Here is a 250209-nt window from a genome sequence, read left to right as displayed (position 1 = left end):
TTGCCGGCCATCCCTGCTACACCCTTATTAATTCCTTTTAGGATCCGGCACAGTTCCATGGTCACAGCCACCAATATGTCTTCAAAACAGCTCTCCTTGTTGACGCCCCTTGAGCTTGGGAAAGAGGAGGAATTTGTTTCTCGTTCACTCTCTTCAAGTTTAGATTCCAGTGTTCAGTGAAGATTAATTCTAATTGCAAATTTCATGTTTAAATTTGTGATATTTATGCGTTATAGTTTATTTTTTGGATCTATGCAATCAGGTTGTTTTATGTGATCCATTATTGACATATCTGAGGGATTTTTGTTTTTAAAGAACATGTAAATAAGACAGTCAAGTGAGTAGGACACAAGCATTAAATTAGAATCGAGCACTGATACTCCTAGTGTAAATCCAAGGATCCACAATTGGTGCCACTTAGTAGAATTTCCACATATGCGTGTTGGTCGGGCACATAGAATCTTTGAGCAATAAAACACCGGCTAGGAGGGGGGAAGTTGAGATGAAATGAATTTAGCCAGACAAAAAGTAATTTACACATGAGGTTGATAAATGAGAACTGGCTGATGAAGGTAATTAACGGCATATGTTAATTTCCGCTTATCTTTTGCTTGGTTTGAACTATCTGATTCCCCAGAGCAATGCTCCAGGCCATAACTGGAACTCAGATTAGCCAAAGATGATATGCAACCTAAAGTGGTGAACAACCCAAAGAAATTCAGTGCCGCAGTTTATGTGCACTATATAGTGAAAATCATTGAGTGACAGCTTTTAATGTAACAAATAACCAGACTTGACCCTTTAGTTCTCCCTGAATTTGATGGTTTTTTTTTTTAATAAGGCGTTTTATCGTGATGTTCATATTTTCTCTCTGTGCTGTCATTTTACTGCTTCATTGTCGTCATTTGCGTTTTTGTTGTCTTTGTTTTGATTTTATCTTGTTCTATTTTCCCCATCTCCTTTTTTTCATGTTTGTAATACTCATGAGCTTTTTGGTTTCCACCTGTTCTCGTCAGCCCGGTTCCTTGTTTCAACCAATCAGCTCCATCCGGCTACTCATCTCTTGTCCAAGCGGCGTGCCTCATTGTCTCCTCAGTCTGCTTGTACACATGTAGCTCCCTGGTTTCTTTCCGCAATTTTCGGTTCATTGTTTCTGACGTATAACGTAAGTCTTGTAATGTTATGTTCTCTGCATTTCTTTGAGCATATTTTTTTGGACATTGTACATTCATTTTGGGTTTCTCCCATTGTCCTATCTTCGTTTTTGAAAACCAGTTATTCGTTGGTGGGAACTAAACTCGACATAGGTACACACACACAGGACAAAAAAAATCATACATGGTGTTAATAAATTATAAGATGACTAAACTGAAGCCTCATTTGACATTATGCATGAAGACAAGGGTTAACTTGACTATTTTTGTCTTTGACACATTTTAATCAACAATTTTAAGACATCTGAGATCTATGACTTAAGGCAAATTGGGAATGTCATACATTTTTCAAAATGCCATAACCTTTTGTTGTATTACTATTTTTTTGATAGACTGACATTAATGAGAAGAATATGCTAGTTGACCTTTACACCTGAATGACAGTGTCTCAATATGTTTGTAATGGTAGCTTTCCCAGAGGTAAAACTAAAATGTTAATTTAGTGTGGGATCTAGAGCGTCTTCTAGTTAACAACCACACACTCGTGTTAAGGAATCCACATTGCTGTCCAGATATCCTAATTGGGGCACTATTTACTCTTACCATGCCGTAGTATCTTGAACAACACCATGGCTACTGTGTACCCGACAGCTTGGAGGCTCGACATGCTCAAGTCTACAAATTGTACTGCATGAATGACATATCAAGCACAATGGCAGGTAGCCTAATGTGGGAGGCAGAGGCAGGGAATTCCTAAAATTCCACTCTGTTGGATTTCTTTTCTTATCTGTTGTGAACCAGCCACATCCCCCCCTTGACTCCTTGCTCTAAATATATGAAATGTGATGGGAATGTGTGCTAAAGGCAGCTTTGTGCATGCGCACGTGGATTTGACAAGGACCAAGGACAGAAGACTTAACAAGCACCAACAGAAGCCAGAGAAGGCACATAAACAGCGCGTCGCTCCATTATGACGATATAGATTTTTGTCTGCTCGACTGTAATTCAATCTGCTTGACTGCTCTAATAACACACACTGACAAAACCTGAAAAGGACACAAAACAAACCAACAAACTTCACAGTGTACAACTGCAATACATAACAGTATGGATTCTATTTCTATTCCTGTTAATTTGTCAAAGTAACAGCTTATCACGATGCATGCTTTAGTATACCTTCTGCGCTAGTCCTTGAGTTTTTCTTGTCACAAAATAGGAATGAAGTTGCAACAGTGCTTGATTTAACAGAAATCAAAACTATCCAAGAACTATCTCCTGTGTTTAAAAAAGAAAATCAATCCCACCCCAAATATCTTCCTCATAAACTCACAACAATACGGCAGTGCCTAAAAGTGTGAACACCCCAAAGGATGTAAAATATACATTTTTGAAGCTCGAACAGTCATCATACATGACATGGACGTTCCGCAAATAGGAAATGTGTATTGCAGTTTTAAAAAGTTTCAAAGCATGCATTGCATTTATCAAAAGTCACTTTTAAAACTGCTAACCCTTTCCATCTACAGTATAAAATGGGTAGTTTTTTGAAGGAGGAATGAAATGGATGCTACGGACGGTGCTACCGAGGCAGATAACCAGCTAACCAGCATGTTTATATCAGTTTAGCTTTTTTTTACCAATTTGATGTTGTGGCGAAGAGCAGAGAAGACGTCTGATTTTGAACGACATTTCGATTACATTTAGAAGTTTTCTTTTTCCAATTTTTTACATTCAGAGTGTAGAAATAGATTTTTATGTAATTCTAACAAATCAACCAACCATCAAATGACAATCAATGCCATCCATATCATACTTTATCCTTTACAGATTGATAGAGAGCCTCAATCTTTGTTTCTACACTTTTCCTCGGAAAGTACAATATTCTTGGTAGTAGTATCAATTGTGTGTTTTGCTTTTCTCACCAAACTCAAACTTTACCTCAAAGCAGCATGATGAAAATATTTAGCCTGTTTGCCGTCAGGTTCCAGGAATGTGTAAATGTGAGCGTGAGTGCACGGATTGATTGTGGAGCATGCTGCTCTATCAAGAGGACATATTAGCTGAGTGACAGAGTGAAATAGGCCAAGGTACTCTGTCTTGGATGTCACTTAAGGGTGCATTCTGCTAATGTACCCAGCTGTCCACTTCCAAACACATCTCACAGGAGACTGCAAATGTCCTTCGTCAGTCACTTTTTTGCAGCTGACATTGGTTGTACAGTCATAAATAATTACAAAGATTATTTTATTAGAGGTAACATGCTGGGTACTGGTGAGGATGTTAGCTTCACAGTCTGCCTTTATTCCACATTCCCTCACCTGGTGTACCTCTTTGCCCAAAAACCACTGGGATTAAGTCTAGTTTACCTTTGACCCGAAACGATAAGCACGATGTATAATGGATTATTTTATCCGTTCACTTGGTGCTTGCCTACCAGATAGAAAAGTTGCTTCATAACATCAAATATTCAGAGAATTTTATCATCCAAACAATTGTATACTTTTGCACAAAGACTTAATCATAAACCTTTGTCTGTAAAATAAGTTTCATAGTATATCTTCAAACAAACGCTTTCAAATCTTGAATGGCTAAATTAATGAGAGAAATTTGACCTCTGATGAATAAATTAATCTGGTCAGTTTTACATCTTTTCAAGATTTCATCTTCTTTAATCTGATCTTATTTGGAATTCTTAGTGAACATATTAATTCTGTAACAATGCTTGATCTGAACATTCGCAAGCGTGTCCTTATCTCACCTTGCATGTTGGCCGCAAAAGCCCTTAGCAGCAGCCTTTGTTGGAGTGTTCGCATGTCCACCAACACTTGCCTGAAGTTTGACATTTAAGAGATGTAAAATGACATGTGACATGTTCTTAGTGTCGATATACACACGTACGTACATAGAGGAGAACAAAAAGATAACAGCGAAAGCAGCAGGTCTGCACAACACTGCAGCAGATAAGATTTCAGTGTGATTACATCGTGTCAGTCACAAATGATCAGATGTTTGGGTTGTCCAAGCAGACAAAGCTTATATTATCTATGAACCCCTTTGGCGTCTCTTGTATCTTCAGGTTGGATATGAAATCACATCAATATTGTTGCCTTACTTATTACTGCACAGCACTCATTTAAACTTTCATTCTTGCAAGAGAATCAAATGTAATTTCCATCACATGGAGCCAAGACTGAGATGTAGCTTCCGTCCATTAATATGAAAGCACTTCAAGTATTAGTACACCAAGATTATCATTAGCGAAAACTAACAGAACACCTAAAAAATAACATTGAAGAGAAATGAAAAAAAAAATGAAAATGCAATATTATAGATCAACTTCAGGGTTTCATTTTGTATTTGTATTTGTATTTATTTCTGTATTGCTGTACATCCGTACAGAACAAGGAAGGTCAGACAATCACACGAGGATCATTGTGAACTTTTTTCACAATATTTGTTTTTTAAATGATATATTTGACAAATACTGCACATTAGAAAAGCTAAAACTATTACTAAGTTAATAAAAGCTTAACTGTAACAAAGCATTTTCCACAAAATCAAAACTAGTAAAAAACAAATAACCTTCTTTAAAAGTTAGAGAGCAGACATCATAATGAGATAAAATCCAACTATATTGAAAAATCTGAAACCGTTATACCTCTGTTGAACGCTTCCATTCCTGAAACCATATTTGTCTACTTTTACCAAGCGAACACCAAAATGTGGTCATCAAAGTGTAGTAATTACGTGACTTTGGAACATACTATCACGACAAGAAGAAAATGTTAATAATCTTTAGTTTTCAATCACTTCTTGGCTGATTGGCTCGAACAAATCAGGTAGTCTAGTGCTTTATAAAATAAACACTATCTGAAGTTGAAATTTACCTTTTTCTTTATTGAATGTCTTCCTATTGTTCAAGTTAAGTTTTATTTATGGTTAACTGTCCATTTAACACAAATACATACAGAATCAGTGCATTCCTTGAAGGAATCTTGCCCAGGATAGATGATTATCATTTGACCCAATTGGTGTGTTTTTTTGACCTACTTATTGGGGTTGATCCTCCAGGCTTTAGCCTTTCTGTTCTTGGTAGGCGTGCACAATAGCCTAGCGCTTTGATATGCATGTATCGATTGGACTGATACACGACTCTCTGCTGACCTATAGCATATAGTAGTAGATTCATGGAAGCTGTCTGCCTTGTGCACGTCACCCAAGCTGATAAAGTATATTTTGATTTCAAAGACTCCCAACTGTGTCTTTCAACCGACATTGTTGCTGCTGATGATTTTGTTGCCCCTTAACTTTTAACGGCTTTCTAACGGGGTTTACAGCGTTCTATTGGATGGATTTTCAACCTGTCTGTTCATTCAAAGGTCGTGAGTTCATTTCACATCAGCAGGTAATGGAGTTGACAGGGTTCATCTGGGCTGTGTTCTTAAAGCCTGAGGGGAGCTGATCTGCGTCGTCTGCAACCAGCAGCCAAAATCATCCTCACAGCTCGCTCGTTTGGCAATAAGTAGGACAACCCTTGGGGGGTTATTAGATTGTTTATGTGTGCAGCTATGGACAACATGGGTATGGGCAGATTGGAGCCCTGTTGTGGTATTTTGCATTGTGTACATCACCTTCCAGAATGATGTGTCTACTGAAAAGTTGATGAGACAAAATGATTCTACTCAGTAGGCAAAATTATGGCAAAGTATATCAGATTGTGATGTGACCAGACAAAGAGGACATTAGAATTGTGGTTTGTACGACTAAAAAGGGCAGATATATACAATAAAAGAGCTTCACCCAGACTCGCTGCACATTTAAATGTGTGAAGCACAGTAGGGAGTGGCCATTCAGGGCTCAAATTAGAGTCTGATGAGAGATTCTAATGATGCTGCTGCATGCTTCAGTCCACATCCAGAGGGGCCAAATATCCAATTAAATCACTCTCTCACATTCTCTATCCCGCTCTGTCAGATAATTACTGGAAAACCTGCATGTAAATTCAATTCAGGAGAATACCTCTGGAGAAGGAGCTCACAATAACACACCCAAATGTTGTCATTGCTCTGGAATTGTCCCTGAGTGGATGTAATCCATCATATTATTGTTTGATGTTGCACATTTTCCCATAAAGAGATGTTTGAAATGATTTTACTGCACTGAGTTTCAATGTGCTCAATTTTCAATGAAGTGTGATTGTTTTCCATGGTTACACCTGCAAACTGGGATCTGTTTGTCCAGAGAACATGGTCTAGCTGTGACATGATAGTCCAAAATTGAACTTGCACACAACCAGTTAAAAGCAATATAGGTTTCAATCAAACCTTCCTGCTGTTGCAGTGTGCTATGAACAAATAATCATAGTTCACAAAGCTCTTTGTTCGCCGTAATGTGTCGAATATTATGGCGGTCCACGCTATTTCTTAATATTGGTACTGTTGTCATACAGGCAGCAATCACGAAGTATTCAAGCACCAAATTGTTTTAAAATGTATTATTTTTATATTTGAATTGTTTCCCTGCCTTCATACAAAAATATTCGTTAAGAACAGTTACAAATTTCCAATTATAAGAAGCAAAGAGGACAAACAAATGGCCGTCTTAAACGTTTTTTATATATGAGTATGAAGTGGACACCTCAACTTATTAAACATTCGGTTCACAAAAGACAAAATAGGTGTAGCTGAACTATGGGCCTTTGAAATCTTGTTGACTCACACGCAAAACTAAGACCTAAGTACAACTAGGGCCTGCACTTGGTCCTGTGATCCCCATTCATGACTTGTGTCAATGTCAGGGAACAACTTCCAAGTGGATTTGGTCATTTCCGCTTTTGAGCTTGCCCAACTGAATGACATACTACATATTTGAAGCATGAATCCATAGCATCAGACCATTAGAGGCAAGGTCAAGTGCCTCTGCCCACAAATAGCCTTGCAGATGCCACAGATCGCAATAGACTGAGACTCTTATCATCTTGAATATAGCATATATGATGTAGGTGGCATTATTTTTGCCATATTTAACTGATGCCGTCGTCATGCTTTTTAAAGAGTTGTTGCCCCCATTAAGTAGAATTCTGTGTACATTCTCACATCTTCTCATCAATATGTCGTTCATCGTGATTTGTGTTGGTGACGCAAGTGCTTTCACTTGGTAACATTCATAGTGCATGGCGTCACTCCTGTCTGCAATAGATGCTCCTGCAGTCAATTAGTATTATTTAATTGTGAAGGTTCATGTGTGGTAGATGACACAAATACCGTCTGGTGTACTGCCACTCACCCATATTATTGCAGGATGATGTCAGTTCCCGTCATGACTGTACTCTATTAACCCCACTCACACACCTATTATGATATAATGCTAACTACTCGGCTCCTGATTCTGCCTTTGCTGCCTTTGTCAGTTTGTAATAGGAAGGGTTAGCATAGCAAGGCAAGATCTACGAGTGATGTGCAGGAAAGTTCAGCCAGTGGTGCCACAACAAGATTGAGGGCTATACTTTATTTTCTGACCTTTCACACTCTGTCTCTGCTATCAGTTGTGTGTACAAACCGGATCCGGCCGCCAGTCCAAATGGTTCCAACGCACAATCTGTCGTGATGATATTCAGCGGCTCATCCAGCCTCTCCATCTTTGCGCTGAGATGATGCATCAGATGTGGCAGTGCAGCCAAGCACTAGCTTTCATTACTATACTGGAGCTCTTACTAGTATATATGCGCTACGGGAAGATGTGACCTTTATTATCGTAGTAAAGCATTTATCAATGGCTAGCTTGTCTGTTAAGGAGACCGTTCATATTACTGGTGCAGAACTGCATTGTTTTTTTTTTATGAAGAGAAAATTGTAAATTGTGCTGTATAATAAAGGTGCTGTATCATTTCAGAACCTTTTTTTGAGCAGTGTTAACATCCAAGGTAGAAAAAAAGAGACACGGTTGAACAGACAACCCAAAGTCTGTCTATTTTCCTACCGCAATCTTAGACAGACACAAAACCACATGCTGAGAGTCAATTAACATAACCCTGCCATAGAGCTGCACTACGCAGAGATACAAACAGCACATTTAAATTCAGGCAACCTGCAGGCATTCAGATAAAGCCACTGTAAGAAGTTGCACAAACTACCTACAAATATAAAAAGTTAAAACAGCCAGGGGAGAACTTTTTTAACAGCAGGTAATGGAGGAAGTGATCTGTATTTCAAATAATTTAGAATCATGCTTCTTTTGGAAAAGTTTTGCCATCTTACCAAACTTTTGATTTGAAAATGTTTTTGTGTGCACAGTTTTAATAACAGTGACTCCAATTGTCAATGTTGTGAAGAATCTCTCATAACACACGATGGCTGGGCAATTATAAAAACAATAATCACAATTATTTGGAGTGATACTGAAATCACAATTAATATATATGAGTATGTATACATTTAAAAACTTTGCATTTATTCAACTGCTTAGTTTTACAGTTAACTCCGACTGCAGTGGAGAGTGCTTTGAAACGCTTGAAGTTGAGATACAAATTCATCAACCTTAGCCAAAATATTTTTTTTCTTTGGTTATTATGGTTGTGAAAAGCCAAAATCTAGATCAGCAATAAATTTCTATTACTGCTCAGCCCGACAATAGAAATACTTTGTACGTCAACATCAGATATTGTCACTGCTGAAAAATGTTATTGATATTATTGTAGATGCTTTTTGCATATAATATAATATGTATATAATATAATAAAGATATAATTTTTTTCACATAACTCTTGCCTCATTTTTTCCAAATATCACCAAAATACTGTATCATGAGCTATTTCCATCCCTAACTTCCAATCGTAAAAAAAGTACCATTCTGCCTTTTGAAACTTTGGCAAATATCAAAATGCAGTTTGATAACGATCAGTTCATGTGTTCTTCCTGAACTCAGCTGGATAAGCTACATTTCTTCTCTCGTCTCTGTGTGACGCACGTAATGGCTGCAATTGTAGAGCTCACGCAGTGACCCACACAAGGCTCTTGTCCTGCTGCACCTGGCTAGCTGTACAGCAGAATGCACTGCCTTTTAGGACTTGATTGCTGCGTTCACTGTCTTTGCTGTCTTTTCATTGTGTACACACCAGAGTGGGACAGTAGGAGGGAGCCATTGTGTCCTTGGAGAGTCATTTCCGCCTCAGTGGAGATGGGTTGTGGCATGGAGCGCTTCTTCGAGTGGGCAGAAGTGTCAGCTGTTAGCAGATGGATATAACTGTTGTTTGCTTCATTTCAAATATAGTTTGTTCATTAACCTATGTCGCAGGAAGGCAAACATGTTAGGGAGACTGGGGAAAATAATTGTGCGCATAATGATTAATTTGAATGGATTCAACCTTGTTACCATTTTACTTGGTTGGTCTTTTTTTGCTTTTATGTTACTGAATAACTTCCTTGTAGAGATTATATACTGATAGATCAACACAATAATATTGATTATTACAAAATAATTGAATTAATTGATCTTTAATTTTCCCCACGATCAATCAAGCAAATGTACTCAAGTACTGTGCAGTATACTTCTAAAATTTATGTTGATTTTCATTTCTTGTCTCTACATTTTGTATTACGCATACATATCAGACTGCTGTGAAAAAATGGGGGGACAGAAATTAAAGTTTTCATCACAGTTTTGCCCAGTTGAAGGTATAAAATTTCCACTGTCCCAATTGTTTTGAATGCAGCATTCCCCCTAACATAAATTTCAGCGATGTCCTTAAAGCACTGCCTCAAGGTCTTGTTAGAGGAATCTCAGCACGATCCTAATTGATTCATACCATGTGGGAGGGAATGAAAAATGCAACTATAGTCAAACGTCAAATAATATTACCCTTAGTATACTGGGCCTAATGTAATTAGGGCCTCTGTGTCCTTTTTTATTCTCTTGGAAATACATGAATATCGGATTTCAAAAGCCCAAAGCTCTGCCATCAGAAAGCAGAGCAAGTGCAAGCAATTTGAGATGGCTTTATATAGTTTTGTAGTTTATAGGAAATGTCAATGGCAAAGTCCATCTACACCACGGTACTGATACCTTCTGACTGGTTTTCTGCTCAGGTAAAAGGGAGGCAGACTTTACGGTCACTGTTAAAAGATTCTCTCACCTACATGAAGCATATTCCACAAAAGTCCCAAAATCATTGGAGGAGTTTGGGCTTGCCGTGCAGACACATCTTACAATATGCACTTTGACAAGTGTTGCCGTCCCGTGAGGAACACTTCATGGCATGAGAAAGTAACTAAACAGATATGCTGTGTGCCAGACTGCTCTGTCCAACAGACTGTGTGAAAAGCCTGCATGTGACATGTGCTCCCCACTGGGGCCACGGGGGAAGGCTGACGATTCACTCTGAATTTGCGTTTGCACACATCATCTGTGTTAAGGACAAAAGCGGCGGATTGTATCGTGTCTGCTTCTATTGCTGCCGTTAGGTAAGGAATAAGATGGAAAAACTGATCATTGTTGTCTATTAGAAATCTACGCAGGCGGCCCTGCGTTGCATTTTCATCCTGAACTCAGAAAGTGACTGAACCTGTTAAAAGTGTTGCTGTGGTGTGAAATCACAGCAAATCCTCTTTTGGTGATTTTCCAGATCACCAGTGATGGCTGAGTCATGTCTCTTGGCACCTTGAAAGGATAAAAAACACTCACACTCTTTCTATCCCTTGCACAAGTTGGAGCTGAGGTTGAATGCCAGCCATCCATACATTTTCTATTCCAACTGTCCTCATTAGGGTCATACATTGAAATGGAGTTTATCCCAGATGACTTTGGGCGACAGAGGCGGTAAACACTGGAACGGATCACTTGTAAGGCACAACTGATCTCGTTCATCTCTTGTTTTCATTGAACATAGTATAGTATCGTACAGAACATAGTAGAACTATGTGAGCTGCAAAATAATTGGAGTCAGTCAGCCAACCTCCAGTCCCAAAGATGATATTGGAGGTGTTGATTGAAACTGTGTTGCGCTATCAAAAAAAACAACAGCAGCTCAGATTTTTCTGCTGTGAACTATGCCTTGTACAAAATATCTGTAAAATATGATGACAGTTAAGAATTATTAACCTGCATGATCTCTAAAATACTTGAAAGATAAATTTTCTCGATATAGTGAGTTATAGAAATATATAGCGAATGTCATTCTTTGATGGGAAAATGGATTATCAAGTTTATTTTGCAAGACAACCTAAGACAATTCGAAGCTCAAAGGAGGAGGATGCTCCAATCAGTCACTCATGGTAGTAACCTCCAAGATCCCCTCTTTGTGGAAGCAAACCTAGCAAGTTGCCTTCTGCTTTAATCATATGGAAAAGAGGGATTATTAATGTCCAGTGCACATTCTTGCATTACAATAACAATACTAAGAGTTACAACAGTAATTATCCATCTACCCATTTTCTATTGTGCTTATTCCTCAATTGGGTTGCGGTTGAGCCTATCCCAGCTGGCTTTGGGCGTGAGGCGGGGGAAACCCTGGACTGATTGCCAATCAACCACAATCATTCTCAGTATAATTATGGTAACAACGCCAACTATTGAAATGATATCATAGTCATGCAATAATATTGATTTTAGCAGTGACTTCGAAACCTTCTTTTCTGCCTTGCTCAAAGAGATCAAGATTTAGATGTGTTGCAAAACCAGACGAGCTATAAAAAGTGCTCAAATTATTGTAAAAGTATCAAACAATGTTGAATGTGTACAAAAGAACAGGATAGATGCAGGGTTGAACACAACCTATTCACTGAACAGTGTTTGAACTTCATTTTCTATCCCAAAAAGGGATAACTGTAAAAGAAATAAAGCGGGAGGTTCTCATTCAGTTTCCATTATGTTGTTTTTCGCTGTTCCAGTTAGATGTTCATCTCCGCTAAACATGGGGATGGAGCAATTTATGGAAACTGTTTGGAAAATGACAGAAAGTTGTGTCTGACGCATCCAGTGTTGCATGTCTAGCAGATATTGTCTCAAGAGAACTCTGGTGTCAACCTTTGCTCTACTTTTAATTGAAAAAAAAGACCTGCTCCCATAGAACTGCTTCCATGACCACAGATAAAATCACATAAGCAGATACCATTGTTTGACAGTTAGCAGTAGTGGACTCACTAATGCTATAAGGGGAACAGATTTTCACCTGTTTAGCACTTTTCTAACTTGAAGTAACTTGAAGCACTTTAATTCCGTCTCCTTATCCACCCACCGATGACAGAGCATCTGGAGCGACTGGGGTTCAGTATCTTACTCAGTGACACTTTTACATGATCAAGATTATACCAGTGACTCTCAGGTTGAGCGACGACCCTTCTCCCACCTGAGCCATGCCGACCCTTTATTTTATAGCCTGTGATTTACCCAGTTGAAATCCCATTTAGTGAACGTGGGATTGGTTATCTGACTCTGCATGTGCCCTGTGTTTGTCTGGACAATCAGACCACGGTAGGCTTCAACTTCCTGCAGCCTTGTATAGAAAATGAATGGACAGTTAGCAGTGTCTACCATGTGTGTTCCCCCCATGAAATTGCACAGTACAGTAAGTAAAAGGCTTTCCCACTCACGTTGCTAATGTTTACAATAATGCCCTGAATGACCCGTTTAAGCTCTGACCATTGTGTATGACTTATGGACACATCAAAATATGGACCATAAGTAACCTAAAACAGCTATGCAACTCGATTGACACCCTTGAAAAGCAAAGTAATGTAACCTTTGCATTGTCTCGTATCTGACATCTGCCTTCTTCAGCTAAGCCTAGAGAGCCACTGAGTCACTATAATAATTGGAACAATAAGCACTTTAAATCCAAAATTTATGTTTTGTCCATTTTACCGCTTCATCACATTGTTGTAGTGTGACCTTGATAGTGAAGGACACGCTTGAAAACTTGGTTGAAGTGTGAAGTGCCTGAGTTGCTTTTTGCACTTCATGTAGTTGCGAAACCAGCCTGAGTGCGTGCACACAAAAAAGTGAGCTAAAGCACTCACTTGAATGCAGAGGCTTTGAGCTCTGGTTGCCCTCCTGAACAAAACGTGACATGTAGCACTGATGCTTGTTGTGTGTGAGGATTCTTGGTGCCGAGACATTGACCAAAGTGATGCAGGAACACAGGAGACCTCAACTTGAGCTGCAAGGAATAAACTGGGTGAAAGCTGAGCAGCCTACATTATATCTACCCAGAAATTGACTAGCAAAGTGAAGCATTCCCTATCAGCGCTGTGGAAGCTAAAATTTCTTCCCCAGTTGTCATCCACGGGAATACCCGAAACATTTGTCAGAGAATCAATTCTAAACTCCTGAAGGAAATTCGATTGTCAAGATTATGAGTATGTCTTCAATATTGAAAATATTGCACAAGTAGTGGCGGTAGCACAGCACTACTAAACAATGAGCCATCCATTACCCATATCTGGGATACCCAACCACTGGTCTGCGGGCCTGGGACCGGTTTACAGGCCATCCGTGAAACTAGTCTCAAAATACAGTTGCAAATTTGTGTCCGCAACCCTCAACAATTTCACTTAGCAGCAGTACTGGATACGTAAACATGAGATCAAAGTAATATGGTCACTTGAAAAATATTTCTGATGTTATTCACAAATATATAAAAGTATCACCTTGATCATGATTGGCCAAACACATACCGAAATTGCCGGACTATAAACCGCACCGGATTATAAGCCGCACCAGCTAAAATTCAGGGATATTTCAGTTTTTTTCTTACATAAGCCGCACCGGACGATAAGCCGCACGTGCACACGAGTTTTTTTACAAAGAAAGACAGTACATAGAAAGCCTTTTTAACGTTTTAATAACATACATGAACATGTCTTTCTAAACATTGCCTGTGACGCAGCAGTAGTACCGCAGCAACGCGGAAGTGTGCACGCGAGTTATTAGCAAAGAAAGACTGGACACAGAAAGTTTTTTTAAAGCTTTAGTAACATACCTTAACATTTCTTTCCAAACACTGCCTGTGACGCGGCAGTAATACCGCAGCAACATGGAAGTAACACAGCAAAGTCACTGAGACGCGGCGGTAACACAGCAGCAACACGGTAGCACAGCACTAACAGGGCTGGTTAAAAAAAACATACCGGTAAAAGTAAAAAAAGAGCCGTCTTCATCTTCCTCCTGTGCACTGAAACCATCGAAGTCTTCCTCCCTAGTGTCCGATTGGAGTAGCGTTAGATATCATTCGCCTCACACTTTCTTAGTCTCTCTTTCGTCGTCGCTTTTATGCATTTCTTCGAGTGTGAAGAGGGTCTGTTCATGCTAATCTTATTCATGCACGAAGTGCTAAATTACATTAAACTAGCGAGCGACACGTATAGCTTAAAAGCGGCATCGTATGCATTTCTTTTGTCCCCCATAATGACGGTTTGTGTATAAAAGCTTCCTGTCTTTGAGTGAATGCGGGTGTGTGCGTGATGCGCGAGACGATCGCGTCTTCTTCGGCGCACTATCTCTTCTTCGTCTGTCTCGCTCTTGCTTCCTGCTAGAGCGCCCCCTAGACGCCGGAGGTCGTAAAAATCCATAAGTACGCCGCGCCGCCGTTTGAGGTTCAAAGTAACCTTCTGAATAAAATGCATTAAAAGTTCACATTCAGTACAACTTGTTTTTGGTGAGCAAAATGTCAGAAGAATTGAATTTAAATGCTGATTGATTGGGTTTTAATACAATGCAGATGGTCCAAACAGCGCCACTGCTTTGTGTAATCTCTGAGTGATATGGCAGAGTAAGAGAAAGGGTTTAGAGCACAGGTGTCAAACTCAAGGCCCGGGGGCTAGGTATTGCCCGCCACATCATTCTGTGTGGCCCGCGAAGACAAATTGTGCATCAAATTCGTGTCATTACTAGAATTGCAAATTGTCTTCACTTTTAATAATATCTTTTTTTTAAATATTTGACCAGTTTTTACTCATCTGATTTGAAAAAGAGTTATTTGTCAGTTTGTTTTGTAGCTTTTACTGTACATAATAGTGTTAAGAATAAAAGTGATCAAGTCATCACAAAAATCACAAAAAAAATCTTATATAAGCCGCACCTGACTATAAACCGCAGGGTCCAAAATTATGGAAAAAAGTCACGTCTTATAGTCCGGAAATTACGGTAATATAATCCTGAACTTTTCTTCACATTTTCTTTTCATTTTTTTTCCTGAGGAAGATTATTTTTACTAGTTCCAGCCAAATCTGATTTATGAATCAGCAACTCGTTAAGATCAAGTGCAGCCTTCCCCATAAAACATAACTAATTAGTAAGCATAAATGTAAGCGTCACAAAAACTGAACAAAAATGCAATATTTATTACAGGAGGTTTTGATCTGTGAACTTGTGACCTCTTCACTTGTAGCCTCTTGCAATTACAGAAAGTCAGTGTGGGTAGTTTGAATGTAATGTTTACACAGTAGGCTGCATCACTCATTGGCTTTAATTACGATCAAATTCAAGTCTGTGCGATGTTCTAGTTGGGTGAATGTGCCCAAATTGCTTCTTGCAGACAGGCCGTGCAGCATATATAAACTCGGCCCAACTCCCGGTTGTGTAAGACGCAGACTCATTTTGTCACCTTCGGTGCTGCAAAGGGCTGGTGTGAATTCAGAGTGCTGTGCGTTCCCACATGTCAACCCAGCACTGAAAATACAACTTGTATTAAAGTCCAAAACCATCGATCGGAATACTGTTTTCACGAGCAAGATGACTAACCCTACACCACGCACCTTGCAACACTTATTACTTAATGACTAAAGCGAGCTGTACATTTGCTGCAAACTTGTCAGCTCAGCTTTTCCATTTACGTTTTTATTGTGATACCAATATGAACATAGGTTTAGTATCAAGGCACTGCTAACAGCCTTATATGAATTGCAGAGAGGCTGTTCAACATTGTAATCTGATAGCTCCTTTTATGATAATATCACATAGTGAAAGTTTAAGATCAGCACGTTGAGCATGGCATCAATTTGCGGCCAGGCGGGTTAGACCAAGTCTTGGTAATTTAGCACCCGGAATGTTAAACATCTTTTTAAAGTTATGTATTTAGAAGCAGTTGTAAGTGGTGTTCTTCTTACTCATACTATAGATGGCCTTCTAATAATGTTTCATAGCATGTACGTGAATCATCTGATAACTAGTTGAGAATATAGAAAAGCATTTAGGAGGGTGCAGGATGGCGAGCCACCTCTGTTTCAAAGATGGCGGCTTTCCACCTGCATCCAAGTGACACTTTGACAGTACCAATCTCGCCTTATCTGTCCTCTTCCTCCTCACCGCTTCCTCTTTCCACACACATTACCCTTACCTTCCATCACCACTGCCTGAGCCATTTTCAAAGGGCTGCTGTGATAAGTGTGTTGAATTAAAATGGTCCCCTTTTAATTACTTTCCATATTGGGTCTAATCCAAAGGTGCATGCATTCTATACATTATGTATGTTTCAGTTTAGACTCCATGAGGGTTAAGCTTGCCTTAGGGCAAAACACAAATGCAATTAAATTGATTATAATGGAAAGGAAGTGTTGGATTTTGGTCCACAATTTGGGAAGCACGCTATCCGCGCCTCACGGCAAAAGCCATAGCCAATCACCTGTTATCCAATTTACTCACCGCATGCTCGTTTTATTTCTTCAGTTTTAGGAAATGGCTAAGACACCGAAACAAAATTTAGACTTACACAGGTTGGTTGAGTTCAATCACAATTCTTGTTAAGAAAGCTCTGTTTTCAGGAAAGTACACTACAGCGCTGGGCCTTTCGTGCGACCATGCTCAAGAGCAGAAAGTCTCCATTCAGAAAAGGCAACATTCAAGGTTCTTTGGTCAGCTTATATTCAGTTGCACATGCCAGTGTGGGCCGAGTTTGATGGGTGATGAGTCAGGGGGTGTGGCAAGTTCGCAGGAGAGTTTGATTCCATGGGAGTGGGTGCTGGTTCAGTGAGAGCTGGTTCCGTGGGGGTAGGTGCTGATTATGGGCGATTTGGTGTGTGTGGGGGGTGTTGTTTTCCATCCTGTCTTTCGGCCTTGGCGATCACCTTTGGCCGGGTTCTTGGTTGTTTACCTCCAGCCGCTCTTCCTTTGGCATCTCTACCGGTTTTATCTCCAAGTGTCCTTCCTATAAACCATTCTTGCACATACATCCACTTCGCCCACTGTCGCACATCGCCCATTCATCATTCTTTCAATTTTGTCATTTTGTACGGTATTATGTGAGCTTTTGGCTGTGACATCATCAATTTATTAATGTTCCCTGACTATGCAAAGTTTGTACTCATCACTTACCATGTTTTTGTTTGTTTGTACTCATCACTTACCATGTTTTTGTTTGTTTGTTCTTTTGATACTCCATGTACTTGCTTACGTCATCATATTCTTAGTTTAATCATGCTTCCAACAATATCTTTTCTTTCTTAGGCAAAATATTTCCCTCTGTCCAGAACATTCAGTAGTAATCGAAAACTGGCGTCTAGCATTAGTCAAAACATAAGATATAATCAAGTACTAAACATTTTTAGACGACTTTGGCAGTGTCCGTGATTTAGAAAATCATCAGGCATGCATTAAACAGTTCCTTGAGGGTCATTAAGCAATTCAGGCAATATATTAAAAAACATTTGTTATTTCAAAGTGCTCAGAAATACATATCAGATCATAAAGTTATAAAAACCTTTGTCATTACCGCCTATCAAAAATGTCTAGTTATGTCTTCTTTATTCATTTGGTGTGTAGGTATAATTATATGCTTAAAATGTTTCTTTTATTGATTTAATATGTGAATATACTTGTCTGCTTATGTACTTTATTCAATGAGGTTTGAGCATATCTGTTTTTGTAGCTAGGCAGGACTTTTTGTATTTCGACCCCATTCCTTCAGAAGCATCCCCCCCCCCCCCCCACACACACACACACACACAATTGTGAAGAAAAACAAAGAGAATGAAAGGGAAACAATAAAATGTCTCGCATCGTCATCATTATCTGAGAACATGAAGTTCATTATTTTCCAAATAATGACGAGAAAAACAATGTGCTTTAATTACAGTGATGCCTGTTTTCTTGCCATGCTTACAAGTGTCGTGACTTAGAAACAAGCACGGCGAGGACAGCTATGATTGTAACTCTGATTGCACTACAACAATATCTCGTTCCATATTTTTGATTTATTATCGAAAAAAAAACCTGTGTTATTTCTAGTGATGTAACACAAATTTACCTGCATGTACAACACGCTGATGTGTGCAGCTGAATTACCTGTCCTTTGTATCCTCAATGCACACATGGGTGATTTGTCTTTTACTTTCAGGAGACTGGCAGATAAGAAAATAAATGTAATACGGACTAATTACAGCCAAAAGATTATATATTTGCTGAGAGGTCAAAACATACGCACGCACGCACGCACGCACGCACGCACGCACGCACGCACGCACGCACGCACGCACGCACGCACGCACGCACGCACATACACACACACACACACACGCACGCACACACACAGTATCCCGACCACTCACTGCCACGCTTTGTAGAGAAAGCTAAGACACGCTGGATGTATTTCCATGGATGTATTTTTTTAATGGCGTAAATACAGTTGGTGGCGAGGGGTGGGGGTCTCAGATAGCAATAATTGAAACTGATAGCAATTTGAACACAATGGCTCAGTGGATTACAGCAATCATCATGTCCATGATCATCACAACACCACGGCGTGTACACTGTGTAAGCAAAATTGCGCTGTTGACATCAAACTGTTGTAGCTTTCCTGGCGTGATGCCGCTGCGCCATTGTGTCACCCTGAGGCACCCACCAAATTGTGCCAAAGGTGCTGCTGCATGATCCAAAGCCCCTAAATGCTACGTATATACAAAACCCATCCGTTTTTAATACTCCTAGTTAAAGTTAGCTAAAAAAACATAAAACGAAGAGAATGAAATGTGTATTGAAAATAACCACACCTTAAAAACCGCACCGGACTATAAGATGCAGATATTTTATATGAAATGCCCTCATTTCTATTACTTATATTACCAAAACAAATTTTCTTGAAATATGATAAAAATAATATATAAAACCTACCTATAAATAAACCTACTATAGCATAAACCACACTATAAACCACATGGTTCAAATTTATGCAAAAAGTAGCCGTAATTTATACAATCCGACTTTTAAAATACAATAATTTATAATACATTATACATTATATATCATACCATACATTATTTGTAATTTCAAGGTGTATATTATGTCATCCAATGTGATTTGTAGGTGAAGCACAGCTGCAAATGAATTAAGTATGTAATACAAAATTGACCACATATGGGATTATTTCATAAAGTTTTCAACTTTGGGTCAGGGTGGAAAAAACATCAACTAAATGTACAGTAACACAATGTAATGGGATCAGTCATGCTTGCCAATCATTACAACAAATAGACAAACAGCGTTTCTAGGAAAAATTCCATATTTCATTTTCGATTAATTTCTCATTTTCATGAAGTCAAAACGTAATTGCATGCAAGTGAGAGCAAACATCTGTTCCCATCGTTTTCAATAAGCACAAGCTGTCAGGCATGTAATCAGAAAATGGAGCGCTGTCACTCATATTACTCTTTCAGTCAATGTGCAGGCCATAGATGTGGCGCTTTGGACCTTTGATGCTCATTTCCTTATGAGAGCTCAGGGTGGCCGGGGGGCGGGGGGGGGGGAACTTCCTGGCTTCTGAGTGGGCTTTTAACCACTGATGCTACCCTTTCAGCAAACAGGAAGTAAACTCTGCTTTCTCCCACTTTGAAGTGTGTCTCTGTTTGCTGCGAACATTGCCTCAAATCTTCACTATAAACACAATGCACAACCATTTTTGAAATGCTGATATTTGTGAATATTATCATGAGACAAGTGCATTGCAGTCGCCTCCCTGCTTGATGCTAAGAGATGAAAGCGGCAGTGAATTGCTATTACGGATGGAGAGCACTCAGAGGAATGCAATGGGTGGCCACTCGGGGGTCAGTTCTGCGCATTTGGCTCCCTGGGGGAGAGAAATCTCAAGCTGAAGCACCACCTGCTTTGATATTGCTTGTAGAGCTTCTATCTTTTGCTGATGCGCACACACTAGACACGGACAGCACACCGACAAATCAACACAGAATTGGTGTAAGCTATGCAACCTACTGTGGTACTGTATATTACTTTAAATGGCCTTTGACATACAATGACATGTTGCAGTTAAACCTATTTTTTCATTGAATGTTTATGAGTTTGACATGCATTGTTCAGAGGAGTACAGTGTGTGTGATAAATAATGCTAAAGAACTTTCTTGTCATTGTCAACAAGGTATTGAGTCATTTTATGTTCTAATTTTATAGTCATTTTGAGCATGACCCTGAAGTGACTGTCCACTCTATCATTATACGGTAACTACCTATAAGAAAACCTCAGATTTTAAACAATCTCCATTGTGTCTTTTTTTTAATAGAGGCTACACAAGTGTGTACGTATAATCTACAGTAGCTAGCTGCAGATTATTTGTATACGCTTGTCTGTTTCGGGTAGTTGGATGCATTCCGCCCTTCATTATCAAATATCAGTTAATATCATTTTATTCTTGTTACGTTCCAGACCATTCCTGCAAAAGAGAAATCTTTACTCTTTTGGAATGTTTCTATGGCATTTATAATTAAAAAAAATAATAATAATTAAAAAAAAAAAACTAGGCTGTGTTAAAATACTTTTTTTAAATGTACACTGTCTCAAACTACCGTAATTGCCGGACTATAAACCGCACCGGATTATGAGCCGCACCAGCTAAAATTCAGGGATATTTCATTTTTTTTCTTACATAAGCCGCACCGGACTATAAACCGCACGTGCACACGAGTTTTTTACAAAGAAAGACAGTACATAGAAAGCCTTTTTAACGTTTTAATAACATACTTGAACATGTCTTTCTAAACACTGCCTGTGACGCAGCAGTAGTACCGCAGCAACGCGGAAGTGTGCACGCGAGTTATTAGCAAGGAAAGACTGGACACAGAAAGTTTTTTAAAGCTTTAATAACATACCTTAACATTTCTTTCCAAACACTGCCTGTGACGCGGCAGTAATACCACAGCAACACAGCAGCAACACGGTAGCACAGCACTAACAGGGCTGGTTAAAAAAAACAACCAGTAAAAGTAAAAAAAGAGCCGTCTTCATCTTCCTCCTGTGCACTGAAACCATCGAAGTCTTCCTCCTTAGTGTCCGATTGGAATAGCGTTAGATATCATTCGCCTCACACTTTCTCAGTCTCTCTTGCGTTGTCGCTTTTATGCATTTCTTTGAGTGTGAAGAGGGTCTGTTCATGTTAATCTTATTCATGCACGAAGCGCTAAATTACATTAAACTAGCGAGCGACACGTATAGTTTAAAAGCGGCATCATATGCATTTCTTTTGTCCCCCATAATGACGGTTTATGTATAAAAGCTTCCTGTCTTTGTGTTAACGTGGGTGTGTGCGTGATGCGCGAGACGATCACGTCTTCTTCGGCGCATTATCTCTTCTTCGTCTGTCTCGCTCTTGCTTCCTGCTAGAGCGACCCCTGGAGACCGGAGGCCGTAAAAATCCATAAGTACGCTCCAGAGTAGACACAAGATATTGTCATCAACATCGACTGCCTTTGGCGTAAAAGCGGCATCATATGCATTTCTTTTGTCCCCCATGATGACGGTTTGTGTATGAAGGCTTCTTTTCAGCAATGTCCGTCTTGATAGCGTTCTGCGAGATGCGCGAAATGTAAACACAAACTAGCTCGTCTTCTTCGGCGCATTATCTCTTCTTCGCCTGTCTTGCTCTTGCTTCCTGCTAGAGCGCCCCCTGGAGGCCGGAGACCGTAAAAATCCATAAGTACGCCGCGCCGCCGTTTAAGGTTCAAAGTAACCTTCTGAATAAAATGCATTAAAAGTTCACATTCATTACAACTTGTTTTTAGTGAGCAAAATATCAGAAGAATTTAATTTAAATGCTGATTGATTGGGTTTTAATACAATGCAAGATGGTCCAAACAGCGCCACTGCTTTGTGTGTGACATGGCAGAGTAAGAGAAAGGGTTTAGAGCACAAGTGTCAAACTCAAGGCCCGGGGGCCAGATACGGCCCGCCACATCATTCTATGTGGCCCGCGAAGACAAATTGTGCATCAAATTCGTGTGTCATTACTAGAATTGCAAATTGTCTTTACTTTCAATAATATCTTTTTTTTAAATATTTGACCAGTTTTTACTCGTCTGATATGAAAACGAGTTATTTGTCAGTTTGTTTTGTAGCTTTTACTGTATATAATGGTGTTAAGAGTAAAAGTGATCAAGTCATCACAAAAATCACGACATTTTTTTTTATATAAGCCGTACCTGACTATAAACCACAGGGTCCAAAATTTTGGAAAAAAGTCGCGGCTTATAGTCCGGAAATTACGGCAATTAAACATGATGCCATCTAGTGGTAGACAGTGCAAATACACCCTATATAGAAAAACTGTGCTAAAATGATTTAGAGACTAATAGCTATCCCTATGGGGTACTTTAGTGAAACCTTTTCTTTGAACTTAAACTATCCCTGACTAGAGATGCACCGATCCGATATCTGGATCGGATATCGGCCCCGATATCAACAAAATAGATGGATCGGGTATCGGAAAATGCACCCGATCTGTGAGCCGATCCTTTCCTTAATCTATTGGGATGCGGGCTAAGTCATATGTCAGCAGCTCGTGTGCCGCATGCCACGAGAGTTTTCTAAACAAACGCAAACATGGAGCGAACAAAAGAGTCAGCTGTGTGGAGGTACTTTAAACTGAACACGCCAACTAGCTCGACGGCAGTTTGTAATGTCTGCAAAGCTAATGTTGCCAGGGGTGGTGGTAGTACTGCCAGTTATAGTACTACCAATTTAATTAAGCATCTCCAGAAACACCACGCAACGGAGCACCAGGAGTTCCAGCAGTTGAGCAGATCTAAGGGAGTGGGAGGTGGACCTACACGGCAGTTAACGTTAGCAGATGCACTGCAAAGACGGGAGAAATTCCCAGGCAATAGCGCAAAAGCTATGAGAATTACTGAGAAAGTGCTGGAATCCATGGTTTTGGATGGACAACCGATGAGTGTTGTTGAAAACGAGGGCTTTCGACGTTTACTTGAGCACCTGGAGCCACGGTACGATTTGCGCAAGTATTTTTCTGAGACCGCACTGTCAGAAATGTATGAGAAAGTGTGCGAACACGTGTTTACATTGCTTGATTATTGTATTTGACCAAGTCACTCGTTTATTCTCTTGTCCTGATGCTATATTTTATTTTTCCACATGTAGAGGTATGTAGCTTGTTAAGTCAACCATAATATCGGATCGGTATCAGGTATCGACCGATACGCAAAGCCACGGCATCGGCATCGAAACTGAAGAAGACGGATCGGTGCATCTCTATCCCTGACTGCATTGTGTGCAAGCTGCATTAGTGGAATTTTGAATTGTGGCCATCAAGTTGACTGCAAGCCATAACTCACCTCTAATTTTCTATGGCTCTCATTAGCCAGTGCTCATGTGTGAACAAATAAATGAAATGTGTATGCCTGAAATCTCAGTTAGCCGTTCATGCAACAAAAGGGCATTTATTATGTAGCTGTGGCTGAGGGCTCGGCTGGTTTGTTTCTTGAGGCGGGAGACTGCTGCATCTATGCTCAGAATAATTATCCTCTAGTAACCACATCACTTCACGTGTTATTTCAGCATTTCAAGGTGATGCGTGGACAAGTAGCTTTGTTGACAGCATTATATTCTACAAGTATTTAAGCAAATTAAAAGCATGACAACACACACTACTAAAAGATTAAAGCACCGTGGAACCCAGGGAGGCCTAAAATAACCTGCAAGCTCATCTGCGATGAATTCTTGTTCACACAAAGAGACTGAGTGTGTTTGGTTTAGCCAATAGCTCATTATTTAAGAAAATATTTCTTATTATAAAGTGAAGGTACCTCTAGAAATTTTCGTGGCCTTGAAAAGAGATGGATGAGATGAGACAATAAGACCTGGAAGGCGATATTGTGGAGGCGTATCATCTCTCACTTTAACATCCTGCCATGACGTTTGCCATGATCGTTTTCAAATGGAGGTTAATGCCTTTGCTATACATTCTACAGAATAGTTATTTAATATGCCAAACCTGCCCCTAAAAATGCTGCTGACTGCAGTGTTCTGCTAAATTTCAGTAGTGGCTAAACATAAATGAATGACAGCACTTTTCATAATAGAGGCTAAATTAAATGATCAGTACTTGAAAGGAATTTCGATTTTACATAAGTACAGACTTTCTTTTTGCTTTAACTTGTAAATGCTGACTTTTATGAACGCAACTTCACAATAAACTTTGGCAAAAAAAAAAGTAAAAATTTCAAAAAGGAAACAGTTTGACATGCCCTAGTTGAAATTTATTGTCAAACCAAAAACGTAAAATAAAATATAAACCTACACATTCAATTTCACTCCACTAGATTAATGCTGATGTTAAATTGTATCCGTGTTGCGCTGCTACAACTGCTTGAGGAACATGCTGAACACAATTGATGTAGCAACAAAATGTAGACAAGACAAGACAAGATAAAGTCACATACTCTTCAGCTTTTGTGAATAAATGACTAATATTAGTGCTGCACTGATGAGCTGAGAGGTGTTGAGATGACTCAGTGAAACGTCTTCCTGTTTTTTACTTCCCCCAGGTGGCCAGGGAAGGGTTAGGCAAAATGGCCATTCAACTGATACAGTGAGAAAAAAATGTTTATTTCTTTACTGTACTGGATTTGCCAAATTCTTAATTTTCAAAATTAGTTTTAATTTAAGCTTTTCAAATGTCGACCCCGGGTAAGCGGAAGAGGATGGATGGATGGATTTTTGAATAAAGTCAGTCTTCATAACGTGCACAGATAAAAGAAAGCATTCAAGTGTAGAGACTTAGGATTTTGCGAAAAATAAAGATAACACATAATCATCACAGTGTAATTTCTTGTCAGTCGTGCTTGCGGGACACCGACCCGTCCAGTTAAGAAGCAATAATGGTTGAGAATCAATTTCACCCACTGCTGTGCAAATGGGAAAGACAACAGGTGGAAAGCAGTAAGCAAGACCACCTCTATTAAGGAATTGTTTTGCAGATCATTAACCTATCCTAATCTTTTCTGGCTAATTTCTGCCCAGTTTAAATATTTTTCCGGTAACCTTGCAGTTAGTGATCACATGAGGTGGTATCTGCAGCTCATCACAGCACACCCACCCATACCTGTCATGGCCTGAGAGTTTGCCATGACTTGCAGCACCATGTCGAGAGTGTGGAATAAATTCCAGGAGGAAGGTCAGTGTACTAGGAGAGGTGGAAGGGAAGACAACAGCATCAGGAAAGCTCCTCTGTGAGGAGATCATTCATTGTCGCATCAGCAGCGGTTTCAGGAAGTGCATACCAACACAGCATTGTTTTTTGTGTGTGTACTGGAACATGGCAATAGCTCATTTGCATAAAAAAATACCCAAAATTTGGTCAAAATTTGACCGGTGGAGTTTTGGGATTATTTATTCTAAAATGTTTTGTAAAATGTGTTTATTCAAAACAGCCAATTTAGGGGATTTTTTCTTGTACAAAAGAACCCAACTTTGGGTGTTGTTATGTGGGTTATTCATTTGACCCAAATTTTTGGGCCTTTTTTGGGGGGGGTTATTTCTCACCCAACTCATCTTTGACTGTATGAGAGGGATTAACCTGAGATCCCATTTTTACATATTAATTTTCAGTATTAATCTGACTGTGGTCATCAACGGGTTCATAGTTATATTCGGTTAATTTGGTCTCAATATATTACTATCAATTTGTTTTGTCTAGAAATGTGTATTGGTATTTGTAGAAAAATGCTGGTGGCTGACTTGAAAAAAAAATTCATTATTAGTACATCAAACAAGTGCAGATTTGTTCAATACATAAACATAAATGTGAATAATGCACTGGTTCACCCAACCAGATTTGGTCCAGAAATATTTTTTGAACACCTGTCAATTCAATCTGATTATCACTGAGTGGTTTTTGTTTGCAGCTGTGTAGCATTTAGTTTGTGGCTGATATCTTTGTGACGTGTGTTCACAAACAAGAATCACATTACCATCTAATCTCCCGCTCTAAGAAGCAAAGCCAGACGATGATGTGAAGATTTTTACTTCCCAACTGTTTTCAAATTTAGAGATTAAGATCCCTGTCTGGGTTAATCCTGTCCTATGCACTTTTTTGTGATTTGACGCTTAGGGGGGGGGATCGACACAGCAGCAGGGAATGTTCACTGCAGCTTTTTAATGTGTTTAGAGGTAACTCCATTTTAAGGCATTAATACATCACAAAGTGATCAATACATGTCACATTAAAAAAAAAAAAATTACAGTCGGGCGTTTTTGGCACACTTGGCACAATACTTGTCACCGGAAACAGATTATTTGTGACAGATTACATTTTCGCTTATATCTAAATTCCAATGATTTACTTTGTAATAGTTAAAGGCATGTATCTCATTGGAGTGGCTTTATACGTATCGTTGGCAGTCATATCGGCCTCAGTGATGGAGTACCACATCCCTTATGTCCACTTTCAGTGCCTAATGTAGAAATCCGAGGTTGCACTTACATTTACAGGGATGCCCATTCTGCTGAAAAATAGTCCAGTTGCAACATAATATTGCGCTTGACTTCGACTTTCGTACTAAATGTTTATGCTCTTGTGGTCTCTTAAGATGCCAGAGAGTGAGTCAACACTCTTGTTTATTGCTGTGGTCATGGGCCTTGCACTTTGCAAGAAAGGAAATGTGTATGAAATCCCGTGGCATGAACTGATGTGCATCCAGGTTTCTTTAGATACACTGTACAGGAAAGGAGAAAACAAGAGGCAATAACCTAACACTCGAAATCAAGTTTGCTGAGCGCCTATTATACCAATGTAATTACATGCTAATTGAACTTAATCCGAGTTGATACATGCTATTGTGTCCTGGGCTGGATGACAAAACCCTTTAAGCCAGTTAGAACAGCACAAGCCCATTTTTGTTATGACTACTTTGCGATGATATGAATGGACTGCATGGACACGCACGCTTTTGAATATTGTAAATTGAAGATAGTAGGCGTGCTGACTATCTTCTTGATTTAGTTGCCTTGAATGGCCTGCATGGACTATGATATTAAATTTCTACACACGCCTGTTCATTTACCATTTACATTTTTGACCTAACTACCTATATTTTGTCCACCTTTTAATGTGACATAAAAACAGGTATTTGAACAAGGCTGTGCAGAATGTAGGAAACACCTGAATAACCATTGTGACTTTGCTCATATTGTAATGTACTTTGTGACCTTCAGTTTACATTTATGTGGAAATTATAGGCATTGAAGTAACATCTGTCTAGTAGTAAAATTGGATAATGGTGGATGCATGAGGTTATTTGGCGAAATGTTTTCTTTATGCCGGTGTGACCTCTTCTGGAGTCCTCAGGAAATCTTGTTTTTCGGGGTCATTAGTCACAGAGGAGCTGTTGGGAAACAAGTTTGTTTTGTTACTTGACAATATTTGTTATATTTGTAGAAATTAAATAGCGGTTTGGATTCAACCTTGGTCAACTTAAACAAACACTCAAATAGAAATGTCCTCCTTTATTCTTCCCAGGATAAACAGCATTGCATTTGTAATTACAGTAACATTTCCACTAAGAGGAAGCAATGTTCACAACTGAAGTAGGGAGCAATTAGTTCCATCCCTAACTGCAATGCAATTATTGGTAGAAACCATTCCCATTGTGACACAACAGTAAAAATTGTATATTTGAATTAACAACAGATATCCTCATGTTTAGAACCTGAATTTCTACAGGACACACATTTCCTAAATGTTTTATTTTTTAAATCTCCATTGGAATGAAATGCCTAACAACGGCCTGAAAATAAAAATCGTAAACGTGATTATGAACTACATAGTAAGATATATTTTTAAATGGTACTTGAAATTCCTTGTTTGGGATGCACAAACTTGGCCAATAAAGCTGATTCTGATTCTGATATAAATGGTTCTGTCATAGTTAACTTATTAGTACAATTTTCCTATTTTTAGGCACGATGGTAATGTTCAAACAGTTGACCCCGCTATTAGCAGAGAATAGGGACCAATCTGACCCCAAATAGCGAAAATCTGCATATAATTACCGGCCCTTGAAATGCATTGGAGGTGGGCGAGGGTGTACTGTAATTATGGGTATTATGGTGGTACTCGGAGCGATCACTCTTTTGTTCGGTAGCATTTGGTGTAAAAGATTTGACTGGTCTAGTTGATACTGTATATGTTGTGAAAATGCGCTCTGACTCAAAAAATGTGGGGATTTTATGGCTATAATTTGGATCTGCGTGTGTGTCATATACATATGCTTGAGTGCCCAGTGATTTTATGGTGATGCTCATTAGCCTGGAAAGTAATCCAGTTCAAACTTAAATTGTGTTCATTTTTTTCCACAATTTCCTATTAAATTCACATGGCACCACGTTGATACTTTCTTCTTCATTTCCTCTTTCAATGCTTCCTATTTAATCATATTATATTGTGGCTTGTAATATCACACATTTTTAGACAATCATCTAAATTACCTCTCAGTGAGATGATGGGTGGTTTAATTTGGAACGTGTTTCATCAAGATCGTGTAATAACCTTTTTGTTTGTCTTAACTGATTAATAAGCTCTGCGCGAGTTCACAACATTCACATGTTTCAATGTCAACATCTGACGACAGAGCAGCCGGAATGCGTATGTAAATGAGCTTCCCCCCCCTTTTTTTTTTTTACATATTTGCATTGCATCACACATTCTACACACCGCATGCACTCATCAGTGGCGGCAGCCAAAAAATATGTAGCGATGCCTGGCGAATTCCTCTGCTGTCAGTGTTGAAGATATCATAGTAGGGGGTCTTTCTAATTAAACCACTGGCCAAATCAAGACAGTGGGAGACGCTGCGAGTGCTCCAAAGTGGCTTCAAATCCTCCAGCTGCTTAAAATGTGATGTCTATTCAAGGTGGTGTTTGAGGGAAAAAAAATCCTTCATTTTCCTACATGTCGCTTCTATTCCCTTGCATCCTCTCCTTGCTTATCCATATTTCATGTAGAGCCGCGTAGGTGCAAGATTGTGTGAAAGTAATCCACTTCTGGATATTTAGTCCAAGATTAAAATCACTCGCCTCACTGCCTATAGTTCTGTTCCTATTGATTGCCTCTGCACGAATGTAAGTCAAGGATGTACAGAAGATTTTCCCCAAGACTTTTTCACATTATATCAGTGAGGATTCAGCACAATGAAGACATCCAAAAGAAGTGGGTTTCCTTTATGTGGCACAAAAGAAAAAATACAGAGCAGAAGTTCAACAGTATCATAACTTGTTTAAATTTTAAAGTGAATGTAATATGAAAATGTACATTTTTAATTGCTGCTATAGCATGTGTGATAATATTATGTTTAATAATATTAACAGTTTTCCGCGAAAGCAAAATCCTGTTTATTGGTGACTTGAAACAAACCTACACAAATAATTAGTGAGGCGTCATTTAAACGCAAACAGCAAATCACAATGTCTCATAGACTGTAGTTGTGAGAGTAGACCATTGAAAACATTTCATTTCACTGTGCATCAGAAATAATTGGAAATGATAATTAACAGGAGCACTTTCCTCCTGTTATGCATGATGTTACAACAATTATGTTAGTACTATTATCGTGGAACCAAAACAAGTGCTCTTGCTAATGAAAAGGTCAATTTAAAATCATAAAACAAGACAGGAGTAGAGACAGGAGTCAACTGAGTAGAACTATAGTATGATAGTATATCTGGATTATGAATTAAAAACCTTGAAATGGATTGTATAACATGAGTCATTAGTATGAATGAATTTAGATTAATTCAACTCGCAACTTGCAAACTCAGATGTAAGTAATTGATCAATTTTTATCTTAAGGCACCACTGTGTTTCTTAAGGTTATTCAAGTCAACCAGAGTACTGGATTGAACTTTGTTTGACGTTTAATGTCACACAAAATTGACCAATTAACCATAAGATAAAGAGGCTATTTCAATATATAAACATTCGAAAAATAATAACAATAAATGTACACATATATTTTATACATACCGTACATACCTAGTAAGTTATTGTAGCTAATGGAAACTAATGGAATAACAATCTAAAACTGAAAAAAAAAGTGATTTAAAACAAAGAAAACTAAAGTATATTTAATAATCATAAAACTAACTATAATTATAATGCTAATGTCCTTTTTTGTCATGTTTGTAAATTATTTTCAGACATGAGGTTTCATGTTTATTTTGAATGTATTTATTTTGTTTTTACTGTTCAACCATACAGAGGGAAACAAATTTGGGCATTGTAGTTTAATTTGTTACACAATACCTTTAGTGCCTTTTGTTTAATCAATTAATTCATCCATTCATTCATTGAACACTCTAACCCTGATACATACTATATCTTTACGTATCTTGAACAATGGCTCTTCAACAAATAAAATCATTAAGCTTGATGAAGTGCAGTTAATGTTTGAATTCATGAATCAAATTCAATTCCTGCAGGAGAAATTATATACAGTATGCATTAGTTTCCCCTGATTTCCGTGTAATCTGGCTGTGGACTGACCGAGAGGCGGTTTACTCCAAAGACTGAGCTCACAGCAAATGGATCTCTGTCTGTTTGCTGTTCAGTGCTGCCTGCCAGTCTCTCAAGACTGTCAACATGGGCCAAATGTGACTCTTTAGATTTCACAACCTTCCAAATAAAAAAAAGCACAGAATGGTGCCACTGTACTTCAAAACGCTTTATCGTTATCTTATTTCCCTTTACATCGAAAGACTTAAGCGCTTGGCAGTCTCTTGGCAATGGGATCTTTTATTCGGGGTGAAAAGTAGAGCACTTGAAATATGTTCTGTAATAGTGTGTGGAAAATAGACAAGCCCCTGTATAGTATACACCTTGCCTATAAGTGATATCGGCTGTGGAATTGTATTCATACAATCCGGATTGTACTTATTTTCTGACTTCTGCTCTGGTGACCTGATGGAGTTGTCATTTCATCTGAAGCAGGTGAAATGCCTTTTTGACTGTGGTTAACATGGCTGAAACATTGGCACTGGAGGGGATTAGATAGAAAGGACTATTTGAAACCATGGTGTGTAACACTGAGGGGGAAGACAAGGGGTCTCTGAGGGTCTGTTGGCATGCACACTGACATGCCCCCCGCTGCATGTACAAAGACAAGCTCGGATGGGGAAAAGCTGCATGGGTCTTGGTACAAAGTGTTCACAATGGCCGCCGGATGACAGACCATGCAAGTTTATAGGTTTTGGTAATGACCTTCCATACCAGGCAAACCTTGAGGCTCCTGCTGTGCTTCCACAAATCAGACTTGTATTGGGTGTGTGTGGATAGCACTTGTTTTTCTTCATGAACATTGTGTTTGTGGTTCAGTTTAAGCCTTCACATTTAAAGCAGATAGACTATGTATCATAATTCACAGTTGAAAACAGTCCCCAGGAATCTTAATAAGATGACTGTGACACTTTTGTCAAAATAGCCCAAGGATAAAAAAACATGGTAGTACATATACACACACTACTTGTTGTCTTGTTAAAATTAGTTTGGACTAAAGAGGATTCGTCTTACGGTAGAGCGTGTTGGGAAGGGACTGGGGGAAGGAGGGTGTTTGGGCAGGACAACGTCCCCCAAAGACTAGAATAAAAGCAATTTTACTTATGGACAGCGCTTCATTCACTACTCTGTCTTATGTGGCACTTGGAGACATTGCCAAACACAATCCCGACCACTTCCATAGCTTATAGACTATCCTCTAATAAAATGTCGCTTATCAGACCATAACCTATTTATTGCCCCTAATTACACTCAATGCAGCTCTGCTTAACTGTCAATATTTATGTGATAGCTTGGGGGTGTCAGCTGTGAGCAATGTGGCTGTTTCTGCAGTATGTGCCTCAGCATAATAACGCTTGATTCCGACAGTCGTCTTCGGCAATCATTTGAAAGTGCCTGCGGATCTTAACCGAGCCTAGCTGGTCAGATCATAGGCAGAGACACTCAGTGTGTAAACTGTTCTTATGCGATTAGAATGCATGATGATGGTGTTCGGTGTAATGTTGCGCACATCATTGCTTTATATTTTCTAAATATGCAAATTGGGTGTGGTGTTTGGTGCTAATTTTTCTTAAGCATTCCAGAAACACTGACAATATTTTTTATCAAATATACCCTGACTTTGTGGGTGGATCATTATGCACTCGTGGCACAAAACATCACAGACCTGATTAGAACAAGTGGAATAACAGTATGTGTTTCCTCCTGATGTGATGTCACTTATTCCGTACAAGGACCAGCTGCAAATATTTACTGTATATTGTATAGGACTCCAAGCTGCTGAGGCATGTAAGATTGAAATCAGATCAGAAACAAGCCCTAGGAGTTCATGTCTATCTTGGTGTGAAAAGCCTTTGCCATGTTGCGGGAAGCTATACAGCAGCCGCGTTGATTCCCTGAAGAGGAATAGTTTTAATGAGGCTCCCATGGCAACCTCCCCTATCACGATCCTGATATTTTTGAGTTTCATTTATTTTGTAGCCAAAAATTCACATTCTGTCCTCAAACATTTAACTACAATCATTTTCTATCCATCCTGCTATCTAGCCATATTTATACGTCCGTTCGTTGGCTCGAAATCCGTCCGCCCGTCAGCTACCAACCTACGATTTAGCAAGCTACCTAACTCACTCAACTACAGCTAGGTTGTCCAACGCGTCAGTGCCTCGCTCATTGTTGTTGAATGTGGGTCACATAGGAGTGACACCAATCAGAAAGGTCAACTGTTTATTAAACACATTTTTCAGCTTGCAGCGGACTATAGAAGACATTTTAGCACATCTGTACAAGCAAACTTATTTGATTGACAAGTGAAGGTCAAGCAGGGTGTGTTTCCAGTGCCTTCAGCAGACCTAGCTGGAAGGTAGGCTATCTTTTTTTTTGAACCGGGATCCTTATTTTATGTGTACATTATGATTTTATTTTTACTATTCAAATTTGGCAGACTTTTTAGCGACAGGATACTCTTCTCTGACTTTTCAGACTTTTTTTTTCTCCCTGTACTTTCAGTCATAAGTGAGCTCAATTCAAATATCAGTCCCCTTAGATAATTCCTACCAGTTCTCTAATCCGGGCAAGCTGTCAGCATCTTTGTTTGGTATTCAAATGTCATTTTCTGAACTGGTTAGATGGCGCTTGCACCAAATGTCGAGAAGCGAGGCTTCGTTCCCAGCTAAACATATCTGAGTGGTAAATGTTATTTGATGATTATAAGATTACATTAATTCTAACACAGGAAGACCATGTTTGTGAACTTTAAAAGTGAATATGAGTGTCAGATAGTGGAGGGGGATGCCTTCAGTGTATTCTGAAGTCTGTGGGAAAGGAAAGAAGAGTGGACTTTTTTGGATGTTTTTGGTTAACCCGGAGCCTCAATGGATTAGATTAGCTTTGGGCCAGTAAGATTTAAGATCCTGGACTCGGAGAAAAGCACTTTTTTGGACTTAGAAATAAAAGCTGGGGTTCAAAGGGTCAAATGCTGTGTTACAATTGATACCAGCACATTTTTCAAGTAGCATCTTTTTTTCCTAAAACAATAATTATAATGCGGTGATTCTTAACCTTATTGGAGGTACCGAACCCCACCAGTTTCATGTGCGCATTCACCGAACCCCTCTTTAGTGAACAAATTATTTTTTTCAAATTCAAGACATCCTTGTTTATTTATTACAGGTGCACAAAATAAGCCATGCATGAACATCACCTTGTTCAAAGCACATAACCAATACAATGCATGAACTCAAAACAAATTACATACCTGCAAATCAGCGTGACTTCTGCTGTTGCCTTTGCGAGACCAGTTCAGATATGCGTCGTCACGAATTTACACAATAATTCAGGTGTGTTCAGATCTCCACAGTGAAGGCTCTGCCGAACCCCTGAGACTGACTCACCGAACCCCTAGGGTTCGACCGAACCCAGGTTAAGAACCACTGTTATAATGGATCTTCAACTGTATATATTTTTCTCTCTCCCAACAAGCCTCACAGGTCAGGATGTGGGCAGCTTCAAGATCTGAAATGAAATCCAGTGACAATTTCATAATTTGATTTAGATACAACCATCTAACCCACTGGCTGACATTTTAATTCGACTGGAGTAGAAGTCAAGCATTTGGTTTGGTTGGGTTAGGGTTGCCTCTAACAGCTGCACAAAACTTTATTTTTATTTTTAATATTTCCAAAGAGCCAGAATGCTAAATTTTCAGTTTAAAACTGTTTTCATTTGCTAGGATTAGCAAATATCTCAGATGTTTCAAAAATATTACACAGACTACAATGAACAGCTGCACCCCTCAGATGATTCAGACGCTGACTGAGACAGTTATGTAGCCAAACAAACAATATCACCACCTAAAATGTGTGTAAAGATGTTTTTAAGTCTTTAGATAAGAGAAGAAAAATGACTTGAATTGATCTTTAGAAAACCGGTACAAGCACGTGGAGAACATTTATTCTCGAGGAGGGCCTGAGCTGAGATTGAGGATCTCTTGATTGTTATGCGTTAACCATTGTTCAACAGTCTTGAAATGTGCCTAGAATATTTTGCTTTATTTTGCTTTTTACGGAGCTGTCGCCTAAGAAATAAGAAGTACTACTAGTGGTAAAATGTGAAAACAACAAACTTAAACTTTAATAAGCGATAGTGATGATGGTCTTCTTCACATTATGATTGACATTCTCTCCTTTTGTTCTGGCTGCTCCTTAACAAATAAATCTTCTCTCGTGTTGCTCAAACACGTTTTGCTATATACTCGACAAAATTAGTCTATCACTATAACACACGTTTCCAACACCATGACAGGTCAGGCTGTCGTGAACATGAAACGACATGTCTATTTACCACGGAAGACATATTGCGATTACGCGAAACAATTCCAGCGTCAAATCAAACTTGTTTACCCCTGTCCTGCACTTTTAAGTCTTGGATGGCAGATCGGTGCTATAAATCATAGTCTTTTGAGTCATAGCATTCATATTTAATGAAGCACCACAATGATATATGTCAGAATGCTGAAACAGAATTAGTCAACTTCCTGTGTGGTTTGGTTACTTTGGAAGAGTTTCTGTTGGGCATGTGATGAAAAAGATAACATAGCTTTCCAGAAGATGGTTGGATGTTTTCGTCAAGGTGGTTTATTCATAGTTCATCTGTGGCACTGGTGGATGACTTTGACAAAAAAAAAAAAGGTACTTTCCATATGGGAATTTGAAGTATGGTTTGCATAAAACAAACTGATGGATGTGGACTTGGTCCTAATGGCATCACGGTACGATAAGTGTGTGTTTGTGCTTGTGTGTGTGTGTGTGTGTGTGTGTGTGTGTGTGTGTGTGTGTGTGTGTGTGTGTGTGTGTGTGTGTGTGTGTGTGTGTGTGTGTGTGTGTGTGTGTGTGTGTGTGTGTGTGTGTGTGTGTGTGTGTGTGTGTGTGTGTGCGCCCATGTGTGTGCCCATGTGTGTCTGCGAGATCACAATGGCTCATGAGAAATCCTCCACGGGGATCGGTTCCGGCAGACTGGGCTGCCGTTGGGGAACACACGTCCACATCCCGGCAGCCAACAATTTCCAACTGAGCCTGGATTTCCTCTCTGGGCCTGGTGTATGCTTCTTTTTACTAAACATTGTTTGCTTGCTGGGGTGTCTTTATATTAGTTTTCCTCAATTTAACAGGAAAAGCTGTGTCTCAACCAGTAATAAACATTAAATCCCTATCGGCATCTGTCCCATGAAAAATAGATCATGCTCATTTTCACAGTGACTGGCAGACTTTTGTTAGGTGGGGGATTTCAGGTATTTGTTCCTGAGATATAATTCATCTTATCAAAAAAGGCAAGCTGTTCCCATTTTCTTATCCAGTTCATTACTATCATTATTATTATTTAGTTTTTTTTGTCCAAGGGCAAGTCGCAGGTTTCCGTCTTTGTCCTTATCTCCAAATATGAAAAAATAGTATACTGGATGTTACGTGGATCATGCTTTTGGTTCAATCACAGGGAAAACATCAATTTGTCTCGAATATAACTGCATCTCTATGTACATACGCATGTATGTATGTATGTATGTATGTATGTATGTATGTATGTATGTATGTATGTATGTATGTATGTATGTCTATATATATCTATATATATCTATATCTATATATATGTATATACGTATATATATATATATATATATATATATATATATATATATATATATATATATATATATACATATATATATACAGACAGACATACATACATACGTACATACATACATCATATATATACCGTATTTGCCGGTGTATAGGTCGACTCGGTGTATAAGTCGACCCCCTAAAATTGGACGGAAATTTACGATTTTATGATATATCCTTTGTATAAGTCGAGCTCAATTGTTGCATTATATTAAACTTCAAAATTCAGTGGCCGGAAATAACTCCAGCCGAGCGGATCGGCTGTTTATAAGCACCGCGGAGGAGATCGCGGAGCCTTATTCGACTTCCAGCGGCCGGCGAGCTCGCGCACGCCGCCCGGCACCAACGGGAGGCCGGAAATAGCTCCAAGCCGAGCGGATCGGCACTTTATAAGCACCGCGGAGGAGATCGCGGAGCCTCATTCGACTTCCAGCGGCCAGCGCACTCGCGCACGCTGCCCGGCATATCTGGGAGGCCGTGCGCACGCGCCAAGTGGCCGAAAATAGCCCCCGCCGAGCGGATCAGCTGTTTATAAGCACCGCGGAGGAGATCGCGGAGCCTCATTCGACTTCCAGCGGCCGGCGAGCTCCCGCACCCGCCCGTCACATCCGGGAGGCCGTGCGCACGCGCCAAGTGGCCGAAAATAGCCCCCGCCGAGCGGATTGGCTGTTTATAAGCACCGCGGAGGAGATCGCGGAGCCTCATTCGACTTCCAGCGGCCGGCGAGCTCGCGCACCCGCCCGGCACATCCGGGAGGCCGTGCGCACGCACCAAGTGGCCGAAAATAGCCCCCGCCGAGCGGATCGGCTGTTTATAAGCACCGCGGAGGAGATCGCGGAGCCTCATTCGACTTTCAGTGGCCGGCGAGCTCGCGCACCCGCCCGGCACATCCCGGAGGCCGTGCGCACGCGCCAAGTGGCCGAAAATAGCCCCCGCCGAGCGGCTCGGCTGTTTATAAGCACCGCGGAGGAGATCGCGGAGCCTCATTCGACTTCCAGCGGCCGGCGAGCTCGCGCACCCGCCCGGCACATCCGGGAGGCCGTGCTCACGCGCCAAGTGGCCGAAAATAGCCCCCGCCAAGCGGCTCGGCTGTTTATAAGCACCGCGGAGGAGATCGCGGAGCCTCATTCGACTTCCAGCGGCCGGCGAGCTCGCGCACCCGCCCGGCACATCCGGGAGGCCGTGCGCACGCGCCAAGTGGCCGAAAATAGCCCCCGCCGAGCGGCTCGGCTGTTTATAAGCACCGCGGAGGAGATCGCGGAGCCTCATTCGACTTCCAGCGGCCGGCGAGCTCGCGCACCCGCCTGGCACATCCGGGAGGCCGTGCGCACGCGCCAAGTGGCCGAAAATAGCCCCCGCCGAGCGGCTCGTCTGTTTATAAGCACCGCGGAGAAGATCGCGGAGCCTCATTCGACTTCCAGCGGGCCGCGCACTCGTGCACGCCGCCCGGTTCAAATTTTCTAAGTGCAACGCACAATGAGATGCATGAGAAACGGCCTTGGTTACCATCACATTTGAAGCGATGAATACGAAGTTAAATTTTATGACTCGGTGTATAAGTCGAGGTCGTTTTTTTTCGGTCGATTTTGGATCGAAAAAGGTCGACCAATACACCGGCAAATACGGTATATATATTTATATATATATATATATATATATATATATATATATATATATATATATATATATATATATATATATATATATATTTTTTTTTTAGCGCGACTCGTTCTGACTCAGTCTGACACTCCAGGCCAGCACTGATATCCTTGCTTCTGTGCTGTGCATACGCCTACACATACAACATATTACTCAGGTGAGTCAACACTTGATTACTGCAATTTGATGCACTTTGTTGCCAAGAAATGTTTACTCTGTCTCTAGACTGAAGGTTTATCTTGTCACACAGTGTCCAATTAATTCATTTAAATGATTATTTTCTTTTGCATTATGATTCAAGCAGAGTTCCATGATTTTGTTCATCCTTAAATGCACACATGTATAAGATGGCATAAATGGAGACAAAATGTGTGATAACAATAGCGTGCATGTGCGTGCGTGTGTCATTTAAACATTTCAGTTTTACCAGTCAGTCACACTGACGTTCCATAAGTTACACAATAAGTGATGTTTACACCTCATTGTCTTGGGTGTTGCTTTGTTCTCAGGCATCCTAACTCTTTTTCACTTTCACTGTGACTTCTGACAGTTGTGTTATTGGCATTTGTTCACTATTTGTAAGCAAGCATTCAGCGTTTGCCATTTGCATCATCTCAAGAATAAATTAAGTTTATTCACATCTTGTAACAAGAAATCCTTATAATTGTTTTTATTGAATGTCAAATCAAAACATGTGGATGAAATGTGATCACTGTTTAAAAAAATACTGCTCCTCTTGAGATTGTGAAGAAAAAAAGGGGAATTTCTGCCTTTGTCTTCACACATGAAAAATACATGGTATGACATGAAGTGTGTGTGATTTTGCAAAAACATACGTAAGTCATAGCAATAAGGTTTTGAACTTTACTATTCTTTTAACATGCTGCTATCATTTTAAACAGTAGCTGTTAAAAGCAAGCATTGCAATTTTACAAGTCAATGTAAAATTAATTAATTTCCTCTGCCTTAAAACAATCCATACATATTATCCCCAGTCATACTTCACCTTATTGCTTTGTAAGTCAATGTAAAATTAATTAATTTCCTCTATCTTAAAACCATCCATACATATTATCCCCAGTCATACTTCACCTTATTGCTTTGTCTATCAATCTAGCACTCCTGCTTTTGGTAAGATCACTCAAAACAAGGAAAATATTGTAGCTGTGAGGTTATGGCAACTCATAGCTAGTAATTTAAAGACAGAATTTAAACAGTATTCAATGTACATTAACAAAATATGTTCATATATATTATTTATGGTAACGATAGAGGCTACTGCAGAATGCATTTGACATTCTTTGCTTACAATCACAAATGGTTTTTTTTTATACTTTGTATTTTATATTTAGAGGTATTAGTTGAGCAGTAAGAACATGACTAGAGCAAGCAACCTAAAGTCCTCCCAAACTCGCAAGATTTGTTAATTCCTGATTATTTTACCACTCGCTTTGTTGTAAATAAATGATTACAAAATAAAAAAGTGTTAATCATTCATAAAGATTTTGTATTCTGTTGAGAAAATTCAGTGAATGCCTTTTAGTCCTTGCCATTTTGATTTTTGAACAGAATGAATCTTAATTAAAAATCTTAATTAAAAATGCATATCAGACAATGGTTCAAAAATCCAACCAGTGCCTGTCTTTATGATAAAAGGCTCTGTTTTTTGTTCATCATCACAAACATCAATAATTTATCTCACTCACTTATTTTTTATGTCTGAACGGGAACTAATTGGCTTTCTCTTAATCACTTGATGAGGTTGGGTTCTCTCATAAATGTTCACACTCTTTCTCTCCTATAAGACTAAATAATACCGTAACATTTGTTGTGACATGTCACTCCATCAATTCCCTCAATCCCACAGAGGCTTCAGAAAAGAAGTGTGGGGGAGAAAAAACAAACTCCGTCAGAAGGATAACATTTCTTTGGCAAGCACAACTTTGTGTGTCTAATGTGTAAGAATATCCCTGTATCCTGTTGACATGTGATCTTCTCAGCCTATTTGGGACAACTTGTCTTACCGAACGCTCGGCAAATCTTTTAAAGCAGCGTCGTTTGTCAATTTCAGGAGAGTTTATGCGCTGCGGATATTATATAACATATAGAAACGATGTTGCCAGTGTCAGACACCCTTGAGGCCTAATCTAAAGCTCCATGGCCGAGGTGTCAAACCCATTTTTCTAAGCCACATTGTCATTATGGTGCCACTCAGAGGTTCGGTCGTACACACGAAGCACACATTTATTTTTCTTCCACTTGATTTTAAATTATTGCTCGCAGCTCACTGGGGTAGTGTGTAGCATGCATGACTGTGTCACAACCTAACAGTCTGAGGTTAAATCGCAGCTCGAGTATGTACCGTATTTTTCGGACTATAAGTCGCGTTTTTTTTTTCATAGTTTGGGTGGGGGGGCGGCAATTTATACTGAGGAGCTTATACTTATATGGGAATTTTTTCACAAATTTTCAAAATTCAGTGAAACCGCGATAAACGAACCGCGATGTAGCAAGCTGTAAGTTGAATTTCAAGTGACGACAGCGGCGCGGCGGTTGTTTACATAAAGGACAATGATTCGATCACGGGATGACGAAGATGACGAAGGGCCCCACGTACTACCGGCATCATTAGCGGCTTTGTTTGTAAGTGACATGGAGGATGAAGAGTTTGAAGGATTTAATGATTTGGAGTGACACAGAAGGTTTGAAAAACTATTATGGCTTTTACGCATGCCCGGTCCTACTATACGGAGCTCTCTTTCACCTCCGTAGATTGAAGTCGGGGGCCGGTGCTCGGCCGGGTGGCTGTCCGGTGACGGTGGATGGGGCTCGGACATGGCTTTTACGCACGTCTGGTCCGACTCTACGCAGCTCTCTTTCACCTCCGTGGATGGAAGTCAGGGGCCGGCGTTCAGCCGGGTGGCTGTCCGGGGACGGTGGATGGGGCTCGGACATGTCTTTTACGCACGCCCGGTCCTATTCTATGGAGCTCTCTTCCACCTCCGTGGCTGGAAGTCCAAACCGCCACACGCCTGGAAGTCGACGCCGATGCTTGGGGCAGTGTGGCGGTGAACTATTTATGTTATAGTTATTTGATATATTTTATTTCGTATAGCAACTTGTATATGTTTTTATCGTTACAGTTCAGTAGTTGTTGGCTCGTTGAACTCTTGCTTTGTTAAATAAAGAGCCGTTTACCAAACCCACGTCTTTCCTTGTACTTACTAGATCTGTGGAATAACGACGAGGCTGACGTCAGGACGCACGCGTGGCGTTGTTGACAAAGGACGAGGAATTTGATCGATGGATTTAATGATTTGGAGTGACACAGATGGTTTGATAATATTATTGCCTATATAATAGTTATTTAATATATAATTGATATATCGTTATATGGGCCTGTGGAATATTTTGAAGTGCAACCGTCATCAGCGGCGCGCACCCGGCCGGCATTGTTGACATAAAGGATGATCGATGGATTTAATGAATTGGAGTGACACAGATGGTTTTATAAACGTGTTATTTATGTAATAGTTATTTGAATAACTCTGAATGTTACGTCAGACCCGTTCTCAGCTCTTCGTTTGTGTTCATGTCACGTTAGCATACCTATTGTTTAGCCTGTTGTTGCTTGTTCATGTCTGTTCTAGGTGTTGGATTTTGTTGAATAAATTTCCCCTAAAATGCGACTTATACTCTGGAGCGACTTATATATGTTTTTTTTCACATTATTGTGCATTTTATGGCTTATGCGACATATATTCCGGAGCGACTTTTAGTCCGAAAAATACGGTAATCTTTGTATGTTCTCACGGAGCTTCCTACTTTCTTAAAACTGCTAGGTCAAAGAAACCATATAGGGTGAAACAGCTAATCCGACGTTGGGTCGAAAAGTGGACCGAGCCAATGCTGGGTTATTTATTTTATGACCAACATTTTCTAAGAAGTAACTTTCCCCTTTCAGATGTTACACACCGAAACTGTTAAAAATGGAAACCAGCTTTTCAGCCCGGCCAAATCTAATCATCTGTTCAATCTGATTAGTCAAATTAATTAACCCAACCTTGGGTAAAAGCAACCTGATCTCCTCAAAATCCAGAGCTGTTGTACCAGAGCAAAGGCATCGGGAAAACATTTATTAGTGTGTACAATTGTAACTGCAACATTGACGCAAAAAATAGGTGAGCCGTAATTGTAGTTACCTGTGACCTTGGGCACTGTGATGTAATTTTTAGTGGATAGCAAATGGAAGACAAAATGGCTGCTGCCTGAGATGATTACGTACATACTGATGGATTTTTCTACTGAATTTCTATTCCCATAATGCCATATTAATCAAAATAATGTGTTTAGACTAGTGGGGGCGCATAAAATATACCATTGACAGGGACATTTTGGACTTCACTTCCCATTTAATGAATCAAAAGTTGTATGACCAATTACCTTGAATTAAGTGTGTCAGCTCTTCAATCTGGGCCATCATTGATATTACTGTTGAAATTAGAATTATCATTTGCTTCACAGTGCTTTGGTCAGGCATTATTTCTGTCCAGACTTTTTCAAACTCTACATAAATAAATCTAAACAAATAAAAATAAAAGGATGTGTGGGAGACTTTACTTGAGAAAGTTGATCAAACTGTCTAAATTCTTTTATTCATTAGGACATTATTAGCTGAGATGTTTATATTTCTATTTGGAATTTGTAAATACAAAGTACTTTAAAATTTACCCGCTAATTGTAGTCATAAAAAAAGCATAAAATTTACCCACTAATTGTAGTCATAAAAAAAGCATCACAAACAGTGTAGGATAGAAGAATCAAATTAGAGTAATAATGTCAAAAAACTGTATGTACATATTTAAAACGGCAATGTGACTGAGCAGAATGATCAGCATCAGTGTATGTGGCAAGTGCACATGAATAATAAATACGATCCTTGCGGATGTGAATCGCAAACCACATTAATATGGAGAAACCACAGATACCGAAATTATAGTGAACAGCCGCAAGTATATTAGTATTTAGCAAAAGGCCGGTGTTATAACAAATTTAAAATGGAACAAACACCATTAGCATCATTAATCAGCCACCAAGTGGGCAAGGACAAAGTTAATGTCACATTCTGTAAAGTTTATTCTTAAAATAGACCGTAGAAAAGACTCTCAGCATTGATAGTTTGACAATTTGTGCCCGTCTTGTGTTAGAACATCCCACAATTGAGTCTACAAGCTGCATACATGCCGATAACAACTGCCCCCCCCCATCTTTGACCACAATTTGGCGTCAAGGGTCTATTTTTGAATAGATTCCAATAAATTATGATTCTGGCATCAATATATGTCACAGGAACAAGACTCAAAGGAATTAGTGGTTGCATTGTGAAAAACGTAAACATTAGCACATGTGAAAAATTGTCACAAGATAAAAATACTGGCCTGTGTTGAGAACATCTGTTATTTCCCACGCCACCTAAATGTGATTGGCAGGACCGAGAGCAGGCAGATGAGTCAGAAGCAAAGTGTTGCATGGATGGAAATTAATGCCGATGCTCTTCTTATCACAATGGGGCTTTGGATTTCTTCAGGCCTTATCATATCACAGACAACATGTTGTTTCTGTCCATGGGTAAATTTGATAAAAACATGACTTAACCTGCTGGGTTTATATGCGCCAAATGTCACCTGGGAAGCAGAGTGACAAAATAATGACATTTTTTTAAGGCCCAGCAATTTCCTAGAAATGAATCAGGAGGATGTGTGCGGCACATCCACCGTGTGCACTTCCCTCCTGATCGGTCTCTGTCAATACTGTTCTGACACATTCTATACCAATGTGCTCTGACAAATAGATTGGGCTTTTCTCAAACAGACAATGAATGACAAAATGAAGTGCTTACGCATAGCCCCAAAATATTAAAGCACATGTGCTAATGGATCACATTAAGGTGCAAAAACACTAAAACGGGTTTCCAAGAAACATTACCCGGCCGTAATACTCTGAAATTCTCACATTGAACGTTCTATCTAATGGCGAGCCTGCTCATACATGCATGCTCAGAAAATATTAGTTAATTAAGGTGTTATTGAACCGGATGGGTTGCGTGACAGAAAAATCCATTGGCTCCATTAACATCGAAACTGTATCTATTTGCATGTCAAATGTCAGTGAGACTATTGGATTGCAGTGTGACAAATGCAAGTTTCATTTGTGCTTGTTACATGACACTTTAACCCACAAAATAGTGTAAGAGCGGCTCGCATTTAATCAGAAGATCATTACATTGGTTTTGATTCGATTGTATTTTAAATATAGTCTACTTGTAATATAATAATGAGTCATAACATTTCACTAATGCTTTATAAGAATGTTTGCATTTAATGAATGCATTAAATTTACTTCAACTTCAGTAAGCATGTAGAAAGAAACATATTCAAGCCTTCATCCCATACAAATCCAATCTCCCAATCAATTTTTAGGGTCAAAATAACTTATCCAACCTTGGGTAAAAGTAACTCAATCTTCTGGAAATTCAGGGATTAGGAAACCAACCCAGTGTTTTTTTTTTTTTCTAGTGCATGAATGATGGGCAAAAGAGGTCCTCTAATGTAGGCTACATATGCCTGTTCGGTATGGCACTCAGCACTTGAATATATCACTTGAAGGAATGCTAATTTGCACAAAGGAGAATTTGCACTTGATTTTTTTTTAAATAATTTCCTACAACTTGTGATCCACAGGTTTGGTGAGGGTGGCATAACAAATGAGGAACATGCAATATTTGTGCTTTGTTTAAGTTGGGTATTCTTTGAAATATGTGCAATTCAGGCGATATTTAAGCATTGGGTGTTGGTGAGTGCGTATTTTATACAGTGTTCAGGGTAACCATGTCTGGGCAAAAGATAACCTATGGGCCAGATGTTCAGAGATTTTCGACCTGAATCAAGTGGTTGAATGTGTGGGGGTGATCACTGGGGATTTCACTCAATTTTAGTGTTGGCTTTATTATTTACATGATTTGGGGTTGGCTTATAGACTTTTGTATTATGGGTTTATGTTTGAAGGGTTTTAATGAGTTACCGAGCCAATGCATTACTACATATAAGGAATTCTAAGGGTTTATGTCTAAGACATAAACGCAAGCATGATGCCGCATATTAAAGCAAAATGACCAGCCGTTACAGACAGTCCCCTTTTGACAGTGTTTCTTAATGAAAATTGAATTAATAAAATACTGCACGTCAATGCCTTTGAACTACAGACTTCCGCCAAAAAGACTCTGTCAAATCCATTGCAACAGCAGCCTCTTCTATACAGAGAAGCTGACTGTCGTGTCCCTTAATAAGATGCCTTGAATTATTATACACTGTACAACCAACATGATAGCAGCTGCTCCATATGTCTACCAAACCGAGCCGCCTTCTGTCTACGAATGTTTTGATTGTTGACTTGGAGCAGGAAGTACTGAGACAACCTTCTGCAATGAGAAACATGAATTGATTTGATTTTGTTTTATTACTTAAGTGCCAACAACCTTGGCTTATGAATGAAATGTTCGGAGCAGATGATTGACAGTGAATGTCTCCTTGGCCAAATGTGATGCGTATGGCTAAATGCTCAATTGAACTAAACATTTGGATTACTTTTAATGAAATGGAATTACCGTATTTTTCGGACTAAAAGTCGCTCCGGAATATACTACGTCGTATCAGCCATAAAATGGACAATAAAGTGAAAAAAAAACCATACCGTAATTTCCGGTGTATAAGCCGCGACTGTTTTCCAAAATTTTGAACCCTGCGGCTTATAGTCAGGTGCGGTTTATATAAGATTATTTTCGTGATTTTTGTAATGACTTGATCACTTTTACTCTTAACACTATTATATACAGTAAAAGCTACAAAACAAACTGACAAATAACTCGTTTTCAAATCAGAAGAGTAAAAACTGGTCAAATATTTTTAAAAAAAGATATTATTAAAAGTGAAGACAATTTGCAATTCTAGTAATGACACGAATTTGATGCACAATTTGTCTTCGCGGGCCACATAGAATGATGTGGCGGGCCGTATCTGGCCCCTGGGCCTTGAGTTTGACACCTGTGCTCTAAACCCTTTCTCTTACTCTGCCATGTGACTCAGAGATTACACAAAGCAGTGGCGCTGCATTGTATTAAAACCCAATCAATCAGCATTTAAATTCAATTCTTCTGACATTTTGCTCACCAAAAACAAGTTGTAATGAATGTGAACTTTTAATGCATTTTATTCAGAAGGTTACTTTGAACCCTGAGGCTTAAATGGCGGCGCGGCGTACTTTTTTACGGACTTTTACGGATTTTTACGGTCTCCGGCCACCAGGGGGCGCCCTAGCAGGAAGCAAGAGCGAGACAGGCGAAGAAGAGATAATGCGCCGAAGAAGACGTGCTAGTTTGTGTTTACAACATTTCGCGCATCACGCAGAACGCGATCAAGACAGACATTACTGAAAGGAAGCTTTTATACACACACCGTCATTATGGGGGACAAAAGAAATGTATATGATGCCGCTTTTAAACTAAAGGCAGTCAATTTTGATGACATTGTGTTGTGGCACCCTTTTCTTTATTTTGTGGTCCTGTCTACTCTGGAGCTATACGTGTCGCTCGCTAGTTTAATGTAATTTAGCGCTTCGTGCATGAATAAGATTAGCATGAACAGACCCTCATCATGGAAAATGCTAGGAGAAATGGATAAAAACGACGACGAAAGAGATACTGAGAAAGTGTGTGGCGAAGGATATCTAATTTCCAATCGGAAATTGAGGAGGAAGACTTTGATGGTTTCGGTGCACAGGAGGAAGATGAAGACGATGAAGCTCTTTATTTTTACTTTTACTTTAACCAGCCCTGTTAGTGCTGTGCTACCGTGTTGCTGCTGTGTTACCGCCGCGTCTCAGTGACTTTTACCGGTATGTTTTATTTAATCAAACCCTATTAGTGCTGTGTTACTTCCATGTTGCTGCGGTATTACTGCCGCGTCACAGGCAGTGTTTGGAAAGAAATGTTAAGGTATGTTATTAAAACTTTAAAAAAGCTTTCTGTGTCCAGTATTTCTTTGTTAATAACTCGTGTGCACACTTTCGTGTTGCTACGGTACTACTGCTGCGTCACAGGCAATGATTAGGAAGACATGTTAAAGCATGTTATTCAAACTTCAAAAAGGTTTTCTGTGTACTGTCTTTCTTTGTAAAAAAAACTTGTGTGCACGTGCGGCTTATAGTCCGGTGCGGCTTATGTAAGAAATAAAACTAACATATCCCCGAATTTTAGCTGGTGCGGCTTATAGTCCGGTGCGGCTTATACACCGGAAATTACGGTATATAAATCGCTCCGGTGTATAAGTCGCATTTTGGGGGAAATTTATTCGACAAAATCCAACACCAAGAACAGACATGAACGAGCAACAACAGGCTAAACGATACGGTATGCTAACGTGACATAAACACAAACGAGAAGCTGAGAATGGGCCTGATGTAACAATAACAGTTATTCAAATAACTATAACATAAATAACACCTTTATCAAACCATCTGTGTCACTCCAAATCATTAAAGCCATTGATCGAGTTGGTCTTCCTTTATGTAAATAAGTCCGACGTCAGTGGCGCGTTGCAGTTTACAATTTTTTACAGGCCCATATAACAATATATAAACTATGTATGAAATAACAATACTACAAACAACAATTTTATCGAACCATCCGTGCCACTCCAAATCAATAAATCCATCAGAATCTTCGTCATCCATGTCACTTGAAAAAAAAAAAAAAAAAAAAAAACAGCTGTTGACGGTGGAAAGACCGCGTGCGCCGCTGACATCAGACTAGATATATCGAATAATTGTAATATAAACAACAATTTTAACGAACCATCCATGTCACTCCACCGGAATATTCATCCTCTGTGTCAAAAAAACAACAACAACAACAAAAAACAGCTGTCGATTCCGGACCTACATGCACGCTGACGTCAGCCTCGTTGTCAGTTGGCGGCTCCAATTATTCCACAGATCTACGTATATAACTATATTGTAGCATTACCAAAGTACCAGGCAAGACATGGGTTTGATAACCGGCTCTTTATTTCACAAATCAAGACCTCAACATGTGACCCAACACACGCAAGCGCCCTGGATCGCCCTTCCCCCCCCCCCTTCTGCTGCCTTCATGGCCTCCCTAGAAAATCGGAAACTACTGAAGTCTAACAACATACACGTTGCTCCTCTAAATAAACTATATATCAAATAACTATAACATGAATAACAAGTTTATCGAATAATCTGTGTCGCCCCCCCACCCAAAGTATGAAAAAAAATGCAATTTATAGTCCGAAAAATACAGTACAGTGCTTTTGTCTGTTTACCTTGCTACATGCAATTGTTACATGCTGAGAGGGACATTAATGACTCATGTTGGCTTCGTTCTAGAGAGCCATGAACAAGTATTTTGGTTACTCTACCGTTAGAAAGGTAAAGCCATAATGGACACTAAATTCATGAGAGATTGAAAAATACTACTAAGAAACAAAAATGAACTGAAAATCAGCTAATGAAAATCTGACTTTCTTTTTTCCATAATCGAGGCTGTGGCTTGGATCCAGCAATATGGGTAGCACATTTGACTTCTGAATGCCTATTTTGCGATTTCTTCGTTTTCGTGCACAAACTGAAGATAACCCTGTGTAAGCCACAGAACATTAAGAAGCTTCCTCGGGTTATCCTAGTGTGCCCCACTGTTTTTTTTTTTTCTTTGTTCGCACAGCAACGGAATAACAGCCTACTCTTGCGTTCAAGAAAAAAAAATCCCCAAAATGCATATTGACAAGCCACAAAGCTTCTGGGACAATGTTCTTTGATGTTGAGACAGAACCAGAACTTTTGGCAGGTCACATCAGCTTTGCTTTTCCATATTTCAAATGAAGCATTCAAGTACCAACTGTGACACTTTTGCTATATTTGTCCCTTAAATCTGTATGGGATGGAATGGAGTAATTCGAGAAATCATGGAGAGAAGAAGCCTGTGCCATAAACCTTGGTCTCAGTCCCAGGCCATCAGACATCCAACATGAAGTTTGTCTACTACAAAAAATCAAAAGCTACATTTTATCCCTATAAACTTTGCTCATTGTGTATTATTTCTATTGAAAATATAATATATGAATACATTTTCATCAGACACCCACAAAGTCACCCTTAGCAACAACAACAACAAAACTGCACTGATATACTTTGTAAGAAATTAACCAAAAATAACATATTTTAGTGAGCATTCTCCCACAGATGGTTTTCCGGTAGCCAGGAAGGGGAAGTTTAGCGGTTTTCTCCCAGTGTAAGTCTCAGCGCAGTAATCACAAAGAGTGGCACAAAAGCAGGGAGTCATAAAACATTCAACATCATTCAAATTCTCCGCTCCCAATCTGACATTCAAAACTACAAGACAATGTCGGTCCAGGAAACATATTGAAGGAAGTCTTTTATTTTTTTCCATTCGGCGAGAATAACGACATCTTGAGGGAATACAGCTAGTGGGCAAAAAATATTTTGGCTGCACTCTATTTTTCACCATCATCCTGTTGGAGAGTCATATAAAAAAAGACTGTGACGCTATTACTCTTTTGTCAAATAAACATGGGCGAATTCTTGGAATTTCAATTCCGAACAGGCAAAAATGCTTGATGGATGGTATCACTTTTCCGTCATTTTAACCTGCCAATTTTGTTGACTTATCATTACACCCCTGATGAACTCGTTTGTTGTTTTGGCATTCTGTTTGGGATCGTTACCCTACTCCATCATGAAGTTTTGTTGCATCTTCCTTTAAATTGGCAGCCAAACGTTTTTTGAAAGACCAAGCTAAGCTATTCCCTCCATTGATTTTCACAGATGAGTTTGTATGTTTGATTTGGAATTTCTTTCTAAAAACTTCCATCACTTTGTTAAATATCCATCTCATCAGTCCATAAAACTGTCTTTTCTGTACTTATTTGCCCCCCAAATTCTTCGTCTTCTGGTTTAGCCTTTGCAAAGTCTTTTGCAAAGAGATGATTGTGATACTGGCGGCTCGGTGGCGCACTGGTTAGCACGTCCGCCTCACAGTTAGGAGGGTACGGGTTCGATTCCACCTCCGGCCCTCCCTGTGTGGAGTTTGCATGTTCTCCCCGGGCCCGCGTGGGTTTTCTCCGGGCCCTCCGGTTTCCTCCCACATTCCAAAAACATGCTTGGTAGGCCGATTGAAGACTCCAAATTGTCCCTAGGTGTGAGTGTGAGTGCGATTGGTTGTCTGTCTCTGTGTGCCCTGCGATTGGCTGGCAACCAGTTCAGGGTGTCCCCCGCCTACTGCCCGATGACGGCTGGGATAGGCTCCAGCACGCCCGCGACCCCCGTGGGGACTAAGCGGTTCAGAAAATGGATGGATGGATGGATGATTGTGATACAGTCGCTCCTGCCCTCTGGAGGGCAGATGACACCAACTGTTGTTTTCGGGCCTTCTCAGAAGCGCTCACACTTTAATCAACTGCTGCTATTGGTCTTGATCTTGTCCTTTGACACCAGTGTTTTTGTGGTACACTTTGTCATTCACGTGTACCAATATTTTTGGAGGCATGACAAATGGTGGGACTCAAACAATCTATCTATCTTTCAAGTTTGTGTATCTGTTCCAGCTGAAAATACCTCCAAATTTAATTATCCATCTGATGTCAGTTGTAATGAGTCAACAGCAAAACAGCTGGATAAAAAGTAAGAAATTGTCATTGTCACACATGTACAACAAAATTTAAAAAGTGCCAACCGATCAGTGCAAAGATAAAAAAATACAATAAACAAATAAATACAATAAAAAGTTAAAAAATACAAGCTAAAAACCACACAGAAGAACATACACAAACATGATCATTCATTTTTTTTAGCGGCATTTAATGTGACTACCGCCGTGGGGTAAAAACTGTTGGCGAATCTGCTAGTCCTTGATCTACCGTAATTGCCGGACTATAAGCCGCACCGGATTATAAGCCGCACTAGCTAAAATTCAGGGATATTTCTTTTTTTTTCTTACATAAGCCGCACCGGACTATAAGCCGCACTTGCACACGAGTTTTTTACAAAGAAAGACAGTACATAGAAAGCCTTTTTAACGTTTTAATAACATACTTGAACATGTCTTTCTAAACATTGCCTGTGACGCAGCAGTAGTACCGCAGCAACGCGGAAGTGTGCACGCGAGTTATTAGCAAAGAAAGACTGGACACAGAAAGTTTTTTTTAAAGCTTTAATAACATACCTTAACATTTCTTTCCAAACACTGCCTGCGACGCGGCAGTAATACCACAACAACACGGAATTAACACAGCAAAGTCACTGAGACGCGGCGGTAATGGCGGCGGTTACACAGCAGCAACACGGTAGCACAGCACGAACAGGGCTGGTTAAAAAAAACATACCAGTAAAAGTACAAAAAGAGCCGTCTTCATCTTCCTCCTGTGCACTGAAACCAAGTCTTCCTCCTTAGTGTCCGATTGGAATGGCGTTAGATATCCTTCGCCTCACACTTTCTCAGTCTCTTTCGTCGTCGGTTTTATGCATTTCTTCGAGTGTGAAGAGGTTCTGTTCATGCTAATCTTATTCATGCACGAAGTGCTACATTATATTAAACTAGCGAGCGACACGTATAGCTTAAAAGCGGCATCATATTCATTTATTTTATCCCCCATAATGACGGTTTATGTATAAAAGCTTCCTGTCTTTGTGTTAACGTGGGTGTGTGCGTGATGCGCGAGACGATCACGTCTTCTTCGGCGCATTATCTCTTCTTCGTCTGTCTCACTCTTGCTTTCTGCTAGAGCGCCCCCTGGAGAGCGGAGGCCGTAAAAATCCATAAGTACGCTCCAGAGTAGACACAAGATAATGTCATCAACATCGACTGCCTTTGGCTTAAAAGCTGCATCATATGCATTTATTTTGTCCCCCATGATGACGGTTTGTGTATAAAGGCTTCCTTTCAGTAATGTCCGTCTTGATCGCGTGATGCGCGAAATGTAAACAAAAACTAGCACGTCTTCTTCGGCGCATTATCTCTTCTTCGCCTGTCTCGCTCTTGCTTCCTGCTAGGGCGCCCCCTGGTGGCCGGAGACCGTAAAAATCCGTAAAAGTCCGTAAAAAAGTACGCCGCGCCGCCATTTAAGCCTCAGGGTTCAAAGTAACCTTCTGAATAAAATGCATTAAAAGTTCACATTCATTACAACTTGTTTTTGGTGAGCAAAATGTCAGAAGAATTGAATTTAAATGCTGATTGATTGGGTTTTAATACAATGCAGCGCCACTGCTTTGTGTAATCTCTGAGTCACATGGCAGAGTAAGAGAAAGGGTTTAGAGCACAGGTGTCAAACTCAAGGCCCAGGGGCCAGATACGGCCCGCCACATCATTCTATGTGGCCCGCGAAGACAAATTGTGCATCAAATTCGTGTCATTACTAGAATTGCAAATTGTCTTCACTTTTAATAATATCTTTTTTTAAAAATATTTGACCAGTTTTTACTCTTCTGATTTGAAAACGAGTTATTTGTCAGTTTGTTTTGTAGCTTTTACTGTATATAATAGTGTTAAGAGTAAAAGTGATCAAGTCATTACAAAAATCACGAAAATAATCTTATATAAACCGCACCTGACTATAAGCCGCAGGGTTCAAAATTTTGGAAAAAAGTCGCGGCTTATAGTCCGGCAATTACGGTAATTGATCTGTATATTGGGTCATGGTAAAGAGGTAAAAATTACCCATATTGATGATGTAGGGCCACCAAGGAATCAGGTTATCAGTGTAGCTGTGGTAATGCTCATTTTAAAACCAACATTTTCCAAGAAGGTGTAAGTAACGTTGTGCTGTCCGGGGACAGCAAGTCACTTGCATGATATGATTTTATTTTTTTTTTCTGTGTGAAAGGAGTTGATCTCACTCCTGTAGTACTTTGTACTTTTGGAGGGTGATGTTTATGGTTTCATTCAACCATTTAGACCTTTAATGTCTAGAATTTGCATAACATGTCATTGAAGACAAGTCTCAATTCAGGATTACGTTAGAGTGGTAAAATCAAGACACATCACATCCTTGGACAAAAAATGAAGTGTCGGCTTTTGATTTATAGAAATGCAATCAAGTGGCCAATTTCCCATGATATTGTGCTTGTACTATTTTACATTTTCATCAAACCACATTCTGTGGCCTTATCTCCAAAATTGAGAAATCATTATGGCAGGGAGATTGGAGTTTCAGCTTCATCAGCAGTCTATGCCGCTGAAGTTTGAGACCTTCATTGGGCTCTTTCATCTACCTTCCCCCACCATCATTTTCTACTTCTGTTTCTATACCTCTCCACCACACAATCTCATTTTTGCTATGGCATCCCTCAAAAGTGCGGGGAGGTGACAGAGGCTAAATGATCTCCCATTGTGTGAAGCAATTATGAAACACATCCATATTTACATTCCACCTGTGAAGTGAGCACCAGCCCTTCTTGGCACACGCCCCGCCCGTTTGCTGTGTGTTCATGAGGACGCCTTAATCCAAAATCTCCCCTACGTGCTCCTTTTGGCTTGAGGTGTAGTAAGTGTGGATCATATACCACTTCATTTCTCATTAAAGCATCCAGTGATCCATATAAATGGGGGAACTGTCATCGTGTCTCTGCCCCGTTTTCTTCAAAGTGGCACTGACAGCGCCATTGCTCGTAAACAGTCGCAACTATATGTTAGCCAGAGAAAGATTGAAGGACCCATGGGGGTCACTACAACATTAATGTAACACTCGACCTCGAAGAGGATTGTAATTGTTTATCTTCTAATTAATCTTCCAATGGCCATATCAACAATATCTAATTACACCGATGCACTATTGATCCTCATGCAGTCATTGGGTATGGTAATTATGAACAAAATGCTGTTGCGTGCAAATTTGAACCTCAATTTCACTCTCACTGGACTGCATCCTCATAAGTGGTTTGCAATGTAATATGCAATCCGCTGATGGCTTATTAAGATCTTTACAGTCATTTAATCTGAGACTGTAGTCAATTATATCTCTCTGGAGAAGCATTGCTGTTTAATTTGATATAAACAAAACAATAGGCTGTGAAGCTGTGGTCACGATGGAAGCTGATACACCAAGTCTGCTCGACTGCACCCTCCTCAAGGGACAGCTGTGTCTTTTTTTTTGTACAAACAATAAATAATATTAATTTCATGGCAGACACCTTCATTGGATCAATACTCATCGACTGCATCGCTTGTCTCTGTTAGTGCGTCGTGAGAGTAATTATGTAGTTTATGGAGGGAGTCAGGAACACAAACACATTAGTAACATACAAATGAGACTCATGTTTTCTTAATATCTATTAGTCAAGACGTCTCTTTGGGGGCACAGCGGCTCTAAATAATTCAACATATTACAAGAAAAAAGGTGCCTCTGTCTCGGCGTATCGTGATCGCTCGCATGCTTTTCAACTCTCGAGATATTGTAAGTCCGGCCAGTGACAGCAAGAAAATTAATTACTACGGTGCAAATCGATGAACCACTGAAGGTGTCAACTCCCCAAAGAGCTGTGATTGTTCATAGCCGCCTGATGGATGAGGAAGAAGACCAGCGTTTTGAACCCAAGGAGCCATGCACACAAACGGACACTGACCACATCACAATGAGAAATCACACTTTAATCGTGGAGCTAAAATTCTACCATGGCGCAATGTTACCTCACAGTTTGGGGAATAATTTGTACAAATAGTTCTGAGGTGGAATATTTCAGACTTTTTTATTCCGCATCTGAAACGAAGCCACTGTGGGTTGAACGAGTACTCAAACTCAAATCAACATTGCAATGTAGCAAATGGAAAAACATGCCATGGGTTTTATTTCAATTTCTTGTTCGTTTTAATGGATTAAGTTTTACAAATCATTGTTTCATGAAAGATAAAAAAATTGAAACGACAAAGCCACAGATTTGTTAGCATTATTGTTTAAATCTAATTTAGGGCTAACCGAGGTACTGGGTTACTTTTTGATGCCACGCTTCTTTGGTAGGATTTTGTGACATTTGTTGCAGTGAACGCTTAAATCACAGGTGCCTGGGGGCCAGATTCGACCCATCTTATCATTTTATGTGACTGCAAAAGCAAATGATGTGTCAACTCAATGTTTCTCGATAAAGTATCAAAACTGTAAATTTTCTTCCTTTTAATAACAGTGAGATATTGCAACAAAGTTTTGTTACAATCCCACCTTCAAAATTAATTAGAAAATGATTAAACTTTCTTACTGTATTCTATCTCGTGTCTGTGATATGAGGGGTCATCCATTTCTATTTAAGTCATGAATTGCCCCACAAGTGAAACCATAACTACGATGTGGCCCGCAACAAAAATGAGTTTGACACCCCTGATTAAATGAATGGCCGAATGGTCCCTTTAAGGGAAAAAATATCACAGATTATTTTTTTAAATTGTTCATTCCTACTACTTTCCTTGAAAGAGAGAGAGGGGTAAAAGCCTATGACTGAAGGAGACAATCCAGCAGCTTGCACAAACTAATAAGCCACAGAGCGGATTAGCAGAATGAGAGAAACCATTAAGAGCAGCCTCATAAGTATCTAAGGCTGAGCCATTCTCTTATTTTTCTGCACAATCCGACGGGGAGCCCCACAGCTGAAGGCTTGTGCTTTTACACTGTCAGTCTGCCACTGACTTCGACCCTTAGAAAGGAATGCTAGATGGAGAGAAGGCTTAATGAGTTTGTATAATAGCTGCGCTCTAGTTTAGGAATCATTCATCTACATGAGGGCCATAATTAGCCTGTAAGTCCAGTTCTGTGCTTCCACTTATTATTCTGCTGACTTGTATGCAGGCAGTGGAGGAAAAACAAACAAAAAGACAAAAACCCTTCTGAAGCATATTAATAATCAGCTCTGCGACGCTGTCGAAAGCACGGCCGAACAGTCCGATAATCACTCGACCGACACCCTCGGAAAATAAGAAAAGCTATCTGGAACATAAGTCATAGCCTGGTGTGAGTATGCTGACAGGTGTAGACTCTCGCGGGAGCGCTAATCCTCATGCTTCTTCGTCTGTTTGTCCGACAGCAGTGGGAAGCGGCAGACACATCCGCTCTCGAGACAAAAAAAAAGACAAAAAAAAGACATGCTCAAGTGAGACGTGTGTGTATGTACATGTAGTATGTAAAGCACTAATATGCTTCCTTTCATTGACGAAAACAAATCGTATCCATCAAATATTCAAGAGCCACAACATGAGAGTACACCTACAATGAGAGTGCTTGTGTCAGAAATTCTGCCCTTAGAAATGTAACATTGATTGACACTGTTGGACAGGTCTAAATTGCACACTCAAAATTGCATTTGCTGGGCACCTGTGAATGTTGAACAAATTAGGTCATTTTTACCCAAGGTTGGGTTCATTATTTTTGACCCAGTAGATGGGGTAGAAGATTAGATTTAAAGAGCTGAAGGTGGTCGTCATTTTTGACAGTTTTGTTGTGTACTGGAGTTGAAGCAAATTTCATGTAACACTCTTAGTATTACCACAGCTATCTTGATAACCTGGTAACTCACTCCCTGGTAGCTTTGACTCATCAGTTTGGGTTTTTTTTTTTGCCCGTAGTGCAAAGAAAATCTTGGCTGGGCCAAGTTCACAACCCATTGTGCTGACAATAGCCCAGCATTGTCTCTGTCCCTTTTGGACATAGCGCTGGGATACTGCATCGATATTGTATTTCATCCAAATTGTGTTACTTTCGATCCAGCAGTTTTAAGAGTGTGTGTCTTTTTGTTGTTGTTGTGTATGTAGTAGAACAGAATAAATAACACATCCCATGTAGGTATCTCAAAATATGAATGATATTTCGTCTGTCTGCGTGGATATGGATCCATGTATTGTAGTTGAAATTCTTTCTCAAAATGTGTGAAATGAAAAGCACTCACTATGGAGATTTCTTTTTATGCAGTATTTGTTTCTTTTTTGTTTTTTTTATGTTAATAAAAAGTTTATGCAGAGGTGTACTTGTAATATTATTTGAAACAAATTTTAGAGTCGCTGCAAAAGGTTTGGGAGGGTGCGAATATTTTCTAATTTCTGGGGTTCAAAAACAAACCAAACAAAGTGGACTCGTGATTTTTTTAAAACATTATTTAACACCACAATGTGTAATGTTGCTCATTGCAACCTGAACATCCTGGACGGGGGATTCCTCCATCCTCGTCAAGGTTTTTCCCTTTTCCCACCAATGATTTTGTTTGTGTGATATTGCCGATCTTTGAAGGCCTTTAAAACAAGTTTGTATCTCACGCCTATACAAATAAATGTAATATGTTGGTACAAATAATACTTTTGAAGACAGAGTACATATACCATTTTGTGATTATCGTACTGCAAGCATTGGTGGTCCAATGGTACGATTCTCGTGGGACATCCGTGTTCAATTCCCGGCCAATGCATGGGTTGAAATATGAGGGTACTGTGGGGCTGCAAACTGATTGAAATCTGAATGATAAAGCGTCCCCCCCCCCCCCCTCCCCCGCCCCCTCACACACACACACTTTAGTGCGGTTGTGTATGCATATGCACTCTTAATAAACTGTTGCAGTAGTAAAAGAACAAAGTAAAATAAAATTGGAATTGACGACATTATGCTTAAACGTTGACTCCTCACTTTATCCCCTCCGATTGACTGGGTGTGTTTAGGTCGCTCCGTGGCCACGTTCGCAGTTATCCGCTCCTGGTTTTGCCGCTCCTCTCTCAGCCTTGACGGTCTTACTACCTTCTCTGTCTCTCAGCACTCCAGCATTGCTGCGCAAGCAGATGTTGTCTCGCTGAGGCCAATTATTACCATTTCTCGCATTTTGGCCGCATCGCTCACTTTCTCGCTCGACCACTGTCAAGTGGGGAGAAAAGTGCGTCCCTACCCCTCTCTGCAAGTGCTGGAGGGAGAGGTTTTTTTTTTTTTTTCGGAGTGAAGGAGATGACAGCGTCAGTTTTGGGACAATACAAGGCAGATTTCTGCGGGTGCAGGAAGGCATCATTTGATGTACCACACCTGTGATTCGTTGTTGCGAGCAACCGGAGACGCGCGAGGATGGGCGCACAGGACACGTGCTGAGGGACACACTTCGTCGTCGTCGTAAAAGTGCTTCTCATCACACTATCCGGGCGTTATCTCACCTTTTGTCTCTTGACTTGTGAAACTTGATTTAAAAAAAAAAAAAAAAAAAGCACGAATATGCCCTTTCTTGTGGGCCGCTTTGTCCGTTGTGGACTCAGCGCTAAGCTTCTTGTGCTTTGGCTCAGCTTCACCGGCGTCACCTGCAGCGGTAAGTTCCTCTGTGTGTGTGTGTTTTCTTCTTCTTTTTTACGTTTGCTAAAGTGCACGCCGGTGTCAACTTCATTATGTCTTTGCGTGTGGAAGCGGCGGCGTGTCACGGATCATGAGGGTCGTTTTATTGTTTCATCGTCACCCTCAAGGTTATAAGATGCTCTCACGTGGTGACGCGGTTCAAACTTGATGCACGACTCACACACGCAAAGGCAATGTTCAAATGTGATTAATTCCAATCACGTTTCACGCTTAATTCCAATTACATTGCACGTTTCATTTCCTTCCACAAATTGTAGCTGAACTGTGTCAAAACTGCCCAGTGAAGCTTTGACCAGATGGCTCTTGTATAATGAATGACAATGCACAGTGACACGGCGCTCCTTTACTGTCACATAAACAATCTTTACCCCAGTAAATGTGCAGTAGCAGCTGGCTAATAAGGGGAGACATTCTGAGCCTGTTTCCCTCTATCCAGTGGCTGCAGCACGGATGTCCCACAAAGCTTGCACGACTCCATCCTGCTGCATTTGCAGCACGTTGACAGCTTTACGGAGTTGGAAGAACATCGACTTGCGCTGATGAATTGCATTTTATGGGCTTGCCTCTTAGCCAAGCGCTGCCAGTCGCATGCAAATGTGCTTTCATGTACAAAACTGTTCGGTTGCTCTAACCTGACTGGGCGTCTTTCAACTTAACTCTTTGTGGTCATTAAGTCACGACGAACTTAAATTTGACTGAAAACTCAAAGCAAACGTGTTTAATTTTTTTTTTTTTTAATTCCTTTGAAAATGCTTTTTTCACCAATGCACACTTTTCCTGAAAACCGAGCAGGGGTGTTATATCAAATGTGCTCACAATGCAGAAGGCCACAAAATTAAAAATGACAAAAGAATAGAGGCATTGGATTTCAATGTTGTTTTTTTATTTTTATTTTACTTCCTCGTTGACATCTAAGAATGTGTCTGTGGTCAACATTTGCCTTGAGATCCACTACTTCAGTGGTTTTAACAAACAAAACATTGCCATCCGTTTTTGTAAGTGTATTCAACTATCTTGCGTTGACAAAGGACTCATTATTATTCCTATCTGTTCACCATGGCAATATATTATATTAAGTCTCATTCAGTTTTCTGTGGCCTGTGACAATACAATTCTCCTCACGACGTTTTTACAATTCAATCAAAAGCCGCTAGTGTGTGTCCCAAAAACAAGGAGATTTCACTTGTTCCCAACTCTTAACCTTGCTTTGGGCCGAAGACAAAGATGTTCAAGTTGTGTGATTGCCTTGCTTTGGGGCACAGAGATGATGAATTAGGCTGGCTTTTCCTCTTGCATCAATTAGTGTTTGATTAGGAATATAATAGGGTTAAATAAACAGGCATGCCCCAGGGACCGCGTCTACCAATCTCAGGAGCAGTTTGGATGCATTTGATTCAAATATGGGTGGCATGATCCTGTTTGCTCACTGTGATTCCTCTTTAGCTCATTTTCATGTGATTCTTCTTTTTTTTTTTCTGTCTCTCCCCCATTGTGAGCTTTTGCCACAGTCCAAAGACTTGAAGCTTAAGGTCAGGTTGAGTCTCTAAAGTCCCACAGGAGTGACATGATACTCTTTGTTTGCGCTGTGATCGACTCGCAAGCCTGTTCAGGATGTTTCTTTTTCCTTCCCCTCGACGCATGCAAGTGTTTCATGTGGAGGAAAACGGAGAGTTTAACGTCAAATATTGTGCCCGTCACCTGGATCAGATTTCTAGGCTCACTATCCTGAGCATCTGTCAATCTCTGTCACATATTAGGTCAATGTGAGCGTGCTTACTCCCAACAGACTTCTTTTATAGCACAGGGCGTGAGCCAGAAATGGATCGCAGGTAATGTGGTAGCCAATTCTTCCTACATCAGGACAGGGACGGCGCTCTCCACTAAGATCAGTCTAACGATCCTCTGAGAGACAAGGCTGCTGACTCGGCGCTCGCCTGTATCAAAAGCCGACTTGTCTTTTTTCTTTTGCCGAGAAAAATAAGTCAGTCACTAATAAAGGTAGGCCTGTCAGTCTAGATTTTAGCTAGCCCAGCACTTTTACTTTGGCACTGTTGTGAGGAGGGGGTATACTTTGAGCTTCAGGAACAAAGTATTGCGCTTCTTAACATGTGTGTGAACAGCATTTGATGCCTTCAGTATGCAAAGTGTATGTGTTTTAAAGTTTCTCCATGCATTTGATTGCCTGCATACATGTTCCGTCGTGTACTTTCATGGAGAGTGGCCAACCACTATCCATGATGCTCTTGGATCTCAGATTTGGTCAAATAGACTTTATAATTGCTCATCGTAATTCCAGTTTGACTTTCAAAGAAAAAATTCAGATTGAACTTAATGACAGTGCAACCTCAGTTCATGATCGGTCAAGCCCCCCACCCCGAATTCTTGCAAGTCGCTTTTTTGAACTTGCCTCATGCCTGTCAATTCACATAAAAACAGCCCAGAAATCCAAGTTTAGGGAAAAAGATGGGATTTTTCGTTGTTTTTTTTTTTTCTCCGATTGCACCCCATGAGAGTGTTGCCAAGTAATTTTTGTCTGGAAGGAGCAAGGGAATTGGATGCAATTTCCACAGGGTGTACGTTTTGTGATGATGCAAGTGTGTGGCGATCCAGTGACACCAGGCAGACATCTATTGCATAATTCTGTCTCCAATCATGAAAGATGAAATTAACACAATTTATTGGGAGGAAATGCTTCTGGTGTGTGTGTGTATGTGTGTGTGTGTGTGTGTGTATATGTTTATATATATGTGTGTGTGTGTGTGTATGTATATATATATATATATATATATATATATATATATATATATATATATATATATATAATTTTTTGTGTGTATATGTACGTACATATATATTAATTTGTCCTTCTGCATAGTTTGTTTTTCAAAGGTCTTTCTACAGCTCTCTCCAGCTTTCTACAGCTCTCTCTCTTGGCAGTGTTATCCTCATTATCCTTCTCCAAATATATTTACTATCTGTTGTCGTAGCATTTTCAAACCATCTAAGTTAAAGATAAAATAATTTACTCACCAATGAACTGAACAGTATTCATTATTTTTTTTTGCCCTCCAGGCATTGGAAGTGAATTCAAATGAGACATGCATCCAAAAGAGTGACGCACTGAGGCGGGGATTATTTCTCTTTAACTGCCAGATTTGACTAAATAAATTGGTATGTACATATGCAGAATATTTCAGTGTTCGAAAATTACACTTTGGAAGTGTTGTGTTAAAATGTTCCCCTTACTCAGGAGTACACATTTTCTTTAATTGCATTTTCATGCTGTTTACAGAATTAGACATTGGAAACCAATATTTTAGTGAAAGGAGTATGAGGTTGAAGATGATCAAATTGGTTGTGTTTATATATTCAACTTCATGTTAATTTAGTTTGTGGGTAACGCTGATGTAAATGTTCCTGCTTCCTGGCAGTGAAACGTGCAAATATGTAAGTTATTGGGTGTGTGGATTTGCTGTGATGAATGAGTGTTAATGTGATAGTCCACCACAAATGAATAAGCGGTAAACAGCGCGTGTCAGCACAGGTCAGCTTGAAACAATAGAGAAACACGCTCCATTTGGTGACAAATACCCAGGTACCTTATCTTTCAGCGAGCACTGTCTCTTTGCTTATCATTGCCAAATAGCAGTTTTGAGGAGGTCATAAAGGACATGGAGGACAAATCTTGCAGAGGGCTGGTGTTGTTTTCTGCCTTCTATGCAGATGCCTTGCCCACACGCTTCATTTGTCAAACTCTCCCCTTTTGTTTCAATTACCTCATTGGTGTGATCCAAAGCCATGTGAGAATGCTTAGGTGTACTGACTTTTGATTTGTTCTCCTCCTAAAAATTCAACGCATCATTACGTGTGTGTGCGTGTTTCTGGCTGGTATAGCAGTGACCCCTAACCTCTGATATGAGATGAGTCGAACCTCTGCAAGTTAATGAAATAGAGGGCCATGGTGACATTTTAGGAGGTCTCATTTTGTGGGCCCCTGTTAAAGTGTACTTGAAAACATTATTCAGGAAGGGTGGCAAACAAAAGTAGCTTATCTCCTTGGTGAAAATAGCCCTCAGTGGAAAATGTTGTCTATTAGGACTGAACAATTAATACAATTCAAATCAGAATTGCAGTTAAGTAGAGTACAATTTTCAAATTGCAAAGGCTGCAATTATGAAAAGCAAGCACTCGACCACAACAAGCACTCTGGTTCATTTCAGTTGATTGGTAGGCTTTGGTGTATATTTTATTAATTTATATAATCTTTAGATTGGTGGTGTCACTCACAAACAACCCATTTTTATATAAATCAAGAAAAACAATGGAAATTCACTGTTAAAAAATGGCCTTTGAAAATGTGTATCAAATTTTAAACATCCACAGTTCTAAAACCAGTCAATTCAGTATTTCTATTTTGGGGGGGAAAACCCTCCCGACTATAAAACAATTAAGTACAAAGCAGTGAGTCCGAGGTCAGTGCCGTCATAAACCAAGGACTGCTATTTATTTGTTTCTTCTTTGTCCTGACCCCTAAATGGACAATCACTGGTATAGCTAAGGTCATTGCTTAATAAGTGAAGTCTACATATTTACATGACATTGTTTTATGAAACATGAAAATGTGAAGTGGTGAAACCACAAATTTGTTTGCATTATTGTCATACGATTTTGACTTTAGTAGAATTTTGGGCAGTTGAAAAGATTGCAAGTACTCAAGGCAAATAAGCTTTGGTATTAATTTGTGGTTATTTTGCCTTCATTTTAGCATAAGCTTAACCTTAGACTGAAAAAGTTATGATAATAAATCAAATATTTTTTGCTATAATATATTAATTCATTGATTGTTTGTGGAAAAAGTATGTGAGAAGAGAGCGTACCTTGAGAAAAAGGTCACGTTAAATTTGAAATAGCAATATCAAGGGGAAAAAAAATCACAATTCATTATTTTTCAGAATTGTTCATAAATGCCCATGGTGGTGATGGCTATAAACGATCATTTTGTCATGTTATGATTTTCACAATGACTAGGTCTCGTAACTTTAACTCAAAATTTTTGGACTCGTGTTATAAAACCCTTTGCTGCTGATCTTGGTAATACAGATTAAACTCATCAATACGTTAAGAACGACAAGGTTCTATTTTTATATTTAGAGATTCAATAAAAATCCTTGTTCAAAAAAAGATCCTTGTTCAATTGTGTCTCCATAGATATTTCCCAATATCGCAAACGTGCTTCTTCGGTTGAACGTAAGTTAATATTTGCTGACAGAGGCCACTTTGCACAACATTCACTGTTTGTATTGTTTAGTCTTTGTTGGATTCCTGACAAACCATTTCCACCTAACTGTGTTGTATAGTACAGAATGGTTGTGCGTTTGTGGTTACACAGCATGCAGTGGACAGGAGTGGTGGGTCAGATGTTCCAAATGCTGGGACTCTCCAAGTGATCAATAGTCTTCTACAAATGCTTAATTGGCCATCAGTCACTGTCTGCAAAGTGCTTAGGAACCCAAAGGTGTCTCGGTGTAGCTCATCATAACAACGTATCCGCTCCTTTGGGTTCTCTTCTGGCCTTTACTTCGGGCCACGCGGCAGACCGGGGAAAGCAAATCTGAATGCAATATGGAGAGCCATAGATTAATAGTTCTTTAGTGAGGCCACCAGGGAGCGATGTGAAAGCCTCTTCCACTTCATCATCCAGTGTAGGGAATGTTCTGAAGGTCAATTGATTCCAACTGGCAGTTATCAGTGTTGTCGTTGTTTTTATTTTGATGCATCCGAGATGTTTTTTGTTGAGCTATTAACTCTCTGCTAGTGTATATCATACACATAAGATGAGTCTCTTTGGAAGATATTAGATATTATATTATATTTTAACAAAGCAAGTTAATGTATCAAGAAATGGCAGAGACAGCAATTATGCTGCTACCTCAACCTTGACGAAAAACACCTTCTTCCAATTGTATAGCTCATTGATATGATGCCTCTTAATTAGCAGGGCAAAAGGTTAAAAAAAACAAAAAAAAACCAATCACAAATCAGTCTGATGAGACAGTCGCATCTTGCTGGGACTCAATCGGGAAGGGTATCTGAGGGAGATCTGGTGCTGCCTGACCCTGAATTTATCATATTGAAGTGATTTTGTTGACAAGACAGAGGAGGCGCAATGACCTTTTCTAATTATGTCGATGTGTCCAGGCACAGATGCCTTAGGGAAGCCAATTCAACTGAGTCAACAGAGCACTGACTCGAAGAGCACATTATAGCCTATGCAGCAGGTTTTGCTATGCAGGGGTAGAAACAGTTGGTTAAAGACCATATAAAGTGATAAAAAATATGCCTTGTAAATTACACACACCACAGATAAGAGTCTTAACAAGCCTACCAATTTCAAATGAATACCAAATTGCATAAAGTTCCAAAATCATAACAAATTGGAGCAGGACTATGTGACCTTCAGCTGTCAATCAAGTGCATTCCCGCTCTATGTCGCTCCTGCTGAGCAATGAGCTCTCTCTCACTGGCCCTAGAGCCAATTGCGACAATTTCCCCCTCCTTTACGTTGGTGGAATCGTGGCCGACTGAGGTGACCACAGCAGTGTGTTGCACGGATTTCCCTTGAAGATCTTTATTTTTTTCACCTTCACCGTGCTTCGTGACATCATCCTCTGTAGGAAACTGGACGTTCTGCTGCCTCGCGTGGACGTGGCAAAGAAACTATAGCCAAAATAACACCCAGAAACACTTCGGGAGGGCTTGTAGGCAAGCTTTAGTGGCAACTACAAGCTGTCGTGACAGAAATGGACCAAGGAAGTGAGACTTGGCTGAATAGCCCCCGATGGAATGAAGGCACCCAGTACTGACTTAAGTCCGTTACTGGGCCCAGTTTCAGCCGCGGCCAAAATTATTAGACAACTGAGGTGGTGAAAAAGAGTTCAGTGTTATAGCTCAGCAAATCAGTACTTAATTGTAGATATGTACCAATAACGGCAATTTGTGACATTGCAATATTAAAACTGCTACAATATCTTTGGCTTTAAAAGCAGCACATCTCTGTCAACAAAACAAAATATTACTATTTGCCCGGTTCAGCTGAACACAGCATAGTGAACTATTTTGTTTTCAATATTGAGGTGTGTTTTTAATTTTTTTTTACAATATGATTTTTATATTGTATCGTAAGATTTTCTTTCTTGTATTGGCAACTTACCCACACTATAGTGATCAATATTGTTCTTTGAGGTTCATATGGTGATATTTTATCATGACATTTGGATGTTGCATCCCTAATAAATTGTCATTCTTTGCTCATGTTCAACTCATCTTCAAACATATGTCCTGTTCAGATTTGTCTTCCATGAAAGAAACATTTTATCATTTATCCTAGATGTGTGAGGAAGCAGCGTCTCTGATCACCGAAGGTCTTGTGATATTGTTTTCCCCAAAATAACCCCTTTCCAGTTTTCAGTTGTGAAACTAGCTTTTAACATTACAGATTAAAAGTTTGACAGCATATTTTTTTGCCAAGGCCATCAGGAACATTGGGCTTAGAAATAAAAACGTTGAATGCATTGCAATGAATAATGGCAACATCCTGTTTCTGTTGGGACTGGACCTATCGAGCTATCTGCAAAGTGCCTTGCACTTGATTGAGGCCCCCTGCTTTTAAATCCACACTGGCAATGCATTTATGTTGAATCAAAGTGTACAATTTGCATCCATCCATTATCCAAAGCGCTTCATTCTCATGAGGGTCGCGGGTGTGCTTCCTTGCATGCTTAAAATTCACCGCATCTGTACATTAGCCTTTGCTTTTGATAATTACCTGCTGATGTTTGAGCATTCATTTCAGGTAGAATGAAGAATTGAGAAATGGACTCTTACAATGTGAGCATATCAATTATAGGGCCTAATTACATCCTTTCTGTAGCTACATGAAAGTAGTGTACCTCTATGTAGTTGTGTGTGTGCGTGTGCGCGTGCGCGTGCGTGTGTACTTGTGGGTCTATGTGCTTACAGCGTATGTATATACATATTAGGGCTGAATGCTATATCATTATTTTGATATTCAGATATGAGCATTCAAGATAATTTCACAAAGGTTCAGGCCCTTGTAAACATGTTTACAACCCTCGATTCATGTCAGCCAGCCAATGACAAACACGAGGGAGGGAATGAAGCAGCAAAGAGGGAGAATACGGAAGGTAAGGCCGGAACAGTATCTGCATATGTGACAAATATCGTGACAATAAGCAGTCCGGAAGATAGGTTAATGAATGAAGTCATCCTCCATTGTTAGAAAGTATTTTAGAATCAAAAGTGAGATTCTAAACTGGAGTGAGTTGTTTTGGTCATGCTTCCTAACAAATCTTGCGACAAAGCAGGATAGCTCAACAACGTTACATTAAGTGAAACAATCTGATGCTGATGTTTTTAATACAACAAGAAACATTACAAATTGTGAGAGATCTTTTTTGAAGACAGACATGATTACTAAGCTAGTGTTCCATAGAAGACAGTCCCCTTATCTGTATAGATTTTCTAGAAATTATATTGGCCTTGGGCATATGACAACTCTCCTTTAGGTATCCATGTGTTAATGCCTTTCTTGAGTGAACGCACTTCTTGGTTTGGGTCTGCTGGGGGCAGTCGGTTCTTAAAGTAAGATCAGCATGACATGCAATACTAATGAGGCAAAAAAGACACACTGGTGCTTTTAACAAAAAGACAGCATGACGTCACCAGCACCACTGTCGTGGTTATTGATATTTTTTTCCTAATTGGACACCTTCCTAGAGTCCTGTTACTGCCTTGAGGGAGCTTTCTACTCAGCAGTTTTGTCATTTTTTTATGCTCAAATAATTAAGAGGTCTGATGTTGTTCACTGTTAGTTTTTGAAATGCACCAAAGACAGCAAATGTCTAGTAAACAACAATCTAACAGAAAACAATCTAATTGTTCTATGTGGGAGTCATTTAATGAATGTGTGTTGGTGTCCACTTTCAAGCGGGGATTTAATGTACTTCGGCCTCCCACTGAGCTCAGGTCATACGATATTGTTATCGGCTCCTCTAATGACTTCATTCATCCTTTTATACTGCACTGGTCCGGCACATTTAAACTCACTTCTGAGCATCCCGTCACTCATGGATGATACAATAGAGGATTTTTCACTTCCATTTTTCCACATGAATGTTAAATGGGTTTCATTTACATAGAGCTTTTCTAGTTTCATGGTGCTCAGTACTGTTACACCAATGCCTCTCACGAAATTCAGAGAAAGTAAGGAGTGATTGAGGAATGAGTGATCACCAACTATTTGTATTATTAGACAAACAAATAAAAAGTCCACATTAAAGAGGATTTTTTTAAAGTATATATACAGTATATGAATTTCCTATTACCCATACTGCCCTTGCTTTGTTCATGTAACCTGCCCTTGCAGACTGCTCCTGGCTACTCTATCAGACAATTCATGTTTCTTTTTTTTTTTAAACGGCATCTGCCCTTTTCCAGAACAAGTTCAGTGGGCTGTAGGGATCTCAAATTAATCCCAAAATCTCGGTCGTAAATGTCGCCAAAGGTTGATTTTCATGAATACTGAGCAGCATATTCAATTGTGTCTAGCCTCAGGAGTTAACAGTGAAGTGTGGAGTCAACAGTTTGTAGTCGAATAATCTTAACTACATTATCAAGAAAAGGCTTGCTGGGTGCTGCTGATATTACTACAAGAGACAGTAGTTTCCATTGTATCACTTAAGATTTGTGAGATTTTGCTCTGCTTGTGAAAATGATGATGCAATCTTATTTCTGACTGACAGATCTGGCTTCCAAAGGATGATCTGGCTTCCAAAGGTTGACTCTCCTCAAAAATTGTAATTGACAATGAAATACTATTTATGTATTAGGACCTTTGTTTCTTTGAATATTTCTGAAAGACTCAGGAAAACTGTTTCCTGTAACATTATTCCTTCTCCCCTTTACATTTTGCCTTTCAAATGATGAATTTCAGTAAACAAAGCTAAAGAAGCAAACACAAGATGACTGGGAACATTTTAAGTGATGCTATCCTTAATTTAATTCCACAGTCTGACCGCTATCTTTTTGTTGTTTTGACTAACAGCACATCCTCACATAAATGCGCATCAACTCCCACACTAACTAGTAAGTCGATCAGCTTGATGTCTCATAAACTAAACCCCACGCTGTCACAATCAACACTAAACTGTGGCTGATACCTCTAATATACATCCATCCATCCATTTTCTGAACCGCTTAGTCCCCACGGGGGTCGCGGGCGTGCTGGAGCCTATCCCAGCCGTCATCGGGCAGTAGGCGGGGGACACCCTGAACTGGTTGCCAGCCAATCACAGGGCACACAGAGACAAACAACCATTTGCACTCGCACTCACACCGAGGGACAATTTGGAGTCTTCAATCGGCCTACCAAGCATGTTTTTGGAATGTGGGAGGAAACCGGAGTGCCCGGAGAAAAGCCACGCGGGCCCGGGGAGAACATGCAAACTCCACACAGGGAGGGCCGAAGGTGGAATCGAACCCGCACCCTCCTAACTGTGAGGCGGACGTGCTACCCAGTGCGCCACCGAGCCGCCTCTCTAATATACATATTGCCTGTTTCTTTTGTCTTTGATCTGCTGGTCTAGACTAGAGGAAATGAGATCCATATCCAAGTTTGTTCTAGAGAAACATTTATAGCCTTGTCCCTCCCACCACCACTTGTTTAGAATAATTTTTTGGTTGAAAAGTTGGGCGGATTTGTCATCACAAACCTAATTTCGTGGTCTGCCACATATGCTGCTTATGGCTTTGCTTTGACATTTCCACTAAAGGAATGATTACATAACTCATCCAGCTAAGGCTGATTGCTGTTGTAAATGTCATTGTTAAAAGTGCCTTTGTTATGCTTTTCCATCACATTTCTGTCATTTCCTACACTGGGAAATCCATCACTTTTTGATCAGAATTCAGAGAAGTGATCATTTTCAGATCATTGGCATCTTTTATCTCAGCGCACTTAGCTGTGGAAGTCTCCCAGTCCCTGTCCAGTTCGCAAGAAAGAATTTGTCCCACTCGTATTCATAGGCAGAAGATTAAATTCAGTCCCATGTAGATATAAAAGACTCTTTAACTTGGATAACGATTCTAATATCTACAAAAGGTGCTTTTAGCTCAGCACCCTTCAGCTCTTTTATCAGGCTTGTCTTACCTTTCACATTCCATTTACATTAATCAGGCGATTCCCTCAGCCCTCCACACTCATTAAAGGTGAGTGGGATGCTGAAATGTGATTTTTTTTTTTTTTTTTTTTTTTTTTTTAAAGTCTTCTCCATTACCGCCATCAGTGTTCATTTGATAATCTTGACTTGAAAAAGTTCTCTGAAACACACTTCCACCAATGAGCGCAATGGTTTGTCATAACGTTCTGTATTCAGTGGAATCTCAATTTAACGTAGTTGAAGAAAGGGGTCGCCCGATAGAGCCAATTGTCCTTTACATCAAACTACTTTTTTGTGACCTAAAAATGGCCAGTACACAACACAATTATTATGAACATAAACAAAACCCTTAAAACTGGTTGGAAAATTGGAAAGTATCCTCTTGAACTTAGCTTGTTGGTGCTTGGGGGTGGGGGGATTAATGGCACGCATCTGGCCAGAATGTTAACGGTTCTTTTATAGACCTCCCTTTTGAAAAACAAAAAATACATAAAACAACCGGGTATTGTACCAAAAATAGCATTGTCACGTCAACTCATAGGTGAAAGCCACGTTCACTCAAACAGGCACTCAGAAACAGGCAACTTGCAATCAGCTCCAAACCTCCCAACCTGCAGGGAGCAGAGAAAGATTAAACTGTCAGACAAAAACCCATCCAAGTCTTGAGCCCTGGAGCTACCTACCGTATTTTTCGGACTAAAGGTCGCTCCGGAATATAGGTCACATTAGCCATAAAATGCACAGTAACGTGAAAAAAAAAACATACATAAGTCGCTCCGGAGTATAAATTGCATTTTGGGGAAATTTATTCGACAAAATCCAACACCAAGAACAGACATGAACGAGCAACACCAGGCTAAACGCTAGGTATGCTAACGTGACATAAACACAAACGAAGAGCTGAGAACGGGCCTGATGTAACATTCAGAGTTATTCAAATAACTATTACATAAATAACACGTTTATAAAACCATCTGTGTCACTCCAATTCATTAAATTCATCAATCGTCCTTTATGTCAACAATGCCGGCTGGGTGCCCGCAGCTGACGGTGGTTGCACTTCAAAATATTCCACAGGCCCATATAACGATATATAAATTATATATCAAATAACTATTATATAAGCAATAATATTATCAAACCATTTGTGTCACTCCAAATCATTAAATCCATCGATCGTCCTTTATGTCAACAATGCCGGCCAGGTGCGGGCCGCTGACGGCGCTTGCACTTCAAAATATTCCACAGGCCCATATAACGATATATAAATTATATATCAAATAACTATTATATAAGCAATAATATTATCTAACTATCAGTCACCCCAAATCATTAAATCCATCGATCAAATTCCTCGTCTTTTGTCAACAACGTCGCACGTGCGCCCTGACGTCAGCCTCATCGTTATTCCGCAGGTCTAGTATATAACTATATTGTAGCGTTAACAAAGTACAAGGAAAGACGTGGGTTTGGTAAACGGCTCTTTAGCAAAACAAGAGTTCAACAAGCCACCAACTACTGAACTGTAACGATAAAAACGTATACAAGTTGCTACACGAAATAAAATCTATCAAATAACTATAACATAAATAGTTCACCGCCACACGGCCCCAAGCACCGGCGTGGACTTCCAGGCGTGTGGCGGCGTAGACTTCCCCGGAGGTGGCACTTCCAGCCACGGAGGTGGAAGAGAGCTCCATAGAAGGCGTGCGTAAAAGCCATGTCCGAGCCCCATCCACCGTCCCTGGACAGCCACCTGGCCGAGCGCCGGCCCCCAACTTCCATCCACAGAGGTGAAAGAGAGCTCCATAGAGTAGGACCGGACGTGCGTAAAAGCCATGTCCGAACCCCATCCACCGTCCCCGGACAGCCACCCGACCGAGCGCCCGCCCCCAACTTTCATCCACGGAGGTGAAAGAGAGCTCCGTAGAGTAGGACCGGGCGTGTGTAAAAGCCATAATAGTTTTTCAAACCTTCTGTGTCACTCCAAAGCATTAATCATCTTCAAACTCTTCGTCCTCCGTGTCACTTACAAACAAAGGCGCTAATCCCGCTCATCCCGTGATCAAATCTTTGTCCTTTATGTAAACAACCGCCGCGCCACTGACCTCACTTGAAATTCAAATTACAGTAATCCCTTGCTAGATCACGGTTCGTTTATCGCGGTTTCACTTTTTTTTTTTTTTTTTGTTCGGAATTTTGAAAATTTGTGAAAAAATTCACATAAGTCACTCCTCAGTATAAGTTGCCTCCCCCACCCAAACTATGGAAAAAAAAACGTGACTTATAGTCCGAAAAATACGGTATATACTTCCTGTAGCCTGCATGGCATGGAGAGCAATGAACAAAGGATAAATGTTTGGTAGCACTGGAACAAACAACAAAACATCACTCAGCTCACGGTCAAGATGCAACTGGTATGAAAATGGACATTTGTATTGATTGTTGAGTAACTTTATCGATTAGAATGGTCAAATTAAGTTGAAATGTGTTTCAAAGTTTAAACATGTCAATTTAGACAAATGTTTATTTTGAATTATAAGAATAGACAAGTGTTTATTTTTAATTACAATAATAGACAAATGTTTAGTTTGAATTACAATGAGACAAATGTTTATTTTATGTAATACTTTTATTTACTTGTTTAAAGGCTATCAACCTGAAGCACAATCTACATTCCAACCTTAATTGGGACCTAAATGGAATGTACACTGAAATCCAATAACAGGAAAACTAAATGAAGATTGGAGTTGTCCCTTTGCATCTTGGACAAGTTCCTTCGCACCATCCGACTGTAGCTCATAGGCGTCTTTGTTCACAGTAGACGCCAAGATAGCATGAGCTTCTTCACAGGCTGCCTCGGCTTCCTTAATTGCAGACATCAACTCATTCATCTTCCCTTTGCATTCTTCAGACCAGGCTTTTTTCAAGTTTAAGCAAGAACTGGGTGAAACATTGACATAACTTGACAAGCATGTACATGACGAGCACCAGAGTTAAAAACAGCCTTAGATATGAATAAGTAGGTACGACACTCTGCTTTTGAGCTGTGTGCCTACGGTTATGCGAAGCTAAGTCCATGCTTCCTCTTATCGTTGATGGGACAGTCGCCACCACCAACATGGCCACCACATTGACCCACTTTTTAGCCTGCCATTAGTCTACTGTCATTCTGTTTTATCTATGATGGGAGCAGTGTGAGCTGGAAACATCAGTGCCATTTTCTGGCATTGTGGCAAATTGCATCTAATTCTGGAACTGGTGCTGCCCAAATGGGGGTTTTGAGTAAGTCTGTCCGTTAAATCAAAGTTCCTCTGTACATCTCTAGCTGTGTGCCATTTTGTGTTAAGCTATTGTTAATGCATGGAGCCTCCACAGCCTGATGGTCCTAAAGCAAACAGCTGCCCCCCAAGTCCCATAAGCATGAGGCAGCCAAAGCCAAGCAAAGCAAAGCTATTAAGTGCCTATAGAGTGGTCTGTGGTATTGTCTGCACACTGTCTTCTTATCATTCCACAAATGAACCACAAGTTGATTTACTCTGTGTTGGCAAATGTTAAAAATAGTCCCAGGAGAAAGAAGAAAACATGCCATTAAATACATTTCAGTACCAAATGGGAGCAGAAATTTAAAAAAAATAGTACACACCATTTGGCATCTGGAAATGAGGTAGTTATGAACGTTACAGTTGTGGCCAATTTGCAGTGGTGAAACTAACTTATTTGAATAACCTCTTTAAAAAGTAATGTGAAACAGCATGGGTCATTCATTGGGAAGATATGATTTGACATGTCTGCACATTTCATTTGGGATGGGTGATACATTCTTGCTCTGATTTCTTGTACCCCCTCTCAACATATGATGCCCAACTACAAATTATTTGAATGGCCTGAAGGTGTTTGATTTATGCTGAGTCTGAGTTATCAGCCCCAAACAGGCCATGTAGTGCCTTCGTTATCATTCCTCCCAGCCGCCTGCTGAATTTCTGGATGTTTTTGAGCTTGTGCCATAAATGTCAGGACAGTTGTCACAAGCGTAATGCAAAGACAAAAACTGCCTCTTGCGGCAAAATCAGAGACTCGTTTCTGTGCTAATTTTCCTATGGTGTTGTCCTGTGTTTGACAAGCAGGGCTGTCAGCTTTGTGTAGTGGCACAGCCGGGCTTGTGGCTCATGATGCCCACCTGACGCCACCCCTTCACAGAGTTAGTTTCCTGTCCACAGATAGCAAGAACAAAGGTGGACTCAGCTTAGGCCATGTCTATTCTGGCTGTGTGTGTGTGACACTCTGATGACTTCAGGGCATTTTCTTTACCAGAAGAGTCATTGGCTGTCACTAAACATCACTGTCTCCCTCTCCACTAATGGCATTTCCAGATTGCGCTATAAGGAACAAAGGCTGGTTGTGAGAGCTACTGAAAAGAAAATGGTGACCCCCATGAAGGCCGCAGGCTTTAGTTTGTGACAGTGGCCGCAGATCTATAGAAGTGCCATGACAGATACAAACCAAAGAACAATTATACTAGGACCCCATGCTTAAAGCCAACCCCTGCAGTAATGAGGAGGAATTAAACTGTTTGTAGAATTACACACATGAGCTTTGGTTGCATTTGGCTGACCAGTTAGACACTGAATATTTTTTTCTTTTATATAATTTTCACCAATTGTATATAATTGAACATTTTTGTGATGTGGTCCTCACTTATGATGAACATTGTAAGTAACAAAAACAAAAAGTTTGGCATCATTGTTTGATTGCTGTTCATTGGACAAAATCTCAATCAAAAGTCGAGCCCCAAGCTACCAGGAGCAAAATGATTGACAGCTGCGCACCATCCCAGATGTCACTCTCCTCCGAAACTAGTCAAACTTGCACTTCTTTGACAGTACCACTCTCTTCACCCAACATTGAATCATAAAACAAAATGTGCGTCTGGTGTTGCTCCTCTTTGAGGAAGACCAACTCACTGAACCTTTTGCCCTATTTTGTGTACTAATTGTGTGTTTGACATTGTCTTGGAGCGTGCCAGGCGCTTGACTGTGCCATCTTTTTGCAAAGCGTTGCGCTGCAAAAGTTGGCAGCAGCGATGTCACACTAAATCTTTGTTTCCATAACACTCCGAGTCAAAACATGAGCAGAAAAACATGAGCACTCTCAGGGTCAAGAAATGCTGGAGTGCTCTGAGCCCCAGCATGAAAATGTTTCTGACAGTTTAAAGGAGACGTATCATGGAAAATCCACTTTTTGGTTTTTATATTCATTTTATTGTGTACTTGGAGTCTCCAAGATTGTAGAGAAGTGTAATCTATCCCTCCAGGTGCTGCAGAGATACTTTTATGATCTGTTTGGGGGTTATTTTTTTACTCTTTTCAGTTTTCTCTGTTTTCTATTACGTATTTTCATTTATTACATCACATCCGTTGGAGCGGAACTACCAAACAAGGTAATGGGCGTGACCAAACAGTTTTGCAAATCCACCATCTTTATTAATCGGAGAGACTTTTGTAGTCTAAACAACTCAAGGATACCAAAGTGTAGATCAAAATGTTCTGTTGTTGGAGGCATTAATCCACACAACTCATTCCACCGTCCTCCAGCATCAGAACCTCAAAGAAGTGCCTGGTCAGATTTCATTTCAAGCAGTGTTCCCACATCTGCGGTCAAAGTCCTGCTTGTTCAAGGACGAGTGTTTCAGAAATCTTGTGTCGGTATAGAGAAGGATGCGCAGAAAGACTTTGTTTCGTTGATGGTTCAGTTCCTCGGCTGAAAAACTACAAATATGTCAACCGGAAAGGTAGGCGCACCTCTTGTGGCCTGGATGGAGTGGCGTGTAAAGTAGCTCATTTACATTTAAAGAGACCACACCAAAACGGCTTGCTCTGAGCCGCATATCAGAGCAAGTATAAAAGAGGGACCTGTGATGCTATCAAAACGAGGAATTCAGACAAAAGCATCGCTGTTTCACTTTATGTAGACCACAACTGAATGAGTAAAACGTAAAACAGAAGAATGTCACTTGCCCCCTAACCCTACCCCCCCCCACCCCCACCACTACCATCACCTCACTACCAGATGCCTCATTATTATTCTAAAGGCTATCTTAAATTTTCTACACTTTCCAACATTGTGTAGTTTTGCAATCAAGGAATAGCATAGTCAGACTGAATGTTCTGAACTCCTACTTTCATACCGGCTACAGTAGAGATTTTTGTGTAGCTCAGCTTCTGCCAAATGCCAAACATGAGACGCAGCAGCATCTTTGCTGGTTCCAGCCAAGTCCATTTTTTAAGTCATTAATCACCATTAAGCTTCACACTCACCACAAAATTCTTAATGATTAATTAACCAGATAATTGATCATTATGCCCATCCATGTAGAAAGTAGTGGTCAAGCTGAGGTGTGAAGAACAAGGTAAAGGTCTATACTAAATATAGTAGTATAGAGGTATATCACAGCTGATACTTCCAAAAAGGTGATAAGATAATGAAAAAGAAACCATTGACCTTTGGGAGACTTGTTGTATCCATTTCCTTGACTTTAGGAAATCATTGGGCGTTCCCACACTGTGGATGGGGCTCTGCTATCTCGCTATCTTTAATTTAGAAATGCAGGAAGACCGCACACGTGTGAGATGGTTATCCTAGCTCACTGTCTAGCGTGTCTTTTCATGCATGTTCGCTGTCTCCCATGGGTCCATATCACGGTGTGTGCGTTCCAGTACTTGAGGCTACTTTTCTTTCTTATTGGTCTACTGACCACTGATCATCTCTTAAGATTTTTATTTTTGATGGATTTATCCCACTGAGACAAGGCACTAAAGGGCTAACTCAAAGATTCAGACTTCAAAATGTGTGGGGGTTTTATAATGTATGAGATTTATTTTGTCAGGGACTGTTTGCTTGCCGGCAAGGCTTGAATGCAAGTCCCTTCCAGTTGTAGTAAATCTGCCAGAAGATCAAAGCAAAGATGGTCAATCGTGCTATGAAAACTCAAATGGCTACAAAATCATTGAGGGTTAATTTGAGGGGAGGGTCACGCATCATAGTCCATGCGAGTGAAAAGTTACCTTGAACTGACTAAATAGCTATTTATTATTGGGAAAACATTTTTCAGTCTTTACCAATCAAGCCTGTGTACATTGGCGTACATTCACATTGGCATTTCTTTGTTCTAAATGAAAATAGCACTTCATTAGCTTCAGGTAGCACTGTTATTGTGGTGCATTTCTCAAGAGGATTCCTTTTAACGCTTTACATTTTCCTTCCAAACTGCAGAGGGGAAAAGGCAAACGGCATAATTTCTCTGAGAGGAAGTGACCACGATCAATAGCATTTTCATTATGGTATAATCACGGTGGGTGCAGCACTCTACATTGTTTCCTTCATCTTTTCTGCCTGTGTCAGTCCTCTTTCACCTCACAGATGAGTTTGTACGTCTTGGACCTTCCCGTTCCACATCCACCCCCACCGCCCTGCCCTCCTATTGCAACAATCCCAGTATACAGCTGTCTAATTTGTCATTATAGATTTCAGGCAGTGTCACTGCTTTGCGGGATGCAATGTTACTGAGAGTGGACTTTATTGAATTATTCCTCTCGCTCTCGTCCAACTTTGAAAGGAGAAGTTAAGCAGCTTACCTGTGCATACAAATATTTGTGGTGTTCCTGCTCCAAAAGGAAATCCAAATGGCTTTGTCACGCTATTTACTGTTTAAACTATAATTGTCATGGGCTTTCATCTGTTGTCAGTACTTGGGTGCATGCTTGAACGTAGGAATGAAGGCAGCCTTAACACACCTGAATGTACGTTTGGCGGTTGACTAGTTTAGTATGTCCCCTGCCAACTGCCCAAAGTCAGCTGGGCTGGGTTCCAGCCACCCTCGTGATAGAGGGAGGGAGAGAGGGAGGGACGGACGAACTGACGGACGAACGGACAGACGAATGGACGGACGAATGGATGGACGAATGGATGGATTTGGTGCTTTTGCTTTGCCACATTTTGTGTTGCTGTGGCTTGTGAGAACAGGAAAAATGTATCTTCTGTCCAACTGGGCACAAGGGGTCTATTTTTTAAATTGTGATTGATTTTGGCCCAAAATGTGCAAAAATCTGCAGAAAAATAAAGATACTATGCTGGTACCAAATATAATCCGCTTGCTCAGAAACAGTCGATATCTTTAGAGACTGCATTTGCAGCTACAGCCTGTGTCGTGCTGTCTCCTTAAGTCTTAGCCTTTTTGATATGGATAGACCAGGGTCCAATGGTAAGCATTTTTTTTTTTTTTTTTTTTTAATTTATTTATTTTTTTATGTCCTGTGGGTCCACTATGACCCAAGTGGTGCCCCTGCCACAAATGTGACTAGCCTTGATTTTAGTTCAATACCTAATAAAATTCATAATTATACGTAGTATATGGAGACCTATCTGTGGATGAAGTAGTGAAGTATAGGGGCTCAGCGGCTTCTATGCACGCAAGTATGACTATCATTTCCACTCCCTTTTATTTAAATATTGTTTAAAAACACTTTTTGACAAAATTCATAATTACATACACATACAACTAACTACCTGTTAACAATTCAAATACACACACGCATGAAAAAATACATTTTTGTCCAACTGCATGATTCTCCTTTTTTCTGATTAACCATCCATCCGTTTTCTACCCTGCTTATTCTCCCATTGTCCCTTTTTCATTGAAATCTTCAGTGTTATGATCAGCTAAAAGGTCTATTTTTGGAATTTATATCACCACCTATTTACTTGGCATGTCATTAACTCTCTGCAACTGTGTTTTAAGTAATAATATTTTGAGTACCATACACCTCAGTTTGACTTTTTTTTTTTTCTCTCGTGGGATTCCCAGTCATCATTGAAGTTGTTTTGCTAACGTCATCATCCCGTTAGTATTCATCAGTTCCACCTGGCATTTTAAAATGAGGTCACAGGGAGGGCAGCATGGCACCACGGGAGATGCCGGTCAGTGCCCTTGATAGGAGTGGACGTAGATGTGACCACAGTGTCGAAATCCAATAAAGCTGCGGCTATACGGAGGTGACAGGACAGCTAGATAATGTGACACAAAACAAAATAAATCAGGCTCACTCCCACCGGGTGCCTGGCTTCTCATTATGCCCCTGGCAACTGCAAAACTAATGTCCTGCAGGTGCAAACAATACACCTGGTTGTCATATAGACATTTGCATTTTTATCAATTTATCAATTGTGTTATGTGTCAGCCTAATTGGACGCTGTTTGGTTTGTGTGTTATGGATATCTCAAAACATTTCCCTTCTCTAGATGTGTCACGGTCAGTTAGCCGCCGTTTTAAAAAATTGTTAAACATCCAAGTTGGTTCAATTGACTTGGACTTGTCCACTCCAGTAGGTCTTCCTTTGTTGCCACAAGCTTCACCATAAAAGTATGTGTATCGTTGCGGTTCAATAGGGTTGTGTGTAGGGGCGTCACAATCGAACAGTTTTTTAATTATTATTCTATTGATTAATCAGATACAGTTTAGTTTGCCTTAAAGTGTATTTAAAATACAACTTTCCCTGATTCATTTGTTATTATATTTGTTTATTTGGTGTTATGCATCCCTACTCGTGAAGCACAGTATTTGCCTTCATGGCATGCAGGACAGAATATATTCAAAAGCATTCCTTTTGCTTTAATTGACATCATTTGACGCATTGTGAAATTGTATTTCTGTGCCGGCCTTTTGTGTTGTGTTGCCGACATCATGTTTTATTGCCACATATATGTACATGCTCTAGCAATAAAATGTTTCCAACTCACCAACAGTTCACAAGGACAGGCAGTGGGTTGCAAAACAAAATAGACAATCGAATAAGGCTTAGGCTGACACAACCTTCAAGCTCGAGGATCAAAAATGTGCAAATGCCAAAAGCGTTAAAATGATCTCCTCCCACTCCTATGCTCCATTTCTGAGTCTTTCGGGCAGACTGGTGTTTTCCTGACATGGCGGTGACAAGTGACTGATAAGACCCAATCAAGAAGTGAAGGCAGGTGTCTGGATCAAGTCTCGGCTGTAGCCGTCTCAGTATAAATGTCACACAGAGGTTTTGAAAAACAAAATGGCACCAGCAGTATTTCCAAAGCTTTACATTTTCAACAAGAACCACCACTATCTTTCCCTCTTGAAAGAAGTCCAGGACTCCAGTACCAATTCTGAGACTTTCCTCTGTAGCTGGACTTGAACCAATCACTGTCAAGTCCCCAAGACGGGTCCTTATAGAAATGAATGGGTAAGGGTGTTCTTTTTTTTTTTAATTTTATTTATTTATTTATTTTTTATGATACCTCTTTGTAAATGTGAACGTGCATCTGAAACGCCTAATCAGCTGCCACTGGCAAATCAATCCCACTTTTGATGTGTTAAATTGCACTTTCACATATTGACAATATGAGCTTACAAAAGCAGCACTGAATGTTGAATGATGGGGACTGGTTCTCTGCCGTGCATGCCTGCAAACAGCATTTGGAAGATAACTCGCAAGTTCTTATTTTTTTGGGCCTCAACAACACTATTGTTCCTCCATATCTACTATCCTCCTACTGACTGGTTAAAAGCACTTTCATTCCTTTCCTGCCACATGACAGTCATGCTGAATGGTAGCAATTTTGACACAGTAGAAGAGCTTTCCAAACGTTCCTTCAGAACATGACTTCTATCAAGCTTCGGGGTCTCTGAGAACTACTCGGGATGACCAATTTTGATAATGCAAATTTTTCCCCCCGTCTCATTATGTGATTGTATTGTGATTAGTTTTTTTCAAGGTCTTCTTCCCATGTATTTTTAAACAAACAAGCAATAAATGAATCTGTATTGAAAATTTTGAAAGAAACTGATGTTTTTTATTGTGCTACATATACACAGATTTATGCTTTATCTTCAATTGAAGCCTGTTTTTCTTATTAATGCCTAATGCTTTCCTGTTTTATTGCCCTTATCAGTCATTTATTCTACCTTTATATGATGGTGACTTTTATGTCCCCTCAACTGGAGGTAAATTACAATTAAGGGCATAACCACATCTACAAAGATCCCGTGTGTGACTCATTTCTCGAGCGAATGCAGAGTATTTTTTTTTTCTTTTCGCTAAGATATTATCTCTATGTCTGCGACGGTTTTCTCTTTTGACCTTATTTGAATTCCGAGATAAGCATCCCTCCCGCAAAACCTGACCAAATTAGGCTTATCTGGTGTGTTTTAAGGGAATTATTTGTCACAGGGGCTCACAGAGGAATACACTTTGAAAGAAAATAGAGGTGCTCTGCTGCTGGTTGATTTGACTGGATTTGTTTATTCTCATTCAGGTCCTTAATTTGAACACGCTTCAGTCTGAGTGCGTTTTCATATTTGGTCAAATTTAGGAACACCAGCAAACCCTTTTTCAATACATTGATTGGTCGCAATGTCAGTACAGCTCTGATGGTAAAGAGTAAAAGCAACGCATTTTGTTTAAGTTGCACACCTTAATCTCAAGGGAATTGTTTATGTAAACATGAAAGTGGATTGAAATGGTTATTGTTGATTCCACTAATGGGACATTGACACATCCAGGTGACAGTTACATATCTGATGACATGTTGGCTTATTTTAAAAAACAAATCATTTTTCAAAATCATTTACTTGTTGCTAATTGATCTCTGAATTGTGATTTATGTGAAATTGATCCTTTCAATGCAACAGAGACACAATTAAGCTGACAACTCATCTGCAACCAGGTGAGTTGCTGTTGATTCCACAAGTTTGTGGCCAAAGAACAACAATTTAGTATCAGCTATGGGAAGTAAGATGCATTGCTGCAGACCCTCCACTATGATGACTCGTCTGTGCTAAATTGTTTGAATCTCCAATTCTAATAAAAATATGTGATGTAATTTTAAGGAACTGGTTCTGTGCTCCCAGGGTCTTCTTGCAATTTATTTCTGTAATAAATAGTAATTGGCAGCAGGCAACTATTTAAACCTCTTGTCATTTTACACAACACTACAAAATGTCAAGCCAGTTAATGTAATATGTAGTTACAGCACGACTCTGAGATGTGTTTGACCTGGACCACCAATTTAAAATATAATGAAAAAATATAATACAATGCTAGCTAGTGACCATTAATATTTTAAAGCTACCATTAAAAGTGCAGTAGAGTGCATTGCATCGGTCATGTTCACACGGTAAATACCAGTGATTACACGTTGTTGATGTCCGCATTCCAAATGGTATTTGCATTCCTGAATATTTTGAGCTAATTCTGATCTTTTTTTTTCCCCCTCTGAAAAATCAAATATCAATAATAGTAAGAATAATAAAAATATTAAGAAGTACTAACTATGGCTGTGAAGAACGTCTTTAGCAGCAAGCATATCATCCCTTTGAACTCAGTTTCCATGCTTAAAGGCACAGGTTCCTGTTGAATGTCTGTGCCTTGTGGGTCAGTCACCGCAGAAGATATTTTCAAAATCAGCATTAAAAAATACATGTCAGGAGCCATCTATGATTAAAATTTGCTGTTGCCCAGTGCTATTAATAGATTTACCTAGGTTAGGTTAGGCAGTGGTACGTACATTCATGGTGCCAAAATTGGCGCGACATCTGAAAATCATGACCTCACCTCATATCTCACGCTCTTTTAGTTATCTACCGCCGTGGTACGCTATGAGCAGATAAAACAATTCTAAAGGGGAAACCATCCTGTCCGTAATCATATTTGTTTTCATGGTGCACTGAGAAAGATTGATGTCTTATCTGTGGCTGTTGATTTCAATTCTCCACGCTTTGATGCAGATAAACAATGGTTCTGCTCTCTCAGGAGCATTTTAATTGTCTCTGTGTGTACATGCTGATGTGCAGCCGCTTGTGCCTATTAAGCACGTTTTTGACAACGGAGACAAGACGAAAGCCTTTGCCGAGCACCCTCCTTGACTACTTTCGTAGCTGTTAAATGTCAGACGTATGCTCCCTTACATCTTTGGGACTTGCAATTGAAAAAGTGGAACTCAAGCAGAGATCAAAACGCTGCTGTTGCTCCTGTCTGGCTAGAAGACATGTTCTCGCTTCTCATGTGTGTCATGCGTGTGTGAGCGGTTGATTTCAACTCATGTCAAAATTCCATGGTGTACTATTTTTAACGATTTAAAAAAAATAAAGAAAGCATTGCGTGCGTCTGAGTGCGTATCATCTTGGTAGAAATGTAAAATGCTCCTACAGCCTGTGTTGTGACGAAACGATCTCATAAATGAGTTTGTCAGTAAACAACAGCAGAGTATAACATATCTGTTTACCAAGGAAGGAAGGGCTCATTATTTGTACACAGGCCTGTTGTTCATCTATTGCACTCTTTTAATGATTTAGTCTTCCATGTTTTTTTGGCCACTCTGCTAAATATTGTATACAATTTTTCATGGTCATCACAACAGTGGGAACTCCACAGTCCAACACACTGAATTCTGTGAAGCTAGTTTCAAAACAAACTTCCCTGTAACAAGTAAAGAAAATAAAAATAACCGTTCCTGTGTTAATCTCACTATTCTATTTAAGTAACATATATCATCCTGAACTTTTATAACCATCGATGATTAAAGCCATACTGATTTATGGCAAGAGTACTAGGTAACCATACTTGGTCTAAAAAATAAATAAATAAATAACTGGTATCTGTGCTTCGTTTGTGTAATGTAAAGTCATCGTGAGTCTATCACGATGCATATTCATCCCTACGGAATAAAGTGCATCCCAGTCCTAAATGAGAAGTGAGAGATTGCTTCCCCACACCTCACAGTGACAAATTGACACTTTTGCTCATCTCCCAAAAAGGCAAAGTTAGTCGGCCGTCGAGCGAATGTTAGCATTTTACCTTAAACCCAGTTGCCCTAACAGGGAAACAGAGCCACTGAAGCATCATCACATTCTGACAGGAACAAACGTTCTCTTGTGCATTACTTTTAGACGATATATATGGAAATAAATGGGGCGGTTTGCAACGGAGGTTGCCCCTGGCATTAATAACATTTACGAGAGGGATTTAAGATGAGCTCCTGAGCGGCTTGAGATGTTTTTTTGTCAGTCAGCCCACGTTTGGAATAAATCTATCACTTGTATGCTTTCTGCAGCCACCTTGACAGCAGAATGCAGTCATTGCACAAGCGACTATAGGCTGCAGTGGTCCCATTGTCTTGATCAGTAAAATCAGTTTGGTCCCATCTGAATGAACAGGTCAGTGAATGTATTGATTTGGTTCTTGGAATTGTCAGATTCTATAATATATATTTTTTAACATTTATTATTTATTACCTGTCAAAAATGTAGCACTTTGATTTGACCTCATTAGCATTCATTGGGTGTTGGTGATGAATTGAGCCGCTTTCCTTAGCACGTTAGGTAGGCTATATGCCAGTTAATAGGAGGGCGTTTTTCCAGGTGAAACCATTCCCGTCTGTCTTACTTTGATTCATGAATGGTGCTCTCAAGCTCTTATGAGCAGCAAATTTCAATCAGCCAAAGGATCAGAAACACAGCCCCCTCATCAGGCCATTGCTTTTCATGGTAATGGAAATGATCAAGAAGTTGCCTTCTTCACAGAGCCACTTTTTTTGTGGAAGAATTATTTTGTCTAATTCTTGCACACTAAGGATGGAGATTTATCTGTATTTATTTTAATGAAATGGTAGAGTTGGTCTCAAATTGTTCTGACCGAATGGAGTGAACTAATCCACGCCAATATTGTGTTGAGTCAAATAATGCTGCCCAGCGTATTTTCTTGATGTCTGCGTCCCAATGTTGTTGGGATGAAACCAACAGTGCCTCTGCTGGATGCAGTCAGGTACTGCTCTCCATTTAAACAAAAACAATTTCCCTAGTGAATCATGGGTTACAATTAAAGCATAAAGCAACAAGGAATATCTTTATTGTACACCTAGCATGTAAACCGAAAAACAACATTGCCATTAGCCACAATTCTATTACAGGGTTGGACAATGAAATTCGTGGAAAAGCATAGAAAAGTATTGATTTATTGATACAGGCAGTGGTGAGGTTTCACTTGAATCTCATGCACAAGCCAAATCTGTTCATGAACTCCCTGTATGATAGAATCAACAACTGAATTATATGTTTGTAGTGACAAATTTCCTCATTGTAAGACTAATAAAGGTTATCGTATCTTATCTCAATAATATGATAGCCACGAGGTTTGATCCACAGCTAGCAATGACTGCTACTTGGGCTCTGTTTGTATAATCGCTGTAACCCCCGACCGTTCTAAATCACTTATTTGCCTCTGTGTGCACAAACATCGTGCCGGTGATGCTCCCGTCCCACAGAGATCTAGCAGAAATCATGGTGGTCTTTGGGCTTCCTCTATGCTGCTCAAAATCCTGTGTGGCATAAATCTATTATTAGCAGTTATGCTTCTTGGATTTGGTTTACATTTGCCCTCAAGCAAGCAACCACTTAGGCCTAGTAATTTCAGTCATTAGCTATATTCTTTTTAATGGGCTAAGAGAGAGAAAATGTAGCTTTTACATTTTGGCAGAATGTAATCATTTGAAGGTACATGTTCATTTAAGATGGTAAATATGCATGTATTTTGAGGAGCATATAACGGTGATACAAGTTCCTATGTTGATTTGTATCCATTTAGTTTAACAGATTGCGGACGTCAGAGACCGCTCACCAAAGTAGCAAAGACAACTTTTTATATTTTTTATAAATATTTGCCTTAGACATTTTTTGAAATACGTAAAATAGGACAGAGACACTGTAGTGTGCTTAGTTTGTGCATAATGCAAATGTTGCATGTATCAAATACATTGAAATAATGAGTTCTGTTAGAGTTTCGCTCATTCCAACTTATTTTGCAAGAACCACACGGGAGACAAGTAAGTCCTTTTAGACACCTGCAGGTGGAGAGTCCATTCGTTGCTGTCCGCACAGCGATGATCGAATGTAGATCATCAAGAGCGTTTTAATTAAGAGAAACAGGGTGGGGGTAAGAGTGGACTCAATAGAGAAAGCCCTTGACCTCTAGTCAAAACATAGCAAGGGGTGTTTTATGACTTTGTGTAGGATGGGGCAAGCTAGGTTATTTATTACAGGTTGCATTCCAACATAATCATACGATGAAGATAATCTGGAAAATCCTGACAAATTCCGTTTCTCTGTATAGCCTATGAGCCATATTGTCTTGTTAGTCCATGAGCCATATTGTTTTTCATTATTGTGTTTGTCAGTTAACATTATGCATGAGCTTTACGGGTCCATTTTAAATGTTTTTATGTCGGTAGTCCTGTAGGTCACACATTTGAGAAATGTAACCTCTTTTTTCTTTGCACCCAGCAAATACTCCATACAGTCTTCAAAACAAACTCAAATTAAAAGTATAAACCAAGTCTTTGCGGTATCATAAGCATCATAGTAGAAATGTAATTATCAGGTCAGGCAATGTAAATGAACAAACCTGCTCTAAAAACGAATTAAAACAAACTGAATTTTAAAGAAAAAAGTCAAGACTAAATAAAAACAAAGTACAATGAAAGCTCAAACTCTTAGAACCGTGGTGTGTAGACATCAACTTTGCTAATGTGTAAAGCGTAATGATGTGTAAAAATCATTTATGCTCATGCATTGCATTCCTATCGGAGCTGTAGTATTTCAAATTCGAAATTCCTTCAAAGTCAGCTGGTAAATGCTGTCATAGTTCTGTGGAATCAAAGAACGGACCCCTGAATTCTCTAGAGCACAAGAAATAACGAGGTTTTCAAAAGGTCAAATTTGGTTGCACTGCTCCAGGTTATCAAGCAGCTTTTCTAATAGTGCATGCACTTCATTTAATAAATTGAATATGTCCCAAAGGCCATTGAGAATCTGTTTATTTAATCTGTCTGTTAAATAAGGTACTTTGTATAACTCACGAGTTGAATATAAGATTTTCTTATTCCTGACAGAGAGGTCACAGATGTTTTTCAATGTATGAAATAACATGAAAATATGACACAAGTTCGTCTAGTATTAGCACAGATGATGGAAAAGCAACATATTTTTGCAATACATAAAAACATGAGAGAAGGGAGTCAGTCCTGTTTGTCATGAAGGTTGGAATACACGTAATTCACTGAATAGAAACTCCCACTATTTGGGCTGATTTGGTTAGAAAACCTTCCACCTATCTATCTAACAAATGTACATTCTGATTTGGTTTATAGATTTGTGATTTGCCAGGCATCCATAATCTAAAGCAGGGGTCACCAACACGTTGCCCGCGGGCACCAGGTCGCCCGTGAGGACCGCACGAGTCGCCCGCAGGACTGTTCTAAAATTAGCTCAAATAGCGGCACTTGTCACTGAGCTGCATCTATTTATTTTGCAGTCAAACCTCGGTTTTTGAACGTCCCTGTTCTCGAAATAATCGGAATTCGAACAAAAAATTCGAGATTTTTTTGCTTCGGTTGTAGAACAAAATTCGGAGGTCGAACCTCGCGAGATGAGCCGGGAGGACCCGAGAAAACCCGACCGCGCGGCCCGGATGCCGACTGACTCCGTTGTTATTGTATTTTCGTTACTTTGAGGATTGTATTAACCCCTAATCATGACTCCAAAGACAGCAAGTGGGAGCAGTAAAGAAATTCTGAAACACAAAGACGCTCTTAAAGCAATGTGACAGTGAGCGCCCGGCGCGCTGCGGTTGCGTGATCGGACAAAATTAAGATTCCTGCGCACTGAGGTCCACTTAAATTTTGGAAAGTACATCAAAACTTTTAAAATATTTTCCAAATTTTAGCGACGGCTCTGTCACAGTAACGCGCCCAGCGCGGTGTAGTTGCGGGGTGGGCGACGTTGCGCGTTCGGCGGTGCGCTGCGGTTAAGCGATCGGACCAAATTAAGCTCCCTGCGCACTGAGGTCCACTTAGATTTTTTAAAGTACATCAGGACTTTAAAAATATTTTCTAAATTTTAGCGACCGCTCTGTCACAATAATGCGACCAGCACGGTGCAGTTGCGCGGTCGGCGACGCGCTACGGTTGCGTGTTCGGCGGTGCGCTGCTGTTGCGCGATCGGACAAAATTAAGCTCCCTGCGCACTTAGGTCCACTTAAATTTTGGAAAGTACCTCAGGACTTTAGAAATATTTTCTAAATTTCAGCGACGGCTCTGTCACAATAATGCGACCGGCGCGGTGCAGTTGCGCGGTGGGCGACGCGCTACGGTTTACGCGTTCGGCGGTGCGCTGATGTTGCGCGATCGGACAAATATGCGCAAATGAAAAAATGCTTAAGAAAGGCGGGTTTTTTTGTCTTGAAACGGATTATATTTTTTCCCATTATTTGTAAAAATAGATTCGGAATTCGACCGATTTGCTTCTCGAACCGCCTTCTGGAACGGATTGTGGTCAAAAACCAAGGTTTGACTGTATTTTTGCTATTCTTGTTAAAATCACACTTACATGTGAACTGGAAATGACAATAATAACACATAGTGAAAGCCAAATTGAGCAAATTGACTATTTCAGAAGTATGTGTCAAACTGGTAGCCCTTTGCTTTAATCAGTACCCAGGAAGTAGCTCTCCGTTTAAGAAAGGTTGGTGACCCCTGATCTAAAGTATCAAGAGTGGACATAACCAACAGGTAGCCACCAAGGACCCGCATGAATAGCCTGTGGGCCAGTTCTAAAAATTGCTCACCAGAAAGGGGATGTTTTCATTTTGTAGGAATGTGGAAGTTGTTATTTTTCATAAATGAATATGATTATTTATTAAAAATAAAACCGTTTAAAATTTGTTTCAGTTAAACTGAAACTTATGGCCCTTCACGTTAATCAGTACCCAAGAAGTTGCAGTAGAAATAGACGGGGACACATGCATTATTACGTCATGTATTAATGCCTAATATGATTTGTTTTGTTTATCACATTTGATATGTCTCTTTGAGCTTCATACTGTCAGAGTAAATACCTGGAACGGTGTACCAGGCTGGTGGATTCACCTAACAGTAACAAAAAACAAAACTGCAAAATACATTAATCAAACCTGCATTTGCCCATGGACTTCACCTGCCAGCAAAGTGCAATCAAGAAAGTGGTGTAATTATCTTGATGGTGGCTTAACGTTTGCATGGGAAGGTGGTGTCTAGAAATGTCTTTACTTATTGAATCTGAAAAAAGGCCTCTTGCCAAAAAAAAAAAAAAAAAACGCATAAAACCTAGTTTCCATTCGCTGAATAAAATGATGCTGCTTACATCGTCAACAGTGTATAGTGGACCCTCAAAACTTGAATAATTGTTGTCTTTATTCAAAGAGTACTTGAATCCCTTTCTGGTGGAAAAACAGGGCAAGAGTATTTGTGTAAATTCTTACATCGGCGTATCAGTGATGAGGGTTACATATAAAGATTATTTTAAGAGTCAATTTATCTAATGATTGTTATTGCTCCACAAATTTTTACTGCTTATTTAAAATCAGAGATGCAAGCACTCTTTTCTAGATTAAATTATTGTGCTGATTCCGTATCTACCCTCTTTTTATCTTAAACGATAACAGTAATATGTACAATATGAATTAAGGGTTAGGTTCAGTGACAGTTGAATTGTTTTCTGAAACATCATACATTTTAATGTATGGTAAAAAAAAAACATTGTGCAAACATCAGCATCAAAACCATCTCTGATTAAAATTTGGTGCTGACCAGTGTTAGTTTTTTGATTAATCAACAAATCGAATTAAAATAAACAAAAACCTATTTTAATTATTTTATTCAAAAACATCTTAGGCTTTCCAATTCACAATAAAGAGAATGTAGAAACTAATTAATCATTCACTTAGTGGTTTGGGCTATGCATAACGTGTCAGAAAATATGAAACAATGTTCATCAAAAGAAAAACAGATGTTTACAAATACCTTTGATTAAACGCAATGATAATCAATGTTCTCATGTGGAAGGCTGCAGAATCTGAAAATAGTATAATATTTCCGGTTGTTACACAAGGGCTCTAGACAATCGATTATCGAAATAGTTACAGATTTATTTGATAATCGATTAGTTGACCATTAATTGTTACAGCTCTGGATGATATCCAGAAAAAAATGTTGTTGATGTCAATTGAATTTCTGAAAGGACTTGCAAACGAAACTGGATCTTATCACGGGTAAGGTTCAAAGGTGATGTGTTTAATTGATGGCCAGTATCCCGCCTTTCACCAAACGTCAGCTTGGTTAGGCTCCTGTTAGTTTGAGGACAAGCAGTATAGAAAAGTAATGTCAACACTCAACGCCGTGCAGTCAGTTGGAATGTAAAGTAAGAATGTACAATTTGACATTGATTCTTTTTTTTATTTGATTTGATTTTGTTAGCCTAGGTAAAGGTTTGAACTCTCCCCTACTACCATTCTAGCTCATTTTTGCTCTAAGGAGAAGAGTAATTATTCTATACTTTCACATCAGTATTACTTCCAGCCTCCTTGGTAAGCTGATGTGGATCAGAAACACAAGCCCAAAGGCAGCCTGCCCTGACTATTGTAATGTGCTGCTGCATATTCTGGTCCGCTTTAATACCCCAGGGCTGTGTCTTATTACTGTGATGTTGATAGCTGAACATTGGAGCTGTAGATAGAGCGGGTGCTTTTTTGATGTCCAAATATCTCTGAAATGTCTACATTTAGAAGTAGAGGAAACCTTTTTTTTATTTTTATTTAAGGTGCTGTATGTATTTGTGGCACAGAGCACCCAAGGTGGAATTCAAGGAGGGCCAAGCCACAGAGCTAAGTACCCACATTATCAGCCTATGAGAATGCTGAGCCAGCACGACATTTACAAAATAAATATTACTTGCAGGGACAAAAAAAAATGCATTCCTCAGACATTTGTCACACCGAATGTTTTTGTAGTGACATTTATGTCAAAAGATCGTTCTGCATCAACATGCTGACACGTCTTGTCCTTTTTCTGGAATAGCATACCTTTACAGTATGTTGTAGGACATTTTGATTTCTAATCAATGCCAAAGTGAGTATTTTTCTCAGTTATACTCTGCTCTGATATTTGCGCACTTTGTGCATTTTGGAAGCCGTCATCCTGTATTTTGTAGATTCACTTCCCGTTGGTGTCCAGAGGATCTATTTACCGTAATTGCCGGACTATAAGCCGCACCGGATTATAAGCCGCACTAGCTAAAATTCAGGGATATTTCATTTTTTTTCTTACATAAGCCGCACCGGGCTATAAGCCGCACTTGCACACGAGTTTTTTACAAAGAAAGACAGTACATAGAAAGCCTTTTTAACGTTTTAATAACATACTTGAACATGTCTTTCTAAACATTGCCTGTGACGCAGCAGTAGTACCGCAGCAACGCGGAAGTGTGCACGCGAGTTATTAGCAAAGAAAGACTGGACACAGAAAGTTTTTTTTAAAGCTTTAATAACATACCTTAACATTTCTTTCCAAACACTGCCTGCGACGCGGCAGTAATACCACAACAACACGGAATTAACACAGCAAAGTCACTGAGACGCGGCGGTAATGGCGGCGGTTACACAGCAGCAACACGGTAGCACAGCACGAACAGGGCTGGTTAAAAAAAACATACCAGTAAAAGTACAAAAAGAGCCGTCTTCATCTTCCTCCTGTGCACTGAAACCAAGTCTTCCTCCTTAGTGTCCGATTGGAATGGCGTTAGATATCCTTCGCCTCACACTTTCTCAGTCTCTTTTGTCGTCGGTTTTATGCATTTTTTCGAGTGTGAAGAGGTTCTGTTCATGCTAATCTTATTCATGCACGAAGTGCTACATTATATTAAACTAGCGAGCGACACGTATAGCTTAAAAGCGGCATCATATTCATTTATTTTATCCCCCATAATGACGGTTTATGTATAAAAGCTTCCTGTCTTTGTGTTAACGTGGGTGTGTGCGTGATGCGCGAGACGATCACGTCTTCTTCGGCGCATTATCTCTTCTTCGTCTGTCTCACTCTTGCTTCCTGCTAGAGCGCCCCCTGGAGAGCGGAGGCCGTAAAAATCCATAAGTACGCTCCAGAGTAGACACAAGATAATGTCATCAACATCGACTGCCTTTGGCTTAAAAGCTGCATCATATGCATTTATTTTGTCCCCCATGATGACGGTTTGTGTATAAAGGCTTCCTTTCAGTAATGTCCGTCTTGATCGCGTGATGCGCGAAATGTAAACAAAAACTAGCGCGTCTTCTTCGGCGCATTATCTCTTCTTCGCCTGTCTCGTTCTTGCTTCTTGCTAGAGCGCCTCCTGGAGGCCGGAGGCCGTAAAAATCCATAAGTACGCCGCGCCGCCGTTTAAGGTTCAAAGTAACCTTCTGAATAAAATGCATTAAAAGTTCACATTCATTACAACCTGTTTTTGGTGAGCAAAATGTCAGAAGAATTGAATTTAAATGCTGATTGATTGGGTTTTAATACAATGCAGATTACTTCACTGGTTTCTTTTATATCAAACAAGTTATTATCAAACAACTTGTTTGATTTAAAAGAAACCAGTGAAGTGATTAAAAAAAGGAAAAACAAGATGAACTTAGTACAATTACAATGCAGATTGTCCAAACAGCGCCACTGCTTTGTGTAATCTCTGAGTGATATGGCAGAGTAAGAGAAAGGGTTTAGAGCACAGGTGTCAAACTCAAGGCCCGGGGGCCAGATACGGCCCACCACATCATTCTATGTGGCCCGCGAAGACAAATTGTGCATCAAATTCGTGTGTCATTACTAGAATTGCAAATTGTCTTCACTTTTAATAATAGCTTTTTTTAGAAATATTTGACCAGTTTTTACTCGTCTGATTTGAAAACGAGTTATTTGTCAGTTTGTTTTGTAGCTTTTACTGTATATAATAGTGTTAAGAGTAAAAGTGATCAAGTCATCACAAAAATCACGAAAAAAATCTTATATAAGCCGCACCTGACTATAAGCCGCAGGGTCCAAAATTTTGGAAAAAAGTCGCGGCTTATAGTCCGGCAATTACGGTACTCAACTGCAGAGGGGTCAGACATTTATATGCATGTGGTGTGATGTTCTGTGTCATAAAGAAAATGACAAGTACTGCCTAAGTAATCATTTGAAGTAAGGCACTCAATTTTTGCCAGCTAGCAGTATTAAAGTAAAGGCACAATTTCAAAATATGAGCTACTATTTGACTGATTTCTATTTTGGGGGGGGATAGCTAGACAGGAGCACCTACGGTAGAAATTTTAGGTGGAACAACATTTGGATACAGACAAAATAAATACAGGTGTATATTCGTGTGATTAACTGATCGGCCCTCGTTGTTTCAAACTTAGAAGAATCTTGAACATTTGTTTGGACTTGACAGTGACCAATTTTCCATAATGATGTGAGAATAGAATAAAGGAAATAGAAGAACATTTATTAAAGCCACTCTGTAAAGATGAAACGCATGTCTGATTTTGGTGAAACAAACGATGCCTTTTATACTGCTGCACCGCCTTTGTTGTTGGGAGACAGGTGCTTGTCGTTCCTCATGGATGTGCATAGCCAAAGTGGAAGCCAGCTGAGGGCTTCCATCAAATATCAAGCTCTTCTGGTGTTAAGTGTGCCCATCAGCTATCGCCAACTGTGTGTGTTAGCTGGGGGCTGAGCAGGTGGCTTACTGAGGATCCCTTTTCGTTTTTTTCCCAGAAAACAGCTGCCTACTGCGGCTAGAAACAATGCTGTGAGAGAGGTGAAAGTCAATCAAAACAGTGAAGTCTGAGGACCTAGAAGCTAATTGCTGCTGTTTAAGTGCACTAAACATTAGGACTTTGTATAGACTCTTTGTAGGTTTATCACAAAGAGCAAAGTGTCTGACACTGCACATTAGCTTCTAATACATTACAATACAAACAGTGGCTTGAACGTTTGAACTATTTTGATGAGGAGACAAGGCTATTTAGTAGTTTAAAAAAAGGTAAAAGTTCTCACTTGCATTTAAGTGTGCCATTACCAACTGTGTGTCATTAAGTGGATTGTCAACAAGTGACCTCGGCCACCATCCAGCTACTCAGCGGTCCAATCTGAATTGGAAGCATGCCAGCCTATTTTGCTCCCTGTTCAATCTCAACCAAGCACAGTAATGTGGGCCGATCCCAATGCAAGGTTTTGCTGCTGACAGGTTATGCTAATGTCCATCTGGTCACGGATTGCTTCAGATGTGTCTTTCAGTAGCAGTCAGAATATATCAGAGCCCTTCGGGACTTGGGTAAAAGCCTGCTCACCTTGCCAATTTAGATGTGAAACTCGAAAGTAATTTAAAGCTAATGCTTAAATTATGTAACATTTGTTCTTAAGATGACTTAGCAGTCGTATCTCGGAACTACTGTATGATTTAAGAGCATTCATTACAGCAGTGTCTTGAACAAAAATGTGGAGTAGAACCTTAAGAGTTGAACTAAGTGCATTCGAGGACCCTGATATGATTGGATTTATTTTTTGGGGGGGACAAAATTGACAAAAGCATTTTTCCCCACAGGAAATAACAGATTAAATTAATCTCAGACAAGTTCATAAAGTTTCACAAAAATAAAATTGTGGCCAGCCTTGAAACAGTCCTTCCAGTGAATCTTGTCACTCGAGGTCACCAAAAGTGGAGTTTATGCTTTGAAGGCTTAACAGAGCTCTCTTGAGATACATTCTAATAGCCAAAGTCTCCGACAATATGTCTGATGTCTCACATTGCAGCCTGATCACAGTTGAACACATTTTTTGGGATTGTGAAGTTGAAAATGTGTGTATCAAATGAAAAGAGGATTGAAAATTTGTTCGGGCAAGTGTCTCCTCTAAACCAATTTGGTAACATTGAATACAAATACTCTTCACTCTTGCAAAATAAAGCAGGAACAGCAGTTTTTGTGTGATTTCTTTTTAGGAAAAGATGTAAGATCTCTAGGGGCTTGATTTCTGTTTATTCTCCCAAGGATGAGAAGGAAAGCAGAGCATCTGTGTAAACAAACCTACTCAATTAAACAATGTTAGCTGTAAATTCAAGGTAGCAGCAGCAGCAACAAACAACACACCCACTTCAACATGCGAGCTTCAGTATACTGTAGTGTTTAGAAGAAATCAAGGGCCTGCAAAACTTGAAAACGTATAGAAACAACAAAAAAAGATTTCATTTATGGCTGAGCTATGCACAATGATGATGACATTTGCTTTGTTAGACTGGATCTCTTTCCATTTGTATGCTGCTGTTGTCCATGAGGGCAACCATAAAGCTTACATCCACCCACCCACCTTGCCCATGCTATAGCTTTAAAAGATCTAGCATTGATCTGTCGCAACGCATGATCAAGATGATTCCTCAATCGTTTTTTCTTGCTACAGCAGCCGTATGCTTGGTGCTGCTTGGTACCACCTGTCATGGTGCTAACCAGGTAGGGTCGAGGGGAGACTGGCAGCAATAAATATCTCTGCTTGCTTCCATGATTCATTGCAACCAAATTCTTATCCCTCTCCAAACCGTTGTGTCCTGCAATGCGAGCTAAATCAATAGCGCAGGCAAGTTGGCTGTCACTCAAAGGACAATATCATTTTCGTTACATTAGTGCGTGTCAACTCTTTGGTGGGTTATCAGTATTATATTGACCAATCATATCTGAAACAACATTACTAAATGTCAAATCATGGAGGCTTTCTGTTCGCAAACAGTTTCCTGTTGTCAATGTGGTGAGCTCCCTCATCAACTCGTGTGCCATTTCAGCCACACAATCTCATTTTGTTAATGTTCAATGACATGGGCCAGCATCTGGAATCTTATTGTCGCAGATGTGTATTTCACAGGACAATGTGTGGTACTCAGTGGCAGAAATTAACAGGAGATTTCTGGCCTGCTAATTGTGCGCATGGCTCATCGGCTAGAGGTTTAATTGAGCATCGCCATTGAGACAAGCTTGAGGCTGTGGTTAGTTCTTTTTGCTTAAATTCTGCTCTATCGTTTGCAGTCCTGACCCTTTTGTTGGTGCCACAAATGACCATGTATTCAGGTCACTGTTAGTTATGCTGTTTTTTCCCTTCAGTGTTATGCATTACTGGAACAAAATACTGGTCTGGGGGTCTCCTCTGCAAAGCAAGCTCATCGTTGAGTAAGTGCCTTCAGATGCTGCTAATCAAGTTGTTTTCCCTCCCTTGTTGAATGTGTTATGAGTGATGCAGAAATTATAGATGGAGGGGTTGAAAGTGCTGTCCTATGCACATCATGTTCTCACTGAGAAATGATCCTCTCAGTAGCAACCACACAACTGTTCATGGACCATTACACCATCCGGGAAATCACAATAACACATGAACGCGGGGGGATGTTAGGAACTCAGTTAATGTGCAACCAAAACAAAGAAATGCTATAGTGGTTTTTCTCATGGTCGCGCTTGAGCAAACACGCAATACGCCATACTGCCGTGTGTCTGTCGTCCCATCCAGACACATTTTGTGTCCTTGGAAGAAATTGCGCTTGCACCACACATACAGTAATGGTGTATTGATTGGTGCTTAAATTGGTTTGATAACAGCTTTGTCAAATCAGCTCTTTTAACAATCAGATTAGAGCTTTTAGAAGAATCGATTCTAGAGCGGGTGGCTTCAAATCTACCAGATGATCTTAAAGAGAGGGGCACAACGCTGACAGAGACTAACGTTATATATACATAAATAAAGCATCTAAGGCAGATTTGACTGTTAGCAATTCCGGCTCTAAAATTGTCTAAATTCATAGCTTGCTGCAATGTCTTTGAGACATGATGGATTAGCGTGGGTTGCCAGTGCCGGTGGTGAGTCAAGTATTTCATCCTCCTAAAACCTGGATCCAACATGCATGTTTCTTTCATCATTCTAGTACTGAGCCTTTTGCCAAGGAATGGCCATGCTAATCGATTCTTTAACAGTAAAAAAAAAAAGGTTGCCGTTTATGTGGAATCAATTGATTAATCGTATCTTGAAACAGTTGAAGCAAAATGAAATGCACTACTTGGCCCCAAGTAGCAGAAACACTGTTGATTTAGTATACCGCCAGCATGGTGACATCACCATACCGAAACTCTTGATGCTGTATACAAAGGGAGCAACGCAGCCAAAAGAAACACAACACATTGTGGAAAAAAATATTTTAGAAATGCTTTAGAAGACCTTAATCGTTGGTATAGTGAATAAAGACATAGTTTCTAAATCTAGATTTAAAAGCAATTAGATTTGGCCTGACATGACATCACTTGGTGCAAATTGAAATTGAAGAAAGGCACTGTTGACCGATTAATATTGTTCTGAACTGACTTCTTTGCAAGAGTCTCCAAAGCCAGCATCTGTAACGTCTCTCTTGTGGGGTCATACCGATTCAAACATGTCAGGTTGGCCATCTTTTAAAGTTAAAGTTAAAAGTTAAAGTCCCAATGATTGTCACACACACAACTGGGTGCGGTGAAATTTGTCTCTGCATTTAACCCATCCCCGAAGGGAGCAGTGGGCAGCAGCGGTGCCACGCCCGGGAATCATTTGGTGATCTAACCCCCCAATTCCAACCCTTAATGCTGAGTGCCAAGCAGGGAGGCAATGGGTCCCATTTTTATAGTCTTTGGTATGACCCGGCCAGGGTTTGAACCCACAACCTTCCAGTCTCAGGACGGACACTCTACCACTCGGCCACTGAGCTGGTTTTAGCCATAATAAAATTTTCTAATTATTATAATTATCTTTATTTGCATTCCCATTGCTTGCCTGCCATTATTATGCCTTATGTTTGTCATTAGCATTGTTGAATTGGCTAATATCAGACTCGACTAAAAGTGCGTAACTCAAAAATTCAAACTTACTATAGTTTCAACTAAGACAGTATATTTCATTTGTCCATTTGTTATGATAGCATCTGTGCATTCAGTATATATACAGTATTTTTTATCCCACCTCTCCAACCACGCCTGCCCCACTACTGCTCCACCACTTCACGTGATAGTGCTTCTCATAGTTGAATTAGAATGAACTTCATCCACTTTCAAAGGCGCACAAATCCACAATTGACAGATTATTACAGTTAAGTACATTCTGCTCAGATTACTGCCATTTATTCTTAAAATGTGAGGTAGGTAATATTCTGTTATGCATCCATTACGTCCATGCGCCACAGTCGTGTGCATCTAAGATAAATTGGAGTTTGCCTTGGTGAGTCACCAGATAAGTTGGAGAAATGGAGCCACAGATTGGAGGTGTTCACTGATAATTGCTTGAATTCTCCCAATGTTGAACGGTGTGCTCTCTAGAGCTTTAAGTCTGGTTGCCAAGTCAGCGAGAGGCGACGATGAGACAGTGCTAGCGTCTCTCCTGAGCTTCTTAATTGGCTTTGTTATTGCCTACGAGCGCAGGGCGAAGGCAGCGAGCAAGAATCTCGACTTTTGTATAGAACATACACGGCTTTCCACTCTGACCCGACATCTCCCAGGGGCAGAGCGCAGCTGCTATCTCTAGCGAAGGTGACCTGAGTTTGAATCCCATCTTTGTGCCGCTCTCAGTGGATCTCACCCCCACCCCGAGCAGAGAAACCCACCGCCCATCATTTCACCTGCTTGTCGTCCATTTCCCCTCCCCTCTGACATAATTTTCGACACAATCATAGAGTTGTCTCCTCCGTTGCCATTTTTCTGCACCCATTCGTTTAGCTCCACAAGAATGTACTGATTCTTTACAATCTGCAGGTTTTCGACATTTCCATGCAGTGTCACTTTAGTGTGTCAGCCTGCCGTTACAGTTCTTGCTTACGTCCCACACTTACACGGCGCAATTCTCAAAAATGTCTTGTGTAAAGACAGGGGGGTACACAATTGACACCCCACAAAATTGCCTTTTATTTTGGGTCCCACGTCGGAAGCGTTCAGTGTGTTTGTCATGTGACCACACAGAACACACACAAACACACAGAAAAGCTTTCAGTAAGTGTGTGAGCTGTTAGCATTCTGTTTATGAAAACATTCAAAGCCACATCTTAGGTTTAATTGTTTGATTGTTTTGTTTTTGACCAAACACAATAATATTAAAGAAAGCAGAAATAAATGTCATTATTCAGCATAGTTAGTTAGTGTGTGTGTGTTCTTTTTCTCTTTTTCTCTGTTATCTTTTATTTCTTTTCTGACACACCTTGTACATGTGCTTCTGGAAATCTTCCTTAAAGACAATATCGTGCATACTACTTGACTATGCAGCACGAGTGTATTCATAACCAGAAAACTGTTTTTGAGCTGTCACATCAAAGGCTGTTTTAGCGATCTGCTTTGAAATTAACGCTACAAATTAATGTTCTAAGAACAGAGAGGATGTCGCAAACAACATAATTTCAGCATGTACTTCTTGTTTCTCAAAGTATGTTTTAGTGCTGTAGATTATTTATTCATTTTCTACTCTCTTGAATAATAATCTAATACAATTCTGCACAATTAACTCTGACAATCGTACACATTCGCAACAAAAACATTTGAACATATTTGTATAAGATCCATTGTTATAATCATAGTTTGGCCTTTGGATGATAACGAGATCTATCAGTGTTTGACACACGTCATTTTGGACCCCATTTCTGCTCAATTGTAGGCCAGGGCAGACAGAAGTGATTCAGACTATATTGACTTAAAGGCTTGCTATTTGCCCTTTTTTTGTCCATCCATTTTGTTGAAATTTTAAACATTTTAGAAGTTTTTAAGTTTGTTTTTATGCTTTTAAATGTGTTTAATGCATGTGGAAGGTACGATCTAATGGCCACTGAAGTAATATGTACTATGAACTTCCCCAAATGACCATTGCACTACCAAACCTCCCATTTGCAAATTGTTAGTCATTCATTCATTCATTCATTGTGTGAGCTGTAGTCATGTTGAATGAATAAATGGTGTTGTGGAATAGCTTTGCAGCTGCTGTTTAGGTCCCTTGTTGAATCAAAGAAAGTTTCAGGATCCACAGTCCCTTTTTAGTACACATCTCAACAATCCTCTCCTCCATCCACTGATCAAACCAGCCACAGAGGTGAAAGCAGTCTTAAAAGCACTCAGTCAAGCTGGAAATGTTGTCACATTTCCAACTGGAGTCATTCATTACAGATGCAGCCTAAATCTTCATTAATGAGCTATAAAATGACAAGTGATCAAATATCTGCAACCTAAGGAGGGATGAGCCAAGGTAGGCTGGATCAGCATGGAGTTTAGGACACTGGGTTTGGTGGAGCGCGACCGTCCTGGACGAAAAGACGACTAAGCCTTCTATTTTGTGTTAATCGTGGTCCTCACATTAGCATGTCCTTGTTCACTAGAAGCTGCTCCATTAGATGTTCGAGCCACATCAGGAACAATGGGTCTTGGCTGCCACAGAAAGCCTTTTAATTTCTGCATTATTGACCTAAGGGCTGATTGAATGCAGTTCTCCTGTCCTTAGAAAAGCCTTTGTGCCTTGTCTTGTATGATTGCAGCCGACATTTAGTCAGACAGACGAAAAATCAATATCCACGTCGCCAAAAAACCAAAGTGCTTTATTTGCAGCTTGAAGAAACCACTTGATTCTGTTTTTGTAAATGCCCATTGAACGGCATATTACAATCTAACTGTACAAGCTTTCCACATGATTACAATCAAATCAAGGATTAGCCGAGCTTTAATCTAACCACATTTTGTTGATCCCATAGATACAGCTGCAGTCCGTGAAATATCATTTGAACTTATTTAGATGTAAATCAATCACATTGGCTTCCTTCCAGATCAAGCAATCACATCAAAATGAAATTAATTTTAAGTTTTAGGCAAAAACACTACAGGCATAAATCAATAAAAGGTGCTCTGCAGATGGTCTACTCGAGCAGCGCTACCCTCAATATGAGTAATTGCGTCCCTTTTAAAACAATTTGTGCTCGGCCGATGGGCATTGCAGTCATCCTCAGGATCTCTTGCACATATTCATGCACAAAGTAAGGGAGTTAACCCCCAGCTGTGTTCTGCGTGTTTGTTCAGAGATACCCAAGCAGGAGTCCACACCATCTTACTAATTTGACCGATGCTGGTTGTTTGCATGTGTTGAACTGACACAAGCCACATTTTAATTTGGCCAACATCTTACTATGCTTCCAAATTTTCTCAGTTATTACAGATTGGGGGATATCAATATGTAAATATGTCACACAGCTTGTAAACGTATTGGCTGACGGCAGGTACGAGTGCTCTAGCCTGCACTAATAATGTCTTTAGGGGAGCTTAGTATGCAGACTGATTGCATTCTCTTGCAGTGAAGGACATTAGCCAACCTTTGCCATCTCCCCCGAAACCCTTCATGTCCCACTTTTCATCATTAAAATTGTTGGGCTTTTGTATTTCCACTTAGATGGGGTCGTTTTCTTTCAATGATATTCAATATTTCGTCCCACTCATGGCACAAAGCCACAAATCCTCAAGGCACCACCGTAACCCCCTTTAATCTTTTGTGGGTGTATCCATTTTTTTGCCACCCTGTATCTTACTCTCTGTCTCTGCCTGTCAGTGATCTGCATATTTTTGCAGTAATTTGTCCTCTGGAATGGGACTTCAGAAGCTGTGCTTGAAAAGTAAAATAATAATGTGACATCCATTTTGTGGTTCAATACTTTTGCACTTCAATGAAAGTCTAGATAAAAATAAAGATCAAAGTTGGTTTTTTTAATGATGCGTGGTAGTGTTGTGTAGTCAAAGAGGAGCAGAAGAGCTCATCTTGTGAACTCTTAAACAACTTGACACTACACGGTCATTGTTCTTAATAAGCTACAGTGTGCACTGTGCAGGAAGGTCGTTTGCCCAAACTTTGTTGCAAAAACAAACAAAAAACAATTGGTTGTGGCTCACTGGGAGTGTAAATTGTTTTATGATGTAAATTAGATGCTAATGAATCAGTACTCATTTACTCACATAGTTAAAGTATTTAAATGAGTAAAAAATATATTTTTCCTCACTTTGAGTGTGAGTTTCTGGCATCTATTTTTTTTTTTTAAAACCGTGAATAACAACCATACCATGTCTTCTTTAATATTTGGTGCAGAGAAACCTTTGTAAAAATAAAAAACTCAAAATACAATTCATAATTTGACTTGTGTGTTTCAGTGTAGATTTGAAAAGTTGTGATTTGCAAACAATCAGATGCACTGGAAATGCATTACATTCATCAAAACAGTTTAAAAATATATACTACATTTTGCTCTCTTTTTTGGTACAAACTGAACGATTATGTGTCATTCAGTTGTACGACTGCTAATTCTGAAAACTGCTTTACGCCTCTGCGCCATAGGTTCTGGCACCTGTGAAATACTTTTCTATCACCTGCTAAAAAATATTAACGGTGTATTAATGCTCTAATCTTTTTGGAATTGGGGTATTAATGAGGCTAAATAGGGATTTAACAAAAAATGATTTTGAATTGGAAAATCCGTTTTTATTTAAAAGATGCGTGCGCATCATTTGAACTGAATAGTATCGTTTTACTTCAAAATTCATCGATATACGTATGTATTGAATCGTTTTATTGGAGAGATGTAGCTTTGAAGGAAACTACCGTAATTTCCGGACTATAAGTCGCGTTTTTTTTTCATAGTTTGGGTGGGGGGGCGACTTATACTCAGGAGCGACTTATATATGTTTTTTTCACAAATTTTTACTTGATCATTAAGACATCACTTACAAGTATAGTTGACCACTTCCCATGTTATTTTTAGTATAGTTGATCACTTCACATGCTTTTATATCTTCATCTTGAACATATTCAAAACATAAAAAATAGAGAAAACATCAAATAAAGCAATTAACACTTTAAAGTACCATATCCAAGTCCACTGTCTGCTGTATGTACACTTGCTCCATTTTTGCTCCTCTTATATTTATTATTATTATTTATTATTATTTGTTTATTTATCATTTATTCAACACTCTTATTTATTCATTGTTTGTGCCTTCTTGTTTTTTTTTTGTGTTGCTTGTATGCATATGTGTACTATCTCACCGAGGGATAGTGGAAACGTAATTTCAATCTCTTTGTGTGTCTTAGTATATAAAAAAAAAATCGACGATAAAGCAGACTTTGACTTTGATAAAACAACCAAAAATATATATATTTTCAGACGAAACTGGATGAGGGCGCTCTAAATTTCACCGTTGGCCGTGACTCATCAACTGGGTGGGCTTAAGAAAAATGGCACCAAAAAGAAAGTCATATTTTGCAGGTTACAAACTTCAAGTTGTAAAATATGCAGCTGAAAACAGTAATCGAGCAGCAGAAAGAAAGTTTGGAGAACCGTGATGTACCAATGGATTATTATTTCAAGTGACGTCAGTAGCGCGGCGCGGCGGTTGTTTACATACAAACGTGCCCACATAAGGACTACCGGCATCATTAGCGGTGATCATTTCTAAGTGACACGGAGGACAAAGAGTTTGAAAGAATTAAGGATTTGGAGTGACATAGAAGGTTTGAAAAACTATTATGGCTTATATGCACGCCCGGTCCTACTCTACTGAGTCGGGGGCCGGCGCTCGGCCGAGTGGCTGTCCGCGAACGGTGCGCGGGGCTCGGACATGGCCATTACGCACGCCCGGTCTGTCTGGAAGTCCACGCCGCCACACGCTTGGAAGTTTGTTTTGTTTAATAAAGAGCCGTTTACCAAACCCACGTCTATCCTTGTACTTTGTTAACGCTACAATATATATATAGATCTGTGGAATAAAGACGAGGCTGACGTCAGGGCGCACGCGCGGCGATGTTGACAAAGGACGAGGAATTTGATCGATGGATTTAATGGAATTAAAGTGCACGGATGATTTGATAATATTATTGGCTTGTATTATAGTTATTTGAAATATAGTTTATCTATCGTTATATGAGCCTGTGGAATATTTTGAAGTGCAAGCGCCCTCAGCCGTGCGCACCCATTGTTGACAAAGAACGATCGATGGATTTAATGAATTGGAGTGACACAGATGGTTTTATAAACATGTTATTCATGTAATAGTTGTCCTTAATCACTCTATATGTTACGTCAGGCCCGTTCTCAGCTCTTTGTTTGTGTTTGTCACGTTAGCATACCTATCGTTTAGCCTGTTGTTGCTATTTAATGAATTGGAGTGACACCGATGGTTTTATAAACATGTTATTCATGTAATAGTTGTCCTTAATCACTCTATATGTTACGTCAGGCCCGTTCTCAGCTCTTTGTTTGAGTTTGTCACGTTAGCCTACCTATCGTTTAGCCTGTTGTTGCTATTTAATGAATTGGAGTGACACTGGTGGTTTTATAAACATGTTATTCATGTAATAGTTGTCCTTAATCACTCTATATGTTACGTCAGGCCCGTTCTCAGCTCTTTGTTTGAGTTTGTCACGTTAGCATACCTATCGTTTAGCCTGTTGTTGCTATCGTTTAGCCTGTTGTTGCTCGTTCATGACTGTTTTTGGTGTGGGATTTTGTCGAATAAATTGCCCCCAAAATGCGACTTATACTCCGGAGCGACTTATATATGGTTTTTTTTCACTTTTTGGGGCATTTTATGGCTGGTGCGACTTATACTCCGGAGCGACTTATAGTCCGGAAAATACGGTAAGCAAGTTGACAAGTTCATTCATATGTAAGTAAAAGGACAATAACCATCTCAATGCATCAGACCCGCTTGAACACTGCCATACCGAATCAAATTTTAATCCCATTGAATCGAACCAAATCCAATCATTACACTTATTAAACAGCCTTATTATTAAATATATATATATATATATATATATATATATATATATATATATATATATATATATATATATATATATATATATATATATATATATATACAATTGTAATATATTAAAACTTTGTACAGTTAATGCTTGATGATTGATACCGAAAGTCACCTTTTCTGTTTTCATCTGGAAATAGGTTCTTAAATAATTTTAACAAGCTGGAGGTGAACCGTTGTCCTGGATGAAAATTATTGTACCTAACAAGGTAACTGCAGTTGGTGACATATATTTTTAACAGTTCACGCTGACTCTTGCAGAAGTGGAAATGTCAAGCGCTCATTGACTCAATCAAACATCTCATCCGGAGCCTTTCAATAGGAGTGCGGCTGCTCACCTCTGATTCACTGAATGTTCTCAGTCATTTTCCATTCATCAAAGTCGTGACGCATCTACTTCAGCAGAAGCCAGCGCTATATGTTCCATGACAAGGGCGAGAGAAGTGCGACCGAGCATGTCGAGGGCCAGTTGCCGATTTTGTTTAGTCCATTTAGTGCACACGTTGAGATTGTAGCGGAAATTCCACCTGGCCAGCTCTGAGTGCTAACTTTCAGTTGGAGCTGTACACTGATGGCTTGGTAGAGCTGTTGCCGAGCAGCGTGGGTGACTAATACACCATGCTTGTTCTCATTGCAGGCGATTGCTTATCTATTGATCGGAGCCTGCGTTGTTCAGATGGATGCATTTGGAGTGTGACAAGTGCTTTAACAACCCTTGAACTTAATGATCCTTAACATTCGAGGTCCATGTTAAATAATGTCCCATCTCTCAGGCAGCGGGATTCCCCTTACTGTCGACCCTAGGAATGGAAGAGGGGTCCAACTTGATTAGTTGTCTCCACAGCAGAAGACCTATGGCCACAATTATATGTAACCACTTCTGACTGCTGCAGGTGACATGTTATAAATACTATTAAGGGCTGCCGAGATCCTTTGAATACATCCTGGCCCTTCTCTTCCTGCTTGACAGTGAAAGAGCAATGAATTCCCAGAGATAGCAGCACACTGCTCCTACTGCTTTTTTACTTAAGCTGCTCAGGGGATTCACTTGCACACTCTGTGTACACACACCCACACATCACACCCCGTAACACAGTGCCAGCCTTTTTATTGTTCATGCCAGGCAGGGGATAAACCACAGCCGAATGTTGCAGCCGGCTCCTCCATGAGAAAATCCGGCATACCTCGAGACGACGGTTTGCGTCTCTCTCTCTCTCTCTCTCTCTCTCTCTCTCTCTCTCTCTCTCTCTCTCTCTCTCTCTCTCTCTCTCTCTCTCTCTCTCTCTCTCTCTCTCTCTCTCTCTCTCTCTCTCTCTCAGTAAGCCTTTGAACAGTCCAACCACATACTCCTCTGACTTGTTTTTTTTTTGGGTGTAACTAACAACAGATGCTTCTCTTCACTTGTAGCCTCTGGCCAGCTAAGTCAGTTAATTTCCATATGTCACTAGCGGAAGAAGCACGAAGCCTGATATCTTATTATATTTCTTTACTTCAATCTGTAAACCAGCTTGAGATGTCGCGACTATTGTAGAGATCTTCTTGCTGATGATTTGCACTCATCAATCATACATTGAACACAGATTTTCCGCTGTTCATATTTAAACCTTGAAAATGTAATCATGCTAATTGCTGTGCCTAAGTTCAATGTCCTGAGAATAATTTGCTATTGGAACATGGAAATTTGATTTATGCGTACATAAAGTATACATGTATAAACGTTCCATGTATAAAAGCAGTCTATATAAACATTATATAAAAATACATTTGATTTCAAAATGTGACAACATTGTTTAAAGAAATCCATTATTTTTGAGTCACAACTTCAAATAGTTCCAAGGTTTTCTAATAACATCAGTAAAACGTGGCCAAATAAATAGCCCAGAGATCAAGAATAATGGCACACCTTTCACCCTTATTAGTCCCGCAGACTCTACCTTTTCAGCTGTCCTGTCCCATGCACATGACCCACCACTTACCACATCCTCCTCTAATGCAGAACTATACTAGTCATCAATGGAGTCCATCCACAGAGAGCAGTATTCTCTGAATTAGCCCAAATATTTTTTCTATCACGATTCATCAAAATTCAGAAGAGCTTGCTCAGTGACACATTTTTAGAAATAGGCAGTAATTTGTCACTTGGGTCAGTAGCCCTTCCTTCAAACCCAAGTGTTAGTATACAAGCAATTAAAAACACAATGTCCCATAATTTCTTCCTCTCAAAGGGAACAAGCTATTTTCAATTCTGAGAAACACACCAGCCTGCTTGGAATTTCCCAAACATTTTGTTCTCCTTGAAGTAGTACACCCCATTTTTCTTAATTGCATCATGATTGGCAATCCATTCCACTCAGTTTTCATAATTCTTGATGATTAACTAATCAATTGTCATGTCTATCTCTCATTCTCATTTCATCTTCCCTTCATTTTGATGTAAGTACGCCCTGAAAATATTCATTCATCAAGATTTTCATATGCGGAGCAAAGACACTTAGAATAAAAACATTTGTCATTACCGTATTTGCCGGTGTATAAGTCGACTCGGTGTATAAGTCGACCCCCTAAAATTCGACGGAAATTTACGATTTTATGATATATCCTTTGTATAAGTCGAGCTCAATTGTTGCATTATATTAAACTTCAAAATTCAATCAGAAATATGCGAAATTTATTGACGAAATGTGTTCCAATTCCGGGAGGCCGTGCGCATGCGCAGTGGCCGGAAATAGCTCCAGCCGAGCGGATCGGCTGTTTATAAGCACCGCGGAGGAGATCGCGGAGCCTCATTCGACTTCCAGCGGCCGGCGAGCTCGCGCACGCCGCCCGGCACCACCGGGAGGCCGGAAATAGCTCCAAGCCGAGCGGATCGGCACTTTATAAGCACCGCGGAGGAGATCGCGGAGCCTCATTCGACTTCCAGCGGCCAGCGCACTCGCGCACGCCGCCTGGCACCACCGGGAGGCCGTGCGCACGCGCCAAGTGGCCGGAAATAGCTCCCGCCGAGCGGATCGGCTGTTTATAAGTACCGCGGAGGAGATCGCGGAGCCTTATTCGACTTCCAGCGGCCGGCGAGCTCGCGCACGCCGCCCGGCACATCCGGGAGGCCGTGCGCACGCGCCAAGTGGCCGAAAATAGCTACCGCCGAGCGGATCGGCACTTTATAAGCACCGCAGATGAAATCGCGTAGCCTCATTCGACTTCCAGCGGGCCGCGCACTCGCGCACGCCGCCCGGTTCAAATTTTCTAAGTGCCAACGGCTCTTGCGCCATAAAGAGTCCGCCTCGGCTGGTTCCCCATGTCGGCCAGAACAAGTGAAAATTCGGCCTCTTCCCCTGGAATTCTGGCCAAGTTTGGCGAATATTTTCTAAGTGCCAACGACTCAACCGCCGTAAAGTGTCCGCCTCGGCTGGTTCCCCATGTCGGCCAGAACAAGTGAAAATTCGGCCTCTTCCCCTGGAAGTCTGGCCAAGTTTGGCAAATATTTTCAAAGTGCGAATGACTCAACCGCCGTAAAGTGTCCGCCTCGGCTGGTTCCCCATGTCGGCCATAACAAGTGAAAATTCGGCCTCTTCCCCTGGAAGTCCGGCCAAGTTTGGCGAATATTTTCTAAGTGCCAACGACTCAACCGCCGTAAAGTGTCCGCCTCGGCTGGTTCCCCCGGTCGGCCAGAACAAGTGAAAATTCGGCCTCTTCCCCTGGAAGTCTGGCCAAGTTTGGTGAATATTTTCTAAGTGCCAACGACATTCATTTAGACATGGCGATTGAATGTTTACGTACCGGTAGTTATTGTCGTTGCTTGACGCGCGATGAGTCGCACATTCTCTCAATACCCAGTACTTCCCCCTAGCAGTCATTGTCGCTGTCTGGCTTTCGATGTCCGTTATTGAGGTGAGAATATTTGAAATTGTTGCTGAGGATGTGTGTTAATGCAACGAACGCTTTATAATGATTCAGTTTCTCGCTGTTTGATGAGCCTGACGGACGCACACCCACGCACAATGAGATGCATGAGAAACGGCCTTGGTTACCATCACATTTGAAGCGATGAATACGAAGTTAAATTTTATGACTCGGTGTATAAGTCGAGGTCGATTTTTTTCGGTCGATTTTGGATCGAAAAAGGTCGACCAATACACCGGCAAATACGGTATTTCACCATCACATCCACATGGTATAATTACAAGATCCCACCACTTATTTATAAACTGATAGTTGTCAGAAATGTTTGGCAAATGGAACACTGTAACACCCCCCCCCTACACACACACACACACACACACACACACACACACACACACACACACACACACACACACACACACACACACACACACACACACACACACACTTCGACAGCCCATTTAGCCTTGGACAAATACTGCTGTGATATCAAATTGCATTGCATGCATAGGACTAATGTTGGTTTAGTGAGAGTAGTTTTTCTTTAAATTTGTGAAAAACTATTTCTGCCACTTTGAAGAGGGTTAACACAATGCTGTGAACTGAGTTTATCCTAGCTTTCATTTCGGGCCACTAACACCAGACTTATTAATTTGTGTCGCGTTCTTAGAAGAGATGCAAAGAGAATATTTTTTAATCAAACATCAAAGAGGCTCATTTCCACAGTGCAACACGTTGAATCCACAGCAGGATTTCTGTGTTGCTTCTGTTACATCGTTCTTGTCTCATTTTTTTTATTTTTGGAAAGCTTCTTTCAAACGCTACGCCATACAATTTGGTTCACTCGAGGGTGCTTTCCATTTGCACTTTACAATAGCGCGAGAGCAAACTCCCTCTGCGAGTGACTAGTCCCCTAATAAGCCAAAGCTTGGAGGTATATGGACACTGCGCCATGTCTATGAAAGAATACAGTGATAACTGAATCTCCTGCTGAACAAGTCCATTTGCCTTCCGCGCTCTCATTTGCCGTGATGATTTCCTGCTGAAAATCAATGATTCTCTCACTTTCTCAAAAGCACCTCCTTGGAGTGGGTTCTATTGGTTCTGCCTCTGGCAGTGATTTCAATCAAGAGGTGTTTTAAGGCTGTTTTTTTTCCCAATTGGGGGGTACATGAGATTAAATGGGGAGGGGGGGGCTGCATTTTTCATCAGGTAGTGAAATGGATAAAAATGGACTCATGTTGGGAAGTACCCACTTAGGTGCATTCTTGCCGCCATTGGTTGATCAGATGCAATTACGGGCAGCGTTTGGCCTTTACTTTAACGTGGGTTCAAATTACTGCAGTGTTGAGAACCCAAGTAGTGTAATACTGAGCTGATCCGTGCACATACAGCCAGCAACTCTTGTTGACCTTCACCAAATGCAGCCATGCATTTGCAGTGCTTGCACATTCTAGTGTTGGGAGATGAATGAGGGCTGGGAGGAGAAACAACAACTTTCAGGCAACACTGCAGCAAAAAGCTGATTTAGAACTGCTTACTAGCACATTGATCTCCAAGTCCCAAACCAAAAAGTACTTTAAATTGGAATTAACCACTACGCCATCGGTAACTTAAATTGAATTTGAAAAAAAGAACATCATGGGGATGGTCAAAGGATGAAGAACAGCTGGTTGGGTAGCGGATTCACTGAGAGGCTCCTTGAATAATTAAACACACATACACACACACACAAGAAAAATAAGTACATGAAAAAATCATATGCCAAAAAATATATATAAAATATCCCTACCCCCTCCTCCCCAAAAAAATGCTGAAATAAAATCTGCCAATATGCAAATCTACGGGTGCTGAATGCAGGGGTCAACTGTAGTTTTATGTTGTAATAACACAATTCACCATTAGATGGCAGACACGACTAGACCTAATGATTTTTTTTGGTGGATTTAGAACGTTATATGGCAGGGATTGTCAACCGGTGGTCCGCAGCCCTCTAGTGATCCGTGGCAGTATTGCAGGTGGTCTGCAAAATTGGAAATGAAAAAAATAAATAAATAAGATGTATTTATTATTTAGAATTTATTTATTTTCCAGCTAATTTTGTGAATCATTTATCCATCCAAATTATGTCAAATGTAGCCGAGATTCCCAAAATAGACATACAGATAATGCAAATAAATAGCCTTTATAGGTTTATCCTTTGGTGCAAACTAAAATAACATTCCGCCAAAGCAGTGGTCCCAGAGTTGCTTCTTCATTGCAATGGGATTTACATTACCCAGCCCTGGGCAAGAGGTCTATGTTCCACAGGAAAAAAAAATGTGAATAGCTACATTTTTGCAAATGGTGAACCATAAATGAATATTATTTGGCCCATGTACCACCCCTTTATGTTTTAGTAATGAGGATTTGTATGGGTCCTAATATTTACTGTTCTGTATCAAAATGGTTTCTGTGGAAAAAAGGTCATTAAAACAACAAAGCGATGCTTTTGCATAGCTCTGCACGGGCAGTATGTAAAGTACCCCGCCGTACTGAATCAAGCTGTTCAGTGTTATCGGCTATGCCCATATTTATTCAAATATGAGTCCCTCAGGAGTCAGGACTAATCTTTAGCATATCCTGTATGTGTCTGCTGGTGAAAGTTTGACGTGTCTTTATAGTTTGTTACATTGCCTCTTCGCTGAGTTGACAGCAGCCATGAAATACAGCTTGCAAGGATGCATTTGGACAAGGATTAGCAACTGTTGAACTTGCTCAGAGCCAGACTTGGTTTTGATGATAAATGGGGTGCATTTATATGGTGACGCTGTTATGTTCTCTAAGGCTGGATTTGGTCAATTTTGATGTATTTCCAAATGACTCATCTGTTTACATTTATAGAACAAAGCAAAATCTGAGTTAAGCCATGTCGTGTAAATCCAGACCGTGTGGTTTAACATTACTGACTTATTCATACGCCGTTCGACACAATTTTGATTATGAGCATGACAATAGAATAATTCATTACTAGACTGCTGTAAATTCTGATTGTGGAAACTTTACTGATTAATGGTGTTTTGAGGCAAGAAGGGTGAGAGACAGAGCTTTACTTGTCTGACGAGAAAGGCTCATTTGATTTAGCCTCAAGATGTAATCTCTGGAAAGTTAAACTACAAACGTGTAGATCTCTGCTGTGGCTTTGAAACAGGAATTCATAACAAGGTCAAATGACCATCGCTTATACTTTTAAGAAGATTCATACTGACAACCGGCGTACTATGTAGTATTATGGTTGAGTCGCTTTCTTTTTCTGCAGGTCTAAGGGATGAAGCAAACAAAATTCCAATTGCTCGATGTCCTCTACCACCTGATCCAGGCTGACCCTCTATTGGCAAATTTGAGCTGCCCATGACTCCACTTTTAGCAATTAGGCCATTCTGTCTTTTACAGAATATCTAATCACGTAGTCTTTGGCTGTCCTGTTGCAGCCCTTTCTTTATTAATGGACGGCTTGCTGCTCCCAGCCAGGTGGAAGTGGAGCAGTAATAAATGTGGTTCAATATATCATCCAAAGCACATTACAGGAAAGCTAGGGGTGATTATTCATGCCAGCAGGGGCAGGAACAGACCTTTGTGGGGTTCATGGGCTCAAACTTTGAAAAGGGCGTCTCCCTCGTCTTTCTCAACAGAATGAGAAAAATCTCTGCGTCCCTGATGCCGCTGCTCCCATTTACATAAGAAATCCTGCTAATAAGCCCCAGTACTATGACAAATGTTTTTTTAATACAAATGTGGGTAATTTTGCCAATGAATTTTATAAGCGTTTTCAACTGCCCCACTCATCCATCGTCACTAATCATTGGTGAACATGAAATTAACAGAGTTTATGCCACATTAAGCTCCTCTGCTTCAGCCTCTCTGAAAACTTGAATCCAAGTATCTGCATCTCCAACAGTTGTATTCAATGCATCATTCTTTCATTTTCCCCATCATAATCCGCATTCTTCCGTTGGCACTGGGGCAGGAAGTTGATCATTTTCCCAAAAATGATGGGCTTGTGTGCAGCAGGAATGAATGTTAGGTTTACGGCAATCAGAGCGCATGCCCGTGCGACAGATGAGTCGCAACAGCTGGCCCTTGTGCTTGTTGGGGAGGCTCAGCCCGGCCCAGTCGCGGCGCATCAGCAGATCCATACGTTAGCTGACTGGCAGAGAATTTAAATGTGATCTCTGAGCAGGCGTCACATAGCACAGGTGATGAAAATGTTTACCCTGCTATTGAATCTCGCATGAAGGGGCAGCAAAGGGGCGTTTGACTGACAACTACCCAACCAGGGACAAGTTGTCGTGACTAGTTGGGCATAATAACCAATTAGTTGATTAATGGTTCATTGCGAATTTTGACTCTTGAAACAATGCAGACAAAAGTGAGTGCCCTATTCAGCTGCAATCGATGGAGACACTGTTTATTGAATCCCAACTAGTTTGTAGCATGCCAGAAGAGAAATTACACACCATCTTTTAAAGCCAAACAGAAATCTTCTCTGGCACAACTGCTTTAGGCAGCAAATGCTCAGGATGACATTGAATTGCTTCATGAGTTCAATAGATTCTGAGAGTCCTGTTCTGTCGTCCTTCAATTGTAAATTGGCTAAAATGGGTTTAGCCGGGTTTGCATATATAAAGTGTGTCAGAAGATTTCAGGAATGATGTCAGAAAAGATCGATTTCATACCCGTACTGCAACTTTTGGGCCCTCAGTCTATCGGGTCCCTTTTTAACGTATGTACTAGTAATATAATGCAGGTCCTTGAACAATTAATTACATAGAACTATTAAGGATCCATTAATTAGGTGTTTTTTTTAATCCCCTAGTAGAACAGCCTAGGTTGAGTGTGCTTTAAAAACCAGGTTGTGGTTTTAGTGCATCTGCATACAGCAGGGGTCACCAACCTGGTTCCCACCAGGTATCCCATAAGGACCACATGAGTACGGTAGCCCGTGGGCCTGTGCTATAAATATCTAACCGGTGTTTGAACATTGTGATTTCCCAGGATTGTTGTTCAAGTGACCATTTGAAAAGAGAATTTATAATTGTCTTCATACAAATGTATATTCTTGATTATACTTAACATTCAATAATATTATGAAGTATAATTAGAGGAAATGTGATATGATCTTTCAGAATTGTGAAGCTGTTAGCCTGTCGCAGTATGGGAAGAGGAGCTCTCTCAGCTTCAGAAAGGTGACCGCTGAAGTACAATTTACAATACAATTTGTTTCTCGGATTTGACCTTGTATGCTATGTGCAAAAGACTGTTCTTATTTGATTTAATGGAAATTTAAACATTTTGGTTCTGAACAAGGTTTGAATAGGGTATACTGTATGTTAACTACAATATGTTAGTCTCCTTGTCTTGTCCTGGAATGACCAACTTCTCTTTGGTTTCTGACTTTTCTTTTTAATAACAACTAATATCCTATTATATGTTTCTTTTCTGCTAATGGTTATGAACTCTTCACAGTGAATCTTTTGGTTTGACTGTTTGATTACGATCCTTGCTAATAACCTAATAACAGTCTCCTCTTGCACGGCTTTTTGTGCTGCACGTCATGCCACTTCGGAATCGGATTGTGTGTTAGACAGGATCAGAGTGTGGATTGTAAAAATCTGGATTCATTACAGAACTAAGACAGCGACACATTAAATAGTTCAAAGTGTACATTTTAAACAGATCTTAGTCAATGTTCACAATCTCAAGGGCAATAAAGATATCATAATACCAATGTGCACAACAGAGGCTTTTTGTCATTAAGGGTTTTGTTATAATGGAAAAAGAAAACTGTCCTTGAGCCACCTCCATTCATATCTTAGATAGGAATATTGATTAATCATGTCTCAAAGCGACAGTAAAAACAGAGTGCATTACTTGGCTCCAAACCACAGTCTAAGTGCGATGTCCCCCAGATTATGATTTAACAGTGAAGCAAATTTACATTATACTGCCCTCACACAGTTTCTTTACCTCTCCGTTATTGTTTATAATAAGATTAAAAAAAAAAAAAAAAAGACAGTACAAGGGCGGGGAGAGCAGTGGCCCATTTGCATGACAGACTGTGAGATGCCTGGAAATTGTTTTCAATTGTAGGGAAAGAAACACATCCTTTATCTTTCCATACTGTAGCTTTATAGATTTACTACGTTATTTTCTACACCTGATGACAATTATCACAAATGAGAATACCTCACCAAAGTTCACATTTCAGCAATCTGTACACAAGCAATCTGAAAACTCAAGTATTCATTCAAGTGCTTTCAAAGGAAACATTTTTCCTGGTAGTTTTACGTTCCAAAAAGCCCAGCTTGACGTTTGTAGCCATCCCTTTCTTTACCGCACAACGGAATTGCTTTTATGCACTTGAGACGGCAAGTGACTGCCATTCCCTTTTTTCTAACTACAGGTTTGACAGCCCTCATGCAGTCTCTCCATTGGACTCAGAGCTAGCCTCTATTACCGATCTCAAGTTATTTATTTCTTGTCACCTAATGCTTTGTGGTTATTCAAGCGGGTGGGTATGCTGCGGAAGCCATTTCTACTCGAGTAATGTGGAGCGTGGCCATCACAGCTCTAAATGGTTTGGAAAGGCAGCAAAGGAAAAGGAACCCCATACTAACTATTGTTGCTTTTCTTTGTGGAGAATTCAAGAGGGAAGAGTCTAGCAAGCTCATGTATACTACAGTAACAAAACAATCATGCTGACTTTCTTATTTGTCTTTTATAGTTGCAATTGGCGTGGTGACATATTGAATGGGCTGAGTCACAAAGAGAGGATTTCAAGGACAACTTGAGGAGTTTGTGTATTGTGAAAAAGGCCATAACCCTTTTGCTAAAGTGAGAGAAAAGCTATACAAGCTTACCATTGTGCTGCTAAATTCAATTTCTTTCAGCATCAGTTCAGGACACTCCAGCTTGGTCTTTTGTGTCAACTCAATGTGAGATGGTGAGAAGACGGCAGATGAAATAAATGCACAATGCCTTTTGAGGATGTTGAGAAATCAGTATTTATTGGTTGTGTTGGCAGTCACAACTCAGTTCAATTGTTTTTGTAAGTTCACTTATGGGAATGCACACACGCTGAACAAACATTACCATCAATTCAAAATGATATCCCTATCAGGTTATTTATCTCAGACTCTCAAAGAGTTGTTCCAACTTTTAACATGTTTTGGGCCTCCACAAGCCCTATAGGGTGGTGACTGGTAAAAGCTATGTCCTATACATCACCACTCCTAATGCATTGTAATAGCACTGACGAGCCATTTCTCCATTGTCTTCAAGTACTGCAGGTGTAAAGCGTCCAGGAGCAGGCTAGTGTGTTAGATTCAATATCATTTTCTAGAGGAAGACTACGTGATTGAATCCATAATCTTTCACAGTGATTTGTAGAAATATATAAGGACCATCAAGGGTGCTTCAAACAATATTGTATCAATATTAAATACAATGTAGTACCATTTATTAGGACGATTACGATATCTGGTAGCATAGTATCATATACATGCGTGTGTGTGCGCGTGTGTGCGTGTGTGCGTGTGTGCGTGTGTGCGTGTGTGTGTGTGTGTGTGTGTGTGTGTGTGTGTGTGTGTGCGTGTGTGTGAGTGTGTGTGTGTGTGTGTGTGTCCCATATAAAAGTATTTGGTAAGTATTTTTTGTATTTTTCGAAGTAAGTATTGTTTTTTGGGGCCCTTAAACCTTTACAACACGTTGTCCATTGTTTAACTTTACAACAACAACAAAATCGTCAGTTTTCATACATATTTTTTACTGTTTTTGGTGGAAAGATGGAACGTTGCAATGTAGTAATAATCCTTGTGTTATGTGTTTAAAAACAAAAACAAATGTCTGATTCTCAAAACACTAATATCAGCCTGGCCCTATAAATCAGTAATAATTTTGTGTGTAACTAGGACACAGAATGTTTGTTTTCTTATTCCTCTCTGTAATTAATCAAATATCTAGATTCACGCCTTGTCATAGAATTTTAAATTTAAAGGTTCCATGCTTAACTGTTGGAAATCACGAATATAAATATTATCACAGGTACAACAGAAGATGTATTGCTGAATTGCAGTGCAGAAGAAAATAATGTCCATTCATCCATTTTGTTCTTCTGCTTACCTGATTCAGCGTCACAAGTGAGTTTGAGTTCATTCTGGCAGAATTTTGACGACTGGCAGAGCACACCTATGACATCCGTACGTTGTGAGCCCATGCAAACTCCAAAGTTTGGTGTCATATTAGAAGTTATTTTTCCATATTCAATGCCTCTATTTAAAGAGCCTTCAGTCAGTCCGCCAAAGAGTTGTCGTGATGCTGTAGTGGCAGGTTTGAGGTTTTCCGTTATGTCGGCATCAGCAGACAGTGCCTAAAGCAACTTGAAGCCTCAAACATTACATCTGATCTGCTGGGTTAAAAAAGAACAAGTGCTGTGCTCAAGTGCATCATCCTCTGTCATCTTCTGCTTCTTTTTGTACATCAGTCTAGTCATGTTGCTGCAAAAGACAAATTAGCGTGTCAGTGAGAAAAGCAGAAGCTGGGATTTTTTTAACGCGTTCCCTTTCATTTTCACTTTACTGATGTGTGCTCTGTGTGAGAGCAAATCCTGATTAAAGACAAAGTGAAGATGTTGGTTTTTAGTTTCTGATTAGTAGTAAATTAGTTTAGTTTGCCCGTCCCTTCGGCCCCACTCTTTCTAACTCGGTATTTTGGAGTGAGTCTAATCATTTTCATTCTTACCATTTGCCCAAATGTTATGAGCATTTACAGGAGACACTTTAACATGTCAAGGTGAAAAAGTTAAATTGTTGATATTGCTATGGCTTGCAATTTTTCTATATACCGTATTTTCCGGACTATAAGTCACAGTTAGTTTCATAGTTTGGCCAGGGGTGCGACTTATACTCAGTCACTTATGTGTGAAATTATTAACACATTATTATATCATTTCACATGTTATTCTCACACTACTAAACTGCAAGAGGGTTCTCTAGGCCTGTGGAATAATTGGAACTGCAACTGATGATGAGTCTGACGTAAGCCACGTAGAAGAGGAAGCACCGCATCTTCTACCTCCGGAGTTAGCGGAGTTGTTTAAAAGTGACACAGAGGATGAAGCTTTCATTGGATTTAGTGATTTGGAGTGACACGGATGGTTTGGTAAACTTGGTAGCATGTCATTTATGCTATAGTTATCTGAATAACTTAATATGTTACGTCAGGCACGTTCTCACTTCGTTGTTTATGTGTCATGTAACGTGAGCCTACCGTACAATTATTCAGCCTGTTGTTGCCTCTATTCTATTCTTATTTTAAATTGCCTTTCAAGATGACCTGTCTGTTCTTAGTGTTGGATTTTATAAAATAAATTTCCCCCAAGTCCGACTTGTATATTACGTCTTTATCTTCTTTATTATGCATTTTATGGCTGGTGCGATGCATACTCCGGAGCGACTTGTAGTCCGGAAAATGCGGTATGCAAAAATAGTGTGTATCAGCACTGACACTAACTTTAAAACAGTAACAGTATGTTTTCTGGCTTGCTAGCTACAGTATTTTCTCAAAATAAACCCAATGTGTGCACAATGCTTTGCAAATATCTACAGTATTTTTTTAACATTCATGCTGCAATACAAAGAGCTTGTGGGCGTTGCACATTTCCTCTTGAGTATTTCTAAAGCGGTTTTTCATTGCAGTACGTTTATAAAATCCATAATTTGGAATGTGTAAAAAGTAAATGGTCTGATTTAATGTTAATATTTTCTTCTCCATTGTTGTATTTCAATATGTTCATTGTTTTTGTAGCTTTTGTATCTTGACTGTTCTTTATTGTTCAACCATGCTGAAAGTTTACAAGTAAGCGATTCTCTATCAAAGGTGATATTCTCTGAGCAGTGTACTGTCCTAAATTTGGCCTCAATTGATAAACACAATGACAACAAAGTCCACGCAATTGACCTAATTAACAATCAATTAAATACTGGATGATAACACCCATTACTATACAGCTTACAGACAGCTTTTAAAACTGAGAGAACATTCGCTGTATTTGACCTGTTATTTTGAATTTGACTGGTGTGAACTGTTTTCACGCCCTTGAGGCTTATTTTCACCTCATGTTTGTCTTTTTGCGTCTGGATGAAACATTTTGCACCCTCATGTAATTGAACTTTCCAAGCAATTAGGAAAAAGGGCTAAGTTTTATTCAAAAGTTACGTATTTGTGTGTACGTTTGGCTCGTTCACTCTGTCAGTACTTTTAGTTGTAGTGAAACAAAAGGGAATAAATTCTAACCTGTTCACTTTGAAATGATGTTTTTCTCTTCTGAACACGATCTTTGCCTTTGACTGATACCCTATGTGCGGAAACGTTTCAGATAGTACGCTTTAGTTTGCTGCTATCAGATAACCAGCCTTGTCTTTCATTCATAGGTAGGTCGAGACAGACGTATTGATAATTCTTTGTTGTGGTTCTCGTTCTGGTCCAAAGCCTTGCAATCATAATGCTAAACGGGCTTCTTTGATATTGGCGCTGCGACATATCTGCATCTTCTGTTCTTGTGGCTCTCGTTATTTTCCTCCTGCTTAGAATGCGATATAAAGGACTGCATGTAACATTGAGACATTGGATATGACTTCATATTAGCGCCTGCATTTTGCATGAATTATGTAACAGGGGAGAGCATTAACTAAGCAAGGTACTATTTGTCAGGTTTGCTGGGTAGATTTTATTCGGTTTGATTAAAAATATGCAGTTGGTACTATATGATTGAGTTTCTCTCTATTCTGGCCTTGAAAACCTTCAAGTCATGGTACCCAGAGGAAGAATCACATTGATTATGAGCGCCATCATCCGTTTTTAACTACATGGCTGAAGATCAGCTAATAACGTTCTCATCATCCTTTGCTGCTTTATGTTCATCAGCGCTTGTCAGGCTGCTAACGAAGATTGTTTATGCACTAATCTGTTCACCTGGATTCCGCATTAACATTTGACCTGAGCATGTTATTTCGGTGCGCTATCTGGATAATAACTTTGGACCTATGAACCTATTCATTTCCTCCTGTAATTAGGGGTTACTAAGTAAATCTTGATGTGGACCCTGCATTTATTTTTATTTTTTGCTCTACTAATTTGAATGATATCTATTGTCAGTAGTCTGCGAAGCTTGTTTCGAATTAATGTAGAGCTTATCAGAACACTCAAAGATGCTAAAGACAATCGAAATGTTAAAAAAAGGTTGATTTACTGTCACTTAACATGACTTTTAAGGAGCAGCAATAAAATTGTGCGCGTTGTGAGTCACCCTCTAGGTTGATCTAACGTAATGTTCTTATGTCGGCACTCAGCTTAAGTCAAGATATTATTTTAAATTGACAACATAAACAGATACGAAGCTTGTGTCTTAGTTTACAGTGTAGTGTGTGTGTGTCTGCTGAGCAGGTGTTATTTTGTAACACGGCTTCTGCCATTATTTAAGCAGGTGACACTTGCTATGGATCATCTCATTGCGTTACATTCGGATGCACCGTGCGACGCCGAGGAAGCCCCCCACGATCCATCACTCTGATTGTGACTAATCTTCCAATTTGGTCCGACCCGGGTCTTTATTGAGCGAAGGCTAACTGATGAGATGAGCTGGAGCAAGTAGTCACAGGGACATACTACTCGGAAAGTGTCGCTGGGTTCCCCATGTTTACATCGGTTTGTGTCAAATGTGTGACAGAAGCATTTTGTCACCAAATGTGTGTACTCTCTGACCATGTGAATGTTGGTCATTTTGCTAAATTAAACCTCATTTTGGCAGAGCCTTTGATTCAATTTACTACTGTGGTGGCGGGGGGTGGTGTAAATATTCAAAAAAATTTATACAGTGATCCCTTGACACTTTGTGCTTCACCTTTCGTGAATGCGCTACTTTGCGGGTTTATAAGTGACAGGAGAATGCCGTTTAAATACACACTGATGGCGCGGGGCGTGCCTCTGAGCAATGTGCGTCACTGTGAACATGACTGAGTTCAAGCGCAGGAGGTGGAATTAAATTGCAATATTGTGGGGGAGGGGGGCACAATTTAAACTCTTTCAACCCTAATGGCAATTTTCTTAACTCCCACAGTAATACCCGTGTTGTACTCTTACGAATAATATGCAGAGGGGTTGTGCCGTAATGATAGTGTACATGGAGCTGACAGTTTTTTATTTCAGCCGCAAAGTAATTGAGACTACATCAAGAGCCTCAAAGGACAGTATTTGTCTCTATTGTGCGTTTTTTTTTCCCCGCAAGACACGATTAACATTAACGATCAACAATGACAATCGACTCAGTTCTTGAGCATCAATTAAATCATTATGCCCACCCAAGTACTTAAAGCATGCTTTAGCCAGCCCTTTGACTGTATTTCGATTTGTAATGTTTACAAGCCAAATTGCAAAGCACTCATTTAAAGTCCAAAGCTCCTGCCGTTTCTGGCAGTCTACCTTACATGCTGCAAAGGAAATAGTTCCACAGTTGTGAAATACAATATGCAAAACCTCTCATTTTAGCTATAGGCATATCCGGTAATTAAAGGATTAACTTGATAACATAATAGTTTCTTGGCTTTGCCTTCCTTTTTCCTCCCATTATTTCTACAATGTCAACGATTTAAGAATGCCTCATTCCCCCGCCTGTCTGTTTCTTCGGTAATCAACTTGCTTCGAGTTTAACCTCATTTCCGACTGAGCACAAGGAGTCTTCAAATCCAAAGGCTGGTGCGTGCCTGGGATGGCAAAGACTACGACTCTGTCTGCCCCTCCTAACAGCCTTACTTCTTCTGAGGATTGTGTCCGCTTATGTCAGGAAATGTTAAAATCTCTGTGGCTGAAATGCATCAAGCCCAGGCAGGTGACTCCTTTAAGCTTTGCAGCATTTATTTTTGGAGTCAAGCCATGTGGAATCCTCCTCCTAAAAGTTTGTCTTGCAGAATGGGCTTCGTTGGACTGCATGTAGAAATGCCATCCTTACATTTTATTTTATCAAAGACAAATAACATTTTAAGCCTGGAACTCTGGGCATTTCTGTCACAATAGCGATTGAGTATTGCTGAACATAGTCAACAGACTTGACTTAAAGGCTCCCCTGTGCTCTTGTCACTTTTATAGGTATCCTTTTCCGCCATTGTGCATGTTCAGCTAAGTTCTGGCACGTAGTGCTTCCTTTTGAGATGGTCTAGATGGATTATGTGGCCATGTTGAAATTTCACCCTGTATGGTAAAAACTGTAGTGTGTATTGAAGTCGCACTATATGAACCACTTGTGCTTGTGACTAAATTGTTTTACAAGATCAAACCTCCTGTTACATTTTCACAGCTGATCAAGTGAAATACTTGTGAGAAGGACCCAAATGTTATTATAATAACTGACGAACCCATTTGTGAAATTGGCTGAATTTAAACTTAACATTTTTTTCTCAGAGTGACGAGAAAAGTCTTACGTGAGCACGAGAAAAACATTCTCATCTAAACATTTGGTTTGTTCCAGAGAACCTTATGGACTTCATTAAGCTTTTGAAGCATGTTGTTTATTTCATTTACATCTGCATTATACGAGTAAATCACCAATGTCATAAAGTCAAAGCTAACGAGCAACGTGCTCTCAGCGTATGAAGTTGTTGGCTCATTTTCTGCTCGTCGTTATTCCACTGAAGTCCTCTAACTGTCCTCGTGTCAAAAGAACACCAAAATTACGAGAAGGCGTTTCCGCCGCCCGTGGACTTGGAAGGGTAATGCTATAAAAACACCACTAAGACCAAAGCAGCATGCGTCCCAAATGTGGTGCCTTGATCTGTGCAGAAAACGGGCCCAGACACACTATATAGCGACCCTTCCTAATATGATTTGGACAGTGCACACTGTTCAGAGGGAGGGAAGGGAAGGGATTGAATTTCCGAATGACTGAATTTCCACACGGAACATTTCGCGTTAACATGTTCTTTCATTTTGCTCAGGCACAGTGAAAAGAAACGGTACAAAGTTTACTGATCTAATCGTAACTCTATTTCAACAGTGAGGTAATCCTCACTGCTGACCAAATTCGTCCAATGGAATCCAAGCTGGCAAATATCGAAATTGTCCTTTGCTCTGCATGACGAGTTGGAGTTGACCAACTCTGAGTCCATCTTGGAAAGGCATCATTTCCAACACCCACACACCCAGCCACACACGCACTAATTGAACTCACTGCACTTTTAATAAGGACCAAGGAATGAGAATGCGAGCGAATGCATTGTAATTGGAATATTTATAGCAGGGTTTATTCTGGGCCACAGCCTGTGAATAAACCTTGGTTTAAGTACACTGACGGCAATAGGACTGCGAAAACATGTTTAACTGTGCTCGGCCTACGCCAAATGTCTTCTCTTCTATTATATGCCACTTTGAACTGTGCTTCTAGATTACATTCCATTTGCAGTATGCTTGCTTTTTTCCCATAAAAGTCAGTGTTTTAGTATTTCAATAGAAAAAAAATACAGATACTGGAACGGAGCAAGAGGACTTGTGACCTGATTTCTGAAACAGTGCCCCATGGCTTTTGCACGATTTGGACGGACAAACAAACGTTGAGAAAAAATATGCCGCCAAGAGGATGCAACGACCGGGGATAGTCTCATCTTTGGCACCGCATGGATGTCACTCATATCAGTGGATATTTCATTCAGTCAAAGGACTCGCAAAACTAATGACGCTTCTTAGAGGAGTAAGACAGTTGTCATATCGGAAAGAATCAATCCCTCTTGTTTTAGCGCGCTTGCTGTTATGTACTGTACACAAATATAGACTCCCAGCTGTTCTCTCTCTCTCCCACACATGCACGCACACGCATTTAAACAATCAAATGCACAAGCTGCCTCCCAAACAGGCGCCTCAAAATGCCATCTCTTTTACATCAGCACAAACCTGAAAGGGTCTTGCAGGTTTCAAGAAAAATGAGTATTTTGAGACGACGTCAAGTGGGGCAGTCGGGGGCCTACGACACCACGCTGAGATGTTCCTTCACATCGATGACAGCATGTATTAAATAAACATCAACGAGCTCCAATAAGCAGCCGTGAGTGCTCTTGTTCAAAAGCTACAAGGCTCATTAATCGTGTCGCTATTGTGCACTTTATTTACAAAACTAACAGCTCAGTTCTTTTCCGTTGGACACACTATTTGACACGGCCCGAAACGCCATTTAATCACCGAAAACGCCGCCCCGCAAGGTGATTTATGCGAGAAGCTTTTGAAGGCAATTCTCAAAGTTGATGATGTGACCCAGGCCTCTGGAGCACATCTGTCATGGAAATACTGTCATCGTGCTTCGGCGTCTGCAGAGCATCATTAGTATCCGGAATTAATGTACGCGCACAGATGTACAGGCCTGCATCAATGTAAATGCTTAGCAGCCAATTTTCTCTTCATTTGAATGGAGGGAAATTGCAATAATGAGTTCCAACCATTTATATTCTGCTCCCCCGCCCCGTCCCGTTCTTCTGTCCTTCCAGTTGCTACCTTTATATCTCGCCTGAGGTCTCCCTCTCCTTCCACTGATCACACCAACGTGATGTGATTTGGTTGCTGTACTACATGTTTATTTAATGTTTTGCAAAGGCGCGTTATCTCTCTGTGTGCCTGCCGGTGATTGATTATTTCCACGCTGAGCATAACGGCACAAACGTGTACATCTTTTAGCTTTTCTGTTCAAGCCTATGTCCTTATGTACATACATAATTCTTCATCTCCCACTGTCTGATAGGAGAGCAGTTTGATTCAGTCATTTGAATCTATGTTTCCTCATTCCAAGTTGTTTGCACAAAATCGTTTTTTCCCCTCAGCTCTCGTGATGCATGTTTCCCATCGCGGAATGTTTATTTAGATTTGTGACATGTGAAGGTAAATATTTGTCATCCGTCAACTGTGAACTCTATTATATCCGGCTTTTTTTTAATATCCCATTTTTGTTTCTCTTCCTGCGTTTGATCACTTGCATTGTTTACTCTGTCAACCGCTTATTTATACTATTTTTAACTTAACATAAGCAACATTCTTGTTCCCCTCATTCTCAATATTCAGGGTGATTGCTCAGTAAATATATGAAGCCATTGCAGAGCCAATTCATCTAACCACGAACGGTTACAGAAGCTTTGTATTTCATGACAGCCTAACATGAAACGGTTGACTATTCTGGATAGTAACTGTAATTGCATTATTTCCAGATGAGATTGTAAGGTTGTCATAAAACATGTTATGGCTGCCGGTCATCACATGATCACGCTCTCTTTGCTCAATGATGCCTTCCTTTAGGTCAGGGGTGCCCAATACGTCGATCGCGATCAACTGGTCGATCGCCTAGCCACTACTGGTTGATCGCGTGACATTAAAATGTTTTTGGGTGTTTTTTTTGCACTTGACGCGTGCGCAAACAACACAACACAACACGAACGCTCGCGAATTCCCTCCTATTGTCAGATCCCTGTTTTTTCTCTTAAAATTAAGAAAGGGTATAAAAAGGGCAGCTGGACATAGTAAAAAGTTTTTTAAAAAAGTATCACTTTCATAGGGAATGGGAGGACTTTTTTTCACGTTGACATATATATATATATATAATAAATTATCTATTTAGTCGGTAGATCTTTGTGACTTGGTCATTTCAAAAGTAGCTCGCGAGCTGAAAATGTTTCAGCTTTAGGCACATGACACCATAATATATATAAATAAAAATCCCTAAACCCTGCTGCAATGACTATAATATGCTCGAGTAGAGGTTGCGCAACTGTGTATTAGTTAAGAAATCTATGCTGTAAATATATTTTCATAATTCACAAGGTGTGACTATGCATTAACAATTAAATTATTTATAGTTGCCAGCAGAATGAGAATGTCAGGTTAATAAAAACACAAGCAGCACACCCACGACTGCATGTCTTACTTGATTTATTTGTGTTTGTAAAATGTTTCAGAATAATCACGGACAATTGGCTGGGTAAAGAGTCAAAAAAGACCTCTATGTTTATTTAAGGCTGTTACAAATACAGATTGTTTGCCTTCAAGAAGCCAATAACCAATATCTGAGGCCAAAATTATAATTAAATCAAATAAAAGTTAATGTTTTGTTCTAAGAATATTGATCAAATGGTGGAGTTTTATATACTTAAAAAATAGAAGGGTGCTTTAAACCGATATTTTTTTAACCCTTCTTAACACAGTCATGCTGCTTTACATTAAGGAATTTTGTGCTGCTGTTAGAAAGTAAAAGAAAATAATTAAAGCCAACTTACTTTACAAGTAGTGATAAAACATGATGATTTGTGGATCTGTGTTGGCAAATAATTGAGAATATAACAAACCCAGTTCAAGAGACTTTAGTTTTTTTCCTTTAGAGTGCAACGTCCTTGAGGACTTTTTTTTTTCGTCATCTCTTGTGCATGTCGTCAGTGCCTCACTGGGGAGTTGACATGGTCAGCTGGACCGAGGAGATGTTGTGGCCCATGTGCAGAGGGAAAATCTGCCACGGACAGGATGGCTCGGAACATTGGCAGCTGGTGCACCCTTGTTGGGATTGTGTGTTGGCTGTTTTGTGTATTTTAGGTCGGTCAAATTATCTCTTGAGGGAAGATCAGCTGCAGACAAATATCAAATCTGTATGTTACATTTGTTTTTTATTGGTTAGCATTAAATGTTTCTATTAAAAAATGGGTAATGTAAAGGTGTACAAAATTGGATGGTGTCATTTAGCCCCCTTTGTGATGCTTGGCTAATATAATATTGATTTAAATTGTGGTTTCAGCCAATCACACTCAGCGGAAACTGATGCAGTGCTGCTGTATGTCTATTTGATTTCTGCATTGACCTGCAAGGACTCTGTTAAGTGGTTGATACTCCCACTGTGTGTGTGTGTGTGTGTGTGTGTGTGTGTGTGTGTGTGTGTGTGTGTGTGCGTGTGTGCGTGCGTGCGCGTGTGCGTGCGCGTGTGTGTGCGCGTGTGTGTGCGCGCGCGTGTGTGTACACCTGTTTGCGTGTGCACATTGACTTTGAAGTACACTGTGTCATGACAATAATCTAAGCCAATTTACTACACATCAGCCCTTCATTATGGGTTTGATATAAAACAGCGCGTGACCAGAATGTCCTCCCATAAAATGACAATTTCCTTTTCAAAAGATATTACGTGTTTGACCTCATTAACCCAAAGTGTGTGTAGTTAAATGCAAGACTAACCCCCAACACACGAGTGGGCTCACACGAAAACACCAAGTGGGGGAGCATCCAAGTGCAGTTAAGTGCTCAATGTGACCCTCGAATGAAAAGCCGGCAATGAGTTCACGCTGTCACATGTTCATCAGCCCTTCAGTGTGTCAGAGTTTAGACCTTACTGAGAAGCAGAGATGCTGTTGATCGAGAATAATGAGCTACTACATCCTTGAAAACCTTTGCTATGGCAACTCCTCTGAGTGGCATCATTCATCTTGACAGACATCACTAGGATTGAAAAGGGAATTCATAGCAGTCTTAATACTTATAGAACAGTTCAATTCAGAAAAAAAAAATGTCTCACTCAAAATTAAGTCCAAAATGGAACAAGTCAGACACTGATCATGCATCAACTGAGTAGTGTCTTCATCGGCAGTTTGGTAAGACATGATGGCTGCAGACTTTACTACATCTGTTGGTACTGTGACTTTCAGAAGTGCACACCTGATCAGCGTTTACCAAGCTGTACTGTCGAACGGAACAGTACTGGTGGCTTATGAGCATTTTCATTTAAATGATGGCTTTTCTTTAAAGTAATTGTCTCGCCTTAACATCCCTCACCACTTTGACACATTAAGTTGATGCAAATACTGTACTCAGTACTAAGCTGTCATGTTAATTTTCCTTCCCCAATCCTAAAATGGGCTCAGAAAATAGGAAAAAGGCAATGTGTCAGCAAGTGATGCATGTCCTTAATCGGACACAGCACATTTAGTTTTCATTAAGAGTTAAACATGTACACGCAACATTAATGGAGTTCAGCGGCAATGGTGTGCGTCACTGTATCTCAGCCTGATAGATTAGTGAGTCAGCACATGAGGGTGCTTCCGAAAGGAGAGGCATTAATGTGTTGTGGGGGAGGAACTGCTGGAAAATGTCTTCATCCAAGGATTGGTGTTTACGATACTATCTAATATCTGTGACATGAACATCAGCGAGCCACACGTAGGAGGCCGGGAGGGGAGGAAGAATGGAGCGAAAGGTCATCACAAGCGCTGCCGTTTCATTAGGAGAGATGAAGCTTTCTGTCGTCTCCTGCTGCATGGGGAGTGATGGAGAAGGTTGTTAATGCCTCCTCTGTCAGCCATATTGGATTCAAGGCAGTAAATTAATATCTATCCTAAAAGGGTTTTATTTGGCGATTTACTGGCCTCCCTTGAGTGTCTGTGGCATAAAGTGGTTATTTCCTTTTTTCCATGCCTGTGTCCTCTCCCTCCCGCTTCAACTTCAAAATCTCGGGAGAGAATCGGCGTTTGTGCTGTGCCGCAGGCTTCCAACTTGCATTCAGCGTTTCTCTTCAGCGGTTGTCGGCAAGTACAGAACTCAGCTGTCAATTGTACCGTCGTGCTCCTAAAGGACAGCTTCTGCATGTCTGAACACTGCCGATGTCGTTCTCCTCCTTCACAGCAGGCCTCAAGGTGCCATATAGTGTATCAGGAAAACGATATCTACCGTGTGTTTCCCATATGAGGTTCTATGTACTCTAGCTGAGCTTATTTAATTTATTTTATTTTATTTTATTTTATTTTGTTTTATTTTATTTTATTTTATTTTATTTTATTTTATTTGAATAGGTCCATGAGAAGAGTTAGGGTCCTCGTTGCAGTCTGTGAAGTGGCCTAGTCGCTGACAGGATTTATGGCCAACAGTCCATCAACAGTGATTTTTAATGTCTCATGATTAAGAGCTGAGGTGAAAACATGGACTGATCCCACCAAGAGCACACAAGGCCAAGCTCTGTCATTGCCAACTGTGCTCCACGTCACACACTCTCTCACCATCACTGTCCATCTGTCATTTGCCTTTTAAATTTTGACCTCAAGGTGTGACGAGATATACATAATTCTCATATCGTATCTGTTGCAATGCATTGTCAGATATCAATTATATGGCAGTTCGACGTTGAAGTAATTTATCTTTGCTATTAATACGATGCAGATGTCGGTAGTCTCCTTTGAAACCTGACTGTTGGACCACTGCTCAGCTCTATTTTTGAGTTCCGGCCCGATATTCAATACCGTATCTGCTGCCACAATACGCACATTTGACCCATTAGTAGCACAACCTGACCACACTCGCTCAAAGATCCGCAGAGCCACCAAAATAAAATAAAAAAGACCACCTACACCTAATATAATGAAGCTGTTGAAAATGTTTTGGGGAAAATTTGCTAATTAGGTTTTATTGTGTGTGTGAAAGAAAGTTTTCTTTTGGTCTTTAGTCAAAAATGAAGTAACTGCAAACATGGCAAAAAATAGTAGCGCTAGACATTTTAGAATTTGATAGTCAGGCCCCCTTACTCATGGAGGTTTTCCAGAGCCCTGTAGCAAATCTTCCCAGTAGAATGGAAGCAGTTACATCTGCGAAGTGGGTAATCAACTCCATATTTTGTGGGGCCAATATTTTGTCTGCTATATTTGTTTCCTTCTCGAATGAAGTGATCACAATTGGTGGCTCTCTCGAGTTCAGGTAAAAAGAATATTATAGTTGGCATTCTTTTAAAACCTTTTTGTTTTTCCTCTAAGGTTCTGAGCATGCTGCCACAGCAACACAACCTGCAGCCTTCTCTGACCTGTTACCTCACTTCTTGGTGGAACCAGAGGACGAGTTCATCGTGAAGAACAAACCAGTGATGCTCACCTGCCGCTCCACGCCAGCGACGCAGATCTACTTCAAGTGCAACGGCGAGTGGGTTCACCAAGATGACCACTTGATTGTGCGGACGGTGGATCCAGCTACAGGTACATGCACAACATTTTATAGTCATTCTAAAAGTAACTTCCAACTGAAACAAGTCAACTTGTGGTGGTGTCTGGCACAACTCTTTTGTTTAGAATACAAGGCGAGGGAGAGAGGTGAAGGAAAGTTTGCAATTTGCTCTTGATTAATGCATTCCATCAGTCCCTCAGCTTGTCCACTGGCCTATTCAGCTTGTCGGGATCGTAATAAGCACATTGGTTTCGGTCTCAGAAATTGCCATGATCACCTTGGAGACCTGTTTGTTTTTTACCCATTATGCTGCAGTCCCCCGCCTCTGCCATCAGTGTCGTAAACATGCACGACACTGATGCGTGATTATGCAGGGATCTGCCAATGCAAGCCACCCATTTGCAGCCTGACATGTGACAAGAACGTGATAATGACAGGTTGTGAGCACATGCAAATGTCTGCAATAACTAAGCAAATGATTCACATCAATCTGTGCACAGATAGTACCTATGTGTACATCTAGGAACCTTTCTTGGTCTTGTATTACAGTTCAAACATTTAGCTGGTATTTAGGACTACATAGGTTTCATCTTACAATATGAGACAAAATGTTAGGGCGTAACAGAATTAATTCTGCCTTACTTCAGCAGTCTGACTCAAATGAGTAAAACTCTTTTACCGCACTGAGCCTTTGATTTGTTTGTGCTGACTTCTCCCTGGCTTATTTGTCTTGTCACCAAACTGCACAGCAGAAGTTGCGTCAGAAAAATAAGACATTTCCATCTACTAGTACAGGCCACTGTTTAAAAGAGAGGAAGAGGAATAGAATAACATACTCAGTGGTTACCACCCCTTCATATGTTATAAAATTCTAATTTTCTTTTTTCATTCATACTGTACCAACATATACTCTTGTGAATTTATTTAGTAACTGAGCACAAAAAGTTTGATTTTCTAACAAATTAATGTTGCTAAAATGAAAATGCAAATGTCAGGCTAATTTTAGATCCGATTCAATATGCATCTCAATATGATCTGATAGAATTTTACATGATGCGATATGGTACAGTAAAATAGAGTATGGCTTTACTGGGCTTTAGTTTATTTTGAACACATCCATACAGTACTCAACAAAGTCGAAATGTGCATATATCAAGTTATTTAAAAAAAAATCCCTAACTTTCCTCATTTGCCGGCACCGCTATACTCCCTAGCATCTGGGAGGAGTATCAATACTCAGAACTAGAATATCGATAGTATTGTTTTTTTATAGTGGTCTGGTGTGTATATTAACTAAACTGCAGAGTTTACTTGGTGTTTGATTGAGGTGCATGTTTGGTGCCTGGAGCAACCATATTTGTACAAGTGCTTTTGTATCGATAGATCTTCCTGAACAACATTGCTCAAGAATCCAAGCACCCACAAAAACAATCCAATGGTTTTTTTTCACAATTGGTTGTCATTTCAGAGTAAGTCATGTGTAGAGTTTTCAGACGGATGACATTGAATTATTGAGCTGACTGATTAATTATTAATTGATCGTCTTATGATATGAGAGAATGGAATGATTAAATAAGTGCTAAATTAAATCAGGTTTGATTGATTATGAGCACAAATAACTTGGTTTTGGGATGAAGGGAGTCGATAATTTGTCAATTATGAAGCAGTTACATGAGCGCGACTCATTTGGCTTCATTTTATCAGGACGCCGTTTCAGTTGCCAAGCCTCGCTGTCGTCACGATGTGCATATACGACAGCTACATCGTTTGCGTCTCTTGCAAAGTTGTGTCATAAACCACATTGTTTCTGTAAAAAAAGTGGTACGTATATGAAACCTTTAACGCTCCTTTTGTGTGTTTTCAACCTTTATAAATGAGGCCCTTAGCACCACCCAATTCTTCTTTGGGGCATGTGAATGATTAGGTGGAGTTGATTGCGTTCAAACGTCACAGCATCAACTAATTGATGCACATCTAATGGAGTGCTCTGCACTATTTAAGGACTTGGTATGCAAAAAGTGACAACCCATGAATAAGAAGCCTCTGTGACCTGGGTAAACAGTAATCTTGACCAAATATGTGCTCTTCCTTTGTCTCTTGTATATACACAAGCATTACACTGAAGGCCTTTAATTGGTCTGGACTCTGTAATGAATGGCTCACTGAATATGGCTGCTTTTCTTCTCAATGGACCAATGGCTTGAGTACCATAGTGTCACTCAGTCAACAGGTTCAAATATTCAACGCCAGTGTTGAAATCTAAGTATAGACGCTACTGCCCTAATTCTCCCTTTGTCAATATTCAATACCTGGGAGGGAGGCTCTTAAGCGAATATTAAGTACTCTATTGGCTTTAGTCCCTGTTGTGACCTTGCAGAGTTAGCTGCTCAACTTTGATAAGAAGATCATGAATCGTATTGTCGCGATGTTGCCATAAACTACAATTTGAAGGGAACATCATATTACCAAAGCAGCGTTACTCTGCCAGCCATTAATGACAACGGACCAATTCATCATAAAGTTATGAGCCCTTGTAGTCAGCATTTATTTTTCTTTGAAATAAATCTGTCTTGCCTGGTCTTCACACTCTGTGAAGTTCCATCTCGCAGCAGCGGCCGTCACTCTGTGCTCCCACGATCTTTGATGTATGTATGTCTCATGTGGGGTTGTGTAGATGTGAAGGACACATGACTGTCTAAAGGTATGACTGCTCCAAAGCACCCACATCGATCTAGCAAACACCTAGGATGTTTAATGTCAGTGCCGCCCCGAGGAGTTTACGGATGGGTCTCTCTAGTTCCCCTTCAAGCCAGAAGATGAGACGAGCTCACATCAGTATGTGTGTGTTGTGTGTTCGTGTGTGCGTGTGTTATTTACCGATCCACCCTAAAGGGGATATTGAAAGGTTACGATTGGGGAGCATAGTTATTTAGTTATGGAAAAATCCCCACGCCCGTGTTCAGTACAGACTTGCCAGGCTGACCTCACACCCCGGTCATCACGCTAAACTACAAACTTGGATTTGTTGCTAGGCAACAAGATTTCTGTCACAGCAGAAGCTGGCCAATATGTCGGGCCATGATGAGGGAGACTTGATGAATTGGATGTAAACCCGAGTTTATTGACAATTTACACGGCAGAAAAGAGTGCACCATCACCTTCTGTAAATAGCCCGAGAGGAACTTTGTGATTAGTTCCACCTGAATTAATTGTGTTCCCTGCCCACACTCTGCACAGAACTGGAGAACGAAATAGGAACAAAGAAAAACATGTTCAGTAAATTCCTTATCCTTTGCAGCTTGATGTATCAGCCTTTGTTTCATTGGTTGGTTGCCGTGTGGTCACATGGGAGTCAAAACAATGCTAGAGGTGGTAGCCTATGTTCGATATGAAAATCTTTCTTTTCACTATTTGATGGATGAGTGGCCCAGCAATGATCAATCATAGAGTTTGGTTTTGCAAAAGAGCTAGAAGTATAATACCCAAAACTATTAATATTATATTTTGATGTATGGTAAGCTGCCCCACAGTCAAAGTGGACCGAGGTTTGCCATGGTAAATGCTCATGCTGAACCAACAAATAGTGAAGAAATATTACTGCTGCTAGCCCAAGTGAGTCTGATTGGGTGGTGAAGAATTTGCAAGCCCTGGGGCATTACTTTAATACAGGTGCATGTTAAACATAAATTAGAACATGTTCCAGCGAATTGAAGTTGACATTTTGAATGTCACAGCTATAAACTGGCTGTAATAACGCAGCATGCTGTGACGATAACATGTGCTACATATTACAAAATAACGTTGACACACAATGTTGTGAATGGTTGCCAGATGCCTAGCATAAACTTTTGGGCGGTTTTGTTGGTAAAAATTTTTTAGGTGTGTACGATAATATCTTTATGGTTTGAAACCAGTCAACCCAGATTTAGCAGTTAATTCAATATAAATATAGTGAAAGCTGACTACAAAGAACAAGGTTTTGCATCACATCTAAAACAAGGACTCGCCGTTTTAAATTCAGAGACTTGCCATTGATCTGGGTGCAGAAGATACCGAAGAGAGTGGGTGCAGTAAAATGGCTACGGTGTCTGAGATGAAGATAAATTGCAGCCCCAGATAGGAGCAGAATAGGGTTTCATTTGAAAGGTACTTGTGGTAGTCTTTAATGGGGTTACATTTGTCATTGATTCAAATAGGGTAATGTAGGATACAATGAGATATTCCAGGCAAGGTTAATGCAGAGTGATTCCTCTCTTTCTTATAAGCTTCTCAATTAAGTGAATTAAATCATGCAGTCTAATAACGCATACTCAATTAAATGTATTGTGTTAGATTTATTCATGTACAGTATGTTAGACTTGTTGACTTCAGTGCTCAACATTTGATGACGTTTCCTCAACCGAGTGTAGGGAAGATGAAAGGAATGATGGAAAGATTGAGAGGGTACATGCCATGGCGGAGTTTTGTGTGGATACGTTTTCATAGATAACTTCTTGATGCCGTTAAGACTGCGATCTTCAGGCTGAATATTTAATCCCTCTTCTGGTCGCCGGTATGTGGTGCAGCCCATTTTGCCACAATTCCCGCAGGACGCGATTAATCAACAACCAATTCAACTCAAATGACATTCCCTATACTGTATATCAATCCATCAATATTCCTGTGAAGAAAACTGACAAATAGATTGATATGTTTGTTGAATGAATAATGGAATCCACAAATTGTAATTCTTTCGGTTTTGTTTTTATGTAAATCTAACCCGACGTGTCAGTGAGACTGATGATTCCGTCAGCCTCACACAGCAGAGCGGCGAGATGATGATGATTCCCAAAAGGCAGGCGTTTCAGCGATGTAACAGTGTGGCCCAACACTGCGGAGGCAATATTCAACTAACCCCCATCTCTGTTGGCTCCCCGCGGAATCAAATGTCAGTGTATCTGCCAGTTTAAATTAATACCTGAATCACCTGTGACGTAGAGATGGGTTTGTTTCAAACACAGGCTCAGGTGGTAGCCAATGTGACATGTGGATAACTATCTCTGGCAGACATAACCTCTGCCCTCATCAGGTGACTTTGTTTACTGAAACTGATCCAATCCCGCAAGCAGAGACGGAGCGCACCAGCTGTGGAATGTCCACTTCTAGTAATACACCTTTCAAACTTTGACTCAACCAGTCTGTATTGCACAAATTCTGTATGATAGGGTCAACCCCTCGCAGGTAAGGGATGACCTGAGTTTGACATTGCATCAGTGTTGCTAATGTGAACAAGGGTCAGGACAGTCATTCTCAATGATTACAAGCGCCTTGCAAATGCTTCCAAATGCATAGGTATAGTATGTTACAGTGACTATATTTTGTGGTCGTACTTACACAACATTCTCTCCCAAATGTTGTCCTGACTTCTAAGTTGTGATCGCCCATATCAGGAGCAACTGGGGGTTCTGTAACAATGTGTTTGAGAGAGACACCGCCACATTTCTTCACATGCACAGGGACGGTTGACTTAAGGAACGCCTTCGAACATGAAAGAGAAAGAGATGTCACAATTTGTCCTTCCTCTCCTGATATCAATGTCTGTTATTGATCCATCCTCGAGTCTATCAGTTCTTATTACCTGCCCTCAGTAACTTATCTCAATTGTTGTGGCTGTGACGGTTTCCAAAGCTTCGGCTGGCTCTGTGCCTTTCTCAGATTGTCCTTTATGGAAGAGGAGGACCGGGGGATGTCTGGTGAGTCCTAATAAAGATATATCTCATCTGAACAAATCAATAGTGACAGTGTGTTTGCCTAGATTAGGGAATTCTCCCACTCTATGATTTCTCATCAGACACATGATGAGGAGAAGGGAGATAGGCATTTGAGCAGGGGATGCTTCTATAGGCCAGACTGATTTGATTGTGTTTGCATTTCATCTGCCAGCATTGATGGAAATGATTTTGATCCTTGTGCAGTATTGTCAACCCCGCAGAAAAGCCTCTCAGGTGGAAAATTCATGCATTTCATATTCCTATTTCAATAAACCTCCGCCACTGCTTTATAAAGGCCCGGGCTGTTGAGGTGTTCTTTGTTGATTGAACTGGTTGTCAACAAGCCATAGAAGATGCAGAAAATCATAAAGTGGCACGGGTTTGCTTTGTGCCTTATGAAAGAAGAATTTTGGGGACCAAAATTTTCATAACATGCTGTGTAACGTATTCACATTTGAATTACTTTGCACTTCTGTAAGCATGCCCTATAACCTTAGGGTTTATTGGCACCAGCCCTCATCAATCCTTCTTAAGCTAAATACCACCGATGACGTGGTCAGTAAATCTTTTAAAGCCATCCATCACTTTCTCATTACAACTAATAATGCTTTCATGGCAACACAGAGGTAACCCTTGCGTATACAAGAGGGTGAGGATTAATTTGTATAAAAGATGTCTTTTGTGATTGACTCGATCCTGAACTGTAACGTGATGACATATTTAATTTATGATCCAAAGGGAAGATAATCTTGGCTTAGCCCAAACAATCGCTGACCTTTCTTTTAATATCTGCCAGCTCCCACCCACCTTTGTTTCTCACACCCACACGAATGCTGCTATTGAATTTCCAGAAGATTCCTTTTGTAAGATCACTGTTTCTCGTTTGAAGCCTACTAGGTCGGAACTACCCTATTGTTGTGGCGGCACACATTAGTGATTAAACATGATCTTTAATAGCAGGTTGAGTAGAAGGCGTGCTGCAATTTAACCAAAATCTGATAATGAACTGGAGGAAATAAGGCAATCACAGTGAAGGGGGCAATATAGTCCTAAATGAACAAAATGGCCTTTTACCACCTGCTAAGCATCGATCAGTAGCAGAGAGGACTAATTGATAATGCATTATTCGTAGCTGCCTCATAATGAGACTTGTATTTCATCCTGTCCTTGACTGTGGGATGGCACAGCAAGGTATAGGGCGATGAATCGCTCAAAACAGATGGTTAGGTGAATTGTTCCCATAACACATCTGCCAATGTGTTCCATTAGGGTTCTCAGACAGGTCAGCTCAGTGTGTACATGTGTGTCCGCATGTGTGCATGTGCAAGCGAACGGAGAGTCACTTAGCGTGTGAGTGCATTAGAACTCTTGATTTTGATTGCTAGATTCACATAACAAACTGGTCCCGAGGAAATTTAGCAGGAAAAAATCCAAACACCTCAGTGCCATGTGTGCTTTTCATTTGGGAATATTTTCTGTGACAACATGGCAAAACATCATGAGACCACTCATCCAAAAAATGCTGGACATGCTCTGCTAAAAATGTTTTTCCACTTAGACAGTTTGCAAACTTTGAAGAAATATATGGTCCCAAAATCAAAGGAGAATTCAGAAATGCGGAAATGGAGTCAGACAAATGGGGTTCACAATCAAAGAAATGTTCTCCATGAAATCGTAGCCAGTGAAGTGTGATGCACAAAATTTACATTACCGTAATTTTCGGACTAAAAATCGCTCCGGAATATAGGTCGCATGAGCCATAAAACGCACAATAACGTGAAAAAAACATATATGTCGCTCCGGAGTACAAGTCGCATTTTGGGGGAAATTTATTCAACAAAATCCAACACCAAGAACAGACATGAACGAGCAACAACAGGCTAAACGATAGGTATGCTAACGTGACATGAACACAAACGAAGAGCTGAGAACGGGCCTGACGTAACATTCAGAGTTATTCAAATAACTATTACATAAATAACACGTTTATAAAACTATCTGTGTCACTCCAATTCATTAAATCCATTAATCATCCTTTATGGAAACGATGCCGCGTATGCGCCGCGCCGCTGACGTCTAAATATTCTAAATATTCCACAGACCCATATAACGATATATAAAGTATATGTCAAATAACTATCATATAAACAGCAATATTATCAAACCATCTGTGTCACTCCAAATCATTAAATCCATTGATCAAATTACTCGTCCTTTGTCAACAACGCCGTGCAGGCACCCTGACGTCAGCCTCGTCGTTATTCCACAGATCTAGTATATAACTATATTATAGCGTTAACAAAGTACAAGGAAAGACGTGGGTTTGGTAAATTTATTTATTTAACAAAACAAGAGTTCAACGCATCAACAACTACCGAACTGTAACGATAAAAACATATACAAGTGTCTATACGAAATAAAATATATCAAATAACTATAACATAAATAGTTCACCACCACACGGCCCCAAGCACCGGCGTGGATTTCCAGGTGTGTGGCGGCGTGGACTTCCATGCCCGGAGGTGGCACTTCCAGCCACGAAGGTGGAAGAGAGCTCCATAGAATAGGACCGGGCGTCCGGAAAAGCCATGTCCGAGCCCCATTCACCGTCCCCGGACAGCCATCCGGCCGAGCGCCGGCCGCCGACTTCCATCCACGGAGGTGAAAGAGAGCTCCGTAGAGTAGGACCAGACGTGCATAAAAGCCATGTCCGAGCCCCCTCCACCGTCCCTGGACAGCCACCCGGCCGAACATCGGCCCCCAACTTCAATCCACGGAGGTGAAAGAGAGCTCCGTAAAGTAGGACCGGGCGTGTGTAGAAGCCATAATAGTTTTTCAAACCTTATGTGTCACTCCAAATCATTAAATCCTTCAAACTTTTCGTCCTCCGTGTCACTTACAAACAAAGCCGCTAATGATGCCGGTAGTACGTGGGGCCCTTCGTCATCCCGTGATCGAATATTTGTCCTTTATGTAAACAACTGCTGCGCCAGTGACGTCACTTGAAATTCAAATTACAGTAATCCATTGCTACATCGCAGTTCGTTTATCGCGGTTTAACTTGTTTTTCTTTTTTGGGAATTTTGAAATTTTGTGAAAAAATTCACATATAAGTCGCTCCTCAGTATAAGTCGCCCCCCCACCCAAACTATGAAAAAAAAAACGCGACTTATAGTCCGAAAATTACGGTACATTTAGTTCTAATTCCAAGCAGGCCCTCTTCAAAGTTTGTACAGCACAACAGCCAAAGTAGTCAACAATTTGCTCGGATTGGCACACAATATTGTAAATATTACAAATATATGTATTTTTTGTATTTTATCCTGAGGTGTATTTTTCCAAGTAATGTAGAACCTGTAGAACAATTCCACATGATATCTATTTTTGTTGTGATTTCATTGTGTCTGGCTCATCTCTTTTTAAAGTTATTCTCTGCATGCAGGCATAATGAACTGAACATTAGCTGCGATTAGTGGAACAAAGTGAAAGAGTGATAATTACACTTTGCCAAATAACAACACAGGCGTTCCATTCTCCCACACGTGGAGTCTTTGTCCTCCCACCAAAAGTAAGCTAGTGTCAGTCCCTCGCTTCTATTTCTCTCGAGCAATTTCACATTTTTTAGCTGGTATTACCTGTAATTTTATGTACTCTTCAGCAGACATGCATTCATAGTTTCTGTGAAAAACATCAGTGTGCAATAAATGGATTACAGCTCCTGTTCACGTACTTACGATTTAAAAAGTTACCAGCCTCAAAGATAGAGTAAAAGTCATGTCGATATTTGAACTTCTCTTTCCTGAAGCCTCTGAAGCTTTAATGCAAAGGGGCTTCAGTGACCTTAGAAGAAACGCTCCATGACCTACCCCAATTGTCTGGAAGAAGTAGAGGTTTGTGTGCAGAACATGTACTGTATTATCCAGTTCAACTGCACTACACTGTACTTGTGCTGAGAAAATAGGGGCCAAAGTTGATGATGTGCTCTGAATTGACAACACTAACGCTGCGTCAAGAGGCTGGACAAGGCTAAAAAAAAGATGATAAACTTCCTACCCATCTTGCTATGATTATTTTGTGCAATTAAGATACATTTTCTCCTTTTATATTTTAACCTTATTGCAACTTCGTCTTTCAAGCTTCATCCACATGGCAACGAAATGAAAGCTGTGACTGTTAGGCTGACAGGCGCGCACCACGTGGGGCTTTGTGATGTCAATCAGCACCTGTTCTGTTCAAATTGGTTTAGTAATAGTGGAGCTGGAGCGGGGGGATCGGAAGGAGGAGTGCGCCAGCTGACAGCTAAATAGTCCGTGGAGATTTTTGATAGGCAGAGGAACTGAGTTGGCTGACACTTAATGCTTTGTGTGTTTGGCCCCAAGGAGACTTTTAAAGCATTTGTATTTTACACACTCCTGGAACAAACATCAACTTGCCGGTCGCCTCCTTTTAAACTAGAAGCTGCAGGGTGTCCTGGGTATGGGACATGGTGCAGAAGGGAAAAGTCTATTTGATGCAGCAAGCGGAAGAAAAAAAGCTTCAGTGTCCTTGTGGAGTGCTCTATGAAACACAAAAAGGAGCTCAGACATTTTACTCCAAAAGTGTGCGTGAAACAATGCTTTCATCATGGTAAAAATTGAGAAGATCCACTGTAGAGTTGCTGCTATAAATATACATTTCAGATGTACTGTATTTGTATCTCATGTAGTATATAAAATCCAAGTGTTGCTATGTTACAGGTCAAATCGAAATATAATATAGCTACTGCTAGTATGTGTAGCTACCTACTGCCTCAGTCATCTGTAAAGGAAGTCAAAGCAAAATACTAGGCAACATAGGCACGTGTTGCGGGGACTCTCTCCATCAGAGCGCATGTTCAATGAGGCATGCTGACAGCAAAACGAACAGCAGCGTACTGGTCTGGGACCCATCAGGAAGCATTCCCGAGGTTTTTATGCAATCTGCTTCAATAATTAACCACTTCACATCATCTCAGACCATGGATTTGTTTCTGTAAATTGTTTTGCCTTCTGTACCTTTGCTAAAACCTAAATAAGCTGTCCTGGGGGATCTGACTATACACAGTTTTTATATTTTGGAACTTATGCAGCACATCATCCTCTTTCACTCCTTGTGTCTATAATGAGAATGTGTCATGTGTAATGTCAAAAGTGGTACAATCATCTCTGTTCTGACTGCCTTGCACAATATGGTGACAGTATAAGTAGTAAATAGCAGAAAAAGAACCCCAGTAACTTGGATTCAGTTTCATGTGAAGTGTCTCCCTTTTAGGGCAGCAATTAATCGTTTTATCCATCCATTCATCCATTTTCAATACTTCTTAGTAATAGTGCAAAAAGTAGACAAAATGATTATGGTTCAGTTCCTGGTTTGGTCTGTAACATGTCAGAAAAGAGGTACACATGTTGAGCATTGTTTTCCAAAGTAAAAGCAAATGATGATCAATGTCTCTTTTTTTTTTTTTTTAACACAAAGGTAACACTGGTCAACAGATTCTTAAAAACCTTTTTAATCATGGATGCAAGTGAACTTTTCTAAGTTTATTCTTTACTGATTACACATTATGTTTTTCTCTAGCACGTCAGGTTTTCATAAAAAAAAAAAAAACAATAATAGCATGTTGTTGATCAGTGTAATCACTTTGCTTTTATGTAAGGACCACAGCAATTGGTTATTTATTCTTGAAAGACTCAAATTACTCAAACAAACAGTGACTCTAAATGATTTATCGATTCCTAAAATAGTCGATTAGGGGTAGATTCATCTCAATCATTGCACTTCTACTTGCTTCCATGGCAAATTGTCATCTCCCTCTGCTCTGATAATTGTGACAGTTCGACTGGTTTACAAGGATTGTTTCAATATTATTCATAACAAATATATATTCATAAGAAATCAAAGTTCGACTAATGCCCTGGAATGGATTGTACACTGAATAGCGTCAAATGTGCCATTTTAGGTTGTGCTATATTGGTTCCAAGGTCAACTCAAGTTCAAGTATACTCCTGACCAATTTCAAAGGTCCACTCTCCTCTTTCACTGCCTCACCTCAAGTTTCAGCGTCAGTTTATTTATAAAACACACATCCCCTCTGTCTTGCATCTTCTTGATAAATAATTTACACAGTTGCATTTGAACAAAGAAATTAATAATTAAAGGCCCAATACGTGTTCGGTCTACAGCACTCCATCCCCTTATGTCATTTCGGTTGATTCAGGCGCAAAGCATGTTGACTCGTGCATATGAACACTGGGGCATTAGGTGCTATAAATGGACCATGCGTTGTTGTTTTTTCCTCAGGTATCTTCTTTGTACTCAGTTCAGCTGCAGAAAATCTTTCTCAGTTGGTAAAATGCTTACCGTAATTTCCGGACTGTAAGGTGCGACTTTTTTCCAAAAATTTGAACCCTGCGGCTTATAGTCAGGTGTGGCTTATATAAGATTTTTTTCGTGATTTTTGTGATGACTTGATCACTTTTATACACTCGTAAAAAGGCTGTGGACCACTGTTGTGCGGTATCTTGAAGAAAAACACAACAACAAAAATACTATTTTAAAGCACTACTATGGCTGCTGCTTATTCTGGCTGTATTGCGTGTGACTATTATGAGCTTTAGTAGGAATGCACGCTAGGTGACCTGCGTCAAAGGGCTCTAAACCCTTTCTCTTACTCTGCCATGTGACTCAGAGATTACACAAAGCAGTGACGCTGTTTGGACCATCTGCATTGTATTAAAACCTAATCAATCAGCATTTAAATTCAATTCTTCTGACATTTTGCTCACCAAAAACAAGTTGTAATGAATGTGAACTTTTAATGCATTTTATTCAGGTTACTTTGAACCCTGAGGCTTAAATGGCGGCGCATTTATGGATTTTTACGGCTTTCTGTGTACTGTCTTTCTTTGTAAAAAACTCATGTGGACGTGTGACTTATAGTCTGGTGCGGTTTATGTAAGAAAAAAAACAAAATATCCCTGAATTTTAGCTGGTGCGTCTTATAGTCCGGTGCGGCTTATAGTCCGGAAATTACGGTACTTTCATTTCGTGAGGCAAATAACGTGTCACAAGCTAACGTGTTATTTTCATGTCCATCCATCCATCCATCCATCCATCCATCCATCCATCCATCCATCCATCCATCTGAACTGCTTAGCCTCATCGTTAACACAAAAAAGATGGAACATAGAGAGACTATATGAAAATATTAAGCGTGCTTTTCAACTCGGTCATAGCCTCTTGGCTAAAATTTTAACTGGAATACACTAATCAAATAATGTTATTAAAACTTTTTGTCACTTGAAAGGTGACATTCTTTGATTACCGTATTTGCCGGTGTATTGGTCGACCTTTTTCGATCCAAAATCGACCGAAAAAAATCGACCTCGACTTATACACCAAGTCATAAAATTTAACTTCGTATTCATTGCTTCAAATGTGATGGTAACCAAGGCCGTTTCTCATGCATCTCATTGTGGGTGGGTGTGCGTCCGTCAGGCTCATCAAACAGCGAGAAACTGAATCATTACAAAGCGTTCGTCGCATTAACACGCATCCTCAGCAACAATTTCAAATATTCTCACCTCAATAACGGACATCGAAAGCCAGGCAGCGACGATGACTGCTAGGGGGAAGTACTGGGTATTGAGAGAATGTGCGAGTCATCGCGCGTCAAGCAACGACAATAACTACCGGTACGTAAACATTCAATCGCCATGTCTAAATGAATGTCGTTGGCACTTAGAAAATATTCGCCAAACTTGGCCAGACTTCCAGGGGAAGAGGCCGAATTTTCACTTGTTCTGGCCGACCGGAGGAACCAGCCGAGGCGGACACTTTACGGCGGTTGAGTCGTTGGCACTTAGAAAATATTCGCCAAACTTGGCCGGACTTCCAGGGGAAGAGGCCGAATTTTCACTTGTTCTGGCCGACATGGGGAACCAGCCGAGGCGGACTCTTTATGGCGCAAGAGCCGTTGGCACTTAGAAAATTTGAACCGGGCGGCTCGCCGGCCGCTGGAAGTCGAATGAGGCTCCGCGATCTCCTCCGCGGTACTTATAAACAGCCGATCCGCTCGGCTGGAGTTATTTCCGGCCACTGCGCATGCGCACGGCCTCCCGGAATTTGAACACGTTTCGTCAATAAATTTCGCATATTTCTGATTGAATTTTGAAGTTTAATATAATGCAACAATTGAGCTCGACTTATACAAAGGATATATCATAAAATCGTAAATTTCCGTCGAATTTTAGGGGGTCGACTTATACACCGAGTCGACTTGTACACCGGCAAATACGGTACTTTTCAAAGAGGACGGCTGCTGAGTAGTTGACTGTGCAACCCTTCAATAATTGCCTTTTTTAATGTTCGCAAAGTCAGAAGGACGGGAGCAATTGGCACCTGGTGTATTCAGTGTTTTTGTTTTTAATTTTAATGAAAATAGTATTAATGACACTGGATTTTCGCCAGAGTATTTTTTTTCCCTCAAATGATGCCAGGTGTTTGAAAGGGTGTGAATTTGACAGTGTCACTAGCTTCTGCTGAATTACAATGCTCAGTATAAGGAGGTTTCCAGGCATCTTTTAGACATTGACTGGGCGATGAACAAAAGTATTGTCTATTTGTATCGTCCACAAAGTATATTAGGCATCACTGTTACTTTTAGCATTGGCGTTTGTAAGATATAGACTGCTTAAACATTTTCATTGTGTGTATATTTTTTCTATTCACCAACCTGCAATACCAACTTCTAGAACAGCAATGTTTCAAGTGTTCAGTGTATGCAGTCAAATCATGGCATAGTCGTGTGGTGAGCAAAGTTTTCACATCCCCTTGCAGTGTATTAGAACATTTTCTAATGACTGTGCGACACTCAAATACTATGTTGTCCTGTGTCAGAATCACTTAATTTTGAGTATCTGCCTATAAATAAGTAATGCATTAAGAATGCCTCAAAATTGTCTCGTTTATACTTTTTTTACTGTGCAACACTCAGATACTATGTTGTCCTGTGTCAGACTCACTTAATTTTGAGTATCTGCCTATAAATAATGCATTAAGAATTAAAGAGTGCCTCAAAATGGTCTCTTGTTTGTTTGTTTGTTTGTTTGTTTGTTTGTTTGTTTGTTTGTTTGTTTGTGTTAAATAATCGTCTCCTAATATGATATCTCTTTACAATGCTAACGGTCTAGCGCACCAGTGGTTCAAACTGAGCAAACAATCTTTTTATCACGTATCAGTGGTGCAGCAGAAAATAACGCACACAAATTAAGTTTAAATATTCTTTGTTGAAAGAACTACAATCCATGAAAAATATCCCAAATGCCACTTCGTGCTATAGCTAAAACAGATGGTCAATAAATCAATTTCACATATCTAGCACATGTTAAAGTAAAACTAAGGTAAAAAAAAATCTCATTTCCGGAGTATTGCAGAAGCTAATCTGGCATTGAAGTAAACAACAGAAATTCAAAAGAAAGTTATTGAAAACCCTCTGTACCTCATCAAATACAAACTACATTGAGGTGTAACGTGGGCAGTGAAATTCCGAGAGCAAATATGTTTGTGTGGAAGGAGGCACCTTTCTCCTTTTTATTGAGTCATGGTTTATATTGTTCCTCACCTTATTTAGCATGTTCCTGAAAAAGCCTCCACCTTTGCGCACCGCCAATCCAAAGGCTCAAGAGAATCCAACCAACAGTGAGTAGGAAGGGAAAAAAAACTAATGCAATTTGTATGGCGCAGAGCACTCTGCTGCCAGATGGGAGCCTGCTTGACTTACCTCAAGCCTTCCTTATTTACTTCAGAGCCCGGTGCCATGTCAGACAAGGGGGAGAAAAACATGTTGGACAGAGCAAATTATCACAGCTTTCATGTGGCCAACATTCTTTCAGATATCCTACTCAGCCAAATGAAATAGAAGCGGAGGCAAAGTGCTCAGGGCCCTCACCTCGAACGTGTTTTCATTTGAGGTAGGACAAGGTGTGTTTAGGAGATAAAGGAGTGAGTCCCAGTCACTGGCAATGTGAAGACTGTTGCCGGGCTTTCTGGTGTTGCCAGTCATCAGTCGGTTATTGGATGAGAGTAATGACAACGAAGACTTGCAGCACTCATGGTGTGGGTGTGTTATTCCGAAAATGTCAGATAAACTTATTAGGGAAGGACAGTAATAATTGAAAAATCCATTTGCATTTAACAAGCAAGGCAAGCCTTTTGAGTTGTCACAGTATCTTGAAGTCTCATTCACATTTTTCATTTTAACTTGAGCTGACATGTCTTTAGGTGACTAGCTAAGAAATTTGGTGGTGATTCTGGACTGCTTAGTCATTCATATACTACTTGGAGTTTATGCGCTCCCACATCAAATCCTTCCAACAGGCAATCATACTTTGTAGACTGATCTACCTTTTCCATTGGACATCGCAATTTGCCTGGACAGCAGCTGTAATGTAAAGAGTAAGGAGCCTCTCCATGTACTATGTGGTTCTTAACACTTACAAAGACAGCAATGTACAATGTTGCATTTTTCATCCAGGCGTTGATGTTGCTTGGCCCCTAAATATAGTAACTTAGATGTGAGCATTCTGTGACACAAACAAAAAAAAAAAGCTACTCGAGGTTTGGGCAGCAATTCATTAGCATCTATTCATTATCAAACCTGAGAACACTTGTGCTATTCCACTAGTTTTTCAGTCATTGTATTCTGCATTGTTGTTAAATCCTGTGTTAAATGCAGTTGAACAAATACTGTATGGAAGCGGAAGTTGAGCTTAACTGCTTGTAATGGCGTTCATTCAGGCTCGTCTATTTTCAGCTTCCGGGACTTTGACAATAGGGTTTTAACTGCATGATCCACTTTCATCAAGCTGAATCTCCTTGGAGTGGCATTGGACTGAACTCAAAAAGACTGATTGGACCACTACCTGCTCTCTTGTTTGTCAGCTATGAATAATCTGTAATGACATCGGCAGGAGCCTCGCAACGTGCATTCATTGTGGGAAATGGACAGCTCAATCAAAAGACGCTCTTGAAAAGCTGGTTGTAACCGGAGGCAGTGCCTTGACCCAGAATACTGTCCCACTGACTTGAGTCACAACCTCACCAACATCCCTGAATGGGAGTGCCTTTTCACCTCGCAACCTTGCTGCCTCTGCGCAGCTCCTCTTGCAGTTTAATCAAAGCAATGTGTCACTCAGAAGGCCACATCATACTGTACTTTTTAAAGAGCAGACACTTGTGTATGGCACCACCTGCCAACTCATCATCATGCCGCTTTAGGAAGTAACTCAACTTTGCAGACCTCATAAGATTGCAGTAACAGCCTTGGCTGTGTGAAGTGGCATGGACTTTAATCATGGAGAAGTTTTGTACTGGTTGAGTGTTGTATACTATTTTATACATTGGGTCCCTGGGTTTACAATCATCTGGACATACGACATTTGACCAAGAGTGTAGCATAAGAATGATTATTGCAGTTGCATTTGATGTTTTTCATGTCATCACCAGAAGTATTTTTCATCCAACTATTTACTGGATTTTTTTTATTTAACTTCTGTTAGTGATGCACTTTGCAGTTTCTGACTAACAAACAATGCTATGTATGTTGCAGCTGTAGGAACAGAACATACACAGATCATACACCAAGAATCCTTTGCGATTACATATCATGGTTATTGAAAACTACCGTATTTTCCGGACTATAAGTCGCTCTGGAGTGTAAGTCGCACCAGCCATAAAATGCCCCAAAAAGTGAAAAAAAAACCATTAATAAGTCGCTCCGGAGTATAAGTCGCATTTTGGGGGGCAATTTATTCGACAAAATCCCACACCAAAAACAGTCATGAACGAGCAACAACAGGCTAAACGATAGCAACAACAGGCTAAACGATAGGTATGCTAATGTGACAAACACAAACAAAGAGCTGAGAACGGGCCTGATGTAACATATAGAGTGATTAAGGACAACTATTACATGAATAACATGTTTATAAAACCATCGGTGTCACTCCAATTCATTAAATCCATCGATCGTTCTTTGTCAACAATGGCTGCGCGCGGCTGAGGGCGCTTGCACTTCAAAATATTCCACAGGCTCATATAACGATAGATAAACTATATTTCAAATAACTATAATATAAGCAATAATATTATCAAACCATCCGTGCACTTTAAACCCATTAAATCCATCGATCAAATTCCTCGTCCTTTGTCAACATCGCCGCGCGTGCGCCCTGACGTCAGCCTCGTCTTTATTCCACAGATCTACTATATAACTATATTGTAGCGTTAACAAAGTACAAGGATAGACGTGGGTTTGGTAAACGGCTCTTTATTCCACAAAACAAACTTCCAAGCGTGTGGAGGCGTGGACTTCCAGAGACGATAGCTCCACGGCAGAGGACCGGGCGTGCGTAATGGCCATGTCCGGGCCCCATGCACCGTTCGCGGACAGCCACTCGACCGAGTGCCGGCCCCCGACTCAGTAGAGTAGGACCGGGCGTGCGTAAAAGCCATAATAGTTTTTCATAGAAGTTTTTCTTCTATGTCACTCCAAATCCTTAATTCCTTTAAACTCTTTGTCCTCTGTGTCACTTCGAAATGATCACCGCTAATGATGCCGGTCGTCCTTACGTGGGTCGCGCCGCGCGGTGCCCATGACGTCACTTGAAATAGTAATCCATTGGTACATCACGGTTCTCCAAACTTTCTTTCTGCTGCTCGATTACTGTTTTCAGCTGCATATTTTACAACTTGAAGTTTGTAACTTGCAAAATATGACTTTCTTTTTGGTGCCATTTTTCTTAAGCCCACCCAGTTGATGAGTCACGGCCAACGGTGAAATTTAAAGCGCCCTCATCCAGTTTCGTCCGAAAATATATATTTTTTCAGATGTAGTTTTTTGTTTTGTTTATTTGGTTGTTTTATCAAAGACAAAGTCTGCTTTATTGTCGATTTTTTTTTTTTCATATACCAAGACACACAAAGAGATTGAAATTACGTTCCCACTATCCCTCGGTGAGATAGTACACATATCCATACAAGCAACACAAAAAAACCCAAGAAGGCATAAACAATGAATAAATAACAGTGTTGAATAAATAATAAATAAACAAATAATAATAAATATTAATAATAAATATAAGAGGAGCAAACAGACAGTGGACTTGGATATGGTGCTTTAAAGTGTTAATTGCTTTAGTTGATGTTTTCTCTATTTTTTATGTTTTGAATATGTTCAAGATAAAGATATAAAAGCATGTTAAGTGATCAACTATACTAAAAATAACATGGGAAGTGGTCAACTATACTTTTAAGTGATGTCTTAATAATCAAGTAAAAATTTGTGAAAAAAACACATATATAAGTCGCTCCTGAGTATAAGTCGCCCCCCCACCCAAACTATGAAAAAAACTGCGACTTATAGTCCGGAAATTACGGTAAGTAGATCTGAACTAAAATTGAAAAAATATATAATTTTCATCAACAAAATTAAATAAGAACCAAATTACTTTTAGAAAACAAAAACTTACTGATCTGTATATTATGTTTATAAAAGTAACTAAAACCATCTATGATTTGACATGTCGAAATGTTTTGTTTTCATCTTTATCATGAGTTTAAATGTATTTATTTTGTTATTGCTCTGTATGTGCAGAAGAAGGAACAGTGATTTGAGAATTTTGCTTATTACACAATACTTTTTTTCTAATCTTGCGCTCAACAAATACCCCATATTGAAAAACTAAAAGTCACGTTGAAACGAATAAAAACGGAAACACCCTCCCCAATAAAACAACTAGCAAACCTTGCAACAAACTAAACTTGCTAGAAAAGAAAACAAAACTGAATTTAAAGTGCAAACGAAATGAAAACTATAATGAAAAATCTGAAACTACTTCAACCCTAGGCCAAACTGAAAATAAATTTCACTTTTCAAAAAAAGCACAAGATTGCTCAAATTTTGTTGAAATTCAACTAAATTGTTCTCAGAATAGTGAACTGTAATGTATTTTTGTTCAATATAAGTAAATCTTTGTTACAAACACTTTCTCATACATGACAGCGCAGACGAGGCGATTTCAGTCCATATTTCTCCGGAACAAACAAATAGTTTTATTAGCACATAAAACTTATAAAGATGGTAATCCGCAAAAACGTTTTCTCAAGGACTTTTAGCATTTATTTTTCTTTTCCGTGTAGCCCTAATACTACTTTATTGTATACCCTGAGGTTCAAGACAAAGTACCTCCTTTTTTTTTTTTTTTTTTTTTTTTGAATCTCCTAACTGGTTCTATCTGGCTTTTGGTCTGGGTTTATTTCATGTTAGACAGGTCGTAATTGGTCTGAAGAGGGCTTTTTTTGTTGCGCTCTTGAAAAGAAGCGGCGAGCACCCGGTGCCTGGGTTGATATTGATGCCATCCTATACAAAGAGGAAGCACAGTAGGAAATGAAACACTTGGAAACATGCTTTTCACTGGTGGCTAGGATCCCTTAAAAGCTTCGTCTGTCATGTCCCCTCTCAGCCATTGTGTACGCTTTCTCTTGAAATGGTGCATTGGCCTGATGTAAAGTCACCCAACCCTAATCCCCTTATATCTTCTGATGAATCCCAGGCAGCCACACACAGCAGGCATGGCACCTAATTGAATTTCCTTGTGTTCACGATGAACACACACCCAGGACCTGTAAGTTCCAGTCCGTGCCTTTGATAAGCAAATGACCCCTATGGAATTGAGGTCAGCGCCTGCGAAAACAAGAGTGTGGGGAGGAAAGCTAAAATTCTGCACTCGGCCACGCTCACAATCGACTCGCCGAAGATTGAGTCCAGTGAGGCTTTGTTGAGCCCTTCTTGACTTAAGGGAGATTACCTGCAGACAAATATTTCTCGTGTGGTGTTTCCATGTGCACGTTTTCCGTTGATGCGTGAGCACGTAATCATAGGAGTAGAAATCCTATCCCGCTGCCAAATATGCTCCAAAGCAAAGTTGGATTGTACTCTTTTGGCTGAAGACAGTGCAACATGTAAGGTCAGTGAATTGGAAAACGTCCTTCACTTCCTTTTTATTCCTCCTTCTTAATTTACTGAAACTCTGCTGACTCTTGAGCCTTCAAGTCTGCCGCCAGGATGGAGGTTTTTGATAGCTTCTTTTAGGTTATTGATTACAAGACATTTTTTTCTATCTCAAAGTGCCCACAGCCTCATTCTCTGAGTGCCTCTCCTGAGTATTCATTGTTGCCTGGTTACGAAATCTATTTTCTTGCTCTTCCATATTTCCTCCTTGCAAACTTACAAATCAAGGAAGGCCGGAAAACTAACCGTGACAACACACTCACCGGACAGAAATGGCAACATCCCCGCTTCGCGTACGCCTCCTGTCGCAGCGGGCTCGCAGATGACGGGTTTCTCCTCCAGTGCTGACAGCGCTGATATCCTAAGGCCCTTCCTGTTTTTGACTTTGATTGCCTGTTGAAAGAGAAGTGACATTGATGAATGTGCCGGTGTTCCCAAAGTTGAACGAGAAGTTGAACTCCCAAATGAGTGCCCTGTGAGCGGAGCAGGTGGAAGAAGCGGAAAAAAAACCTGCACTGAGGAGATTTACCACTGCCAGTGCTGAATTTATGCATATGTGATGTGTTTGGATAATACATCCTGTCAAATGGATGAAAAAATTCAAATCAACATTTTACTTTGGAGTTGAACTCTGAAGTGCATAACGTGATGTCTTTTTGTGCTTTGATGTCAGGTCCATATAATATTTGGCCTCTTTGTTGGTTATCAAATTTGGACAAAAATTTGCAGAGCGTTGTGGCCTGAGCCAGCAAAAACCCTATATAGTTTTGGTACGAAATCCCCAAGAATATTAGCTGTGTCCTGAGGCTGAGTTTGTGAAACATGATGTAACTTCCGCATCACGTGTCCAAATGTTCTTCCAATCCAGCCTTCAAATCTGGCCTTGGGAATGTAACAGCCATGGCTAAGATCAGCTTGTTTCTCATTCACTTATGTACAATGCACGTCACATGCTCACTCATACTATTGAGGGACATGGTTTTGGTCAGTGGCTCGAGGGGGTGGGGGTAAGATGAGGCTACATTTAAATCTTGCCAACAGTTTGAAAAGTGCAAATTGCCCCTCAATAACAGATGGCGCGTTTGACTTCATTTCATTGGGAAAACTAGTACATGAAACTTATTGAGAAAATGTAGGCCAAGCTTTTTGCCATTTGTCAACATGAAAATGGTGGTGAACTCCACCTGTGAAATCTTTGTTCAATTTTTTATATTGTTGCTTTATTGGCCTATTTTCTTCTTCTTTTTTTTGTCAGTGGTCTATGGTATTGTGCCTATTTTAAAGTTACTTTGTGGACATTTTGCATATAAAAAGAGATATCTGGTTTTAAAAATGTTGGCCAGTCTTTAACTTGAGGCCTTTTTGCACCATTTTGCTCTTTCACATATGTAACGAATGGCATCAGTTTAATAAGACCAGGTCTTAATGCTCCAGATCAAGCACCAGCATTTTTATGCCGCAAGCAGAAAATCAACAAGCAATGTCACCGTTAGAATCGTTTATGGTCTGAAACAGCATCAAGATAGAATTGTTCATATCCGTTTATCGATGCATCAATGATCTGATTCCTTTCAACGCCCTTACTTTGAACTATCTAGACGTGTCGAAATGCACATTCAAGGTTTCGTTTTTAGAAATCTGCTTGCTGAATTGCTGGATGGATCTAATTTTTCTTGGGAGGGAGGCATGTCTTTTTACAAAAACATGTTTGCAAGGATCACTCATGCAGAGATTTGGCATCTTCTGCAAAATCACTCAGAATTTTTTAAAATTTATTCTCAGCATAAGATTGATTCTCCGAGGTTTCAATTCATAGCTAATTCATGAATTCAGCTCCGGGCAGAGATCAAAGAAAATGTCACATTTTTAATTCTCACTTTACGGGAATGCCTAGTGAATGCTTTGTAATTGGAGGACATGCAAATTACTGCTTATGTGTTCCATTTTAATAACAATTTGTCGGTAGCTGATTATACAATGCATTTGAAAAAAGTATATTGGGGTTATTATTCAAATTACAAGATATTGAGCTAGTGTCAGTATTAATCGCTATGAACGTGCATTGCTGTTTTCCTCACCAACATTGTGATTATTCTGTGCTATGACTTAATTGGGGAGAAATTGGATAGATTGGCTCACAACAGTGTTTCTTTAAGGTGTCAGACACAGCAAGCATGAGGTAATTATGGAGACGGGAAGAGATAAGGAAACAGAACGCAATTACATTGGCAAGCAGAGCTTCAAATTGCTCCTTTTAGAATTTCTCACCTCAGGTTGCTATTGTTCATGCATTGCATCTCCTTTCCTATCTTTTATTCTTTTCACCCTCTGGCTGAAAGACAAGGAGAAGTTTGCATTAATCAGATACATTTTTCCAGCCTTGCTAGGCACTGAATGTGTGCTGTTAGTGAGCATCGGATATACTGTATGTCTTTTGATATATGGCAAAAGATATGCATATACAGTATAAACTGCCCTGCGCTCAGTCTGACTCGGAGCCATTGAATTTTTTAATGCTGCACTATATTTCGTCTCTGCAGCTTTACTGCATCGTCTGAATTTGTATTTTACTTTACATGCAGCTTTGATGGGAAAGCTAAAGTCAAGATTGATTGTAGTAGATTTTTTTTTGCCATGCACTGTTATTTAGCAGTGTTGCATACCAGATATTTGTTTTGCGTAATTTGAGTGGCATAAAATTTAATTTCTTGTTTTTCAAAAGCATTGAAAAATGACTTTTGACTATGTCGCCGATGATATGTAAAATGTGTGGAATAACTTTGTTTGTTTGTTTGTTTGTTTGTTTGTTTGTTTGTTTGTTTGTTTGTTTGTTTGTTTGTTTGTAAAGGCTTAAATAAGTATTTGACTGTTAACATTTGAATGTTTCATAGTACTTTGTTCTCTTGTATTTATTTAACCAAAAAAATAGACAAAAAGCATAATTTTATTCATCCCGGTTTTGAGCGATTATATCAGCCTATTAAATCGTTCGAGCAATTAATATGAATTAGCAGCACAATTAATATGAATTAGCAGCACTATTATTTTAATAGCACTAAATCACAACCTTGCAAAATTCAGACCTTTCCACTTATAGCTAACAAAACAAATTCCATCCATCCATTTTCTGTACCGCTCTGTCTCCACGGGGGTCACAGGCATGCTGGAGCCTATCCCAGCCGTCATCGGGCAGGGGGACACCCTGAACTGGTTGCCAGCCAATCGCAGGGCACGCAGAGACGAACAACCATCCGTACTCGCACCTAGGGGCAATTTGGAGTGCCCAATTGGCCTACCAAGCATATTTTTGGGATGTGGGAGGAAATCGGAGTGCCCGGAGAAAACCCACGCGGACACGGGGAGAACATGCAAACTCCACACAGGGAGGGCCGGAGGTAGAATCAAACCCGCACCCTCCCAACTGTGAGGCGGACATGCTACCCAGTGTGACACCGAGCCGCCCAAAAAAACAAATTCCAGGTTGTTTAATTTTACACTTAGTGGGTGGACAGGCACGCCAGAGACCCAACTATTTGTACAAGCAATTAAATGTGTTTTTACGTTGTCGTTGTTTTAAGTGTTTCATGCACTTTAATGAACATTTAGCATGTTAAAAGCTTACTTAAATGTGTCTGTAAGGGTAATAAAAGTTTTGTTTGTAGCTTACTATTTCCAAAACCCTCAGCATTCTGTAACTAATTATGTTTGGCCTGTATTTTATAGTTTGTTCAGACCTACAGTATGTGTATGACAGGAGCAGTTTTATATCTCCTATGTACTGTACCAATATGTATTAAGCGTGCATTTAATATGATATTTTAAGAGGTATAATTGCTGATTTGGGGGAGCGAGGTTTGCTCTGCTTCATTTCTTCTCTCCAGGTAATGTCCATTTTGTTATCTAGGTATGTTTTAACTTTAATTGGCTGTCAGTCAGCCACATAGAGGCAGGCAAAAGTACTGAACTCAAATGACCAGTATCAATTCCAAAGAAACTTCCTGAAATGTACACATTTGGTTGTATGAAGGTTTCTTTAACGTCATTGCTGGATGCCTGTCAGAAGATAGATCCTGTCATCAAGGCCAATGCATTGCTTCCATTTGTTTGCGGAAAACAACAAAATTTCTCGAACCCACGCAAGTGCTTCACATAATTGCTATATAGATTTGATGGTCTGATAGCTGCCACTTAGACAAGATCCCACCAACTTGTGGATGGAGCTGAAAACGATCACCGCAGACAGCTCAAGTGTGTGCGAAATGCAGGAGTGTCACTAAGTGCTTTTATGCAAATGGCAATTGAAGAGCGACACTCCATTGAGACTTAAATATCCAGCCGGTGTATATGCACTGCTTCACCGGTCTGGCAGATGTGTCCTCTGAGGCTGCCTGGAATGCTTTGTGTTCATATGAAAGGTTGAAAACCTCTCTGGAAAAGACCCCAGAGAGGAAAGATCAGATGGAGTGAACGGGAAACTAAAGGGAAAATGGGGATATCTCTTCATCAAATGGCGAAAAAGTAGGACACGAGGGCACTGCTCAAGATGAAGAAAATAGGTCCTGATTGGATTATCAATACAAGGTTAAAGGAAAATGAAAGCTTGTCTCTCCAATATGAACTCAGCACTCTTGACAAGATGGAATTCTATTACAGAGAAGATTTGTTCCAATATTGTTTGGTGTCCACCGTGATTGTCTTTTAGCAATGAAGTTAAAAGCTAGATTTAATTACCAGCATTGTAACTTTAGTGAAGCTGGATAGGCAGAGTTATTTATCTGCTTTTTTTCCCTCCTGCATTTCTGTGTTCCATCCCAACTATTGCGGTTTTATCCGCCTTTCAAATGGCACCAGTGATGCCTGCAGGCTCTTCTCGTTTTCCTCAGTTAACAAGCACTCTGTTTATATAAAATTTTTGCTGCTTGTTTTTTTTTTCTGCACTGATTTCCAAATAACATGACTAAAATTGTGCAAAATGCATACAGCATACTATAACTTACCTGCTTAAGATTTCATTCTGGCTCGTCTGTTGACCATGTTTCCATGTTTTTGTTTTATGCTTTGCAGCTCTGCCTGTCATGGAAGTGACAATAGAAATCACCAGACAGCAGGTGGAGAAGATCTTCGGCCTCGATGAGTACTGGTGTCAGTGTGTCGCCTGGAGCACCACAGGAACCCAGAAAAGCCAAAAAGCTTACATCAGGATTGCTTGTGAGTGCACTCAAAAGTTATTACAGCAAAAGTCCAACACAATATGTTCTGTGGCATGGGTTGACTTCATAGTTGGTTCAGTTTCAATACACAACCCCATAGGAAAATAATAATCATCTATTCCATAAGTCGGGGGTGTTAAACATTTTTTTTCCGCAGGCTGCATCGTAGTCATAGGTTCCTTTGGAGGGCTATTATGACTGTCAACGCCTTATATAATATACAGCGTAGGCTACAAAACAAACTGATGAATAACTAGTTTTGAAATCAGAAACTAGTAAAAATTGTTCAAAGATTTTAAAAAGGCGAATGCTAATAAAAATTGCTCGCAAAGACAATTTGTAATTTTATTATTGACACATGAAGTTGATGCACAATTCGTCCTCGCAGGGCACATATGCTGTGGAGGGCCTATCTGGCCCCCGGAGCTTGAGTTTGACACCCATGTCAAAAGGGAATTCATTTGCTTCCAAAAAAACATTAACCACTGCATAATCAAAATAGAATAAAATAAAAATACTCACCCTTTGAAGAAGTACAAGAGAAGTGGCAAGAGCATGTTTGTTAAAATAATAGTGATTGACACAGACAGTATTGATGGTTGTGAAATAAAATCCACATTTTTAGCTGAGTAAAAATGTGTTTGTTGACAAGCTTCTCTGGCCATCAAATGCTGATCATTAAGCATTATGATTTCAGCTGCAGGCTCTTCATGTTAGCCTCTACTTGGCAAACTTGTAATTGCTATTCAACCATTTTTGTTGCACACTCATCAGGACCCTTCTGTGGTAGCATGCACAAATCAAAGAAACTCATTTGAAATCCGACAAGGCAGCATTTGCTGTTGTTTTGTGTGATAGTGTGTGGTGCTTGTTTAATTCTTGTGACCGATTTGACCAGCAATCTTTGGCTGGACTCCAACTTGTATAATTTTTGGGGCGTTTGACTTTGGAGGTTCCAATGTACCATGAGATTATGCATGAAAATCTGCAGAAGAGGACACTGCATATAACTTAATGGGATGGAATAAGGGCATAATAATCCGCATTGTGTTATTAGTGACCTTTATTTCCTCATGCTTCTCCTTGCAGTGATTCTTCCACCTTGCAGGGAGAGGCGTTTGAAAAAGTGGCACACTAAATTTCCGCATTCATGACCATATTTTTCACGAGACAGACTGTACCAGCGATGATCCAGATGAAAGTAGCTGAGTAAAAACAGATTCCAAATTTATTGCAATGTACCAACCATAAATCTGTCTGGGGAACAGAGGCGCATCCTCTGCTGCAGCCTCAAAGCTTTGTTCGAGGAAGTCCTTTTCCGTTTGACTATTTTAAAGCACTCTGTCTGTTAATTGCCACATAAATATGCATTGTTCTAGACTCAACCCCCCAAAGAGGACCTTGAGAAAGCATGCTTCTTCACAAACCTTGTTCGAGGTTTCAGGCAATCATTCGAGCTGGATGATTTTGAAAAATAATGTAATTGTGATTCCCTCTCCACCTCAATATTGCAATTGGGATTGAGTATATTATTTATTACAAGGTCGCCTTCTCCTATACCTTGTTAACAAATACAAACAATAAATAAATTATTGTATTCCAATAAGTAATTTATTATTTATTCTATCAGATGTTTTAGTCTTAGGCTATGCTGTTTTAGTCTTAGGCTAAACATAAGGCAAATGAACCATAAAATATGACTTATCTATTTGAATTCAATGAATTTTCCAGCCCTAATTTTTACGCAAGGCGATGAATGACGCGTTCTCATAAACTCTGTGTTCATATCATTTATGTCTCCTATGGGTGCTTAGACCTCGCATCTTGTGTACGGGCTTCATTTCATTTGCGAAAACACTCCATCTTAACGCTCCTCTGAGGACAGGCTCTCCCATTAGTTAAAAGGAATTCACCAGCAGCTCGCAGCCGCGCCCTCTGCCCCTCGCGACACGGCAACGCATCGATTCACTCTGAGTGCAAACCTGGGGCGGACGCATCAAATTAGTGCCAAGCTGCTAGCTATCAGTGCCTTGTCTGGCTTATCGGATGCAACCATCCCAACCACCCATAAAAGAATGAGCGGTGCCAGCCATACCTGTGTAACGCTCAGCGTGACTCCTGGGCAAATACTGCATATAGCAAGGCTGAGTGCAAGAGTGAAAGTATTCAATGAGATGAAATGTGAAGCCTCATGCAGCCAGCCAAGCTTGCAGGAGCTCTTGTCCAGGTGCCTCGGGGCTTTGTTTTCGTGTGGCTGCTCCAAGCCCTCTTACAGATGGAGGCTGCAGGCAGGCGGCTGCCGGAGAGAGTGGGTGGCGCGCGAGGGAGGAAGGAAAGAGTGAGCGGTAATGCAATTGCTTTTGCTTGATGCCGGGCCCCTCTGGCAGCAAGACAAGCATCTCTGAAGCAGCCAGGCAGGCTGTAATAAGCAACATGGTTGGTGCCACCAATCCCTGCGTGGCTTCGGGGGCCAACTGGAGTGCAACGCGCCCGTGAACATTTTAGAGATTTAGCTTGGCGGAGCTTTCATTTACACTCCACATGCAGTTACAAATAGCCTAATTGATTGCCTTTCTTTGTGTTCTCTCATCAGACTTGAGAAAGAACTTTGAAGAGGAGCCTCAGGCGAAAGAGGTGGCATTGGACCAGGAGGTGTCACTGCTCTGCCATCCCCCCGAGGGAGTGCCACAACCCGAGGTGAAAATATATGGACGGTATTTATAGGCCCGCGTCTAGCATCCATTTAGTCTTTCGTCACCAAGAGGACAAAGGCCAAATGGAGGCTCAGTGATCATCTCCCTGGCATCTCTCCGGCTTTCACCGGGGAACAGACAGCCCATATGGATAAATTACACCCCTAATTACCCCCTTTTATTGATTTATTATCCCTCCCACATCTCCAAGTTGCCATATATCACATGGGCTCGTCATATCACCCAGGATAAGCTGGGAGGCCTCAACCTGCATTTGGCGTCTCAAAAGACCCATCTATTATAAATGGCTCAGTTTGCCTCACTTTTTATCGGTCTCTTTGCTAGCTTTCGTATATGGTCTGGTACAGTTTACCACGTGGTCAAGTTAACGGTAATGACGAATTCTAAACTATTATCACTTTATTCTAAAAAAAAAAAAATCAAACAATATTCTCTACATGTGCTTCCTTGGGGGGGTATAAGAATGAAATCATTATGCTTAAAAATTTAACATTTGAAATGTTCAACTGTTTCACATATACATGCTTGGCTGGCCCATTTGTATCAGTTATCCTGTAGTCCCAGCAGTTGGCGTGTTATCAAACATACTACTTATGTCGTCATTATTTACAATTTCTGCTCATTTTCAGCCTGTTTCAGCCATTTAGCCCCAGATTTTTTTTAAATATCCAGAACAATACGTGTGGAGGTCATAACGAGTTAGTAGTGCTCAGCGATTTCCAAAACAATTATGGACATTTGGCAACTCTATACATGGTGAACTGAACTGCAGTTTGGTGACTTTCCTCACGTTCAACAAAGGGAATGTCCAAAATTGATTACAGAACCATATAGCTTGGTGGACGCCCTAATGACACAAACAACAAAGGTTGTGTGAGCCACTTTGAGACAGCCCAGGGACCACAAACAGCCGAGTCAATCACAGTTGGACAGTGTGGGGACAGCTTGCAGAGAAATAAGAAGGGAAGTGCCAGCCCGCTGCTCGACAAAAAAAGAGCATCAGAGCAGAAGTTACCATGGGAGAAAATAAGGGGCCTGCAGAAGAAAAAGAAAGGCCAATTATGTGCGTCATATGGGGCAATAATACCAACAACAATGCCGCAGCACCCTCAAGAAGGCAGAAGGTCAAGTGAGACCAAGAAAACAAAAAAACAAGGAAACCAGAGAGTGCAAAAAGAAAATGAAAAAGCATTCAGTGTTTTTATACTGCCACGCTGATCTCCACCTGTTACAAAATGAGAACACAAACTACTTTTATCAGCCAGGTGTAATAATAGATTAATTTTATCCAAATTACTTTTTGGATCATACAAAACTACCTTGTTGTGCCTCCCATTTACGGCTCTGTGGCTGTTGGTGTGCATGGCTGCTGCTGCTGCTACGACATCTGTTGCACTTTGGACCAATCAAACTCTCTTTTAGGTGGAGTGGCAGAGGAACGAGGACGTCATCGACCCACAGAGCGACCCCAATTTTTTCATCACGGCCGACCATAATCTCGTCATCAAGAAGGCCCGGCTGGCCGACACGGGCAACTACACGTGTGTCGCCAAGAACATCGTCGCTCGCCGCAAAAGCAACTCTGCCACGGTCTTAATCTATGGTAGGTGAACGCTTCTTTTAAAACAACAGACTGCATTTGTGTACTAGGCCAGATAATGCTGTAAAATTATTGAGTGCACTGATAGAAAACCTACAGCCTTCATAAAAAAATGCTGCAGCGTTTTGTCTGAATGATCCGATAATAAGAATATGCAGTCATATGTGTATGTGATACTGTTAATGCTTTACTACTAAGTACTTTCAAGTATACTGTGTGGTCTGAAGGGTTGCAAATCGCAGTAAATTTTAAACATTGAAAAATTTCCGCGGTAATTAAATCTACCATTGTGTATAAATTGCTTGTCTTTTTATTAATTTAAAGGTTTGTGCACTTCCACAATAGACTTTTCAGTAGATTGGGAGGCATCACTACTAATTGATAATATGTATTCATTATGTGAACTAACTGCTTATCTTAGCTCTTCTGGATCTTTTGTTTATAGATAAGGCAGTAGAGTCCACATGACCTTTTAGTGGAGTTCATATAGTGATGGGATCAAGTAAATGGCAAATTCTTAATATTTATGCCAGCCATGCTGTGAACGCAGAGCGCTTTTGCAAAGCTTGCAGGCCCAAAATGGTGGAAGAAATTAAATTTTAAGTGTGTCATGTCTGTTTGGCTGACTGACCTTGTTGTCAAAAAGCAATAAAGTTCCGTTTTTTCTGCACAGTGCTGTCTGAAAGTTTAGTTTGAACTGTGACCCATTATAGTGAATCATTTTTGTATATAGAATAAACAGATTTCTTCTTTGCATTGTAAACGATGTGCTGCAAATAAAGTAGTTCAGTGGGGAATAGATCAATATTGTTTTAGCCTTTGATCTGCTATAAAATGCTTCAAATGATTATCTCCAGCTTCCACAACATTTGACTGCTACTGTTGGATTTTGGTCCACAATTTGGGAAGCACGCTATCCGCACCTAACGGCAAAAGCCAATCACCTGTTATCCAATTTACTCACCACATGCTCGTTTTATTTCTTCAGTTTTAGGAAAAGGCTAAGACACCGAAAAAAAATTTAGACTTACACAGGTTGGTTGAGTTCAATCACAATTCTTGTTAAGAAAGCTCTGTTTTCAGGAAAGTACACTACAGCGCTGGGCCTTTCGTGCGACCATGCTCAAGAGCAGAAAGCCTCCATTCAGAAAAGGCAACGTTCAAGGTTCTTTGGTCAGCTTACCGTAATTTTCGGACTATAAGTCGCGTTTTTTTTCATAGTTTGGGTGGGGGGGGGCGACTTATACTCAGGAGCGACTTATATGTGAATTTTTTCGCAAATTTTCAAAATTCAAAAATCCGTGATGTGGTGAAACCGCGATAAACGAACCGCGATGTAGCAAGGGATTACTGTCATTTGACCTGCAAGTGACGTCAGCAGCGCGACGGTTGTTTACATAAGGACAAAGGATTCTATCACGGGATGACGAAGATGGCGAAGGGCCCCACGTTTGAAGGATTTAATGATTTGGAGTGACATAAGGTTTGAAAAACGTATTTATGTTATAGTTATTTGATATATTTTATTTCGTGTAGCAACTTGTATATGTTTTTATCGTTACAGTTCAGTAGTTGTTGGCTCGTTGAACTCTTGTTTTGTTAAATAAAGAGCCGTTTACCAAACCCACGTGTTTCCTGGTACTTTGTTAACGTTACAATATCGTTGTATACTAGATCTGTGTGGCGCGCACGCGGCGTTGTTGACATAAAGGACGAGGAATTTGATCGATGGCTTTAATGATTAGGAGTGACACAGATGGTTTGATAATATTGTTGTTATATGATAGTTATTTGAAATATACTTTATATATCGTTATATGGGTCTGTGGAATAATTAGAAATGCAACTTGCGAGTCCGACGTCAGCGGCGCATATGTGGCGCATACGCGGCATTGTTTACATAAAGGACGATCGATGGATTTAATGAATTGGAGTGACACAGATGGTTTGATAAACGTGTTATTTATGTAATACTTATTTGAATAACTCAGAATGTTACTCAGGCCCGTTCTCAGCTCCTCGTTTGTGTATATGTCACGTTAGCATACCGTATCGTTTAGCCTGTTGTTGCTGGTTCATGTCTGTTCTTGGTGTTGGATTTTGACAAATAAATTTGCCCCAAAAGTGCGACTTATACTCCGGTGCGACCTATATATGTTTTTTTCATTGTATTGTGCATTTTATGGCTGGTGCGACTTATACTCCGGTGCGACTTATAGTCCAAAAATTACGGTATATTCAGTTGCACATGCCAGTGTGGGCCGAGTTTGGTGGGTGATGAGTCAGGGGGTGTGGCAAGCTCGCAGGAGAGTTTGATTCCATGGGAGTGGGTGCTGGTTCAGTGAGAGCTGGTCCCGTGGGGGTAGGTGCTGATTATGGGCGATGCTGTGTGTGTGGGGGCTGTTGTTTTCCATCCCGTCTTTCGGCCTTGGCGATCGCCTTTGGTTGGGTTCTTGGTTGTTTTCCTCCTGCCCCTCTTCCTTTGGCACCTCTACCGGTTTTATCTCCAAGTGTCCTTCCTGTAAACCATTCTTGCACATACATCTACTTCGCCCACTGTCGCACACCGCCCATTCATCATTCTTTCAATTTTGTCATTTTGTACGGAATTATGTGAGCTTTTGGCTGTGACATCAATTTATTAATGTTTCCTGGCTATGCAAAGTTTGTACTCACCACTTACCATGTTTTTGTTTGTTTGTTCTTTTAATACTCCATGTACTTGCTTACGTCATCATATTCTTAGTTTAATCATGCCTCTAACCATATCTTTTCTTTGTTAGGCAAAATATTTCCCTCTGTCCAGAACGTTCAGTAGTAATCAAAAACTGGCGTCTAGCATTAGTCAAAACATAAGATATAATCAAGTATTGAACATTTTTAGACGACTCTGGCAGTGTCCGTGATTTAGAAAATCATCAGGCATGCATTAAACAGTTCCTTAAGGGTCATTAAGCTATTCAGGCAATATATCAAAAAACATTTGTTATTTCAAAGTGCTCAGAAATACATATCACATCACAAAGTTATAAAAACCTTTGTTATTACCACTTATCAGAAATGTCTACCTAGTTATGTCTTCTTTATTGATTTGGTGTGTAGGTATAATTATATGTTTAAAATGTTTCTTTTATTGATTTAATATGCGAATATACTTGTCTGCTTATGTACTTTATTCAATGAGGTTTGAGCATGTCTGTTTTTGTAGCTAGGCAGGACTTTTTGTATTTTGACCCCATTCCTTCAATACCCCACATCTTTTCTGCTTCCCACATTTTTTCCCTCCATTTTATATCAACAACCTTTAATCTACTGAGATTGCTAGCATAAAAAGGCAGCAGAGCCACAATAGTGAATGGTAATGGATATTCCAGTCCCAACAACTCGAGTATGAGAACTGCATAACATATTCAATTTTGCCGAGTAAATTCCCACCAACACCTTTATTTCACTGGGGATGTGACTACTAAAGGGAAATGTGCTTTTGGCGGTTTGCAAACAAATTTTTTAAGGTTGTGTTAAACTTATAATCATATTAATATAATATCTGGTATTGGAGTGCTCATGTGGATTGGTGGGTGGCGAAGAATGTGCAGGCAAACTGCATGAACTTGTTTTCTTCGAAGTGTTGTGGAATAGGCCCAGACAGGGAGTACCGGACGAGAACACCTCAAGGTCGGTGAGAAACGAGAACAACATCACGTCCAAGTGGTCAGGCTTCGCGGGGAAAACCCAACCGCCTGACCTCAGCAATAACACCTAGACGGGGAGGAGATGGCCATTGACCAATCATCACACAATGTTTTGCATGCTTTAATATTCATATTGTGTTTCTTCAAAACTGGGCAACCTGGAAGAATGTATCGTCTTTTGGTGGTCACAAAAACGCACGAGTTTTAGTGTGAGGGACCCGGGACCCAGGCCTGTATTAGTGCGCTTTGTCAGGAATAAACAATTGGTAAATTTGGTCTGATTGATCTACTGGTCTTCTCTTTGACAGAACGAACTTGCAAAATTGTTAGGTGCGCCAGTGTGTGGATTGGGACACAGCAACTCATGTGTTAAGTGTTGATCGCAATTTGGAGTCAGATCAATAACTAAAATCTGTAGCCTAACACTACTAACAAGATAACTGCTACTGCTAGATAACTTTTTTTTCCCCAAAACATATTTACAAAAATAAACTCATGGTAGTGAAGGAATGGGGTCGAAATACAAAAAGTCCTGCCTAGCTACAAAAACAGATATGCACCAAAGAACCTTGAACGTTGCCTTTTCTGAATTGAGACTTTCTGCTCTTGAGCATGGTCGCACGAAAGGCCCAGCGCTGGATTGTACTTTCCTGAAAACAGAGCTTTCTTAACAAGAATTGTGATTGAACTCAACCAACCTGTGTAAGTCTAAATTTTGTTTCAGTGTCTTAGCCTTTTCCTAAAACTGAAGAAATAAAACGAGTACGCGATGAGTAAATTGGATAACAGGTGATTGGCGGGCTTCCCAAATTGTGGACCAAAATCCAACAGTATATAGAACACAGTGAGCTTAGATGGGATAAAAATGTTTGAGTTGACATTTTGTACAAACACTCGTGGGGATAAGCGCTTAAAATAATGGATAGATAGTTTATTATGTGCATGACACAGTTTGCGTCCAAATGCATATAGAATGCAATAAACAACATAGAAACGTGTACAAAATACACGACATGACTTTTTGACTAAAGCTCCCAAAACAAACCCTCTATCTTGGACATGTACATGTACTGTGGCTGTATTGTGTATCTATGTATGCTCAAGTGTACTGTCTGTCAAAACGCTGAAGAAATTCTCAGCTAAATGAAACTTTGTATATCCACTGTTTACATATGAAAAGTGTGGTAAAGATGTCCCTGGAGATCCATTTCCAAACAATGATTTTCACTTAAGGAGCTGCAAAATTGTGAACAGATTGTTTTGTTGCGTGCACATTTCTTCCCGCTATTCAGCGTACTTGAAAAGATGACAAATTAATCAGTGGTCGTGTATTGAATAGAGGCTAAATCGGAACAAAAGCGCTCTTGTTCCTTTCCGCTGCTCACCTACTGTGCTTTAGAAGAATAAACTATACGTCCGCCGTGCTAGTTGATCTAGCTAGCTGCAGTGGGTCATAATAACGGCTACTTTTCAAAGGGTTCAACAGGGGGCCAGAAATGCATTATCACAGCCTGGCTGGTGAGGCTGCTTTCTGTGCTAAGAGGTAATCAGGGCTTGTGTTGCCTGGCAATTTACCTCGCTGTGGCGGGCAATCAATCGCATAGAGAGGGCAAGGAAATGATTCAGTCACGACAAGCCCTGGCAAAAGTAAGAGGGGAAATTGGGGGCGTGGTGGGTGTCCAGAGAGGGGGAAAACTGCCCTGTTCAAGTCAATAAAGCAGGAATCACAGTATCATGTAAGATGAGACAAGCACGGTTAGATGCAAGGAGGTGCAGATTTGAATCTCATCAAGATGCTTTGATGTGATTACTTGCTGTCAGCACCGGAGCACCGGCGACTGGTGCGGCGGCGGCGGCTTCACAACATGGCCGCTCACTGGTTCACAGGATGAGCTGTAATAACTTGAGCTTGATTGTGCTGCACATTGCAGTTGCAATTGAGGGTAAAAAATTATGGGGCTGTACTCTATAATTCACGCAACATAATGCGTGACGTGAAATGGTGCAATCAGAGATGGGTGTGTGAATGGCACAATCCTAATGACTTTCAGTGCCATGACGTATGCTACACGTATGTTGGGTTCGTTTGGAAGTTGCCAGTTTCCAGGTTTTTTTTTTTTAGGCGTCTACTGAAGTGCCCGCAGTTACTTTGAAAATGTAACTGATGAGTTGATTTTAAGTGACTTACTTTCCTCATTAGTTGATTTTTAAAAGTGACTTACTTTACTGACTCCTTGATTTTAAAACTATGTTTGATTATAAGCACCGTATTTATTCTAATCATCGCCCAGGGCGATAGTTAGAGAAGGTTTATGTCCAACAGGGGGGGTGGGCGATTAATAGAGAACACTTTTTGTCCGATCGCCAAGGGGCACCGAAATGGGCGATAATTTGTATATTTTCCTTATGTGGTATGCAATACCCGCATCTCACTGGTGTTCTTAACACTAGAACAGCGGCTGTTTTGATCCTCTAACAGCGGGATGCGTCACGTTACCATCGCACATCACATGTTGTGCACGTCATGTTATCGCGATCGTCATGTTCGAGCGCACGCCCCGATAACGTAATTGTGTCAGGATATTGTAGCGGAGTGACGAGTGTAATTGTATCATGGTTTATGGAGAAAAACAATATAAAAAGCGACATTTGACGTGCTGTCAAATCAGTCATATTTAAACTTGCGCAATGACGTCGTCATGCGGTCGCGGAGGAAAACGTAAGTTTTCGGGGGAATTTTCAGCAGCATGGGCGATAATTAGAGGTATCCACGTTTTTTATTTATGTCATCGCTAACACACACTGGGCGATTATTAGAATATGGGCGATAATTACAATAAATACGGTTAATAATATTTACATTCAGCATTGGAAGTATTGTATTTTTTAACAATTATCAAGACATTCTGTTCCTACAATTTAAAATAAAGGCAGCCTTTTTATTTTTAAAAATAGGTTTTTCTGGGTTTCACTTAACATAAATGGGAAACTTGTGTTTATAAAAACAAATGAAATACACTTAAAAGTAAAAGGAGAAATAAAGTGAAAAGACAAAAATAATGTTTCAGATAATTATTAACAATAAAATATCAAATAAAGGGAATCTATTTTTCTTTGTTTTGTTTTTCCATTTGACTTTGTGTTTTTGGAACTAATTTTACCGACAGTATTAATATTTTTAACTTGAACTGACAGGCACAAAAATAGTGACTGTATTCCCAGCTTCAAACCTTGACTCTCGCTCCTTCTTCCACTGTTTCTGTGGTATGGTATTGACATGTGAGTTGTCCACATGCGGAAAATGTGACATGGTGCATCTCTGATGCGGCAGACGGGAATTGGGAGTTGCAGGCTCCCACAATGCCTCAGTCTGTTTAAGATATAAATACTAGTTGCCCTTTTTTACATGTTTCATGAGTGCAGTTGTTTGTTGAGTGCCTTTTAGTGAGTAATTGGGTCTGACTCACAGAAAGGTGGTAACTGTAGTCTGATTGTTTGACTGGGATAAGTATTGCTGTTCAAATGCAGAAAGCAGCCCCCCACTCTCAAGCTTGTAGCAGTATTTAGGATTATTCTAGGAACACAACACGTCTTCTCCTTAGTGCATGTCGGGTAATCCTGGCTGCTCTGTCCCCTCATCCCATCCTCCCTTTCAACCTTTTCCCAACCCCTAACCCCACCAACCCATCCCCTTCCTTGCGCCGGTCTGACAGTCAACGGCGGCTGGTCCACGTGGACCACCTGGTCGTCCTGCAGTGCAGTGTGCGGGCGAGGCTGGCAGAAGAGGACTCGGAGCTGCACCAACCCCACGCCACTGAATGGAGGCACATCCTGTGAGGGCCAGAACGTCCAGAAAAGTGCCTGTGTGGCCACCTGTCCAGGTAACTCCCAGGCATCCCCCTGCTTGTCCTGTGGCACTTGGCTTTCCCGTGGCTTTCTTTTTGCATTTCTTTGCATCCAGAAGTCATCTGCTCGCCTTTACTTTGGCCTGCAGCCCTTGCCTCGGATGTTTCCGTTCCTGTTGTATTCCACAATTAAACCTACACTGTCATTTTCCATACCTTAGTCCTCACAGCCTTGAAAGTGATTTATCACCCCACTTTGTTCACATATCTCATTATCTTTTATGAAGACCCTGCTCTTATTTCATAGACCTCTCTGATTTAGGAGACATAGTTCCAGCAAGTCTTGCTGCTGTGTCAGACCAGCTACTACATTTGTTATTGTTTGCAGCTAAAGCTGTGTAGTAAATATGGGCAGTAAAAGGGTGAATTATGGCAGCCTGTGTGCTATGTTTACGTCGTAAGTCGGAGGCTTTTCATTTCACTGCCGAGTCTCTCGTGAGAGAATCCAAGAGGCAGGGAGTGCCTTGCCTTGATACTGAGCTACGTATATCGATCCTTTGTAGCCTGAGGTGCAGCTCGCTGCATTTGCAGTCCTGCATTAACCCCATGACGAAGGGCCAGAGATAGCATGACAGCAAGAGCGCTGCATATGAAAATGAGGTTAAAGGTGAAGGAAGCGAGATGGAAGTGCATACGAGAACAAAACACTGAGTGAACGTGTAGAGTAAGATGTCTGATGACGTACAAATCAGCAATGGCTGTTGTGCTGCCTGTGGATCAAACAGCAGACTGCAGGAGAAATCTTTCATGCTTAAAAAGCACTGAGGGAAATCCTACACCTCTGTTGGCAGCAGCCTCTCCCATGCTAAAACAGAGGTTATTTTCCACCGCGAATCCAGGTATTGTGTTACGCATCGCTCATGTAAAGACATCACCAGATGTCAAGCTTGAGTGGAAGTAACCTAAGCCAGCATGTGGATGGAGGCAAACTCGTTCACATTGCTATCTGGATGGATCTGGTACTATTAGCGCTGAAGCAAAATGTAATTAAATTCAATTCAATTGAATGGGTTGTACGGGGATGCTTGACATCCCCCTCTAGCAAAAGCACAAATTCTGACCTCTATGAACATAAAGAGATTAATGTCCGTCCTGCTATTGTTAGACCAAACCCTGCTCTTGTCTTGCTCCATAAGGAAAACGTGTGTAAGTTCAGCTTTACAGAGTTGCAGCAGAAAATGCATTCTACTCCATGAACGTAGTTTATGAAGAAAAACACTTTTTTAGTTGTCAGTGGAATCTCAGAAGTCAAACATGCCATTTTGGGGCTCTAGTTGACTTGTAAGTTGTTCTAATACTTTATTTTGAACAAATTTTGGGGAAGGGTGCAGTTTTAAGCTTTGCCTTCTTGGCTTGAATCACACAAAAACAAACAACAAATTCATTCAAAAGAAAAAGCAAAACATTTGAGTTAATACTTTAAAAGCTCACTGAATCGAGTGAGCCGTTTTATGTTTGACCTTTGGAGCTTCCACCGTATTGTGAGAAAACAACAAGGTTCGCTGTCACGTCCCTGTCAATCCTGTGGTCTTGCAACAGCAGGTGACCTAGGTGTCCTCCGCACCTCCCATGTTACCTGTCTCAGAAGCTCAGACAAGTCCAGCTGTCAGCACCCGAAGCAGGTTCCCCTCAAGGCCAAAGTCCAACACGGCAGAGCAGTGGACTTGATGAATTTGTTCTTTTCAATCACAAGTGGCACGGCTGCTCGGCTGCGTACTCACGAACGTGCCTCCAGAGTCGGCCGGGATGAAGTGACTACTCCGTCATTTGTCAGCAAGCTCACGCACAGCCTGGCGGCGAGGAAACCAAATACATCTGAATCCTCACTTTTGATTCATCAAACACAACCAAAGCAAATCGCCTGCCTCATAGGAGGCATTTCAGAGTCACGTTCAATGACATGGACAGCATGCAAACATCCTTGTATATACTTGGAGACTTTTTACCATTCTTATAGCTTTCTCCTTAAAGTCCTCACACAGGAGTGCAGTTTTACGAGATAGGTCAACATTTTCCAACACATGCACATTGTCATTAATCTCTACTTAAATGTAGTGCTCTCTTTTCTAGTGTGTCACTTGAGCGGCATATTTGGGGCCTTCGATTTGGGGTTGGGCTTTTATGCTGTTGTGACTTATTGTCAAGGAGAAGGCTATAGCATAAATATTTAGTTTGTTTTTGAGCTGCTTGTTCTGGCCAATGGGTGGTTACAGCTTGCGTCTGCAACTAATATATATATTAGTTGTGGTCAGCACGTCTGCCTCGCAGTGCGGTTGGTTGTGGGTGTGTGGAGTTTGCATGTTCTCCCCATGCCTACATAGGTTTCGTCTGGGTATTATGGTTTCCTCCCACATCACATTCCAAAAACATACATGATTGATTGAACTGAAATTGTCTGTAGGTGTGATTGTGAGTGTGAATGTTTGTCTGTCTCTGTGTGCCCTTCGATTGGCCGGTGACCAGTTCGGAGTGTACCACGCTTACCGCCCGAAGACTGTTGGGACAAGCTCCAGCACGCCCGCGACCTTTGTGAAGCTAAGCGGTTCGGATGAGGATGAATATATATTTCATATATATCATTAGGAGTAATGGTGGCGTCTTAGGGATGACATCTTCTACAACAGCTTGTTCTGTGACTCTTCCTTGCGAAAGCACGATAACACTTCTCTCCATGTGAAGCTCGAAAGGTCCAAGTCCCCAAAGTGTTAGAGAGTAGGCGGAGGGGAGGCCAGTCTGTCAGATCAGATGGGCTCCATGCTGGGAGGGGCCCACTGTGCTCACGGAGGAGGAGCACAGAGCACAATTGGATCAACACTTGAGGCTAACCAGACAAGAGTTTACCTCCATTTTTGTTTTTTCATCTTTCCACCAAACCTACAATAGAAATGTGCAGTAAATGACATTCTCACTGACTCCATTCTCGTGCTATTTTTCTCGTCGGGGCCAACAATCGGGACAAAATGTCACATCCGGGCAAATATGCCGTACCAGAGGCAACTGTAAATAGTTGGAGCCAAGTTATACAAACATGGTGGGGGACACCTGACCCATACAAATGAATCAAGCTGTGAGAGAGGAACGCAAACAACATGAAAAGATTGCTAACTTGGGTGAATTATTCAAATATTGTACAGATCCCTCAGGCTTGCCAGCGGAGTCATGAGAATTCCACTAGATGGAAAATAAACAGACTCGGAGCTAGTGTATTTGTGCGTTTGTTTGCAAGCGCGTGCACGTCCGCACGTGCATCTTGGCACCCATATGCTTGCTTTTTCGGCACTGCAGGCAAGTGTCTAGTTCTCTTTAGCAAGTAAGCTTGATCTGGGGACTTCATTTATGTCCAAAGAACAAATACAAGATGTTGCTAATAGCACAGAAAACATATTAGTTTGCATCGAAAGGAGCGCGGCCATCTGGTGACAGACTCAGAGCGACGCTGTTTCAATCATTCGGTGCCATTTGCCTTGGCTCCCTCTCGTCATCTCACATTCAGTCACCCGTTTTGGCTCATTCCGCTGAATTAGTTAACATAAGGCAGACATGTCTGCTTTATTCAGTTATCCATTAAAACCTGCATTCATCCAGCAATAGGAAGAGTAGCTTATTATATGTGCAAAGGTTTTCAAAAATACACATTAGGTGATGTCGCATCAGTCACTTCATTGGACTGAGCTGCAGTCCACCTCCATGGTGGGGGGGTGGGGGGGTTACTGTGCGCATGTGTGGTGACAGAACTGAGGGATGACCCTCTGCTCTCATGTTCCCCTCAAGGACACGCCAAACCGCAGGTGTTGGATGAACTCGGACGATGACCGTCAGTGGCCGTTGTCATTATGAGGAGCGAAAGCCTCAAACAGACCCTGCTTTGACCTGTAAAGAATGACGGAGGTCGTTCTATTCCTTTCCCCCTTGACAACATGCTCAAATTGAGGCGTGCCACTGGGCTATTGTATTGCTGTCCCTCTTCGGTCGCCGGCCTGACCTCAAACCTGTGGTGCAGCGTGATTGAAAATCAGTTGCACAGCCTTTCACTCTTGTGCTAACAATCTCTTCCTGGGGGTTTTATAGGGAAACCTCTGTGTGGATAATCCGATTTATGAGTTACTCTGTGGAAGTAATAAGAACAGGCCAGGTTTTGATTTCAAAGTTACATTTTTAAAGGGGAAATGAACTTTTCTAATGTTTATTTATCATATCTCTTTAATTAGTAACTTCTTAAACACAAATAGTGGCTTGCTTTTGGTCCTTGAGTAAAATACAGATGTTAGACATGATTAAACTAAATACTATACCCATTTGAACTTTATTGCTCACTCTTTTGCTAACTAAAACAGCGGGACCTACAGTAAGTAGACAGGCACATAAGATCTTCCCCCAAATGAATTAGTGTGGAATTGTAAATGTAAACTCCAACCTTGCTTGGTTCTTGCAGTTTCTGGATGTTTCTTGTTAATGCCGTCGTCCTTTTATTTCATTTTACTTTATTATTTAACTTGTTATATGATGTTTATAGGAATGGTTGTAAATAGCATAGTTTGGTATTTCAGTGTGCCATGCGCATACACTGACCCACCAAGCAATTTAAATCCCAATAAATACACTCTTTAAAAAATGAATTTACTTGTCAGGGTTAGTGCATATTTTGTATAACATTTTATGACTTCTGCTTGGTAATCCTACTAAAAAAACATCTATTGATGCTCTGAGTGTCATGCTATTTTCATTCTCATGAGTGTCATGCTATTTCCACTCCAGTTTCTTTGTTTGAAAATATCATTAGCATGTCCAATATTGTGGTTTTGTTCTGGAAAAAAGAAATTCATTGGCTCATCAGGTCAAATTTTGATTCTATCATTTTATTTCTCAGTGGCGTGGATAAACTGAGGGGCGACACTGCGCATTCATTAGGATCTAATTTGCTATTCAATCATTTTCAATCCCAGCTCGGATAATCAGCCCACTGGCCCACGGATGGGTCCACTCAATGCCAAACAAGGACAATTATCTGATTGGTTCCGCTCTCTCTGCCAAACAGATCTGACTGCATAGAGACTCGAGCTGGGCCACCATCCTGTCGTGCACACACATACAGACACGCGCACACACACACACACACACACACACACACACACACACACATTGTAGACACACAAACCAGCTTATCGCGTTGGCACAAAAAAGACTTAATTCACACACCTGTGACTCTTCTTTTAGCCACTTTTCAATCTGTGCCAAACCCAAATAACATGATCAGTCAGGGTAGTTATGCTATATTAGTTCCATCCCACCCCGAGTAGCACTCTTGTTCATAAACCAAGGCCTTTGACCCAATCTGGGTCAGCCTCGTACTCTGGGGTTCAAGCCCCCCTGCACTCTTTATTGCCAAGATTAATGAGTGCTACCGTTTCCTTGCCCCGGGGTCAGTCTGGAAGAGGGTTGTTGCTGTCATAGAGGTGTGTTAGAGTGTGTATGTGCTGTGTGGTAGTACTTTCGCCAGGTCCTCTCTACCGATACAAGCGGGACATGGAAGAACAAGACGGTGGTGTTGCGCCCCCCACGAGAGCTCATTACGTCTCTTTTTCCTATTAGCCCTGTGGTAACCTTCCCCAGGCTGGGTGCTGTGTCACTCTCAATATCACACCTTAGTTCCAAAATGGCTGCTCTCTCTACTTTGTAGTAAAACAGATGTACTTTATCGCACATCTGTGTACTCTTTTTGTACTAAGTTTTTTTTTTTTCATAGTTTGGGTGGGGGGGGCGACTTATACTCAGGAGCGACTTATATATGTTTTTTTTCACAAATTTTTACTTGATCATTAAGACATCACTTACTTACAAGTATAGTTGACCACTTCCCATGTTATTTTTAGTATAGTTGATCACTTCACATGCTTTTATATCTTTAGCTTGAACATATTCAAAACATAAAAAATAGAGAAAACATCAAATAAAGCAATTAACACTTTAAAGCACCATATCCAAGTCCACTGTCTGCTGTATGTACACTTGCTCCATTTTTGCTCCTCTTATATTTATTATTATTATTATTTATTGTTATTTGTTTATTTATCATTTATTCAACACTCTTATTTATTCATTGTTTGTGCCTTCTTGGGTTTTTTTGTGTTGCTTGTATGCATATGTGTACTATCTCACCGAGGGATAGTGGGAACGTAATTTCAATCTCTTTGTGTGTCTTGGTATATGAAAAAAAATCGACAATAAAGCAGACCTTGACTTTGATAAAACAACCAAATAAACAAAACAAAAAACTACACCTGAAAAAAATAATATTTTCAGATGAAACTGGATGAGGGCGCTCTAAATTTCACCGTTGGCCGTGACTCATCAACTGGGTGGGCTTAAGAAAAATGGCACCAAAAAGAAACTCATATTTTGCAGGTTACAAACTTCAAGTTGTAAAATGTGCAGCTGAAAACAGTAATCGAGCAGTAGAAAGAAAGTTTGGAGAACCGTGATGTACCAATGGAATACTATTTCAAGTGACGTCAGTGGCACGGCACGGCGCGGCGCGACGGTTGTTTGCATAAAGGACAAACGTACCCACGTAAGGACTACCGGCATCATTAGCGGTGATCATTTCTAAGTGACACGGAGGACAAAGAGTTTGACGGAATTAAGGATTTGGAGTGACATAGAAGGTTTGAAAAACTATTATGGCTTATACGCACGCCCGGTCCTACTCTACTGAGTCGGGGGCCGACGCTCGGCCGAGTGGCTGTCCGCGAACGGTGCATGGGGCTCAGACATGGCCATTACGCACGCCCGGTCCTATGCCATGGAGCTCTCGTGTCTGGAAGTCCACGCCGCCACACGCTTGGAAGTTTGTTTTGTTTAATAAAGAGCCGTTTACCAAACCCACGTCTATCCTTGTACTTTGTTAACGCGACAATATAGTTACATACTAGATCTGTGGAATAAAGACGAGGCTGACATCAGGGCGCATGCACGGCGATGTTGACAAAGGACGAGGAATTTGATGAATGGATTTAATGGATTTAAAGTGCACGGATGGTTTGATAATATTATTGCTTATATTATAGTTATTTGAAATATAGTTTATCTATCGTTATATGAGCCTGTGGAATATTTTGAAGTGCAAGCGCCCTCAGTCGCACGCACCCATTGTTGACAAAGAACGATCTGTCACGGATCGGATGGAACATGGAGCAGGGCGACCAAGTGCAGCTTGGACCAGGGTTTATTGAGGGAAAAGGGAAGTGGAACAAGGCATCGAGGGAAACAGACGAGAACTGGCAAACTAATAACATGACAGACTGACCGACAGGGATGGCAAACAAAAACAGACTTGAAACAGACAGGAACCACAAGGACAGCAAACGGGACGACATCGACGATCCGACAGGGAGTGAGGGGCAGACAGGACTTATATACACGACAGGTAACGAGAGGCAGGTGGGAATAAGGCGAGCACACAGACACACGAACAGAACTATGAAACGATCGGGGACGAGTCCTGACACGATCGATGGATTTAATGAATCGGAGTGACACCGATGATTTTATAAACGTGTTATTCATGTAATCATTTTCTTTAATAACTCTATATGTTACGTCAGGCCCATTCTCAGCTCTTCGTTTGTGTTTGTCACGTTAGCATACCTATCGTTTAGCCTGTTGCTATTGTATCGAACGATCGATAGATTTAATGAATTGGAGTGACATCGATGGTTTTATAAACATGTTATTTATGTAATAGTTGTCCCAAATCACTCTATATGTTACGTCAGGCCCGTTCTCAGCTCCTCATTTGTGTTTGTCACGTTAGCATACCTATCGTTTAGCCTGTTGCTATCGTATCGAACGATCGATGGATTTAATGAATTGGAGTGAAACCGATGGTTTTATAAACATGTTATTCATGTAATAGTTGTCCTTAATGACTCTATATGTTACATCAGGCCCGTTCTCAGCTCTTTGTTTGTGTTTGTCACGTTAGCATACCTATCGTTTAGCCTGTTGTTGCTATCATTTAGCCTGTTGTTGCTCGTTCATGACTGTTTTTGATGTGGGATTTTATCGAATAAATTGCCCCCCAAAATACGACTTATACTCCGGAGTGACTTATATATGGTTTTTTTTTTTCACTTTTTGGGGCATTTTATGGCTGGTGCGACTTGTACTCCGGAGCGACTTATAGTCCGGAAAATATGGTAATACCAATGCTTCAGGTTCTACAGTGGCGCCTTAAGAAAAGTGTAATTTGTGACCATTTCAAATCATCTTTGTCCCATTGAAATGATAGCTAGTAGTATTTTCCAGCCCGGCGAATTTTTGATCGGCTTTTTTAATACACTGTACTGTATTGAATGGAAAGAATTAAACGGTGTGTGCAAACACCTTGGGATCTATTTTGAATAATTATTCACGTTTTTGCCAAACTGCTACTTGTTGTAAAATTCACTGAGATTAGGCACAAGTTGGGCCACTGATAATTGTACTGTTAATGTTTTTGGCAGTCCAAACATGCATGTCAAGTCATCAGCTACATACAAAGCTTTATTTTTACTTTTTCACCCAGTCTCTGGGCTCCCGTCAGAAATTAATGAAGCACACTATTCAATTGAAGCACACTATTCAATTGAACTTCTAACACTATATATTTCTGGTCAGGAATCCAAGAAAATAACAATTTTGACATCTTAAGTTTTATAGAAAAGTTTTTTATTCCTATGCTGTTGAATTAGGGCGGATGTAATTCTTACAGTGGTGGTCTCACATATGTGCTGTACATTGAATAGCTTTGAGGAACACATTCCCCTCAAAGTGTTGTACAGATTTCGTTAAACAAGTCACAGAGCAGTAAGGTTTCGCTTGGTTACATCTGATTTCCATGCGCTAAATAAACAGAAAGAGAAAAAGGTAATAGAAAAACAGTCTTCGGCTTCCCTCTACATCTGCTTGGATTTGAGCATTTGCAAGTGGATTTGCATGTCTTTGTACATTCCCAACAGGTTTACATTTTAGAGTCTAGATTTGCACAGGATGGCAACAAAGTTTTCTGCCAGTTGTTCAGGTCGTGCATGCAAATGAACCTGCTACTTTTGCACAAGTGCTACAATGTATATGGTAAATATGTAGAGAGAGAGCGAGAGAGCAAGATTGCATTGAATTTGTTTAGCATGTTTTTCAATCAATAGCCTTTTTTAAAAAGCCTTTTTTAAAAATATTTTTGATTCAGAAGTGAAATAAAATGCATTTCAGTTTCTTCTCACCTCTCTGTGTTTACTTTTTCTTGAATTCACAGTCGATGGAGGTTGGAGTGAATGGAGCAAGTGGTCGCCATGCGGCGCCGACTGCGCAATGTGGAGGAGCAGGGAGTGCACCCAGCCATCACCTGGCACCGGGGGCAAGGACTGCCAGGGGCTCGACCTCCAGTCTCTTAACTGCACCAGCGAGCAGTGCCCACAGAGTGAGTGTACAGCCACCCACATACTTCAACCTGCGCTCTCATTGCGCCACTTGGTGAGTTACTGGGAAATGATAGAATGTAACACAATTAGTAGGCTAAAGAAGTTTGCCAAGGCTACTAAGTGCCAAATGAACTTTGGCCACAACATTGTCAGAATTTTCATGGCCAAAGCTTTGGCTAAAAATTAAAGTCAGGGTTGAAGCATGCGTAGGCTAAAAGCCCACTCTCTTTTAATATATGCTCATAATTACCTAAAACATTCATGGAAATATGCTCACTTGAAAGTCATGTCACTAGTAAACATGTAGTAATTTATTTAATTAGATACACTCATACAGTTTAATGTGATACAACAAATCAAATTCCTCCTTTACAGGAGATAATGTTTTGTTCAACATTGTTATGAAGGTTTTAAAGTACACCCAAATGCGAGGTGTTGCTAGTATTTATATATTTGCGATCAAAGCCTTCCATCGATCTGTGCAATCACAATGCAATGGCAGGTAAACTAGGAATGAGATGTGTGATTCCTCAATGCATGCGGCACATGCGTTTAAGAGGCCAACTGCTAACAGAAGTAATTAACACTGGCGCAGTGCTCTCCTCTGCAATGATCAGTTTTCATCCACACTGATGTGATGCCTTCCGACCTAAAAATAGAGCTGAAAATGAAATCATCTCTCTTCAATCAAACACTACCTCGCAAAAGAGTTGCTGCTCGTGGATGCTTCCATGCATATGTAATTATTTCGTACATGTTTGGGATTTACATAAATGCCATATTGGAAGACATGTTTAAGAAGTAAAAAGAAAGACCAAATAACTCAGTGCTGAGTAAATTACTGTACTTGCCTGCATGATAAACATTATTCGCAACCTATTTTCTTTAATAGACATAGCTCCGTTTAAAGGCACTACTATTTGTGTAAAAGCATTTTTTACACACAGAAGTTTCATAAGCTTTCATAAGCTGCTTCGCATTGTGCGTTCCTTTCATTGGCTTTTTGATCTATTTGATGACTCCAGCAGATCCCTGTCGAAGTACAGGTGGATATACTTTATCAATCCTGTGAGAGAAAGTAAAGAAATGGCATGTCTCTCAATATCAGTGTACCGACTTGCCAAAATTTACACTGCGCATTTTGGCCCTTATTTCACTTCATATATTCCAATCGTAAACCTGTCCGGAAGGCTATAGTGCAGTTTCCCATCAAGTCAGGCGTCTCAAGGCACAGAGAGAAATGGTTATAAATTGTCTTTGTTGTTGCTTGGTAAACACTGCTTTTTAATGGGGATTTAATTGACATGGGCCAGCGAATGAGTGCTCTGAATAATTTATCTCCCGCTGATTGGCACCTTCGGATACATGGAAGGCGTGTGTAGGTGGCCACACGCTTGCGGACGTGTGCCGCATATGCATAAGCCGCCTGTTTGTGAGTCTTTGCGCATGCATGTGCACGTCTTAACCATGGCCAAGTCTGGCGCAGTGAACCAGAAAGCATCAGTCAGCCCATCATCAAAGGTCAGCTGCTCTTCCCAGGAGAGGCAAGACGTGTACGCAAAGACGGCCAGTCATTGTTCCTAACACATGCGTGCGGAGTCTTTCCACTGGCCTCTGAAAAAGGCCAATCTGCTCCCAGCATGTGTTGCCATAGACAATAGGAGTATGAAGTGTGATAATAAGCAAAATAGCAAGATGGTTTTGGTTAGTCAGCAATTCCCATACTAGAACCGTGTCCGTGCTATTAGCTGAGCTGGAAAACGTGCCCCTGAAACAAAAGGCATACTTCTGGTTTTGTGTACGGCAACAATATAACTGCAGAGCTAACAAAGGATCTCCTATGCCAAAGGACCTTGCCTACTTCACTAATCTAGGACAGAAAAGATATATGTTGCATGTTATAGACAATGTGCTTTAATCACTTTTGTGTAGCATCTTTCAAAAGCAGATTGACCTCACCTAAGCAGCATACTTTTCATAAACCAAGGGCAAGAAGAACCTTTTAGCACACTCTGCATGATGAAAACATCAGCGCTTGGCGAAATCGCAAACAGGTGGTGAAGGGCACACAAAGGATAGTGGGAGAAGTGCAGAAGATTAGGAAGCCGTTGAAAAAAAATCTGCTGCATGATTATGATGACAGTAACAAATTTGATTTGCTGCAGGATCTTGTTTTGGTCGCTAACACCAAACTCAGAATATCTCTTTGCTTTGAGGGTTGATTTGCTGGAGCAACTGATGTTTTTGTCATAATTTTGTTTGTCACTGCGGGGTCAGAGGTGGCATGAAAAATGGATGACCATTTTTTTAGGCCTATACTTCACCAGGGCCTCGCTGAGAGATAAGATGACTGTATTGTGACGAAAGTAATGGTCACATTCACTTTGAGACTTTTACTAGCCACATATCCCTGACCCGAAGAACTCCAGTGTGATTCATCTTCAGGCGGGTGACTGGGAATGGCCATGGGATGAAATATATTCCCAGGGCTCATGATAAATACCCTGGGAAGAGGTGCAGCAGGCTGCAAAGTTTTTTATGTCGCAGGCCTTACAGGTGCGACTGCCAATGCCACAAGAGTCCAAAACTTCAACTTTGTGGCCACTGACAAGATGAATCATGCGGAATCTCTAAGCAGCCCGTCTGAGTCACTGAATTTAAAGTACAATGATTGGCCTGAGGTTTTTTGGCACTCCTCGTGGATGGGCATCCATCATAAAGTGAGGTCACGCACATTGAATCAAAAGTTCTATAGCAGCAATTAGATGAAGTAGCAATGAATGATGGAGTGACATGATGGACTGTGAAATGGGTAAAAGGAAGATTGGGGCGAGGTATGTGTTTGTGTGAACATCAAGCCCATTCAATTATATAGCCTAATTAACTATGTCAATTAAAGTGTGATAAATGCCTCGTATGTTATTGACCGGCATCAGCAAAATCAATGCCCGAGTCCGAGCAGCTGAGAGCGGATCCCGGTCGGGAATGTAAGTGAGCATCGGGATGATTTGGCGGTGACGCCTGGCACGACAGATAAAACTTTGCTCTGTGATGCTTCGATAAGGGCCCGGAATACTGACGGAATGTGGAAAGAGGACCAGGGAGCCTCACCTGATTGACATACTTTGTTTGGCTTTGAGAACGGTACGTGTGGGACATGCTGGATCTATATGTCGCACATTTACTCTGTGCCTTTGGTTTGCCCTTAAAAAGTAAACAGCCAAGCAGCCAGTTCAAGGATGTGTTTGTCCAATTAGTCGTTAGCTGACAAGCCTTGTATTGTGTCCGCCCATCTCTCAGTGGTCTGCTGCATCACAAGCCCAAATACCCCGTTAGGGCATTGCCCCTTGCCTGGCCTTTGACTCACCCAGACTATTGAATTCGGAGGGTTTGACGAGAGGTCTCAACTATTTGCTCTTTTTGGACACCTCGCTGTAGGAGGTGAGAGGTTTATCTACCTTTGTTTCGCTTAAAGCACATTGCTTATTTCCTGAAGGATTATGGAGGCGGGGTGTAATACTGTTGCGACCAGGGATAAGGTATGGGAACAGGATAAGCTAACATGGCATCCATGTTTGTGTTTGTCATTCTAAGCTTTGTATCTTCAAATTAGCCTTATCACTCCAAAATGCTATATCGCCTATTGTTTGTGTATGTTTTGAAACGTGAAGGATTTGTTCGGATTGTCTGTCTGAATATGAGCATGTATGTAATAGTGCTTCAATATCAGCGTTGAGCATCTTCCTCATCAATCTTCCTCCTATGATGAATGGATACTGATGAAACATTTATCTTTCTCTCGGTTTGTCTTGATTAGCCGCAAACTCATGTAATTTATTTGCAAATGGCTCAGGATGCTATTTGAAATCAGCACAATTCATACAATCAATTAATCAATTAGATTCAGTTGAGCAAAAATCAACTTGGAACATGCACAAAACATTATTCAACATCCAAATTGTCTGCACTTGGATCACTTGAATAAAAATTATTGCCATCTTCGCAGTCGAGAGTAAATGTTTTCAAGGGCAGTTCTGTTGGTGACATGCTATTATAAAACATGTTCAGTTTTAGCCACAAACTGGAGATGCGAGAGAGCAGGAAGAATCTCATTATGTCACAAATGTCAAAATGACCACAGAGAGGATATATATACACGATGTGTACTGTACAGGAGATTGGTACAAGTCCCCTAACGTCTAGACTTTCTTGTCTCAGATTTACTCACACCAATTAAAATGTGTCAAATTTGTGTTTCCAGCATGCAGCTTCTAGTTTCTGAGAAGCAGTAGGCAAGTACAGTAGTGGAAACTAAACCACTGTGTCCTTAAAATGTGTCATAATATTTAATGATGATCTCGTTTGTTCTTACCCCAATTCTTTCAGATCTTTTGGAAAGTAAGTCACGCTATTTGTTGTTACATGCCATCTTGTTTTGTTGCCCTTTTATTCTTCTAGTTTTCTTATCTTCTCTGGTTTGGATTGTCCTGTTTCCACTGTCCTTGTCCTTTAGCTGTCAACGCAGCACGCACACCAACTAGCCGTGCTTTAACCTTTGCCGATGTTCTCTGTACTTGAAAAGATTCGGCCTCGGCTGAATGTGTCCCCTTTTTGACTGCGTTCACATGACAGTAGTACGCCCCCGTGGATCCCTGGGACAATGGCCTCCACAAAGGCCCAGGGAACATCTTCTTCCCCCGCCATGAAAATCCTCCAGTTGTCGAAAGACAGCCATAGCAAATCCCATTCAAATATATGAATGTTTGTCTGGGCGTAGTTATCATTTCCACACTGTTTGCGGTTACCATGCTATTGAGAGACAAGTATATTTGATAAGAAAGACTTGAATCGCATAGACAAATCCACTTGCTCTCTTTCGGTGGTTTTGTGTTCCGGGAGAAAAAGACAAAGGGAGAAGGAAAACCTATGAATATTCATCCAGGGTAGAAACGGGGGGGAAGAAGAAAGGGAGAACCCATATTCTTTTGAATTGGCAACAAATTCAAATAGAAGCCGATCCATTTATATCAGGATAGTGGTGTAATATTTGCTAATGGATTCTCTTAACTCTGTGTGAAACCTTCGAGGATGTCAAGCAGCGTTAAAGTACCAAATGTCATAACAGATTTTATTCCATTAAAAAACTGAGACCTTTACACAGCAAGTAATAAAAATCCTTGCAGGAGCCCACAGGTATTTCCTTGCTACACCTGAGGGAGCCTTTTTTTGCTTGTAAATATTTCTCGTGCTTTTATTTATTTTATTTTTTTTCTTCTTCTTTTTCTTGTAGCTGTGAGCGGAGCGGAGGACGTGGCGCTCTATGTGGGCATGGTGGCGGTCGCTCTGTGTCTGACCCTGCTTCTCATAATTGTGGTCCTGGTGTACCGGCGCAGGAAGGCAGGCCTGGATGCCGACGTGGCCGACTCGTCCATTCTCACTACTGGCTTCCAGCCGATGGGCATCAAGCCCAGCAAGCCAGGTGTGTGGGCTCCGCGGCCTCGCAGGCCCCTCACCCACAGCAGTAGGACACCATTCTTTGTTTTACTCTCCTCTGTACGTCCATCGGTCTGTTTGCAACGCTGTGGCAGTGCCGCATTCATCGATATGTATCGTTAGCCCACGTTTCCGCCAAGGGATATTATTCGGTTCTGGATTGTGAATAATAGAACAGCAACTTTATGGACTAATGGGGGATGAGGGCTTGTCTGTAAAGCCAATAATGTATTGCATCTAAGTACTTTTTTCGTGGCCTAAAAACACCCAGTGTAGAATTAATGTATTGTAAATTAAGCCCAAAAGGCTTGAAATTAAAAAAAAAAAAAAATTATCTGGTCACGTATATGAGCCACAATGTTAGCACTTCCACAAGTTTTAAAACGTTAACCTTTGATACTTGTTTTTGATTCCCTGGTGTACAAACCAGTGATGCAGAACGGATCTTGACACATTGTTGACTGGTTGACAGAAAATGTAGTCACTTGAAACAAGAAGAATGGAAATAACACAAAACATGCCCTTTTGTAAAGGTCTGTGGATAAAGACTTTGCCCCCATTCTCTTGGTGAATTCAAAATGGGGGTTGCGGCATGCGTGTTTTCCCGCTTGCTCCCTTTTAGCTTTCCAAATTAACAGATGATGGCTCATTGTTGTCTTAGTGAATTTGTGAACCCGCCAAAGGAATGTCTTTGGAGAGCTTGCAGAATTAGTTAGAGCCATCATTTAACCTGTGCAACATAAATTAATGTCTTGCTTTGAGGCTCCATCATTGCACAATCACGATGAAGTGCCTCAATCCGATACGTATTTCTAGATCTACTTTCAAGTGACCTTCATCTAATATCACTCTGCTGGTATTGACTGAACACTTCAAACAACCAGCATGCACGCACACCTAAATGCAGGTTAACAATAACATGGTCATAACTTGGCCATCGTTCTCTCTGTTTTGGTTCACTGTAGGTTCGATTTGCCACCGTACATCATTGATATTCCAAGGACATCCAGTTTGCAATCATGCGTGCACTTCTGTGACTTACCTAGTGTATACAGTATGATAAACACCTGCTTTGAATCTGAGGATATCTGATTTCATGTCGCTATTTATTGATTACGCTGATTGCGGTTGTCATTTGAAACATGTAATATTGATGCAGCCTCAAGGCAAATAATTCAGTTTGTCCATACATAATTGATTGGATGATGTCACTTTTTATTTCACTCATGCAGCTATCGACATCCTATCCTCACACCCTTAAAATAGATTAGGATTTACCTTGCCAACTGGTAAAGCCACAAACTGACCTCAACGGTATTGCTTGTTGGAAACGTGGCTTTAGTACTCTGTGTCTTCCCCAGGTGTGTGTGTGCGTGCGTGCGTGTTTATTTATCAGATTGCCTGACACTGCTTGCGTCTACGTTTTCTCACTGCCTGTGTGTGCCCGTTATTCACAAGTAGTTGAAATATGGATGGAGATGCAGGAGTGGGGAGCTGTGTTTGTGATTCACTAGTAAGAAAAAAAAGATATTACAAGCTGTATGAGAGTTGTTTGATATTAATTCTGTGGTTGTTAAAGAGACAGAGAGGGGAACGGGAGGGCTGTCAACTGGCTTGGCGTGGATTGTCGACAATGTGTGAGTGTCTTTGTCAGTGCCATGTGTCTTTCCTGTTTTTCTGCCACTTTTCTTGGTGTTGTGACAGCATTGGAGTGTGTGAGGTCTCTCTGCGTGAGCAATCAGCTCCCCCCTTGCCACTCATTGTTGTCTCTCCCTTCATGTTTTATCATCCAAACAGAGAATTCTCATTTGCTTACCATCCAGCCCGATCTAACCACCACCACCACCAGTTACCAGGGCACCCTGCGGGCCCGACACGACGCCACCGGCAAGTTTTCCATGACCAACGGGCCTCTGCTGGACCCGCTTCCCAAGGGTTCGCACACACTCCACAATGGAAAGCTCAATTCGGACCCCTCCGACTTTGTGAGCAGGCTGTCCACTCAGAGCTATTTTAAAACGCTGTCCCGCGACATGGCCAACACTTCCTACGGGACCTTCAACTTCTTGGGCGGCAGGCTGACCATCCCCAACACCGGTGAGTTTTATTTTTATAGAGTGTTCTTTGGCTGTATCATGCTTCAGATCATAGATCATCAGTGAGATGCACCCAATCTTGGGGATGTACTTTAATAAGTATATGTGAAAGGTCAGTATTGTAGCTCATGGCCAAAACTTTACTAAAACGGACTAGCAGGCGATGACGAGATGATTTCACCCCAAATATTTTTGAACAAATGTGCTGTGCAGCCTCCGTGATGACTCCTTAATTGTACTCATCACAACACTAGCATTTAATCAGGCGTTCAGAACATTCAATTAGCATCGCCCATCACATTAAGGTTTTTTGAAAATGACAATGAATCAATCAAGGGGATGGAGACAAATGTCTGCGGACTAATAAATTGAAAAAGTGTAACTGGCATCCATTTGGTGGGGCTTGTGGTTGCACAATTGCAACACTCATGTGGTCTGTTGAGTCCTCTCGCCACCTGGTAACCATGGTGACTTCAATGCACATTAGCAGATGACGTGTCGCCACAGCAACCCCTTTTTCTTCTTGTCTACCTGGAAAATTTCCATCTCAACAATTTCATATCCTTATTGAAGTACATTTTTGCTTTTTGCATTTTTCCCTTTGCAACAGGCCATTATTCTTGGGCTTGATTCAAGTCTAAAGAAGGAGAATGCTATGAAGTGTTTGTCTATTTTGCAAATGACTATTGACCAGTCCACGGTGTGTCTCGCCTAATGTCAGCTGGTATAATTGTTCTCTTACATTTCCAGCCTCTTTTCTAATCTTTCCGTATGTGCGTTGCTCAATAGAAAACTACAGTTGCTTAGTTTCAAATATAGCAAATGCAAATGCGGTTATGCACACTGTGGTCACGTCGTTTATGATCCTGTCGCCCTCATACTGGTCTTTTCAGATTTCCGTCTTTGTCCTCTCTCAGCTTCGAACAGTGCAACAAAAAGGAATGAAACTGCACCTCCTGTATGCAAAGTGCCAGAGTGAAGGGAGTTGTGGTGTGTTTTGAATGGAAATCATTGCTTGGCCATTTTTTACTGTATGATTATTACTATTCTATTTTTCTATGGACATTTTTGTGTATTTTTTCTTCATCGTGTCATACAGCTCTATATAATAATAAGTTGAGCTGAGGTGGATAATTGTTTATTTATTTGGTGCTGAAGTTTAAAGGCTGCTGAACTTATCCGTTTTGATATTCCGGCATTTCTTTATCAATCTCAATTGCAACCCTTAAAGGTTTAAGACCACTTTGCAGCCCATGATTGGTCCATTATCACTGCAGTGAAATTCCACATTGACAGTTGAATGAATACGTTATACCAAATGATGAAAGGTACTCAGAGAGATTCCAGCAATAAAACCGAGAACAAATTATTCCAATCAAGGTTTTCAGTCATGATGACGAGCGGTGAATTACGTTCTGGTGTCTAAGGCCTGCACTAAACACAGGCTAGATCCACCAAAGATTTGTCTGAAAATATAATAATATAATGAAAAATATCCACTTTGCTTTCTTTTTATTATTATTATTATTATTATTATTATTGCTATTTTTTTCTACTTTGTGAAAGCTATTTTAATCACTTTTGGTATTTAGCATCAACTTTCATTTTAGCATAGATGATTCCATCACTCCACATTTCTATTGCTTGTAAATAAACTTCCCTTATAGCCCCTGTATGAAATAACCCGCTCTTCGCTATGAGGATCTTTACTCATTGGTTTAACAGGTGACAAATCTTTAAGCCTCTGTGGACGATTGTGCTCCGAGTGTTTTCACTCGATGTTTTATGCATGGATTAACTTAGAGCTACGTGAGCTACACAATGCATCATCTATCTCCTTGGGACACAGAAATACAATTTGCACTCGCATGCATTGAGTTGGCGCACAGGCATATAATTTTTTTTTTTTTTTTTTTGCCTGGAGCTCATTTAGTTAAGGCGCATGGGAGATAGAGTTTATAGATCCTAACAGGGGCTGTGAGTTCTTCAAGCAGACTCACCTGATTCAACAGATAAGACTTTTTGCAACCCTCACACTTGTCAGACTTTTTGTACAACGCCTTAAGTAGAATTCCAAGTGGGTAATTGAGGCTTCGCAATGCCACAATGCTCAAACGACCTCACCGGCTCTTTCCTTTTCCTCTAAGGTGCATTTCTGCTCTCACGGGGGAGTGAGGATTTTCCCAGAGTTTTATGTTCCTTGGTCTCAATTATCCACTTTGAGGCAGGCAGAGCGCATTAAAACTGCAATGCAGCGAACGCTTTTGTCTTTGCTAATTGTCAACCACATGAGACGCGCATCACCTCGGCTGCCGGTGCAGAGATTTGCATCTACTGTACTCGGCCGGCTCAGGCTGCTTGTGACCTTCACGGTAGATTTGTTTTGCTGTTTGCGTAGCCATACAGTTTTGTCAAGCCCCAGCTGTCTTTGTACGATGACAAAAGCGCTGTTCAGTCTGAACTAATGAGCCTGCTTCTTCTCACCGCCACTCTATCTTTTGTTATTTGCATTAGGAATCAGTCTGCTGATTCCTCCTGAGGCCATCCCCAGAGGCAAGATCTATGAGATTTACCTCACCGTTCAGAAAAAGGAGGATTTAAGGTGGGTCTCTTAACCACTGCCTGTTTGTTTTCATGTGCTACTGTTCTATTAATAAGCAAGTCTTTAGAGTCCTTGCCAGTGCTGTATAAGAGGGACGTCAAAAGATAATTGTTGGTTAACACTGCTACTCATCTGTCCTATGGCATATAGTCACGAGGACATGTAGATTACATTCTGTATATAAACCTAGTAGGGCTTTGAGGTCTGCAGACTCAATTCTGCGTGGAGGCCAGAGTTCAAAGCAAACATTGTGAAGCAGCATTTAGCTGTTAGGCCGCGCGCAAACGGAACAAGCTGCCGCCACAAGTCAAGCCAACGTGTGAATGTGAAAGTTAAACACTATCCTCTTTTCTCATACAACAGTAAGGTCTTTCAAAGCATTTTGTAAAAGTATGTTCTCCAAAATTTTGCACGTTTTGTGAGCTACTTTTGTTTCTTTAGGTTGCGTTTAACTGTCTTTAACTCTTTTTTCTGAAAATGCTTTTAGGTGTTTCCTAAAAGACAGACATTTATGCATAATAAATTTAATGTTTACAGCAGTGGTTCTTAACCTGGGTACAATCGAACCCTAGGGGTTCGATGAGTCGTTCTCAGGGGTTTGGCAGGGCCTCCACTGCGGAGGTCCGAACACACCTGATTTATTGTGTAAATTCGTGATGACGCATATCTCGCAAAGGCAACTGCAGAAGTCACACTGATTTGCAGTTGTGTAATTTGTTGTGAGTTCAGCCATTATGTTGGTTTTCTTCTCTGAACAAGGTGATGTTCATGCACGGCTCATTTTGCGCACCAGTAAAAACCATCTATGTCTTGAATTTTTTTTTTTTTTTTTTTTTAATAACAAAAGAGTGGTTCGGTGAATGCGTATATGAAACTGATGGGCTTCGGTACCTCCGACAAGGTTAAGAACCACTGGTTTACAGAATTATTAAATATTTGGCAAGGGAAACCTTGAAAAAAACAATAGCCTGTTAAATAGCAATCGTGAGGGGAAAAAAATACAATTGAATTATTTTTCCAAATCGTTCAGCCCTAGTCACGAGCTTTGCTTGTGCGACATTGTCTGGTATTCCTCTCAACCTGTGATGCGGGCCTTCATTATGCAGCCAGCTCATTTGCAGAGGTGACAGTGTCACATGCTTCCTTGAAGAGAACCCAATATTCACACTAATAACTCCAGTAAAAGCTCTTCACTATGCTTCATGCCACCCTTTCTGCTGACGGATGGCTATAGGTTACCCCTGGCTGGCTGCCAGACCCTGCTCAGCCCGGTTGTGAGCTGCGGGCCTCCGGGGGTGGTCCTGAGCCGGCCCGTCATCCTGAGCATGGACCAGTGCTCTGATGCATGCCTCGATAACTGGGCCGTCCGCCTCAAGAAGCAGACCTACGAGAGCGCTTGGGAGGTGAGATGGCACAACAGCGCCAACCATTGATCCTTCAAAGAACTACACAGCGCTCTTTAATCTGCTGCGGTGGCGTTGGCTGTCCAATCAGGACTAACACTTGACCGCAAGAAAGTTTTCTTGTTGCACCAGAACAAAAGCCTGTAAGCGCTGCTTCTTTCCAGTCCAGTAGTTGCCAAGCAACGTGATTCTCAGAAATGACTTACTCCAAAGTACTTTTTGAGCTTCTTGGCCATTTATGCTTGTAATTACAGTTGGAGGTAGAGTTCCCTCCTCTTGTTTCTGGGCATGAAATTGGAAATTAGAGGATGAACTTTTAAAAATCGACAAACATGCTTTGACTTCTGGTTCGAGGCAACACATGGAAAGACTGCCCGTGGGCTTTAGGACATTAGCAGGTCGTCTCTCACGTTCAATATTGCGCATAAATAATTCACCCTCACTGCGTGTGGTGGCAGTGGGCTGTCTACGGAATGGATTGGTCTGTCCGAGGCAGAAGTTTGACCTGCTCTTTTCATCATCAATCCGACCAAATTTAGCCCAACCGCATGACCACCATCTGAGAATGTGGAAGGAGAAAGGAGAATGTCGTGTCAGCGTTTTGAAGGAGAGATAGAGGAAATGAATCCAGGAGCAGGCGGAAGGGAAATGAATTGCTCCTAGAGTGAGCACTCAGTGGCGTAATTGAGCCGTCCCACACCTCCAGGAAATATTAAGATGATGAAAAAGTGAGACTCTGTTGTGGTTGCATAGCAAATGAATTGTGTCAATACAGATTCCTTTGATGTAGATGGTGTGCGGTCCCATAGATCAGATTGTTTGGCAGCCATAATGCTCGCCTCTGCCTGATGTGGCCAATGGGAAGCGACAGTCAACTGGCATGATGGAGTTCCCAGAGAAAACATTGTCACCTCGAGTCCAATGTGTCCCCATCAAATTAGCATAGAAAGCACTGTTGTCTCATAAAGCTAGTAAAGATCTCTGGTAGTTTTTTTTTTTTTTTTTTTTAAAAAGTCTCCCATCATTATTACTGGTGATGCTTTTGTGCCACAGCTGCCGCTCTGACGTTTTAAAATCTGTCCTCTTTCTCATTGGAAAATAAGTAGCAGTTAATTCTTTTACAGATGTTTTTTTTTCTATATCGTTCAGCAGGCGACGAGGTTATGTTGTCCATAAAATTGAAAAGTGTTTTTTGTCTCACTTAAACTCCAAACTGGGAAGAGGTCCCAAATTGTCAGTAATCCAATATTTACCAAACCTCCTCTTGCTAGATCCATCTATTCTTACAAGGAATCCATTACACTCTCTTTTCATACACATAAAACATGCTGCATTGTTTTCCCGATAACCTGCTAACCCAAACCTGGGCAAATTACGGCCCGCGGGCCACATCCGGCCCTTTGTGCGTCCCTGTCCGGCCCGCATGAGGCCAATCGTAATTTAAAAAAAAAATAATAATTTGTGTCGTGCGTACAATACAACTGTTTCGCTTTTATTTTGAAAGGCGTCGCACTTCCGTGTAGCGTACGTGTTTGTGAGCTGTGCGTGAAGGTGAACAGTGCGAAGTAATGCTGCCCGAGAAACGTGTGCTGACCCTCAGAAAAGAAAATCGACAAGGAGCGCCGTGTTTTCAACAAGACATGGACTGCCAAGTATTTCTTTACGGAAATGAAAGGTAAAGCCATGTGCCTGATTTGTGGTACACAGGTCGCTGTGTTTAAAGAATATAATTTGAGTCGCCACTACACGACCAAGCATCAGAAAAAATACATCTGTCTGATAAACAGGGCGCATCAGAGGCTGATGCATTGCTAGCAAAACTGCAAGCCCAACAAGGACTTTTTATCAAACTTCACACCCAGAGATGGAGCGGCTTTGTCATTTGAGAAAAAGTTAAAGAAGTTAAGAATAAATTGTACTGATTAATAATTGTTTTTTTATTTGACTTTTACACCACAATTTCACATAGCTTAATATAAATATAAACAGAATAATCTTATTTTTCTAAATACCAGTACCAACTATTTAAAATAAATAATTTAGTGCATTTTACAATGGAAGAAAATTGAGCAGGTTTAAGTTATCGTAGGTGTGGCCCTCTGACACAACTCAGGTTTTTCATGTGGCCCCTTGTAAAAATTAATTGCCCACCCCTGTGCTAACCTATTCCTCCTATTTCATGGTAGCTTTAATTCATCAGTAGGGGAAGCTTTTACTCGGGATGACTGAGTACTGATACCAGGTATTGGTATATAACATATTGGGCCTCATTTTAAGATATAAAGTATACGTTGAGGCTGCCGATATCAGACACGAATACTTGAGATAAACAAATGTGACAGAGTCATTCCTCCTCTGCAGTAGTTGGCACTATACTGTTTAACACATCAGTAGATGATCTGCGACAAATAGAGGTTGTTGGAGCCAATTTAGTTTCCATCCATCCATCCATCCATCCATCCATCCATCCATCCATCCATCCATCTTCTTCCGCTTATCCGGGGTCGGGTCGCGGGGGCAGCAGCTTTAGGAGAGACTCCCAGACTTCCCTCTCCCCAGCCACTTCATCCAGCTCATCCCGGGGGATCCCAAGGCGGTCCCAGGCCAGCTGAGAGACATAGTCTCTCCAGCGCGTCCTGGGTCGTCCCTGGGGTCTCCTACCGGTGGGACATGCCCGGAACACCTCCCCAGGGAGGCGTCCAGGAAGCATCCTGATGAGATGCCCGAGCCACCTCATCTGGCTCCTTTCAATATGGAGGAGTAGCGACTCTACTCCGAGTCTCTCCCGGATGACCAAGCTTCTCACCCTATCTCTAAGGGAGAGCCCGGACATCCTGCGGAAAAAACTCATTTCGGCCGCTTGTATCCGGGATCTCGTTCTTTCTGTCACGACCCATAGCTCGTGACCATAGGTGAGGGTAGGAGCGTAAATCGACCGGTAAATTGAAAGCTTTGCCTTTTGGCTCAACTCTCTCTTTACCACGACAGACCGGTACAGCGTCCGCACTACTGCCGACGCTGCACCGATCCGCCTGTCGATCTCGCGCTCCATCCTCCCCTCACTCGTGAACAAGACCCCAAGATACTTGAACTCCTCCACCTGGGGCAGGATCTCATCCCCGATCCGGAGAGGGCATTCCACCCTTTTCCGACCGAGGACCATGGACTCTGATTTGGAGGTGCTGACCCTCATCCTGACCGCTTCACACTCGGCTGCGAACCGCTCCAGTGAGAGCTGGAGATCACGGCCTGAAGAAGCCAACAGCACCACGTCGTCTGCAAAAAGCAGAGACCCGATGCTGAGGTCCCCAAACCGGACCCCCTCAACGCCTCGGCTGCGCCTAGAAATTCTGTCCATAAAAATTATGAACAGAATCAGCGACAAAGGGCAGCCTTGGCGGAGTCCAACCCTCACTGGGAACGAATCCGACTTACTGCCGGAAATGCGGACCAAGCTCTGGCATCGGTGATACAGGGATCGAACCGCCCTTATCAGTTGGCTCGGTACCCCGTACTCCCAAAGCACCCTCCACTGAACCTCCCGAGGGACACGGTCGAACACCTTCTCCAAGTCCACAAAACACATGTGGACTGGTTGGGCGAACTCCCATGCACCCTCGAGGATCCTGCCGAGGGTGTAGAGCTGGTCCACTGTTCCACGGCCAGGACGAAAGCCACACTGCACCTCCTGAATCCGAGGTTCGACCTCCCGACGGACCCTCCTCTCGAGCACCCCTGAATAGACCTTACCAGGGAGGCTGAAGAGTGTGATTCCCCTGTCATTGGAACACACCCTCCGGTCCCCCTTCTTAAAGAGGGGAACCACCACCCCAGTCTGCCAATCCAGAGGCACTGTCCCCATTGTCCACGCAATGTTGGAGAGGTGTGTCAGCCATGACAGCCCCACAACATCCAGAGCCTTTAAGAACTCCGGGTGGATCTCGTCCACCCTGAGTTTTTTAATTACCTCAGTGACTTTGACCCTAGAAATTGGAGAGTCCGCCTCAGAGTCTCCAGGCCCTGCTCCCTCAATGGAAGGCGTGTAGGTGGAATTGAGGAGGTCTTCGAAGTATTCTCCCTACCGACTCACGACATCCCGAGTCGAGGTCAGCAGCACGCCATCCCCACTGTAAACAGTGTTGACGTTGCACTGCTTCCCCCTCCTGAGAGGCCGGATGGTGGACCAGAATTTCCTCGAAGCCGTCCAGAAGTCATTCTCCATGGCCTCGCCAAACTCCTCCCACACCAGGGTTTTTGCCTCAGCAACCGCTGAAGCCCCGTTCCGCTTGGCCATCCGGTACCTGTCAGCTGCCTCCGGAGTCTCGCAGGCCAAAACGGCCCGATAGGACTCCTTCTTCAGCTTGACGGCATCCCTTACCGCCGGTGTCCGCCTGCGGGTTCGGGGATTGCTGCCACCAATGACCTTACGGCCACAGCTCCGGTCAGCCGCCTCAACAATGGAGGCGCGGAACATGGTCCACTCAGACTCAATGTCCCCAGCCTCCCTCGGGACGTGGGAAAAGCTCTGCCGGAGGTGGGAGTTGAAGCTCTTCCTGACAGGGGATTTTGCCAGACGTTCCCAGCAGACCCTCACAGAGCGTTTGGGTCTGCCAGGTCGGACCAGCATCTTCCCCCACCATCGGAGCCAACCCACCACCATGTGGTGATAAGTTGACAGCTCCGCCCCTCACTTTGCCCGAGTGTCCAAAACATGCGACCGCAAATCCGATGACACGACTACAAAGTCAATCATCAAACTGCGGCCTAGGTTGTCCTGGTGCCAAGTGCACACATGGACACCCTTATGTTTGAACATGGTGTTCATTATAGAAAATCCGTGTCGAGCACAGAAGTCCAATAATAGAACACCGCTCGGGTTCAGATCGGGGGGGGGGGCGTTCCTCCCAATCACGCCCTTCTAGGTCTCACTGCCATTGCCCATGTGAGCATTGATGTCACCCAGTAGAACAATGGAGTCCCCAGAAGGAGCGCTCTCCAGCACTTCCTCCAGGGACCCCAAAAAGGTACTCTGAGCTGCTGTTTGGTGCATAGACACAAACAACATTCAGGACCCGTCCCCCCACCCGAAGGCGGAGGGAGGCTACCCTCTCGTTCACCGGGGTGCACCCCAATGTACAGGCGCCCAGCTGGGGGTCAATAAGTATACCCACACCTGCTCGACACCTCTCACCGTGGGCAACTCCAGAGTGGAAGAGAGTCCAGCCCCTCTCGAGAGGGCTAGTACCAGAACCCGAACTGTGTGTGGAGGCAAGTCCGACTATATCTAGTTGGAACTTTTCTGCCTCGCACACCAGTTCAGGCTCCTTTCCAGCCAGAGAGGTGACATTCCATGTCCCAAGAGCCAGCTTCTGCAGCCGGGGATCGGACCGCCAAGGTCCCTGCCTTTAGCCGACGCCCAGCTCACAATGCACCCGACCCCTTTGGGCCCTCCCACAGGTGGTGAGCCCATGGAAAGGGGGACCCACGTTTGCTTTTCGGGCTGTGCCCGGCCGGGCCCCATGGGCGAAGGCCCGGCCACCAGACGCTCGCCTTCAAGCCCCACCTCCAGGCCTGGCTCCAGAGGGGGGCCTCGGTGACCCGCGTACGGGCGAGGGAAATCTGAGTCCATATATGTTTTTCTTCATAAGGGGCTTTTTGAGCCATGCTTTGTCTGGCCCCTCACCTAGGACCCTTTTGCCATGGGTGACTCTACCAGGGGCATGAAGCCCCAGACAACATGGCTCCTAGGATCATTGGGACACGCAAACCCCTCCACCACCTCATCGTAAGGTGACGACTCACGGAGGGGCAATTTAGTTTCCTTGGCTTAAATTCTTATTTTTGTTTAAGATTTGCTGGCCTTGGGCCATGGACTTCTATTTGACATTTGACAAAGCCTTTGGTCACCTGGTTAGTCACCTGACCAGTCACCTGATCAGGTAAAGATGGTTGCTCCCACTTGGTGGTCAGGTTGTTAGACAAAGAATGAAGATAGTGGTGATATAGTTTTTGACCGCTCAAAGGCCGCTTCAAACTACGTCATTCTACATTCTACCTCCATCTTCAAAAGGGTATGAGCAACAGCTGTATACAGTGTTTTAAGATAAGTGTGTGACAAGAACTATACAACATCTAACCTTTGAAATTTAAACTGAACTGAAACTGACACTCACAGATGTCATTCACATTTTTGTGCCCTTGTATTTGTGTTGAAATTTTGTGTAAAGGACGAGTGGTATCGGTACTCGGTATGAGTGAACACTTGTCCGGTATCATCTGGGAAAAAAAAGTGGTGTCGAACATCACTATTTTTTACCCCTCTTGGATCAAAATCCTAACCCTACTTGCTTGGTTAACTCCTCAACCCAATAAATAGCCCAAAGTTGGGTTGATCAGTGATTTAGTAAGTCAATGGTGTTCTAAAACATACTATGTCTTGATTCTGCGTAAAAGCTCTGCAAGAGGCATTTGAGGAAACCCAATGCAGGACAAACTATTGCGTGTCGACTTATGTATTAATATCAACGCAATGACTTTAAGTTCAAGTTAAGGCCTTTCTATATAACCATCCTCCCTGCCCCCTAACAAAATGCTCGCCAGTTGTGTAAAGTCCTTTCATTCCCAACTTACTTTTGTACTCCTGGCCTCCTACAGGACGTCCTGCTGATGGGTGAAGAGCTGGCGTCTGATCCTTATTACTGCCAGCTGGAAGCCGAGACGTGCCAGCTATTTTCTGAGCAGCTGGGCACCTTCGCCCTGGTGGGAGAGTCTCTGCATATGGGTGCCGCCAAGCGCTTGAGGCTGGTGCTCTTCTCCGACGCCTACTGCTCCACGCTGGAGTACAACATCAGGGTTTACTGCATGGATGACACGCAGGACGTCTTCAAGGTACATTGTGATGTCACTTGTTTGATGTTTTTTTTTCAACGCAAGAGCACATGATGGAATTTGTTCAGACTTTGTTTGCATTCTGTAAGGTGAAGGCAGGTTTGAAGTTTTTCAAAGCAATACAGTCACCCAGTGACGTACATATATAGATGGAATTGTGGAATTATTATTAAAACGCAAGTGTACCTAATGATGTGGCCGGTTTGTGTGTATGTAAGGAAAAAAAATCAAATCAGTCATGCGAGAAAATCAATAGAAAGTGTTGCTGTCCTTATTAACGGAACCAGATTGATTTTCAGTTCATAGCACACAGAGAATCATAAACTATTGCCCGTCGGGATACATTGTGATTGTCTATGACCGTGCACTTCTAGTTATGATAGCCTTTTCTTTTAGCTTGCTTGGACTGACTGCATTAGACATAGCCAGGGGGAGTAGAGCAACACGATTAAAGAATATAGTGTTGCCAGTGTGTGAGTTGTGGATACGAACCAATGCCAAGTCCTGCTTGATGACAGCATACAGTCATCGGTGGCGTGCACGCTTGCTGCTGCTCAGCTGCAGCAGGCCATCGCGTTTCCCCTCGCTTTGTTCACTGCCGTATTTCCCCTCTCTCGTCTGCCCTCCGCGTGGACATGGTATAATCAAGTGCTAATGCCTTCCCCCCTCCCCAGGGGCCGCCTCTGAGTAGTCGGTTAAGATTTCATTTGCATCGTTAATTAGTAAATTAAAAGGAGAGCCTGTCCCAGTGTTCTCCCAGCAAGCCCCATGCTCGCTCTCACGCCGACCCACTCCTCTTCATCTGACACCACCCACAGTCACAAGTACCATTTCCCACTCAAGTCCACTTCTGCCGGCTATAATGGTCTACCTCGTTGTCCAGGAAAATCTATGGGCAGCAGTGGGGCATAAACAAGAGAGAGAAGGGGAGGGGGGGCTCCTTATGCTGAAGCTGATGAAAGTCTTCAAAATAAAAGCATACCACCTGTTGCTCTGCCTCTTGCATGAGCCAAAAATAGGTAATGACAAACCAACAGCACTCTTTAAACGTGGCCACTGGCTGCTGCTCTGTTCCACTGTAAAATGCATGTCAATGGACAGCCCCGATTACTGAAAAGTTGGTAATTATAATTACCATTTATAATTCATTTTCCCCTCATGATCCATGTGTGTTTTTTATACCGTATTTGCCGGTGTATTGGTCGACCTTTTTCGATCCAAAATCGACCGAAAAAAATCGACCTCGACTTATACACCGAGTCATAAAATTTAACTTCGTATTCATCGCTTCAAATGTGATGGTAACCAAGGCCGTTTCTCATGCATCTCATTGTGCGTTGCACTTAGAAAATTTGAACCGGGCGGCATGCGCGAGTGCGCGGCCCGCTGGAAGTCGAATGAGGCGCCGCGACCACCTCCGCGGTGCTTATAAACAGCCGATCCGCTCGGCGGGGGCTATTTTCGGCCACTTGGCTCGTGCGCACGGCCTCCCGGATGTGCCGGGCGGGTGCGCGAGCTCGCCGGCCGCTGGAAGTCGAATGAGGCGCCGCGACCACCTCCGCGGTGCTTATAAACAGCCGATCCGCTCGGCGGGGGCTATTTTCGGCCACTTGGCTCGTGCGCACGGCCTCCCGGATGTGCCGGGCGGGTGCGCGAGCTCGCCGGCCGCTGGAAGTCGAATGAGGCGCCGCGACCACCTCCACGGTGCTTATAAACAGCCGATCCGCTCGGCGGGGGCTATTTTCGGCCACTTGGCTCGTGCGCACGGCCTCCCGGATGTGCCGGGCGGGTGCGCGAGCTCGCCGGCCGCTGGAAGTCGAATGAGGCGCCGCGACCACCTCCGCGGTGCTTATAAACAGCCGATCCGCTCGGCGGGGGCTATTTTCGGCCACTTGGCTCGTGCGCACGGCCTCCCGGATGTGCCGGGCGGGTGCGCGAGCTCGCCGGCCGCTGGAAGTCCAATGAGGCGCCGCGATCTCCTCCGCGGTGCTTATAAAGTGCCGATCCGCTCGGCTTGGAGCTATTTCCGGCCTCCCGTTGGTGCCGGGTGGCGTGCGCGAGCTCGCCGGCCGCGATCTCCTCCGCGGTGCTTATAAACAGCCGCATGCGCACGGCCTCCCGGAATTTGAACACATTTCGTCAATAAATTTCGCATATTGAATTTTGAAGTTTAATATAATGCAACAATTGAGCTCGACTTATACAAAGGATATATCATAAAATCGTAAATTTCCGTCGAATTTTAGGGGGTCGACTTATACACCGAGTCGACCTGTACACCGGCAAATACGGTATTTATTATATATTGCCCAGAAAAAGAAAGAAAACATGATCCATGCTCACTTCCATGGAAGGTGCTTGATGTTCATGAGTTGACGATGAGGCCGTCACATGGTGAGAATGTTGTCCTATGAGGCCGAGAGTAGGACACATAAATAGAAATATGGTCTCATCAGACCACAGCACAATATTTGTACTTTTTTCAGATCAGAGAAATGATGCCATTTCCAAAAGCAGTTGATGTTGTCTCCCCATTTTACACGATGGGATTCAAACCACGTACCAAACATTTATGAATGCAGTAACAAAATAGGTTTGCTGACATTTTCTAAAGCATTTCTGTGCTCGACTAGTTTGCTGGCTGCAGTGCCACCACCTGAAAGGTCACGGACATTCGAGATATTTTTCGTAGTGTAGTCAAAAGTGAATGGATTGTTATCACGCTCCATTTTCGTTTAGGACAAAGCAACTTTTTGGTGAGTCTGGGTTGCCGCGGACACTGCCCCTCACAGAGCTTGTTTTGACTTTGCAGACTACTGTATCAAAGCAGCAGTAATGATAAACTTCTTGTTACACATTCAGCTCACCACTCTGCCTCCAGTCTGACTGTTAATTTGACCTTCCGTGCCCCCTGTGTGGGAAAAGTGAGGCTGCGTGGAAACTTTTCCCATCTTTTGGTCTCACGGTCCGCACATCTCTCGCTTGCCATCTCCTCCGCTCTCACTCGCCGGGAAAAGGACATGGGAGCTTGTTGACTCCGGCACTTGTGCTGGCATACTCTGCAGCTCCCCCGACGCCTTTGAGTGCATTAGCCTGCCGTCTCGCACACAACCTGGCCCTGTGGTAAGCCACAGCATCTCCAGGGTTCTGTACTTTTTAGTGAGTGATTTAGAATGTGGCCCACACTGTTGAGTAATCTCGACTTCACACCGCTTTTGATGCTATTATGGAAGGAGCAGTTCATTTAGCAAGTACATTAACCACTTTGAGTGGAGATTAAAACTTCCCTGGAGAGTTCAGCCTAATCACTAATCACTGTCTTTAAAATGCACCATTTATGATTACACTTCCACCACGGCTGCTGTTAATTGTTGCGTGTATCGGCGCTAGATGAGCAGGGGGTTCGGTAGGAGCGGCAGGGCAGCCGTTGTGCTGAGGGTGTGTAACGTGCCATCAATATGGGAGTAAAATTGCAGCCTTTGCCATCTGCTGAAGCTGCGCACCTTGTTTTCCAGACAGGGATGTAACTTCCCAGCCACTAAACAGCGCATACTTGCGATGGCAGAAGAGAGCATGTGAGTCTGCTCTGCCTTTCCTGCTGCCTACTCTGTGACAGGAAGAGCCATAGAATGACAAGAGAAGCTGACATTTCCTCTCATCACTGACTGGTCTGACAAGCCTGAATTGATGCCTCCATAAACACATGAGCATCCATATATACCCTACATACAGGCCAATCTCGTATCTCCCAATTACAGCAGATTAAAAGCAATGTCTGATCCTAAGTGTGTGTGGACTCAGGGGGAAGCGGTGACATTTGCGACTGATGCGCGACGTATGTTGGCGGAGCTCTGCTCAGGCCAATTGAGGTAATATTTAATGTGCGTCCCACTCTTGATGGGCCCGGCCAAGGCTGGCATGACAGCGTGAGTGGCGTTTGGGCCCTGCCCTCAGAGCACACTCGGCAGATCCCCGCTCGCCCGGTGGGAGAGCGTCACTGATGTCGTGCCATCCCACCACTCGTTGAACACCTGCAGTGCACCTCCTACCTATGCGCTACAGAGCTAGACCTCTGACTAGCTGCTAATTAGACTGCCACCTGTTTTTTTTTTATATTTAGCTCTGATATTTAGAGCTTGACAGCTATTGTTTTGAAGGAAATAAGATGAAAACAGTTTGCCCAGAAAATTAACAGTTCAATGATTTGAACCTGATGGACTTGGATTGGGGTCAAGTTGGGTGGTGACCGAGGGATTTTCAATCATGACTGTTTTTTATTTTATTTAAAAAAAAAATTATCAGAGTTTGAAAGCGGGTTTGTTTTTAGTTTTTGTTTTTTCAGAAAATAAGGTTTGTTTTTATCAGTTTTAGTTTCCTTTTTTATTTTTGTATTTCTGGTGTGATTTCAAATACATGATAGTATTGTGACATCGATACATAAACATTATTTTAGAACAAAATTTAAAATAACCATCTGCAACTTAAATACAGGTACTGTACAACAGTCCACAGACTTTGAGTGTACAGTAATTGCAGTGCAGAATACCGCTTTGAACGTTAGATACATCGCACATTAACGTCTAAACTAAAGTTTGAATGGTCTCACTTTCTATATCCCTTACTTGCTAGCTTAAGTCGACAACTTGGTGGATTTGTGGTTTGAATTCCTGTTAAGTGACAAAAGCATGGAAGCCATGCAGGCCACAAGCACGGCTGTTGCCGTAGAGCGATACCATGTGTTACTGCCGCAAGATGATGTCACTTCTTTGCAACATTCAGCAAAAGACCACAACTCCCAGACGACGGTTTTAAATTACTTGTCAAAGACAAAAACTATTTTCGAGTAGTCTTTTTTTTTTTTTTTTTTAGTTTTGCTATTGTAAAATGTGTTTTCACCTAGTTTTGAGTTTTGTTTTTTTATGAAGGATTTTTTTATGTTATTTTATTTTTCGTTAAAGTTCTACGCGTAGGCTCTATGAGTAGCATAGTTAATTGGACAGCTGCCATGTAGCGTTGTACAGCTAAATTGAGCCTCAAGAGGAATATTTGCAAACACATTGCGTGACCTCAGCAAAGAAGAGTTGGAGAAACATAAAAATGAATTAAGTCTTGAAAACACGGTGCTAGTGTTCCCTAGATGTGTGTTCACATTAAACCATACCGTTAAGCTTTATTTTTTATAATTTTGCTTACTTGCAGTATCTTGTGCATTTGATTTTTTTTCCCCCAACATCATATTTATGCATCCAACTACACAGAACGGTGTGGTGTGTTATTACCTTTCATTTGATTATGTTTGTAGTAATTATTGCCATCATACAACGTGAACAGTATCCACACTGGCCTACCAAAATCATTCAAGCTCACAATGGCAAAGAGAGCATTAGCCACTCGCCAGTGTATCTTCCAGATGATTTGAATGGATGATTTGAATGGATGAGAATTGAGCTGTCTTTCGGTATCCTCATTGTAGCTACTGAAGTGATACATGCTGATAAATGGCCACCAGGCATCTTTCAGTACCGTAAAAATTCAGCAGTAGATTCCATTGATTTGATTTAATTATAATCATTATTGAATGAAAACCATTTTTAGTTTTTTTTTATTCTCGCTGCCAATATTGCTCAGATAATAAATGTAGTGTTTTTAGAATAAGCACAGCTCTTTATCTGAATGTGTTCTCACGTAGTATTTGCGGGAACTTTCTTTTGTATTAGTGTCCAGAATTTACACTTTTATCAATATTCATGTAATGAGTTTAATGTGCTCAGTTCATTGTCTTGTTGTCTTTAGATCGTAAAATGGGTGTTGAACAGATGTCCTCAACCGGCTCTTCTGTACACAGTTTGACGTCCAGCAATGTTTTTCAATTTAGCAATAATTCACTCGCCATCTTGGGCATTAATACGTGACCCCCCCCCCACCCCCCGTGTTAGAGAGGTGCAATTTCTTCAATAGAAATCTATTGGCAAGAAGGTAAAATAAGAACAGCCGAGATATTGTTTTCACGTAATCTTTTAGCGTTCACGCATGCTGTGATTTATCAGGCCGAACGCATGACTCTTTGTGAGCGGAACATTTGTAAGCGAGCAGACAAGTCCCTTGTATTTGCAGTTATTAGTCAGAGTTGACTGTGGCGTGCTCGGCCGGCCGGCCACTGGAGCTCAGAGTGATGAGAGGAAAAGCCTGTCACATCCCGCTGACAAACGCACAGATTTATGGAGCCCACATCAGGATTTTTTTTGTAGCAACAAATGCATTTGCCATGAAAACTATAAAAATGGATCACCGCAAGGAGTCGGAGAGAGGGGAGGGGCCAGGATTTAAAGTTGAAAGCGTGACTATTTGTCCCTCCCGTCTCTGATGTGTAAGCTTTGCGAACCAACTGATCAAACGCTGCTTCTAATCCGTCTGAGTTTGTTAGGTTAATCACTTTATTACGCACAACAATACAGACAACATTTAAAAGTGCTTGCTGTGAGGAGAGTGCCATATTTTAATCCCGAGCTTTCAACCGTTCTCATATATATCGCCTTGATTTGTTTAGAGTTGGCCTTTCCGCATGTGTGCCGCTAGAGCGAGTTTGCCGCAGCCGCTAACCTCTTTCTGTCAGCACCAGCCTGAAGAGATTAGCTGTATGAGTGTCTCTTGTTCCCCAATGGAGGCAGGCCCCAGTCCATCTCAGTCCCGGCTCTGGTCCGAGCCAAGAGGATGAGGGGGAGACTGAGCGTTAGATGAAGGAAAGGGGTGGGGGGGGTTGAAGTCATAGAAAACTGTGACCATGATTGCAGTAATCCCGTTATCTCTCCTGCTAAAGCTGGCCACTCCAGTGACCCGGAGACACAAATGTTAAGCCGCCTGTGTCTCTCTTCTCTTTTCACTCCATCTCCCTCCTTAGCCAACCTCATTGAATGTCAGATGGTGGTCCGGCCTCCGTCGGATTCCAAAATTGGCAGTCCTCGCACAGTCCGACCCTATCGCTGATTCCGTTAGAACAAAAGGTGGGGTTCTCCTGCAGTATATGAACTGGCCGTCCATCTCATGCATCTTAATGTTGTCACAGTTGTACGGGGTCAGGCGACTTAACCGTGCCCGCCCGGCTTATCTTCGGCGCATTCGAGCTCTATTTGGCTCTGCCTTTGTGATTAATGCATGATTTGATAATCTAATTAAAAACCTTGCATTGTTTTCTTCCCCTGTAGAATGAGCTAATAATACGGTCAAATTTAGCTTCTCATTTATTCGCTCGCTCACACTGTCATTTGTTGACAGGATAATGGGGCATAAAGAGGCCCATTATTCTCTCAGTCCAGAGCATATGCACACAACATACTAGCCCAGCAGGGTTGTTTTAAACCAAGGACACAGTCACGCATGTAAAGGACGGGGTTGTCCTTCAAAGGGATCACGGTTCAGGGTGCCGTGTTATGGGCCTTGTTTGATCGTAATCCTGCCGCATCAGTCGCGCACCTGACACACACGCTTAGACAGGTGAGTTAGTATGCATCTGGTGAGCAAGATAACGCCGTCATTGGCATTCCACACCCTCCTTTTCTTGTTAACAGGCCGATAGATCTCCTACTGTAGGTCAGAGACCTGATCAAAGTCCGCCAGCTGCGATTTGCAATGCTAATTTGGTGCAACAAATAATAGTGCTTAAGAATTAGACTCCTGGTGAAGCCCTCATAATGCGCCTTTTGTCTGTGTAAGACCCATAATAGCAGAGGGCTTTCAATTCTTAAGGGGATATCTGTGCCCCTGCTATTACGCCATTAGACGTCTTAGTCATCGTTAGACACCCTCTGTCTGCAACTGTCCAAGTCCATAAAGGCGCACTTACATATGTATATTTTGGTGTTGTGTGAGAAGAATATCCTGGTAGAGATCCTTGTAGGGAATACAATCCGTGCTAATAAGGCGATTGAGTACAAGGCAAACAGTGAAATTAGAAATGCACAAAGCAAACATGAAAATTCCCCACTCGGGCCGAGCTGAAAAGCGCTTATTCAGGGAGAACACGCATGCAATCACAAAAGCAGGTAGACATTCAGAAAATATAATTAACAGCTTCCTTATTATGATTGCAACGAGGCCAGTTCATCCTGGGGAAAGAGGGCAGCAAATTGAATCAGTGTTCTTCGAAGAGAAATTATTCTCATTCCCCACTTTAATGAAGTCGTTCCCGTCATCGTGGCAGTGGAGGACTAAAGGTGGTAAGTACAAGGGCTAAGTGATTTTGAAAAATCATCTAATTGCAGTATTTTTTTTCATATGCTCTTATTTTTTTAAGGTCCTCTTGCCACTGCTTTCTTTATCAAACACAAGCAATAAGGTAATTTATATGATAATACACAATATCAGATGGTACATAAATGTTTTGGCCTTATAGGTTAGTAGTTTTATGCTAAAATAAAGGTAAATGAATTCATATCAGACAGTTTTTCGCTACTTCAACTTGAGTGTGACTCGTTCACGACAACTACACAAAGACAAAATGTACTCCTGTGAAAAGCCATGACATTGTCCAATATATTGTCAATGGAGGGGGAAAAAGACCTGACTGATACCTTATCGTGTAATTGCGGTTAAAAATAATCTAACGCTGCTTAGATAGCAGATGTCATGATGTCAGAGCTTTCAGACATCACTGGGGGTGACTCAAAATTAGGTGGAGGTGACCACCTCTGAAGTTAAAATCCAATTCTCGTGATACAGCAGTCTCAACATGCTAATCGGATACAAGAGAGAGACAAATAAAATATGTCGCTGCACTGTCCAAGTGTAAGGTTCTGCTCACTCTTCATCATAGAATCCAATGAAAAAGTATTGGATGCTTGCTTCAAAGGTTCTGGCTTTGATGAATGAGTTGTAAAGGTCGCAAATTTCATCACCCCGTTGCAGATGATCATTTGGATGGCCTCCCCCAAAAAAAAAAGAAATCCCACCGAGATTAAAAACTTTACAAATCTCTCTCGGCACACAAACAAAAATTAAATGAAGATGATTTGCCAGAGAAAACAACGAGCAATTGACTAACGGCTTGTACGCTTCCTTCATCACAACCCAGGTAGTAGCTCACAGTACTGCATGACTGCGGTGTGAGCATGCTAATGCCGGAAAACATCCCCCACACACACCGTATGCACACACTGAGGTGTGGGGGGGGAGATCAACCTTGTGGTGACATTAAAGCTTTGTGGAGACAAGTGGGTGTTGCCTGCTGTGGCTACCTGCGGAGCTGCGATCATCCCGTGTTACGATGTGCTGCAGGCCTTCTTCCCGCTTTGCTTGGGCATGTCTCTGTGGGAATAAAGAGCAGAGACACATCTACGGTGCAGGGTGTCTACCAACTATGTGTGCTTTAGTCAAAACGTACTCTGTGATCCAAAACCTATTGACACACTGCCTCGCTTGTTTTCATAGCCCTCTCGCTGTTTAGTGGTGGATAGTGGGTTACTTTTACCCGAGGTTGGGTTCAGCATACATACGAATCTGTCTGAAGGCACTGAGCTCTACTTAAATGTAAATGCATCTTAGTGAAGAGCAAGAAGAAGAGGCCGAGAAGGTCCCCTACGAAGCTGCAGGAATAGTTGTTCCTCCAGAGCAGAGAGACTTTACCATGGATTACTAAAGAATACATCAAAAGATTCCTTACTAAGTCAAAATGATTTTAATTCATGTGGAGGGGGGAAACGTTTTATTTGAATGATATGGTCTGGATCGCAGTCACATCATGGTGGGTGTCAGGGTTTTCCAGATTATCCTTATCGTATGATTATGTTGGAATGCAACCTGTAATAAATAACCTAGCTAGATTAGTTTTATGCTTATGTTGGAATGCAACCTGTGATAAATAACCTAGCTTGTCCCATCCTATACAAAGTCGTAAAACACCCCTTGCTATGTTTTGACTAGACGTCAAGGGCTTTCTCTATTCCGTCCACTCTTACCCCCACCCTGTTTCTCTCCGAGAGTCAGACCTCCATTCGAACATCGCTGTACGTACAGCGACGAATGGACTCTCCACCTGCAGGTGTCTAAAAGGACTTACTTGTCTCCCATGTGGTTCTTGCAAAATAAGTTGGAGTGAGCAAATCTCTAACAGACATATCCCCCGTCATGAACGTGGATTGTTCTTCCTCTGTGTTAATGAAAATGTTCCCTCTCATCTTTGTCCCATCAGGAGGTGATGGAGATGGAGCGGCAGCTCGGCGGTCGGCTAATTGACGAGCCTCACATCCTGCTCTTCAAAGACAGCTACCACAACCTGCGCCTGTCCATCCATGACATGCCCCAGGCCCACTGGAGGAGCAAGCTGCTCGCTGGCTACCAGGTACGTATCATGGTGAGCCAGTGGGGCCGAAAGAAGGCAGGGGTTGGGGTGGGCTTGCTCAGAATCCCAGCACGAGCAAGGACATGTAATACAAATCTATCCATTGGTTCTTCCAAGGTCAACTCATAAATATTGTTATATGTTTTTTCTGTGTCTGTAGAGAAATGAAAGAGAAACAACAAAAGCTCATCAGAGCCCTTTTGTGATTGTTAATGAGGGCTCACGGTCGACTTGTTTGTCTGGACTTATACATGAATAAAACAAACATAGTATAAAGCAACATCCGTGGAATGCATGTAATTGTTTTAATGGTCTGTTTGGAGGCTCAAACTTGAGCTCCTGCTGGATTCAATGCCTTGTACTGAGATATTGTTCGAAAAATGTTGAACTTAAATCACCTCTAAATGGTTATTCTTGTGAGCGGCGCTCAAGATTCATGGTGAGCACAAATTCAGCCGAAACAGGCTCCAGCGCACTCATGACCTTAAAGAGACTAGACGCAGTACTTTAAAGAAAGAAAAAATCCAAAACAACCCAATTTAGATTAATGCAACCCAACTTCCTGGATTGTTTTGCACAAAAAAAAAAACCTCATTGGGTCAGACACAGACAAATATGTGATTGTCCACAGACTCGTCATTATACATACATTACATTATAGCTCAGTCAGTGCAGTAACCCAGAGGCGCAAGTTGATTGATCATCTCACAACCTGGAAGCTGCGAGCTGTCTACATGCGCTGGCCACACTGTGGCCCGGTGAGGGTAGTTCAAAGAGGACTGGAAAATGGTCTGGCTGCAAGCTGAAGCTGCACAAGGTCCCTGTAGAGAAAAGGCCAGGTTGTGCCAAGCAAGCACAGCGGTAACATTGTACCCTGCACAAAATCTTCCTCAGGACTGAGCCTGGAAGTGCTTCCCTCACAGCAGTGCGGTGGGGGGAAAAAGGTCTTTAGTCCCCCCTGGGGCCCCAACAGGACTTTTGTGTTTTTCACCTGTCTCGCTGCAACATCTGTCCGCTTGGGTAACAGTGCCCCTCGTTGGTCACTTTCATTCACTGCGGCCCCTCTCAAACACAGTTCTTGACAGTTGTTAAAGGGAGGGTGAAGGAATGAGTTAGTATGCCCTGCTTTTTCCCCCTCCTTTCTTTCTCTTCATTCCCCGTGATCTCCGGGGATATACGGATGAGGCATGAATATGGAGCAACAGAGAGAAAGATGTCGGAATCATCAGCTTTGAATACATTCCAGGAAGCGCATCCTTTTTTTGTGCGACAGTAGCAAGAATTTACTTTGTATGCATACACTAGAAGGGAGGGTAGTCTTGGGAGACACCTCTTGATCAAACGATTAATTATTGTCCCGAGTATTTTTGTGCCAAATTGAAAATTCATGTTTAAGAAAGGCATTTAGATGAATTTCCTATAGGTTACATTGTATGAGCCCATTTAAGGTCTTCCTGGTAAACACTGCATTCACACCGTTTTTATTGTGTGTCTTAATTAAGACGCATAATGACTCAATGCAGTTGGCGGCCGAGTGCTTAACTCTGTTCATCTAATAACAACACTACTGATTAATTGACTCATCAAATGCAACCAGTGGGGCACAAATTTGCACGTCATAGAATAATTCACAGTGGTTACACTTCTATTTGAAGGTGCTGGATGGAAGTTTGTTCCCTCTGGTTTGTGCTTTGCAGACTTTTTCTTTACCTTTAGAAGCTGTGCAAGCAAAATGTTGCCACATCTCCGTGTCTCCTTTGTGCACTCCGTACTGCGGATGGGTGCAAAACCTTGAGGCCATTTCTTTTCCACTCGAAATACACTCTGTCGGAAGTGATGCTTTTTGGGATGCGTGGTTCACTATATTGCTGCTTGAACCTTGCCGTATTCCCAATTGAAACAAAAATGACAAAAAAAAACAAATGGTATCGTTTATTTAACAGCGGGGTATCGCAGTACTTTTGTAATACTTGCAAAATTCACAACCTGTTGAATTTCAAATGAACACTAGAACAACATCCCTAGAAAATCACAATGTCCAATCATGTGTGAGCTATTTTTGTAACAAGTGACTTGTGTGAGATCATGACATTTTTTACTTTGTTGAAAGAAGTACTTATCAATTTTGCCCAAAGCTGGGTTCCCTTCGCCCTCGAATAGCCAAGGCTTTAGTGCTAGTAGTGCACATATTTTAACAAGTGTGCAGTTTTGCCATACGAGTAACCTGATGTTTCATTAATGTAGCAAAGATGACCAACTGTGCTACTGTCATACAGCCATGGAGATGTAAGATCACTACTACTAGTGAGAGTACTAGTCCATGGACTGAACCAAGATAGCAAGGATATTGAATATGTGTAATTACTCTGGGCATCCTGATCTAATATTGAAATCAGATTTCGGTCCAATATCAGAAAGAAAAAAAATACAGTGTCGGATTACTGTGTATACACAAGCAATCCATTCCAGAATGCACTCCTGCTTTTCTTTGGAATAAATACGATACAACACAGTACATCTTTATTTACTGTATATAGTGCTTTCAAAATGTTGCAGTATCCTATCAGAAGTGGAAAAGTAATATCGGCACACCCCTAGTAAATACTCGCTTTCCATGGGTCTGAATCATTGTTACTTGCTGCAGGAGATCCCTTTCTACCACATCTGGAACGGTTCCCAACGGTACCTGCACTGCACCTTCACTCTGGAGCGCCTCAGCCTCAGCACCTGCGAGCTCACCTGCCAGCTGTGCGTGTGGCAGGTGGAAGGAGAAGGGCAGAGCTTCAGCCTTGACTTTAACATCGCCAAGGTAACATTGAACCGCTTATCCTCGCCCGTTTTGGATGCCTTTTGAAGTTGGACAGTTTTTCACGAGCTCTCGTCGTCACAAACAGGACACCCGAGCCGTGGACTCCGAGTTCCTGTTAATGGACACTAACGCCACCGCCCTCGCAGGGCCCAGCGCATTTCAGATCCCATACCTCATAAGGCAAAAGATCTGCAGCAGCCTGGACGCCCCGTGTCCCAACGGAGCCGACTGGAGAATGTTGGCACAAAGACTCAAGCTCGAGAGGTAAAGAGCGAGCCAGAACAAATTGTTAGCTGATCAATCATCAGGACTGCGCATTGGAACAAGCAGTCTAGCAAATATTGCCGTGCAGCCCCTATTATACTCGGTGAGCAGAGCAAACATCACAGTCATCGTACCCTCTACACCAGTGGTTCTTAACCTGGGTCATTGCCCCACCCCCCGCCACGCCCCCCCGTCCGCGGATGGCACCACTGCTGGTCAGTAAATTGGCAACCAATACAAACTAACGGCAAGTAAAGTAGAATAAATGGACAACTGCTCGCTTATTTTATCATAACTTCTATTCAGCAAACTCTTCTCCTTGTCATTTTTCTTGTGTGACAGGTTAGATAAACACGCAACACATTTCATGTCGCATTCCACAAATGGTCACGATCGCTGAGTGCTTGGCTCAGGCCCACTTTGCAAATAGGACAATATACAGATTTACGATTGTTGACCCCAACCGTTTTCCAAGCCAATCGGGAAGACACTCACTCTTAACAACCTTAGAGACATTAATGTTACCACATTAAATTTTTCAAAATTCATGGAGCTCTATAGCAAACCTTATCGTAATGGGTTGTATTGTAATAATTTGTGCCATGAAGTTTTCGGGAAATGCAACCAAACAGAAGATTTTTCCGTATGTGTGCCTTGCATGTTTGGTTTTCTTGTGACCACCCTTGCATGCTACTTTTCAAGATTGAGGAGACTACCTCGGAAATAAGCTCCACTTACTACAGTTGAACAGCACTGCAAAATAGCAAAACACAGGGAATGATTCCAAACACAGCCCAAGGTACTAGATAACTTGATTTGAGCAGTTTAAACATTAAAGACTTGTTTTCTTCAGGTAAACTCTCAAATGTATACAGCTTTTCTCTGTCAGTTTGACATTCCCTTTTAGTAGGAATGGAAAGGTAACGCGCAAAGAATCCATCAGCAGCAAATCTTGAAACTAGTAGCTCGGAGCCTCTTTGTTTTTTTTAAAGTGACACAACTGGCGTATTTCAAAAGAGTTGCAGCCATAGATCCATTTTACACAAATTTAATTTCTACCCGGCTAATGAAACCAAATAAGTAAAGTTAATTTGTCTGATCAACTTTATTTGCCCTGATTAATCACCCGGCGAATTGATGCAGTACAGGTTTAATTAGCAATGCTGTGCTCAGCAGAATCAATTCTCAATTAGGCCTGAAGATCGCACGACAATAACTTCTCGCTTTGTTTGATGCGTCCTCAACGACACGTGTTACTGAGGAGTAAAATACAGCAGATTATTTGCTTCTTTGCCATTCTCTCACTGTATATTTCATTTATTTACTACCACATTTCCGATAATTATCTCTGGTAGCATCAATTAAAACTGAGCACTATTATTTTTGTAAAGGAAGAAATTCTGGTCCTGTGTTGGATATCATTTTGCAGCTGCTGTAGGCTATATGTCATGTGTTTGTTTAATATTATTATTTTACCGTTGGAGATTAAAATGAGTAAATGTAACAAAAAGTTTGAAAAGGTAGCTTAATTGCCCTTCAAAATTCATCACTGTGCTCTCTATTCTACACTACAGCATACACTGCAAAGTAATAGACTTGCTGTGACCCTTGTCAAGGTGAAAAGTATTTGGTGGTGTGTTCAAGTCCCAGCGCAGTGCCTCAGAGGTGCTCAAGCGTTTCTACTCCGTTGTGTGTTCTCCTCGAGAGTTAAGGTTGTATCGACGCAAGGCGAACACAAAACGAGCATTAAATCTAATCAGTGTGCGCAAGTACATTGGCAAGCGGGCAACACTCAACATCAAATATACAGCCGACTGGGACGGCCACTTTGTTGTCATTGATTGGGCTTGATGGCCAAAGGTCGTGCACCTAAAATGGGGAAAAGGTCACTTCCGACTGTGTGAACTGCAAGACGTCCATGGAGGCTTTCCTAAGTGGGATTTAGAACCTGTTTCAACGTCAAATAGAGACGAATGAGGCTTTTGCTTTTAAGCCTCTGTTGGGCTTCAAATGAAAATTGCTTTTCAGTATTGTTTTATGGCCATTGCAAGAGCCTGATCTAACTTTTCTGTAAACAATGTGCTGCACGCCAAGACTGAAAGTTGGTGGAATACATGACAAAAGACAATTGTGGAAAATTATCATGACCAGTCATGAATCGAATTCATGAACCCTCATTTGACTTTTTAGTCAATTATATTTGGCTAAACTTTTAGGAGACGTTTTTTTGTCCCCCATGCACAAAGGCATGATTGGGTGTGGCAAAACGTCAGTTCTGACCTCAACCCAAACGCCTTTAAAATGAGCCAAAACAAACCCAAAAATATGGACATGCATCTTGTATTGTCATATCATGCACACACGTTTATTTTATAAAACAAATGGACTCTGTAATATTACACTTTATAAAACCATAGAGTAATAATAATAATAATTTGGGAAACATGATTTAATTTAATATATTTTTAACATGTTGTTACCAATTTATTTCATTTTTTATCAATCAAATGCTATTGTGTATATCAGTCAAAATAATTGTGATTCATATTTTTATTTACTCTATGATAGATAGCATCACTTACTGCATCACTTTTTTTGCCTAATAACTTTAGTTTTAGGGTATTCGTGTATGCACAACATCCACTGAACAAACATAACATGTGTCCAGAATATAAAGAACTTTTTGGAATCTGTAACTAATTCATTGCAACTGTTTTTTTTTGTAATCGCTGTTGTGCGTGCAGACACATGAGCTTCTTTGCATCCAAAGCGAGCCCAACTTCGGCCATCCTGGACCTGTGGGAGGCGCAACATTTCCACAGCGGCAACATCAACCAGCTGGCCGCCGTCATGGCGGACATCGGCAAGCAGGAAGCCATGATCTTCCTGGTGTCGGACGGCGAGTGCTAACAGGCTGAACTCAGAAGATGAGCGGAGTGGAAGAGTACAATATAGACCATCGGAGCTGTCTGTTCAATCAATGTAGGAGGATGCAGTTTTAAATCGCTACACCGAGAGAATCACATTCAAGCGGCACAGTTGAAAACGCTGCTGCAAAGATGATATGCCCCGCCCCTTCCCGCGCCCAACTTTCCTCATACATAATTCCAGGCCTTATGCAGCACTTGATGTAATCCGATCAATAACGGCCAGTCATTTAATTCCATTGAAAACTAACATCTGGAAAGTCTTTTGAGCTGTCATTCAATATCCTTGATATCTATTTTAAGGTCCGTGTCCTCGTACATTCTTTGTCCTCCAACTGAGTCCACTAGTAAAACAACTCACATTATTCCCTGCTACTGTTATTTCTGCACATGAGGAGGACAGTTTTGGCATAGTAGTGAAGTGACATTTGAGTACTTCTATGAAAACACTAGATGTTAACTAGTTGAATTTTATAATGTACTATATGACGATAGCAGTAGAACGTTTCCGTAACGTGTGTGACATTTCTGTTACTAGTGAGGTTAAGCAGCCCGGTTCCAAATGTACCATTTGGACGGTACGAGTTGCGGACCATTGCACTAGTTGACAGCCGCACACTACTCGAGTTATTATGAAATTGTACTCGTTAACGTCTACCAGTTCACTAGTTGTGGAAAAAGACATTACTAGTGAGTTTGTTTATTTGATAAATTGTTTTCTTAATCTTTTAGAGGCTTATGTTGCTAGCTGAAGCGTGCTAAGAGTGAGTTTACTCAAGAGGCACAGTTTAATTTTAAGGACAAAAAGCACCACTTTTTTTCTCATATTTTTTTTCAGTAACAATTTTGTTGTTACAGATTATCCCTAAAAGAGAATTTTTTTATTTAACATTTTCACATAGCAATCATTTACATTTTAAATGTTCTTAAAAATATATTAAGGATTTTTCAAGTGCCACTTTCTCCAAATTTTGGATGCCGTCGTTGTCGTTTGCGCTTTTCTTTTGATTGTAGGGGATAAAATGGGAAATTTTGGGAAAGAAATCTAGAGCTAGTAAGGACAAAAACCTGAAGCGGATATCAAGGTTATCAGATATTTAAAGCAAGCACTTTCTGCAATTAGGATGAAGGTTCATCTGAGGACCACAACCACCCCCCCTCCCCCCACCACCACCACCACCACCACACACACACACACACACACTTTGTTTCAATGTTCCATTTGTGTTTTGTTCAGGGAGGACTCGTTCATTTCTTCACTTTAGCTCACACACCATTGCTAATGAAGACGCCGCGGGGCCTGGAAACACTTGGGAAGCAACACGTTGTCACTACCCTAAGTGACGTGTCCTCTAATTGTTGTAATGGCGAGGCACGCGTGATGTTTGTCGTCCAAATAACATGCTGTGGCTAGCGTCCACTTAAGGGCCCGTTTGGGGTTTTTTTGTGCTTTTTCTGAAGCCATGTTTGTTGCTGTTTTTTCAAGTAGCACATTCTCGCAACTGCCGTGTACTCAAAGAGAACATCCGCAGGTTTGATTCCCAGTTCAGCCATAGTGTATGTGTGTGCGCGAGTGAGTATGGTCCTCCTCAGGGTAGCATGTGATGTCTATAAAGTTGTCAGGAGAGGCCCCCCGCCCTCCCTTCCTCATTAAAGACACACTCAGTCAAACAGCTGGCGTATGCTCCGAAGCCCCTTGACACACCGGAGCTTCTTTTTTACGATTGTCACGATTTTTGGAATGTACTTTTATGTTTCTGCGCGCTTTGCAAAGAGGACGCTTTGTTTTTAATGGGGCATCTTAACACTATTCTGACAAAGCTACTGCAGCAGCTCCTTCTACCGACGACTGTACTGGCACTGGCCACACCGCATAGAAAACAAAATATTTCCAAAGTGACACAACCAGAATATTGCTAGAATATAGTCAGACTTTTAAAGCAAAAGTTTTATGTCCTAATGGGCCGAGAATATTTTTCAGACTGTTACGTAGAGTGATGGTGAAAATGTAATATTATAATATTATATCATGTACAACACTACATCATCATCGGTTTAAAGTCCGTTTTCCAGGCGCCGCTGGGTTGGACTGGGTTCTTGATATGGCTTTCTTCCACTGGGAACGGTCCATGGCCATCTCGTGGTTGATGCCGAGTGCCTTCATGTCGGCTGACACGGTCGTCTGCCAGGTCTTTTTAGGTCGGCCACTGGGTCTTGTTCCCTCTACGTTATACGACATAACTTTCTTCACCCAGTCGTTCTCGTCCTTCCTCACTACATGTCCGTACCATCGCAGTCTGCCTCTCCTCACCACATCCACTATGGCCTCCACTCCCATCTTCTTTCTCAGCTCTGCACTGGGTTTTTTCTCCCTCATTGACACACCACACATCCATCTGATCATCCTCATTTCTGCTCTGTTTAGTTTTTCTTCGTGTTCTGTTTTCAGGGCCCATGCCTCACTTCCGTACGTCATACTACTTCTGACGCAGGCGGAGTACACTTGGCCTCTCATCTTCAGGGATGGGGCCTTAGATGTTAAGAAGGGCATGAGTTCCCTGAATTTCTTCCACCCACTTCTCACCCTTGTAGTCACTGCTAGGTCCACCCCACCATCAGCGTTAAGCATGTCTCCAAGGTAGCAGAAGCTGTCCACCACCTCGTACATCTCAGTCATCCACTGCACACCGACGTCTCCCGCTGGCTTTAGCATCTCTGCCACCACTCCAGATGGTCCAGCTGCCTTTCCATCCTTCATGGCTTTCATGGCTTTCCCCACTTCCGTTCGCGTGATCTGGCCACATTCACCCTCCACTTCGTCGCATCCCACCTCTCCATCCCAGTCATTCTCCACATTCAGTAGCTTCTCCATGTACCTTCGCCATACTTCCTTCACTCCTCTGTTGTCTGTCACGATGTTGCCATCCTCATCCTTTACAGTGTAAAGTGATGTGACCGGTGCAAACTGTGTAAAGTTTACACAGTTTGCACCGGTCACATCACGCCTCTCCTTAACCATTTGCTTTGCTATCTTGAAGAAGCTCTTTCGTCCTCTCTCACTCTCCAGTTCACTTGCAAATTCTTTCCTCTTGGTCTCTTGGGCCTCCCACACTGCTGTCCGTGACGCCCTCCTTGCTTCTACATACCGTGCTCGGTCTGCCTCCCTTTTAGATTTCTTCCATGCTTTATGGCACCTCCTCTTCTCATTCACCGCTCTTTCGACGCTGTCGTTCCACCACCATGTCTCTCTTTGTCTTGCTTTACCCTTTGACCATCCGCACACCTCCTCTGTAGCTTCAAGCAGAGCCTTCTTCATTGCCTGCCACTTGCCATCCACACCACCCGACTTCATCATCTCCTCCACTTCTTCTGCTATATGCTCAATCTTCTCCCTAAACTCATTTTTACTCCCTGCGCTATGTAACTTCCACACCTTCAACTTGGGAGGATGCTTCTTAGCCCCCACCTTCTTGATTCGCAGAGTTAAGTCTCCGATGACGAGGCGATGCGGGGACACACACTCTTCTCCGGGGATTGCCTTGGCATCCCTGACCAGGTTGCGGTCCTCCTTTCTGACCATGATGTAATCTATTGTGCTCTTGTAGCCACCCGAACTGTATGTTACTAATTTGGCTTCGTCCTTCTTGAAAAGCGTGTTGCACAGCACCAGCTCCAGTGCGTCGCCGAACTCTAGGATCCTCTCTCCTTCTGCGTTCCGCATGCCGTACCCCTGTCCCCCATGTACCCCCTCAAAGCCATCTGACTCCCTCCCCACGTGTCTATTCAGATCACCTCCCAGAATTATGACCTCATTCTGGGGGATCCCTGACAGCACCATGATGGCCTTGTCCCAGAACGCATCCTTCTCGTCCTGACTTCTGCCAACTTGAGGGGCATAGATTGAAATTACGTTTGTCAGGCGCTTCCCAACGATCAACTTCACAAAGATGATCCGCTCATTTACCCTGCTAATGCTGAGCACTTGATCTATCCACTTTTCAGCGATAAGTACTCCAACACCACCAGTCCCTTCATTGCAGCCTTGCCAGAAGAACTTGTACCTTCTGCCAAATGCACCCAGCATCCTTGCACTTCCACCCTTCCATCTCGACTCCTGAACACAGCAGACATCCACCCTTCTCCTGTGTAGAGCCTCAACCACCTCCCCGGATCGGTGCGACATGCTGCCGATGTTCCATTCTGGTTCAGGCCTCCCCGCAGTCCATCGGGCTGAGAGCCGTCATATCCACCTGCGGTTTGGCCTCCTTTTCCATCATTCTTTTTGTCGTAGGCTGATAAATGCCCACGGGGTACTTAAGGCTGTACCCCGCCTCTTCTGTGTTTGTCTAGCCATACTGAGAATATTTTTGGAGCAAAAAGTCTTTACAGTCGGATGCCCTTCCTGACACCAACCCAAGGGGAAATTGATTTTCTGCAGGGGTTGACTCCCTTAGCCCATTCCTCTCCCGAGGAGCCCACTGGGCAGTGGTACTATTTAACCCATAGTTGGGGGCTGGTTCGTGGCCACCAGGGCGTGTCCACACACCGGTGGGCCTGCGTGCCGCACGTCTAGGGGCCAGACCTCCTCCGAGTCCCTTGTAGTTTTGCCTGGGTCCGTGTTGTACCCAGTTACCATGTGTCGCCGTGTGGAGGCACTACATAGGGCTTGCTGTTAGAGAGGCTATGTACTGGCAGGGAGAGACTTACGCACTCGGCTCTCCCGTTCGCATACTGCTAGCCAGCGGTGAGGGTTGACAGTGAGAAGTGACATACACTGGGCACTCCACCAACACACTAGACGCATCACAACAACCCGACTTGGTCTTATGAAGTCAGACACACCAAAATTACACTACAAAATTAATAAAGTCAAATGTGACTTTTCCCTCATAAAAACATAAAAAAGGGCATTGCTGCCGGGGGGGGGGGGGGCTTGTCATTTACACGTAATAAATTTTACATTTTAATGTGATAGCTTTCACGTTAAAACTTGACATTCGTGTTCGGCAAAACAAATCATCCCTACAATAGTTCCAATTCTTGTCACTTGCAGAGTCCGTTTTGTGTCTTGTAAATCAAACTTACTAACTATCTTAATTTATAATACTTGAAAAAAGTAACAAAATAAAAAATATAAGGCCAAGCGTTTGAAAAGATTTAAGATTTTAAATTAAGACGCGCATGCCTATATTTAGGGTTTAGCCACTGACTCAAACTGGAATGAACTGTTTTGTTTTGTTTTGCCAAAAGTCAAACATGTCACATGTTTAATGACTTCATAATGTTAAAACATGAAATGTTATCGCTTCATAAATTGCAACGTACAATGTTTGTATGGCAAACATATCTCCCACATAATGTGAAATTTATCACATTAAAATGTGAAATTTATCACAATATATTTCATGTTTAAAAATGAAAGATTTTTCAAGTGGACATGTGCACAATAAAAGTGTAAAATTTAAACTTTTTCATGGAGTTCCCATAAGTGCAATGTTCTCATAACTAGAACGTTTTACATGATTGTGAAGTAACGCATATTTTTTCCCTAACACGTCTTTATTCTTTTCCCACTTGAGCTTTTTTTCCCCTCCAAGGGCCAGCGAGCATTTGGTGCAAAAATGCCCCGACAAATTTGTCCTTTAGTTTCAATCCCTTCTGACACAAAATGTTGAGCCCACCAAATATATCTCATTAAAAAGGATTACATCCACGTCATGTAATATAATACTTTTTCTATCGCAGTCGAGTGTTGTCAATTTGCATACAGTTAAGTGCGTGTCTGTGCGCAAGCTGAATTGGTAACCAAAGTTTTCATCCTTTTCATTCCGATGTTTTGTTTTTTCTGTGCGGCGAGCATTCACATCTGTTTTTTAAGTCGTAATGTTGACTGTGTGTTTTTGTGCTATCACTTTGTAAAGAAATGTAAATTATATTTTAATATGAAGCCAAATGATAATAACAAATTAAAAAAAAGACAATTAATTTGCGCGGCATTTGTCAAGTCTAAACCGTGACGTGTTTGCCTATTTAACTGTTGTTTGGCGATCTAGCAGTGGAGAATTTCTGCAGTGTTATAAGGCTTTAGAGAGGCTCTTTACGAGAAGCTTCAGTGTTTGTGGTTTGTTTCTCATCACATCCGTGTGTACGTATGACTGTCAGCATTTAAACACGAGCTGCAACGAGTCAATCACCAAGTTGGGGCGGCTGGAGGAAGACATGGCCATGTTGGATAAGCCATGCCAGTTGTTCAGTCGGTCCAAGTGTGTGGGTGGGTGTGTGCGTGATAGTTTTGTTCGTGTGATAATGTGTGTGTCTGTGTGGTTGTGCGTGTTGCTCGTGATGTGTGCGTACATCCCACTAATGTAATTCACGGGATGTCGGCATATCCAAAGTTTGCTTACATCACCACTGTACATTTTGTATCACTCATTCCTATTTGAAGTCGAGTTGCGCGTGTGCGCATTACATGCCATGTTGCTCTTGTTTACTCCAAATAGACTTTTGTACTTGTGAACTGTTTCTGTTCTTGAGTCAATGTTTCTTGCCTTTCTGCATTCAAAAATGCTGTACTTGCTACATATGCCACTGCGCTTATGCAATTGTATAATCCCGATTTTGAGTTGTTTTTAGTTGGGTTTCATTTTTGCGTTTTTACTGTCGATGTAAATTGTCGTGGAGATTTTTTTGTGGCAAAGGAAAAAGTTCGGCAAAGGGAGATTTTCTGTACTTTTTGGACAATGATGGATTTGTTGGTAGAATTTTGGAAATTCGTTTCTAAGTGCTTTCAAGTATTTACTTGGCCTTATGTACATATATATAAATATATATATATATCTCGAACTATGACATTTCAGAAAGGTATGTATAGGAATTGAACCTAAAATCTCTGTAAATAAATTATATATTGTTAATTCAAGGACTAGGTGTTTTACTTGCAATTGGCATATTTGTTGTTGGTTACATTTTAGTGCAGATCTGGATAGACAAAGTTCAGGAAGTAGACAATAACTGATCGCAAAATGAGAGCTGATTAATCCCATTGGGTCCCATTAAGTGTTACTGAGCACATAGTGTTGCAACATCACAAGAAAGATGTTTATTGAATCAATCCAGCAGTAACCTAAAATAAGAGATTTCCTGAAGCAATATAAAAACATTCAGCAAAAGTCTAAATTTCAACAAAAAGTAACTGCAGGTTGGGAGTAACATTTGCTTTTGTTATAAATTGTACTATCTTTGGGGACATAAAATACAGGTTTTTAAAAACATCTTGTCATCTATGGAAAAAAAAACTAAATCGTTATTTTTTTGTCTGTAATACAGTTAAAAAAGGGTTAAATAACATTTACAGGTTATTCTCCATACATCTGCACTGATGCTAAAACAAAGTTCAAAAAACGTTTCCGTAAATTAAAATGAGTCAAAATGTTTTCCACTGTCATTGAACTGAAGGTAAACAATGTAATGGTGTGGTTGAACGTGTCAACCCGATCCGTTTGAGTGACACGCTGGCTATTTGGTACGAGAGAAGTAGCGAAGCTTCTGACATCCGAATGAACATGGGCTTGACTGTGACTCGAGCCAGAGACTACGTTTTCGGACGTGGGGAACTCACACAGGGGCAAAGGCGTGGCCTTTGCACAAGGGCTTGTCCTTCTTGGAGTAGAACGTCTTCCCCTCCAGGTTGATCTGGCACAGCTTTGCACATGCAGGACAAAAAACAAAACATTGTTTAGAGCAAGCGAAAAGGAAAAATGTTCAGCCTTTGTACCTCATTGAATTGAATGTGTTACAACATAGGAAATCACAGAGGAAAATTAGCAGCGAGAGGAGAAGACGTGAGAAAGGGACACTCACAGCACAGACGAAGCACGTATCGTGCCAGCTGTAGCCCAGCGCCTCCAGGAAGCGATCCCCGGCGTCGATCTTAAAGTCGCAGCCGTGACATTTGGTACCAAACATTTTCTCGTAATCTGAAAAAACAGCGATCTTAAAAAACGTGTTCTCTGAAGGGGACATATTATGGAAAAATGTGACTTTTAATGTCTACTACGTCTCCTGGTGGTGAGAGATTAAATCTGGCCAAGCACCTGGCTGACCAGCATCCAGAGTTATACCAGCCGTTTTACACGTGATGCACTACATTAAATTCCCTCCAAAATAGAATTGAATTTGTTTTGTTTCAAATTTGTAGAATTTGACGGGGCAAGTAAAATGACTACAATCTTCAACAGCCCGAGCTTACAATATGATTGACCTAAAATGGCTTTAGGCTATTGTAAAAATTGCACTTGCAGCTTTCTTTTGTATAACCCATTTGACACAAATAGTAAAGATTTTTCTTTTCAGCGTGGCCCTTCACATTGTGGTTTAATAAAGGTCATGTCATGTATTCTCTCTCTACTTGGGATGATAAATCAGAATGGAGTGTGCATTTGCCAGTGTGGTCACGTTTCCAGACATCCTACGAACAAATGAAACGCTCATGGCAAGCCTTCCCATAGCGTTTGTCGACTTTGTTGCTTTAATGAGTGTGAGTTGTCACCTCTCTCGCAGTAAGGCTCTCCCTCCTCCATGTAAAAGGCTTGATTCCTGATAGGGGACTTGCAGGCTGCACACTTAAAACACTGAACGTGGTAGGTCATCTTCAGGGCATGCATGATTTCCTGATGAAACGAGAAAAGCTTGTAAATGTTTTATTTTCACCTCGGCTACAGCATGCATTTACATCCATTAAGTCCTGTTTAAAACAGCAGACGAGCTCGGATGTTTACTCTCGTCAGAGTCATCCTCTTACCCCAGTGATCTTCTTTTTGCACTTTGCACAGTTGGGTGCGTAGCGGTTATCGTGGCACTTGGTACAGAAGACGGCACCTCTCTCCTCAAAGAAGCCCCCCTCCTCCAGGACAACCTTGCACTGTGAACACGTGAACTCCTCGGGGTGCCACGAGCGTCCCAGCGCAACTAGGTAGCGACCCCTGAAGAACACAACATGGCGCAGCAGTTACTTCAACTGGGTGGATATTTCACAGCCACAAGTGCATTTTACAGCATTTGATTGCACACAAATAAACGTATAGCCAATGAGAGAGAATACATGCGTTAGTGAGCCTTTAACAATTGTATCAAAATCTAAAAAAAAAAAAAAGAAAAACATTTTTGCCAGGCCTGGTGTGTGTGAAAAATTTGTTAGTTTTCATGGCACACAGCGTTCAATGAAGTAAAAACCTTTGTGTGTTTTCATTCATTCACGTAAAATTTATGAAAGGAACATGAAAAATCTATGTACCTCACCTTTTGGAACATTTACCCCGAGTTCAGATATTTGTGCTTTGCTCACATTCTCACCTGATGATTTTGTTGCAGGCGCCGCACACCGGGGTCCTCTCGCTGTTTTGGGGCGCCTGCTGCGCCGCCTGCAGGATGGAGCTGCGGTTCTCCATCGGCGTGGGCTGAACTGGCTGGTGGTGGTGCGTCACCACTGTGCTCGTTTTGTCCGGACGAAAACGATCGGCGAAATTAGGGTCGGTGACCCACGGAGGTCGCGAGGAAGGAGCAGAGACGCCTGCGGCCGCTGTCTTGGATCCTGTGTTTGGGGAAAACAAGCAATCGGTGTAATTTGTTTAGGGTAACGTAACTACAATACGCTGTGACTTTGGATAGTTCCTCCAAATTTGAAGTCGGGGGGGGGATATAAGCTCGCTCTCCAGATGTCTGTTGACACTTGAATGCAGTTGTTGATCGTTTATAGATTGACATTTAATAAAAATGTATTAGCACATCCTACATGTTGCTTTAATGCATCAGCAAGAGCAGGAGGACAAACTCACCATCTGGTTTATTGGCTGTCTGGGGCTTGGCAGGTGATGGAGTTGGCTCAACGCTGTAGAGAGAAAATGACTAATTAGAGGAAAAAAGTACACAGGTCGCAATAACAAAACATGTCATGTTTGTGTTGATAGCAGCAGGCACAGTTGCCTCATATTACCTTTAGAGTGTATGATCTAAACATTAAATATGAACAGTGTGGGAACTTGACTGAAAAGTAAAACGAGTGCTGTGGGCAGCAAGTATGTACATCCAAGCTAAAAATGGACAAAAATAATGCAGTCTACTATCTGGTGTTAAGCAAGTGTTTTATTTCCTTTGTGTAATTTTGTACACTTTGTCGTCAGATCCTGGGCTCAATCAAACTGATAATCTGTTGCGGGTTGTGTGCTGTATTTACTGTAGAGTTCAGGTACATATACGATCTGTTCACATTCACATTTGTCTTATTTAACAATGTGTTTCCACTGCATCGCCATGGTGTATACATTTGCTAACCTTTTTGTCAAATCAATTTAAAATTAACACCGTTTTTAATCTGACGAATGTGATTTGGAGGGAGGTTGAGTTTTATTTGGATCACTTTTCGAAATGGAAGTAAACCAATGAGCTGATGTTTTACTCTCCTTCTGGCAAATACATGAAGGGACTCAGAAGCCAAATCAAAGTTGACATTTCACATTACACTTTATGTAGGGTAAAGAATAACAGCAATACCTTTCAAACACCTCAAATGCTTTCCGTAACTCAAACTTCACAAATGAGAAACTCATCAGACATGTTTAGTACTGTTTTGTCAGATTTAGAATTCAGATGAATTTGGCTTCCAGCCCGCGTGTGCAGAGCTAAGGAAATGAGGACTTGTTTCTGCATCTAAAAGTTTTTTTACCCACAGCGAGCTCCACTATATTCAGAAAATGTTCAAACTAAATCTTACAAAACAAGTTGTAAGTGAAGACAGCGTGCTCTGGAGATGCGTCATTCTGGGGGAAAATTGTAAAACATCGCCTTAAGCAACTATCGTGTTTACAACATCAACAGTGCCATCCACAATCAGCCGCTGTGAGATGATGAAATCGCAGCTCATTTGCAAAGAAAAGAATCTGGCAAATGATTACCATGCATCAACTTTGCTCTTCAACCTCGATCGCCACCGGCATGGTGTCTCAGTGTGCCCGACAATTAATTGACGGATGTATCCAAAACAACACGGAATAAAAATGAATCCCTCTGCTATTGCAAGAACATGACTCGGAGGTCTGTTGTCGGAATGGAAAGTAAATGGAACACAGCTAAGACGATGGAGTGGAACTCGGGGTCAAATAAAAGAAAGCATCTTAAATGGGTTTGACTGGCTGACCCAGAATCAGCTCTCCTCCGCTCTCACTGAACCCAACAAAAGTGTGTTTCTTCCATCAGCAGACGGGCAGCAGCGGCGGCGGCTCCTCTAAGATGTGTTGTTGTTGTTTGCCTGCTCCTCACGCAACTGAAGCGTACAGGTGCATCCTCAACCGTGTCTATTCCCAGCTGGATTGGCCTGGAGCGTGTTTTCTTGACATTTTCACCGCTTTCAACATAGGTACCGAGGGGGCTGCAGCTGCAGAGTAACAAGCCATGGACACCTTGACATTTGCAGTTCATTTTTTACATCTGTGATTTTCTTATTGAGCTCAGTTGTTCTTATTTTGGGGCCCGTCCCCAAAGGGAAGTGTTGACTCCAGCACAGACACGTTTGAATATACGGGAGAGAACAGATAGGGTTCTCATTTTCTTTTTCCACAGAGAAAGACAGCGTGCGTCATCTTCCAGGCAAAAAGTGAAGTCGGTTGACAAACAAACATGACAACAACACTTTCCGAAAGAGACCGCATGTTTAATGGCTTTTCCACTCATTCTGCATATTTCTATTCATGTAAATACATTTCCGAAGTCAAATTGAGAAAATTGGACCAATACGCCTTTTGTTCAATGTCAACAGCATCCTTCTTTGTTGTTGTCAATGTTGAATTATGCAAATCTCGTCTGCAGAAGGATCAAGTCAGTAGGTCCATCCCCTGCTGATGTTTGACGAAGGTAAAGTTGCCGCTACACTATCAAATAAACAGAATTGACTCTTTAACTCATGATGGCTCACAAATATGCTCCTTATAATTTGGTGCGGTTTGTGTATCAAAATGTAGCTGTTCAAAGATATTGTGCCTTATAATTTGGTACACTTTACAGTCCCAAAATATAGTATTTTATTTAGGTGGTTAGCAAATACTTTCAACTGAACAAATTAAACGGATTTAAATAGATTTGGAGCATAACCAGCTTTTATATTCCAGTTCTTTATTCATGTCTTGAAAGTTAATGTTAGACTACAAGTTGCGGTTTCTTACCAAGACGTTGTTCAATGATGCATGTTCTTGCATGTTTGTTTGAGTTTTCATGAGTAATTGCACAACTATTTTGTCAATGAGGCAATAAAAGTGTAAAGTGTGAACAGATGTACTATCAAGTCAAGTCATGTACTATCAAGGTGAGCTCACCGGGAGGCTACACTCAACGCCAACAAACGAGATGCAAAGATGTCAGTTTGCATAAAGAAAGATGGAAACTTGAAAGAAAGGCAAAACAAGAAATAAGAGAACTGCAAGATGATGTTTTTGTTACATGTTTTGTATTTCTTATGACAGCAAAGGGGGGGAAGGAGTCAGATACAGCTTTGTGGTTTGGTTCTTAATGTTTAGAGACACATACAAGATGAGATGATCAGAAATGAAAACTCAGTGAGAAGTAACAAGAGTGAATGTGGGAGAGAATCAAACCGGTACGCTACTTCCCACTCAAAGACCCCCCCGCTCCACATGTTCCTCCCAGCTAGCTCAGTCAGATTGACTGATCTTCACACTTGGCTCAGTTTGCAACGCTCCACTTAAAACTTCATGCTGGCTAAGTTATGTCTAGTTATGGACCCCCCCACCACCACTCACCAAAAACCACCCTGTCTGTGTCTTAAAGTTATCTGCCACCGATGGTTGGCTATCTTTGTCGTCTTCGTCGTCTTGGAGGTGCAGCTATGTCTAGCAAGCTCGGCATGCCGTGTCGTTCAGGATTTGATATTTAGGGCGCGAGCCGACCTGTCGTGGTGACAATCTCGCAGGCGGGTATAGCGGGGGCTCTGAATCTCAGAGAGGAACTTTTCCCTGGCCGCAAGGAAGAGAGGAACAGATGGACAGAAGCAGATATCTTATATGAGAAGAAGTAAGAGACAAGATGGGTGAAATGCACAAACACACTAGATGGGCTGCAGTCTCAAGCACAATCAATTACAAATTGATGCTGTCGGTCCTAAAAAAAAAGGTCAAACTAAAAGCCTGCACACATGCAGAAAGGTGCTTACTAAACTAGACTACAATCAAAGAAACGCTCAACCACTATGAACCACACCCAGGCTTTACCTTGCCCTCTTCATGGTTTCATCATCCGGGTCCTGCACTGCGAGATCCAGGAAACACACACACACTTTAGTAAAAGTGACACACACCTACTATTAAAAAAAGATGGATGAATCAATAGTAAATAAGATGGCGCTATTCTTGGGAATTACTAGGTTCCTCATGTCAAATGTTTGATATGATAGCTGGCATTGTGCTTAAGACTTGGGCCACTTAGATTTGCTTTGTTAATAAAGAACCCAAGAACTCAGGGATGTACAGAAGTGCACCAAATTTGAATGGCCTCTCTCGATTGTCTCATGCATGAGTGTATCTGTCCAAACAGTTGCTGTTTATATTACAATGACTACTGTGACAAAAATCATTAAAATAACAAAGGTAGTGCTGTGCACACTTTCGGTATCAATGCAACAATTAGCTAGACAATTTGCATGGAATGCGTTCAAAGTTAACCGGTCAGAAAGGCTTAATTCTTCCTATGGTGCCAGTCAAAGACAAAGCTGAGCCAACAGTACAAAATGTAGACAACTTAGTGCAAGTCTGAAAAGAACTCAGAGTGCACTCTACATCGATGAGAAACAAGAAGTCTACTTGTTTTATTACAAGCTTAGGTTCAAGAGAATGCAGGGTGTCCTTACACTCTCTAAAGGCAAATTGATGTACTGTGGGATGAAATGATCTTTCAAGGTTGTCCAGATCCTTAGGAATGTGACAGAAAAATCGATTTTGGATTAGCTTTTAAAGAGCCTTTTTTTTATGCCGTAAAAAAATAAAATCTTACTTTGCAAAAACAGACCACATCACAATAATGTGTCTTCAAATAGCGACAGATAGTGGAAGTTTATATAAAAATGAATTTCAAAACATTTTTGAAGTTTCAAGCATTATACTAAATATTGGAGTACTTGAGTATTTCAGTACTAGACTATTTGACAGTAATATGGGGGACAATCTTAGAGTGACAATATCAAAACGCAGTGTACGTAGCTGTTATTTGGCTCCCGTTTTCCAGGCATGGAATCAAATCTATTGTTCCTTTTTAGTTTGCTCTCACTGAGTGCCAACACAATCTACTCACAATATACTCAGTTAAACGCTCAAACGAGGAGTCCATCACTATTCAATGTAGACATGCCAGGCCTGCTCCCGGACTTACTGAAGTCAGTGCCAGTGAGCTGGGCCAGGATGCGGAAGGAGCGTGACTGGGTGGTACCAGTGCGAGGCTGCCAATCCTCGGTGTCCTGTATCAACCTCTTTTTGCTGCGGTCGTTGGGGATAAAACAGGGCACGTTCTCCATCCTGAGGTCATGCCTAACATAAGCATAACCGGCGGCACACAGCGGGCAACGTTAAACAAACCCCCCAAAACTACGAACCGCCTATTCACAAATACCACAAAATCAGGTCATCTTGATCCAAGGTCATCCAGCACCGATCATGCGTCAACTCACGGGAATGTTAGGAATGTGGGCCAGAAGTCTTTTAATTCAAACATATCTGACCCGATTAACTGCCTTAAATATAAATCTAGCCTGGTTCAAAGCCACACTTACACTAACAAAACAATTGGCATGCACAGGCCCCTTACTTGGATGACTGGCACATATCAAAGAAGTTAGGTTCAACCCTACAGAACAAACCAAAAAAAAAGAAATTGATTAACAGTGGACAGATAGCAACAACCTTAAACCTTAGTAACCACCCGTTGCCATGATTACAACAGCACAAGTCATAGCTTCCCAGCCGTACATATGTAAGTTAATTGGAAAGAGCGCCTCACTTTTTGTTTCAGTTTTCATACTTTGGGTGCCTTGGCTCACTAGAGGTTGGGAAACGCTGCAATGATGAATCAGCGGGAAAAAACACAGAGATGTATGTATATATTCTTGTTGAAGACTAAAAATCTATAATAACTCAGTCAGCAATAGCATTAGGGACACCTACACAATTCTAATGAGCTTTAGTAAAATTACTTCTGCCATTTCAAAGGATTATAGAGATTAGAAGATTAGTTTGGTTGCTACACTGTTGAAGAAACATTATTTTATCAATATGCTCATTGTTGTAGTTGCCCTGAAAAAATTGTATTACAAATATTTAAATTAGGGTGCCAAGCAAAAAAAAAAAAAAATCTGCAATAAAATCAGTGTCACAAAAGCATTTACGAACAGGGGAATTAAAAGCATAATGTAAAAAATAATGGAGAGTAAAGTTATAATTTTACAAAGTAATGCTGTAATTCAATAAAGGGACTTCAAGGGAATCTAGTTGGGTTCAAACTGCTGCATTTACGTATGTCAGTGTGAGAATTTTTGACACACCTGATAATTCTCATAATATGCGATTAAATCTTTTTCTTATTATACATTGCATACATTGCATACATTACAACATTATTCTCGGAATATTATGACTATTACTTATTTAGTCTCATAAGAATGTGATATTTTTTCAGTTTTGGTATTGCACAATACTGAGCACAATCTTAACTCAATATTTCATCAAAAAGCAAAAATAGCCACATTAATAAACATATTTTTTAAAGTAATACCTCTTAGACGGCATCAAAACTCAGCATTTTTATATTTGAAACGGCAGAAGTTTTGTATTGGATGTCATGCATACCTAATATTGTGGCCAATATGTCATGAGTTTAAACAAGGAAGAGAGAAAGAAGAAAATGCACTAACTTTTCAAGAATCTCCATCTGCAGAGTCAAGAGAAATGAGGAAAAAACAAAAAGAGGAAAGAAATTGTTGTCAGAGTGGCATTTTGAGGGAGTGGGGTAAAGAGAGTTTGTGCATAACCACAACCATCATCAGAAAGCAGCAAACATGCAAAGAGTTAAGCAGAGGGATGCTTTTATTGTCAGTGGGCTCTGTGAGAGAAAGACGGCATTGTGCGGCTGTCAGGCCTACCTATTGTTACACTGAGCCTTAATGATTTGGCACAAAAACATTCGTCATTCCGATCCACTTAGCCACGTAGGCAAATGCTTTTCCAGAGTTATGTAAATGGCTTTGGCGCTGGCCCAAACACAGGATTTCTGCAGTGCCGCAGTCACTCTCATGTTGTCATCTTGTGCTGTGATTCTGTCTGGAACAGCAACTGAGTGCTCGATACACAAAGTGAACATGTTTGAATAACAGGACGGTTCGAGTTTAGGCAGATCCGGTGACGTCTTCATCAAAACTAGTCACGTTGTTATCGTTATGCGCCAATGCCGCAGGAATGCAATTCCGCCACACTTAACTATGAGGAGCAATCCAGTGAGACAGACTACTTAAATAATCCAGCACCAAAGTTCTAAAGTGTTGTACGGCTGCTAACACTAAGCGTCACGGCACATCTACCTCTGGTAGCTGAAGTCACATTACTATGACCCAAATTATTGCAACTAGTTAGGGGTCACCAAGGACACGCTATGATGACTTATAACCCTGTTCCACATCATTAAAAATTAAAGGGACATTGTGTAGATGCTACACAATGTCCCTTTAATTTAGACACTGTAGAATGTTTTAATTTGCCTATGTTCATTTTAAACCCCCACTATAAATTTCAATAATGTGCAAATCAAATTGTATGTTCTCATAGAACAATTATGTCATACATAAATGTACATGTTTTTTGTATAATTGCAGGTCTAGTAATTGCACTTTAAACTTAGGCCCTTCATTCTATTACTTCACAACTAGATAGGGAAAAATTCTACACACTGTCCCTTTAAGGGTGGCCATGAAAACTGATTCACCAATTGCCGAGAAGCATTGTGATTGTGTGGAACTGACTGATGATTAATTTCATCTTGAAGCAGTTCAGGCAAAATGAGAGCATTACTTAGCTGCAGCAACTACAGTTGATTGTGGTGTAAAGATAAACTTATCTTGGCAGCATTATTCTACTTAATACAAAACTAACATTGAAAAGGGAGTTCAGAAAACACAAAGGAGATTCACCCATATCATCATTGATTGATGAGATTCATCCATCTCATCATTGATTGATTGATTGATTGATTGATTGATTGATTGATTGATTGATTGATTGATTGATTGATTGTCCACAGTATCAAAAAAGTATAGTTAAATGTCCATTCTTATTAAGGACATGACTGGATCCAGTGCCTCTCTATTATTTTGACTTGGCTGCGGTTTTATTGGGTGACATAATTTCAGTTGGCCTCAAGTTATTTAGTACATATCCATAAGTTTATGACTTTAAAAAAATGTAAAGAAAGTACTAAAAAAGCCGACAAAATGGAAACTTTTGATAATGTCACACTTGAGTTGAGATCTATGTGAAGAGAGGATACTTAAAATTCAAAGACACATCAGAGGCCCATAAAAGTGGTTTATGTTACATTTCTTTACCAATTCCTGGAAATAAGTTCCATGTGAAGCCAAAACAGGCAAACCCTAACTGAGATAAAAGTTGCCTTAGATCAAAGTCTGCAGCAATTCGGTGTGAGGTTAGAGGGGAAAAATAAGCACTTGATGTACATATCGTGGTCATTTTGACGAGAACTGCAAGATGGTTAGTTGTTTACTGCACCTACCCGTTCTGTGGTTGCAGCACACCGGCGCGGCCCTGAGAGCGAGGCGTATTAAGTTTAGGTGAGTAGGCCACGGGTTTTATGACAGGTCCTGCACTAGCGCCCCCTGCTGAGAAAGGCCTCGCCATCTTGTTAATGGTGGTGCTCGGGGCAAAGGAGTACGTTGGCAGTACGCTAGCCTTGGCGCGTGGGTCCTACGTAGTGGTAAGAGAGGAAGACAATGCAGCACAGCACACAACATGCAGTTAGAAGTTTGAGGCACACAAAAATGTCATTTCTTTGACTGAACTTTAATTGAAGCCTCATAGCTTCTCCACGCAAATGACTAACTTACACAAAGCCTGCAGCCGTTTTCCTGCACCATGAACACGTGCTCAAGAGCCATGCAATTTATTTGTGTAGTACAAATGATCAAATGAAAGTGTTCAACATGAGAAATTGTCACACATAAAATAGATTTTGCAATTACTGTTCTACACGAACTGAAAAGGATAGCCGCTAAAACGCAGCATTGACTTTGTGGTATCACGTCCCAGCTGCTGTTCTAATAACAGAGCACAGCACAAGGTAGTTCACGACACCACAGTGCTTTTCAAACTGCAATCAGCAAGCCAAGTGGCTCTTAAGAGACGTGAGAGCAAAACTAAATGTGTCACAGTCACTTTTAGTCTGGTATCAGGGAGAAATGTAAGGCATTGCGCAACAAATAAAAGACAGGAAATTCCAAAGCATCATTCATGCCGCTCCGTCCGACGAAGTGATTAAGTCACGCGCTGATGCTTTGCTAATGTGCAGCCTCTGGACGCTGTCAGAACCTGACAGGTGACTCGGGCGAATCACATTAGTTTAAAGCCAAAGTGACACCAGGTCAAATGTGAGCACCAATTACAGAAAGCCTCAATCAAGGCCGTTTAGTATGTAACAAACTGCTTCTGCACATGTGGTGAGTGGAAACGACAGACAAATAAAGGCTTACCTTCTGCTCGCTGTCGACTTTAACATTTCTGTGGAGAAACCATGGGAACATAAATTAGGTCCAACTTCCGTGCAGTGCGCCAACACAAAACACATCAATTGTGTTCATTGTGAAAAGAAATACAAAGAAATTATGACACAAAGTTTTTAAATTATCATATCGATAAAGTCAAAATGATCAATGGTATGGACATAATAACATATCCTATAGTGACTAAATAGACCAACAGAGGGTGTAGTGATTAATCAATAACTAATCAATAGTCAAATTTTGATAATCAATTCATTGTTTAAAGACCTGGTTTAACTACTTAAAACTGTCGAAATTCCCAGAATTTTAGCTTCTCAAAAGTCAATATTTTTTTATTCCTGTAGTCCTCCATTAAATCCATGAAACAACTTTTTCACTTCTGATACAATACCAATATTGCATCCTAGCGTACAATCCAATACCACGGTCGATATCAGCAGGAGTGATACGTAGACGTTTTTATTTATTTTCTACGATGAAATGTTAAACATTGCTGTCAGCATCATCACCCACTCAACTCAAATGCTCCACAAGTTTTAACTTTAACCCCAGGCTGCATATTTCTGCCTTGCCTTCACCGAGCGGAGTGCCAAAGTTCATCTAAACGTCTTATCTCATACCAAAGCACCACTGACACAAAGCTATAAAAGGTTACAATGTGAATCAAAAGTTAAAGTTAAAGTCCCAATGATTGTCACACACACAACTGGGTGCGGTGAAATTTGTCTCTGCATTTAACCCATCCCTGAAGGGAGCAGTGGGCAGCAGCGGTGCCGCGCCTGGGAATCATTTGGTGATCTAACCCCCCAATTCCAACCCTTAATGCTGAGTGCCAAGCAGGGAGGCAATGGGTCCCATTTTTATAGTCTTTGGTTTGACCCGGCCAGGGTTTGAACCCACAAGCTTCCAGTCTCAGGGCGGACACTCTACCACTAGGCCACTGTTGCAACATTGTCTGGGGCTGCAAATGCAATCAATGGCTTCTTCCTGTAGGAAGGAGGGATGAATAACCGCTTATGTTGGGCCTGTCCAAGCCCTGATCAGAAGGTGCTAAAGACTGGATGACAGCAGACACAGTGAGCAGCCAGCAGAGCATAGCCACATGTCGACAAATCAACGTGACGTTCACAATGCTGGAGTATCCCGGCTGTCCTAGAACTGAACCAAAATTTGATGAGCCACACGTTATTTGTGGAAAAAATGTGTCATCGCTGTCTTGGGCTTTTTATTCAACACAGGTTAGGAAAATACGTGGAGATGATTTGTGTTTTTTAGGGGGAATGACTTAGCTTGAGTTGAGTTTGACCCATGAGACTGGAAAAAAAGGCGTTTGAGCTCCATGAGATCATTTGACCTCATTTCACGAATCAATTAACTGCTTAGCTCATGGAAAACTTGGATGTTTTTAAAATGAGACCACCACTGATACAAGTATATAATTTTCACGATCATACTGTGTTTACTGTTACACATAGATACTATACAAACTAACAGCACTGTGATTTTATTTGGATCCATTCATGAAAAGATGTTAACGGAATAAATATTTATTATTCAAATAAAAATTGGGTATGAACCCAAAACCACAAAAAAAGGTAATCAGTGACATTAAACAAAGAAAATAAAGGCTACCGTCACTCATCGGGTGGCCTCCTCTCCAACCACAAAAGAACGGATGTATGACCGCCAATTTGTGAGCAAACACAACTGGCAACTATTTCTCTCCGGGAAGTGTTTGCCCGTCTTCCTCTTTAATAATGACAATAATGGAGGGCATCATGTTGATTTAAAGCCAGGGTTGTTGAATTGTTTTGGTCCTCCATAAACGTCCATTACCCTAAAACCTTTTAGGCAGGAGTTATTCTGACCCTCAGATGGATTTGTTCAATTTTCGCTGTTGACCCTACGGGGGAATAGATTCTATGTTTGAATTGTATGCACAAGAATGGAAGACTGAAACTATTTGAAGTTCTGGCTCCGCTATCTAGAAAATCAAAGGGAATCATAGTGAAAGATTTGTCAGTACATATCAGCCCCAGTGTGTTGGCAGGCAAACCCAAAGAGAGATTGGGAGGAGGAGGTGAGGGGTGGGGGCAGAGCAACAGCTGTGATCACAGCTTCTGAACTTTTAGGGATCACAAAATCTAAATGAGTCTCCTGACAGTACGCCAGCTCATGTTTATGACTTGACAAGTCAATACTTTCTCATTTTATCCAAACCTCAAAACACTCTGTTTTCCTTTGGGTGGTCTTGTGTTTTTCCCTTTTTAATTAAGCACCCCGTGAATCTTTTTTGCTTAGCACTCTGAAGACATACATCAATCAGTAATTCTTGGCAGAATCTAGATGGGCAATTCTTAAGTGCTGCTCGTATGAAGGTCAACTACTTTTCATTAAAACGACTGAAAACAAAAACATTTTCTGGCTCGGGCTCTTCAACAAAGTGCATTAATCTATATACTGTGTACTTTTACTAATCAGGACTCAGTGGGACAACTGCCACTGCATGCACTTGGCGATGACTTGCGAACTATATTGTTAAATGAATACCTCTCTATTAATTGCAATTCAAACCAAACACTTATACTTTGTCAAACAAACTTTTTGGTGTACCCTTGACTTTTATCACACTATCATCTGTGGGTTTAATGTTGCAATTGGTGAGTTTATCTTACATATTACTACACATTCTAAGGACATAGTGATATCCAGAAGAGTATAAAGTGGATATGAATGTGTAGTAGTGAGGTGCGATGTACTTGATCTAGAAAGAGTCAAATTATTTCCTTGTTGCATTTCTTTGCAAACTGACTTGCCTGTTGAGAGTGAGAGTGAGTGAATTGGATGCTGCTCTGATCTTGTTTTGGGCCTCCACATGGGTCAAGTCCTCGGCATTGAGGTCATCAATAGAGACGACCGAGTCTCCGACCCCGACACCAGCCTGAGCTGCCTTCCCGCCTGGGGTCAGCTGGAAGAGAGAATACAGGATAGAAAACGTTTTGAGCAATGTCAACATCACTTATATAACTCAACTAACTAACTAACTAACTAACTAACTAACTAACTAACTAACTAACTAACTAACTAACTAACTAACTAACTAACTAACTAACTAAGGGACTGCACACGATACGTTCACTTCATTCCAATAGTAAGCGGCACTGCGTGGCTTTACATTTGAAGTCCATGACTCAGTGGAATCCAATAATATTGTACAAAGTGTATATTTTACAGAAAAATTAAAAAAAACATTACAAAAGCCCTGCTGTTTTGCTTGTGACATCCCCCCATAGTCCTGTCTTGAATACTCCTATATTCAGACACATTTTTAGAAGAAAATAAGACTGCTGCTTGAAAAAAATATTCTACATCCAGATCCAACCATCTCAATGAGTGTTTTGATTTTCATCGGAAAATAGCATACACAACCCCTAAATTACGAACCATTATCTTATTTCTTTATGACAGGCTCAATGTGGGGGAATGCCAAAAACAAAAAATATGAATCCAAATGTCATGTTGGGCTGACAGTAATTTCCTGTTTGTTAATGACACCTAATAAGTAACTCAGGGAGCGTGTATGTACAGTCAGACAAGGCAGGAGAGATATTTCTTTCACTCAGCACAATGAGGGGGAAAGGCCACCGTGATGTCATCACTCATCCTGTGATTCAGCGCAGATGTGACAACCGATGATGAAAGCAGCCCTTGAAAGCCTCAGACAGCCACCACATGCCTCATGTGATGGCATAATTTACTGGAACAGCCATGTCGTTATTTATATGCAGACAGGTAAGTCTCTGACCAGTTTCACTGACAAAACGGTGACATCATCCTCTCGGGGCAGACGTTTTGTCAACGAGGTCTCGTTACAAACAGGAAGAAAAGACACAATCTATAATCCCGGCCTGCCTGCCGTCTCCACTGAAACGGCGGATACAAAGGGGAGAGACGTCAAATCAGGTTTAGTAAGGCCCCTGTCAGCTTGGCCGTGTGGCTTAATGAAACACGATCCCTGTGTCAAATGCACTGATAAGTGAAGTACAAAGTGGCATCAGATAAGAGAGCTTGCACCAGGATTTAAGGCAAAACCCCATTAGGATTACTCGCTGGTGTCACGGATCCCTGCAGATGTTGGCTCGTCGGGAGCTCAGAGGACTCAGCAGTTCAATCAATAGTTTTCTGCCATGTTCTGCTAAGCTATCACACTCGCTGCTTTGATTCTGCACATTAAACATAAACACTTGTGCGAGCAAGGAGGTAATGCCGTCAGTAAACCCATGACAGCTCCACAGTGCGCCCCGCAAAGACTGCCTGACTTAAATCAAAGCATGATAAGGCTAAAAATAAGAAGGAATGCTTTCCTCTGAGGCAATTCTTCTTTTACAGTTAAGTTAAAACATCACTTTAATTGCCTTTGAGTGGCCTCGTCTGGAAGTCATGAGCTAGACTAAAAAAAGAAACTGCTTGTCGAGTTTTTAATCAAACTTTTATGAATCGTCTATGGCAAAAAAAATAACAATGACTGACAGTTGTGACATATTCTGAAAGGAGGCGCCATTTTTTGAAGCACTGAGGTTCCCTGCTGACAGACACAGTCTGGCCTCCCCATTTACTGCCACAATAGCTCATAAAAGTAATTTTATGTAAATTAAATCATTAGCAACATATTCTGTAAGCCCTGGTTGGAATTGTTACAGATGCAAACCTCTTGACTGAGCCCATAAAAACTCCCCGCATCAAAACCACATTACTGCAATTTTCCCTCAACAGCCCGTGCATTCCTGAGCACCTATTAGACTGCAATGTGCTGGTACCACCTGCATAATGTCATGAGAGCAAGTACAGGTACTTTTTGTATTATTTTGCCTTGTGAGGATACAGCTCAATTTGTACTAACAGGGCATGTTGACTTTATTATTGTGGTTACAGCAGTCTGGAACTGCACTGCACTATGCTGAGAAGTGCTTGTAAAAGTCACATTTGTGCTACAGTGCCCTCCATGTGATCTCATTGCATCACCTTATGTTGTGCCCAATGAGTGTATAATGTGCCTAAATTAAGTAGGAACTGTCCCAAAAAGCAATGCTGTAATTTTCGGACTATAAGTCGCGTTTTTCTTCATAGTTTGGGTGGGGGGGGGGCAACTTATACTGAGGAGCACCTTATGTGAATTTTTTCGTAAATTTTTAAACTTAAAAAAAAAAGTGAAACCGCGATAAACGAACCGCGATGTATTACTGTAATTTGAATTTCAAGTGACATCAGCAGCGCGGCGCGGCGCGGCGCGGCGCGGCGGTTGTTTACATAAAGGACAAAGATTTGATCACAGGATGACGAAGATGACGAAGGGCCCCACGTACTACCGGCATCATTAGCGGTCTTGTTTGTAAGTGACACGGAGGACGAAGAGTTTGAAGGATTTAATGATTTGGAGTGACACATGAGGTTTGGAAAAACTATTATGGCTTTTATGCACGCCCAGTCCTACTCTACGGAGCTCTCTTTCACTTCCGTGGATGGAAGTCGGGGGCCAGCGCTCGGCCGAGCGGCTGTCCGAGGACGGTGGATGGGGCTCGGACATGGCTTTTACGCACGCCTGGTCCTACTCTACGGAGCTCTCTTTCACGTTTGTGGCTGGAAGTGCCACCTCCGGGCATGGAAGTCCACGCCGCCACACACCTGGAAATCCACGCCGGTGCTTGGGGCCGTGTGGTGGTGAACTATTTATGTTATAGTTATTTGATATATTTTATTTCGTATAGACACTTGTATATGTTTTTATCGTTACAGTTCAGTAGTTGTTGGCTCGTTGAACTCTTGTTTTGTTAAATGAAGAGACGTTTACCAAACCCACGTCTTTCCTTGTACTTTGTTAACGCTATAATATAGTTATATACTAGATCTGTGGAATAACGACGAGGCTGACATCAGGGCGCCTGCACGGCGTTGTTGACAAAGGACGAGTAATTTGATCGATGGATTTAATGATTTGGAGTGACAGATGGTTTGATAATATTGTTGTTTATATGATAGTTATTTGATATATAATAGTTATTCGATATATAATTTATATACGTTATCTGGGCCTGTGGAATATTTTGAAGTGCAAGGGCCGTTAGCGGCGTGCACCCATTGTTGACAAAGGACGATCGATGGATTGAATGAATTGGAGTGACACAGATGGTTTTATAACCCTGTTATTTATGTAATCCATCCATCCATCCATCTTCTTCCGCTTATCCGGGGTCGGGTCGCGGGGGCAGCAGCTTTAGGAGGGACTCCCAGACTTCCCTCTCCCCAGCCACTTCATCCAGCTCATCCCGGGGGATCCCAAGGCGTTCCCAGGCCAGCTGAGAGACATAGTCTCCGCGTCCTGGGTCGTCCCCGGGGTCTCCTACCGGTGGGACATGCCTGGAACACCTCCCCAGGAGGCATCCTGATAAGATGCCCGAGCCACCTCATCTGGCTCCTCTCAACGTGAGGAGTAGCGACTCTACTCCGAGTCTCTCCCGGATGACCGAGCTTCTCAGCCTATCTCTAAGGGAGAGCCCGGACATCCTGCGGTGAAAACTCATTTCGGCCGCTTGTATCCGGGATCTCGTTCTTTCGGTCACGACCCATAGCTCGTGACCATAGGTGAGGGTAGGAGCATACATCGACCGGTAAATTGAGAGCTTTGTCTTTTGGCTCAGCTCTCTCTTCACCACAACGGACCGGTACAGGGTCCGCATTACTGCCGACGCTGCACCGATCCGCCTGTCGATCTCGCGCTCCATCCTCCCCTCACTCGTGATCAAGACTCCAAGATACTTGAACTCCTCCACTTGGGGCAGGATCTCATCCCCGATCCGGAGAGGGCATTCCACCCTTTTCTGATCGAGGACCATGGACTCGGATTTGGAGGTGCTGACCCTCATCCCGACCGCTTCACACTCGGCTGCGAACCGTTCCAGCGAGAGCTGGAGATCACGGCCTGAAGAAGCCAACAGCACCACATCATCTGCAAAAAGCAGAGACGCGATGCTGAGGTCCCCAAACCGGACCCCCTCAACGCCTCGGCTGCGCCTAGAAATTCTGTCCATAAAAATTATGAACAGAATTGGTGACAAAGAGCAGCCTTGGCGGAGTCAAACCCTCACTGGGAACGAATCCGACTTACTGCCGGAAATGCGGACCAGACTCTGGCATTGGTGATACAGGGACCGAACCGCCCTTATCAGTTGGCTCGGCACCCCGTACTCCCGAAGCACCCTCCACAGAACCTCCCGAGGGACACGGTCGAACGCCTTCTCCAAGTACACAAAACACATGTGGACTGGTTGGGCGAAATCCCATGCACCCTCGAGGAGGGTAGAGCTGGTCCACTGTTCCACGGCCAGGACGAAAGCCACACTGCTCCTCCTGAATCCGAGGTTCGACCTCCCGACGGACCCTCCTCTCCAGCACCCCTGAATAGACCTTACCAGGAGTGTGATTCCCCTGTAATTGGAACACACCCTCCGGTCCCCCTTCTTAAAGAGGGGAACCACCACCCCAGTCTGCCAATCCAGAGACACTGTCCCCAATGTCCACGCAACATTGTAGAGGCGTGTCAGCCATGACAGCCCCACAACATCCAGAGCCTTTAAGAACTCCGGGCGGATCTCATCCACCCCCGGGGCCTTGCCACAGAGGAGTTTTTTAACTACCTCAGTGACTTCGACCCCAGAGATTGGAAAATCCGCCTCAGAGTCTCCAGGCCCTGCTTCCTCAATGGAAGGCGTGTAGGTGGAATTGAGGAGGTCTTCGAAGTATTCTCCCCACCGACTCACGACGTCCCGAGTCGAGGTCAGCAGCACGCCATCCCCACTGTAAACAGTGTTGACGTTGCACTGCTTCCCCCTCCTGAGACGCCGGATGGTGGACCAGAATTTCCTCGAAGCCGTCCGGAAGTCATTCTCCATGGCCTCACCAAACTCCTCCCACGCCTGGGTTTTTGCCTCAGCAACCGCCAAAGCCGCGTTCCGCTTGGCCATCCGGTACCTGTCAGCTGCCTCCGGAGTCCCGCAGGCCAAAAAAGCCCGATAGGACTCCTTCTTCAGCTTGACGGCATCCCTTACCGCCGGTGTCCACCAGCGGCTTCGGGGATTGCCGCCACGACAGGCACCAACGACCTTACGGCCACAGCTCCGGTCGGCCGCCTCAACAATGCCGGAGGTAGGAGTTGAAGCTCTTCCTGACAGGGGATTCTGCCAGACGTTCCCAGCAGACCCTCACAGAGCGTTTGGGTCTGCCAGGTCGGACCTGCATCTTCCCCCACCATCGGAGCCAACCCACCACCAGGTGGTGATCAGGTGACAGCTCCGCCCCTCTCTTCACCCGAGTGTCCAAAACATGCGGCCGCAAAACCGATGACACGACTACAAAGTCGATCATCGAACTGCGGCCTAGGGTGTCCTGGTGCCAAGTGCACACATGGACACCCTTATGTTTGAACATGGTGTTCATTATTGAAAATCCGTGTCGAGCACAGAAGTCCAATAATAGAACACCGCTTGGGTTCAGATCGGGGGGGGGCGTTCCTTCCAATCAAGCCCTTCCAGGTCTCACTGTCATTGCCCACGTGAGCATTGAAGTCACCCAGTAGAACGATGGAGTCCCCAGAACGAGCTCTCTCCAGCACTTCCTCCAGTGACTCCAAGAAGGGTGGGTACTCTGAGCTGCCGTTTGGTGCATAGACACAAACAACAGTCAGGCCCCGTCCCCCCACCCGAAGGCGGCGGGAGGGTACCCTCTCGTTCACCGGGGTGAACCCCAATGTGCAGGCGCCCAGCCGGGGGGCAATAAGTATACCCACACCTGCTCGACGCCTCTCACCGTGGGCAACTCCGGAGTGGAAGAGAGTCCAGCCCCTCTCGAGAGGGCTTGTACCGGAACCCAAACTGTGCGTGGCGGCTAGTCCGACTATATCTAGTCGGAACCTTTCTGCCTCGCACACCAGCTCGGGCTCTTTTCCAGCCAGAGAGGTGACATTCCATGTCCCAAGAGCCAGCTTCTGCAGCCGGGGATCAGACCGCCAAGGTCCCTGCCTTTGGTTGCCGTCCAGCTCACATTGCACCCGACCCCTTCGGCCCCTCCCACAGGTGGTGAGCCCATGGGAAGGGGGACCCACGTTTCCTTTTCGGGCTATGCCCGACCGGGCCCCATGGGCGAACGCCCGGCCACCAGACGCTCGCCTTCGAGCCCTGCCTCCAGGCCTGGCTCCAGAGGGAGGCCCCGGTGACCCGCGTTCGGGCGAGGGAAAACGAAGTCCATTTATTTCAGTCGTCATAAGGGGCTTCTGTGAGCCGTGCTTTGTCTGGCCCCTCACCTAGGACCCGTTTGCCATGGGTGACCCTACCAGGGGCATGAAGCCCCCAACAACATGGCTCCAAGGATCATAGGGGCACGCAAACCCCTCCACCACGATAAGGTGACGACTCACAGAGGGCTATTTATGTAATAGTTTTTTAAATAACTCTGAATGTTACGTCAGGCCCGCTCTCAGCTCTTCGTTTGTGTTTATGTCACGTTAGCATACCTTTCGTTTAGCCTGTTGTTGCTCGTTCATGTCTGTTCTTGGTGTTGGATTTTGTCGAATAAATTTCCCCAAAAATGCGACTTATACTCCGGAGCGACTTATATATGTTTTTTTTCATGTTATTGTGCGTTTTATGGCTAATGCGACCTATATTCCGGAGCGACTTTTAGTCGGAAAAATACGGTAAAAGTCTAAAGTGGATATTTGGGATATTACAGGTAAAAAATACTAAATAGTTGTACATTTCAAAAGATTCATGTTTATCATCAGTGTCAGTGACACAGAAGGATCAATTATTTATTTCATTTGTTTATTTGACAGGGGCAGTGTACAGCAATGAACATCTCTATAGATGCACCAGAATTAGCCAAGGGGGTAGTTTTCATCTGTAGTCCCTGAGGCAAGGTGTGTAAAGTGTCTTGCCCAAGGACACAATAACACGTGGCACGGACAGAGGTGGGTTCGAATTGCCAACCCTCTGGTTTCTGAATGACCTGCTCTACTGCCTGAGCCACAGCTGCCACACATTTGTATCCGAGCCAAAAATAGAAAAAATGAAATTTGAGAACCATGACGGTAAATTCACATGTGACCAAAATATTTATGGTCTTCATTATATTTTTATTCTGAGAAAAAAAATATTATTTGATAACTGCCATGAATTCAAATACTCACCAGTAAAGGAACTGATTTTCAAGATTAAATACAGTGTAGCATATCTTTACTGATTATTGATCAAATAATAATGGCCCAGTTATTTTATCATTTTATTTGTGCTCAAATTATGTAATAATAATAAAAGCTGACGTTTTAAATATTAACAAATGTGTTAAAATTTCAAGGCAAATAATGTCACTAACTAAAAGGTTGCTGGACTAGAGTTTGGTTGGTTGGTGAACTAATAAAATATTGACACTGTAAAGTCAGCAAAGGTTGTTTTCATGTATGGGGGAATCGGTGATGGACACAGACACCTGTGCTGCTGGCTCAGGTTTAGAATGCAGCTGCTCCCCCACTTGAGAAGGCAGCACCTAAAGTTGCTGTCCTCAGGACTTTGGTTGGTTGGGGAGGTGGGGGCGGCAGAAACACTGTCTCCTAAGCAGTTTGTAAATATGGCGAAGGACAGTGGAAACCATGTTTCAGAATGTAACTTGCACTTTGACAGTGGCTCACAAGAAGCGAGGAGCTTAAATAACGATGCAAGCCTGACACATGCATGGCAGATCCACCGTGTTGAAATAAGCGGAGTGACATGTGCAAAGCCAATGCCATAACTATCAAGTAGCTGTTCGCGTCAAATAAATGACATTATTATTGTAAGGCTTTTATTCAATGATCTTTTTTGCCTTTCAAAAGTGCAAGGTGTTTTCAAGGAGATCAAGTTTCAAGGCCTCGGAAGCCTTTCCAGCGCAAGGTCTTCAATACGCGATTCGTGTTTCTGTTGACTGATGCTCAAAACTATCCTTTGGCTTGTTCTTTCCACACTGAACTTTTATTTGCAACAGTAGGTATATTGGCCGGGTAACTTGGCCCCTGCTCATTTTTATTATTTCCACAGCTACTTGCGGGCCGAGAGGCTGCCTGTCCTGACATCATTCACACAGCGCAGCTGATACAAATCCATAAATAGTCCCCTGAGATAGGAGTAACCAAACCTTTAAGTACAAGACCGCATTGCGCAGTGGAAACACCTCGCACTAACTCACCTTAAAACATTGCTGCACCCCTCACAATGCAATCAAATTCACAGTCAACTTTGCTACAGGAGACGCGACCCCCCGTGTAGTGAAATATTCATTCAGCCCTCCAACGGGGCTGCTTTTGCACAAGTGTACGAGAGAGGCTTTAAGGCTACTGATCCAAAAACAGATGCTTGACTTGGACAGAAACTGCAATTTTCATATTATGCTTCTTTATTGGATAATTTTCTGGTTAGCAATAAAGTGGAGGATATGCTGTATGTAAGTAACTTCACCAAATGTCCATTTTCTTAAGTTCAAATCAAATTGAGAGGTAACTCGACATATGCTATTTAAAAAAAGCGTTCCAGAAACCAATCAGATTATGGTCATCGGTTCAGACATTGACCAGACATCAGATGGTTTATTTCAAGAGTTTGCTCCACAAATTCAACTGGAAAGGGTTCCAGAAAAACTGGATGGAAAATGATCACATTCATCAGCAGCCGCAATGGTATTGAAGTTTATAATGATTACATGTCTGAAGTCTTGTGAACGTAGCTGCTTTGCAAAATTGTTTCACAAAAACCTTTAGTGACTACACATTACCAAGAGAAAACATTAGCTACCTCCCAAAATCTTGAAACATCACCAAATCAAACTACTATACAAAAATGTCAGCTTGAGACAATGATAGCTTTTTTTGCCATTGAAAATCACTAAGCTACCCTAGAATAGAGAAAGCCCTCTTGTGTTCATTTTCTAACAATTTATGCCATCCTCGTGAACCAGCACAAAAACTGCTAACAATAAGCTGATGGCCAAACACAAACATGACCCTCAACTAATATTTTTTTCACTTTATCAGTTAGCGACTGAGTGCTACTGCTTTCCTTATACCAATTGCTTTGGCCACAGGACCACATTCCAAAGTGGCAAATTCACTTCCAGGGTCTGCAAACGAATGGTGTGTGATGGTGATTTGAGCAGCTCTAGGAGAAAACCGTTAAATGGGTCAAAATAACATTTAAATGACATCATGGTGAGTTCAGTGTGTATCCTGCCTCCCGCCTTGAGTCAGCTGGGTTAGACTTGAGTTTCCCTGTAACCCTCAACAGGATTAGGCGATATATTAAATGATAACTGGAATGATCTCATTTTGGCTTCGACACTCACAGGAAATCGACATTGCTTATTTGAGGAGTTTACAGGGAAATAGTTGTGAAATGATATTAAAATACTGTAGAAGCTACTATAAGACATAATAAACCAATCTTTACTGGAAACTGCTTCCACTCATATTTAAATAATGAGGCCAAGAACAAAAAAGTGCTGAGAGGAACACAAAGGGTGTAGTGAGAAGACGACTAGGGTGTAAAGGAATTTTTTTAAGAAGGGAGAGGAAGGTTTTTTTTTTTTTAGCTTTTCCTCTCTCCTTTGTTTTTTCTTTTAGTTTTAGAGTAGGAAGCACAAGCGCGTTGTGTTGCTTTGTATTGTTTAAGGTGAGGAGTCAACCTGGTCCCAAGCTGTTAAAGTGCAATGGAACCTCCATTAATAAGAACAAAATAAAAGGTCACGCAACCAAGTATTTTTCTTTTTCCTGACAAAGATTAATGTGCACCATATTCTTCTCTTATTGTATGACACGGAGCTAATATTTATGGTCTAATAATGCAGTTTTTTTTTTTTTTTCCAATTCTATTGTCAAAGACAGTTACGAGAATTGACCAATGAAGAATGATGAACTAATGAGTTGTTATTATCTTAATATATGCCTTGAAATGATGGCTGGACTTAAACAATTCATGATTGTTGTTTAAATCATTCAATCTAGTAATTTTACATTTTGGAAAGCTGTCAACAGTCAATCATTAATCAGTCAAACGTGTAGAAATGAGGAAAATATGAACTGCAACTGTGCAGAATATTTGGTAATATATGGTAAAAATGAGTGTGGGAGACGTATTGGATACAAACAAGGAGGCAGGGATTGTCTACTGGCAGCGCGACAGGGTAGATGCAAGAAAAATGTAAGGAATGCTGAGAAAGCATAGTGTCCCGGGCTCACAAACAAGAGGGGGAAGGAAAGCAAGGCGGCACACAAACCTCCACGTTTACTCTAAAATGTATAGAGGAGCACGAAATTATCAAAACAAGGGCCCATCACACTACAACACAAGCAAACTAAGCATAGTACAAGTTAACTGTGCAGTCACAAATTGCCATCTCACCTTTACTGCAACAACAACATTTCAACCCATTGATCTGTCAGGAGCTGACACTTTCAATCATTTTCAGCATTTTGCAGAGCCTTTGGTCCAGTCACTCTGCGTCTGCTTCATTGTTTTCTCTTTCTGAACTCCCTGTCTGGCTTCAAATACTCATCTCAGCAGCAACCAGCCAGCACAAATGTTGACACCACCCACTTGAATTCATCCAACTTGAATTCAGTGCCAGAAGAAGACTTGGTAAAGCCGTTACCATCCTTCGTCCACGTCGATTGATTCACCGTCCACTTGAGGAGAGCAAACGGTGCCAGGGAGGAAATGAGAGAAACCATGTCACCACTTTATAACTTGTGAGCCAGAGGCCCTGAAAAACTACTGGCTAACAAAGATAACAACTACTGACTTCTCACACTTTTTAGAACATCTGCAAGCCTGCAGGTAGATTGCTCGCGCCTTTCTGCACTGAAATTATTTTAAGCGTCCCTACATCTTTGTTTGAAATCATCTTTCTCATTGGTTTAGCAAGAAGCGAATCAATCTTGTCATGAGTCCGGGGAAAGATGGTGTTTCTGATAGTGATGCCAACCAGCAAGCGGAGCAGATTGGAAACGTGTCCTGACAAGACTGATGACGTTCCACCTCAATGGCATCCCACTTACAAAATAGTGTGACTCATGCAATAGCGCATTGTGTGTGTCCCTTCACAAGCACTCGGCTTTCTGGCAACCACTCAGGAATTGGGAGCGCAAGCAAGCCCTTGTGCACTTATAAGGCCTGGAAAGTGGCTGCTGTGCTCTTCGATAGTACAGTATTTGCAAGACGGTCACTCAAGAGGAGCTTGCAAACAAATGACAGCATGTTCTTGTGACTACTGAAAACTAACAATAGTCGTCCTCCACTCAAAATAACACCTGCTGCACGCCAAATGTTAACGCTTTATATAAGAGGCAAGTAAATAGAAAAATGGGAAGTGCTCCTTTTGTCAACAAAGGAGCTGGCATACTGCCACAGTGCTAGTGTTAACAAGAACAGTGTCAACAAACAGTTGAAATGATTGATTTGGGTCGGGTCGACACAGATAACACTCTTGAGAGTACACGCTGATAAACGTGCAGCAGTTACGCCTCTACATACAGTGTAGTATGTGGTAGATAGCGGTGAGCTAAGACATTACCACATGACTGTAAACGATAATCTGTTTTTTAGCACACGACAGGCCAGACATTACGAAGAATCCCATTGAAATAAGAATTTGAATACTTCCAAAAATTCTTACCCTTGACACAGTGAGGGGCATGCTGAAGTCTTTCCCACCCTGCAGCCTGAAGCCCCATGGCGCTGGGCCGCTGAGGGTTACAGAGTACACGTTCATAGCCTTTAGGAAAGACAAAGAAGCAAAAATACATATTAAAGCCTCCGAGATTTTGTGTTCTTTGGTGCTGTGCATTTTATTTCATAGCATGTTTGAACTGAAGATGGGCATTTCCTCGGTTGACTACGGGACCAAGTGAAAGTCGGATGGGTTGTTATTTTTCTATATAATTTTAAAAAGAATAAAGCCCATAACTCCTGTTCCATACCAGATGTGCATTGAGCAGATTAATATCACATGGAGAGGTTTCCATAGCATCGACTTTCCTACAATCGACAACTAATCGATTACCAAAATAATTGACAAGTATTTTGATGAATAAATTGTCATTTAGAGCCACTATTTAACCTAAATTGTCTAAAACCTCTGCCTCTCAACGGTAATGATAATGATTTATCTAGTCCTTCAGGAAAACAGACTCACATCTTTTGTGTTTAATCAAAGTGAAATATTTATGTTCTTGACAGAAATGCTGATGATATTGTAGGATTTGGCAACATGACCTCAGTTGTTTACATAGCATACCATATACAATATTAGAACAGCCCCTGCGTAAACAGACCATTAGTTGGTTGTCCCTTTTGCAAGGACCTGAGGTGAACATTCTCATATTGAGCGTGATATTACAAATTGCCACCAAACACACCATTATCATAAATCTTCTGCATAAAAAGAACAGCGGTGACATTCAACAATAAGCTCCAATTTCAATATAACATGGAGTGGAGGGCAAACACATTTCATTGAAAGATAACCCGCGTAATAATCGTGAAACACTGGCCCGCTTGCAAAATGAAAACTCCTTTTGACATTTAGAAATGGTTCACATAATCTGCCTTGCCGTTATTAGACAAGAACAGCTGTGTCAAAACTAGTCACGGACATTGGATGACATGCTACTAAATAACTAACGCAATTTGGAGAGCGCAACTTGAGACGCAGGGCTACGTCACTTGCCGCCGGCTTACAGCTGCGCGACTAACCTCACCTCTGTACCTGCTCTTTGCTGCATTAAGTCACCCGGATGGCACTACTGGACCTACCTTGTCCTCACGGGCCGGCCCGTAGCCCAAAACTGGGAGAAAGCTACAGAGAATCGCAAAAGCTCGAGCAAGCGAGCAGAGTTTCACTCTTGCTGGCAAAGCCTACCCCCTAAACTTTGTAGCTGCAACTCACTCGGCAGAGGCTATATAAGGAATGTAAAACTACACCAAACTATTTCAGCCCAACACCCACTTGAGTCACTGGGAGGGAAAAGCAAGAGGAGGGGGGGGGGGTAGTAAGAATGAACTGCCACTAAATTTTAACAAATGACTGCTAGGTTTAACAAAGTGCATTTTTTTTTTTCAAAAAGTCTGTGTGCTGTGGAGAAGCCAAAGAGCCACAAGCGAAGAGAGGGCAAGGGAATATAACATTCCTTCTGGACGACGACATAAGGCACACTGCAACCAAACCGGCAATTATGACATGACATCGAGCCTTTAAAGCAACAGATGGACTCACTTGGAGAGGAATCATAAACTAAATCTAAAGGGGAATTGTGAATATATATGAGAAGTGTTTTTGCTTAGAGCTGCAGTTACCAACCATAAAAATTAGGTTCACTGCGAGAGGCGTTATTTGGCTTTATTGGTGGCTAATTCCAATACTGTAATTCCTCAAATAGTGGCCTAGGTTCTAATAAGCTGCACTATCCATGTGGATAAATAAACGTACTCCTTGTTTCTCTTGGAGAAAAAAACCCAACATCCTCCGGGTGCATGCATTTATCTTTAGTATGTCTCATGCAACACACGCATACTGCAAGCAAAACAGACTTTGTTTTCAGCGCATAACATTTGGAAGCAAAATATGCTAGTGATTTATCCATTTTCTATATACTAGCTTCCATCTTTACCATTATAATTTTATATTTTTCGAAATCTAATCATACCAAAGACCAAAAATAAAGCTACGATGTATCAGGAGTTATAGAGTTAGTTTGGTATTCCTGATACCAAACAACAAAAGAAAACAACATCCGCATCAACTGTATGAATGACTTCCAACCCTAGTATTTTATTTTTAACAAAGAGAATACTTGTTGTAACAAATCACGAGTCACTATATAAACTTTGAGTTTAGAGCTGTTGTCATTGAAATTTTCCAAACATGTAATCCAATTTTCGCATCAGCCTTTACTTTGAGACGGGCTGTTGCCAGTTGGCCCAAGTCATGTCTTCTGTGGAATTAACGTTTAAAATTTAATGGAAGTTTTTTTCCTCCATTCAAACGGAGACAAGTAAGATAAATTTCAGGTTTTACTATAATACTGATGTATCGATAACCTTGTCTGTTTTTGGTGTTTTTTTTTAATCCATGGATGTGTATTTTGATCAAATGTTGTTTATGTAAATCAAAGTATCGCCACATGAAATTATGTTGATTATATGTTGATTATGCAAACGAAGGTATCGCCGCCTCAAGTGATGAGAGACTCAAGAATTTTTAAGATCCCGAAGAAGACAGCAATTGGGGTCGGGGAAAAAAAAGTTAAACTAAAGAACCTCGTTAGCTAACTAAAAGAAATAAAATAATTATCATTATGACTTTTTGTTGTATTGTTGTAATTTTAATCTCAAAATACAATACAGTCAAACCTCGTTTTTCGAACGTCCCGGTTCTCGAACAAATCGGAATTCTAACGAAAATTTCGAGATATTTTTTTTTTTGCTTTGGTTGTCGAACAAAGAAAGCAAGTGGGAGCAGTAAAGCCATCCTAAAACACAAAGACGCTCTTAAAGCAATGCGACAGTGACCGCCCGGTGCGCTGCGGTTGCGTTATCGGACTAAATTAAGCTCCCTGTGCACTGAGGTCCGCTTAAATTTTAGAAAGTACATCAGTACTTCAAAAATATTTTCTAAATTTCAGCGACGGCTCTGTCACAATAATACGACCAGCGCGGTGCAGTAGCGCGGTCGGCGGTGCGCTGCAGTTGCGTGATCGGACAAAAAATGCGAAAATGGAAAAATGTTTTAAAAAGCGTTTTCTTTTTTAGTCTTGGAACGGATTAAAAAAAATCCTTTATTTGTAATGGGAAAAATAGATTTGGAATTCGACCGATTCACTTCTCGAACCGCCTTCTGGAACGGATTGTGGTCGAAAACCGAGGTTTGACTGTATATCTAACCGTTAGATTCTAACGTGTCAACAATTTTTTTGCTAGAAATGCAAATACATTTTTCAGGATTGTCTTTTGCGTTGATTTGGCCCTTGATTTTTCTCTAGCATAACAGGCTTTCATAACAATCTAAGAACAATCATGTAATATGCAATATAGTATGTATGAAATAAGGATTAGGTTCAGAATCAGGTGGATATTTCTTTTTAACTCAGCTCTAACTTATAAGGCATGTTAAAATCCTTTTAATGCAAAAAAAAACCAGAAATACCTTAAAAACCTGATGTGTCAAAAAAAGTCGATTTTTTTTAATCGAAGTCAAAAAGCTCAAAATAAATTTAGAGATACACAAAGCCATCTCTGATTCAAAAATGCTAGTAACCAGTGTCTGTTTCTCAATAACATACAGGTTAATTAACGCAAAATTCAAATTTTAACTTATTACATCTCAAGTATACTTTTCTTGTCAAAATACACAACATTATCAATAAAGTTTTCTGTTTTAGTGTTTGTAACCCATGTTAATAAGCGTTTACTCACCGCAACTACACAAACTTTGACTATTACTGGGAGGGCAATTACGACATCTTAAGCCTTAAGATGTCGTAATTGCCCTCCAAGTGAATGATCGCCAAATCGTGAAGAGAATAATATTTTGATCAAGTAAAATACTTCTCCAACACACACGCTTGTGACAAAGTTGTCACTGACTAAGGTGGTATTTCGTAAGGTAAGTGGCTGCACAAAAAGTTGTCGAGCAAGACAACCGAGACCAAAACTACATGCAGAGAACAGACGGTTCAAAGTCCTACGACAGAAAAGAAAAATAATTCCTAGTTTGTCTTGACTCCCTTACCTCGAATTCCTCTGTGTTTACCAGCAGGAGACGACAAGATAGCGCCCGTGAAAAGCTGCCCGACAGCGTCAGACTTCCTCTCGGCGGATGCGAGGAAGCCGCCGTGGAAGTCTCATTGGCTGCCGTCTTTACAGTACGCCAAGACGTCAGAGGTCACATGGCCCGCTGCCGAGACTTGCTCTCCGGGTGTGACCAACGGAACGGACGTCTGTGGGTGGGTGGATGGGACACCAGGAAGAGACTGGTCAAATCCACTTGTTGTGGTCCTTTCACATCACGAAGTAGATCAAATTTATAGTAAAGTTTGTTATAAAAATACAAACCGATATGTAATTTTTATTGATATTGTCATTAAAACTTCAACCAGATGCGAAAACACACAATCGAAAATAACGACCTAATACTAAACATCAATGCGTGATTTTTTTTTCTTGTTTTTCAAGAGTATTGGGTGTCCAGAAAAGTGCAATATGTAGTAGTAGTAGCAGCAGCAGCAGCAGCAGTATACAGGGGTAGTAGTAGTAGTAGTAGTAGTAGTAGTAGTAGTAGTAGTAGTAGCAGATGCAGCAGCCGCCGCAGTAGTAGTAGTAGTAGTTGTTGTAGTTGTAGTAGTAGTACTAGTAACAGCAGCAGTAGTAGCAGTAGTAG

The 250209-nt window shown here is 41.3% G+C and overlaps 2 protein-coding genes and 3 long non-coding RNA genes across 13 annotated transcripts; 1 reads left to right on the top strand and 4 right to left on the bottom strand.

Moving 5' to 3' along the window:
• Positions 1-13200: 13200 nt before the first annotated feature.
• LOC148404643 (uncharacterized) lies at positions 13201-14317 on the bottom strand. The gene is made up of 3 exons (XR_015861211.1): positions 14276-14317; positions 14128-14152; positions 13201-13305 (listed from the first exon to the last, which is right to left on the bottom strand). It is a non-coding gene; the product is annotated as an uncharacterized LOC148404643 (long non-coding RNA).
• A 43714-nt stretch (positions 14318-58031) lies between these two features.
• Positions 58032-219213, top strand: unc5a (unc-5 netrin receptor A). 5 transcript variants are annotated; one of them, XM_088387648.1, is made up of 17 exons: positions 58567-58659; positions 113793-113852; positions 129459-129674; positions 155545-155688; positions 158284-158387; positions 159827-160007; positions 167410-167577; positions 176891-177055; positions 182347-182577; positions 184347-184646; positions 187160-187247; positions 188482-188650; positions 195305-195538; positions 205722-205871; positions 208516-208680; positions 208766-208944; positions 211689-219213. In XM_088387648.1, exons 3-17 carry the CDS (start codon positions 129566-129568, stop codon positions 211852-211854), a joined length of 2553 nt encoding a protein of 850 aa, XP_088243774.1. In that variant the 5' UTR covers positions 58567-58659; positions 113793-113852; positions 129459-129565; the 3' UTR covers positions 211855-219213. The 5 variants fall into 5 exon arrangements, with proteins under 5 accessions (XP_088243747.1, XP_088243756.1, XP_088243764.1 ...); XM_088387621.1 differs by lacking the exon at positions 113793-113852 and having other exon boundaries at positions 58032-58659; XM_088387630.1 differs by lacking the exon at positions 113793-113852 and having other exon boundaries at positions 58034-58659; positions 182347-182535.
• Positions 116083-155629, bottom strand: LOC148404642 (uncharacterized). 3 transcript variants are annotated; one of them, XR_015860961.1, is made up of 5 exons: positions 155478-155629; positions 152749-152812; positions 150744-150873; positions 129574-129668; positions 116083-117161 (listed from the first exon to the last, which is right to left on the bottom strand). It is a non-coding gene; the product is annotated as an uncharacterized LOC148404642 (long non-coding RNA). The 3 variants fall into 3 exon arrangements; XR_015860959.1 differs by lacking the exon at positions 116083-117161 and adding an exon at positions 125773-126302; XR_015860957.1 differs by lacking the exons at positions 116083-117161; positions 129574-129668 and adding an exon at positions 135227-135381.
• LOC148404641 (uncharacterized) lies at positions 167962-196289 on the bottom strand. 2 transcript variants are annotated; one of them, XR_015860947.1, is made up of 4 exons: positions 196031-196289; positions 195281-195507; positions 176859-177116; positions 167962-169391 (listed from the first exon to the last, which is right to left on the bottom strand). It is a non-coding gene; the product is annotated as an uncharacterized LOC148404641 (long non-coding RNA). The 2 variants fall into 2 exon arrangements; XR_015860945.1 differs by lacking the exon at positions 167962-169391 and having other exon boundaries at positions 176286-177116.
• On the bottom strand, positions 218948-249729 carry pdlim7 (PDZ and LIM domain 7). Of its 2 annotated transcripts, none has more exons than XM_088387669.1 (11): positions 249562-249729; positions 245449-245547; positions 233520-233671; positions 230674-230701; positions 229701-229891; positions 221705-221757; positions 221223-221460; positions 220672-220852; positions 220420-220540; positions 219732-219847; positions 218948-219572 (listed from the first exon to the last, which is right to left on the bottom strand). In XM_088387669.1, exons 2-11 carry the CDS (start codon positions 245542-245544, stop codon positions 219486-219488), a joined length of 1263 nt encoding a protein of 420 aa, XP_088243795.1. In that variant the 5' UTR covers positions 245545-245547; positions 249562-249729; the 3' UTR covers positions 218948-219485. The 2 variants fall into 2 exon arrangements, with proteins under 2 accessions (XP_088243795.1, XP_088243804.1); XM_088387678.1 differs by lacking the exon at positions 249562-249729 and adding an exon at positions 246588-246729.
• Between the last annotated feature and the right edge of the window lie 480 nt (positions 249730-250209).

Source organism: Syngnathus floridae, chromosome 1 (genome assembly GCF_059516105.1).
Source record: "Syngnathus floridae isolate MCC-2025c chromosome 1, RoL_Sflo_1.0, whole genome shotgun sequence".
Lineage (NCBI taxonomy): Eukaryota > Metazoa > Chordata > Actinopteri > Syngnathiformes > Syngnathidae > Syngnathus > Syngnathus floridae.
Note: the sequence above shows the minus strand (reverse complement) of the source record. Positions and strands in the feature narration are given on the sequence as shown.

Coding starts and splice junctions, on each gene's coding strand:
- pdlim7 (XM_088387669.1), bottom strand. CDS start 245,544: ATGAACGTGTACTCTGTAACCCTCAGCGGCCCAGCGCCATGGGGCTTC. Junction 230,702..233,519: donor CTCACTCTCACTCTCAACAG/GCAAGTCAGTTT, acceptor GTTTCTCCACAG/AAATGTTAAAGTCGACAGCG. Junction 221,758..229,700: donor GTGCTGCAACCACAGAACGG/GTAGGTGCAGTA, acceptor TTCTCTCTACAG/CGTTGAGCCAACTCCATCAC.
- unc5a (XM_088387621.1), top strand. CDS start 58,569: ATGCCCTTTCTTGTGGGCCGCTTTGTCCGTTGTGGACTCAGCGCTAAG. Junction 167,578..176,890: donor CTGTGTGGCCACCTGTCCAG/GTAACTCCCAGG, acceptor TTGAATTCACAG/TCGATGGAGGTTGGAGTGAA. Junction 205,872..208,515: donor AGCTGCTCGCTGGCTACCAG/GTACGTATCATG, acceptor TACTTGCTGCAG/GAGATCCCTTTCTACCACAT.